General features: G+C 46.1%; 1 protein-coding gene across 1 annotated transcript; it reads left to right on the forward strand.

The window, feature by feature from the left end:
* The first annotated feature begins 110,128 nt into the window (after positions 1–110,128).
* On the forward strand, positions 110,129–112,014 carry LOC147683094 (uncharacterized). The gene is made up of 2 exons (XM_086944781.1): positions 110,129–110,613; positions 110,884–112,014. Exons 1-2 carry the CDS (start codon positions 110,253–110,255, stop codon positions 111,435–111,437), a joined length of 915 nt encoding a protein of 304 aa, XP_086800907.1. The 5' UTR covers positions 110,129–110,252; the 3' UTR covers positions 111,438–112,014.
* The last annotated feature ends 176,344 nt before the right edge of the window (positions 112,015–288,358 follow it).

Genomic DNA, 288,358 nt, shown 5'->3' on the forward strand with positions numbered 1-288,358 from the left:
TACACATCTGGCTCGGATGTATTCAGATCACTGTCCGGTGAAGGTTGATTTATCCGTCCCCGGGTTGCATAGGCCGCGCCCACCTTGGCGTTTGTTTCCGACTGCTTTGCTTGACCCGGTGTTCAAGGAGGAACTCGGTGTGGAGGTGGAGGCGTTCTTCCCTAGAAACAAGGGCTCTGTGGACAGCATTGAGGTCATTTGGGAGGCATTCAAGGTTACGATCCGGGGTGTCACTATTTCTAAAAGTTGCGGAGTACTCCGTCTGATTGTTCGGACCCTCGAGAGCTTGGAGGCTGATTTGCGAGACTTGGAGCGCAGGATGCAGGTTGATTCGGACCCCGCTCTTTTGGCACAGTTCCGCACTAAGCTCTCCGAGTACGAGGAGGAGGCTGCTCGAGAGGCTAAGCATAGGGGGAAATACTGGACGTCGAGGCGATACTGCGAGGGGGAGCGACCCGGGGCGTATCTTCCTTAGTATTACCCGCCCACTTAAAGGAACCTTCACACTCCTCGCTGGCGTTGTCCGGCCATAGTGATTGCGAGTCAGACCTCCAATCGTCCTGATATGGTGAAAAATAGGGAGGGGTATCCATGTCAGTGACCCACTAGTCCATCACAGGGGTCTCTCCTTCCGCCGGTAGGTCATCCCCGCTACAGTTAGTCAATCCGGCCTCCTCTTCCCATTCTGTTTTGGAAGTAGTGTATGTGATAGGGATTCTCTCTGTGTAATACTATATATGCGTGTGATGAGTTTCCGGGGCGAAGGATTCGACAACACATTCTCCAGCGCAGGCAGAGTAGGTGGTTCGCTCGGAAATACTTTATATCTGGACCTACATGCCGCTCTAATCTGGTAATATTATAGCATATCAGATGCGGTGGGCGTCTGCGGGTCGCATATATTAGGTAATGTTAAAAATTCACCGCCAGGGAATAGGTCCCCTCCTTTCTCTAGCTTATGTGACAGTGCCCTTAGCTTAATAGCTTTGTCCAATACGGGGTTATCACCCAGGGTCATAGATGATGCGTAAAGCACCTCCTGTCTTGCTCTCTTCGCTATACCTTTCCATGCCCATCTTACCACATCCACTGTATCTATTTCCTGCCGCGGACGTGTGTAAGGTTTATATATGGCCATGTGGAGCAGGAGTGGCGCAATCCTGTCTATTTCTATCGCCACATGCGGCTGAAATGGGGTAGGGTGATGCCAAAAATGAAGGAACTGCGCCTGTGCGCTGTAAGCATATAGTTCGAAATCCGGGGCACCCAGTCCTCCCTGTGAGAAAGGCAGCGTGAGTAACTCCATGAAATGCGGGGTCGCCTACCCGCCCATACCAACTCCAATATGTTGGATCGTAACCGCTTGAAAAAATGTTCATTCAATGGCATAGGAATATTTACGAAGAGGTATAGAAATTTGGGCAAAATTACCATTTTTGCAATGGCTATGCGCCCCGTCAGGGATAACGGAAGACTCTTCCATCTTGGTAGCTTACCCTCCAGCCAGTCTATTGCCCTGCCGTAATTGGCCCTCCATATTTCCTGCAAAGAACTACTTATGCGAATGCCCAGGTATCTCGTCTCTCCCTCTGCCCATTGGATCGGGTATTCTGAGACAAAGGGGACTGTATCATCAGTAAGCGGCAACATCACAGACTTCTTCCATTTAATCTGAATTCCTGTCAGTCCTTCATACCGTATGAACTTCCTCATCAACGTATCAAAATTGTCTCTAGGATTGGTCAGGTATACAATCATGTCATCTGCAAACATATAGACTAAGATACCCCTCGTCGTGAACCCAATGCTTTTCTGTGCGTGGTGTTGACAGAGTTTGGCCGCAAGCAATTCTGATGCTATGGCGAACAGTAATGGCGACAATGGGCACCCCTGCCGTGTCCCTCTAGTAATGTTAAAAGGTGCTGATATCTACCCATTTATCTTTATCCTTACCACTTACCTGTTATCCTTATGTAACTCAGTTATATAAGTAGATCCCCTGGGCGTGCTCAACAAGCCAGCCAATGTTTTGCCCGGTCTCTCACTCTCCCTGTACTGTCTGGCCTGGGCATGTTTATAGAGATACACCGTCTCTCTCTCTCTGCCTCATCTTGGAATTCTGTTAGTTTAGTCTTAATTTTCGCTGTGGTTTCGGGGGATGGATCTAGCGTTTGTAATCGTTCCAGATCCCCTATCTCCGCTCCAGCCTGCTAAGTGTATTGCGAATATCTCTCAGCATCCTGGCTTTAAGCGCTATGCAGTCTCCTCTTGTGACTACCTTAAAGGCTTCCCAAAGCATTCCCAGTGAGTCGACCGTACCCTCATTCAATGTAAAGTATTCTGTGATCTTATTATGTAACTCCTCGCGAAAGACCAAGTCCAACAGAGCACCGGATGGGAATTTCCAGGCAAACGACTGGGAGTATGCAGGGGGGGAAGCGTAACCGGATCTGGGCAGGTGCATGATCTGAGAAAGTGTGGGAATGGTGAGTGGCATCCACCAGCCAGATGTGTAGGTCTCTAGAGACTAGCCAGTAATCCAGGCGCGACCATGCGTTACGATGGTGCTTGATAGAGGTTCCTGCTCTGGATGTTGGATGTACGGCCCTCCAGGAATCAATTAGATGAAGATCATCTATAATATCATGCAGCGCTTCCGCCGCCTTCGGGTGATGCGCTCGGGAGGAACCCTGTCTGTCCAACAAGGTTGAGAGGACTACATTAAAGTCACCTCCCCATAGGATCGCAGTGTATCCCAGTGTTTGTATCTTTTGCCATACGTGTTGAAAAAATTCCGGACGATCAGTGTTCGGCCATAGGTGTTAATCAGTGCTACCGGCGTGTGACATAATTCCCCCTGTAGTATTATGTATCTGCCTTCCCTGTCCACAACCGTACTATGAGTGTGCCAGTGTAATCCCCTGCGCATAAGTATCGCAACCCCCCTAGAGTAGTTGGAATAGCCAGTCTCCACCACTACATCCCAGTGCCGATTCTTGAGTGTCCGCGCTGATGCGCTCATCAGGTGCGTTTTCTGGAGGAAGCATATATCTACACCATGCCTCATGAGATATTAGTGTATCAATCTTGTTTTCCGGCGATCATTGAGGCCTCGGACATTCCACGTAAGGCACCTTAGTGTATTTACACTATGTGATTGTGACATTGCTATTCTAGAAGTTTCAGTCGCGCAATGTGTCCGCTATCGGGACTACGGATTACACAGTTATTTGGCGCATACCATCGCAAACAGTCATCCTCTCCCTGCAGCCTGAAGCAGAGAACACAGCACAACAGACCCGCACCTCGTGTGCAAAATTGTACTTTCCATGGCAGTGCAAAAAACCTAGAAAGCCCAACAGACCCCCCCACCCACACCAACCCCCCAAACAGGTTGTGTAATCCTCCCACCCATTACCCATAACAACAACCATTCCCAGATCAACATCCAGCCTAAAGGAGTCATCCCATGGGGTACGTTGGGTCTCCGGCAATAACCACTGCACTCATGGCAGGGTGGCCGAGCTGCAAATACCACGCTCACACACCCACGCCTCACCCATAAACAGCAATCTACCTCAACCATCAGGAAGACCTGCAAGCGTCCTGAGCAGCATGACCCCGTCGTATAAGAGCAGAGTTCGTGTCTTACCCCATATCTGCGGCCTTCAGCTCCCCGACACCTGCCATGATCTGCCGGGGTCAACGACATGCATTACAGTTTACATAGCATTAATCAGACCCCCCAGAATATAGCGGCATGGATTGGCGAATTTAGCGGCACAAAAATGAAAATTTAGCGGCACAAAAATGGAAATTTAGCGGCATTTTATTTTGGGTTTTTTCTTTTTACAACAAACACAGATATCTTATTGTTTGAGTTATTTTAAAACATGGAGCTATGTACATTTTGTTTATTTACAATTCAGCCCATTTGTTTTGATTAAAAGGCATGTTAATCTTGACCATGTACGTTCAGTTCTTCTGAGCACTCCAAATCTAGACCAGTATTGTGCTGCTGGTTATAATGTAAAAACAATAATGCCCGGATCGATTGCTCTGAAAGGGACCGTCGTCTGGATGAGAGAATAATTTTGTAGATGCTGTTGCTCCTTTCAGCATCTGCAGAACTGGTCACACAGTCCTTGTACACAGCTGCAATTTGGGAAAGAGCTGGAATGCGGTCAGCCAGCCCACGCCAAAAGAGGTCAGTGTCAATCACTCCAGAAACAGATGCCTGCACTGCTTCTGGGCCTACATTTTCAAAGTAGAGGCGAAGCTCCTGATCGGGAACTTCGCTCAAACCAGGGATGGCTGAATAGGCACTCTTCTCATTAGGCAGGATGCAGAGTCGCGCAGGATTAAAAATGCCCACCTTTTCTAGTGAATGTTCAAAAGCGTCATTAAGCTGGGCGGTTATCCTTTTTTTCTATGCCAGACTTAATTTTGCCCCTGCAGTGGTCTGTAGAAATGGCTGTAGTGACTCCACAGTGAGGACTGAATTGTTGGTTAGGTTCATGTGGAGGTCCTCCAAATAATCATATACCTTCATGGTCACTGGTGTCTGACTCTGGAATAACTCCATCAGGTTTAAAATGGTTTGGCATTTTTTCTGCCACAATGTCCAATTGGACTTTAATGCACTCCCTTTGGTCGCTGTGCAAAATCTTCTGTAGATTTTCAAGGGAATCTGGGGGCAACTTGCTGAGTTTCATCTCAGACTCCACAAACCCAGCATAGGCCTCAAAGTGCTTGCAGTGGTACTGGACAGCTGCAAACCAAGAATTCCAGCGGGTACTACAAGGGTCAGGTGCCACCCGTGCTTTCATCCCATGGTTCTCAGCAAGATGGTGCAGGTACATTCTCTTTCTGCTACCGGCCATGTAAAAAATGCGGGAGAAGTACAGAAGGAAAGCATTTAGCTCCACAAAAGGCTTCCTAAATGACTCTCCAACAAGATTCATGATGTGTGCCAAGCAGGTGATGTGTATGGAGTTTGTGTACAGATTCCTCAACACCGTGTTGTAGGCCTTGAGCATGTATGCCGCGTTATCAGTGTTAAAAGAAATAACGTTCTGGAAGTCTATGCTGTACTCTGTGAGCACCTTTACAACAGCTTGCGCTACAGTCCCATGGTTGCACTGTGATAGGAAGACTGTGTCCACCAGGTGGGTATGGATCTGACGGGCACCCTGCGGAGAGACTACTGCAACTAGCACATTCAAAACACACCGCCCTTCGACATTTGGTGTTTCATCAAAGATGAAACTGATCTTTCAATAGCTCTTTCGGCTCGTTCTTGGCACTTATATATCTCTCTGGGAGATAACGTTCTTGCAGCTGATGACTCCCAGGTATCGCTCCACCATTCCGTACTCGCTCGTATAGGAACTTGCGCAACACAGGGTGGTCGGTTTTGCTCAGCGGAATGTTCAAAGCGGTGCAGACGTTAACCCACTCACTTATCATTTCATGGTTTGCGGCACCGGTAGCAGTACTCTTTGTGAATAGCGAGTTCACAGTCATCTGGCGTGCACGTTTTGGCGAGGATTGAAGGTCAGGATCATCTGAACAGCGCTTCAAGTGTTTTTGGTACGGCACATGCATATCCACAGTGTGTTTCCGGATGTGGTCCACCGCCACATTGCACACACTGCAAAACAGCACCCCACCGTCAGCGTGCATCACAGTGCTGTAGTCTCTGGCCCGATCTGCTGCAGTTATTAGGGTGGGCAGATGTGATCTATGCTTCACACCCTTTGCAGGCTGCAGAAACTTCTCCATTCTGCTTTTCTTGTGGTGGCTTGTTGCTCCCTTAGAATACAGAAGATCTCGCTGTTGTGGCGCAGTCAGTTAACTCACCTACAAAGATAGTTGGTATTACTAAATGCATCTCAAAGGGGGGAAAGGCAATTGTTGAATGGGAAGTTCAGAAAGCGCCGGTGCTCAATGATAAGATATGCATGCAACCCTGAAGCACAAGTAAAGTGACAAACTTGTTGGGCCATAACTGCAATGGTAAATGCCAGTCCCCGAACGGCGTTGAGCAAACAGACAGACAAATTGGACCAAAACGTGCCCGGTCAGCCAAGTGCAAAGAAAGTTAAAGACTTGCCCAAAACCAAAACAAACAATTATGAAATTCCGCACAGGTGCCCACAACCCCAAACTTACCAGTACGCTGCGGCAGCTGGCCCAATTGGCTCTTGCAACAGCAGATTCTTCCCTGTGATGCTCTGCAAAAGAACCAAAATAAAGAGTTAGGAAACTCACCAGGTGCCCAGAACGACAAACTTACCAGTGCGCTGCGGAAGCTGGCCCAATGGCAAGTAAAAATTAATGCCAAAGGGTCAAGATTTAGGACAAAAATCCAGTAAAGTGACAGTAAAAATTCATGCCAAAGGGTCAAGATTCAGGACAAAAATTCAGTACAGTGCAAGTAAAAATTCATGCCTAATGGTCAAGATTCAGGACAGCTGGCCCAATTGGCTCTTGCAACAGCAGATTCTTCCTGTGATGCTCTGCAAAAGAACCAAAATAAAGAGTTAGGAAACTCACCAGGTGCCCAGAACCCCAAACTTACCAGTACGCTGCGGCAGGTGGCCCAATGGCAAGTAAAAATTCATGCCAAAGGGTCAAGATTCAGGACAAAAATTCAGTACAGTGCAAGTAAAAATTCATGCCTAATGGTCAAGATTCAGGACAGCTGGCCCAATGGCTCTTGAAACTGCAGTTCCTTTCCCCACAGAGAACACAACAATTGCCCAAAACCAAAACAAACAATTATGAAATTCCCCACAGGTGCCCACAACTCCAAACTTACTACTGCGCTGCGGCAGCTAGCCCAATTGGCTCTTGCAACAGCAGATTCTTCCTGTGATGCTCTGCAAAAGAACCAAAATAAAGAGTTAGGAAACTCACCAGGTGCCCAGAACCCCAAACTTACCAGTACGCTGCGGCAGGTGGCCCAATGGCAAGTAAAAATTCATGCCAAATGGTCAAGATTCAGGACAAAAATTTTGGCACAGCTTGCCCATCAGTTTACAATACAATTTCTTATGCAGGACCTAAAATATTAAGTCACAGCTACTTTCAGATTTTCACCAATTTCTATAGATAGCCTCCCATGCCTTTCACTGCATGCCACGGATATTTTGGACAGCAATTGAAATATATATATCAAATCAATTTAAATTTGTAGTCAGTAGAAACAAATGCACACCCAGAGTACATTGCAAAACCTACACAAATTAAAGAAAACATACCAAGATCATGCAGCACATTTCAAGATGTGGTAAATACAAGTCAAGTGCTTCAAAATCAATCCACCTAACATCTACAGTTGAAAGTGGTGGAGAAATAATGCTGATAAAACCTGCCCAGCTAAAATATGAATTAATCTGTGGGCAACCCTGTGACGAAAATCACCGGAAAGAAAGAAAAATAGACTTTGGGCCCCAAGGAATGGAATGTGGGCCCCCTGGGCCCGCCGCGTGCCCCGTGTGCGGCGGGCCCCACCAGAAAGAAAAACAAACTGACTTTGCCCCCCCCCCCACGACAAAAGGAATTATGGCCCCCGGGGGCCCCCCGTGTGCCCCGTGTGCGGCGGGCCCCCACAACAATGTACAACAAAAGAATTATGGCCCCCGGGAGCCCGCCGCGTGCCTTGTGGGCGGCGGGCCCCCACAACAACGTCCAACAAAAGAATTATGGCCCACGGGGGCCCGCCGCGTACCCAGTGTGCGGCGGGCCCCCACAACAATGTCCCAAAAAAGAATTATGGCCCCCGGGGGCCAGCCGTGTGCCCGGCGGGCCCCCACAACAACGTCCAACAAAAGAATTATGGCCCCTGGGGGCCCGCTGTGTGCCCCAGGTGCGGCGGCCCCCCACAACAACGTCCAACAAAAGAATTATGGGCCCCGGGGGCCCGCCACGTGCCCCATGTGCGGCGGACCCCCACAACAACGTACAACAAAAGAATTATGGCCCCCGGGGGCCCGCCGCGTACCCAGTGTGCGGCGGGCCCCCACAACAATGTCCCAAAAAAGAATTATGGCCCCCGGGGGCCAGCCGTGTGCCCGGCGGGCCCCCACAACAACGTCCAACAAAAGAATTATGGCCCCTGGGGGCCCGCTGTGTGCCCCAGGTGCGGCGGCCCCCCACAACAACGTCCAACAAAAGAATTATGGGCCCCGGGGGCCCGCCACGTGCCCCATGTGCGGCGGACCCCCACAACAACGTACAACAAAAGAATTATGGCCCCCGGGGGCCCGCCGCGTGCCCCGTGTGCGGCGGGCCCCCACAACAACGTCCAACAAAAGATTTATGGCCCCCGGGGACCCGCCGCGTGCCCCGTGTGTGGCGGGCCCCCACAACAACGTCCCAAAAAAGAATTATGGCCCCCACAACAACGTCCCCAAAAAAAAATTCCAATTATGGCCCCCCGGGGCCCGCGGCGTGCCCCGTCTGCTCTGCGGCGGGCCCACACCCACAGCACAGTAGCAGCGTGAATGAAGGTACCTGGCCTGGCTGATCGGGTCGGGGGGTCGTCGTCGGTTGCTCCCTCCTCTGCCTCCTGACGAGTCGCGCAAAATCCTGGAAGGGTGATCGGAAGTGAGGAGGGCAGCAGGCAATAAGGAGAGAAGACGAGGACGTCCCGTGTGTCGTCCAATCGAAAACGGCGGATTCCGCGGCCGGTTTGCCAAAAATCGTGGGATTTGCACAAAGATGCAAATTTCGCAATTTTTTTGCAAATCGCGAAATCGCGATATCCTGGAGGGTCTGATTAATCATTGTCACTGAGCGGGCCCTCCGTCTGTCCGTAAGCTGAAGACTTCTGCTGCCTATGGTCCTTCACCATTTACTTCGCATATGCCAATGCCTCCTTAGCGTCCTTAAAAAAGGTGGGCTTACCATGTGCCTGGATACGCAGCTTGGCCGGGTATATCAATGCGTATTTAGTTCCAAGTTGTTGAAATATTTTCTTTGCAGGGATAAACTCTCTGCGGGCAGCCTGCACCTGCAGAGTGAAGTCCGGATACATAGCAATATCATTTCCTTGATACTGGATGGCACCCTTTTCTCTGGCGAGGCGGAGTATCGAGTCCCGGTCTCTGTAGTTGAGTACTCTCGCCAGTATCGGCCTTGCCGGTGTGCCCGGCCACGGCCTAGGTTATAGTGTAGTTCCTATTTTCCCAATAGGCTCTGCGCATTGGAATAGCATAAACACCAGTGTAGACATAGGACTTAGTTCATCTAGGTCTCTCCTGACTATGTTAAACTTAATTTAGGTTTGCGCCAGCTAGCTCAGAGGTCACTGGAAACTTTCTTGAATGAATAGGGAGAGACAAGCTCCCCTGGCTCAGACAAGAAGGGATTCAGTTTCCGACAACCGCATAAACATGACAACTTTGCTCCCTCAGAATAAGAGTGTATCTCTAGAGTCGTGTGAAAACAATAGACAGCTATTTTGCTCAGTCAACCGTGCATACTTAGTTTCACCAGAGTGCAGAGAAATAGAGAGACGGGCGTTTTCAATAAAAGCAGTCTTCTTTCTCATGCAAGAGAAATGAATTGCCACAATTGCAATACTTAGAGTAAAGTAAAGTGCGTACAGTAAAAGTAGTATTATGAAATAATACTGTAAAAGCATTGATATGGTTTCTTAGCCATATGCTACTTTAAAATGGATAAAATATATACATACACAAATACATTGACTAACGTACTCAACTGGTGCTTCTAACTAAGCCTACCCCGGTGTACCTGACCTAAGCCTAATACATGGGAAGGGATGAGTAAGTAGCAGTTTAAGTTAAGTGGTTTAAGATTATTTTGCCAAGAATCTGCATCAAGAATTCTCTTAAGGGTTTAGTCAGCTCTGTACCTTGGGAATAGAATATGGCAGGTCTGGTATCTCTTTCTTCAGGACTCGATCTCCCAGCAACCCGCAAGGGTAGGCTGGAAACACCGGAGCTGGATTTTCTCGGCTGGAGAAAGACAGCGTCTCTCTCAGTGCGTCAAACGGGAGGGGCGACTTCCGTGGGCTCTCGCATCAGCTGGGCTCTCGGGCAAGTAGATGGCCGCTCTGCTCCAAACCACCGTGTGTTTGCTTAAGGCAACTGTTGGTATTTTATACGTGGAAGGTGCCTAGTTTGACGTAAGGTTGGACATAAGACGTCACTAACAACTAACAGTTCTTTCTGGACTTCAGGAGTTCTTGTTCAAATCAAAACAAAAGCAGGGGGGATTTCCCGGGCTGCTGGAGGCTTGGTTTGTTTAAAGAACGCGTTCTGCTTTCTAGGAGTCGATGGAAGTAGCCGTGCTGTGCTTTGGATTGCATGGGCTATTACTGACTATGGATCTGATTCTTATGCCTTTATCAGGATATTAGTGATTATAACCTCACAAGGGCATAAATCGGGAATATAGAATTAGGGTCCGAGATATAAACACAACACCCACTCCACGGATTGATGTCCATCATTACTAAAAAACGAAGCAATAGTAAACATTCAATGATGCATGTGTGTTTTCCGACCCACCCCAAAATACATATTTCGCATTTGAAATGGTATAAGGTAAATACACGAAAAATGAGTGTTGGTACTGTACGCTTTTCAAGCAGTGTCATCATTCAGATAAATCAGGAATGTGGATCTGCACACCTATTTAGCTAGTGTTAATCACGTGTCCTCATATATTAGCAATCTTTGCGTGCTTCTGGATTTGAGGGAAGTGCCCCCTCCCCCTCTGGGTGCTGTAATGTACGTAAGAGACCTGGGAAATCCCTGGGCTACCAGATGCACAGCATGTGGGCGTTTTACGCCTTTACGAAAATTACATTCCAAACAATAATCAATTGATATGACTGTATAATCTCATTGTTTTAATTCACAACGTTATTCAATACTTTTCAAAACATATCTGAAGAAGGGTTCGAATTGAACCCGAAATGCATTGGGAAACAGGAACCTTCATTTAGTTACATTTTTTTCAGTTTATGTATTAGTGTACCTTTACAAACAGTGACATTTGCTGAAAGTATGCAAAAATATTGATTTATGTTTTTTTAACACAAGGACATCAGTGCTATATAATAAGACATTGTAATGTTTTCAGATATGTTTTGAAAAGTATTGAATAACGTTGTGAATTAAAACAATGTGATTATACAGTCATATCAATTGATTATTGTTTGGAATGTAATTTTCGTAAAGGCGTAAAGCCCACATGCTGTGCATCTGGTAGCCCAGGGTTTTCCCAGGTCTCTTACGTACATTACATCATTCAGATAAATGCATATATATATCAGCTGAATGAAGTGCGAAAATTACACATGAAATGGCTCAAAATACAGAAAAGAAGGTCAAGACTATTTCATCACATATTTATACAAATTGCTGTATATGTGCTAGAGGCTGAGGTAAAATATTGTCTCTAGTATCCTAAAATAGAAGCTCTGTTCTCTAAGAATAGTTCTACTTTAAGCAGAGTACCATGTGCCAAAATAAAAGGTAAATATTTTGAAAAATGGGCAAAAATTATTTCGCTTTCAGGGGAAAAATAGTTCCAAATATTTTCTGTAGCTTTGTTTATCAAAAATTGAAGGCCGAATTCAGAGTTCAGGGAACGCTGTGTGCTCATTGTTTTTATTAAGAGTTATTCTTGTTGATTGGATAGAACATTATTTCAGACAGACCTGCAAAAAAATGGTCTACCACATCAGGTGAAAGTTCGGCTAAGTTCGAAAATACTGCAACTGCGCAGTTCTCTGCGTGATTGCTATCATTGATGGTTGGATCAGCAATGCTCACAGAAGGCTGTACCTGTTCGGTGCAGCTTTCCTCTCGTACCTCACCGCCACCTACTCGTAGTGGTGAAGTCTCAACGAATGCCGTCATCAGAATCGGTAGCAGCTGGGGACACACAATGCATGAGTCGTTACAGGACCTAGCAAAGTATCGATTTCCATTGGTACTGCTGATTGTAGTGGTTGACAGACGTCCAACACGCATTCTTTTCCGCATAGCAGACATCGAAGCACAGGTATGATGCAATCTTGCCAGATCGATCTGAATGAAAGAAACCAGGTTGTACTTAGATCTCTTACCCGGGCCAATCCAAGGACCTTAGTGATACGGTCTCGGTATCGTATTGCTAGGATCGTTTCTTCCATCGTTGCTAAAGTCTTGTCTGTGGATTGGCTTGCCATATCGGAGTAGAAGGAGCAAAAATAAAACTCCTGCCACGAGTCCCAAGATTAAGGGTAGCCCGCCGAAGACCGAATAGACAAAATTCGGGAAGATGCCCAGAACTGTTTCAAAGGGTGCTAACAGTCCCGAAAAAATTGTATTAAATACATATGCGATGCCACTGGTATCAGACATGTTTAAGATTTGACTTAACACTTCTACGAAATGTACGGGCAATTTGTTGATAAAAGGGTATGTATCTCTGCTGCTGTCCTTGCAACTTGCAGATCATATGTTTCTTTTGATGACGTTAAAGGCACAGTTGTTTGTAGAAGAATAGGCTTCATTCTGCTTAAAGTATCAATTCGAATAGAAGAGATGTTCAACCGAGGCCATAACGCAGCCCCCATATCTGGATTGCTGTGTGGATACAATACTTGCATACAGCAAATGGCCCTGGAAGTTACAGTTGTCAGATAGGCTTTTCCTGGCAGCATGCCACAACAGCTGTGGTCACTTATTAAAATGTAACTACCGTTAGAAAGTGGTCTAAAAAATGGCTCTATCTGTTTTGCAGGCGTGCCATGCAGGTGACATGAAAGATTGCTTGAAGACCCTTCGCAGGCTCCATGCAAATTAATTCCTTGACACAGAAGTGTACCGCTTAGTGATTTCTGACAATTTTTACCACTAAGAAATACCTCCTTGTTTCCTTCACTATAACATCTGTGTGTGTATAAGGTAAATCCCAGGTTGATTTGATGTATTCTTTACCCAACCTTTCATACTGGTCTGCTGGTATATACTCTTGGCAGTATTTAAACTGGAAAGTTGTAATCGGAATTGTAATCATTCCATGTATTATCCATTCAATGACCGGTCTCTCCGACATTGTCAATGGTAATCTCTTGAGTTTTTCAATGCTCAGAATTGTATAGTCTGCTCCTTTTTGTGCCAAACTGATTTGTTTATCAGTAAGGTTAAAGATACCGAATAATCACGTTGTGTTGATTAAACGCCATGGTACGTAGCCTGAACGCAGATTTTGCAACGTCCAGCCAAGCTGTACAATAGAACGTAATTGAGACTGACCATGTTGCAACATTAATAAGTCCTGCTCCATTATATCAAAAGCAGATGATACAATGCTGTCCAGTGAATATATTCTGGAAGACAGAGTCGTTAACCTATTGTCCACAACAGAAAGTGATTTTTCCAAATTTATACGATCAATTTCTCGTATTTTTTCTGCTGTTTCAATTTGCATTACTTTCCATGCTTCGTTGTACGCAGCGTATATAGCGGCCGCTATGAAAGGTTATTGATGCTGTTTGCGTGGTCCCATTATGAAATCGCGCAAGTCAGCACCATCTTTAAGTAAAGTCAAGTGTTGCTTAATTTCGCCAGACATTTCTGTAGCCACTCATGGCATAGTTTCCCTACACTGTATGTTGTAACTATCCCTGGATGTTGTCTCTGGGAGTATCTAGGATCTGGTCTGGTCATTTTGAACCCCTGTGTTTTGTTCAGGAATCTATCTTGACAGTTATTCGTGTCTGTTGGCCAGATCAACCACTTTTTCCAATCAGGATGTGTTCTGCTTTGGTGTAAAATATGGGATACGTCTATCTCCACATCTGTAGTGCTGTCACTATCAGGTATGGGTTTCGGAATAGACGGTGTATGTAAGTCTTTTATCTTAGCTAGGCCAAGACAATTAGTTTGTTGAATTGTGTCATTCAAGAATATCATTTGTTCTGGGATCATGCAGGCCCTAAATAGTGCTTCTAGGCCTTGTGCTTGCCAATCTTTGGAACCCCAGATTGTTTTTGTTTCAATGGTGTTTTTCCAAAATTCGAAACCTAATGTAGACATTTTGTTATAAAAATGTTCTGAATAAATCAATTTAGTATTTGTCAACATTGTTTTCATTCCTGTTCTATTTAACATTTTAAAATAAAACGTTCCTGGATCATTGTTATTAAACCCTGAGAAGTATTGGAATTTCTCAAAAAATGTTTTCGAACTGCCTTTTGGTGGAGTTGGACAGTGTTCCCATTGGTTATAAGATAAAACATTTCTAGGCTGAACAGTTTTATGCAAATAGTGATCACCATAATGGTTGTAGCAGTATAGCTCCTCATAGTTAGATGAACCCTGTTAGTAATCATGTTCTGTAAATTTGGCTGACATTACTAAATCTGACATCATATTATTAATGTTTTCAAAGTCCCAGTCATCAGAGAAGGTACTAGGTGTCACAAAGTCACTTAACGAAATCTTGAGCTGGTGAGGATACTTCAAGAGCTCGACCGGGCCAAAAATGTCATAATCAGTTCTGTTCCATGCTACTCCACCGGGTATTAGATTGGTTGTGATGTTCACTGATGGCAGTTCTCTTTTCTCGATGTGAGAGGATGTGTGAGGCTTTAGGACCAAGTTGATGTTCTGACTTGCTGTGTCCATTGTACTATATTTCCCCTCAATGAATTTTCCCAAACATAGAACCATGATGAGCCAAATCAGGAGGAAAAGTAGACCTAACACAATCCAAAATTCAATCCATGGTGAAATTAGATATGTTTCTTTTAGTTGGTGAAAAAGTTCAATTACTTTGTTTTTAAAACTTTTTGTTGGAGGCGTTTCTTCATGCTCGCTTGGATCTTCGGAGAAATCGTCGAAATTGATGAAGTAGCAAATTTTGGTATTCTGCTATTTCTTGGGAGTCCACTGGGCCTACTACTTATTATCGGCCACATGATTGTGGTTTTACCAGGTCGATGGATACAACTCGGTTCTCCTTTTTACCAGCAAGTAGCGGTAGTACAACTGATCTTGTTCCGTTGATAGCTAAGACAGGTACTGCTTTTCTGTAAGAAGGCCCAAATTCCTTCTTTACCGCGATCTTTTCTCTGACCAGATCCCCAATCTTTGGAATCCAGACAGGTCTTGCTGGGACAGGTGGTTTTTATTCAGTGGCTTTCGACTGTTGTTTCAACTTTATGTTACTCAGGTTTTTTTGTTGTTTCATTTAAATTCTGTAAAATAGCCCAACGATCTTTGATATCAAAGGTTTTTTCTTCTACCACTGAAGTGTGACTATCAAGGTCCTGAATATGCATTCTAGTTCCGAACAATAGTTCGTATGGAGTGAGACCTTTTAGAGAGTTTCTTGGCAGATTGTTAAGACTATGTTGGACACTTGTTAAATGTTTGACCCACCCATCACCCGAACCTAATACCCTCGCCGTTATAGATTTCTTTATGTCCCGGTTTTTTCTTTCCACAACCGCATTTCCCTCAGGATGGAAGGGAGAAGAGTACCGCAATGCGATGCCCATACTGTTCAAGGCATCTTTGTAAGCTCGAGAGCTAATGCAGGACCTTGATCAGAATGTAGCATGCCAATTGTGTATGTGCCAATAAAGACTCGCAAATCTTTTATAACAGTTCTGGCGTCAGCCGAGTGCTGGGGTCTACATTTTTAAGTTAATTCAGTCTTAAATATTATTGGGACGCATTTCTCCGATTGGATTTCTGCGCAATAGATAGCCTGATGCTATCTAATAGTGGTATCTGGGCTACAGGCTGGTCCGGTTCACAACTGCGATCTCTGTTGCAGTCCTTGAAATTGTTTGCAAAATAGTAGATATCTATGCTCATTCCCGGCCACCAGTACTCCGATTGTAGTTCCATCAGAGATTTCAGGATCTGTTGGTGCCTCAGACCCAACCCCATATGTGCTTCATGTAGTAAGAAGATTCTCCGCTTCTTGTTTGGAATTACTTTATCCACCACTCCAGGGATTCCAGCAAATGGAACGGAGTTTGCATCAGTTATGAATGTATTACTGAGTGGATAGTTGAGGGGTAATGCTGCATAATCTCCTTTTAATGAGGCTTTTACTGCCAGCATGGTTTCCCCATCTATGTGTTTTTCTTAACGCTTTTCAGTGGCTACGGAAGCCGGTTGAACCGCTTCCGTTGTGGCTGTGTTAACCAATGAAATCCCTGCAACGTGAATGCCATCACATCGATGACTCAATGCGTGTATCACGTGAGTCCTTTGTAGTTCTTTCTGTAAAAGAACTACCAGTTCCCAAAGCCTTTTATGCTTTATTGTAGCACCTGTGTCATCTTTGTAACCATTTTTGATCCATGTCTGCATGTCACTGTTATAGGATTTGACGCAGAAATACGAATCGCACACTATTTGTGTGGGGAATTCGCGATCGGCATTTTCAAGCGCCATCTTTAAAGTTGTTATTTCAGCTCGCTGAGACGAACATTTCCTGAGTGATTCAGTTTTGGTAATCATTGGTTTGAATTTACCAGAGCGCCAGCGATCTTTAACAATCGCGCACGCTGCATCATAGGATTTATTTTCTGCATCATAGTGTTGTGCGAATCTGTCCATATAGATTACGCAGGTATATTGCTCTAGAGGTAGGATTGCAGCTGGCAGAGGATATTCACGTTGATATACTAGATCATCTAGTTTTTTCAGTTTTGGGTCAAAATAGTATTTCACGTCTTCTGTAGCAAAAGAATTTTCCCATTCTATCCATTTTGGATCTAAGGCCACTTTAATCAGATTACGTGGACTTGTTAATGCCTCAAGGGCTGATTCTGCTGAAAAAACAGATATTCTCCTGCCTTGTGCTAGGGCGCTTTCTTTAGCTACAGCAGTTTTAACCGCTGTCAGAATTTTTTCTGTGGAGCTGAATTTCATTTCAGCTTGAGTGTACAAATGTGATTTGTAAGCTATAGGTACTGTTTCTCCCTCATTAGAGGTCAGGTATGTGAATCCGCATCTTCCTGGGATGACTCGGATTACAAGATTGCGTATATTTTCGCGATTTTGTAATTTTGTTTTAGCTTACATGTCTGTTTGCAATGATCTCAAAATCTCTGTGTGTTTCTGAGTCCAATTGGTTTGTTTGAAATCTGGTCTTATTAATTCATAGAGAGGTTTAACCCTCTCAGCATAATTTAGAATGTATGTTATTCCGAAATTCAGGAAACCTAATAGTGATTGTAAATTCTTCAGCGTTTTTGGTGCTTGGAGTACAGCACATTTCTCTAAGAAATTGTCTGCCAGGCTTTTGCCTTCACTTGATAATTCATATCCTAAAAATAGGACAGTAAGATGGGCAATTCGTGACTTTTTAAAAGTTGAATTTGTAACCTTCTGAAGCGAATCCAAGTATTATGGTGTTCACCCTTTTTAAGTGAGTCTCCAGGTCATCATCTGTGAGATAGATGTCATCGACATATGATAATGCTTCATCATCATATATTTGTAGTAACTCTGTTACCCTTGCTGAGAATAATTCTGGGCTATTCTTGAATCCCTGTGGGAGTCGGCAAAATTGTTTTTGCGATCCAAATATTGAGTAAGCGGTCGAATGCCTGCTTTCAGGTGCAATGTTTTGACAGAAGAATCCATTAGAGATGTCTAATGTTGTTTTATATTTTTTGCCCACAATGTTATTCATTAGTGCTGCACTATGTGAGTTTTGTACTGCAAATGTTTTACAACAGGAGTTAAGGTGTCTGTAGTCCAAAACTAGACGATATGAATCGACTGGCTTGGAGACAGGCAACAAAGGATTGTTCATTTGAAAGGTGTATGTTTCGATCACCCCTTGATATTCAAGTTGATCTAAGATCTTCCTGACTTGTTTTTTAGCTTCTTGCTTAACTGGATACTGCCTTTGTGCAGTGGGCTGGTTTTTTAACTGGATCTTGTGGTGAGGTGAGTCCTCATCCCATCCTACATGATTTTTGTATAAAGCAGGAGCTTGGGCTACTGCCCATTTTCTTGCCAATGTGTATTTTTTATGAATTGGGATGTGATTCAAGAAGGCACGCATAATAATTTCTTCGCCATGAGGGCATTCCCTGACAAACTCTGGTGGCCAGTCTTTCTCAGCTAACAGAATGTCATAGCCTTTTGAGAGTTTTTCCCAAAAGAGAACTTTTATTTTTCTAGTTTTATCTCCCTCTATACGTAATGTTATTTCATATAGTTTATGGGGCACACTAACTCGTGTGTCTGCAGTTTTCACCTGAATGTACTCATTCGTGTCCACTGTCTCCAGAAGATTCATCAGGGTCTTCCGAGCTATGCTCACTTCTGCTGCGCTGTCTAGCATTGTCTGTGCCCACTCTCCGTTTTTCAGCTGTGTCCTCAGAATTCTCGGCATGTTTAATCTGAATTATTGCTACCTTCTTTCTGGGAAATTGTAATTTTTTACTTTGATGAGCAGGTTCCTTGTCTTTGGACTTGACGTGCTCTTCTCTGTGTTCTGACCATCCTCTTCTTTCCGATTTCTGTGAGGAAGATCGAGAAAGATTGAGTGAGAAGGATCGAGAGGGACGTGTATCAACATCTTGATATCTGTCTGATTTTCTTATTTTATCCCTATCTCTAAGGTTGTATCTTTTTTCAGAGGGTTCCCTTTGGGGTGACTTGTCTTCTCGGCCTGGAGATCTCTCTCTATGCTGAGGAGACCTTCCTCTGGACTGGAACCATTTTTCCCTAGGAATGGTTTGTTTATTACCTTCCCAACTTTTTAAATTATTTTTAATAAATGTTTTTTCAGGATTTTCAGTTAGTTGGGGTTTTACCGGTCTCCCACCCAAACTGTCTCTTCCTAACTCTTCATAGGATTTTTCTATGATTCTGGCGAGTTCAAATGGTTGTTCTGCTATATCTGTTTCCTTCAATTTCTGGCGGATCACCACAGATGATGCTTCACCTTTTATGTTGGCCAGTAATATAGCCGAGACCAGCTTGAAGTCTTTCAGTAATTTCATACCCAGAGTTAAAGCAGGTTCTGGACCGTATTCAGTTTGAATCTGTCTTAGTACATCCGGTATCACCGCCATAGACGGGATACCATGTGTTTTTGTGTAGATGGAAGGAAAGACTGTGCCCCAAGTGTCACAGTCCTCCACATGTGGTGCGATCCCCATCGGGAGGCAGATAGTCAGAATTCTGTGTTTCTCAGTAGGCGTAGTATCTGGAAATACTGCCTCTATTTGAGTAATTTTCTGTGCTAACCAGAATGGAATTTGTTCCCATTTTATGGGTACTTTACCAAGACATGATTGTATGATCTGTGGTGTGATTTTGTTTATGTTCCCCTGGTGAGGAGTCTGCTGTGGAATGTTAATTGTCGGTTAGACAATTGAAGTCCGCATGACATACTGACTAATTGTCTATGTATTTTAATTAAGAGTTTTAGCTGAGCTAAAAGTTCAGGAACTGACATTTTATCAATGTCTGGATGTGGTGTGTAGCTGGCTAGAACCAGCCACGTTGCTCCTGGTCTACCTAGTGGACCGAGCCTGGTGATGTGATTATTACGTTTTAGGGCGCCTTTAAACCTGAGCAGGTGCTCTTGGTATTTTAGTGGGATTTCAACCTCCTCGAAAGGAGTGTATTCATCCGGAGGTTCCTCTATTTTGTAATAGTGGAAGTCTTTTGTCACAGCGTGTGCTGCTGGAAAATGTATCCATGAATAGAATACCTCTGTCTGCCGATATTCATGTGCCTCTATCACGAATATGACTGAACCACCTCGTGCTGTCAGTCCATTTTCTATAAGTTTTAGAGTTATAGTCCTTCTTGCATTGACTGGAATGATTATTGCATCCGGGTCAGTTTCTTGGAGACTTGTGTCTTCCGCTAAGAGTCGAGCTGCTATTCTTGCTCGCTCCCTCTCTTCGTCACTTTCTGCCATTTAACTGACTGAAAGTTTTTTGTTGCAGATCGAGTTTCAAGGAAACAAAGATTGGGACCACAATATTTTGGAACACTGTATCCTTCAACGTTGATCAAACCAAAAACGAATACATAGGATTCTCATCCTACTAAGTTCCGGCGGATATTAACCTTTCACCCACTCCAGACGTCTATTGGAGTTTTTACGGGGAAAGGGTTCTGTGTGAAAAAGCACGACTGAGTTACTCTAGTGTCTTGCGTTAGATTATCGCCTTACCAAACGTTGGGCGCCATGTACTGTAGTTCCTTTTTTCCCAATAGGCTCTGCGCATTGGAATAACATAAACAGCAGTGTAGACGTAGGACTTAGGTCATCTAGCTCTCTCCTGACTGTGTTAAACTTAATTTAGGTTTGCGCCAGCTAGCTCAGAGGTCACTGGAAACTTTCTTGAATGAATAGGGAGGGACAAGCTCCCCTGGCTCAGGCAAGAAGGGATTCATATTCTGACAACCGCATAAACATGACAACTTTGCTCCCTCAGAATAAGAGTGTATCTCTAGAGTCGTGTGAAAACAATAGACAGCTATTTTGCTCAGTCAACCGTGCATACTTAGTTTCACCAGAGTGCAGAGAAATAGAGAGACAGGCGTTTTCAATAAAAGGTGTTATTTATTGAGCAGTCTTCTTTCTCATGCAAGAGAAATGAATTGCCACAATTGCAATACTTAGAGTAAAGTAAAGTGCGTACAGTAAAAGTAGTATTATGAAATAATACTGTAAAAGCATTGATATGGTTTCTTAGCCATATGATACTTTAAAATGGATAAAATATATACATACACAAATACATTGACTAACGTACTCAACTGGTGCTTCTAACTAAGCCTACCCCGGTGTACCTGACCTAAGCCTAATACATGGGAAGGGATGAGTAAGTAGCAGTTTAAGTTATGTGGTTTAAGAATATTTTGCCAAGAATCTGCATCAAGAATTCTCTTAAGGGTTTAGTCAGCTCCGTACCTTGGCAATAGAATGTGGGAGGTCTGGTATCTCTTTCTTCAGGACTCGATCTCCCAGCAACCCGCAAGGGTAGGCTGGAAACACCGGAGCTGGATTTTCTCGGCTGGATAAAGACAGCGTCTCTCTCAGTGCGTCAAACGGGAGGGGCGACTTCCGTGGGCTCTCGCATCAGCTGGGCTCTCGGGCAAGTAGATGGCCGCTCTGCTCCAAACCACTGTGTGTTTGCTTAAGGTAACTGTTGGTATTTTATACCTGGAAGGTGCCGGGTTTGACGTAAGGTTGGACATAAGACGTCACTAAGAACTAACAGTTCTTTCTGGACTTCAGGAGTTCTTGTTCAAATCAAAACAAAAGCAGGAGGGATTTCCCGGGCTGCTGCAGGCTTGGTTTGTTTAAAGAACGCGTTGTGCTTTCTAGGAGTCGATGGGAGTAGCCGTACTGTGCTTTGGATAGCATGGGCTATTACTGACTATGGATCTGATTCTTATGCCTTTATCAGGATATTATTGATTATAACCTCACAAGGGCATAAATCGGGAATGTAGAATTAGGGTCCTAGATATAAACACGACAAGGTCCCAGGGATCTATGTGCTCTTTCTATAAGGAACATTGGAGATAAGTTAGACCCAAAGAGGTCTTTCATCATAGTCTCTATATACTGCTCCATGTTCTGGATATTGGTCGACTCCCCAGTTCCCGTGATCCGTATGTTGTTCCTTCTGGATCTCGCTTCCAAATCCTCGTTTTTTTGTTAGATTACAGCCAGCACTTTGTCCATTCCTCGCAGTTTCTTCTCCATGTCGGTCTGTCCTTCCTCTGTTAACGTCACTCTCGTCTCCAAGACACTAAAGCGCCCCTCTTGCTTGTCCATTCGTTGGGTAATCCTATCCATGCGGTCAGCAAGCGTGTCCATTTTGGATTCGATGCCTTGAAGGCTGGTTTTCAGTTCCTAGAACATTGATCGGACGTCTTCCGCAGGCAGCTGGTGAGTGGCTCCGTCCTCTACAGACTCCCGGTCACCCGCGTCAGTCTCTGTGGACTTGTTTTTTTTTTTCATCGAAGTTGAGTCGGGGTTGCCTTGTGTCCGGCTTCCCCATGGTTCCGCAGTGTCAGACCTGCCGCGGAATTTCCACCACCGCCAAGTGCGACCTATGCCGGCAGTCACTGGTACGCGCTCCAGGACAGCCCTCCACCGGCGGCACATGTACTGTGTTTGAACGCGCCTGTGGGACTTTTACGCCAGGTCAGTCAAAACCACAATACGTTCCCGTTCACCACCAGCTTTCCCAGCCCCGTAGTCTTCTCCACTCTTACGCACCTGCTACAAGGGCCCATGTGTCGCACTCCGGTCCTCTGCACAGCACTAAATTCCACCTCATGAGCGGGTAGTCAAAGATAATCCTCCCTCCTCCTCCTGAATTGACAAGTGAAGCCCGCATCTAAAACAGTGCTTTCCAGGGTCTCCAGACCGTGCTTGGCCCCCATGTTGCGCTCCTATATTTTTCCCAGGCAGCGGAGCAGTGCCCCGGAGTTTAGGGAGATCGAGTCTCTCCGTCCGCCCTTCTTACGTCTGGGCTAGTTAGAGGAGATCGCTGCGCCATACAGGGAAGCTCGCTGGGCAATGTGGTCCATTCCCAAGGGGTCTCCCTTCGTCATCCTCAAGCCTTCCGGCTAGCCCACAGTGGTGCTGCGCAGTCAGCACGTCTCCCCTCGACTTTTAGGCCCCCCCAGACGCCATCATCAGTATGTCCCTGGATGTAGTTTCTGGCCCGGTTGACTGCGTTCCTATTTCAATGGCTACCGGGTCTTATAAATGCAATTATCCACAAAATGGCGGCCCTCTCTGCCGCCCGCTTCTCGCGTGAGTTTTCAGTGGGAAGGGACCATAAATCAATCGTCCCGCCAGGAAGGTTCAAGCAGATCCGCTACTCGCCCTCAGATCCCGACTGCTCGCGCCGTGGGCCCGGCAGCCACGCCAGTCCCCGGCTTGAAAACAGCCGGCAGGCCTCTCTCCAGCCCCAGCTCCCACACGGCAGTATCTGCGGCCCCCGCAGGGTTATGGCTCGCGAATCAGCATTGGTGCGGAAAGGATCGATCTCCGCATCTGATGCAGTGGGTTTGTCCCCGTGTGCAGCGTGTGGTGGACGGATAATATCGGATAGATGGGCTCGGCCGGCGGAGCCGCGTGAACAAGCGGCCATTCCGCTGCACGGCTAAGCCACGCCCTCCGAAGGAAGCCCAACTTTAAAAGGCAAAGTGCTCTGCCTGACCTCTGCACCCAAAGCTCACGGCCCAAGTTCCAGTGGCCCTCCGGTCCAGCAAAGGTTCCCCAGTGATTTAGAGCAAGTGTTCACCGTGAGTTGATCCCTGCCAGACCTCACGTCAACGCCTTTAGCCTCTACACAATGACCCCCACCCACGACCTGCATCGATAAGCTGTTTTCTGACACCACAGAGCACCAGGAGCCCTTTGGGCCTTGGGGAGATCAAGCAACGGTGTCCTGACGCCCCAGCACATCCCACTTACCTGTGCAGCTGTAGGTTTCTTTCGCCCAGCGTCCTGGCCTGAACCTGCAGTCTTTTTCCAACTTCGAAATTCTTCATTTGTTTGTATTGGGCGCCCAACCCTGTGTTGGCACTCTGCACCTGGCTACCCCTGGGCCGCTGAGGGTGTAGGTTTGGCGTTGCCTTGTGGCCCCACTTTGCTTATCTTAACCCCCGGAGACTGGGTCACCAAACCGTTCTACTTAAGTGTAAGTAGTACTACTTTGATTGCTCTCTTTCTCCATTGGATAACAAAGTCAGAAGACCTGAGTTTGAGCTCTGCACCCAGCCGCCCCAGCGCCGCTAGTTGTGCAGTGAGGTCACTTACCTGAATCTCGCTTGGTACTGATTCTTCATCCAAAAGCTCAACATTGTAAATCGTAAACTTACCTACATATTGCTGATTGTGTTTCCTCCCGTAGTATAACATTCTATTGTTGATAAATGCAGTGTCCACTTTTTACATTGAAAAACGTATTTTACTGCAACAAGTATCTTTGGTTCTATAAAGTAAATATACTAAGAGTAATATTTTTACAGACTATTGGTCTTGGATTTAGTCATTGAGTGTTTGCAATTATTTCTTGTCTGTGTGTGTACAACAAATGCTTAGCACTGCCCTCTGATAAGCCTAACTGCTCACCCACACTACCACAAAAGAGAGCATTCGTATTATCTACTTATGCCTCTGTACAGCCTCTGGGGATCCACTGGACTCTGTGCACACTATACCTTACTTTGGTATAGTATATACAGAGCCAGCTTCCTAAATTCACCATTTGATGTAATGTGGTATGGTATCTTTATTTGTATAGTGCACATCTCACCCAGGATGGTATCTTGGTGCCATATAGCCGTGCCAGGGCAGCAGCTAGGTGAAGAGCCAGGTCTTCATTTTCTAGTGGAATTCCAGAACTGGGGAGGCGCTCTGATGTGCACGGCACATTGCTCCAGGCTTTAGGATCAAGGTTGGAGAAGGCATGACTGGCAGATATGGTTTTACATATGTGGCAGGTGTGTAGGAATGAAAGATTGGCTAAGCCGATTTGTCTGGTAAATTTGTGGAGGTTTATGCAGTTGTTGCGGTACTTTAGCCCATGCCGTGTAACGCTTTGTGTGTGGGGAGGGGGGAGTTTGAAGAGTGCTTGATTGTGTATTGTGAGTCAGTCGAGCTCTTTGAGGTGCAGGATTTGTGAGTGTGGGGTTGGAGGTTGAGAATGAGTTTTGCTGCTGAGTTTTGTAGGGTCTAGAGTCTTCTGGTCAGTTGAGTGTTGATTCGGGCAGAGTGGGTTGCTGTAGTTCTCTTGGTGTGGTAATGGTTCTGTGAGTGTTGGTGAGGAGTTATTCGAAGATTTTCCTGAGCATATTGAGTGTGTGGAAATGTACCTAAAAGTGAATACACTGGTGCAGGGTCACATTCTCGTCCTCGGGTTCCAAAGACTGACAAAAAGAGATTGGCACTGGAGTTGGAATAAAATAACAAGTTTATTAATCACTCATAAGTGGAACCACGTACACACAGCACTCTCAAGTGTTGCAGGAGGAGGTACACTGAACTCACAAACCATCGTCCTTATATACAGTTTTGTTACAGTGTAAGCACAGGGACAGAAATGGAAAGAACAAATTTGGAAATAGCTTTCAGCAAACAAGGGCAGATAGATGACTACGTGGTCAGCAAATTGGGAGGAGGAGCAGGAATGCTTATGACAGCAGTAAACAGTCAACAGATAACATCTAAGACCAGGTCCACTGGCAGCTACAAACCTCCAGCACATACATTGCTCAACCATGTCAAGAGGTCAATTAAAATAGATAGCACAAGCTGAGTGAAAAGGTAAACAGCAGAGGACGAAAGAATTACGAAGGAAACGAAATGGACACCACAGCCAAAATGGTTGTTGTTTATGCTAATGAAAATATTACATGTTTCCACAAGTGTAGTGACGCAGGAGACATTCATTTGGCCGGACATGGTGAGTTGGTTGTTGACTAATATTCTTTGCATGGGTTGCTGGAGGGGTGTGGGCCTGAGTTCATCAAATCACCAGGTGGAGTCTGAGTGAGGTGTCATTGCCAAAGCTTACTACTTCCAGCTTATAAGTGTTGAACATGAGGCAGCTGGTTTTGATCCATCTGATGTTTCCATTCATGCAGGTGGAGAGATTAGTTCAGGTCTCTGGCATCTTGTTGGAGAGGAAGAGTTTGACCTGGGTGTCATCAGTATAGGATATGATGATAATTATGTGGGCACGTATAAAGCTGGCGAGTGGTGTTGTGTAGATGTTGAACAGGGTGGGGCTGAGTAAAGATCCTTGTGGAACTTCGCAGATGAGTTTGTGGACCACCTCAGATGTGGTTGACGGCATCGAAGATGAAGGGGGCCAGGTTGGCTGACTGGCTGCGGCCTCCCAGGAAGCAGCAAAGTACAGGACGTTCGATGCAGGGATCATGCAGTTGTTGGATGAGGAGGTAGAAGGTGTCAAAGTCTGTAAAAAACAAAAGGTCCAGTAGGATGAAAGCAGTGGTGTCATCGTTACTCATAATTATCCGGATGTCATAAATAACATCGATGAGTAAGGTCTCTGTACTATCATTGGGCATAAATTCGGATTGGGTGGTGCCCAGGAGGTGGCGGTCGTTGAGGTGGGTTGCTGGGCATTTGTTTATCATTTTTTTCAAGGTTTTACTGGATAGGGCAGTACGAGATACAGCAGTAGTTGGATAGTGTCTTCAGGTTTGCTGAGGATTTCTTGAGGAGGGGGAAATAATGTGGCATGTTTCCAGGCATCTGTGTGGGTGGCTTTAATGATTGAGTTATTAAGGATCTGTGTGAGGGCTGCGCTGTTGGAATACAGTCATGTGATGAAGATTTGGTCAGGGCAGAGGTCCTGAGAATGCTCCAGAGTATATGACCTGCATGAACATTGAGGTTTCTTGAGAGGTGATGGTGGACTAGGTGGTCAATGTGGTCCTCTGGGTTTTGGTTGAGCTGGGCAAGAGGGCTGCGATAGAAGGGTTGTTAGACCTGTCACCATTGGCGTGGGTCCCCCTTCCATTTCTACAGTTGCCTCATTTGTTTTTGCTGGTGTTAGATGCTTTGGGTGAGGTTCTACAAATTACAAATTTGTTCGTGCTCAGCCTCCATTTTGAGATCGCCGCCATTTTGTGTTGCCCTCACTCAGGCAGCTTGGCGAACGCGATGTTTTTGTTGTTTCTGCTTTGCGTGTCAGGTGGCTTCCTCACCTATGTTTACTAACGAGTGTCAGGGTCTGGCCAAGTACACTAATTCCTGTCTGAGCTGAATAATCCTCGTCCGGACTACATGTCATTTCACACCATTGTTTCCTTTAAGTTATCTTATCTGCTGTCCTTCGCTACATGTCTCATGCATTCTCCTGTTTCTCGACTGTCCTTCTACAACACGCAGCTGTGTTTTCTCTGCTTGTAAATCGAATTGTGTGGATTCATTTGTGATTTACTTAAGGGGTTGAATGACAAACAGAACCGGGAACTTAAGTTGCTTAGGTCTTAAAACATGGTCTATAAGATTTGCCCATAGCTCATGCTTGTGTGTGATTGCATTTTTGCATTGTATTGTATCATATATAAAGCTGTGCGCCACAGAGTTAAGTGGCAGTCTCTTTCGAACCTCGTTGTACTGACGACTTCTAAGACCACTGTACTAGCTGCAGCTAATAAATACCATCTTCTACGCCAGACGAAGAGTCCGTGTCTCTGTTTTGACAAGGCAGGTGAATCCCGGGGATTTAGGCGTACCCTGCGCCGCTGGGCCTTAAGGCTGCGGTTCTCCAACGGCACTGTGCCACTGCTGTCCAGTGCCACAGTGCGAGTGCTCCCGCCTGTAAATTGATGTATTGATTAGTGGTCCCATGATTGGATGTTTGGTTTACTTGTCAGACCCTAGTACAGTGCACCGAGTGTGCCCAGGGTTGTAAATCCAAATGCTGCTAGTGGGTTTGCAGCACTGGTTGTGCCACCCACAGAAGCAGCCTTGTAAACGGTGTCTAACGTCTGCCATTGCAGAGCCTGTGTGCAGTCTGGTACTGTCATTTTGACTTGGCAAGTGCACCCACTTGCCAGTCCCTGAACCTTCCCTTTTCTTCATATCGGACACCCTATGGTAGGCCCACGGGCAGGGTGCATTGTAAGTATAAGGTAGGGCAATCCCTGATGTGTGTGGCATGTCCTAATAGTGAATTACAGCCATTTTCGTTTTTCACTGTTGCAATGCTACCTGTTCTCCATAGGCCAGAATGGGCTGCTAGATTATTACATGTTTATAATCCTAACAGACTAAGAGAACATGGTAGAAATTCGAGTTTAGTATGCCTGGCCTCAGAATAATAAAATACATCTTTTAGTGAAGTTTATTTTAATATTCTGTTTGCAAATACCATTTTTAGAAAGTAGGTATTTGCTTGCCTAACCATTTAAGCCTGCCTCTGCTAGGTTGTGTATTCCTTTGTCTGGGCTTGTGAGTGACAGGCGTGGGGGATTCCAGGAGAAAGGCTGGGGCAGCCCGGTGGTGAATAGGGAGATCTGCATCTAGATGGGAGAAAGGAGTTGCACCTGTGACCTGAATAGGGCTGGGCCTTTGCTCTACAATGCCGGCTCCACCCCCTGTGGTGCATCTGATGTCTCTATCCTGCCCACTGAAAGAAGAGAAGGAAGACTGTCAACAAAGTGCTCCAGGACTGTACTTGCCTTCCACAATTGCTGGCACCACCTCCTGTGGGGCATCTGATGTGCCTGCCCTGCGCTGTGAAAGGAAAGGAGATGTCTGGTAAACAGAGTGCTTCAGAACTGGCTTGAACTGGGACCAGGCCCCTCTCCCCTCAGAGAACAAAGGATTTTGGGGTATAAATATTGGGACTCTGACCCCGAGAAATTAGACCACTTCTGGACTTAAAAGACAAAACCTCTGCTGAGGAAAAGGAACCTGAAGAATCTGAGGAGAGACTATTCCCAAGCTTAAGTGCTGCTTGGGGGATTGGCCTGCAGTGGTTGCCTGACTGCCAAAGTGAGGAGAAAGAACTTTGTGGACTTTTCTTTCAACTTGTGCAAAGATCTACAAGGGCTTGGAAGAGAGTTTGCCCCCTGACCGAAGTCCCAGGACCAGTGGACTTCACCAGCCTTTGTGAATTGCTGCTGGAAACAAGTGGCTACAGAGGCAGAGAGTTGTGACCGACTCTCACGACCGGCTCTGTGTCCTGTAGGCACCGCATCAAGCAACATCCGCCTCTAGCAACGCAAGCTCTGCGCTCACAGACTCCGTCACCGAGCCGCAGCCTGCACCGCGACTGGTAGACACCGCGAAATCGAACTGGTCTGACCGACGCGGTCACTGCTGCTGACTTCGAGTCCTGTGACCGCACCAGAGTTGGGCACCGCTACGCACGCTTCGCGACGCACCGCCCGAATCGCACTGCTGTCCGGACTGATCAACGCCAGCTCCTGAACTCCGGCTCGTTCGCCGCACTGCAAGCACCGCATCGAAGCACCGTCTCACCCTACAACGCAAGCCTTGGATCCACCGACTCTGTCAACGGGCCGCTGCCTGCACCGCATTGAGGGACAACATGTCCTGAAATGCTTCCTTATTGCACTGCATTTATCACCGGAACCGGCCAGCACATCCATGCCGGCTGCCACAAGTAAAAGGTACTGTGACTGAGTCTGTCGACATTTGAGTGGGCCCGTACCGACATGGACCGCTGGATTTGCTAAACTGTTATTTTCAACAACGCTGTAGCCCGTCCAGGCTACCGACTTGCACAGAACCTTGATTTAAGCCTTTTTAACAAGAACTCTTGAAAGCTAATAGTACTGTGGATTCTTTTTGTCGTTTATTGGTCTTGTGGTAACTATATATATATAAAATACTTATTTTTGATATAAAACTTTGTGTGGTGTCCATTTGTAGTGTTGTTTCTGGGTTACTGTATGTGGTCACAAATGCTTAACTTACACCGCCTCTGAGATAAATCCTGACTGCTCGCGCCACGCTGCCTAGAGGGTGAGCAGGGGTTATTTTAGGAGTGTAATCCCCTTACTCTGACTAGAGGAGAGGGTCCCTATTTGTCACAAGTACCTACCTGTGCCAACTAGAGACCTCCAATTCTAACAAAGGTAATGTGCAGAGGGCAAGTGACTATATATCTACTAAAACTACCTACTTTGTGGACTTAGATAAAATGTATTGTGTCCCCTAGTAAATCTGTAAGGAGAGAGTCAACAAAGGAGTAAGATTAGTTCAATTTCATTAATGTTCTGAGAGGCCAGTGAGCATGGACGTAGACTGGATTTGAGTCTGGATCCAAGACTTCAACATCAAGGACATAATTCATATAGTATTACTCCCTTGTTGACTCGCTCCCCACAGATTTACCCATCAAATGACAGAAGATGCTTGACATTATACCTCAACTTATGCAGGTTTTAAAAAAAATGTAGTCTTTATTGATTCTTCACAAACAATCCAGACTGTAGAAATTCACCACTGGTGTGCACATCTCCTTCAAATGAAAGGATTATCTACAGTAAACAAAAACAACTAAAAAACATTCACCAACTCAGACCCTCCAACATCGCTCTCACAATCTTTCAGTATGGAATTACAAACATATACCGCTGATTGTACTGGTTGATGAAACATCAGGCCACAACTTTGTGTCCACAGCTCAAGGTGGACCCCATCCTGGTCGTCCCGCAGAGCCTTCAGGCTGTTATAGTTTCCTTTACATACTATCAAGGTCAGACCCTAACCCCGGTCCTTCTGTCCTGTATATCAAGTCACCCCCCACTCCCATCCGAAAAAGTGACGAGATTCCCATCACTCTCCTGCTCATTCTGCAGATCCGCCAACATCGCTGCCCTTGTGGCCTCAACTTATGCAGGTTTTAAAAGAATTGTTTTTTTTTTACTTCATACTTAAGAAGCAGAGTGGGTGACCTAGTCCTGATGAATGCCACTGACATCTCACTAAGTGGTTTATGGTGCACCGCAAAGTTTCCCACTCTTTACATGCCACAGATAAACCTGATTATGACTAGATGACACATAAAAGTGCACTTTCACCTTGTACATGATTTTCACACAACACTATGATTTGTGCACACCTTGTGCCAGGCAACTCTATTGAGGAGAATCTTTATTGTAGAATTGAGTGTTGCCCATAGAATGCCTGCAGATGTTGCGGAAAATGTTCATAAGCCGTTAATATAAAAGGTGTTTATACTAGATTGAACAGCATTGAATAAACAATGATTTAGGAATAATAGAAATGATGTTGATTAACAGAATAATCAGTGTGCAATAACAATGTATAAGCTTCATATTAAGAGATTTTGAGTACCTCATGTTAATTTACAAAAATGACTATCAAGCATGTTAAGTTCATATCAGATCACTCTATGTATTTCCGTTGGACTTCATGGCTAAACTAATCTGTGTACTGTAAATGTGGTACAATATTGTCTTGATAGCACGTATAAAGCTGAATTTAGAATATAATGATCTACAAGAATATAGGTTCCTAATATAGCAGAAATTAAATTGAAATTTGAATGTAGGCATATATGTTAAACGTATGTATTTTGCACCACCTCATACGTATTGATGGTTCGTAAATGCTTTAGATTATTTGTTGCTTGAATTCAATGCACTAAAGACTATAATGCGTATGTAATTAAATGCAATTTCAGATTAATGATATGTCTTTAATTTTAAATGTGTTAAATTCTGCATTCACTCTAAAAGACTGAAGCTTAACCAACGCTTTCCTATGACAACTATTGTTTCAGTTGACTTGGTTTCTTGCAGGTGTTCTCACCATTCGACTAGTTTAGAAGAAGATACTTAATGTATTAGAAATAGATAAATGGCCAGGGAAAGATACATTGTAGATGGCACAAGAGAGCACTGGGCTATTTGAATAAAACCATTGTGGGCTGTCCTGTGTACGGGAAGGGACCAATGTACCTATGTCTAATGTGAGATTATAACTTGATTTTTCTACTTGTACCTTGGGAACCGTGGACATCGAACCACTGAAATTGCGATGATGAGGCGCCAATGTAGGCATCACGTATGACCTGAAGAAGTATAATATATTGTTTCCTGGGATTCAAAGGAGAAATTCCCTTTATCCTCCTGCCTTCGCTGACGGCAGGAAAACTCGCTTGAGACAAACGGAGTTTCCTTACTGGCTGAACTTTCTAGTGGTCTGCCGTGCTGGTAGAGCTTTCCATGGACTCCTTGACCAAACCAAATTCTGCAGATGCCTTGCATAATATTCATTTCCCTTTAGACTTTTAAAGTCATTTTGTCTTTTTCCTTTGGACTTTGAAAACGTTAGACCATATGCCCCCTGAACTCTGTTCTGATGTTGTCTCACTCTGAAATGTATTCCTGTCCATTAAAGAATCGTGACTGAGCTTCCAAAATGATTCTGTGTGTATTGCTCATCCTTTTCTGCCTGATTCCTAATATTGTTTGTGGATTTGCTTGACCACTGAATTCTGAGTACTCTTATGTCTAATTGTGTGCCTAGCGAATAAGATTAATATCTGAATTGTCTGTCAGTCAAACAAAACTTTATTTGGTTTGCTACAACCATAAAAGTATACAATTTGCATCTTATCATACCGTTAAAAAAGGATAAACACAGCAGGATCATAAAAAATATAACACATATCGGCAGACCTAAAATAACACCTTTCCTTTAAAATAAAAATGTAATATCATCCTAAAATTATTAAAATCATGTAATGAATACATGTACATCAAATCCTTCTTTTATAAGGTAAGCAATACTGATATCCCTTGATAGCACAATCTCGTATTATCCTAAGGGAACCACATACAATGCTTACTCTGTGCACTTGAGGAACACTTTAACTTTACTCATAAATTTCCCTATAGCACAGGCTATCTCTAAGTTCCCCATTCCCACCAAAAAGTTAACAGCTTGCCTTCTATTCTTGATCCTATATTTTTTTTTAATCGGACATAAAATCTTCTTTCATATGTCTAATATCTTAATACAATCTAAACAAATGTGTAAAATATTGCAGGGGGTACCCAACATACAATTGCATTTACCAATACTATCTATCATAAAGTTTCGAACCCCATTATTCGCATAACATGGATTTAATCCAATTAGCATTTTTAACACTTTCCGCCTTAAACGGTAGCTGGGTAACCGGTCTACATTAGGAAAGTGTTGATCATTTTCCCAAGCCAGGGTCATATGGGCCACTAAAATTTTCCATGAGAGGTACTCCCGATCATGTATGCGAGACATTTCAGATCCCAATGACCTGAGTTTTTTCTTGTCTATTATCACATGGCCTTGCTGCAAGCATATCCTCAAGCCTAGCACCCCATACGCTTCACTTACTGATGCTCTAGTCTCTTTCGCCCAGAGCAACTCACTAATGGCAATTTCACCTTTACGCCACCGGGAAATTTTTAAGAGACTCTCCTGACCCTAAACGCTGCCAAAAGCGTATCAGGGCCATACAAGCTGTTATGGCCCAGGAGTTAATTCTCAGCTCAAGTCTTGCTGCCTGTACCATTGATGATTTGAACAGCGAGAACAAGCTTATTAGGATATTTCCCTCTTCTTTATCCCAGGAGCTCTTACCACTTAAATAAACATCTGAATTGGGGAGAGGATGTGGCCTAAAGGCTAGGGCGGGCCATCTCAAATCTGGGGAACCGGGTTCGAGTCTCGGCAATGACACTCAACATCCTGTCTTTCTTGTCAAATCACTTGATCGCCCCGTGCCTGATTAAAAGGAATGTGTCCTTGTGTAACGCAACTGCTGCTCATGTAAATCGCTCTGATACCTTCGGGTCAAATCGCGCTATGTATAAGACAGAAAAAAGCAAGGACTAATGCTCCTGTACTTAATTTCATTTGCAGAACTATTGGTTTGTGTAATCCTCGTACGCCTTCATTTCTTTAGGTGTCTAGGTCTTCCTGTGGCTATTTTGTATTTGTATAGTGTTGTCCTGATAGTAATTTATCTAAACCTGATTTCTAATCTATAATAAACACCCATTCATTTTCCTGATCCTCATTGTGTAGCCAAATGGGTGCACTGTTAATTATAAATGCACTCCTAACTCCTTCACTTCGGTGTGCATGGAACAAGATCCATTGGAGGACCAAAGTACGTAAAGGGAGAAATCTCCCCTGTAAGTTAGGCCCGATCTCTACTAGTGGGTAGAATAATCCCCCCACTATTTGTTACCTACCACTAGGGGACACAAATTCTATTCAGCCCACCAAGTAGGGAGTTTTAAAAGATACTTCATACCTACATGTTTTCAGAGTGGTATATAACACGCAACCCTTGTCCTGCCGCCTCGCCCCCCCCCCCCCCCAGGTCAGTTGAACGACTTTGTGTTTGATGCCAGACTTCCATGTCAACGTACCTTTTTCTGATCAATAATACTGCCTCTGTTTTCTATCATTACCAATGTCTCCTGCTAACAACACTGGAGGAGCATTATAAATCAGCGGAGCTACCACCTGACCAAAATTACAATTCCTTCCTTTCAGATAGGGTCAGGGGAAGCAAAGGGTTTGATGGTGGAGCATCCACTGGCTTGGCTATTAGAACCTCTGATGTACTAGACAGTCAACCATAGGACTATTAGGGCGTAGTGACAGTTGTGCCATCCTATTTAGGGTAGAGCAATGCCACTAGATTTCCTTGCAAGAGACCACTATTTTTGGCATGGCAGTACTAGGCAGGGATATTGCTCTATTGCCATCAGAGGCTAGGAGAAAACTCCCCGTGTGTTAGGGTCATTAATGTTTTGTTTTTCAAGAATAAAATTGAGTTTATTTTTGAAAAAAAAAACTTTGCTGAGCGTTTGCTTCAAACTTGGCACCTGCTTGTCAAAGCTTTATTGCCTTCAGTGCAGAGGCCGCAATTGGACCTCCAAGATTTCTGCTGATTTCTAAGCATCGCAGGCAGTTTTCTGGCAGGAAGGCAGAGAATTAAGCATCCACCAATCAGGCTATCTGCTGCCTATACTTTAAATGACACCCATAGTATTTGTACATCTTGGAATCAGAAATAAATACCTTGAGGTGTAAAACAAAATTCTGAACTTACCTTCAGAGCACACATATTTGAGACCCGTTCAAAAGAGAGTGAGGTCAAAACAAGTTCGCCAATTTCATAGAAGGCCTCTGGACCCTCATTTTCTTCATAACTCTCTACTACAAAGTCTCTCTTCCCATAGCGCTACCTATCTTTCTTCTATTTGGGACCTGTGACATCATAGTCAAATAGCAATTAGTAGATCTGTAACACATTCCTGTTATAAACAAATTGGGCAAATATTTGCCACTATCAAGCAGATGCTTTCAATGCATCCAAATTACTCTCTAGGCACCAGCAAACCCATAATTTTCTAGCTCCTGAACATTTCTTTCTTGTACCCACTGCACAGGAGTGTGTAAGAAATCTTCACTCTTAATCTGAATTTTCTTCAAAGTCCTTAAATAATGAACGGATGCTTTTCACCGTATGTGCTCATCATAAGGCCTGAAGATAATGGAAGAAGAAACAGTTAGACAGTTATATAACTCCAACATCCCAGAAAATTATGTCTGTGGCACACAAAAAAGGTTTTACCAACAAGCACTGATTTTTTAACCTGCATACAAATTGCAAGACTCTCTGTAACACCATAAAATGAGGAAATGCATACGCCTTGTAACTGGGCCCAATCTGGCTATAAATCAACTGTTGGTTCTGGGTCAGACTTCAATGTTAATTAGCTGGGAATTGTGTCATGAGCGGTAAGAAAGGACCCGCTTACTTTAGTCTGCTGCAAAACATCCATACTTAGCTCTCAATCTCAGAAATCATTCATATACTTTGTATTTCAATCCACAACAAAACTCTGTAAGCCTGGAAGCTATTCCTCGCTCAATAAAATGATGTTCTCCAAACAATAATGGCACTATTTTTAGCTACTTTGGACAACTTTCTTCACCTACAACCACCTATGTGATAGGTATAACTCACTGCAGGCACATTGTCCATGCAAATCAAATTTGATCAGTTTTGCCGTACAATCTAAATGTTTTTCAATGTTAATGCCCCATCCTTCAGTTACAATTTGTGTGCTTCTTCTACACTGACCATCTGCCTTCCATCTCCATCATTCCTAACCACTAGCCCAAACCTAAGACCATATCTGACTCTGTTACAAAATCTGATGATTTAAAAACTTGCCTAGCTATTCCATACTTCTAAATCTTCCACCCCCAAATCCACTCTTCAGTGGCCTTTCCCATCAGAACAACCTTTTCTCTGTTCCATAATCATTATGCAAATCATACACTTTCAAACTCTGAATGTCCTGTAGTATAGTGGACTTGGGACCACTGCTAGAATGGAGGCCCAAGGAAGAACAATTGCATGTGCGTAGAGTGCAGGCTGAAAGAAACTAGACTTTATGTGACAAATCACCAACTTGATTAACTTTAGCCTTTTTGATCAACAATTTAAAATCTTCCTCCTCTGTATCCACTGTGAACCACAGAAACTCCAAATTTCTGAAAGGTTCCTTCAGTAATTTCTTTCCTTGTTCACCATAAAACCTAGATTTAGTGTTAACTCTTTGACCATGTCCAAATGCTTGTATAAGTCCTTCTTCTCTTCTGACATTAAAATGCGATCTAGTTGAACCGTTGATCAAACACCTCTCACTAAAATAGGTTGCCGCATTTCTCAGCATGTTTGTAAAATCCCTTTGTGTCAGAGAGGCCAAACTGCAAACTTATGAAATGGTAACACCTTCCTGCTCAATGAAATTGAGGAAATATCTGATTGACCTATCCAAATCCAACAGTAAAAAGTGCAGACCGCCAATGTAACATGACCAATCAAGCATTCTCTAGTAATGGTTCACACCAAGGATGGATCCCCTCCATCTTAACATGCCTGTATACCACAATCTCTTGCTTAAATGTCTGCTTACATATACTCTCTGACATTCCTCCATGATTACCATTCTCTTCTGTATCATTTGCCTTACCCCTGCCCGCACCAAAAGAAGCGGATTCCTTTGACAAACTTAGTGCATAAGGCTCCTTGCACTGAACCTGAACTTCCATGAATTCCACCTGAAAACCCTGGGGTGTTCTTTAATGTCACCGACTATTAATACTTATCACTGGTTAGAGGAGGCAGACCTGGACGCAGAGGTCAGCCCGGGACCAGGGTTCAATTCCCGGCTGGGCGGGGTCTTGAGTCCTAAAATGTCCATGGACTCGACAATTCTCGCTCCGGTGCCTACTCGATTCACAGGTTCACACTCTGCGACTCTGGACAATAGCTTGCTTAATCTCCACAACGGCCCCTCGCGGCGAGATGCCTGGCTTTCACCTTGCGGATACCCTGCCGGGAATACCAGGACGGGTTCCCTAAGCAAGCGCTTAGAAACCGCTTGGTGATTTGCGCTATATAAATTCCTGTACATTTACATTTACATCCTCCGACTTCTTTTTTTCATATAATAAATTTAATTGATTTTTGAAACGGAAGGTTTACAAAAGAAAGAGAAATTAAAATTGCAGCACTGATAATCATCATAGCTAGCTCTGACTTCTTTTTACACCTCTTTTCTGCTTAAAAATGTACCTAGCACATTTTAAGCTTGACTTGCACGAAAAGTTGCTTCTTAATATTTCCCTTTTGCATACGCTGCCTAAGACGACTTCCTAAGCTTTGCAATGCACATATGCATTATTCATTATTTTATTACTGAGTGCCTTTTTTGATTCATGTACCGTTTATTTATTGTCTTGCCCACTGATTTTAATGTTTGTCCTATCCAGTGCCCCACTCTCTGTTTCCTTTGACTTCTGTTCACACAGCTCCTCTTTCCCTGCTAAGAATTTTTGTTTAAATTTTGAGAACGTACTTCAAAATTAAGTTCACTAATATCCTACGCCACAGTATCCATTCAGTCTCCCGCCAGAAGCTTCTCTTCATATCTTTTCTTCAAAGCTTACTCCAGCTGCTCATATTCCTCAAATATTTTCTTACTCATAATGGTTCAATTTCCTCCATAAAATGCTTCCTATGTTGCTGAATCTTAATTGAATTACATCTTATTAAGCCACTCAAAAGGAAAAACCTTCTTCTCTGACATTATTTTCTAGATCCCAAGTATTCCCTGCTGGTTCTGTCCCCCACTATAAACACTTCTTAACACCTTGGCTGCTTGAGATATTTGTTTGCTGTGCTGGATCATAATGGAAATGAGCACACGAGCAGTGTGTCTCATGACGAGCTGAGGTCGTCATGAGAACAGAAGGGGTTAAAGAGGACTGAATTCAGTTTGTTGGTTCTGCCACATAATTGGACCCAGTAATTAAAAACAACTTTGTAAATAATACTGCACACCACAGTGAACCATTCTCCCTTTTTAGGTCTCACCTAGTAACGCAGCTCATGCACTGGTCCCTCCTGGCGAGGTCTATTGTCGTTGCTTTACTTGCGAAGCGAGGGTGGAAGTGTAGGAGAGTAGGGTCTGCTATCCTATGGTCACCCCAATTTTTGCTTTTTGCTTCACTGGTTTTCGACTTACTGAGGCTGTGGGCCTGCTAATCAGACCCCCAGCCTGCTGTTCTCTCTCTAAATTCGTAATACATGTGCTATAGGTACATACCACAATTGGAAATGGACTCCTTGTCAGCCCCTGTACCATGCACTATAGGTGCTCACTCAGGGCATAGGTGCCACCAAGGCCTACCAGGGGCTGCAGCATATCTTTTGCCACCCCTGGCGGGTTCTTAAATTGACACAACTGGCTGATCACTCAGCTGGGGCAAGTTGGTGTAATCACCCCTTGCATAGATATAGTATACCTATATCTAAACCTATATCTGGACACATATAAACCTGTAAGCCACTCCTATGGAAGGCCTTATCAATGCTGAAGGCAGAGTGCGTGGTTTAATGTGAGATGGAGCTCTGGCATGAGCTGAGCCTGTCTGCAGCTGTCTGGAACAACTCCCTAAGCTGTTCCGGGATAATGCCAAACCACATACTATTAAGTGCCTTATAATCCTCGCGGTTATATAGCAACTTTGGTTTGGCTTTATCAAAACATGTCGTGTAAGGTGTCATACGATTTGGAATACTATCCCCTCGACAGTTCTGTCGACGGGGATAGCATTCCACCCTTCTAGAGGGAGAAGACATGTTACTTTACTGAAACGCGGTTGATTTTTAAAAGAGTCTCAGATCCACAAAATGGATGCTTCTGCCACAGACACAAGTCTGACCTCCTGCTGCCGACCAAAACTCAGCAGAGGAGGCCTGGACAAAGGGTTTCCTGTATGTCCCACCATACACTGATCCAACGACTACAGGAGGCGGGAGTGAAGGATGTCGCTCTCCAGTGGTTTCGGTCTTTTCTGGCAGATCGTTCCTTTAAAGTGGCTATACCACCTAGCCAATCCGCCACCTATCCCCTGGAGCTGGGGGTACCTCAGGGATCCTCGTTGAGCCCTACAATGTTCAACCTCTATGTGAAACCGTTGGCTGGTGTCGTCAAACAGTGGGGTCTTACGATGGCCTCATATGCGGACGACACACAGCTAGCGGTGACACTTAGTGGAGACCCTGAGGTGGAGGCCCCCAGATTCCGTGCGGGTCTCACGGCAGTAGCAGGCTGGCTTCGCACCAACTGCCTTCAGTTGAATGCCACCAAAACGGAGGTGTTGGTGCTAGGGAAGCATGCTGAGCTATGGGGTAACCAGTGGTGGCCAGCAGAGTTAGGTGTCACTCCTATTCCAGCTGCTGGAGTGAGAAATCTAGGAATCTGGTTGGACTCTCCTTGTCCTTTAACAGTTTGTTTGTTTACCCCTCTTTGTTATCCTCGTTTCTGTGGTGACAGTATGCAGGTCCGTTACGAGCGCCTTACACGTTTCCTGATAGGCGCGAGCGCCTTACATGTTTTCTGATAGGCGCGTGACCCACGTGACGGGCCGAACTGTTATCCAATTGAAATACGCGAGAGAGACGCGAGGCTCACGCGTTACATCTCCGCGCACCCAATAGCTGTGCGATGACGAGTGAGAGCTCCCTTCGGCGTCCTTGTTTACCAAGCTTAATCGGCAACGCATATGCCGTATGACGCCGCTCCAACGCTGTTAGTCATTCGCCAGTGCGCTACCCCACGTGACCTTTCTCTCAATCACGATTGAGTATAATAACATCTCCTCGCCAATGGTCGGTACCTCCCCAGATGGCCAGGACGCCGGCCAGGAGTACCGACGGTGAGGTAAGGAGGATTCTCGCGTGTTTGCTAGTGGGTGAATAACAGTGCCCTGCAGTGCTCTTTTACCATCTAATCACTGTAACTGGTCTAGTTGACCGTGTTCTGTTTTGCTTATTTAAAGCATAGGGGCGACTTTGTCTATGTTTATATTTCGTGCAAGTGATGTATTAATGTGTGTTCCACATGTTTCCTAGAGCGGTGCTTCATTCTTCCCCTGAGCCACAGCCAGGTGGGGTGAGGCCATCTTACCTTACATGTCTAGGTAAGAGTTTATCAACCTTTGGCATTTAAAACTTTTTTCCAAATGTTTTTGTACTAAGTTTGCGCTAAGGTAGTGCTTTTTAACAACATATTGTTATGTTTCAGTCTAAAGCATATATTTATGGTAAGACTATGTGGCCCTCTACTACTTGTAAACCTTTTCTCTCATCCACTTCCTATATTGTGTACAGACTGTAAGGACACCCAGAACATCCAGGTGACTGTCTGCACTTGCTGTGTGTTCTTCAGGGTGTTACTTTCTTTTACTTACTTACTTTCTTTCACATGGTGTAGTAGCTTTTATTGATATTTTCGGTCCTGAAGAAAGCAATTGACTAAATAAGTCGCCAAATTGCTGAAACTAGTCGACCACACTGCCCTGAGGCTGTCCACATTATTGGTCAGTGAGCAGGCGTATTGCTTTTAACATTGGTACGGTAAGCACAATTGGAATAAAATCATTGTTGGGTGCTTAGCCCTAACCAATTTTAAATCCACTCCCTTTGGTTTTTTTGTTCCTTCACATCTTCTTTTGCACTACACACCCCAGTCCCATCTTGTTTACCACTTACTTACATCAAGTGGTACACCACACTGTCGTCCTCTTATTTTAGTGAGGCTACCCCCTACCACCGGGTTGACTTCCTAAGAGAGTACCGATGAATCTCTGACGGGTGGTACGGATAAAATTCCCAAATGATGAAGGGCGGATCCGAATGGTGACTGATGGGTACTTGTCCTCATCCACGGAGAGCTCTCTGTGTCACTACTTGGTTGTAAGGGTGAGTCCTGGTTTGGTTTCTTGTATGTGGGCATACTTACCTTAGACCCTCTGGTACCTTTGGTATATATTGGTTCTGTTGGGGATAGTACCCAGAGCTAGGTCTTTAAATCTCCCCTAGGTCCTCCTCTACCGTTTTGTGTTTGTTGTTCAGTGCAGTTTCTCAACTGCGGACCTTTTCTTCCCTACGATTTGTCGTAGAGTTGGGTCATCACAGAGTTGTGATTTGAGCCCGTTTCACCATTCTAGATCATCTTTTGCACGTTTTATTAGACATCGTCCCCCCAACATGGCGGAGAATCATGGTCTAGCTTTCTCCGATACTGACCTTCAAGCAGCATTGGCTGAACATCCTGACCTTACAGATTCATCCGGGCCTACAGCCGTTGTGAGCGAGGATGATTGGGGCAAACTGTTAATTCTTAAAAAATCTCAGACAAGGACAGCCACTCATGGCATCATTATGGCTCAATACCTAAGGAATGATTGTGCACCAACAGGTCTCATAGTCACTAACACCCCTAGACTATTTCTTAACGATAGAGAGTTCTTGAAGAACTGGGCCTTGATTGCTTGGAGGTGCACCAGAGACTGGTTGATTTTGATCATTCAAACATCTAAACGCATAGCTGACACCATGCTTGTAGAAATCCAAGTCCTAGAGTCTAAGATAAAGACCACAATTGCCCCTAAGGTCTTTACTAAGAACCTAGATGATACTAACAAAAATAACAGAGATTTCAGGGAGCATACCCTTTCTGTTAAGATGGATAAATTCAAGAAGGATCTTGATAAATTCCAGTTTGAAAGGATTTACCCCTACTCTAGTGACACCTACACTCCCCCAGACTTTGGAAATAACAATCGCAGAAAAGGCTCTTCCTACAGTACATCCAGCTCTGGCGATAATTCATCAGGTAGCGACACTGGGAGTGATAATTCCTACCCACGAGGCAGGGGCCAGGGTAAAAGGAACTTTAGAAACAATTGGAGGGGCAACCAACAACAACAGTGGTGGTCACCCCATCCCTGGCACTTTGGAGGTATGCACCCTTTTTTCCCACCACAACAACCAGGACCGTTCCCACAGCCGATGGGTCCCAACATGCCCAGTTTTCCAACCAACTTTCAAGCTAACAACTTTAATGGGCAGCCTTTTTTAGGGTTTGGCCGGGGGAGGTCTCGGGGCAGAAAGAGAGGGAACCCACAGCCCCAAGTACATTTCAGCCCCCCATCAACGTCATCAGAAGGTAGGACTCTGAGGAGCAACTCCTCCAAGAACAAGGAGACAGGGCAGAGCAGTGCAGCTCCAGTATAGTTATCAATCTGAGCAGTCATGTGCTGACCCAACAGGAGGAAGAGGCCTTAAATAAAGGCTTAGGCTTTGTACCTACCCACCACAATGACGAGTTTGAAACCAGGCTAGAACTAGCCAAGTTCCTCAGAAAAATTAGACTACACTTCTTCTTCGCAGACAAAGAAGAGAGCACACAAATGGAGGAAGATACTAACACTGGTTTAAAGTGCAAGTCTACTTTTACCCCCCCCAGCCACCTGATGCCCCCCCAGGTCCTGGCTTATGAGCAGGCTCTAGAGAAAGAGATGGATGAGCTCTTTAGGAGTAACCACAGAGTATATAACAACTTACCTAAAACTCTGCATACAGCGCTAAAATCCTTGACTGACAACAAGAACCTAACAATTAAGCCAGCAGACAAGGGCGGTTCAATCGTGGTAATGGACACTCAAGTGTACAGAACTGAGTGCCTTAGACAATTGAACATAAGACAATCGTACGCCCTAGTTAATCATGATCCAACAGAGGAGCTGACAATGAACATCAAAACCATGGTGGAAGAAGCCTCCATTGAAGGTTGGATTACTCCAGCCGAGGCCAAATATCTTTGCAGTGAGCACCCCAGAATGCCTTACTTTTACACCTTGCCCAAGGTTCACAAGGAGCAAAGACCCCCCCCCGGGGCGTCCGATCATTTCCGGGATAGGGTCAGCCCTTGAACCCCTCTCCACTTTCGTGGACCATTTCCTGAGACCCATGGTACAGGAAATGCCCACTTATTTAAAGGACACCACTGACCTTCTCAGATTGCTACCTAACCTGGAGTTTGACAGAGAGACTGACCTCTTAGTTTCATTCGATGTTGAGGCACTCTATACCTCCATCCCACAGGATGAGACACTGGACGTGATACACCACCTTCTAGAGTCCAGGGAGCTCAACAGCATTACTCCTGTCTCATTCATAATGGCCTGTGCCACACTGGCCATGAAGCAAAACTTCTTTAAATTTGAGGAACAGGTTTACCTTCAAATCTCAGGGACCAGCATGGGGAGCGTTTACGCTCCCAGTCTGGCTAATCTGTACGTCCATTCCTTTGAACAGAGTCATGTACTGAACCAGACCAATCCTTATATCCAGCAATTACAAACTTGGAAGAGATACATTGACGACGTTTTCGTCGTGTGGAGAGGTTCGAGTGAGAGCTGCCTTGAATTCTTGGGGTGGCTTAATAACAGGAATCACCATCTTAAATTTACCATCGAGATCGGAGGGACACAACTAGCATTTCTGGATCTCCTTATAACAGCAGGACCACATGGCCTACAATCAGAGCTATACAGGAAGCCTACTGCAAGGAACTCCCTGTTGTTGTTCGACAGTAACCACCCGCGAGCACTCAGAGAGAGCCTTCCGTTTAGTCAATTTTTACGGTTACAAAGGAACTGTTCGACTAGGACAGCTTTTGAAAAACATTCTGAAGACCTCAGCAGGCAACTCGTGGCACGTAAATACCCTCCTCAACTTGTCAAGAGGTCTATGAAAAGGGCTAAGAATAACAACCGAGAAGCACTTCTGGAACCCAGACCTCCCAAACCGGATCTAGAACGTCTCACCTTTGTTCATACCTTTGGGAGTCTTTCTAATGGCATCCAGAAGGCGGTCAAAAAGCACTGGCCTATCTTGAACTCTGGGCGCCTTACCCTTCCACGCCCACTTGTCTCATTCAAAAGGGGTCCAAACTTGAGGGACAGATTGGTTCATACAAGGCCACGTGAGGAGATGCCCAGAGCAGTGGGCACTTTGTGGAATCTTCCCCCAGTTCAGGGGCATCATCCCTGTGGGAATTGTCAGGTCTGTCCACAAACTAAAAAATCACTGGAAGTAGATATAGGTACCAACAGACCGTGGAAGCAAGTTAAGTTCACCAACTGCAACAGCGACCACGTGATCTATCTCATCACCTGCCCTTGCGATTATAGATACGTGGGCATGACAACTAGGAAGATCCGCACACGGATATCAGAGCATAAGAGCACGATCCGTTGTGCCAGACAAGCCACCAAGCTAACTGCCCACTTCCTGGAAGCTAAACACCAAGCCACAGAATTTCTTTGGACTGTCCTAGAACAGCCGTTCATTCCAGCACATACCACAGATGTGGCCAATTATCTGCTAAGAAAAGAACAGAGATGGGTCCTGAAATTGAAGACACATAAAGAGGGACTTAACAATGACATCCCGTGGTCCTCTCTGTGATCAGTTGCATTCTCAGGTCGCTTATGCCCATACTAGTATGAATAGGCTACAGGAATACCATTAGTGAGACATGTCACCCTATCACTATTGAGCCTTGATGAGATAGGCATTTTGTTCAGTCTCTAGAGGTTTATGGCATAGTGTGCTATGATACCATCAGCGCCTAAAGTTTAATCTCATTTGCCTCTGTTTTACTGCAGCCCACTTATTCTTTGTTATTTTACCCTCATTGCAAATGAATAACATTAGTCTTTCGTGTGCAAGTTTAGCACGCGCTTATTCCTTGTCCTTTAACAGTTTGTTTGTTTACCCCTCTTTGTTATCCTCGTTTCTGTGGTGACAGTATGCAGGTCCGTTACGAGCGCCTTACACGTTTCCTGATAGGCGCGAGCGCCTTACATGTTTTCTGATAGGCGCGTGACCCACGTGACGGGCCGAACTGTTATCCAATTGAAATACGCGAGAGAGACGCGAGGCTCACGCGTTACATCTCCGCGCACCCAATAGCTGTGCGATGACGAGTGAGAGCTCCCTTCGGCGTCCTTGTTTACCAAGCTTAATCGGCAACGCATATGCCGTATGACGCCGCTCCAACGCTGTTAGTCATTCGCCAGTGCGCTACCCCACGTGACCTTTCTCTCAATCACGATTGAGTATAATAACATCTCCTCGCCAATGGTCGGTACCTCCCCAGATGGCCAGGACGCCGGCCAGGAGTACCGACGGTGAGGTAAGGAGGATTCTCGCGTGTTTGCTAGTGGGTGAATAACAGTGCCCTGCAGTGCTCTTTTACCATCTAATCACTGTAACTGGTCTAGTTGACCGTGTTCTGTTTTGCTTATTTAAAGCATAGGGGCGACTTTGTCTATGTTTATATTTCGTGCAAGTGATGTATTAATGTGTGTTCCACATGTTTCCTAGAGCGGTGCTTCATTCTTCCCCTGAGCCACAGCCAGGTGGGGTGAGGCCATCTTACCTTACATGTCTAGGTAAGAGTTTATCAACCTTTGGCATTTAAAACTTTTTTCCAAATGTTTTTGTACTAAGTTTGCGCTAAGGTAGTGCTTTTTAACAACATATTGTTATGTTTCAGTCTAAAGCATATATTTATGGTAAGACTATGTGGCCCTCTACTACTTGTAAACCTTTTCTCTCATCCACTTCCTATAGTGTGTACAGACTGTAAGGACACCCAGAACATCCAGGTGACTGTCTGCACTTGCTGTGTGTTCTTCAGGGTGTTACTTTCTTTTACTTACTTACTTTCTTTCACATGGTGTAGTAGCTTTTATTGATATTTTCGGTCCTGAAGAAAGCAATTGACTAAATAAGTCGCCAAATTGCTGAAACTAGTCGACCACACTGCCCTGAGGCTGTCCACATTATTGGTCAGTGAGCAGGCGTATTGCTTTTAACATTGGTACGGTAAGCACAATTGGAATAAAATCATTGTTGGGTGCTTAGCCCTAACCAATTTTAAATCCACTCCCTTTGGTTTTTTTGTTCCTTCACATCTTCTTTTGCACTACACACCCCAGTCCCATCTTGTTTACCACTTACTTACATCAAGTGGTACACCACACTGTCGTCCTCTTATTTTAGTGAGGCTACCCCCTACCACCGGGTTGACTTCCTAAGAGAGTACCGATGAATCTCTGACGGGTGGTACGGATAAAATTCCCAAATGATGAAGGGCGGATCCGAATGGTGACTGATGGGTACTTGTCCTCATCCACGGAGAGCTCTCTGTGTCACTACTTGGTTGTAAGGGTGAGTCCTGGTTTGGTTTCTTGTATGTGGGCATACTTACCTTAGACCCTCTGGTACCTTTGGTATATATTGGTTCTGTTGGGGATAGTACCCAGAGCTAGGTCTTTAAATCTCCCCTAGGTCCTCCTCTACCGTTTTGTGTTTGTTGTTCAGTGCAGTTTCTCAACTGCGGACCTTTTCTTCCCTACGATTTGTCGTAGAGTTGGGTCATCACAGAGTTGTGATTTGAGCCCGTTTCACCATTCTAGATCATCTTTTGCACGTTTTATTAGACATCGTCCCCCCAACATGGCGGAGAATCATGGTCTAGCTTTCTCCGATACTGACCTTCAAGCAGCATTGGCTGAACATCCTGACCTTACAGATTCATCCGGGCCTACAGCCGTTGTGAGCGAGGATGATTGGGGCAAACTGTTAATTCTTAAAAAATCTCAGACAAGGACAGCCACTCATGGCATCATTATGGCTCAATACCTAAGGAATGATTGTGCACCAACAGGTCTCATAGTCACTAACACCCCTAGACTATTTCTTAACGATAGAGAGTTCTTGAAGAACTGGGCCTTGATTGCTTGGAGGTGCACCAGAGACTGGTTGATTTTGATCATTCAAACATCTAAACGCATAGCTGACACCATGCTTGTAGAAATCCAAGTCCTAGAGTCTAAGATAAAGACCACAATTGCCCCTAAGGTCTTTACTAAGAACCTAGATGATACTAACAAAAATAACAGAGATTTCAGGGAGCATACCCTTTCTGTTAAGATGGATAAATTCAAGAAGGATCTTGATAAATTCCAGTTTGAAAGGATTTACCCCTACTCTAGTGACACCTACACTCCCCCAGACTTTGGAAATAACAATCGCAGAAAAGGCTCTTCCTACAGTACATCCAGCTCTGGCGATAATTCATCAGGTAGCGACACTGGGAGTGATAATTCCTACCCACGAGGCAGGGGCCAGGGTAAAAGGAACTTTAGAAACAATTGGAGGGGCAACCAACAACAACAGTGGTGGTCACCCCATCCCTGGCACTTTGGAGGTATGCACCCTTTTTTCCCACCACAACAACCAGGACCATTCCCACAGCCGATGGGTCCCAACATGCCCAGTTTTCCAACCAACTTTCAAGCTAACAACTTTAATGGGCAGCCTTTTTTAGGGTTTGGCCGGGGGAGGTCTCGGGGCAGAAAGAGAGGGAACCCACAGCCCCAAGTACATTTCAGCCCCCCATCAACGTCATCAGAAGGTAGGACTCTGAGGAGCAACTCCTCCAAGAACAAGGAGACAGGGCAGAGCAGTGCAGCTCCAGTATAGTTATCAATCTGAGCAGTCATGTGCTGACCCAACAGGAGGAAGAGGCCTTAAATAAAGGCTTAGGCTTTGTACCTACCCACCACAATGACGAGTTTGAAACCAGGCTAGAACTAGCCAAGTTCCTCAGAAAAATTAGACTACACTTCTTCTTCGCAGACAAAGAAGAGAGCACACAAATGGAGGAAGATACTAACACTGGTTTAAAGTGCAAGTCTACTTTTACCCCCCCCAGCCACCTGATGCCCCCCCAGGTCCTGGCTTATGAGCAGGCTCTAGAGAAAGAGATGGATGAGCTCTTTAGGAGTAACCACAGAGTATATAACAACTTACCTAAAACTCTGCATACAGCGCTAAAATCCTTGACTGACAACAAGAACCTAACAATTAAGCCAGCAGACAAGGGCGGTTCAATCGTGGTAATGGACACTCAAGTGTACAGAACTGAGTGCCTTAGACAATTGAACATAAGACAATCGTACGCCCTAGTTAATCATGATCCAACAGAGGAGCTGACAATGAACATCAAAACCATGGTGGAAGAAGCCTCCATTGAAGGTTGGATTACTCCAGCCGAGGCCAAATATCTTTGCAGTGAGCACCCCAGAATGCCTTACTTTTACACCTTGCCCAAGGTTCACAAGGAGCAAAGACCCCCCCCCGGGGCGTCCGATCATTTCCGGGATAGGGTCAGCCCTTGAACCCCTCTCCACTTTCGTGGACCATTTCCTGAGACCCATGGTACAGGAAATGCCCACTTATTTAAAGGACACCACTGACCTTCTCAGATTGCTACCTAACCTGGAGTTTGACAGAGAGACTGACCTCTTAGTTTCATTCGATGTTGAGGCACTCTATACCTCCATCCCACAGGATGAGACACTGGACGTGATACACCACCTTCTAGAGTCCAGGGAGCTCAACAGCATTACTCCTGTCTCATTCATAATGGCCTGTGCCACACTGGCCATGAAGCAAAACTTCTTTAAATTTGAGGAACAGGTTTACCTTCAAATCTCAGGGACCAGCATGGGGAGCGTTTACGCTCCCAGTCTGGCTAATCTGTACGTCCATTCCTTTGAACAGAGTCATGTACTGAACCAGACCAATCCTTATATCCAGCAATTACAAACTTGGAAGAGATACATTGACGACGTTTTCGTCGTGTGGAGAGGTTCGAGTGAGAGCTGCCTTGAATTCTTGGGGTGGCTTAATAACAGGAATCACCATCTTAAATTTACCATCGAGATCGGAGGGACACAACTAGCATTTCTGGATCTCCTTATAACAGCAGGACCACATGGCCTACAATCAGAGCTATACAGGAAGCCTACTGCAAGGAACTCCCTGTTGTTGTTCGACAGTAACCACCCGCGAGCACTCAGAGAGAGCCTTCCGTTTAGTCAATTTTTACGGTTACAAAGGAACTGTTCGACTAGGACAGCTTTTGAAAAACATTCTGAAGACCTCAGCAGGCAACTCGTGGCACGTAAATACCCTCCTCAACTTGTCAAGAGGTCTATGAAAAGGGCTAAGAATAACAACCGAGAAGCACTTCTGGAACCCAGACCTCCCAAACCGGATCTAGAACGTCTCACCTTTGTTCATACCTTTGGGAGTCTTTCTAATGGCATCCAGAAGGCGGTCAAAAAGCACTGGCCTATCTTGAACTCTGGGCGCCTTACCCTTCCACGCCCACTTGTCTCATTCAAAAGGGGTCCAAACTTGAGGGACAGATTGGTTCATACAAGGCCACGTGAGGAGATGCCCAGAGCAGTGGGCACTTTGTGGAATCTTCCCCCAGTTCAGGGGCATCATCCCTGTGGGAATTGTCAGGTCTGTCCACAAACTAAAAAATCACTGGAAGTAGATATAGGTACCAACAGACCGTGGAAGCAAGTTAAGTTCACCAACTGCAACAGCGACCACGTGATCTATCTCATCACCTGCCCTTGCGATTATAGATACGTGGGCATGACAACTAGGAAGATCCGCACACGGATATCAGAGCATAAGAGCACGATCCGTTGTGCCAGACAAGCCACCAAGCTAACTGCCCACTTCCTGGAAGCTAAACACCAAGCCACAGAATTTCTTTGGACTGTCCTAGAACAGCCGTTCATTCCAGCACATACCACAGATGTGGCCAATTATCTGCTAAGAAAAGAACAGAGATGGGTCCTGAAATTGAAGACACATAAAGAGGGACTTAACGATGACATCCCGTGGTCCTCTCTGTGATCAGTTGCATTCTCAGGTCGCTTATGCCCATACTAGTATGAATAGGCTACAGGAATACCATTAGTGAGACATGTCACCCTATCACTATTGAGCCTTGATGAGATAGGCATTTTGTTCAGTCTCTAGAGGTTTATGGCATAGTGTGCTATGATACCATCAGCGCCTAAAGTTTAATCTCATTTGCCTCTGTTTTACTGCAGCCCACTTATTCTTTGTTATTTTACCCTCATTGCAAATGAATAACATTAGTCTTTCGTGTGCAAGTTTAGCACGCGCTTATTCCTTGTCCTTTAACAGTTTGTTTGTTTACCCCTCTTTGTTATCCTCGTTTCTGTGGTGACAGTATGCAGGTCCGTTACGAGCGCCTTACACGTTTCCTGATAGGCGCGAGCGCCTTACATGTTTTCTGATAGGCGCGTGACCCACGTGACGGGCCGAACTGTTATCCAATTGAAATACGCGAGAGAGACGCGAGGCTCACGCGTTACATCTCCGCGCACCCAACAGCTGTGCGATGACGAGTGAGAGCTCCCTTCGGCGTCCTTGTTTACCAAGCTTAATCGGCAACGCATATGCCGTATGACGCCGCTCCAACGCTGTTAGTCATTCGCCAGTGCGCTACCCCACGTGACCTTTCTCTCAATCACGATTGAGTATAATAACATCTCCTCGCCAATGGTCGGTACCTCCCCAGATGGCCAGGACGCCGGCCAGGAGTACCGACGGTGAGGTAAGGAGGATTCTCGCGTGTTTGCTAGTGGGTGAATAACAGTGCCCTGCAGTGCTCTTTTACCATCTAATCACTGTAACTGGTCTAGTTGACCGTGTTCTGTTTTGCTTATTTAAAGCATAGGGGCGACTTTGTCTATGTTTTTATTTCGTGCAAGTGATGTATTAATGTGTGTTCCACATGTTTCCTAGAGCGGTGCTTCATTCTTCCCCTGAGCCACAGCCAGGTGGGGTGAGGCCATCTTACCTTACATGTCTAGGTAAGAGTTTATCAACCTTTGGCATTTAAAACTTTTTTCCAAATGTTTTTGTACTAAGTTTGCGCTAAGGTAGTGCTTTTTAACAACATATTGTTATGTTTCAGTCTAAAGCATATATTTATGGTAAGACTATGTGGCCCTCTACTACTTGTAAACCTTTTCTCTCATCCACTTCCTATATTGTGTACAGACTGTAAGGACACCCAGAACATCCAGGTGACTGTCTGCACTTGCTGTGTGTTCTTCAGGGTGTTACTTTCTTTTACTTACTTACTTTCTTTCACATGGTGTAGTAGCTTTTATTGATATTTTCGGTCCTGAAGAAAGCAATTGACTAAATAAGTCGCCAAATTGCTGAAACTAGTCGACCACACTGCCCTGAGGCTGTCCACATTATTGGTCAGTGAGCAGGCGTATTGCTTTTAACATTGGTACGGTAAGCACAATTGGAATAAAATCATTGTTGGGTGCTTAGCCCTAACCAATTTTAAATCCACTCCCTTTGGTTTTTTAGTTCCTTCACATCTTCTTTTGCACTACACACCCCAGTCCCATCTTGTTTACCACTTACTTACATCAAGTGGTACACCACACTGTCGTCCTCTTATTTTAGTGAGGCTACCCCCTACCACCGGGTTGACTTCCTAAGAGAGTACCGATGAATCTCTGACGGGTGGTACGGATAAAATTCCCAAATGATGAAGGGCGGATCCGAATGGTGACTGATGGGTACTTGTCCTCATCCACGGAGAGCTCTCTGTGTCACTACTTGGTTGTAAGGGTGAGTCCTGGTTTGGTTTCTTGTATGTGGGCATACTTACCTTAGACCCTCTGGTACCTTTGGTATATATTGGTTCTGTTGGGGATAGTACCCAGAGCTAGGTCTTTAAATCTCCCCTAGGTCCTCCTCTACCGTTTTGTGTTTGTTGTTCAGTGCAGTTTCTCAACTGCGGACCTTTTCTTCCCTACGATTTGTCGTAGAGTTGGGTCATCACAGAGTTGTGATTTGAGCCCGTTTCACCATTCTAGATCATCTTTTGCACGTTTTATTAGACATCGTCCCCCCAACATGGCGGAGAATCATGGTCTAGCTTTCTCCGATACTGACCTTCAAGCAGCATTGGCTGAACATCCTGACCTTACAGATTCATCCGGGCCTACAGCCGTTGTGAGCGAGGATGATTGGGGCAAACTGTTAATTCTTAAAAAATCTCAGACAAGGACAGCCACTCATGGCATCATTATGGCTCAATACCTAAGGAATGATTGTGCACCAACAGGTCTCATAGTCACTAACACCCCTAGACTATTTCTTAACGATAGAGAGTTCTTGAAGAACTGGGCCTTGATTGCTTGGAGGTGCACCAGAGACTGGTTGATTTTGATCATTCAAACATCTAAACGCATAGCTGACACCATGCTTGTAGAAATCCAAGTCCTAGAGTCTAAGATAAAGACCACAATTGCCCCTAAGGTCTTTACTAAGAACCTAGATGATACTAACAAAAATAACAGAGATTTCAGGGAGCATACCCTTTCTGTTAAGATGGATAAATTCAAGAAGGATCTTGATAAATTCCAGTTTGAAAGGATTTACCCCTACTCTAGTGACACCTACACTCCCCCAGACTTTGGAAATAACAATCGCAGAAAAGGCTCTTCCTACAGTACATCCAGCTCTGGCGATAATTCATCAGGTAGCGACACTGGGAGTGATAATTCCTACCCACGAGGCAGGGGCCAGGGTAAAAGGAACTTTAGAAACAATTGGAGGGGCAACCAACAACAACAGTGGTGGTCACCCCATCCCTGGCACTTTGGAGGTATGCACCCTTTTTTCCCACCACAACAACCAGGACCGTTCCCACAGCCGATGGGTCCCAACATGCCCAGTTTTCCAACCAACTTTCAAGCTAACAACTTTAATGGGCAGCCTTTTTTAGGGTTTGGCCGGGGGAGGTCTCGGGGCAGAAAGAGAGGGAACCCACAGCCCCAAGTACATTTCAGCCCCCCATCAACGTCATCAGAAGGTAGGACTCTGAGGAGCAACTCCTCCAAGAACAAGGAGACAGGGCAGAGCAGTGCAGCTCCAGTATAGTTATCAATCTGAGCAGTCATGTGCTGACCCAACAGGAGGAAGAGGCCTTAAATAAAGGCTTAGGCTTTGTACCTACCCACCACAATGACGAGTTTGAAACCAGGCTAGAACTAGCCAAGTTCCTCAGAAAAATTAGACTACACTTCTTCTTCGCAGACAAAGAAGAGAGCACACAAATGGAGGAAGATACTAACACTGGTTTAAAGTGCAAGTCTACTTTTACCCCCCCCAGCCACCTGATGCCCCCCCAGGTCCTGGCTTATGAGCAGGCTCTAGAGAAAGAGATGGATGAGCTCTTTAGGAGTAACCACAGAGTATATAACAACTTACCTAAAACTCTGCATACAGCGCTAAAATCCTTGACTGACAACAAGAACCTAACAATTAAGCCAGCAGACAAGGGCGGTTCAATCGTGGTAATGGACACTCAAGTGTACAGAACTGAGTGCCTTAGACAATTGAACATAAGACAATCGTACGCCCTAGTTAATCATGATCCAACAGAGGAGCTGACAATGAACATCAAAACCATGGTGGAAGAAGCCTCCATTGAAGGTTGGATTACTCCAGCCGAGGCCAAATATCTTTGCAGTGAGCACCCCAGAATGCCTTACTTTTACACCTTGCCCAAGGTTCACAAGGAGCAAAGACCCCCCCCGGGGCGTCCGATCATTTCCGGGATAGGGTCAGCCCTTGAACCCCTCTCCACTTTCGTGGACCATTTCCTGAGACCCATGGTACAGGAAATGCCCACTTATTTAAAGGACACCACTGACCTTCTCAGATTGCTACCTAACCTGGAGTTTGACAGAGAGACTGACCTCTTAGTTTCATTCGATGTTGAGGCACTCTATACCTCCATCCCACAGGATGAGACACTGGACGTGATACACCACCTTCTAGAGTCCAGGGAGCTCAACAGCATTACTCCTGTCTCATTCATAATGGCCTGTGCCACACTGGCCATGAAGCAAAACTTCTTTAAATTTGAGGAACAGGTTTACCTTCAAATCTCAGGGACCAGCATGGGGAGCGTTTACGCTCCCAGTCTGGCTAATCTGTACGTCCATTCCTTTGAACAGAGTCATGTACTGAACCAGACCAATCCTTATATCCAGCAATTACAAACTTGGAAGAGATACATTGACGACGTTTTCGTCGTGTGGAGAGGTTCGAGTGAGAGCTGCCTTGAATTCTTGGGGTGGCTTAATAACAGGAATCACCATCTTAAATTTACCATCGAGATCGGAGGGACACAACTAGCATTTCTGGATCTCCTTATAACAGCAGGACCACATGGCCTACAATCAGAGCTATACAGGAAGCCTACTGCAAGGAACTCCCTGTTGTTGTTCGACAGTAACCACCCGCGAGCACTCAGAGAGAGCCTTCCGTTTAGTCAATTTTTACGGTTACAAAGGAACTGTTCGACTAGGACAGCTTTTGAAAAACATTCTGAAGACCTCAGCAGGCAACTCGTGGCACGTAAATACCCTCCTCAACTTGTCAAGAGGTCTATGAAAAGGGCTAAGAATAACAACCGAGAAGCACTTCTGGAACCCAGACCTCCCAAACCGGATCTAGAACGTCTCACCTTTGTTCATACCTTTGGGAGTCTTTCTAATGGCATCCAGAAGGCGGTCAAAAAGCACTGGCCTATCTTGAACTCTGGGCGCCTTACCCTTCCACGCCCACTTGTCTCATTCAAAAGGGGTCCAAACTTGAGGGACAGATTGGTTCATACAAGGCCACGTGAGGAGATGCCCAGAGCAGTGGGCACTTTGTGGAATCTTCCCCCAGTTCAGGGGCATCATCCCTGTGGGAATTGTCAGGTCTGTCCACAAACTAAAAAATCACTGGAAGTAGATATAGGTACCAACAGACCGTGGAAGCAAGTTAAGTTCACCAACTGCAACAGCGACCACGTGATCTATCTCATCACCTGCCCTTGCGATTATAGATACGTGGGCCTGACAACTAGGAAGATCCGCACACGGATATCAGAGCATAAGAGCACGATCCGTTGTGCCAGACAAGCCACCAAGCTAACTGCCCACTTCCTGGAAGCTAAACACCAAGCCACAGAATTTCTTTGGACTGTCCTAGAACAGCCGTTCATTCCAGCACATACCACAGATGTGGCCAATTATCTGCTAAGAAAAGAACAGAGATGAGGTCCTGAAATTGAAGACACATAAAGAGGGACTTAACGATGACATCCCGTGGTCCTCTCTGTGATCAGTTGCATTCTCAGGTCGCTTATGCCCATACTAGTATGAATAGGCTACAGGAATACCATTAGTGAGACATGTCACCCTATCACTATTGAGCCTTGATGAGATAGGCATTTTGTTCAGTCTCTAGAGGTTTATGGCATAGTGTGCTATGATACCATCAGCGCCTAAAGTTTAATCTCATTTGCCTCTGTTTTACTGCAGCCCACTTATTCTTTGTTATTTTACCCTCATTGCAAATGAATAACATTAGTCTTTCGTGTGCAAGTTTAGCACGCGCTTATTCCTTGTCCTTTAACAGTTTGTTTGTTTACCCCTCTTTGTTATCCTCGTTTCTGTGGTGACAGTATGCAGGTCCGTTACGAGCGCCTTACACGTTTCCTGATAGGCGCGAGCGCCTTACATGTTTTCTGATAGGCGCGTGACCCACGTGACGGGCCGAACTGTTATCCAATTGAAATACGCGAGAGAGACGCGAGGCTCACGCGTTACATCTCCGCGCACCCAACAGCTGTGCGATGACGAGTGAGAGCTCCCTTCGGCGTCCTTGTTTACCAAGCTTAATCGGCAACGCATATGCCGTATGACGCCGCTCCAACGCTGTTAGTCATTCGCCAGTGCGCTACCCCACGTGACCTTTCTCTCAATCACGATTGAGTATAATAACATCTCCTCGCCAATGGTCGGTACCTCCCCAGATGGCCAGGACGCCGGCCAGGAGTACCGACGGTGAGGTAAGGAGGATTCTCGCGTGTTTGCTAGTGGGTGAATAACAGTGCCCTGCAGTGCTCTTTTACCATCTAATCACTGTAACTGGTCTAGTTGACCGTGTTCTGTTTTGCTTATTTAAAGCATAGGGGCGACTTTGTCTATGTTTTTATTTCGTGCAAGTGATGTATTAATGTGTGTTCCACATGTTTCCTAGAGCGGTGCTTCATTCTTCCCCTGAGCCACAGCCAGGTGGGGTGAGGCCATCTTACCTTACATGTCTAGGTAAGAGTTTATCAACCTTTGGCATTTAAAACTTTTTTCCAAATGTTTTTGTACTAAGTTTGCGCTAAGGTAGTGCTTTTTAACAACATATTGTTATGTTTCAGTCTAAAGCATATATTTATGGTAAGACTATGTGGCCCTCTACTACTTGTAAACCTTTTCTCTCATCCACTTCCTATAGTGTGTACAGACTGTAAGGACACCCAGAACATCCAGGTGACTGTCTGCACTTGCTGTGTGTTCTTCAGGGTGTTACTTTCTTTTACTTACTTACTTTCTTTCACATGGTGTAGTAGCTTTTATTGATATTTTCGGTCCTGAAGAAAGCAATTGACTAAATAAGTCGCCAAATTGCTGAAACTAGTCGACCACACTGCCCTGAGGCTGTCCACATTATTGGTCAGTGAGCAGGCGTATTGCTTTTAACATTGGTACGGTAAGCACAATTGGAATAAAATCATTGTTGGGTGCTTAGCCCTAACCAATTTTAAATCCACTCCCTTTGGTTTTTTTGTTCCTTCACATCTTCTTTTGCACTACACACCCCAGTCCCATCTTGTTTACCACTTACTTACATCAAGTGGTACACCACACTGTCGTCCTCTTATTTTAGTGAGGCTACCCCCTACCACCGGGTTGACTTCCTAAGAGAGTACCGATGAATCTCTGACGGGTGGTACGGATAAAATTCCCAAATGATGAAGGGCGGATCCGAATGGTGACTGATGGGTACTTGTCCTCATCCACGGAGAGCTCTCTGTGTCACTACTTGGTTGTAAGGGTGAGTCCTGGTTTGGTTTCTTGTATGTGGGCATACTTACCTTAGACCCTCTGGTACCTTTGGTATATATTGGACTCTGCGCTCACCTTCAGGGACCACACCAAGAAGGTGGCTGCCACATGCTATGGCATTCTGCGGGGTACGAGGCCGGTTCTAAAGTACTTTGATCCCCCTACCAGACAGCTTGTGGTCCAGGCCTCTATACTATCTCGACTGGACTACGGCAGCTCACTGCTGTTAGGGGTGAATCAAGCGGAGGCCTCTAGGCTCCAAAGAGTACAAAATGCCGCGGCACGAGCCATTGTGGGCCTCCCCAGACATTGTTCAGTGTCCGGTACCATCGCGGCCTTACATTGGCTCCCGGTCAGACAGCGAATTAAGTTCAAGGCGCTGTGTCTGGCCTTTAAAATTTTAAAATCTTCTTCGCCGCCGGCACTTGCCAACCTACTCACGCCCTATATGCCTTCGAGATCCTTGAGATCGGAGGGGCTTCATTTGGCTGTCTGTCCACGCTTTAAGCTGAGCAGAATGGGTGGCCGCTCCTTTAGGGTGCTAGCGGCAGGTTTATGGAATTCGCTCCCGGTACATATCCGAGCTCTTGAAGATTTGCTCGCCTTTAGGCAGGCGATTAAAACCTTCCTGTTTCCTGCGTCTGGTTAATTTCCTTTTCTTTTACTGTGTGTTATGTTATAGTGTCTGTCAGAGCGCCAAGGCGCCCCTTTGCTGGGGAAGCTGCGCGCTATAAAAATATAAATAACATAACATAACATAACAGGGAGGTGTTACACCACCCCAGACAGGAGATAGTGGATTGTAGCAGGGAGGTTTGAAAGAAACCAGACACTGCCTGGGGAGCACAAGGCTGCCCCTTGCATAATCCGGCCAAACCGGTTCTGGGGCACACCAGCCCCTGTCCCAGCGCGGCCTGGATCAAAGGAAAGGGGTGTATCCACCCCCTTCCTGGGTCCCACCCATAGGAGGGGACCTAGCAGGTAATCCAGCCCCCTAGATTGGTATAAGAATGAGAGCAGTGCCAACGCACTCAGATTATCCTGATGAAACATTTGAAAGGAAACTCTGGACCCTTCGACATCCTACTCAACGTAGAAGACTGAAGAATCTCCCTTGTGGTCAAGGAGTGACCACCCTGTGCAAACAGGCACCATCCAGCACCTCGACGTCTGCTTTGTTGCAGTTCCCGCCGGAACTCGAGCGACAGAGATCGACGAGATCAAGCTTGCCTGCCTTCTTACAGCCCGATCCACAGTCCCTGCAGAGCTGAGACCCGTGGAGGCGACCGGAAGCGTGGGGCACGCCATCTTGAAAAGACCACGAGACGTTGACTGTGCAGCCCACGAGTGACCCTCGAAGCTGTACACCGGGGTTTGAGAAGCCCTAACCCTGAGCCACTCTTGCAGCGAAGCTCACCCCTTTACACTCGACGAGTGCTGCGTGGGGCCCTTCTGCTTTCTTTGGCTCAACGCGTTGGCCCAGTCACTTGCCAGCTGGCTTGTGGCCCCTGTGCCAAAGAAAACCTAAAACCGACTTGTGATTCTGGTTGCTCCAGACTTGCACCAGCTCCTCTGAAAAGGAGCACCCGCTCTGACCCTCCTGGTCCGAGTGAGAAGCAATCTTCCGGTCCTGCGTGGATTGCTCTTGCCAAGTGTTGTTTGCTCCAATCTTGAAGCCGACTGCGCCGACGGTGAGAGCCTGCGTGGGACAGATCGTGACCTGCTCCTGGACGTCGCAGATGCCCCAGAGCCCACGTGGCAGCGGAGAGAAGCTCCTCGACAACCACCTGATTGCGCCCGACATTGCCTGGTTCCGTCCTGGTTCCACCCTGGTCACTGCTGAGTGACCCAGACTCTGTCCCCTCTGCTTTCAGGTACTTTACGACTCTGATCCACCCTTGGATCACACCGGACACTTCTCCTTCACATCGCCTGCAGCGTCTTCAGCTTCAAGCACCAAGAACCTGCGTGACAAAACCCGACGCCACTTCGACCCTATGCACCCGCTTCCTGTGGGTGAGGTAACATTGCAACGCCGGTGTTTTCACACTGGTACACACCTCTAGGGTCCGTGTCTAAAGTTTGGTCCTTCTAGGTTCAGCGGAAGTATCCTTAAACTCTATTTGTGTAACTTTTACGCACCATTGACATTGCATTGGTGCAAGCCGCGCTTTAAGCGCTGCACCCGAATCCCGCGGGCTTTTCCCGACTTCAGCATTGCTAGTCCAGACTTCTCCCAGCGATTCCCTAGGGCCTAGGCCTAACCACTGTTCGATTGGTATCTCTTATACCACTTTCTTAATATATGGTTTGAGTGGCCACCCGCCCTCATCCATAATTGTGCAACTTTGTATGTTATACTGTGCTTTTGATTTAACGCTTGTGCCCCTTTGCTCATAAAGAGTACTGGGGATTTTTTTAGAAATAAATACATATATTTTTATAATATATACTTGTGTGGTGTCCTTTCATTTGATATTACAGGACTGTGATTGGTAAAACAGCTCGCTTAACACGACCTCTTGAGTTAAGCCTTTAAGGCTGCTTAGTCCATGCTACCCCTAGGATAGCTTGTCTAATAAGGTTGACTTACAACCAGACACCATAAGGGATTGTTTGGACTGATACAAGGTGGTTCCAGAATTGGGAACATCATATATCAGGCCAACTTCTCACAGGAAGCTCCTCCCATGCTTCTTATTGGCAGGCCTTTAAAATCCGTGCTTTTTATTGGGAGGGAAGCATGTTTGGTTCCCTCCCAGTCTTCATTCGGCGTGTCTGCCCGGACGGGACATGTGCATGCGCCCGGACAAGAGATATGCAGGCATATGTTGGGCGAGCACGGCGCGCTGCTTTGTTGCAATTACAGCGTCTTAGCAGAACGTGCGCACGGCGAGCTTTCACGGACTCGCCAGGGCTTTGTTGATTATGTGTGATATGTATCAGTTTCACTTTCTTATTTAGCTGCATCTCACCAATGGCACCAGTGTTCAGGGGGTCCTTGTTTTTTTCATTCCATTGTTTTCAAATATGTCACACATGCCGTACAACAATTTACTACTTTCTTTACTGTGTGGGAGGTAAGCTGTCTCGGCTCCTCACGAGCTGGTGCTAGGGGTCAGCCTGCCGGGTGATGTTTGTTCTACCTCAGGGCATTTAATGGTCTTTTTTTATTAAAACAGATTTTATTCGTCAAATTGCACATATGTCGCAGGGCTCTGCATTCCAAAGACATCTGCAGAATCAAACCATACATTACCACATGAGCAACCAACTTTTGTGAGTGACATCAAGATGCATAATGAGAGCATACAGAATAATACAACAACCCCCCCCCAACTCCCCCCTCCCTCTGCCCTCCCCCTGAAGTCGCACAAAGTCTGCATAGTCCTGGCCACAGCCTTCATACAGAACAAAAAGTCTTCGCATGATAGCACACACACCCCCGATCCCCCCCACCCTGCACCGCCACAGTCGCGTGCACATCAGAAATTACCCCAATGGATGAACCTCTACAACAGCAGGTAGCTCCAGCCACAGACGCCGGTAATCCGCCCATCGTTTCCATATTTTGTAATGCTTGTGTGGGCATCCCCTGGCTACAAAAAAAGGCTGTTCTAGCCCCATACAAAAGTCCAATCCATTCTTCCATGCGGCCACCGACGGGGCCCGCTACGCCTTCCACGCCTTGGCGATATCTCGCTTTGCCAATGTGAGGCCCAGTTACATGAGATGTCGTTTGTAAATATTACCCCCTATTCCTTCCATAACGTTGAGCAGGGCCAGCCGCGGCGTATGCTGGAGCTCCCACCCCAGGACCTCCGAGTGGCAGGAGAACACCCTTCTCCAAAAACGATCTAGGGAGAGGCACTGCCAGATAGTATGAATAAACGTGCCCACTCCCGACCACATTATATGACACTCCGGAGAGGCAATCAAACCCACTCGCCACAGTCGAGCCTGGGTAAAGGAGACCCTGTGCAAATATTTAAACTGGATGAGGCGAAGGCGCATTGCTATGGCCGCTCCCCGTGGGGTCGCCAGGGCCTCCCTCCAATCCTCCTCCTCCAGCGTGCCTACATCCTCCTCCCAGTCCCCCGTAACTTCTGAAATGAGGTGGAACAATGCGTAACTAGGGATTGATAGATCCAGGAGATCTTTCTGGTCTCCAGATCCCCCATGCCTCCAGCGGACTGAATTCAGGGAGAGATTCCCGTTCTTCCAGGCTAGGGGACAGGGCATGGCGAAATTGGAGGTATCGGTAGAATTGTGACTGAGGCATAAGAAATTCCCTCTGTAGGGCCTGAAAAGACTTGAGTGTCGTGCCCCTCATAACATCCCCCAGGGTTGAAATACCAATATCGTCCCATCCCCGAAAGCCCTGCAGGACTGGCGCCCAATATTCCAAAGGGGGGTCTCCCTAGTCAGGGTATTCCACTAACCCATGCATCGCAACGCCTGCCTCCAGATCAGGAATACCACCCGCATGGCAGGGTATGCTCAGACGGGAGTCCCTTGCTCACTTTGCCACTGGATTCAAGCAAGCCGGGCTGAAGACGGCTGGAATGCCAGAAACCGGTCCTCCGAAGCTTGTTTCCGGTCCAGGGAAGACATGGCTTGGCAGTTCGGGCTGGACTGTTCCCATGAGGCACAGGGTCAGACTGATTTGCATATAGCCATGTCTGAACTGGGGTGGCAGAGTGGGCTAAAGAACGGTGATGGATTAAACCCAGATCCTTTGACTGGGTGTGAGTGTTTGATTGATTCAGATGCTCCGTCCATCACCACCCCCTTTTGTACCGCTTTTGGCCGCCGTAAGTGTGGCAGGGTATGCTCAGACGTGAGTCCCTTGCTCACTTTGCCACTGGATTCAAGCAATCCGGGCAGAAGACGGCTGGAATGCCAGAAACCGGTCCTCGGAAGCTTGTTTCCGGTCCAGGGAAGACATGGCTTGGCAGTTCGGGCTGGACTGTTCCCATGAGGCACAGGGTCAGACTGATTTGCATTAGCCATGTCTGAACTGGGGTGGCAGAGTGGGCTAAAGAACGGTGATGGATTAAACCCAGATCTTTTGACTGGGTGTGAGTGTTTGATTGATTCAGATGCTTCGTCCATCACCACCCCCTTTTGTACCGCTTTTGGCCGCCGTAAGTGTGGCAGGGTATGCTCAGATGTAAGTCCCTTGCTCACTTTGCCACTGGATTCAAGCAAGCCGGGCTGAAGACGGCTGGAATGCCAGAAACCGGTCCTCGGAAGCTTGTTTCCGGTCCAGCGAAGACGTGGCTTGGCAGTTCGGGCTGGACTGTTCCCATGAGGCACAGGGTCAGACTGATTTGTATATAGCCATGTCTGAACTGGGGTGGCAGAGTGGGCTAAAGAACGGTGATGGAATACCCAGATCTTTTGACTGGGTGTGAGTGATTGATTGTTTTAGATGCTCCGTCCATCACCACTCCCTTTTGTACTGAAGATTGCTGAAACTCCATTAGCTACAACGAGGTTGCTTGCCAATGAGGAGAATGTTATCGAAAAGGAAGTTATGGGTATATTTGTGTAGGGGTGACTAGACGAGTTATAGATCCAAATAATTGCACGTTGTAGTGGTATGGGGAAGCTGGGACTTAGTAGCCCCACTTGCTTCTGCTAAGGCTGGTGAAACAGAGATATTAACAATATGAAGGGGAGTGTAATAGTGATGGCTATCACTAATTGTGTCAAAGGGATACGTGGCAACTGCTAGCATTATCTGCGGCGGCGGAATGTGTGGGGACTGCTAACATAATTTGATCCAGTGGTGTCTGTATGAGCTGCTAGCACCGTTTACAGCTGCGATATGTGCAGGGGTTGTTGCCATTTACAGCGTCTGGGTACACAGGGTCGGCTGGCACCATTTGAAAATTAGGCTTCTAGCACCGTCTGCAACGGTGCATTGTTTAGCAGGTATCTTTTGCAACAGTAGGCTGTGTAGTGGCTATTGGCACCATCTGAAGTGGGGGTTACTAATAGGCTGCTGGTGCTGTGCATGGCAGGGGTATTTTCAGATGGAGGGGTTATCGCTTGTAATGGTGTACAATATACGGGGCTATTCAAAATAATTGCAGAGATGTAGTGGCCCGCCTGTATGATTAGCAGCAGGGTGGTAGCACAATTTCCTGGGGTGTTGTATTTGCATGCTAACATCGCGTGGCCCCTTGGTTTGAGAGGAACTACTGTCTTGCAATGCTGGCTTCTAACTGCGGGGTTGGACTGACGGGCCTCTGATTGGCTGAGCTCGCTGTCAGTCTGCACGCACTGGAGAGACGACCGAGAGCCGGGAACAAAGGACTGACCCATGCAAATTGCGTTATTTTATGCATATTTTTTTCACCCCCAAATAAATACTTCGTTATCATAAATAAAACACCTTCAAATATGCGAGTACAGACTACCAGTTGTACAAAAACGTTAATAAGTATTTCTCACTACAGTGCTATAATATGCCATATTAATGTCAAAGCTGCTGTGTGTAAAAGAAATACATTTTTTTGCAATTTTGAACAGACTAGCATAGTTTATGTGATGTTCAATGTATGACTTGCATAGTAAACATTTTTAGGTCTCGGCTCGATACTGGCTCTAAGATCCGAGCCATCCTTCACACAGGCCGCAGACATCCTTCACACAGGCAGCAGACATCAATCGCAGCAGACATCCATCACACGGGCAGCAGGCATCCTTCACACGGGCAGAAGACATCCTTCACACGGGCAGCTGACATCCATCGCAGCAGACATCCATCACATGGGCAGCAGGCATCCTTCACACGGGCAGCAGACATCCTTCACACGGGCAGCAGACATCCTTCACACGGGCAGCAGACATCCATCGCAGCTGACATCCATCACACGGGCAGCAGGCATCTATCACACGGGCAGCAGACATCCATCACAACCTCCCTTCAACCTCCAAAAAGATGCAGGCGGTGCTGGGCTGCCTCCTGGCCGCGGCCCTCGTGGGCACAGGTAAGGTCTCCTGTCCTTATCTGCCCTGTACTGCCCCGGGGGAGCCTTTATAGGGTAGTATGAGGTGAGGAGACTTGAGCCTGAGGCTCTTGTTCATCCATGACGTTTGTTTCTGACCTGCTGCAGCATCTGATCTTTATCTTTTTATTTATGTGTGTATTGGTCGAAGCGGGTGGGATCCGAGGGACACAACGCCCCCATACAGCTGTCATTTAAGAGGGGCAGCATCTGCTGTGAAATCCAGGGCGGGCCGACGGCTGGACGAGCCCTCCTGCCCGGGTGCTACTGCCAGATGTGTATCTGTACATATATATGTGCATAGGTGGAAGCGGGTGGGATCCGAGGGCCACGACACCCCCATATAGCTTTAATTCATGAAGACAGTGTCTGCTGGAGGGTCAGGCAGGAGGGGGGTCTCCTTGCTGTGAATCCCAGGGCGGGGCCGACGACTAGACGAGCCCTCCTGCCCGGGTGCAGCTGCCAGCAGATATCCAATATCTACATATGTAAAGGGGCCAGACTCCGGCAGGGGCGTTCATCCATGGGGTCACTGGACGCTTCCAGACGGCGCACCTTTCCTCTGAGTGAGTTTTAGTACAGGGAGCCCCGGCCAAGCGGTGAGACGTGTGATCCTGAGCACCGGGCGATGAAACCACTGGGCTGCGCCCGCCCCGGGCGTCCCTGCCGTCCATGCCCTCTGTATCTGAAGCCTTTTTGCACATTTTTTAGCAGGCGAACTTATATACTGTGTGTGATGCAAGATTAAAATAACGACTCTCGTATTCACAGCGCTGTATGCCAGGGCCTGGTCCCTCGCAGCACTAAACACACGCAAACACTGTGTATGTGCAGTGTTGTATTGGTATTAGAAATCGGCCCGGGCAAGCTAAAAAATATAAGTAGCAGTGAAAACCACAGGCGCCTATACCGTCTGGAGGCTTAAGGAGCAGGGAAACCCGAGTCTTGCGTCCCCAAGTAAGAGAGTGAGGCTGGGTGGAAGGAAAACTGGGAGATGAGCATACGGCGGGCCAGTGCTGGTCGACGACCGAAGGGCTGGGAAGGAGTCGCTGGGTTTAGTACGTCAGATGTTAGGTTGGTACCCCTAGATGGGTGGTAAGATGATGTAGGCACTCCTCGTAGCACTGACTCTTTGCCCCAGCTCCCGATCGAACTCGCGACCCGCCCGCCCCAGCTCCATGAAAAAATGGCGGCCGCAAACATCCTTAAGAAAGAAAGAAAAAAGGAAACATCCACAATGGGCCCACCTCTTCATGACGGCAAAAAAGGGGCGGGGCTTAAAAAGACAGAAACGCCCACGAATCTGCTCCAAGAATGATTGCCACAATTCTCTTCCAATGGCTAGCCTCCATTTATGGAGCTAGCCAATGGAAGAGAGAGGCGGGTTCAACCCCAGTATTGGAAAACAAAATTTCTCGAGCTGCGCGACACTGCTGCGCAGTGTACGCCAGTCGAGACCTTTGCAAACTGTGCAGAAATGTTTAATTCTTTCTAACTTTACCACTTTTTTCACCTTTCATGTGCACTTGTTTTGGAAGGTGGAGCCTTAAAATATCCCATTGATCAATGGTGTTTCTCTCCTTCTTTCCAGTCTTACCCAGAACATATGGCATTTTTCTGTGAGATACATAGGTATTCTTATGTTCCTGAATACTATTTCACTTACTTTTAGGCCTTTTCTGAACCTTCAATAAACTCTACTAGGTGTTTCTGGCCTCCTCCTTCTGGACTGTCAATCCATGGCATTCTTCTGGTCTCCAACTACCTGTTTTGAATTTATTTTGCCCACAAGTACCCTAAAGGATTTCGGAATATGTTTGTGTCTGATGTCTCTTCTCTCGTCTTCCTTCACAGGTGGCCAACTTTAGCATTCTGCAGCCTTCATCTACCCCTATATAGAGTGCCTGATGCCCACATTGCATACCATCAGATGGATCCCGTCATCTCTAATCATGGATACAGAAGTGTTCCATGTTAGTAGTTCTTGGAGTGTACGGCAGTGCTTATCATGTACAATCCACTACAATATGTCTGGTAGAGTTGTTATTACAGATTCTGGCTGCAAAGCTCATGGCTAGGTTGTGAAGAAGAAGGTTCTGACCCATTTAATTCTCCTAATTTATTTTATTTTGGTCCACCCAATTTATGGATATCTGCTGTGTGAGTCTTAGTAACTGAGTATCACTCACAGTAAGCTCTGCTAAAATTGACTCGAGTGTACCTTCCACTGCACATCCTTTAAAAACAAGTCTGCTGCTGTGCAGCTTGGATAGGAGCCTGCAATAGCTATACATGATAATGGTTTCCTGTGCTGTTTTTCCCTGACCCCCACACCCTAGTCTGCGTTCTTGTGCATTCTGAGCGTTTTGTACTGTTCTTTAGGCATTTACCGTTCTACATGCTCTCTCCTGATGTCTGCGGTGGTGGGCTTTTTAGGTCTCGCGACCTATCAATGCGCGCAAGCGCATTGAGCGGAGCGAGAATTCAAGTGCTCAAAATACTCGTGAAACCAAGGGTTTCGTTTGTGCGTTTTTTTTTAGATCACGTGACCAAACAAGCACGCGCATCAGCCTCCCTCCCTCCCTCCTAATTGCATTTTTTCACGGCCGCACAGCACATCAAAGGGCTTCTCCCAGCGTGTGCTGTGCGGCTTCTCCTCCCCTAATTATTCATGGCTGGCCGGTGGCCGGCCGTACTTTCAGTTTCCCGGCCGCTCTGCATTATCAGGTACGTGTTGGTGACAATTTACACAGAACGCTTGTTTGTACTACTTGCCACTTGCATTAAAAATAAAATTCCATTATTTCACTTTGTCTCCGTGCGTGCATTTATTTAATGTTTCTTTATTTCACCTTTCTTTCGCGATTTGCTTGTCTTCTTTAGCGTTGCAGGGGTTTTGAACCCGCCCTGCATTGTGTTTTAGTAGCTTAAGTTTCTTAAACATTTTATACAGCATTGGGTTTGCTATTTTATAAACGCCCATATGTGTCAAAATTCGAGATAAGTGCCACGGCATATTGTGCGAAAGTTAATCCTTTATCGCATAATATGCTGTATTGTTTGTCTACCTGTGTGCTATAATTCGGCTGCTCCAAGCCCGCAGATGTCTACATAACGAAAACAAAATGACAATCAGCCTGATGCTTCAAACCGTTATCAAATGGGGAAAAGCACGATGCTCCTAATTGACAAGTACACATTCGATTCGTAATTTAAGTTACCTAGGAACTTAAGTTGTTTGGCTTGTGAACAGTTCTCGTTGTTGGCACCCTAATGATAATACCCCCAAAAAATCGTTCTAACCTTGTTTGAAATGTAGGGTGTTTCCGTTCTATATCATTTTACCTAAAAGGTAACCATATGTTCAGATCTGTTGAAAGGGACATTCAGTTACCTACCATGTTCGTGCCCAGGTTAACACACAGAAGCAAAGGTAACTATTCCAATGGAGAAAAGGAGAGGCATGTAGGGTCTAACTTGCTGGGAACTTATTTAAAGTGGCGTCTAACGTCTTTATGTTTTCCGAGAGGACCCAGTATGCATTTAACAGTGTGTGTACATGCGGATATAATCTTTCCTGTTATGTACACGGTCATCGGAAATACTCCTGCTGTTCAATCTGCGTAGGATATTTAAAAGCTAGCAATGCTACAGGCTAAAAGGAGGGCGCTGGTTAACAATGCATGTGACCCTCACGATGTCCCTGGCTCGGACATTTTGTCAGAATGTCTGGTGGTCCAGGATGTAAATAGAGCAGGGCTTCCTGCTGAGATGCAATAAGCGCCTCTGCCCCGCACTTTTACAAGTGCTATTTCACGGTGCGCTGTTTTATTCCAGCCTCCCTTGTTTTTGTAGATGCTCGTGGCGGCAGCAGGAGGCACGGCGCCCCCCGCGAGACCATTATTTTTCTATTCAGAGGAACACATCAATTCGTGTCAAAGAGGGGGGGTGTTTGTAGCACGCGATATCAGCGGCACAATGAGCGGCGTGTTGGCTTTGGGAATTCCGAATAAGTGAGGAGGGACAGTAAACTGAGGGATATACTGGGAGGGACAGTCCAGGTAAAATACCACACCAAGGACCACTGCAGTTGTTCCCTTCAAAGTCATTGTGTAACGCCTCAGAGGCCATAGCTTTGACCGTGGCGTGAATCGACAATTTTAGTTAGGAAAAAACACACAGGTCTATGTCCTGCTGTGAACTGTCTCCGCAACGTGTGCCAAGCCCGCTGCACTTCAATGTAAAGTTCACACTACGAGAACTCTAGCTACACTTTGAAAGGCGGACAATTTAGAAGCGTACATACACTGTAGGTGACGGCAACTATAAAAGCAAGCGGTTACTGTTCGGTCTGTCACAAGATTCAATTATGATCCATGTTGTGCGCCTGCACTCGCACAGATACCGTATGGAGGTTTTATGATGGGGATCGGACATCCAGCACCTCTACCACAAGTACTGAAGGTAGTCTGTGGGTGCGCATTTACTAACCTGTTAGTTTTTTTTTTTTAACAAAAGTCCTCTGGAAACGCTGATCTGGCTTGAGCTGTGTGCCGGAAACACATTGCGCTAGATCAATGCATACAACCGGCAGCTTCCTACACCATCGTCTTCATCACTTATTGCACGAGGCGGGAAATGTGTCGGTCGCTTGCAAAACTTCGGCGAGTACGCCCCTGCAAAGCCCAGAGGATTAATAAACAAATACATAGCTACCCCATGGCACGTAAGGGATATTTACATTTGCATTTATAGTCAGTACATGGATTTATACAGTCCATAAGTCCAATCCATATGGGACATTTTTTCAATATGTGAAGTGTTTTTGCTGTACTCTGGGCATAAGAGCACTGTACAAACAAGCTTAATCAAGCAGTGGCAAAGCGTCCTTGTCATTTTGTCGACTGTTATTTGTAATATCAATACATCTAAGTCACGTAAATACAAAACATGTTCCATTACAAATGCTATAGGTGTCACATTTGCGAAAGTTATAACTATTGGCATTGTAAATGGCAAAGCTATTAATTAAACTATTTTCAAAAACAACACATAAATAAAAAAATTGTCATTTACAAGACCAATAACTCAAACTTTCCTAATGCGAGACCTATTGGCAACGCCAGTGCTTGTTTGTTTATTTCGAGTTTTCTCACCTTTCATATTTTCATGAAAACAATACCCAAACTATTGTAAAACGCTGTGTATATATACATTAGATGGTTAAGAGCTGCATCAAATTCTACTACACAGAATTCGACAATTACACAAAGCGGATCAATTTTTGATCGCTTATAGAAACATACAGAAAGGTTTTCCAGTTTTCGGACAAAGCACAGTGAGATGGATTGCAGCAGGTATCCAATTCTATCACAGACAAGCTAGAAAGCCATTGACAAGCGAAGTCAAGGCTGATTCTACAATAACTGTCTCTACGACTACAGCTCTCTTTGCCAGTGTGCCTAAAATATGTCGAGCGTAACATGGTCCAGCAAGCACACCTTCACATAGCTTTATTGCCTGGATTCTTCTGACAAGAGTGATGTGGGTGTGGGACAAGCACCATCTATTTCTTTTGTGTCTTCATTTGTTATTGCAATAGAAGCATGCATATTAAATGCAAGAGTGAACCACTGCATTGAATGGAGCCATACAAAGGAGAAATATAGGTGGGGGGTGAAGGTACGAGGGGGAAGGCGTAGGTCAGTAACGAAGACAAGGTATCCGGCCTTTCGCCCTGTCGCTGTGTGTCGGACCTTGGGTGTTGGTTGTGATGCAGTGGGCATCAAACACTTTTCCCATTGCAAGCGATGTGGCAGCCCTTGTGCCATGTTGTCTCAGGGAGTAGGGGGAGGGAGAAGGGGGTAGAGTCCCATGTGTTCTACATGATGCGGAGAGGGCAAGCTGAGGAGGGGGGAAGCCGTTGTCTATGTCGCAAGGTGGGGTAGACCGCAAGCCCCAAACCATGAAGACAAATGCAGCAATAGAGAGGGGGAGAAGGGGTTGGCTGTATAGAGGTCAGGGAAGAGTATCAGGGTGAAGGGGGATGGAAGGGAAGGGGTGTGTCCTATGTCCCTGGTGTAGTGGTGCGCCCAGTGCGCAGATTTACAGCATCAGAGGTCCCACCAAGGTGGAAAGATCCATATGTCTGTGTGCCCGGCAAAGGGGGAGGGGGTTAAGGGGGACGGGAGAGGGGTAGGAATGCGGGAGGGGATACAAAGAGACAGAGAGGGAGGAGGGAGGTGAGAAGGAGCTCCAGTTGAAGGAGAGGGGGAATCAGTGAGGAAGGCTGGGGTGAGTGTGGAAGCTGGGGACCCAGTGTGAACTAGAACCGAAGGTTTCAGAGAACTTTACATGAGCACCAGTTACGTTACAGACTGACACATTCAATTTTGTTAGGCACTGGGAGATTAAGTGATTTGCCCATAATCACAGAATGTTGAGGGTCTCAAGACTCCCAAGACTCGAACCTGGTTCCCCAGCTCCGAGGTCTGCCGCCCTAGCCATTAGGCCACATTCTGATAGGCTGTCCTCTGTGCGTGGTTGAAGCGTGAGGGGGGGAGAGCCAGAGTCAGGGCAGTCAACTTTAGGGAGTATCCTGGAGAAAAGGCACCCACGTCTGGGTAAACACCTCAGTCTGGTCTTGCATGCCATAGATCACGTGTTCATAGGACGCTGTCTGTATCATTGCCACCATCCAGGCTTCCTGAGAAAGGGGTATGGGTGAGCGTCATTGGTGAAGGATGCAGAGCTTTGCTGTGGACAGTGCAGTGTGCAGGAGGCGGCGGTCAGAATAAATCAGGGGAGCCTCTCAGATCATGTAGGAGGATAACGGGAGGAGTGAAGTGGAGCTGGAGGGGCATGGACATCCCCAGGGTGTCCCCTATGTAGGTCCCAAAAGATTGGATTGAAGGGCAGTCACATAGGATATGGGTGAGGTCGTATTAGGTAGCCAAACACCTCCAGCAGTTCAAGTGGGGTAGGAGGCCAGCCCTTTGTAGTTGCTGTGGGGTCCAATACCACTCATGAAGCGTCTTGAACAAGCAACATTTCAGTCAGGCTTCCCGGGCGCCTTTGTCCATGGCTTCCAAAACCTCAGGACAGTCCACTTCCTCGATGGTGATCTGAAGGCGGTCCTGCTCCTTCATGTGGAGGCTGCAGAGGAGGGGTTGCAAGAAGAGGTAGTTTGTGAGTGTGCTGTAAAGCCCCAATGTCAGTTCCATGTGAGCAGCACCATCTATTTCAATGAGGTGAGCCATATCTTCAGGTATTCCCACCATCCACTATATTATGAAGGTGTTATTACTTGTAAGTGATGTTCTGCTAACTGTTCTGATTCAAGCATATAAATCTATGAAAGACCCAAAAGTGGAGAATAAAATAAGTTACTTACCTGTAACTTTAGTTCTCCAGTATTGGTATCCTCCCCATAGACACTGCCCTTATTATCTGGGTTCTTATATCCCACTTGTGCTAGAAAATATGAGGGAGTGAAGCCTCTGTGGTGAATGTTCTAGAGGGTGCTTTCTGCCAATCAGGCGACCTTAGGTTCTTAGTAAATGATGAGGACAAGTTATTAAAGGGAATATATTTTAATATTACCTGCTATGTATGTCATTAACTTCTGCTTTCTATAGTAGAGTGGGACTCCCACTTCGATGACAGGGAATGATTCAAGCATGTGAATCTATGAAAGATAACAATACTGGAGAGCTACATTTATAGCTAACTTATTTTATTTCTTATCAATGCCTAATGTGGAACGTTGAATGGCAGAATACACCCCTTGCAAAATACGTTGTGATGTGTCAAGGTGTGGTAACATATATAATTTTCATTTAAGACATGAGAACTATCTTTTAATTTATGCAATCACAACATATGTAGTGCATTCCACAGAATATACATCAACATTGGAACATTATGGGAAAAGTGTCTGTAATCGTGGAAGTAGTCATGTTCGTTTTGACCAGAAGAACAAACTGTGAATGAAGAGGATGGTGGTAGGCTGTCTACTCCTGTTGCAGCCCTGTGGGTGCAACTGAACAGGTGGTGGGCAGGGTTGAGAGTCTTCCTGGTGAACCTGTGTTAGACCCGGCATCTTTTGCCGTGTTTCCCAGTCTTGTTGTTTTCTGAACACCTGGTTTTGGCTCTGTTTTTGCTGGTTTAGTGTCTCTGTACACGTTCTCATTGCTGATGAGTGTTAAAGTGCAAGTGCTCCTAAGGTAAATTGTGTTATGGATTGGCCTTTCAATGATTGGCTATTTGATTTACTACAAAGTCCCTAGTACAGTGCCCTAGGTATGCCCAGGGCCTGTAAATCAAATGCTACTAGTGGGTCTGCAGCACTGGTTGTGCCACCCATAGAAGTAGCCATGTAAGTGTATTTCAGACCTACCACTGCATTGCCTGTGCGCAGTTGGTAACTTCCATGTTGACCTGGCAAGTGCACCCACTTGCCAGACCCTAACCTTCCCTTTTCTTACATGTAAGGCACCCCTCAGGTAGGCCCTGGGTACCCCCATGGGCAGGGTGCAGTTTATGGGAAAGATAGGACATGTACTGATGTGCGTGACATGTCCTGAAATAGAGTGTATTTCGTTTTTCACTGCTGAAAGGCTATCTGTACCATAGAAATGATTGGGAGTTGCTTTGTAAAATCTTACACGCATAACTTTCCATTGGGACAAGATAAGAGAATGGAGTTTAGTATGCCCGAACTCAGTATTTAAAAATACACCTTTCAGTAAAGATAGTTTTTATATTGTGTGTTTGAAAAGGCCACTGTTAGAAAGATAATTGGAAGAGGAGATCCACACTTTAAAGACAGAATTAGAATCCAGGATGGAAGTTAACACGTGGCAAATCAGTATTGAAGGATTAAATCAAAAACTAGATAAATACAGCAAAGAACTGCAGGAGGTAAAACTACGGAAGTACAAACGTGACACAATTGATTATAAACTGAACGAGGTGTATACGTGGGCTGATATTTATGCCCGCCGACAATTTGACCCGAAAAAAACTACAACAGCAACACATTCATCTGAGGAGAGTCTAGTGACAGATAAAGATACTTCGATCAGTTGAGGACCAGTACAGTTAATAACACCAGACTCAAATGTGACCACTGGAACGGTAGCATCAACATCAACAACCAGCAATGTGGCTTTTTTATCCAAAGTACAGAATCAAGGGCTCCAACCTACCCAGCAACCAGGAGGAGAAACCATCCGACAAGGAGAGGAAAAGGCAGGCAAATCATTACGGAGCGGAAAGAAAGTGGTTTAATAATCAACATATCGTCCATAGATCTTTCGCAAAAACAACTCAAATTGCTCAACAAAGGGTTATCATTTGTGCCAACCACTACAGCTAATGAGATTGACACTGAAGTAGCCATATATCATTTCATGAGAACTCTTCGATTAAGTCATTTTTTCACAAACATTGCAGACTCGACTCCTCAAAGTGAACATCAAGAAGTTAGACGTTTTAGACCAAAAAGCACCTATCAACCACCAGTGTCACACAAAATGCTAGACACTTTCGAAACCATGGTAAAAAAAGTTATACAAGCTTTGTATTTCAAGAAAGGAAGAAAACAAAATTTGACCAAAACAGAACTTCATACCATCCAAGATATAGCAAACAACAAGGATTTGACAATACAACCTGCAGACAAGGGGGGAGCCATAGTTCTCATGGACACATTTTTTTACAATCGTAAAGTTGATGAACATGTTATGGATTCTTATACATATCTCCTACTGGATTCAGAACCTACAGCCCAATTACAGTCATTATTGAACGAAGTACTACAAAATGCCATAGATCAAGAATGGATTTAAGATGACACACGAGCATACTTGACTACTACATACCCTAGATGTCCCCAATTGTACATGATACCGAAGGTACATAAGAGTCTTACGGATCCTCCATTCATACTTATCGTCTCGGGGTGCGGGTCAATTTTTGATCCCCTCGGGTGATTATTGGGTTACTTTCTTCAAAAGTTTGTACAAAATTGGAGTTCGTATATAAGGGATACGACACATTTTCTCAACAAATTGTCAACATTAGAACAAGATTTTCAGGAGCATTGGATTTTGTGTACAATAGACGTGACAGCCTTGTACACTTCTATTCCACATATATTGGGCTTGGAGGCAGTTGAGTGGGCATTGTTACAGATGGAAGATTTGACAACTAACAAGATATTGTTATTGCAACTATTGAAGTTTTGTTTACAAAACAGTTATTTAAAGTGTAACAATCGATATTTCGCCCAATTGACAGGTACATCCATGGGCTTTTCGGGGGCACCTGCATATGCAAATATCTTAATGGCTCAGTTTGAGGCAGAACATTTGATGAATACAGACTGGTGGCCAAAGATTAAAATGTATTGTCTATTCATCAATGATATTTTTTTGATTCGGCAGGACTCCAGAGCTAATCTAGAGGAAATGATAACACAGCTGAATTTGATAAATCCACGTGTTCAATTCACGCACAATATTGATGCACACAAGATGGTTATGTTATGTTATATGTTGTTTTATATAGCGCACGGCTACTCAAAAAGAGTGTCCCGGCGCTTTTATTGAGAACCTGAAGCCGAGTGAACACGACACAGTAATATAAAAACAGATCAAAGAAACAGAAAAAACAGGGTAGGTAGGCTAAAGGGCAAAAAGCCAGGTTTTAAGGCCCTTCCTGAAGGTAAGCAAACTAGTGGCGCCACGCAACGCCAAGGGCAGAGTATTCCACAGCTGTGGCGCCAGCAGGCTAAAGGAGTGGCCTCCGATGTGAGCCCTTTTTACCTGCGGAACCACCGCAAGAAACAGAGATTCAGATCTTAAAGATCGAGCCGGGTAGTAGAAGGCAAGTCTCCTCTGGAGATACTTTGCTCCCACAGCATGAAGAGCCTTGTAGGCCAACGTCTAGGCCTTGAAAGCTATCCGCTTCAGGATAGGCAGCCCATGGAGCGAATACAGATGGTCAGCAGCACTGGCTCGGCCAATTTAGGCCATAAATGGCCCTCGCGGCCGAGTTCTGGGCGACTTGCAGCCGCTGCAATAAGTATTCCGGCAGGCCCAAATAAAGGACGTTAGAGTAATCCAGTCTTGAGCCAATCATGGCCTGCACTGTCATCTTCCTGTGCTCCTCCGAAAGTAATGGCAAGAACTTCCGGACTTCTTAGATGTCAGAATCATAAAAACACAGACAGGATTACACACTGAATTGTTTTCCAAACCAACGGATCGAAATAATGCATTAGCATTCACCAGCTTTCACACAAGGAGTCTTATCAGAAATTTACCATATTCTCAACTCATATGCATCAAACGGATTTGTTTGGATCCTCAAACTAGTTTGATAAAAATGGAAGAGCATTTTAACAAATACAAGGAGAGAGGATATCCCCAAGAGGAACTAAATCTTTGTATGGAAAGGGCTAGGAGTATCAGTAGGACGGACTTACTACAAACAAAACTTAGACCAGTTAGTAGTAAAATGGTTTTTGTCTCCAAGTACACCACTCAGTCAAAAGCCATCAAAAGGATAATCAATCAAAGATGGGAACTGCTATCGACTGAACCTGATTTCAAAGATTTATTCAATGAATTACCTACGTATGCGTACACAAGAGGAAAGAATTTGCGGTCACTGTTGAAACGGACTAAGATTGAACATACTCCCAGTACACCTAAAGGCACAGTTCGGTGTCAGAATTGTACCCATTGTAACAACGTCATTGTAGGAAATACGTTTACCCACCCCACAACTGGTAAACAAATAAAACTCAGACATACAAGTGACTGTAACACTCAGAATGTAGTATATGGGATCAAATGCCCATGTTTTTTTTTTTTTTTTAGAAGAAACTTTATTGTATAGTTAATTAAAACCATTACAAAAATACAGATATGATAATATACTAAAAACACACTGATGTGAGAATAATAAAATTTAGAATTGGTGATAAAAACAAGTGTCTTTCTGGGGTAAAGAATAACAATTTCCATGTTCAAGATTTTGCCTATGATCTTTGTTTTTTCTCAAAATGTTCGATAAATTTGATTGATCTACATATAAATTGGGGGTCTGTGGTGCATATTGTTTTTATAATCGCAGATCTACAGGTACGTGTTCCAAACTGCTTGAACTTGGCTTTCAACCAATTCCGACGTTCCTCTATGAGAGCCGGGCAGATGCAAATTAGGTGGATAAAGTCTTGCCTTGCTGCACCGCATAGCCCGCACCCTTCACTTTCTTGGGGCTTCCACTTAGGACGCTCGGCGTTGGTTGGCAAACTACCCAGCCTTATATTAAGATATTTATGTTTGATATAAGGCGAGAAGGTCAGATCCAGGTAGTGTGCCGGCACTAGTTTTTTGTATGATTGGATAGTCATCCAGGCATGTGACCTGAGACTGAAAGCTATTTTGTCATCCAACAATGAGTGTTTGATGGCTGCCTTCCTGACCACCTGTTTGAATAAAGGTACTTGGAGCTTGGTTTCCCAGAGTTCAATCAGGTTTGTTGTTTCCAATGAAATTTTGAGGTACTTGGCATAATTTGAATTTGGACATTTGGTGATGGTTTCCCACATAGCACGATAGATCATGATCTCTTGGTGCATCCAGACATTATACCAGAATTTTATGGTCTCATACTTCCTCAGTAGCACTTGAGATTTCAGGCCCAGTTCCAGTCTTACCTGGGCCGGGGATGCTTCACTTGGTAGTGCAAAGATGCGCTTATAAATTCTCATTTGCACCTTATCCAAAAGTTGTGCACTCTTGCCGTGGTGCAGTATGCTCCCGTAAGCTATCGTGGGAATAAGTTTGGCTTTCATTATTGTTAGCAGTGGCGAGACCAAAGGACCCTTGAGTTCAGTAGCTAAGCTCATGAAGGCGTGCATTAGGGCCATGCCCTTCTTTTCCATGCTGGTGAACTGTGCCTGGAAGTTAAGACGCTTATCCAGCAGTATTCCGAGATACTTGTAACTTCCCACCACTTCAAGTTTGACATTGTCTATGGTAAATGTTTGTGGCGGTTTATGGCGTCGGGTTATGACCATGGTTTTTGTTTTCGTGCAATTTATTTCTATCATATTCTCTTTTGTGTAGCGGGTCAGCTCCTGTAGTAGCCGATGCAGGCCTATTCGTGTCTGGCTTAATAGGACCACATCATCGGCGTAAGATAGGTGGGTTACACGAAGCGTGCCCAGCCGAGGCGGATGGGCATTGACCAAATCGAGCCTTGATGTTAAATCGGCCATGAATAAATTGAAGAGGTGGGGAGCCAGCACACAGCCTTGCTTCAACCCATCAAAGGTGGGTATCTTCCTGGTTAGCCTTTGCCCATTGTTGATTTTTACCTGCATCCAGGTGTTGCTATACAGGTCGATGATCGGCATTAGGATTGACTCCGGCAGACCCTGCTTTTTCAGTTTGGCCCATAGCAAGTTCCTATTGACACGGTCGAATGCCGCTTTAAAGTCGACAAAACAGGTATATAGTTCCCGATGGTTAAGTAGACTGCTTTCGCCAATCATGCACAGCGCCATTGCATTAGCCATTGTACCAGTTCCGCGACGGAACCCGGTCTGATTTAACGGAACCTTGCTATTCATATCAGACCACTGTACCAGATCGGCTAGCACCAGGGATGCATAGTATTTTGCTTCTGCATCAATCAGGGCAATTAAGCGGTAATTTGATGGGTTTTTCCGATCTCCGCTTTTATAGATGGGGTTGATGATGGCACCCCTCCAACTTTCAGGCACCCGACCTGAGTTGCTAATGGACTGAAATAGAAGATTAAATTTGCGCGCCCAGAATTCAGGGTCCTCTTTGTATATCGCCTGCGGGATGCCATTTGGCCCCGGTGCGCTCTCTTGCTTGCCTTTCTTTATTATGGAACATATTTGTTGATCGTCAATTGACAAGATTGATTGGTCCAAGCCCTCCTTGCCATTAGATGTGGCTCTGGAACTGGAAAAGGATTTGCTTTCCTTGACCCTAGTTCTTGTCATTTCAGGTGTTGTTGTGGTCATCATGGCCTGGTGCTCCAATGGTTTTACCGCGAATGTATCCACTATGTGTTGAACCCAAAGGTTTTCCGGGACGCATGTCATGTTTGTGGGTTGTACTGCTCTGTTGATTGCATTGATTTGCATCCAGAACGCTCTAGAATCTGCTTTTTTAATGTTATGCATCAATTTGGCCCAAAAGTCATTATATTTGTTCTTTTTTTCCCTCCATACTAACTTTTTGTATTCTTTCCTAATCAACCGAACTTCTTGCCAGGTGCTTTGGTTTGTCCTTGAACCTTGTACCCGTCTTGTGAGCTTTTGGAGATGGGTCTTCATGACTAGAGTGGTTGTTGAAAATGTGGTTTTGGTCGTGGGACTGCTATGCCTCCTGGGCTTGCTGCTTGATTTTGGCAGTCTGTCTAGAAAGTTGGTCCAGGTTTCAGAACAAAGATCATTCTTTGCCATGACCATTTGTAATAGGTTCTTGGCATCCAGCGCTATTTGGAATAGTGTTTTGCTTGTCCACTTGAGCCGCTTCAGGTTGAAAGTTGATAGTTGACCTGGTATTTTTGGAGCCATTGTATACCTAGGGGAGCTTAGTTTCATTTCAATGTGTTGCATGGAATGATCACTGTCTAGAGTACCAATTATTTTAAATTTTTTGACCAAGCTCATTAGGGGCAATGTTATTAATGTGTAGTCCAGAGTTGAGTTTGTATTATGACCTATGTATGTAGCAGCTGGTGGTTTGTCGTGCTTCGATCTTCCATTTAATACCCGTATATCGAGTCGTTCCAGGTCCCAAACCAGTTGCTTACCCAGTTGGTCTGATCTCACGGGCGATATGATCTCCTGAGATTCAACATTCCAAATTTCGTTTGCCACTGAGATATTGTCCTCTTCCTCCGATTGATGCAAGAGATTGGAGTTAAAGTCGCCCGTAGCAATTATCTCCCAACTTGGGTGATCTAAGCGGATGGAAGTTACAACATTAACTACACGTTGGAACAGATCTTTTTTTTGCTGTTTTTTTGGGTGGGCGTATATACATTTGATTGTGCTCTCCAGCTTGATGATTTGCATATCCATTGCTGAAGCCGGCATTTGCGAAACATTGATATTTAATGAGGTGGAAACGTAAATAGATAGACCTCCCCTTGCGCGACCGTAGTGCTGACAGCGTGTCGCCTTTTCATGGAAACATAATCTTCCTGGTACATCAATTGGCTCAGTTAACCAAGTTTCCTGCAGCGCTATGATATTGTATTGATCCCAGGTAGCTGTTTTCCTGCTTTGATTTAGGATGTTTTTTGCTCCTGCAATGTTCCATGAGAGCAGTTTTATAACATTTTCTTCAGTTTTACCGACCTCGTAATTAATTCAATTGTCATTAATGGCTTGCATTTGTCTCTGGTAGCTATTAGTTGATGTTTCTGCCCCCATGTGGCAAAATGTATGTGGGCGAAACTGAGCGCAAATTAAAAATCAGAATCACGGAACACAAAAGCAGAATCCGTAATCAGATGATGTCATCACCATTAGCCACACACTGGACAGAAGCCAAACATACTATCTCTCAGTTATGATTCTTTGTCATTGAACAAGTGTTACATCAGACAGGGATCGATAATCACCAAAGGTTACTAAAACAAGAGTTATACTGGATCAAAATGTTGCATACCATGTCTCCCATAGGTCTCAATGATAGGTATGATCTTTCATGTTACATATAGCTCAGGTCTTCTTTAATATACTTATTTTTCTGTTGTACATAGGTCATTAACACACATGAATGGGAAAGTGTTAAGATGACATGTTTTATGTTCAGTACTACAATGTATTAAAAAAGCATGTAAATAACATACCAGTATCCACTAAGCGGTGGGGACTACTTTATATATCATACATTTTACACATATCACCGTTCAGGAACACAGCACATGTTCAGTTTTCCTTTCTACTATCATTTTCATTAGATTTCATCATTCTTATATCATTCATTTTCATTTTCATCCAGTTACCTATTTTAAGCTGGATCGGCTTCTATATATTCAGCCCACAGCGGTTTGTGAGACGCTTATCCCGTTAGTGGGAGTGGGTAGATTAATTGCAATGCGCAGATCTTTTATCCATCATCATTCTTAAGGTTCAATAGTTTATTTTTATTATTTGACTGGTATCATTACGTAAGCGTTCACGTTTTTTCAACAAATCATCTGACCATAAGCAGAATATCATTTGTACTGCATACTTGCAGGATACATTGTAACATGGCGGTTACAATTTCATCATTATATTACGTTTGTTTACGGTAGTCCATCATCTATGTCACCTATTTAGATTTTGAAACCATGTATTTATTTTACCGCGTTCTTGGCGGCGCGTTACATCGAATGCAAACACTTTCCCGGCGGTTTTTCCGGCACGGTGTAGAAGTTCACAAGGTAAGGTTAGAACGGTTCGGTAGTCTGGAATTATTATTTATTTTAATTTTTCATCAAACTTTATTAGTGACAGAGAGTACTGACACTGTTACGCTTATTTTATTTTCTTTAGATACGCTTGGAGACCGAATTTAAGAGGTATGACAGCTCTTTAAAAGTAAACACTCCATTGCTTACAGGTTGGGATATTTTTCATTTAGTGATTATTATCATTATTTCCCTTAGGGTGCAACACTAGAATTCCTCCACATCAGGTATGTGGAACGTTGATTTTATCCGTTATTACAGCAAAATGTTTGAGTTTTCATTAGTGTTTAACATCGATTGGTGATATTAATTGGCATCTCATTTTTAATGCGTTTATACAGTTTACCGTTGACCATTTCAGAAGAGTTACACGGTAAGAATACATTATTAACGCTGTTTACTTTAAGTAAACACCCCATATATGAATACTTATCTGGAGTCCTTTTGTATCTTTTTATTTCTCTTTACTATAGACGACAGAGGTTAAAATCAGTTCACCCACAGGTAGGACTTTACACATCATACATCATATGACATGAGCGAGCTCGGGAAAACATGGCGGCCAGCTAGGTAGCGGGTCGCGGATGTCGGAAGAAGTGGCGGTGGTTAAGTGGAGTGTTAGGCAGTTACTGACCACAGTATAAGTATATTGAAAGAGGAGATTGTTCACCGAAGGCATTGGATCTTTTGTTTGCGGAATTTTGGTGAATTTTGGCGAATTTCGCTGGAGATCGCAGTTGTTGGTTTACTCAGCGGCGGATGGCGGAGGCTGAGGCAGAGAGCTCTGTACGGCTGTGGGCGGAGGAGGTGGAGCCGGGTCTGCCTGTCGACTCGCGGAGCGGGAGCTGGGAAAGAGCGGCGCTGGAACTTGGTAGAGGATGCCGTGCGGTAGCAAGGATCGGCTCAAGAGTCATCGGGGGAGAGGAGAGGAGCCTTTGGCAGGGGTGTTGGAGGTAAAAGGTGGAAAGGGTGCTGTAGAAGACCCCAAATATTAACTCCATTAGGTACTGGCTTGGTGGATACACAGCTAGGGAGTAGAGGAGGAACTAATAAGGTGGACAGTAGAAAACTGGTGGCAGGGCGCCCTAGGTATTTGTTAAGGAGCACAAAGGCAGACATAAGTGAATCTTGTCTGGGTAAGTTGAAAACCCTGTAAAAAAATTCTCGAAAGTGCTCAATTAAAGAAGCTAAAAGCGCTAAGACAGGGGAGCTGGACTGAAGAAAAGATACAAAAAAGGGAAGCAAAAGGGGCTCGAGTATAAGGTAGTTACGACCCCCTCACTTAATTCATACTTTAAACCAATTCCTAAAGTACTGATTTTGAAGTCGCATCCTACACAGTTAGTTCAGGACCCCGACCCTGATAAAGACGGAGAGTCAGTACTGGATGTACTAAAGGCTACAGAAGAGCAGGATTGGTCCCGGCATTTAACTCCCAACCCTTATCAGGCTTTGGCGATTGGGATGGAAGAAGAGGGAGAGATTACGCAAGATATCGCTGCTATGGCTAGTTCAGAGACCCTGGCAGAGACTCCGTCGCAGCTGAATGCAATGTTAGTAGCTGAAGGAGTGCTGGAAAGTGTGCTGGAGGTTGGGGAAGTGGGGGGGGGAGTGCCTGATGATAACAGAGAATTCACTGACAAATCATGAAGGTTTGGAAAAGATGCAGATAGCTCTTGAACCAGATGGTGCTTCTCAGAAAATTAGAGAAGGATATACATTTGGGCTCTGAGGCCTCCAATAAAAATCAGGAGCACATAAGAGCCTCATGTAGTTTACTGGAGGCCAAACTGGATAAATTAAGTGCTCGCACAGAAGTGCTTGAGACAGAAATGAAAGTGATGCGGGAGAGAGTTTTAGATAACCGCAAAGAGATTGAGATTATAAAATTTAAAGAGCGAGAGAATGATGATAGATTTGAGAGATTGGAAAACATGCAAAGACGAAATAATCTAAAAATCTTAAAGTTACCAGAAGGAAAGGAGGGGTCAGATATAAAAAGTTATGTAGTACAACTTTTAAAAACTGAGCTACAGCTAGAGGAAACTGAAGAGGTATTGTTACTCGATATTCAGAGGATTCATCAAGATCCTTTCCGGTTGAACCCAAACCGCTCTAAACCAAGAAAGATACTAGTTAACTTCTTGACCTATAATTTGAAAGAAAGGATTTTGACATCTGCCCTTAAGAAGAAGAATATAATGGTGGACGGAATTGCAGTGGACATAAGGTCAGATTTGTCACATGCTACAGCAAGCAGACAATGGGAGTTAGGAAAGCGTATGGGGTCACTCAGAGCATTGGGGCCGACAGTCCAATTGAAATTTCCTGCTTTCCTAAAAGTAATGTGGCAGAATAAAATGTACACGTTTCGAGGGGTTGAAGAGGTGGATGCCTTCTTAGAACTATGTCAAGGAGAATAGCGACTATGTTAGGGGAAGGTGAGCTAGTTAAGGAAGGTCCGATTACTGCCTGGTACCCACGTATTAATGTATAGCAAGAAAGAGATAGGTGGTACACCGCCACTAGGACATCCACAAGGCCTAGGCCATGGGTGTTTTGGTTGGGTTTTCCAGGGAGGGGGAGAGTGGGGGATGGGGGCATGGGGGTTGTGGGGTAGGGGGGAGCTGATGGGGGGGAGGGGAGCGGGAGAAAAGAAAAATATCCTCAGGAGCGTCTTTGCCACCGAAAGGTGGGAATTGTGGGCAAGTTGCTATGAGTGGGGTTAAGGTTAAGGTTAAGGAACTAAGGTTCCTTACATGGAATGTCAATGGCTTACTAGTGAAGTCAAGGAGACAATTAATATTGAAATATCTACAGGATTCCCTTGCACACGTAATTATTTTGCAAGAGACCCATCTAACTGAAAAGGAAAGTAAGGAGATCTTTTCTGCTCAAAAATAGATAGTTAGTGCTTTTGCTACGCCCCAAGAAATAGTTACAAAGGGGGTGGCAATTTTGATTAGAAAAGAGGTTAACATTGTATGGAAGATAAGAGAGCAGATAAAAGAGGTAGATGGAGGATTGTTAAAATAAGAGTGGCAGGGGAAGTATTGGTAGTAGTCAGCTATTATGGACCAAATGTGGATGATGAAACTATTTTGGATGAGTTGGCAGCGGAATTACTAGATTTTCCAATAATTATGGCTGGAGATTTTAATACGGTTTTGGACTGTAAGTTAGATAGGACGGGAAATAGCAGAGCTGTTGTAAATGGTAAGATGTCGTCTAGGTTAAAGTTGATTATGGCACAGCAAGGTTTATGTGATATTTGAAGATTGAAAGCAGGTCAGCAGTTAGGATTTACTTTTTATAATAAAAAATATAATCACAGATCCCTTATAGATTTCTTTTTGATTGATGTTAGGCTGAAGGATTGGGTAACGAAGGTGATTCACTTAGGGGCACATATTTCAGACCACTGAGCTGTTGGATTGAATTTAGAGTTGGGGACGGAGGGTCTGACTTCAACCTGGAGATTAGATCGTACAATCCTCTTAGACGGGAACTATTTGGAAGTCCTAAGAGATGAAGTACAAGTGTTTTTGGATAAAAATGAAGGGTCAGCCAAACAAGATATAGTTTGGGATACGTGCAAAGCGTTTTTGAGAGGGAGATTGGGAGCTCAGGGTGCTAAGAAGAGGAGATTGTATCATAGAAAAGTCCTGGATTTAGAGAAAGAAATACGTTCTTGGGAAGCTACTGAAACAGGACTAGGGGGCGATATAACGAATGAGGAAGTAAAAAATAAGCTCTTTGAATTAAAAGTAGAATTAACAGTAGTACTGTCACAAAGAGTTAAGGAAAAGTGGGGAGCTAGTCAGTTGGCTCACTTTTCCTATGGAGAAGGTTGTGGCAAATTGTTATTGTGGAAAGCTAAAAAAGATCTGATGCGTAATCAAATAAAAGAAATTAAAAAGATAGATTTAGGAGAAATTATAACAGATAGTAAAGGAATTGCAGAAGCTTTCCATGAGTTCTTTGTAAGAGTTTACACGGAAGATCTATGCCCAAGACAATCGGAAATGGATAAGTGGCTACAGCATTTGGAACTTCTTTCTGGGGACCAGGTGGGGGTGTTAAACAGGGAAATATCTCGAGCTGAGGTGGTTAGGGTGATTAAAGAAAGTAAAAGGGGGAAGGCACCAGGCCCGGATGGCCTCCCGGCTGAAGTATATAAAGTACTAGTAGATATGATTGCTCCCACATTGTGTCAACTTTTTAACCAGATCTTTACGGGGGGAGCAATCATACCCAGCTCTTGGAATGAGGCAACAATCTCTTTGATACCTAAACCAGGAAAATCACCCAGTAGTATGGATTCATACAGACCTATATCACTTTTGAACTGTGATTATAAGTTTTTTTCAAAACTACTGGCAGACAGACTTAGCAGGGTTATTCACAAGTTAATTCATGAGGACCAAAAAGGTCTGAAAGAACTAACTTTTACTCTTATTGGAATTATAGATAAGGCTTCCACACATGAACTACCCTTGGCAGTGATTGCTTTAGATGCCGCCAAGGCTTTTGATCGAGTTAATTTTGTTTATTTAAAAGCACTTTTGCAGCATCTTAACTTAAATTTTTTTTTACAGAATCCCTCCTTTCCTTGTACTGCTCCCCGACATCATGTGTTTTGTTTAATGGTATATTAACTCAGTCCGTTAAAGTAAAGCATGGGACAAGATAAGGGTGTCCTTTGCCACCCTTGTTGTTTAACTTGTATATAGAGCCATTAGCCTGTAGAATCAGAAGCTCTGAGAAGATACCCCCTTTTGTAGTTGGCGACTGGTCGAAAAAAATGGGTCTGTATGCAGATGACATTATCATCTACTCTTCTAAAGTGCATCAGTCCTTGGAAGATCTGGTGAGAATAACTAAGGATTTTGGAACAGTTTCAGGCTACCAGATAAACCAGGACAAAACTGAGATAATGGCTTGGAACTTAAATACGGAAAGGTTAATCAGTAAAACAGAAATGAGATATTTGGGGGTTAGGATTACTCAAAGAATCGGGGATCTTACCAAAGTTAATTTTTTTAAGATAAAGAAAGAAGTTTCGGCCATTCTTAAAGGTCCGCTGTCATTATATGGCCTGACTAATCTAGTGAAGATGGTGATTTTGCCCAAAGTCACATTTCTGTTTGAGACTATCCCCATTGGTTTCAAAAAGGAATGAATGGCTAAACTACAGAGCGAGATAGTTTCACTTATTTGGGCATCACAGGGGTCACGCCTCTCATGGAAAAAGCTAAGGAGGAGAGTTAACAAAGGAGGTTTGGCAGCTCCGGATTTGCAAATGTATGCATGGGCTTTCTGTTTAAAAAACTGTAGGATGCTGCTGGGTACTCCATGATCGGCGAAATATTTGGTGTGATGCTGAAAAGTTGTGACTATAATGATTTTGGATTTCTATATAAGTTTGCGGACCCTAAATTTTTCAAAAAGGTTAGGCTTAAGGTCCTTCGGGATTTGGCAGGGGTTTGGTATAAAATAAGAAGGTTATTAAAATTACGGTATTTTAGTTATATGGCCCCATTATGGGATTCACCTGGAGCTCAGTCCTGGACAAAGGATGCTTTGGCTCTTCCGCTAAAAAAAGTGGACTCTTTGCAGAGATGGAAGGATTTGTTTCAGGAGGGAAAATTGGCGACTTGGAGCCAATGTCAGCAACTGTGGGGACCGGTTTTTTCAAGATATAAATATCTGCAGATTCAGAGTTGGGTTAACGATTCAGGAAACATAATTGGGAGACAAAATGACTTTGAGTTAAAACTTGGATCGGAGTGGGTCTTCAAGAAAGAGGTGGCCATGTGGTATTAGATGATATTGGAATTGGAAGATGGCCCTTTCCTGCTTCTGGAGGTTCTGTGGAAAGAATGCTTGCCGAAGATCGCGACAGAGAACCAATGGCAAGTAACAATGGCAATGCTTTACAGTTTTATTAAACCTGCAAATTTAAGGCAAAATCTTTTGTTCACGATTCATAGGGCATATTGGTCCCCTCGCAGACTGTCAAAATTCAAAGGTGGTGGCGTAGTGGGGTGCCCGAAATGCAAGACCCCCAACGCGGATGACTTACACATGTTTGTCTTTTGCCCGAATATAAGACAATTCTGGCTGGATGTAAGTAATTGTCTGTCCCAAGTCCTGAATCTGCAAATTGAGGTAAGCCCCGAATTAGTAATAACGGGGAGATTTGATTTAGAGGAAAAATGCATGAATGATAATGTGAAACTTATTTTTTACGCTATTTTATTAGCTCGTAGAGAGGTATTTAAGTTGTGGTTCTCACCACTTAGCCCTAAAATAATGGACTGGATATTGGCCATGAGGTATACGGCTAAGCTTGACATTTCAGATCACACTAAGAGAAAACGAGGATTTGGGGTACCCTTTCTTTTATGTTTTGGGTAAAATATACCAGGGGAGGAGGAGATAGAATACCAATACAGATGTTGTCCGATGATTTAAGCCTCCGCCTATCTCGCTGGTAGTTATTATGTGTTATTCTAGGTCGAATACAGAGGAGAAGGTGGACACACTTGTTGAGTCAGATGGCCAAGAAGGATCGGTTGTTCGGAGGCCAGACTCAAAAATAGGTGAGGTTTATGCCTCCTCTCTCTAACCAGCTTATGAGATAAAAAGATGATTCAGACATATCCCTTTGATAGAAATCCCCCAAACCAACTCCCCCCCCCCCCCCCCCCCCCTAACGCACCCGTTAGGGGATCCTAATATGATAGAATCACCTCCCCACAGAGTTGCTCAGATGAAGTTGTCCTGATTGAGTCCTAGATGCAACGTCTACGATCGAATGGATGTAATTGTTTTCACTGGTTTTCTGCCTGGTCTGCTCTTTGGTCTTTCAAAATTGACCATTTGTTCTCTCCCATCGAGGAAGAACCTAGATGCTGTTGAGTGACTATATGATATCAGAGCCATTGCACACATCGTGATGAAGTATACACTATAAATATTATGAAACTGTTCATTATTGTATTTTTGTACACCGTGGTGAAACACATGCCATGTAGATTGTGAAAATGTTTATCGATTGTACTTTCTTATATCTATATGACATTTTAATAATAGAACCTTTTAATCTCCAGTATGTGAGTCCTCGCCCCCTGGTCATCACCGCTATGATGAAGGTGCAGCCTAAATAGGCCCAACAACGGAACGCGCGTCGGCGTGATCATTGTGGATGGCTCAAAGTTTAGTTTTTGTAAAACTATCTCTCCTCAATCTACTTGCCTCCACAATTTGACCGTAGCCTATGCAGCCATATGATATCCCTTCTGCAGGCCCTGATGTACCGTTATGAATGTTATGTATGTGACTGTGTATATCTGTAACTGGTGAGTCTGAAAGTAAGTGTGAATTTAGTGGATGAGTCTGGGAGTGTGTGGGACGTGTATGTACATATACATTTTGCTTGGTTCAACCAATGGATCAAGTTAAAACTACAAAAACAATCTTTTTTCTTCATCTTATATGATATGTTGAGTTAAAACTAACCAGTGTCAATCCTAATAACTTATATGAACCTTTTATATGAATTTAATAAACAAATCTAAAAAAAGAAAATGAACTCTTTCTGATGTGTATTTGGCTCTGATACATATTCTATGTCTCCATCTACTAATATTTAACGATCCTCTTAGGGACCTTGAAATATACCCTGGCAGGGTAGTAGTTGATTCTGTTGTATTGTGTTCTTCCCCTTTTTACCTGCCAGCATCCTAAATGCCCATGGGGAACCCCCTTCTATTTTGTTGTTTGTTATAAGTTCATCTGCTACCAGCACTGGATACTGTGTTTTGTGCTTCAACAGAAGAAAAATCAACCCTCTGCCATCAATGATGCTGCTGCCTGCTCCGTGTCCTGAAATTACCCCAGAGGGCACTGCCACGCTTCGCACCACAACCCTGGTCTCACCGATGCAGCAACAGAGCCTCTGCTTGCACCGTGACCTGGGGGCACCGCAGTTCGCACCGCACCACTTCATGCCGCCGTCCTGGTATCCCAGAAGACAACGCTCCACGCCAACATCGACGCCGCTGCTTGCACCATGGTTTGAGGGCACCACTCGTAAGTTACACAACGCATCACCCTCATCCCACACTGCAGCCTTGGCCTGCCAGCGCCATTGACTCTAGTTGTTCAGCCGATGACAGCACTTCAGCAACAACACCTCATCACTTTGCTCCACAGCCCTGGTATCACCAACACCGCTGGATAACCGTCACCGAGCCGCTGACTGCACCGCGAACTGAGGGCACAGCACCGCTGTACTTCGCACCGCAGCCCTGATGTCTGCCGGTGCTCCCAACTTCAACCGCCAGGAGTTCGATCTGCAAAGCATATGACTTCAAGGGCCCAATGACTCCTGCACTGACCTCCGGAACCAACGCCTGCTGACTCTGGTCCTTCAGAGCTCAATGAGAGGTTGCCGATGCCCTGCATTTCTAAAAGTACTGTTTTGCTGGTCTTCCCGACACCGTAGCTGGACCGCGACTCCGCTGTCAGCCAGAACTGTTTGGATTTGTTGTTCGCAACACCGTGGTATCCGCGGACGGAGTTATCGTCTTTAAGGAACTGTATTTTAAGTCTGTTTTTGCTTATTGATATTTCTAAGAACTGTATGGTGGATTGTTTAAATCATTTTTAGTCTTGTTTTACATAGTTAAAGGATTGGATATTTTTCTAAAACTTATGTTGTGTTCTTTGGTAGTGTTTTCACTATACTACTGTTGGTTACGTGCAAATGCTTCACACACCGCCTCTGAGATAAGCCTGACTGCTTGTTCCAAGCTACCATGCGGGGTGAGCAGGGGTTACTTTAGAAGTGTATCCCCCCTTACCCTGATTAGGAAGAAGGGTCCCTACTTGGACAGGGTAACAAATTTCCAATAGAGAACCCCGCATTTCTAACAACCAAGGGGAAAAGCCTTCTTCTGTGCCTTGCACCAGCTGTGTAGATTAGATTATTGCTAATGTGTCTGTAATCTGCAACATTTGTTAGGCTCTGCAGTGCTCGGGTGCTACAGATTATGTTGAGTGGGAGAATATCATCTTTAATCATTATGTTTTATGTCCTATAATGGTGACTGTGCATTTGTGTAAATTTAGAATTCTGTAGCTGATAGTATATATGTGTGAGTGTGTATTATTAAGTGTACTAGGGAACTTCAAATCACCGCAAATAAATCATAGATGTTTCCTAAGAAACGTGTGTACGCAGGAATGTGTACCCTGGAGTATGAATGTAGTCTATAGTGTCCAGTAAATTGGCATTTGTGTAGTTGGGAGCCTATAGTAGTCAAGACTATATGTGGGAGTCTGTGTGATAGCGACTTACACAGTCCCTCTCACACAGACTCGTATCTACAGTCTTGACTACTATAGACTCCCAGCTACTCGCTGGGAGTGTGTGTAGAGTTGGGGGATAGGTAGTCAGTAGTGTGTATGTGAGTGTTTGTATCTCTGTGTATGTAGTCAGTAGTGTTCACGAAATTCTAAGGGCTCGTTATTTTGAACTGCATAGAAACTGATACCATGTCTTTTTGTAATGCACATGTACACCCTGTCTGGCATACCCCCTGTACTATTAGCAGTTTTTTGCCAATGCGGTGATAATCTGACATTATCCAAGTCTGAAACAGAAAACAGTATATTAGCCGCACTGCTTTCTAGTCTGTGGCTGTAAACGTGTGTACTTGGTGGGTTGTTCCACTGCCAATTAGTATGTTCATACAACCTGTGTGTAACTTTTTGTGTTTTTTTTGTAACTGCTGACTACTCAAGTCTCCAGTTGTTCTTGCAGCCTTACCAATGGGAGACAGAATTCAGCTTCCAGCTGGTCCATGTTTACCCTCTTTACTAATGGTGGTAAGTTTATATGTGTTTGGGCTACATTGAATACTTTTAAGTGGTATTGTAGTATTAATTCATTTTATAGGCAGTGGTGTGCTCGTGATTGTAATACCTGAGCTGCTGGAACAATGTTATTCTCTCTACCTACTGTAACCTGGTTTCCCCTTTCCTACTTCCAATCTTCAGCAGTACTACAGTGTTGAGGGCATAAAGAAATTGGGGGGCTTGTTGGTTGATCTGTGCAGTATATTTCTCTGGTCATAACACCAAGGCTCTCCGGAGGCCTTAATAGAAGCCCACTGAGATTTAATTGTGAAAAATGCAAGACCCATGTGAACCCCATCCAAAATAAATTGCAGAATCAGATGCCTTTACCATCTTTGGGATATACCAGTCATCTACCCAGTGAGACTGAAAAATGAGCCAATGCTGTTCTGATACAAGAGATTTCTGGAACCCAAGGCCATAGCACTAGAAAATGTCAGGTGCCTACGCCCTAAAATCCCAAGAGCTAAGCCTTGAAGCTGAGCATCTATAGTGTTCAAAACTGTGGAGGAGGAGCATTCAAATAAGATGGAACCAATTGGAGAACCCATTCCCTGACCAAACCACATCTGTTGGAGTTGAGGGAAACAAACCATCTGGGACCAAACAGAAGTGATCACCAGCATCAAAAAATGTATTTAACAGAAAACTCCTGCTCATGGGAATCAGAGGGAAAGGCTTACAGGAGACTCTCCAGCCAGGGACAGTAGAGTGTCGACTGCCCAAGCTAACATGTCCCAAAGTTGTTGGAACTATGTAAGCACCATGGCATCCTGCTGGAAGGCAGACCGGAATATGGCTGGCCTCTTCTAGCACAACCTGGAGACGATATGAGGAGATCAACCGAAGTTCAGAGATGAGAGGAAGTGTCTACTTATGGTGTCCGCCTGACATTTGTCCAGACTTCTGATTTGTACTGTCAGGAGAGATATAACAGGACACTCTGTCTAATGGTCACATGGTGCTACACAGAGATGGCTAATAAACTTTGTAGTGGTCATGTTGTTTGTTTGAATTAGCTCAGCAGAACTCTGGCTTTGTGAGGGAAAAACCTGCAGCACTTGAAACACTGCTGCCGGCTAGCTCCAGCGTGATGAAGCACAAGCTTCCCAACAAGACCGCAGCCCCTATTCCATTGATAGTCATGTGCCCAAGCCTATGGCATCCATCATCAATGTGACCTGGGCTTAACAAGAACTGGGGCATTTTTGTTCAAACTTGTGAGATTCATCCACCAATCCAGTCCTTCCAGATAACAGACAGGACCAGAAAGGTTTCTCTCAGATGGGCATGTAGGGGGGACCAAACTCTCAGGATTTGGTGATCCAAGATTCCCACATGCAGGCATGGTCATTAGACCAACAGAAGGGCAGCACACATATTTCATCCTGAAGTTGAGTCAAGCCCATGATCATCTAACGGGTTAGTTATTCATCTTAACGGAAGCCTCATCTTCGAATTCAGTCTAAAGGAAGAAAGACCCGACCCTGCTCCGTCCTGCGCAAGCCCCAATTTACTGTTAATTCTGGACCGGTGTAAGCTGGATTTCCCTCAGTTCAGTAAAAAGTCTCTTATTTTCAGAATCACAGAAGTTACAAAATTACCCTATCTCTAAGTGCATTTAAAAGTAATTATTTTGTGTGTGTTTTTCCTCACACCCTACCAAGTGCTGGTTTACTGCTACTATTTTTAAGTGTTTTAAGCGCACCATGCATTTCTTTACATAATTATTAGAGAGAAACAAGAGTCCCATGTAACATGATGTTTAAATCCTTTTGTATTAAAAGACAAGTTACTGGTCCAGTATACATTAAAAAGTGCCATTCACTGGCTTTCAACAAAATTCCTCAGAGGGAACCCATCTCCCCATATCTACAAAACATATTTTGTTTTGATCAATGTTACTTGCCATCACTGTTTAAAAGGCGCCATTAGTCATTTATGGTTCCAAAAGTCCCCAAAGAGAACTCCTAAACATCTATCAAATGTATTTAAACACTCTCAATTTTAGACTAGTGACAGTGGAATATCGATTAAAGTGAAAAATATGTAATGGATGGTCGAAAACATTTTGGCAGAGAACCAAGAATGAGATCCTGCAAGTACTCTTTCACCAGTGCTCCACAAACACTTCTGACAAGTATGCTATGTGTAAACATTTGACTTCAGTGAGTAGGAAAGCTGGTTTATCAACCATTTGCAGCTTAATAGCAGGGTAGGTCCCAACACTCTACGTCAGCTGCAGACAGATAATGTAAGCTCCTATTAGAAGGTAGTTTAAAGTCAAAGATAGAAAAATGGGTTTTGGGCATAGCCACACTTCGTATTCACTAGACTGTTCACACATATATTGTTACTGATAAAGCAGGGACTACAACATGGTCAGTCTGCTTGTTGCCTAGTTATATTCAGATTGAATATATAATGTCATGTGGCAGGCCCTATAGGACGGCAGTGTGTGTTTGAGTGTTAGTATGAGTTACTGCCATAGGTTTGGCTGGCTGTCACTCTAAGGGTTTTGAGATGAGCAGTGATGCCTTCTTTAACAGGCACCTACTCTCTGAATGTGATACTGGGCTTGACTTCACCTCTGAGAACAACTTTGAAGGTACTGGCGAGCTTCCAGAAGCTCCCGAGCTACTCATTGGAGACCCTTGCACTAGACCCAACATTCCTAATTATGTGTTATTTTTGTTTCAGAGGAATGTCAATGTTGGACAGATTTTGGCAGAGTAAAAACCATTAGATCTCCAAAAATATTGTGGTGCCTTTTGCCCGCTTCTTCTATGTATCTTCATGGCCCACCCAGGCTTCTTAATAGCCCTTCCAGACGAAGAATCCTGGACCTGGGCTTTCAACTGAATAAAAATTACTTTTCTGCACAGGTAGGTCTGTGTAAATGCCGTTTGGACTAGTCAGATGATTCACAATTGCAGTGCCCTGTAGCAAAATGTATGCGATCTTGAAGAAGGGCCCTCCAAACCAGACATCTTACTTCAACACCCTGAGGGTGTCATAATAGAGAGATTGTAAAGCAAAGATTGGTCTGGGGATCTTAGCAGGGTGAATGCTATCACAACAAGCAGGCAAGGAGGGCCAGGCGCAGAGGGGTAGGTTGGGACATTGCCAACAAGAACATACCCCCTGATGGCCCAAATGTAAGGGCCACAGAGAAGCAACTGCAGGTGGAGGTCAGAAGGACAGCTGAGTAGGGCACAGGTGGAGAAGTGCACAGCAGTGGTTGAGTGGAAGGAGGAGGATGGGAAAGGGGGGGACACTCACCAGCAGAAGCGGATCAGAAGCAGCTGGATTCACTAACAGATATGGAGAAGCTGGAAAGGGAGAAAGGACAAGACTTTCAGAAATGGGTAAAGAGTAACAGAAGACAGACAGAAAGAGGAGATAGACAGGGGGAAAGACTAAAAGGAGGCACATGTACATAGGAAGCAGAGGAGTCAAGGGAGGACAGAAAAGAGACGTAACTAGACAACCACAGAAGGGGCGAAAGGTAAAGTAAGCAGAGTTGTAGGGTAGGTGACTGCCTCGTAAAACCAGGTCATTTTGTGATCGATAATTTTGAAGTCTCCACAGTACGTTTCGGGCCATTTCTTGTCACGGGTACTGGGCCTACCCACACAAGTGAGGTACCATTTTTATCAGAAGACTTGGAGGAATGCTGGGTGGATGGAAGTTTGTGGCTCCCCACAGATTATAGAACTTTCAATCACAGGTCTACAAAGGATTCTGGGTAACAGAACCTGGTGAGAGCCGCACAAGGCACCCCATCCTGGAATCCCCTGGGTGTCTAGTTTTCGAAACTGTACAAGTTTGCTGGGTTTCCCTAGGTGCCGGTTGAGCTACTGCCCAAAATCCACAGCTTGGCACATTGCATAAATAGGGTCCGCTTTCAATGGAAAAATGTGACGTGTGGATGTTGCGTTTTGGGATGTTTCCTGAAGCGGGCACTAGGCTTACCTACTGTTGGACAGGCCTCGTGGCATGCCCGACCCCTCCCCGCATGGCGGGTCTCGGACTACTACTACCCCTGTTCCCCAGACAAGAACTACACCTGCAGCCTGCCGGGTCAACCCCTCAGCTCTTCCCCGATGGAACCCAGGCTCGTAACCACAACATTCTCGGCTGGCCCGGGTCCCTTCCCGAACCACCGTCCCCGGCCCAGCCGCCATCTTGGACCCTCCATGACCAGGCCTCGTGGCCTCGAGTCGACCTCAGCCTCAGGCCCAGCCAGGCCCCGACATCGAGGCACCACCATCCACCCAGGGGGTAACGAGACCACTTGGCGAGTCAATGGGAGAAGGAGTGTCGATGGCTCCCCTCCGCCTGGTTTCGATCGCCCCCAGCCTCCCTGGGCCCTGGCTCCACCCCCCTGCTGGGTGTCTGGACTCCCTCATCCTGGACCCCCCGACCTCCAAGTGCGAGGGTCCGGACATCAAAGGGCGCCAGACCTATAACTGGGGTATCTCCAGAGCAGGAAACCAGTTGTATCCTGGAGGCGAGAGACACCGAGACGAACTCATCCTTGGAGGCCTGCTGGCGCTGCCACGGCTCCTCTTCGTGAACCATCTTTGAAAGCCTGCTGGTGCTGCTGCGGCTCATCCTCGTGAACCATCTTTGAAGGCCTGCTGGCGCTGCCGCGGCCCATCTTCGTGAACCATCTTTGAAGGCCTGCTGGCGCTGCCGCGGCTCATCCTCGTGAACCATCTTCGAAGGCCTGCTGGCGCTGCCGCGGCCCATCCTCGTGAACCTTCTTTGTAGGCCTGCTGGCGCTGCCGCTGCTCCTCTTCGTAAACCATCCTTGAAGGCCTGCTGGCGCTGCCGCGGCCCCTACTTGCGAACCCTCCAGCTCGAGGATTGAGAGCTATACACCAGCTACCCCTGTACCGGACCAGTACTGAGACTGTCCCGCTACCTCCTTTCCCCAGAGACTAGAATTGAAGGGATCATCGTATCCTGGTCCTGCTGTATCGTCACGTTTAACCTGCCTAAGAATACCGATAAAAGTGTACAGAACCTATCTTTGTGTGGCGTCCATCGGTGGGGGGGTGGTTGCTCGTCCGTACGATCTAAGGAGAGGGCCCTCGCCAGGAGGCCTCTCCCCCTTGCTCGGCCGACCCTCCGGGTTCCCGTCTAACACCTACACAAGTGAGGTACCATTTTTATCAGGAAACTTAGGGGAACACAGAATAGTTGAACACATGTTATTACCAATTGTCTTCCAATTGTAAGACAGTATGTAAAAAAAGTAATTTTGAAAAATGCCCTCTAATTCACATGCTAGTATAAGTACCCACACATTCAAAGATGTGCAAATAACCACTGCTTCTAAAATCTATATGTTGTTCCAGTTTCAGAAATACTTAGGTTTCCTTGATGCCTATTTTTCACTGTTTATATTTTACCAAATGAATTGCTGTATACTCAGTATACAATGAAAAACCATTGCAAGGTGTAGCTCAGTTATTGCCTGCGGGTACCTTGGGCTCTTGGTGAATCTACAAGTCGTATATATATCCCTGCAACTAGAAGGATCCAGCGGATGAAGCAGAAAATTGCTTTCAAACATCTGCCATAGTTAGAAGAAATTACAGGTAAAAACCTAGGCAGAAGTGTCTGTTTTTGTCAACTCAATTTCAATATATTTGTATTTCAACTGTTACCTTCTGTAAGAAAACATTGATGGATCTACCTAAATGACCCTTTGCTGAATTCAAAATGTTGACTACTTGTCAGAAATGTATAGCTTACGGGATCCATTATTGGTTTCACATCCATTTCTACCCCTAACTGGAAGGAGGTTGAAATCACAGAAAATAGGAAAAATAGGCTATGTGGCAGTAAAATGCCAAACTGTGTAGAAAATTTTGGTTTTCTGACAAAAGTCTGCCTGTTCTTGAAAGCTGGGAAGATGATGATTTTAGCACCGCAAACTCTTCATTGACACCATTTACTGGGAAAAAAACAGATGCTTTCTTCTGGAGCACTTGTTTCCCATTTTTTCAACAAATAAACACAGCTTTGCTGTATTTTGGCTAATCTCTCGATCCCCTCCAGGGGAATCTACAAACCCTGCTACCTTTAGAATCCTCAGGAAGAAAATGGCTCAAATTTGGTGTGGATATCTTATGTGGACAAAATGTTACGAGGGTATAAGCACGAAGTACTTCAAATTGCCAATAAAAGGCTTAGCACAGGGTTAGGCTTAGCAACAAAGGGCTTAAGTAATGAATACGACATTCTCTTGACTGAGGTAGTTTGGCCATCAAAGTTTGTTAGGAAAGTTCCACAAGGGGAGGATGCAATCAAATCTTCCATTTCCGTTATTGTTCCCGAAGAAGTTCAAGAAACATATGCTGCAGAATGGGCTTTTGTTCAAGCTTTTTAAAGTCAGGGTTGCTTGCCCCATCCATCAGGAGCACGTAATAGTAGACATGGAAGGAGTTGAAAATGAACAGTGCGAAGAGAAGGAAAATTGACAGGGAAAGCATGGCATAGAGAAGTTTGGATATAGTGAACTTTGTGATCACAATAATCAATAAGCATGTGTCCCTAATACCAATAGCGGGAAACTTGTCAGGGATAGCTTTCTATGGTATGTGCTTTTGGAGCTACAAACTGACATTGAATTTGTGAAGTGACTAGTAGAAGGTTGGATCAGAGAAAAGATGTAGTAAACAAGATAGGAGATGAGCAAGAACAGTGGAAATATTTGATGGTGTGATGCAATTGGCACGCCCGGACTGGGAACTGAAACCAACCCTGGCAATCAGCTCGACCGGCCCCCAAGGGGCAGGGTGGAGGGGTGTGAGGGGGGGTGCGAGTTGGAAGCACCACTCCCGCTGCTGCTGCCGCTTTTGTTACAGGTGGCTGATGTTGCAGCACTGCTGTAAAACGGGCCACCTGTAACAAAACCAGCACCCATGGGTCCAAAACCAGCCCCCAACCTTCCAGCCCACCGGGGAAACGCCCGGTGCCCGCTTTGGCCAATCCGGCCCTGGGAGTAGGTGAGAACTGCATACACATGCCTGGAAGGGCCTGTTATTCCATGCCATATATTCTTGTCTTTTGGGTCATTGAGGATGTTTTAAGTGGCAGGGGCCAAGGGCTAAACGTTCATGATTTTGGGGATTGGTGATTAGGGGATAGGATGCAGATAATGGTATGCAAGAGTAAAACTGACCAAAGAGAGCAGGGGATTTAAGAGGCACTTGGATCTTCTGGCAGGGGAGGTATATGCTTGTTAAAAGCTTATAGAGGGTACTTGAAGGTTAGAGGATAGGGCTTAGAAGATGCTTTTACACATGAGGTTAGCAGGCTGGAAACAGAAAGGCAATATTGGGCATGTTGAGAAAATGCTCGTGGAATGGAGGGTAGCCACAAAGCTGTTTCAGACAAATTACTTTGGAATTGGTGCAGCATGGATCCTCAGTAGGTAGGGGTCATGGTGTGGTGGGCTATGTGATGCCTTAGGAATTGCTGGAGGCAGTGGAGTGCTAAGGGGCACTTTTTTTGACAGGAAGGAGAATGGCAAGGATTCAGAAGGTGTTCTTAATTTGTGGCCATTCCATAGTCACATGGGCAGGGGGACACGAGAAAAGGGAGTGTTACTCACAGTAGCCATGTTGCGATGACCTGGTATTGGAAATTTAGCACGATAAATGTGGCATGAACTGAGGCCAGTTGCTATCACACTTTAGGAACTGATGGTGAGGGTGATTCAGGAAAATGGGAGACCGCTGATTTCTTTGGCGGGGGAGCTCTTAAGGCATTGCAGTGCACACAAAGAAATCAACAGGTAGAGTGACCAGACATCCCAGACTAACCCAAAGAGTCCTGGTTTTACATTGGCTGTCCGGGAGTCGCGATCCATTTTGCAAAAATAAATACATGTCCCACTTTTTGAGAGAAGATTGGGTGAACGAACACAAACATTAATCACAGTGTTGTGCAGGCTTATAGGGGCAGATGTTCACTTGTGCAAAGAGTTGCCTGCTGTGCTGCCTCACCTCATTCATGTAGCACAGGAGAGTATGTATGACCCAAACGGATAAGGCAGGAAAATGTTTTTATTCTTTCCCTCTGCGACGCGTTTCGAGCACGCTGTGCCCTTGATCATATATATATTTATCATAGAGTGGCGGTAGCGAGGGTTACCAGACATAGGAATTCCTCAGATTTTTGCCCCTTAAAAACTTTGCAGCCATTAAACAAATCTCAATGAAAGTTTCCAGTCTAGTTTACAGTGTACATTGGTGGATAATGGAAACTTTTGTGGCGTTTGGTCACGGAGGCGCAAGAAATAAAGGGGGGTCCCTAAACAGATTTGGACCCCAATGTATTTTACTTAGACTTTTTGTATAGGACGTACCACAAAAACGGCCAGGCGGATTGTCTTAAAATTTGGCAGCATTGTAGATTATGGTGTGCAGATTATACTGTTTGGATTTATGGGAAAGTATTTTCAAACCTGTAAAGTATTTTAACTTAGTTATATCTGTTGTCACAGTAGTTGCGCAAAATTTCACTGAACTACCATGGTATATAGCGATGATAAGTCATCTGATTGGATAATGGCTGCCTGTACAAAAAGTCAAGGCAGCCATCTACAGTGTACACCATTCCACTGTTGACAACTCCACTGGGTGTGGCTCCACTCTACACTGTTCCACTCGACGCCACTCCACTGTATGCCACTGCACTCTGATATTCCACTGTATGCCACTTCACTCGCCAATACTGTACTCAACACTTTCCACTGTATACCACTCCACTGTACGCTACTACATTTTATGCTATTCTCTTGGATGACACTACACTCTGCACCACTCTACCGTACGCCCTGCCACTGTACGCTGTTCCATTGTACGCTATTCTACTGTATCCCACTCAAATCCTCTCCATTACACTTTTTGACACTTCATTCTATACTATTCCAGTGGACCCCACTCCACTGTACACCACTCCACTGTACGCCACCCCACTGTTTATTCCATTCTACCCCACTACACTTCATGCTATTCAACTCTACTTGCCTTCCTTTACTTTACTTTATTGATGAACTGCACGATTACTTAAAATCTTTACAGTATAAAAACTTGATGAACATCCCCTCCCACCCCCGACGTGCCCCATCCACACTTAAAAAGTAGATACCACATTGGGTTAAAATACTGACGGTTGATACTGCTTAGTTGTCCAGAACAGAGTTCTTTTAAGAGGTGGTTACTCCATTGTTCCACAACAGATGAAGAGAGGCACATGGAAGTTCGATAGAATCAATTCATACACCACATCCGGTTGATGATTGATGGATTCCTCGTTGAGCCCTTAAACCAACCCAGGTTAGATGACTGGGGGCGGTGAATTCCAGTTGCTTTTCAGGCACTCCCTAAATTAACTGTGAGCTAACATCGTTGGGGCCACCGGTAAGGCGCAGACCCCATTGTCAGAACCGTTGGGATTGGTGGCCGTTAAGTGGGAGTCGAGTGCCATTTTTACGTGATGTATAAATTTCCCTACCTTGGCTAACAGACAGGTCGTGGAGACAGAGAGGCACCAGTCCGAGGCCTCTCTGCAAGATCTGTAGCCTAAGTACCGTAAGGTTGGGCTCAGCAAACGATGACGATCGTTGACCAACTTTGTGCAGCAACACAGCAAATGTAGCCAGGTTTCTCTGCGATAATTACATAGACGACAGGCTACAGCGCCATCCGTTCGTGCCCAATTAGGGTTAAAGTCCGTGATCCTGAGGACCAAGAGGCGAAAATACAGAATTTTCTTTCTCACGTGGATGGATACTGGGTCTTGCAGGTATGTTTGGGGTTTACCAGTAATATATGATTTGTCCAGGGCCTGAGTTAGTGGGTTTTGCCGAAGGGATGCAAGGTCAAGCCTGAATGAGATGGTCTGGACTTGGCACTTGACGGCTTGGGCCCAGGCTGAAAATGGAATTTCGTGCAGGGGCAGGCTCCTTCTCTCGATTTTCAGTACATCAATCGCTAGTTCCTCCTTGGAGTGCCATGGGGAGCCCACTTCACCAAAGATTGTTTTTAGGGAGTGCTTTAGGGTGTGTTCTGGCGCTTTCAATACTCTAATATAGAATTTTAACAGGTCCCCCAGTAATGCCAGCTCTGGTCGCTTAAGGCCTATTTCTAGCCTTAGCCTATTGTTCCTTGCAAATCTGGGGGCCTGTAGCACCATCTTGTAGGCTTTTGCCTGGCCCGTATTGACCACTTTGTCAAATGCACCTGGGTAGGCTATATGCCCATACGAGATGGCGGGGATCAATTTTGCCTGAGCACTGTCTGCATTGGTTCAGCTGAGGGACTGGCCAAGCGATGACTTAAGCGTCTTAGCGACAGTATGGTTTTGACTGTTTTTGGTTTAAGCTCCTTCAGGTTTTTGACTGCGGTGGCACTCTCGGAGACCCAGGTGCCCAGATAGTTGTAGGAAGAGGCAGTAACGATACGGTGCTCCCCCAGGGACCATATAGCTCCTTATTTATGGGGGTGTTTGCCAAAGATGGCAATCTTAGTCTTGCTCACGTTGATCCGTAGGTCATTTGCCTTATTATATGTGGCAAGGCTGCTTAAGGCTCTTTGGAGCCCCACCCTGGTGTGATCCAAGACCACCGTGTCATCTGCATACTGGAGCGTTCCCAGGACGAGATTCCCCAGTCTTGGGGGTGCTAAGTTTGCATCTTTCAGGGCTGTCCCCATGTCCACAGTATACAAGTTAAAAAGCATGGGGGCCAAAACGCACCCCTGCTTGAGGCCAGAATTGGTGTCGATTCTTGCAGTTGTTATTGTAGGACTTAATTTCACCTTGACCCAGGTCCCCTCATAGAGCGCTTTTATGGCTTTTAGCAGGACTTGGGGTAGCCCCCAGGAATCAAGTTTTGCCCAGAGCCGACCTCTGTTCACTCGGTCAAAGGCTGTAGAGTAGTCTATTAAACAGCAAAACAGGGGCAGCTTATTCCTCGTATTGGCCTTCTTCGCGAGGTAGGAAAGGGCTGTGATGTTATCGAGGGTGGAGCTGTTAGCCCTAAAGTCTGTGTGGGTGGGAGAATGCCGTTCTTGTCCACCCAATCCTCCAAATCTCTTAGAAGAAGACGAGCGTATATCTTTGCTTCTATATCGAGGAGAGCTATAAGCCTATAATTGGCCAGGTTCGTATGATCCCCCTTTTTGTGAATAGGGAATGGGATGGAACCTTTCCAAGAGGTTGGCAGAATTGCGGTGGCAAAAGAGTGGTTAAATAAAGGGGTAAGTCTGGATGCAAAAAAGGCTGAGGCAGTTTTGAGGACCTGGGCCGGAATCCCATTTGGGCCTGGAGCGCCATTGGTTTTAATGGCCTTGATGCACTTTAGGACCTCCGCCTCTGTGAACTTTCCGGGCCGGGTTGAACTTAGGCATTCTGTCGGGGAGCTTTCGGGTTCGATAGTTGCAGCCGCCACCTTGGACCACGCAAAGCTTCCGGGGGTGGGCCGGTTTGGCTCACAGGTGTACAGCCCCTTGGCGTACTCTTCCCACACTTTCCCTGCAACACTGTTTTCCTTGTGCACGCCTGTTGATGAAGCGCCAAAGCTTGCTGTTATCATTACCTTTAATTAAGGAAAACACGGTCAGCCAATTCTGTTCGGTCTGCAGTCTTTTGTGCTCCCAGACTTTATTTTTGTAGTCAGTTCGCAAAGCAGCAATGGTGTGCCTCCCTGGCAAATGAGTGCCTTTCTTTTGTGCCCTAATTGCCTTGTTAAGAGCACGCTTACTCTGTATCAAGCACTGCGATTTTGAACGGCGAGACCCAGTATGGAATTGGCAGCTTTTTGGACGGTGATTATTGCCCAGACATTTCAGTATGTCGGAGGTCAATGTTTCCTAGAGGTGTGTGATGTTCTCAGTGTGAACTGGGTTTGGTTCTTCCTCCCTTCTGGCTACATAAGCTGTCTATGTGAGTCTAGTGTGTTTTTTGTAAAATATTTTTATCCCACTATAAGCACTGGAATACAGCTATAGTATGTCACCTGTAACCACTGGACATTTTACCTATGGATATGGAGAGAGAGACCACCAGAAAAAAATGTTTTGTCTTCTTTCCTTTACAGGTTGATCAATAGACAACGTCTTTTTTTGCTAGGTACATTAATTTTACCTGCACTGTAATTTTTCCTCACTTTTAATGGAAAATTCTGGTATTAGTTAGAGAAACGTGAGTAAGGTGGGGATTTGTGCACCCCGTCCTGAAGAAGGTGCTTCTGGCACCGAAACATGTCGACGCACACAAAAAGGAGGTAACGCACATTGTCAGCGTAGTGACCTCCCACCCTCATTTTTAACAGCACCAGTCTGGGGGCTTATTAAATAGTTGTTAGTCACCCCACGAGCCAGGTTCTTTTTAACTATCACTATTTCCCAAACCCCACAATACACTCACATTTATTCAAAATACCCCCTCACCAACACCACACATAGTCTAACAAGTCCTCCCACGTCTCCGTAGGTCGCAGCACGCCGTACCCCGTAGAGGGGTACGATGACCCCGATGATGAAGCATGACACCAAGGGGCCTGTTGGTGTGTGAGGGGACCTAAAAACATAAAGGTGTTCCCCACTGTGGAGGAGACACCCTTAATCTCAAGGAGTGGATTCTAACTGTTTATTTACATAAGCTGACAGTCTATGGCTGAGGTTGGTAGACCATTTTATTCTTTTAAGGACTTTATGATGTTCTTCGCCGGTCGTGGATCCAATGACCTCTTGTGATACCACTTGTTCCCGCGCCAAATTGAATCTGGCGCGGAGGGGCCTGTGGTTGATTTCATCTCTGTCATCCACTATGAAGTTGCAAAGTTTGTGGGCCAGTCCTTCGTTGGTGAAAATGTAGTCTATGGTGGAGACATTTCTAAAAGTTGGATTGGCGGTCCATTCTGGGTGGGTCTTTTTTTGTTTTCTGTCGGTGGAGTGCAGATTAAAATTTACGAGAAATTCAATCAATGGGGCAGACTTCTTGCTTGGTGGTGTCTCCGGGATAAGACCCAGGCCTCTGAAATTGAAGTCGCCCGCGATTATTACATCTTGGTTCTCCCGGTTTATTAAAAGGTCTTCCAATGTTGTGATAAGTGATTCCATGGCCTGGGAGGTTTGATATTTAATTGGGTTGAGATAGCAATTGATTATTAGAAGGGGTCGGGATTTCTGACCCGGTAACAACCCCTCTATTGTGATTGCTTGAAGGTCAGGAGAGCCTAGTTTTAGTTCAGTTGTATATATTTTACACGCATGACTTACGTAGATGGAAAGGCCCCCTGACTGGCGACCAAAGATTGTCCTTTTAGTCGCTGGTTTGAAGTGTTCGTAAAAGCCACCGATGGCGGTCGTTGCCCTTGCCCAGGTTTCCTGAAAGCACAGTATGTCCCCCTGTGCCAGGTAATCAAGTGTAGCAGTGTCCCTAAAAATGTTACTCAGCCCAGTGATATTCCATGAAATAATGGTTAACTTATCAACTAGACCCCTGAGTGGGTTTGCACGGGCATTGTTTACATTGCTGTTAGTTAGGTTAGGGACCCTGCCTCCAAGTGACCTCCGGATGATCTGATACCTGCTGGGGCCGCTGCACTCTCCGTTGCCAGTCATTTTGCTGAATTTTGATTTTTAGCGGGGTTCTTGCCCGCCCTGATTTAGTCCCCCCGTCTGGGCGGGTGGACCTTGTGCCTTTGAGAACAGATGTAGGTTCATGTGTTTCATAGTGAGGCATCAGAACGTGTGGATATTTCAGTGCTCTTGGGGCGGCAACTTCGATGCCCCATTCAGCGAATAGTGTTGCTTCCTTAAGGACGGCCTGTTGAGCTTGCTGAGTCACAAATCCGATTATGGTAGAATCGTTGTGGGTGTCTGTCTCCAGTCTCTTAAATTTCACCCATTCAATGTTTTCTGATGTGATTTGTGACAGCGAGTCAATGTGGCCAAAAAGGCGTACAATATTGGACCTGTTCAATATTGTCAAACGAGCATTTAGCTATATACCTTGGGGTTAGCTGTAGCTCGTAGGTAATTAATTTATTTTTATGTGCAGTGGAGCACCGGCTCGTCCCTTCTCCCGGGTGCTTTGGCCTCTGATTGCTTAAATTTGGTGGGTTTTTGTGAGTGGTTTCTATGTCTTGCCCATTAGGCGCTATGCTGGGTCGACCATCCGCACGCGGCAGTCCATGCCACTCCCCCTGGTCTGGTGTCGAATTTGGGTGATATTTGATTGTGTCGCCTGGCTGCTGATTTCCTGGCCCCTCAAACGTAAGACCTACCACTCTTGGCAGTTCTTGCTGGGCGCCTTGGTTTTGTTTAGGATTTATTACAGTCTCGTGTTGAGGAACCCAGCCGGAAGGGCTGGGGGCACTTGATGGTGCGACGACTGCCACCTGTGAAGGCCTTTGTTGAGAATCCTCGTTGGTTTGACCCTTTGTAAAAGGGATTTGTTGTCTTTGGGCCTCACCAGAAACGAGGGATGCGTCACAAGGCTTGCCGATCTTAGATGCCTGTTTAGGTAAGAAAATGGGAGAGAGTGGTTATGGGGTACTTTTAGTTACAGTGGCACCCATGGTTGATGACGCTGGTGGTATGTTTCTACTTCTGGCTTTAGATTTCTTTAGTTGTTTTTTAAGTCTTTTTTTAGCTCTCCTTGTCAACGGAGCTTTAGCGCTTGCCGGTGCTCCTTCGGCCTTCTCCGACAGAGGGGTAATGACGGACAGGCCGACACTAACGGTATCAAGATCCGAGACCTCGGGGTCACCATTCCCTTGTACAGCCAATGTGTAATTATTACAGGGCCCTACTGAAGGTTCCTTTGGGGCACTGTTGGCCGCCGTGATATAATTTGACTTTTCAGCGTGCTCTGTCGTCAATACTGGTGGCTTTTGTCCAGCTTGTTCTTGCAAGGTCGTCTCGCCCAGACCCTTAGCAAGTGCAAGCATCTCTTTTAGAACTTCTGGTAGACTTGCCCATTTATCGATTACGGCGGCACAGGAATTAATACTGGCGGCGTGAGCGTATTGAGCGTCGAATAGGGCTTCCAGCTTTGCCAGCTTGTCATCTTGACGCGTCAGGTGCTGGGCTATCGACTGCAAAAGATCGATTTGAACTTCCATCTTTGTGGACTGCCAGAGCAGTGCCCTAGCCATTGTGTCCTGAACTTCTCTTATAATGGACAAGTTAAAATCTTTAAAAGTGGCTTCTTCAATTGGTTCAGTTAGATCTTGATGATGAGTTAAGCCCGACGGGCTCCATCCCTCCGTTTGTGCAATTCGCGGGACAGTAGCTCTTCCTAGATTAATAGGTGTTGTTTCAAGTGTGCGTTCGATTGACTGTTCCAGTTTTAATAGAAACGAGATTGTTGGTACCTCCGTTCCCTGGGAGTTGGGCCTCTGTTTTTCCCGGGATGTCACAGTTGCATTTAGTTCCTTGCCTGTGCTCTTTGGAGAGGATGGTGCGACAGGCTCATTTGGCCTCTCAATGTCTGTGTCCGCATTTACCCCCAATGTGGGCCCGTCGTGAATGTCGGCGGTGATCCTGATCGGGCTCTTCACCCTGGCGACGGGCTGAAAATGTGCTTCCGGGCTCCCAGTTGTCTCGACGTTAACAGACTCGCAGTAGTGAGGATCCCTTTGAGCCTGGGGGAACTTTGGGGGCCCCGGTGCGGCACTGCTCACAGGACCTTGTGGACCTTGTGGTGGTTCTACCAAGGGTGATGGGCAGATTGAGGCCTGAAAGAATTGAGTGATGAGGCCTTGAGGGAGGGAATTGCCAGTGCCGATGACTTGGTCCTGGGGTTTTTGAGTACTTATACTTCTGGTTACCCTTCTTTGTGCTAAACTCTCAGGGTACACTTCCGCCTCATCCTCCGTGCAGGATTTAGTCTTTCTCAACGTCCTCTTTTATACATCGTTGGCTGGGGATGGGGTTGGGGCCCAAATGAGCAGTGAAATTCGTTGCTTGTGAGCCACCTTATTAAGAGGGTTAAAAGCGTTGAAGGAAACACCTGTAGGTGCGCGCCTTATATACCTATATGGTGTATTGTCTGAGTGACCGACTCAGCTCGCACGCTGCAGACGGAAAACTGGAGAGACCGCAGAGCCTGACGTTCTTCTAGGGGTTACAGCCAGCCGTCGTCGAGCCTGAGACCCTCTAACAGGAGGCAAGTTTCCGAGGGAAGCTCGTTCCTCCTGCTGATATTGTTGATTGCTTGGCCAAAAGGATTCTGAGATTAGTGGCCACAAGGGGCCTTGCCCGGCCCAGCGTGATAGACCTGTGAGGTGTGAATGCTGGTGGGATATTAAGGCTTTGACCCCGCCTGCCCATGAGCTACGAGGCTGCTGTGTTACAGAGCTAAAAGATTGAAGTGGCAGTTGGTGGCTCTAAGTCTCTGTGTCTCTATGCGTCTCTCTGTCCCTGGGCAAGTTGGTGCCAGTTCGTGCTGGGGGAGGGGGTATTTATGTGACCCCTGAATTTTGACCCCTGTATTGAGCTGTGTTTCTTGAGGGAGAGGGGAGGGAGGGACAGGCAAGCGGAGTGCGCGGGGGGGCGCAAGCTGGGAGACCTAGTCTAGCAGCCCCTCAGACCACACCCCCTGGCTCTTACTTCGCGGCGGCCTCTAACGGCTGCAGCGCTCACCACCACCTCTTACCTCTTACCTCCCACACCGGCGTCTGCTCTTGACACTTTTGATGCTCCGGTCGCATCAGGTACTCAAGGTGCTCCGTGCTCCGGACACTGCTCCGGATACTGCTCAGTGGGTGGTGAGGGGTCCCCGCTCGGTGTACACCATCGGCACGGCTCGGCTCGGCTAAGGGCAGACACAATGCTCTGAGCGTGGTCTCCGAACTCTGAGCACTGATCCGGAACCACTCAAACTCACTCACTTGTGGCAGCTCCTGCTCCTGACGCCGGTAGTGTCCTTATTGAAGTCAAAGTTGAAGCTCTCTGCCTCTGCCTTGACTACGGCTGTGGCTGTGGCTCTGTCAGCTTCTACAGTCCTATCAGTTTTTTGTTGTTGGTTCTTGGGTTTTCTCAGCGGCTCTGCACTGCCTGCCGCGCTCCCTCTAACTCCATGCTCTTTCTCTGCAGGTCAACTTGCAACAGCTCACGGCTTCCCCACCGTGCTGTGGGTCGACTCACGGATCACGGCTCACAGGTGTGCTCGGCGTCTCTGCGAGGCAAAATCACGGCTCAGCGCCGCACTACGGAGTCACCCACGGCTCAGATGTGCCCGGCGATTTTACCGCCTTGAAAGCAATTCGCGGCTCCTTTGAGGTGACTGGACTCTACTTGCCACTTCACGGTACACTATTCCACTGTATGCCACTGCACTGTAAATATCGAATGTAGTATTGTAGAGTGGAGTGGCATACATTATAGTCAGGGACACTGAAATTATGCAGCAAGGAAGGGCCAAATTATGCAGCATTGATAACTTAACTATGTGGCAAGAAACGCCAAATAATGCGGCATAATGTGGCACATTCTGTGATAGTATTACATCATTATTTTCACATTTCTACACTCGTTAACACTGTTTGGACATAGGTTTTACCTTATTAGAACCAGTTTAACACCCATATAAAACAATAAGCAACAGAAAGGTGACCAGTCAACATTTGCAGAGGGCCTTCCACTGTGCTGCAACACGTGTTGCTGTGTCTTTAGTAACGTTTGAACGATTTGAGCAACAAACAATTATTTGTTAAATATGCAAATTATGCAGCAGGAGAAGGATTGTGTGGCAAATGCGGCAAAACCATAATTATGTGAAAATGTCTGGGGCCGTACAATCGCATAATTGCAGTGGCCCTGGTTATAGTGGCCTAGACTCGAGTAGCATACAGTGATGTGTAGAATTATTTAAGTTATGAGGCATTTAAACTTAGTGATATCTGTCACAGTGGTACATTAGCGGATTTTCACAAAATGTTGCAAAACTATTGCAGTGCATGACCATAAACATATTTAAAAAAATATTTTAAAAAGCATTGTGTAGGGGTGCATTCTCCCATGTGTACAGAATGATCAATAATAATATGCCAGATACACTGGGCCAGCTCCGAGAGAGATGGAAGCAAGATGTCGGCGATTTTTATATTTTATTTTAATAGGTTGCACATATGTTACACAACAGTGCAGAGAGCCTCTCTATTAATTTACATTGTTCAATGAAAGTGCAAACAAATTTTTACATGTTCCAAAGTCAACAACCCCCCCACCCATCCCAACTTCCTAAAGTCGGCAAGTACAGTGTTGCATAGAAAAAACACAGTTTACATTACATTTATTGCTAAGCTGGTGTCATGGGCCAGGACAGATTTTTATACAATTCCAAATGTGTGCACCAACATGTCGCCTGCAGGTCGGTCAGGGTTTTGCAGCAGAAACCAAGTCCGCAGTGCCCAAAAATCTTTTGGTCTGGAGGCTATTGGCAACTCCTCTGCATAGATGATCATTTGCTCTTTACAATACACCAAGGCTCGGACCCATTCCTGAGGAGTGTGGGCAGACCTAGCACCCAAATACATCGCAAGTGCTTGTTTAGCAAATAAAGTGGAGATTGCAACCAGCCTTCTATTGCATGGTTTGACCTGTTTCATCAAGTCCAGTGGACACACCTTGGGAGTGTACCTGACTTGTTCAGCGGTGATGTCTGAGATCATTTGTACAACCCTGCACCATAATACATTAGATGTGGGCGATTTTGAGGACATAGACAGGGAGGTGGCATTGATGATCCCATGTGAGTTTGCCCTTAAGTCACATAGTATCTGATAAAATTCAAAATCCTCCATAGAGTCTACTATGACTGCTGCAGGCTGAACAACATTGGAAGGGCGTCCACACCGAATTGTGTGTGATGTGTTGAGGCAGTAGGATACTTCATGCATACACCATGGTATTGCCCCCATAGACAAACCTACTGAAGAGTGATCATCCAGAAACTCTCAGATATTCTGGAGGTTTTCACTCCCGCTTGACCAGCAGTATGTTTCGTTGAGGATCCTGAATGACATTGATGATCCGCGCTTCAAGCTCATCTTTAGTGCCTTTTGTCCAGTGGTTCCCAAAAGGGATGTGGCTAGGTACTGGGTAGCCCTAAAGATACTTTCAATACATGAATGGAGATGGGGGTTGGATGTCTAGATGGTAGCAGAAAAGGTGACTTATCGTGGCAGAGTTTACCCGTAAGTTTTACAAGGTCTAGGGGTGGTGGAGAGCATACTATGGGCTGAGGTCCGCAGATGGCAGCCCTGGTACAACACTGGCCCGACTGCCAGACAGACTCAAACATGTATTGTCATGATTTATATGTACTGTTCTATACCTACTACTTGACTTTGGGCCAGATGTAGGTAAAAGTCATTAACCGATTTTTAAATACCGAATTTTACCGATTCGGTATTCAAGAATCGGTAAATGAGATGTAGGGAAAAAATCGGTATTAAATACCGAATCGGTAAAAATCTGTATCGGACTTTTGGTATTTACCGAATCGGTAAGTACCGAATCGGTAATTCCCATTCATCCCTATGGGCCAAAAGGCCCATAGGAATGCATTGGAAATACCGAATCGGTAAATACCGAATCGGTAAATACCGAATCGGTAAATTCCGAATCGGTAAATTCCGATTCAGAAAGCAAGCAAAAGTGAAACTAATGAAAACAGGTGCTACCACCCTCCCCCTCCCTACCAGGAAGTGGCTACCCAGGCAGCTGCAACTCATTAGAAGGTTCTGGAGAGGCAGTCAGAGCTGAGCAGAGAGACAGAGCAGCAGGGAGAGTTTGTTTGGAGTTTTCTACAAGACAAATGGCAAGCAGCACTGAGAGCCAGAAGGCAGAGAGGAAAAGAAAAATATAGTTCAGCAGCATGGAGCTGCAGGTACTGGTGGAGGAAGTTGTGAGAGTCCACAAACAGCTATTTGGCAGGCAGTCCCTCACTGTACCTGAGTCTGCTAAAAGGAAAATGTGGCTTGCTATAGGAGAAAAGGTCAATGCAGTGGGTGTAACAAGCAGGAACATTGAGGACCTGAAGAAACGCTTTTATGATATCAGGAGCCTCACAAAAAAGAAGATGGCAGAAATTCCTAAGCAGGCTGGTGTCACCGGTGGAGGCAGGAACCCAGCGCCCCCCCTGACCGACCTGGAGGAATTGGTGGCCTCAACCATCGAGCCTGACAGTGTTGTGGGACTAGGAGATGTGGACAGCTCAGCCAGAGCTACAAGAAAAGGTAAGAGGCATGCGCAGCATGACACCCCATAGCAACCAGCTTCCCTTTAGCCTTTGTGTACAGGCCAACCCCAGTCCAGTACTGCTAGCACTATACAGGAGCAATGCATTATGGGAAATGTAGTCAGCTAATGTAGGACCATGTGAAGTGCACAGACATCAGCAAGGCACTGAAAGTAAATCAGATAAATGAAAGTTAAATGTCCAAAGCATTTATTGTAGTGACTGTGACACAGTAGCACTCAGTTGACATACGCTTCTTTATACCTAGGCGCAACATCAGGCAGTCGAGCCTCAGCATCAGAAGGGACTGCACCAGCGAGGGAGGAGAGTGTGGAGGCAGGGCCAAGCAATGTACAAGCCTCGCAGGAGGAAGAAGACACCACTGCCATCTTCAATGAGGATGATACAGTACAGTCCCTCGTGTTTCCCCACTCCCCACACTTTTCACAATCCCCTCCATTGGTTTTCTCACCAGAGAACTCCCCATCAATGTCCCTGTCTGCACCTGCAACCTCACCAGCCAGAAGGAGAATCGTGGCCCCACTGCCAGTAATGGAGGGAGCAGAGGGTGAGGCTCCAGCAACTGTACAAGTGACTCCTGCTGCCCCGCAGTCCACCAATCAGTCAAGCACATCGCACAGACGCCAACGCAGACCCAGCAGTGCAGGTGCACCTGGAGATGGCACTGTGTTCCGTGGCCTGGAGGGGAGCATGGTGCGCATACAGCGCATGCAGGGAAAATCTATACAGGCCTGCCACCGCCAATTCAGAGTCCTAAACCAACAAATAGGAGACATGGGGAAGGCATCAGAGACATTGTAGACAGTAATAGGGAGGTAGCAAAGACAAATGCAGACATTGCATTAGGAATGCAGCAAATGAGCAACTCCATCACCCAGCTCTAAGCAAAAATGGACAGCCTGGAACACACAAGGCGCTGGGATGCGCGTGTTCACAATAGGGCCATGAATCGGCTGGCCACTGCCACATCCCAGCTATGCCGTAGAGGCGTCAATATGCAGGAGAGCCTCACACAGAACACGGCAGAGGTCACCAGGGGCATGGCCAGGATCACAAGTGCCCTGGAGGCGATGATAATTTCACACACTGCTGTAAATCCTGCCCTGGATGTGGCAGAGGCAGACGACAGCAGTAGCCGCAGCAGCTTGGCAATCGCTGTAGTTGAGCCACGTAGGAGTACCAGGCACTCCGCTGAGCCTGCAGGCCATGCAGAAAGCAGCGAGCAACATCCCAGTGGCTCTGGGAAGATCGGCCGCAAATGACATTGCCGGTGTGGGTGAGGAAACCCGGGACATACAGTCCCCACGTTTAATTAGTTTGTTTTGTTGCACATCAGTGCATGAACGTTGTGGCAAAATTAAATTACGTTCTTCTCATTCACAACCTGTCTGTGTCTCATTACTCACTCAGAAATAGTTGTGTGTAATCTCCTCACGTCTGTATCTGCCATCACTTGGTGTTGACACTCCAGCAGGTTGTGTGTCAGGCACAGCAATGTCGTGGTCATGATCCTCGTAGTCTGACAACTCCACCTCAGTAACCTTCTTCACCGCAAGGTTGTGCAACATGGTACAGGCAGCAATAATCTTACAGCAGGTGATGGGGTATACTGCCTTGCACCTCCACTCTTGTGCAAGCATCTGAATCTGCTTTTCCAGATCCCAAAGGTCCGTTCAACCACATTCCTTGTGCTTTTGTGGGCCCGGTTATACCTCCTTTGGCTGGGTGTTGAGGGGTTGAGGTAGGGTGTGAGTATAAATGAGCGGAGGGCATATGCACTGTCTCCTAAAAGGAAAAGGGAATACATTACTCACATGCATACATGTACTTCTTACTGTAATCGGTATTATGGGGGTCAGACACTGTCTTACCTAGGAGGTATCCTTCACCAAATTCCCCTGCAGTCAGCCGTGCATAGATGCCGATGTTTTGAAATTTATAGGAGTTGTGGGTACTCTTAGGGAATTTTGCCACAAGGTCAGTGATGGCGCACTTTGCATTGCAAATCACCTGCACATTGATGGTGTGCGTTGACTTCCTATTCCGGTATATGTATTCGGTGGCAGCAGGGGGACAAATGGGAATGTGCGTGCCATCAATGCAGCCAATGATATTGGGGAATCGTGCCATCTGGTAGAAGTCTGATTTTGTTTGGACCAGTTCCGCACGGGTTGCAGGAAAAGAAATGTATTGGTCCATCCTCTGTAACATGGCGTCAAGGAATTTGTGGAAAAACCTTGACAGGCTGCTCTGGGTCACCCCACCTACTGCAGCAACCACACTCTGGTAGCTGCCAGTCGCAAGCAGATGTAGGCTGCATAGCACCTGCACGTGCGGTGGGATATCGTGTGCCCTTGGGGTGGTGTGCTCCAACAGTGGTTGGAGGTCCCTGATGAGGTCCAAGATGGTGTCTGAGTCCAATCTGTACCTCTGGAGGATCTCTGCCTCTGTGAGCATGAACAGGGTGATCCTCTCTCTGTAGACCTGCTCATCTCTCTGCCTTTCCCTCTCTCCTTCCTGCTGTAGCCGTAGCCGTCTTGCAATGACATAAAATGCCGCCATTGTGCAAGTAGAATTGCATTTTGGGTCCTTTTTTATGGGTTGCAGCTGGTTACCACCTGATTCCAATCCATGGTAAATACCGACTCTTAAATACCGATTTTGAGGCTAATTCAGTATTTCTGTGCTTACCTACATCTCAATGATCATTTTTACCACTTCTTATTTTCCGATTTGGTATTTTACCGATTCGGTAACTTTTCTGAATCGGTAAATATACCGATTCGGTATATTTACCGATTCGGTATTTTCCGATTCTGTAACTTTACTGATTCGGTAATTTTTCCGATTCGGAATTTTACCGATTCGGTAACTTTACCGATTCGGAGGGTTTTCGGACTCCTACATCCCAATGGCTCAATACCGGTCGGTAAGGGCCGAAATTCGGTATTTTCGGCCATTACCGACCGGTATAGGCCTACCTACATCTGCCCATTTGTGTCTTAAGATTTGCACATGTGCAATCTTAATGGGATACTTTTTACTTTCAACATGTGGCTGTAGACAATGGTTCATGTTGCGCATGACGGTATTGCCTTCTTTGGTTTATGCATAAAAATAAAAACATAAAATATATATATATATATATGTGTGTATGTATATATATATATATATATATATATATATATATATATATATATATACATATATAAAAAGCTAAAAATTCCCTTCCAGAGGCAAGGGATTGACGGCACTCCACAACTCAGTTATCAAAGTTCAATGTTTTATTCAACAGAACGCGTTTCGGCATCGCGCCTTCGTCTGCTGTCACTCGCATCAGTTTCATGTGCATTTAAATAAAGGTAGAAATTGACGTCAATCTGATGTTCAATCAACACAAAAGAGAGACCAAATTCATATTAAACACGGCGGCCATCTTATAGTGGTTGCCATAATGCATCAATTATATAGCATTTTTGCAGCAAACGTAAGTTATTAAGCCCTGGATGGGCTATCAAAATTATAAGATAAATTCATAAATGTATCATTCATATACTTCAATAAAAATTCATCCACAGAAACAGCAAAAAAACAAGATATACAGTGTAACATTTCTGATTTTTTCTTGCAACCTTTAAACAGTTATAGATGTTAAGAGTCACGTCTTAATTAGTCTAAATGACTGGCTAACTCTTCCCCTGTATTTAATCCTAGCGGAAATTTCGTCTGAAGGTCTATGATGAACCTCGACTCAAGTTTTCTCACTTGTGACTCTCTGTTCCCTCCACAATCTTTCGGAAGTATTTGATCAAGACAATGGAATTTGAGGAGATTGCTGTCACTGTTATGTTTCAGTGCAAAGTGTCTTGCTACAGGGTAATTTGGGTCATTATGCTCAATTGCTCTGGCATGTTCCAAGATTCGCTTTTTTACAGGATGAATTGAACTCCCAACATAGTAAAGTTTGCAAGGACATTCGAGACGATATACACAAAATGGGCTTGTGCATGTAAGAAATTTGTTAATTTTTCTCACTTTACCAGTACCTGGAATTTCATAATTGGTGACTTTGTGACTCGAGTGGCAAGCCTTGCAATTTTGACAAGGGAAAAACCCAGTAAGCTTTCCGAGTCGGGGGGATCTTGGGATGGTATCAAAGTGGCTGTGTATCAGGGTATCTTTTAGGGATCTGTTCCTTCTGTAGGTGATTTTAGGATGGGGTGAAAGTTGCTTACCTATGACCCCGTCTGTTTTCAGAATTTTCCAATGTCGACTCATGATGTTATGAATCATTGAGGAGTCATTGGAGAAAGTTGTGATGAAGCGAGGAGTTTTATTTTCACTTGCTACTTTCTCACTTGGATGTTTAAATAGACTTGCTCTAGAAATTGAACACACTTTATCATAGGCTTTTCTGAGTGTGATATCCGGATAACCTCTCAATTTGAACCTTGCCATGGAATCTTGTGCAGCTCGCGCAAAATCCTCTGTAAGAGTACAGTTTCTTTTGAGACGTAATAGTTCACCAAAAGGTATACTATTTTTTAAAAGTTTGGGAAGACAGCTGCTGGCTTCTAGGGTAGAGTTTCCGGCTGTAACCATCCGAAAAAGAGAGGTGCAGATTTTTCCATCCCTGATGAAGACTTTGAGATCAAGAATGTCTACCTCAACACTGCTTATGGTGCCACTAAGGTGCAAATTAAGATCATTGTGATTTAAGGATTGAATAAATAGTTCAGCCTCTGACTTGGAACCTTTCCAGAAAATAAACAGATCGTGTATATATATCTATATATATATCTATATATATATATATATCAAACACAAGCTCCTCCTCAGAATCTCACAGCGCCACAGCCGCAGCGCCAGCAAACGAGGGAGACGGACCACAGGAACCAGTCAATGTAGTTTTATTCACAGCAACAAAACCGAGACCAGCTACGCGTTTCAGGCTACACGCCCTTGTTCACGCTGTCGCCATATATATATATATATATATATATATATGAAAGGTTACAATCTTCAGGAACACCACACGTCTGCTGTGGAAACGAAGACACGGACCCAGTGGCTGCAGTAAAGGAGATTTTAATAGAAACCTCTCTGGTTACGCGTTTCGAGCAACAAGTGCCCTTGGTCACACACCGCGCACCAGGTCAGCTACAAATTTAAACCATTTTTTTGAAGTGATGCTCCACCCATATTCGTGAGTCACAAGGTGTAGACATAGAAAAAACACGTATTATATTATAACACACGTGTACACCTATATTTACAATCTTAACAACAGTGAAGTTGGCACTGAGAAAAATACTATCTGCATGAATGCATATATCCTAATATGATACATAATGTACATGTACAAAAATATATAAGTATAAGTCCTATATGAAAATTATTTTGCTATATTGGTCAAATAAATATATATACACCTAGAAAAATACACTATCTATATCCAGTATTACAAACCAGTATGAAAAAAAATATATATATACACATATAAAAATATATATATATCTATGTCTTTGTCCACATAAATACTATTTCCATTTCTATATACAAATTTACATACATTTATACACAATGCTGACCTTCCATCTAACTTTCATAATCTTAAGGACCTGTCCCAGAACTTAATTCATAGTAGTATGAATAGTTTATGACTGGGATGTGTACATATACATTTAGCGTGCCTACAACCAAATTGAAAACCCCACTAGTGATTTATCCCACTACAACCTAAAGTGAAAGTGAAAAAATGTAAGCTAAAAACAGTTTGTTTGGTTGATCTAAAATTCAGTTAATCACCAATTTTTACTTTAAGTGGAAAGAAAGATAATTATTTACATGAAGCAAAATGTACATCAGGATCTGTTTAATTTAAGACTCCTGGCTGGACTTCCAAACGGTGCCTTGTCGGCGCCCTCAAGTATCAGTTGTTAAGTTCAGAAAGACCTTGAAGGGGAAAATATGAGAAAACCACAAGTGAATATTCTCTGGATATTAATTCTAAGGATTAGTTTTAGAAAACCAGAAAAAGTACAGAATTTAATAGTACTACAACAGATGGTGCAAGTCTTCAGTGGTGTTTAACCCATTTGGATATTTGCTGTCTAGTTCAATGATATACTCGGTTTCCTTTTTTCGTAGCAGTTTTTCTCTGTCGCCACCTCGTACGAGGGGCGCCACCACATCAATTACATAATATGTTAAGTTTGACAGGTCATTATTATGTGTGGATTTGAAGTGACGTGCTACTGGGTATGTACTGTCACTGTTCACTATAGCACGCAAGTGTTGCAAGATCCTGGCGTGCACCTGTAGCTTAGTACTTCCCACATAGCGAAGGCCACAGGTGCACGTCAGGACATATATTGCAAACTCGCTGTGACAGGTATAATGCCCTCGGATGGCTTTCCTCCTAGAACTGAATGGTGTAAAGTAATGTGAAGTATTCACACCGAATTTACAAGCCCTACAGGAGGAACATTTAAAGAAACCTTTTTGTTTGAGCCAGGTACTGCCACTACCTAGTTCTGGGCTATTCTTAACTAGACAATTGTGCATGCTTGGTGCTCTTTTGTAGGTTATGGTGGGAGCACAGGGGATAATATCACCCAGGACACTATCGGTTTGCAGGATAGGCCAGTGCTTTCTCACGATACACCTTATTTGTCTCTCTTGTTTGCTGAATGCCAATATGAGACGAGGAGCAGGGTTGTCTGGCTCCAGAGTTACAGGGTCAGGTGTCAGGAGTGTTTCCCTAGGCTTGGTTCGACACCTCCTAAGCGCGCTATTTAAGACCTTGTCTTTATAGCCCCTGGCTTTCAGTCTTTTCATAGTGATCTGTGCCTCATGTTCAAAAATTTCCGGAGTGCTGCTGATCCTTTTAACTCTCAGAAGCTCTCCGTACGGAATATTGGAAATTACGTGTTGGGGATGCTTGCTACTAGCGTGTAATATACTGTTACCAGCCGTGGGTTTACGGTATAACGATGTGGTGACAGTGTTATTAGCAATGGTAACATGAACATCTAAAAAATCAGCTTGCTCTTTGCTGATGTTCGCCGTAAAGAACAGATTGTCATTATTCTGATTGAGAGCATCAACAAATACACGAGCGCTTTCCTCATCTCCCTCCCAAATACAAAACACGTCATCAATAAACCGTTTCCAGTATTGAACATTATGGAATCCAGGTGTGTTGATGAGACCGCGCTCCTCCCACCAGCCCACATGTAAACATGCGTAGCTGGGGGAGAAGCACGATCCCATCGCCACACCACGCACCTGTCTCCAGACATTCTTGGCAAACATAAAGTAATTGTTATGCAAACACCAATGCACTAACTCACTTAACATCTTGTTGTGTGCGTAATATTCACAAGATCGTGATCCAAGATAGTGTTTAATTGCGTTCAAACCTTTTGAATGATCTATGGAGGTGTATAGTGACTCTATGTCTAAAGTCAAAATACACCAATTGTCACGCCACTGGATAGAATTAAGTTTGTTTAAAAAGTCCCCCGTGTCTTTCAGGTAACTGGGCAGATCTTTGACAATGTCCTGCAGAAAATAGTCTATAAACTGAGAAATATTCTCCCCCACACTGTTGATGGCTGCTATTATGGGGCGGCCTGGGGTAGGAGTTTTCTGCTTATGAATTTTAGGGATCAAATACAATATCGGTATTACCGGATGTTCTATATGAAGGTAATCAAATTCAGCCTGGGAGATCAAGTTGTTTCTTTTATAAGACATTAGCATTTTTTTCAAAGTGTCTTTGGCTCGTTTATAGGCCATCCCATTTGATCTCTCATAACAAGCAGGGTCACTTAGTTGTCTCATGGCTTCGGCCGTGTACTCTTCCTTTCTCCACAAGACAATATTACCCCCCTCGTCAGACTTGTTAATGACCACTTCTTGATTTTGACTTAATTTCTTCATTAAAGTATTGTACTGTATGATCCTGGCATTGTTCTTGTGTGTTTGTGCCTGCACAGTACGGTTCAATTTTTTCAAATCTTCTGTCACGCATTCGTGATAAATGTCAATTGCATCTTTCGGCATGACAGGTAAAAAAGTGCTTACCGGCTTGAAGGGACTTTCTCCAGCTCCTTTTTGGCGAATGTCCACATTAGTCAATTCACTTTGAGTGTTCGAAACACCTTCATCATTGGATGTTGAATCCACAGCCTCTCCAAGATCACATAGGGTGAGTAAGAGTCTTGCATCTCTCGCTGCTGGGGCTGGTGGAACTGTGGCTGTGGTACTGCTGTTAGAGGTGGTATTAGCAGTACGCTCTTTGTTTTTAGTCACAGTTTTGGATGCAAAAAACTTTCTAAGTTTAAGTTTGCGAATAAACTTAAAAACATCCGCTCTCGTACTGGTGTAGTTAAATGAACTCTGTGGACAGAAATTAAGTCCTAAGGCTAGTAGTTGCTCTTCTGCTGTGGATAGGGTGACATCGGAAAGATTAGTAATGGTACAATCCTTTATTGTTTCTTCTTGTTGAACCATTGTTTCTTTTTCTTTTGCTGCTGCTGCTGCGGCTGCTGTGGCTTTCCTCTTTTTGCGTCTTGCCTGGCGTCTTGCGTTGCGCCTTTTGCGTTGTAATTCTTTTTGTGTCTGGGACGCAATGTTTGCAGCCGGTCCTCTACTAAAAAATCGATTTCTTCGCCGATTTCCAAAATTCTTCCCGGTTGACCTTCTGAGTTACTGATTTCTGACAGCGACATGCTGGAGGAACTTGCCAGCGAGACTGTGTCCGGATCCGAGTTTTCCGTCAACTCATCCTGTTGAATGGTTCTAGCCATATTGCCACCGCCTGCACCTACACTGGCTGCAGTTTGTTTCGTCAATTTGACTTGCTTGGCTCGGTCGTACTTTCTGGCAAACGTGTAAATTTGCCCAGTCTCATAATCTTTTAGGTCCCTTGCGAATTTGTGCACCTTTCTGATCTTAATACGCTCTTCGTGTTTGTGCAGTCTCTCGCTGATTTCCTTACGCGTGTTGGTTATCAGTAACTTTGTATCCGGGTCTGTAGTGGCGTCCAGCTGCTCATTGATACCCTTAATTTCCTCCAGCAGTTTCTCGCGATCTATGACCGCATATTTGATGAGCACTCTTACTAAGTTCATCGAGGCATCCAAGTTTAGCTCACCCCACTCCTTTAACATTGCTGGATTGGGGTCCTCAAAGCTGGGTGCCAGCATGATCCGCAGACCACGCGGAACCCGGCCGGCTTCAACATACTTGGTGAGCGACTTATGCTCCCACCACTTGGTAATCTCCGATTTGGTTTTCTTCTCCAGCACTTTCAACAGTTGTTTGGCGTCCTGTTGTGCACCGTTAGGTTGACTGCTCGCTGCGTTGCTTGTTGGAGCACTTTTCCGTATGTTGTTGAAAAGTGTCTCAGCGGCCCTTTACCATTTTTAATGTAGTGGTTGTCACTTTATTACCACTTTAATAAAGTGGTAATTTGGCCCTAACACTGAACACAGCCAAAAGAGTAGTAAAAAACAATATGGCTGCCTTTTCATTCTCTAAATACAGCCCTTACCCATTTATATACTTGCTTGTCATCGCAATGTACCACGGTATACTGCAAAGTCATTAAGTTATACCGTGGCCCAAAATATTACTAAAACATGGCTGCATAATTGAATTGCGGTACCCTTACCTCACCCATGGTGTCTCATGGGCCTTGCAATACTTAAGTCAGATTTACAAAAGAAGGCAAGGCCAACATGCATGGCCTTGCATTGATTGGTAAATCTGGAGAAATGCAAAGCAGCAGAAATGCAAGGCAGCGGAATTTGCTGTTTTGCGTTACTCTGCACACCAAAATCTACATGGCTACTAAATTTCACATACATCACATGCCACGCCACTGTAGTAACTCCACTATACACTATTCCACTCTACTCCACTCCATGCCTCTCCACTGTACGAGACTCCACTCTATGCTATAACACTGTACTCAGCAACACTCCAGTCTGCGTCACTCACTATACTCCACTATATGCTATTCCACTCTTAAGCCATTCTACTGTATGCCACTCCACTGTACAACACTCTGCTGTACGCTATTTGACTGTATGCCACTCCACTCTCCGCTATGCCAGGAAATGGCATTCCACTCTGCGCCAATTCATTCTAGGCTATTCGACTGGACCCCGCTCCAATGTATGCAGCTCCAATGTTATGCTTTGAGACACTACCCCACATAACAGTACATCTCTCCTGTCTTCACTACTCCATTGTGTACCATTCCACTGTACACTACTCTACTATACATTAAACTTTACGCCACTCCTTACTACGCTATTACACTGAACACAACTTCACTCTACACCAGTCCACTCAATGCTATTACACTGTATGCAACTCCACTGTATGCTACTCCACTCTAAAGCACTGCAGAGTAAGCCACTCCACTCTACCCCCACTCCATTATACACTATTCCATTGGATACCACTCCAATGTATGCTATTACACTCTACCCCATTCAAGTGTACGCCACTCTAGTCTATGCCCCTACACTGTACGCTACTCCATTATACACTATTCCAGTGTACGCCACTCCTCTCCACTCCACTCTACACTAGTCCATTGGATGCCACTCTACTATATGCTATTTCACTCTACCCCACTCACTGTACATTAGTCCAGTCTACACCACTTCACTGTATGCCACTCCACTATTCGCTATTCTACTCTACACCACTCCACTCTACTCCACTCTAAGCTATTCCACTGTACCCAACTCCATTCTATGCTATTACACTGTACGCAACTTAAAAACTATGCCCCTCTACTGTACGGTATTCCACTCTATCCCACTCCACTGTATGCTATTACACTCATCTCACATTACACCACTCCAGTCTAAACCACTTCACTGTATGCCACTCCAGTGTATGCTACTACACTTTACACCCCTCAACTGTATGCTATTACACTCTATGCCACTCTACTGTTTGCCACTCCACTCTGCACTATTCCACTTTATGCCACTCCACTCTACGCCACTCTAGTGTACTCTCCTCCACTCTATATAACTCTACTCTACAAAACTCTATGCCACTCTACTTTACTCTATCCCCATACACTCCTGTCCAAATTTGCATTCTACTGTACAACACTCCACAACAGTTCCCAACACTGTACGACACAGCACTTCATTCAACTGTATGAGACACCACTCCAATTTATAACCGTTTCCTCGACTCTATGCTACCCCACTTCAATGTATGCCACCCCATTCTCCGCTATTCCACTGTACCTCACTCCCACTCTAAGCCACTCCATTTTACACCACTCTACTCTTCTACACTCCACAGCACAGTATTCAACTGTACGGTATTCAACTCTACACTCAACTTTATGCCTGGACACTTCAATGTACAACACTCTGCTCCATATACGATGCTTTTCTATATGACGCAGCACTCCACTCTACTATACAAGACCCTACACCAATTTGTAACAGTCTGCTACCTATGCTACACCAGTACACTCAACTCCGTGCTACTCTACGACATACCAATACACCCTATTGTACTTTACTTCACACTACGTTATACCGCTCCACTCAACTCTACTCCACTGTATGAGACTTTACCTCACTCTATACTACTGTACAACAATTCATTCTATGCAGTACAACTGTTTTACACACTACTGTACTCTATGCAACTCTATTGTACTACACTCTATGCCACACTCTTGACACTTGAATTCTGTTTATACCCCTTCACTCCATTGTACAACAGTGTAGTATACTTTATGCCACTGTACAACACTCTACGATTCTCCAGTCCACTATAGGACACTGAATGCAGCTGTTTGTATGCCACTGCACCCTACTTTAATCCACTCTACTCTGATAGAGTACCTCACTTTACTCTTCTGTACGCCACTCCACTCTATGCCACTCAATGTATTGTACTCTTTAACACTGTATACCAATCAACTGTACCACACTCTACAACACTCTACTGTAAAACACTCCACTCTACAAAAATCAACTAGACTGTATGCTAGTACACTGTACTGTAGTCTACATTTCTTTCCAATAATGTATGGCACCCCACTACACTCTACTGTACAACACGGTATCCCAACTTCTGACACTTTACTAAACTGTATTCTACTCCACTCCATTCAACGCCACTATAGCCTACAACATGCCACTCTACTCTATGACACATTACTCTAACCTACCTCACTCCAGTGTACTTCACTCTACTAGACTTTATCCCACTCTATGCCACAGTGCTATACTCTGCTCTACGCTGCTCCGCTGTACAACACTCTACGCTGCTCCGCTGTCCGACATTCTACTCCACTGTATGCAACTCCACTCTACAACACTGTAATATTCTCTATGCCCATACAATCTAATTACAATCTAATGCCACTGTACTACACTTTATGACTCAATGGCATGCCACTTAACTCCTCTCTACGATACATCACTCCATTATATGACAGAGCACTCCACTCTACGACACTCTTCACTGTACTCTACGACACTCCACTTGCAGTACTCCACTCTATGACACTCAACATCACCCTACTGCAATCTAAAACACTCCACTTTGACAGTTTACTTCACTCTACTCTACTGTTCAACACGCCATTCCACTGTACAACTCGCTGCTCCAGACACTCTATGCCAATCTATGACACTCTACTCAATGAAACCGCACTCCACCATACCCCATTTCATGATTTTCCAGTCAACGACACTCCTCCGAACATCACTAAGCTCTACTGTGCAACACGCCACTACACTGTACAACACCTCGCTCCACTCTATGATACTCAACTCCACAACGCACCACACCACTCTACTGTATAACACTTTACTTCACTCTACTCCACACTATTCCTCTCTACAATACTCCATCCTACAACACTAGACTTTACAAGACTCTCCTTCACTATAGTGTTCTACACTCCACACTGTGATTTGAAACACATTTTTATTAAAAAATAAAAATCATTACCATACAATAAAAAAACAAAGATTAAGGATAATTTAGTTATAAATACATTATTTATTCTTTCTATACAAACCCAGCTTAAAATACACAAACATAAAAATTGTAAAGCTGTAATTATAACTTCAATTTAAAATGCATGCATCACCTTTTTGCATTTAAATTACTATGTCAAGCTCCTCTGAACAGTCGTCACCTCACTCGCCACACTAAACTAACTATAACTCATGCCTTTCCCATGCATTGTTTATACCCTTGCATATTACATGACTTATAGCATTTGAAATTATAGCATTCATAACAACACTTATAACTTCTCAAATTACATTATTTGTCACAACACAGAGCATGGTAGAGTGGTAAGTTATAGTTGGTGTTTCTGGATAGCAAGCTAAAAAGTGTGTGTGACGAGGTCCGCTGCTTATAATAATGTGAAGGGGATGGATACATTGTAAAAATTGTAAATGAAAGTTATAAGTACGACTTTAAATTTTTCAAAGTTTGTGTAGTTCTAACTTGTTTTTATAGGGAGAATATGTTTTGTTAACTATAACTAAGCTTTAACCTTTGTTTTTTTCATTGTATATATATATATATATATATTCCCAACACTCGTTCGAAATTCCAACAAACCGCTTTATTCGAGTGCACACAACAAAGCCATCCATGGGGTTTAAAGTAGTTATAAAGTATTTATTTTCGCGCTTTCTGCAGCCAGTTTGACAAACGCGTTTCAGAGTTTCCGCCTTCGTCAGTGTCAACCTGAAACTTTACTCGTCTCAGTTTAAATAAACAAACAAAACCATTATGTTAATCAACATAGAAAATGTTCCGTGCACTATATACAAGTGAAAACATTGCAATCAAAAATGGACTTGACATTCTAATGCGGCGGCCATCTTAGAATGGTACATAAGTTAGTCATAATTTCCAGTCTTTTCTTATGTGGTTTATGCAACTTAACATTAACTGGGTATGATATCCCAGAACAACATGTTAGGCTTATAGCCCTATCTGTTTCAATTAACCATATTTGATACACTATGGCCTGATTTATAACCATTTTCAAGTGCCGCTCGTACGTCATTTGGTCCAATATTTACATAATTGTGCCCTGAATGGGCAAAGAGATCAGCATGATTCGCAGAATGATAGAATGTTGCACCTTTTTTGGGGATACTGGAAATGGAATTAATTGTTCGAAGTACAGGAATAATCACAAAATTGCATCACAATTTAACGACCTACATGAACCCACATTTCTTCCTCATTGTTCAAACCTATGGGGGGCCTTGGTTTGCAGTTTGATAATGTATTTAGACTACAGTGTGCTGAGTGTTTTTACATTGTCTCCTCCTCTCTCTAATTTGACCAATTGGTCCAAGCAGAAGAAGGTAAGGAGACTGCAGTTACTGCCATGTTCTTTCTCAAAGTGGCGAGCCACCGGATAGACTTGGTCTTTATTTTTTATGGCCCTTTGATGCCCCAGGACTCTTAATTTGGCAGGTTTACTAGTGCTCCCCACGTACCGTTTCCCACACGGACACGTTAGGCAGTAAACTGTATACTCTGAGTTACAGTTGAGTAATTTGGTAATGGGTACTCTTGTTTGCATCCCAGGTACTGCTTAGGTCTTGATCTTACTACTGAGTCATATATTACATCACTCATGACATGGTCAGTGACATCACTAATGACATCTTCCCCAGCATCTCTGACACACCCACTCACACTCCTATAGAATCTTTTATACACCCACTCACTCCCACACAACCATTCATACACCCATTCACAGAGCCATACCAGTACTTACACACCCATTCACTGATTCATAGATCTACACACAGATCCACTCACTCACCCATACAGCCACTCATACACCCACTCACTGATAGAGCCATTGACATACCCACTCATACACCCATACACAAATCACAAACTGAAAGAGTCAGCCATAGAACTACTCATGCACCTAGACACTCACCCATACAGTAAATACACAGCCACTTACCCGAACAGTTACACACACACACACTTACTTACTCATAGAAATAGTAACACATACTCGCTCACCTATACAGCCACTGCCAGAAGCACGCAGTCATCCATATAGCCACTCTCACATTCACTCACTCATGCATAGTCACTCATATATCCCATCACTCACCTATACTGCCTTTCACATGCCCATTTACTCACTCATACTGACACATGCACTCAGTCACTGACACAGCCATACACACACTCACTCACCCATACAATTTCTCACACACACACACTCAGCACTCCATACAGCCAATGACTCACCCATTCACTCATCCATATAGCCAGTCACACACCTCACCCACTGTACTGACCGGGTTTTTGTCCCCTTTTTTGAGTGAAGGTGACTTTAGCCTGCTATCATTCTAATAGGAGGATTAGAGCCTCAGACCTGGCCTATTTACAAGATGTTTGATATAATTCCCTACTCTTTTCTCTATTCTAGGGCCTATAAGCTTATGTTAAGGGATAGATTCCTTAGTATTAGTATTAATCCGTCCTTTTGTAAGGTTGCTAGTATATTTCTGATGGAGTTATGCTTATTTCGGGCCTTGTAGGCCTCGAACGGGAGAGACTCCATCTTTCTTTCTGCCTCGGCTGCTTGAGATGCTTTTAGGTCAAATGTAATGTTTTAATTATAAGGTGTTGTTCGCTTGGAGAGAATTGGCTCAGGCTGGCCCTTATCGAAAGACTGTATTTTTCTTCGTGTCGAAGACATAACATCAGGCCGGCCAGCTGAGAACGTGTCCTTGGCACGGGGTGGTACAAGAATTTGGAGAGCGGCAGGTTACTGGCTGGAAATTTCCATGCATGAACAAGGTTCCATATTAGCGAAAACACTGAGAGTTCAGAGTCAGTCAGTTAGTAGACGGCAGCTAGTCGTTAGCATTATTGCAGTTAATCAACTTAAAGCAGACAGTCGCCATTTTGAAATCCGAAAAAGACCGAAGGCTGATAATCTCTCAAAGATTGAAGTTACTTTAGTTGGAGCAGCTGGTGAGCTTTGATATAAAGATCAGAGCATGCAGAGTGAAGCAGTTAGCGGAGAGAACGAATACTAGAGCGGCAGAAACTGATTTATAAGATCGAAGTTGGAAGGTGAAGATAGTCCGTGATCGAGAGGAGAGAGAGGAGTAGTGCAGAACAGCGAGAGTGAAACAGACGAAACAGAGAACAAGAGGTAGGTTCCAGTGACTTGGAGGGGAGCAGAGGAGACCGAGCATAGCGGTGCAGACGTGTATCCGTGACTGCAGGGGTGATCCTAAGATGAGCCAAGGCACAGACGAGAAGGGAACCCAGATGACAACTAAGTCCAGACTTCGTACTCATAAGGTGACGTCGACCCTTTCTTATTAGCGTGCACACACATTCTAATTCTTTCCTTTGCTTTTCAGGCTATATGTTATATTGCAGTATTATATTGTTGTTATAATTTGCTATTGTTTAATAAAGGGACCCCAGTTCTTAGTGAACCATTGTATAACTGTTATTTATAGGATAGAGTTAACCTTTCTTCTAGTCAGATGCTGTTATGTGGACAGATGCGTCTCCCGTCCGCGTAAGTGGTAACTGAGCAAGGGAGCAGGGAGCACTTATATCAGAGAATAACCTTTGCATATCGTAATTCGGCCATTCTTGTGTGAAAGGATTAAACTGTATGAGATATTCCTCGTAGCATATGATGAAACTTCCCAATAGAGAGAGAGAGAGAGTTAAAGGTACTAATAGGGCAGTGATCGTCGTTGTGTAGCGGCGTTCGTGAGAGCATTGATTGTGATCAATGTGTATACCCACAGGATTGTGGCTTGAGTAAATAAATACCCACAGGATTGTGGCTTGTGTGAGAGAGTGAGAGCACCGGGAGGACACGGTGCATATACCCACAGGATTGTGGCTTGAGTGAGCACTGATTGTGGTCAGTGTGTAATGGTAAGTAATCGGAACTGCCCCAGGGTAGTTTAGTCTGGGCCTACGTTGCTGCAAGACTATAAGGTATGAGTGTGGTGTAGAATATGGAATTCCTTAGTAATCAGTGAGTATTTCTTAGTAATCCCTGTAGATTTAGTGGTGTTCTATAGGATCTAAGCTTGTATATTACTAATTCCCCATCCTCAGGTAGGTACCCAGGTGCCTTGGTAAGTAGGTCCTGAGGAGGGAGGTGGTTACGTTTCGGCTGGGTTGGTGGTGTCTTGGTGAGCCGATTCTTTCTGGTCCGAAAATCCGGTCGTTACATCTGGCGTCACAAACCGTTTACGTAAGCCTGTTAGCGCGGTGTTGTTTTTATCTTGTTGGTTTGAGCTTGGCGCGTACGGAGTACATTTTGTATATTATTTGTTTATAGTTGTATATATCTTTTTCTTTTGGCACGATGTTTTTGAGAAGGTCAAAATCTACTTTTAAGTTGCCTGTTGTAATTCCCGGATGGGAATCAACGCCTTAAGAGGCATTGGCCCGTGAGTGGGCCGATTCTACTGGTTTGAGTGAAAATTGGAGTTCTTGTTTGGAACTGGCGGATCCGACTAATGTGATTGCTTGTTTGCAGAAAGCGCCCGTTGTGAAGGGTGATGAGCTTCCTATTTTGGGACGCAGAGGTTGGATTGTTTTATCTGCGTACAGGATTGTGCATGAGAAGTTTTTGAAATTACAGAAACAATATGTGGAGATGGGAGAGAAGTTTGTTGAAGTGCAGAATGCTCACACTCTTTTGAGATGTCAGAATAAATTGCTTGCCGACAAACTCGAGACTTATCAGACAATTGCTGAAAGAGCAACTGTTCGTATTGCTAAATACAAATATAAGAATTGTCATGGTCGTTATTGCAAGCGGAAGGTACGTCTGGTTGTGGCGAAAGCCGGACTGGACTGGAATCCTGATGAATGGGACGGTAATATCTGGGACTCAAATGATTCTGGCTCCTCGGCTGAGGAGTCTGACAGACGCGAGTATTCTCGCACCGGACGTGACTGTAAATCTAATACTATTGACAAACTTGATGGTTCCGGTGACCATGGTCGGTGTTTTAAATCTGATGATATTTCTCAATCTACATGTCCCTCTAATTCTACTGATCGAGCTTCTTCTGATGCTCGTACTGAAATTTCGGCGCATCCCGTTTTTCGGCGAAAATTACAGCAGGCTCCTGGTAATCCAAATGGTATTCCTTTGGATAGTTTAGAAGACGGCCCGGTGAGGCCTTACTTACATGGATGGTGCGTCTCTATGAACTGGGTGCTGCGGGCATCATGTTAGATGCGGTAAATGCTTTGAAATTTTGTTCCTTGAGTTCTGATTCTACTGTACAAGATCATTTCCGAAATTATAATGGGCTGGTCAAATTAGTCTGCTTTAATTAGCGACTGATGGTTGTAATCACAAATACCCTACTGAATCTGATTGGCCCCTAAATAACAAGCCGTGGTATACTTTACGTGATGCGGCACAAAGACTGAAGGAGGAGGTAATGAAAACTGCGATTTTTCTGAGTACTTCTGATAGGTTGTTGGATGGTTTGTTGACATCTTCTGTGCGGAATCGCATTATCCGTTCTTCCCCTGTTGCATATAAACAAGTTATGATGACTTTGTTGATCAATCAGACTGGTAATGCGTTGTCCTTAGTGCTTGAATCTGTACGTCAGCTTGATGAATTGGGCGAATGGCTTAAACCTGAAGGACAGTCCAGACCTGAGGGTCGTACTGCTGGAAATTATCAGTTTTCTAGACGTGATATGTTTCTTGCTTTGCTGGCTGACGGTGTGAAGAGAGAAGACATTGATGGTGAACCTAATAATCGCTTGTGGGATATGTTTCGCAAGCGTGGTTTGGATCGGAAGACGGGTGCTCGACGTGTATGGAAGAATGAATGTGATCGTGAATATTCTGATGACAGTGGGGATGATAGACGTCGTGATGATTCGGATCGGCGTGATAGACGACGGAATGAGCGAGATGTGTCCCCTCGGCGTGAAAGGGAGAGGGGGAGAGAGGGGGAAAGAGAGAGGGGGAGAGACGACCGTGTTGAAAGCAGATACAGAGATGAAAGGGATCAGTCCCCCGAGATGAGGAGAAGAGAGGGTCGACATAGATTTTCTGAACGAAATTCACAATACTATGTAGATGACAAAAATCCATTTCGTAATGGGAATGGATATGAACAGGAAATTACATCGTCCAAAAAATTTGAGAGCATTTACCCTGATTGGCCTCGGTTTAGGTGGAAAGGAGACCCCCGCAGTACAAACAAATGTTGAAATGAAAATAGGTAGAATTCCCCGAAAAGAATATTCTGTTTTAGTTGTGCCACTTTTGGAATACATAATTGGAATTGATATCCTAAAAGGTATGACATTGCATTTAGATGATGGTTGTTATCAATTTGGAAGTAGAGGTTATATATCATCCAGACCTGTACGAGTTGTCTGTTTGAGAATGCCTCCTATAAAGATTCCCCAGGCTACAAAAGTCTTTTCCCAAAAACAGTACCGTATTCCAGGTGGTCACGAAGAAATCAGTGCTACAATTCAGGATCTAGAGAATGCAGGAGTTTTAACTCCCGTTACTTCTGCTTGGAATAATCCCGTTTGGCCTGTGCGTAAAAGTGATCATTCTTGGTGTATGACTGTTGATTACCGCGAATTAAATAAACATACAACCCCTTTGACTGTTGCAGTACCAGACATGATTACTTTAATTGAAAGAATTCAAAAGCATTCAGGAATGTGGTATGCGTCTATTGATATTGCTAATGCTTTCTTTTCGATCCCAATTGCCCCTGAGTGTCAGGAACAATTCAGTTTTACATGGAATGGACGTCAAATGACGTTTAGAAGTCTTCCCCAAGGCTATGTACACAGTCCTACGATCTGTCACCGGCTGTTGGCGGAACATTTATCTGAAATACCCATAAACCCACAAATACAAATTTGTCATTATATTGACGACATTTTGATTCAAGGTGAGACACAGGATCAAGTTCAGACTCAGTTAGATCAGGTTATTAATCATTTACGTGAAAAAGGTTGGGAAATCAATCCCGACAAGATACAAGGTCCGTCACACAGTGTAAAATTTTTAGGCATCAATTGGCATAAAGGTAACAGAGAAGTAATTCCCCAGGTGAAACAGAAAATCCTTGATTTTGCAGTTCCTAGAAACCGAAAAGAAGCCCAGAGATTTATTAGTTTATTTGGTTTTTGGCGTTAACACATTCCACATTTGAGTCAGATATTAGCCCCTTTGTACAAAGTCACTCGTAAAAAGAATGCGTTTGAATGGAGTAAACCGCAGCAAGATGCGTTTGATTTGGCGAAAGAAGCAATTCAGTATGCTTTGGATCTGTGGCCCGTGCGTGATGGTGATGTGGATCTAAATGTGTCTGTGCAAGGTCCTTATGCAAATTGGAGTTTGTGGCAAAAACAAGGCAGAAATAAAGTACCGCTAGGTTTCTGGACTAAAAAGTTACCGGATGCTGGTGACCGTTATACACCTTTTGAAAAACAATTACTTGCATGTTATTGGGCTCTGGTGGATACCGAGCAATTGACTTTGGGACATGATGTGATGTTAAGACCTGAAATTCCTATTATGCAATGGGTTTTGAGTTCGCCGAAAACTCATCAAATTGGACATGCTCAAGAGGCGAGTGTGGTTAAGTGGAAATGGTACATACAAGACAGGGCACGTGTGGGTCCGAAAGGTGTTGCGACATTACATGAGCAAGTGGTGCAGGCGCCATCGAATGAGACTGGGAGTGATTGCTCCGTACCTATAGTACAGGAATCCCCTGTTAAGTGGGGTAAGCCATTTGAAGATCTGTCCACGGAGGACAGAAACCATGTGTGGTTTACGGATGGTTCAGCGAGGTACATAGGAGAGAAGAGGCATTGGAAGGCAGTGTCCTATAATCCTATCACACAAAAATTGCTGAGTACAACTGGTGAAGGAAAAAGTAGTCAATTTGCTGAATTGTATGCTGTTTACCAAGTTTTAAAGCAGGAACTACCTGGTACGTGTAACATTTTTACTGATTCCTGGTCCTCTGCTAATGGACTGGCGGTTTGGTTACCAACATGGCATGCTCGTAATTGGGAATTGCATTCTAAAGAACTTTGGGGTAAAGAGTTATGGCAAGAAATTTGGTAACTGCTTCCGCAAAGTACCTTTCATGTGGATGCTCATACACCAATAGACTCCCTTGACAAATTCTTTCACAACACTGCAGATGAGAAATCTAAAATTGCTGAGGCAGTGGTGGACATGCAGGATTCTGATATGGCGGAATTGGCAAAATGGGCCCATCAGAAAGCAGGACATTTTGGAGAGAGAGCCACTAGCAGGTGGGCTGCTGACCGAGGAATTTATATTCCTCTAAATTTGATTAAAGATACTATAATGCATTGTCCTATCTGTCAACATTCTAGACAACGAAAAGTACCCCAAATTGTTAGATGACAATTACACAGAGGAAAATTACCCGCTCAGATTTGGCAGATTGATTATATTGGTCCACTCCCTATGAGTAAAAATTGCCAATATATTTGCACCATCGTTGACACGTACAGTGGTCTTTTAGTGGCCTTTCCTTGTAAACGAGCTACCCAAGTATATACCATTAAAACATTGGAATTGATTATGCTGTATTATGGTGTCCCATTTCAAATTCAATCTGATAATGCATCCCATTTCAAAGGAAGATTGTTACAGGAATTTTGTGTGGAGAATAATATTGAATGGGTGTTTCACATACCGTACTATCCACAGGCAGCAAGCCTTGTGGAGAGAATGAATGGTTTGTTACAAGATCAGTTGCCTAAATTAACTGATAATAAATATAAAAATTGGAGAGAAAATTAGTTTCAGGCATTGTTGATTTTGAATAATCGTCCCTTTTTAAATGCTGATTCCCCATTAATGCGTTTATTTCCTCCAGCTGTTGATGCTAAACCAAACACAGTTAAAAATACTGTAATGTATTGGGAAATTTCCCCTGGAGCCCTGGCTCCATGCAGAGCAACCCCAGGTTCCGCAGGCTTGGACCTGCATGCCATGAATGACATTACTGTAAAAGGCAGAGATCGAGTTATCATTGAGACTGGCATTGGTGTCAGTATCCCAACTGCAAATTTTGGCCTAATAGCCCCTAGATCGGGCCTGGCCTTAAAAGGCATTCAAGTGCTTGGAGGAGTCATTGACAGTGATTATCAGGGAGAGATTAAGGTACTCCTGCTAAATAGCAGTGAGGTTGATTTACCAATTCATAAGACTGACCGAGTTGCTCAATTGCTAATCATGCCTGTTTTCAGTGGTGAGATTCAGAAAGGCACTGCCCGACCTTGTTAACTGTTCGAGGACAAAAAGGTTTTGGCTCCACTGATAATCCAGGAGCGAGAGTGTGGGTGCAATCGCCTAAAAATCGCCCTGAACAAGCTGAGATTATTGCAACCGGTCATGATAATACAGTACTTGTCATGAGACCAGGGAAAGATAGCTGGGAAGCTGTCCCAGCTGACAGATGTTATTTACGAGAATGAATAATGCCTGTATTTGATTTTCTTTCAGATCATTCTCTGGACTGCTGTTGCAGGATGTGCCGGCGTTGGACTCCTTTTGGCTTGCTACGTCGGGAGAGGAAGGAACCCCCAGACTCTGGTGGACTGGAGAATCGGAGTGCCACGTTCCTTCGCTGTGTGGGATTCATCATCTAACTTTTGGACTACCCTGGCACGAAAGGTAACAAACTCCCCACATTTCTGCTTAACACCGATGCGTTTCGGTGACTGACATATTAGCAACCTGTTTGGTTGCCGTTCCGGCTTCTTTGGAGACCCTTGCCCATATTTTCAATATATCAAATGCCCGTCCTAATATTATTCTTGGGGATTTCGCGACCCATGAATACTGTTCTTTATGTACTGTGCTATTAGATCCAGTACCACCGATTCATTCTCATATAACTACATATAATATCACGCCGGGTGATTTATGTTTCTTCCTTACCTGTGATCCAAGCGCCATAACTGAATGTGTTCGTTTGAAACTAAAAGGTGCTACTTCATTCACAGATCATGAAAGAACTTTATGTTCCTGGAGATCATCGAAGTCCTGTGTTTCTGTCAAAAATAATATGACCTGCAAAAGTCTTGTAGTTACCCCTAGCCACTATCGTACAATGCTATTACCTTCTGGATGGCTTTTCTCTTGTGGCAATACATCTTGGCCTTACATTCCTGCAAATATTACTGGAGGGCCCTGTGCTATTACTAGATTAAGCTTGGTAATGTTTTCTTCACATCCTAATGTGAATTCCCGTGTTGTCCGTGATGCAGTAATGTTGAAGGACAATTGTGACTCTACACTACATTTATTTTCTGAATCCGAATATCTTAGTTTACCTTTCTCTATTTTGGGTGTCCCTGCCCTGGCAGTTTACAATGCTAAATCTATTGGAAAAATGGCCTGTTGGATGGTTAAATCCATCAATCACACTTCTACAATTCTATCTGACAGGCTATTGGACGCCCAGGGTGAACGCAAAGCTATTTTACAAAATAGAGCTGCTATCGATTATCTTTTACTTAAACATGGGCATGACTGTTCTGACTTTGAGGGTCTTTCTTGTTTCAATTTATCAGACCATACTAGAATGAAACTATACTTGGTATAGCGCATGGCTACCCTAGGGCATCCCAGCGCTTTGACCCAGGTAACATCATCCTCACTCATCGGAAAAGAAAGGTTTTTAATTGTTTCCGGAACATGAGATGGTTCGGTAGGAGTCGAATGCTCTCAGGAAGGTTATTCCAGAATTTGGCCGCTTGCAAGGAAAACCGCCGACCCCCCGTACGGGATTTCTTGATCCTAGGGACTGTCAGAAGATTGAGTTCACTGGACCTAAGGGTTCTGGAGGGTCGGTATGGGCAGAAGAGAGGGCGAAGAATATCTGGACCGTTGTTTGTGATGGATTTGTGGACCATACACATGGCCTTAAAACCTATCCTCTCTTGAATCGGAAGCCAGTGAAGAGCGCGCAGAGCAGGCTTAACCGAGCTGTGTCTAGGGACTTTGACCAGAAGTCGAGCAGCGCAGTTCTGGACTGACTGCAGAATTTTGATAGTGCCTAGCGGGGCGCCAAGATAGAGTGCATTGGAGTAATCCAATCTGGAGATGATCAAGGACTGTACCAGGAGCCGTCTGGAATCAGAAGGAAGGAGGTTGAGAACCTTCCTTAATGTCCTAATCAAGCCAAAGCATGTTGCGGCTACCTTCTTTGCCTGCACTTGAAAGCCGAGAGAGGGATCAAGCCAGACTCCCAAACTCTTGATTTGTTTCTTTGGGGTCGGAGGGGGACCCAGACAGCTCGGCCACCATGGGTTAAGGTTCAAAGGAGCCTTGTAACCCATGATCATGATCTCGGTTTTAGTCCCGTTTAGTTTCAAAAATGAGGCTTCCATCCATTCACAGACCTGAGTGAGACAGGGGGACAGATGGTTTGGTCCAGAGGTCCCGTCTTCAGACCTAGTGAGTGAGACCACCAACTGGGTGTCATCGGCGTAGGTGACCAATTTTATTCCCCAGGGAAGCACCACCTCAGCCAAGGGCCTCATATAGATATTAAATAATGTGGGGCTTAATGAGGATCCCTGGGGAACGCCGTTGTGAAAGGGGGAACTGTCTTGAGGTAAACTCCCCTTCAAAGACAGAGAATGTTCTTTCTGCTAGGAAAGATTGAAGCCATTTAAGGGCAACACCGGAGACGCCAGCCTCGCCGAGGCGGCTGATCAACAAGGAGTAGTTGACCGTATCGAAGGCTGCGCTGAGGTCCAGAAGGACCACCGCAGCACAGCCTCCGGCATCTACAATCTTCCTCGCTTCCTCCACTACCACCACCAGGGCGGTCTCAGTGCCCTGTTTTGTTCTGAAGCCAGTTTGAGTAGGGTGAAGTACAGCCTCGTTCTCGATAAAGGCGGATAAGGCAAGATTGACATGCTTTTCTGTGATTTTACTAATCCCTGGCAACAGGGAGATAGGGCGGTAGTTTGACCAGTCATCAGGGTCGAGATTGGCTTTCTTTAAAAGAGCTTTGACTCTGGCCTGTTTCCACAGTGGGGGAACCACTCCAGTGGAAAGGGAGGAGTTGATTACATCCTTTATAATTGGTACTACCACCTCAGGGACTTGTTTTAGGGCAGAGGGCGGGGCAATGTCCGCAGGAGAGCCTGATTTCAGAGTCTGCAGAAGTTTATCTACGGTGGAATGATCTATCAAGGGCAGAACATCCAGAGTAGATGAGGAGACCAATCGAGTGGTGAGCTCAATGGAGTGTCCAAGATCATTTGTAGCTTCCTTCACACAGAAGGAGGAGTAGATGGTAGCAACCTTTGAGCTAAAAAAATTGGCTAACTCCTCGCACCGTTTTAGAGGATCGGCCACTTTATTGAGGGAACTAGGCAGAGTTACCAGAGACTTGAAGATTTTATACATTTCCCTAGGGGAGTTAGCGCCTTTAGATATCTCAAGCTGGTAGAAAGAGGCTTGGGTTAATTTTAGTTGGGTCTTATAGTTCCTAAGAGTAGCTCTGTATTCCGCTTTATCCTCTGGGGTGAAGTTCTTTCTCCACTTCCTCTCTAGCCTCTTACAGTTCCGTTTAAGACATTTCAATTCTGCAGTATACCAGTGCATTTTATTGGAACCTCCACGGTGCACTATTTTATGTTTAGGGAGAGTGAGGTCAAGAGAGGACTCTAGCCACTTATTAAAGGAACTGTAAGCTTCAATCGGATTATCCTTCTTAATTAACGGAATGGAGTCTTTTAAAACAGTTGCTAACTTTGACACAGGCAGTTTTGACCAAGTCCGACCAGTCTTGGTTGTAGTTGTAAAAGGATGGACAGCATCCATCGGAGTCCATGCAAATGATAGAAGTGCGTGATCTGACCATGGGATAGGTAGCGACTCCTTCCACCGCATGTCAGTGAGATTGGTGTAAAAATGGTCAATCAAATGGCCAGCAGAGTGAGTGGCTCCCTCCACAATTTGTTTCAATGCTAAAGTCCCCATTCCCTCCAAAAACTTTTGCGGAATCGGTGCCTCAGGGTCATCAATTTGAATATTAAAATCCCCGATGATGGAAAAATTCGAAGAGGTACTGCTAGGGTGAGAAATTTTTTCGAGAAGGGCATTACAAAAACTGTTGCAGGAGCCTGGTGGACGATAAAGTAGGATGCCCGAGAATGTACAGGTAGGGGAGAAGGAAATAGCGAATTCCAGACTTTCGCAGTCAGACAGCGGGTTATCCACAGTGCGACATTTGAGAAAGTCCTTACAGATAATAGCTATGCCTCCGCCCCTGCCCTTGGGACGATCAAGCCTACTTATCACATAGCCATGGGGCAGGGCCCTAACAATATCCGGACCTGAGACCTCCGAGAGCCAGGTCTCAGTCAGAAACAGGACATCAGGACTAAATTCTTCTAATAGCAGATGGATTTTGACGCTATGTTTAGGAAGGGAACGGCAGTTCAGGAGCATTAAGGAGTATGTGCTCGGAATGCGTGTGGAAGATGGGGGGGACCCCTCCTGATTATTTTCACAGTGTGGGCAGGGGATCAAAGGAGGGATAAATGGCGTTATGAGTGGACAGGACAAACCCCTACCAGCGCTAAGTGACAACAGTTGATCTCTTCCGTATACCAGGTCATCTTCTCTTCTGAGGTCAGTCTCCCTGGCCCCTGGTCCCGTCCTGTCACGGACGGGCACAGACGGGCTTTCCTTAGGCGCTCCTTCGGCGCGGGACCGGCGCCTCCGCTGCTCGCGTCCGCTGCGCGGAGGAGTAGCCATCTTAATTTATACAAGCCCGCCTACCTCCTTCCCAACCCTACAATGCTGACCTGCCACACCTAGTATGGCCGGCAACACGACTCAGCCAGCAATAGGCTGAAGGTCACCCAGGTCCAGGATACTGCGCAAAGTAGATTAAAATGCGTGCGCTTTAAAATCGGGACAAACAAATTATTATTCTATTTGTGCAGCGTGACCGTATTCAAAATATTACAAGTGTCAAACACAGTTTAGAGTGTTAAAAACTAACAGCTCCCGGCTTCCGCCTCAGGAGTGGGGTGATGTGCAGGGGTCTGACACGAGCGTTTCCAAGGGCTCAATTTATACAAGCCCGCCTACCTCCTTCCCAACCCTACAACGCTGACCTGCCTCACCTAGTATGGCCGGCAACACGACTCAGCCAGCAATAGGCTGAAGGTCACCCAGGTCCAGGATACTGCGCAAAGTAGATTAAAATGCGTGCGCTTTAAAATCGGGACAAACAAATTATTATTCTATTTGTGCAGCGTGGCCGTATTTAAAATATTACAAGTGTCAAACACAGTTTAGAGTGTTAAAAACGAACAGCTCCCGGCTTCCGCCTCAGGAGTGGGGTGATGTGCAGGGGTCTGACACGAGCGTTTCCAAGGGCTCAATTTATACAAGCCCGCCTACCTCCTTCCCAACCCTACAACGCTGACCTGCCTCACCTAGTATGGCCGGCAACACGACTCAGCCAGCAATAGGCTGAAGGTCACCCAGGTCCAGGATACTGCGCAAAGTAGATTAAAATGCGTGCGCTTTAAAATCGGGACAAACAAATTATTATTCTATTTGTGCAGCGTGACCGTATTTAAAATATTACAAGTGTCAAACACAGTTTAGAGTGTTAAAAACGAACAGCTCCCGGCTTCCGCCTCAGGAGTGGGGTGATGTGCAGGAATCACTAGATCCATTCAGGCTCATATTGACAAATTACACGACTTAAACAAAGAAGTTAGAAAACACATTGACCAGGGCTGGTTTGACTGGCTCTTTAATTGGTTACCAGACTTACATTCTTTACGTCAGATATTAGGGGGTTATCCTGCTTACTATTTGCATCTTAGTTGCTATTTGCTGTTTTATTCAGTGTATTCCTTCTTTACTTCAAACTTGCAGATGCAGTACTAGAAATAGATCAGTTAGTTTTGTTTCATATTATTCTTCGACAGATGTTAGTTCCATTTAGCGAATGATTAGTAGTCTAAAGTCAAGGGTGACATGTTCTGACCGGGTTTTTGTCCCCTTTTTTGAGTGAAGGTGACTGCTATCATTCTAATAGGAGGATGAGAGCCTCAGACCTGGCCTATTTACAAGATGTTTGATATAATTCCCTACTCTTTTCTCTATTCTAGGGCCTATAAGCTTATGTTAAGGGATAGATTCCTTAGTATTAGTATTAATCCGTCCTTTTGTAAGGTTGCTAGTATATTTCTGATGGAGTTATGCTTATTTCGGGCCTTGTAGGCCTCAAACGGGAGAGACTCCATTTTTCTTTCTGCCTCGGCTGCTTGAGATGCTTTTAGGTCAAATGTAATGTTTTAGTTATAAGGTGTTGTTCGCTTGGAGAGAACCAGCTCAGGCTGGCCCTTATCGAAAGACTGTATTTTTCTTCGTGTCGAAGACATAACATCAGGCCGGCCGGCTGAGAACGTGTCCTTGGCACGGGGTGGTACAAGAATTTGGTGGGCGGCAGGTTACTGGCTGGAAATTTCCATGCATGAACAAGGTTCCATATTAGCGAAAGCACGGAGAGTTCAGAGTCAGTCAGTTAGTAGACGGCAGCTAGTCGTTAGCATTATTGCAGTTAATCAACTTAAAGCAGACAGTCGCCATTTTGAAATCCGAAAAAGACCGAAGGCTGATAATCTCTCAGAAAGATTGAAGTTACTTTAGTTGGAGCAGCTGGTGAGCTTTGATATAAAGATCAGAGCATGCAGAGTGAAGCAGTTAGCGGAGAGAACGAATACTAGAGCGGCAAAAACGGATTTATAAGATCGAAGTTGGAAGGTGAAGATAGTCCATGATCGAGAGGAGAGAGAGGAGTAGTGCAGAACAGCGAGAGTGAAACAGACGAAACAGAGAACAAGAGGGAGGTTCCAGTGACTTGGAGGAGAGCAGAGGAGACCGAGCATAGCGGTGCAGACGTGAATCCGTGGCTGCAGGGGTGATCCTAAGATGAGCCAAGGCACAGACAAGAAGGGAACCCAGATGACAACTAAGTCCAGACTTCGTACTCATAAGGTGACGTCGACCCTTTCTTATTAGTGTGCACACACATTCTAATTCTTTCCTTTGCTTTTCAGGCTATATGTTATATTGCAGTATTATATTGTTGTTATAATTTGCTATTGTTTAATAAAGGGACCCCAGTTCTTATTGAACCATTGTGTAACTGTTATTTATAGGATAGAGTTAACCTTTCTTCCAGTCAGATGCTGTTATGTGGACGGATGCGTCTCCCGTCCAGGTAAGTGGTAACTGAGCAAGGGAGCAGGGAGCACTTATATCAGAGAATAACCTTTGCATATCGTAATTCGGCCATTCTTGTGTGAAAGGATTAAACTGTATGAGATATTCCTCGTAGCATATGATGAAACTTCCCAATAGAGAGAGAGAGAGTTAAAGGTACTAATAGGACAGTGATCGTCGTTGTGTAGCGGCGTTAGTGAGAGCATTGATTGTGATCAATGTGTATACCCACAGGATTGTGGCTTGAGTAAATAAATACCCACAGGATTGTGGCTTGTGTGAGAGAGTGAGAGCACCGGGAGGACACGGTGCATATACCCACAGGATTGTGGCTTGGGTGAGCACTAATTGTGGTCAGTGTGTAATGGTAAGTAATCGGAACTGCCCCAGGGTAGTCTAGTCTGGGCCTACGTTGCCGCGAGACTATAAGGTATGAGTGTGGTGTAGAATATGGAATTCCTTAGTAATCAGTGAGTATTTCTAGTAATCCCTGTAGATTTAGTGGTGTTCTATAGGATCTAAGCTTGTATATTGCTAATTCCCCATCCTCAGGTAGATACCCAGGTGCCTTGGTAAGTAGGTCCTGAGGAGGGAGGTGGTTACGTTTCGGCTTGGTTGGTGGTGTCTTAGTGAGCTGATTCTATCTGGTCCGAAAATCCAGTCGTTACACCCACACACACAGACATCCAGACAACCATAGAGGTAGTCAGAAAACCAATCAATCTCCCATATGATTGATTGGTCTCCAGCTCAATGCCAGCAAGTCTGAGGTCCTGCTGGTAGGGAAAGATCTTGAGCTATGGAGCGAACAGTGGTAGCCCGACCCTTGGGCTGTGCACCCGCCACCAAACAGGTGGTTAAAATTCTTGGGGTTTGGGTCATTCGGCTCTTAGTTTCCAAACACAAACTAAGAAGGTGGCAACAACATTCTTTGGTATTCTTTGTGGGCTCAAACCTGTGCTGGGCTTTTTCGACCCTTCCATCCGACAGATGATTGTCCAGGCATCTGTGCTGTCTAGACTGGATTATGCAGGTCGCTTTACTTGTGGGCCAACAAGATGGAGATTTTGAGACTGCAAAGAGTGCAAAATATAGCCGCCAGAACTCTTCTTGGCATGCCTAGATGCTGCTCCACTTCCAGTGCCATTCGTCAGCTACATTGGCTAACGGTGGCGAGACGTGTGGAGTTCAAGTTTCTCTGCTTTGTTTTTAGGATCCGGAATTCCCCTTCCCCTGACATTCTAGCGGGCCTGCTTTCGTCCTACACTCCCACTCGCCATCTCCAATCAGTGGGCCAACACTTGGTGGTGGTCCCCCCGGTCAGGAGGGCTCATGCTGGTGGGCGCTCTTTTCGCTCACTGGCAGCTAAACTGTGGAAGGCCCTCCCTGTACATATCCGGAGTATGGATAATTATCTGGTATTTCGTAAAGCACTCAAGACACATACTTTTCCTTCACTTTAGACGCTTTTTGCAGTTTATGCCCTTTCTGTCTGCCTCTGTGGTTCGTAACAGCCCATTGGTCTTTTCCTTTTGTCATGATAGGTTACCTTTTCTGTCAGTTGCCTTTATTGCTATCAGCGCCGGGACGCCCATTTGCTGGGGCAGCTGTGTGCTTTGCAAGACGTCCTAACATATATCCATTCACATATACACTAACACACTCACACACTCATACACCCACTTAGGCATAAACTGACAGACAGATACACACATTCACACAACCAGTTATTCAGACATACATTTATTGTGATACTTAATCACTCACTTATACAGTCCGTCACGCACCCACTGAGTCGTCCATACAGATACTCATACACCCAATGATTCACCAATACACCTTGGTGTATATATATTTAACACTCATTAACTTTTTTAAAACAGTCACTGGATGATGTCATGAGTGATGTCGTTTGAGATGTCGTCAGTGATGTCACTGACCATGTCATGAGTGATTTAATATAGGAGGTCATAAGCAGTGCATTGCGAGGGCACGAGTTATAGTTAACTGAGCTAACTATAACGGCTGAATTTCTCTGTTTTTGTACAAGTGAAATCTGACTCTAACTATAACATCCCTGTAACCTTTCGTTTTTTTCAGTGAATTTTTAAGGTTTTTTAAATGTTAATTCTTAACTATAATGTCCCTGTAACCTTAGTTTTTTTCAGTGAATTTCTACGGTTTTTAAATGTTAATTCTTAACTATAAAGTCCCTGTAACCTTTGGGTTTTTTTTCAGTGAATTTCTATGATTTTGTAACTAGTAGTCGTGTTTGCAGAGTGGCGGAAAAAAGAGGCAGGGCCTCCGACCAGCTTTCAGGAATCCTGCTATGTAGGATTTACAGGAGGTATTAGGAGGGTTTCTTGGCCCCCACGGTCTCTTAGGAGTAAAGTGGACTTCATGGCCTAACAAGTAGTGCACCATGAGCCACGTTTGCAGAGTGGTGGAGAAAGGGAGCGTTGCCTCCGAAGACCTCTTACCAATCCCCCTGTGTGGCACTTGCTGGAGGTAACAGGAGGGTAGTTGGCCCCCCAAGACATCCTTGTGGCCAACTACCTCTCCTGTTACCTCTAGCAAGTCCCACACAGTAGGTTTGCTGACACGTTTTTCATAGCCATGCCCCCTTTCTCCATCACTCTGCAAAAGAACTTCCAGGAGCTCTACTAGTTGGTGGTTGAAGTCCCCTTGGCTTTTTAAGGTCCTTAGGGGTCAACTAGCCCTCCTGTTACCGCCAGTGAGAACCACATAGCTGGACTGCTGAGAGGTGTTCGGAGGCCATGACCCCTTGTTCCACCGCTCTGCAATCATGCCTCCAGGTCCACTCCTGGTTGGGGGAAGAAGGCCACTTTAGTCCTGAGGCCCTCAAGAGGCATGGGGACCTCACCCCCACCAGCAGTGCGCTGAGAGGCGCATTTACACAGTAGTGGAGAAATGGGGCATGGCCTCTGACCACCTCTCAGCAATCCCACTGTGTGGGGCTTACTGGTGGTAATAGGGAACGTTGTTGTCCCATAAGGAACCTCACCAGCAAATGGGACTTCATCCCCTAAACAGCAGTGCGCCAAAATGCGTGTTTGTATAGTGGTAGCGAAAGGGATCTGGGCCTCCGGCGAGTTGCCTTTTTTTTCTCTATTGGGCCTGGCCTTAACATATATATATTTTTAAATAGGGACGGGTCATGCATCCACCCCCTCCCTGGGCCAACTTTGGCCCCGGGGACCCCATCTTGGGACCGCGGGCAAGCCTCACCGCCCCGCTTTTCCTGCCGGCTCCCAGTCTCTTTCGGGAGCCGGCATTGCTTCGGGATCTAGGGAGCTGCTGACATGCTGCTCCCTGGATCCCAATGCAAAGTGTCTGTTTTCCTGCTCAGAAGCTGCTCTGCTTTCAGCAAGTGAGAGCATTTTGTGCTCTCGCATGCTGAAAGCAGAGCTGAGTTTGCTATGGCATGGTGGGAGCGGTGTTCCCGCCATGCCATAGCAAACTGTAATGTACCGGGGGTGGGCACCGCGGACATAGCTGGAGCCAGCCCGGTGGGATGGTGGTCCCCAGGGTCAGGTAAGGCTCCAAGAGGGGGGCCACATGCCCCTACTCCCTTCTAAATAAGCCCCTGGGAGGTGATGATCCCCGGGGCAGGGGGTCCACAAGCCCCTCCCATGCTTTATTATTTATGTTAGCCCTGGGGCGGTGAGGGTTCCCGGGGCTGTGGGGAAGGCCGTAAGGCCTCCCCCGCACTTTTTTAAAATTAATAATGTATGTGCCCCAGGGAGGTGGTAGTCCCCAGGGCAGCAAGGGGCCCACGTGGGCCCCCCATCATTATTTTAATAATGCCCCGGGACCTGCCCTACTCAGGGGCCCAATTAAATGAAGCGTGGGAGTCCACGCTCAATTTTTAAAAACATTTCTTTGATTTAAGGAACCACCGTGACTTTTGTCGAAATATTTTAAAACAATGCTATTTTTGGCCCTAGGACAGGCAAGGTGTTACTACCCTGTCCCCTTTTCTTTTTTTTTTTTTTGTAAATGTTTTTTCTTGTGACTCGATGGCTGCCAACACTTCCTGGTTTGAAGTGTTGGCAGCTAATCAGATACAGGGCATAAGATCGGGAGGGGTCGTGGATCCAACGCGGCCACAGTTGTATATCTGAGAAATCTTTACATTTCTCAGGAGCTACTGAATAGATTTACACCATTTAACAATAAAAAGTGCTTTTTGGAGCAAGAGCTACCTTTTTATCAAATTTGGTGTAATTCCATTCAGCAGTTTGTACTATAGCAATGTCTAAAGTTTCCTATGGAAATTAACATGGAGAAAAAGCCTTTTTTTCGGCTCCCGCATTTTCAAGACCTTAGCTGAAGTAAGCATCAAATCAGTTTTGAAGATTTTGCAGAGATTTTTCAAACGGTACCAAAGTTATTGGCAAATCAAAAACAGTTATTTAATAGAAATCTGGTCCTAACCATAATGACATTCTGGCTATCTGTTACCCTACAAAAGGGCAGGGACTCTATTTTTGCAAGACACACAACACTGCGGTAGTTAGTCATGTAGACACTGACTACAAATAGTCTATGTTGTTCCAACAGGATGGTGGTAATTTATTCTTGCTAGGAACCAAGAGGTATTTGGTGAAGTTAATGGAAATGTTAGAGGTTTGATGGGTAAAGAAGACCTAAATGGGGTGGGACAGAAAGAACCTTCCAGATAGTTTTTTTTCTTTTTTGGTGGTGGATAGAGACCTCAGGTTAGGGCATGAGAAAAGCAGAAAACCAGAGGGAAAGATGAAAGCAATGAGTGAATTTGGAGGGAGCCTGGGCCTGGTGCAGGCAGGCTAGACAAGAAGTCAGTGGAGATTTAGAAATAAGAAGTAGGGCATAAGAAGTTAATAGGTCTGTTAAAAGTGTTTGGCATTGAAAAGGAGGAGGGGCAGATAAGTGTTTGGTATTTAATGTTAAGGTGCAGACCAGGTTAAAGGTCAGAGACGTTTAAGTTTTGCAGCGAAGCCAAAGGTTAATATATTGTGAGCTCTGATTTCATCCAAATAATGCAACATTTCGGACAAACTGCAAGAGTGTCAGGAGTCATTTTTCTTCAATGGGCAGACTGATTGTAACTGTTTACCAATACAGCTAGCGGGAAAACTATACATTTTGTACAAAATGATTAATACTAAAGATTTGGCCAGTTCAAAAAGGTGTGGATTACATGTATAACTTGAAAGAGTGAAAGGCTGTGTTGGCCCATTTGCGCTTTTTTTATGCAGAAAATATGGAGACTATAAAGCCCTATCAGATGGACCGGGATGTGTTAGTCACAAAAGGGTTTTGGTACTCCACACCAGAGCCTGGTCAACAAATCAATACATTCAATATTATGTGAACCACTTTAGGTTTCACAAAAAGGACAGAGAATATTTTTGTATCAAAACATGAAGATATTTTAAAAGTTATTGGCATACAGAAGGCAAAATAAGGTAGAAGCAATTTATAATCTAAATGTGTATGGTTCAATAAAAATGCAATCAAATTTGATCAAATCTTACAAAGCAGAGGACTAAGCAGCATGGGGTTGCCTAAGTAAAACAGTTCTGCAACATAACACAGTTACTTTTGTTTCCATACAAACACCCCTAAAACTTAAAAAAAGTTTTTTCAGAGGAAAACAGTCAATGCAATCCTGTGGAGAAAAATGAGGTTATCGGTGTGTAGGTATGTAAATGGTCTTTAGGGTTGATTTTCTGAGGTTAGAACAAGGGTTCCCCTGGGGTCAAGGATGCACTCACAAATCACCCTCAGCGGCACTAGGGTGGCCGGGTGCATAGTGCTGAGGCCTAACGTTATCCAATGGGGGTTAGGGGGCCTCCGGTTGGCGGCAGCTCACAAGCAGGCCACCGGTTGAGGGAGCAAAGCTCCTGGACTTAAGCTCAGTGCAAAGTGAGGTTCAAGTTAGCACCCAAGGTGCACCCACAGCGGCATTATGGTGGCAGAGTGCAGGGTGCTGTTTTGGCGTCGGATACTTCTGACCGGCTCCTGTCGCGTTTAGACGGATCCTCCAGAAAGGGTTTGCAGGCGTCGTCAGGAGACTCGAGGCTTGTCGGAGATCACCAGATCCCAGGTCAGGATTGCCAGGGAGACCTCCTTGTGGTGTTTGGCCACTAAAACTCGGGTCGTGGGCATCGGGTGGAGAGTGGTGCAGACTCGTGGATTTTGCCAGAGCCAGAGTCTGTTGGTTTGCAAATCCGGCAAATACGGGAGACAAAGTCTGGTTGGGGAAGGCAGGGCAGGTCCTCCTAGTTCTGGGGGGCTGCCGGCTGCAAAACACAATAGGATTCCGCTGTAGCAGGTTGAGGTCGGGACAGGCCAGTAGGGCTGGGGCCAAATCAGTTGGTGTCCTCCTCTTCTTTATTCAGCACAGCTCTTTGGTCCTTCTTCTTCCTGTTTGTTCTCCTCTGAAGAAGCAAGGTTTGGGGTTGCCCCTAAATACTAGATTTAGGGGCTTTTCAGGTAGGTACAGGTTTGGACAATGGGTCCCTTCCTTGAGGTGGGTAGCCCCCCTATAGTGCCACCCTCCAGTGGGAGGGGGCATGAGCCTCACTCTGGTTGGCTGGGTCCCCCAATCTTCAAGATGGCGGGAACTGAGAGTTGTGCTTCCCCTTGCCTCCCCAACTTAGGGGTGGAGTTGGGAAGGTCAGTACATGTCTCCTCCTATCTTGGCTTTCCCACTGATTTTCCCGCCCCAAAGTGAGGCGTAGAACCACTGGGAGTAGCAAATGGCTGGGGTCAGCTCACAAAGGCGGCAAGCCTTTGAAGCTTCCCCTTCGTGGACTCTGCCCATTTTAGGGTAGGAGGCGTGGCACCTCTGCCCAGGATGTGCTTTGTTTCAGGACCCCGAGAGCAGGAGGCTCTCGACCCAGAGGTCCAGAAACATGTCTGGGGTGGAAGCTGGCGAGCAGCCAGTCAACCGGGACACTAGAGTCAGGTCTTTTTTCAGGAGGCATCTCTAAGATGCCCCCTGCGTGCATTATTCAATAAATCCAACATTGGCATCAGTGAGAGTTTAATATGCTGAGAAGTTTGATACGAAACGTCTCAGATTTCAGTAAAGCTATTATGGTGCTGGGGAATTCTTGAGGACTAACTCCCAGACTATATACTCTTTATGGCTTACTGCACTTACAATGTCCAAGAATAGACTTAGACACTGTAGGGGTACAGGGCTCATGCACCTGTACCCTCACCAGTGGCACAGTGCACCCAGATAGAGGGGTGCCTGACGTATGCCATAGACAGAGGGTTGTAGGCCTACCACATACTGCCATGTCAACTCTTCACTTTTCTCTGCACCAAAACCCTTTGTATGCAATGGCAGTGTGTGGGTGTTACGGTACGGGACCGCTAAGGGTGGCACAATAATTGCTGGAGCCCTTATAGGCCTTCTCTGGTCACAGGGCCCATGGTACGTAGGGTAGCTTTTACAAGGGACTTACATGTGGCCATCGAGGTGCCAATTTGGGGCTACACAGTACAGTTTTAGGGAAAGAACATAGGCCCTAGGTACCTGATTGGCAGGAACTCAGGGCACATTCAGTCAAAGAGCATCAACATCAGGAAAAATGTGGGGAGGGGGCAACCATGCAAACAGGGGCACTTTCCTACAGCAGGCAACCAACATTAGATCTTTTTGGAATTCAGGCCTACATTAACTATAATAAAAGCTAAACGTGAATGAACATAATTTCTCTCTACATATAGCATTAGCGTGACTATGCATTAATATTATGTTAATTCAAAAGATTAAGGGCCACATGTATCAACCTATTTTCCATTTGCAATGGTGCGAATTGCTAAATTTGACCGTTTCCGAATGCAAAATAGCCTTTCAAGATGTATGTATGGCTTTGGCAGTGCATTTTAGGTAATCACAATTTTTTGACATTACCTAAAATTGGCATTCGAAAAAGGGAATCACAATTCGCAATTCCCTAAGCACATGTGCAAAGCATTTCCTAAATGCAAACTGGGCATTTAGGAAATGCTATTACAATGGATTCCAAGGCGATGGTAACCATGTGCAACTTTTGATAATACACAAAAAATTAATTTTTCAAAGTGCCATGTAGCACACACATGCCCCTAATGACATGTGTGCACTTTACATGTGCACATTTTTTTGGTGGGGGGGGGGCTGCTTCATGGGGACCTTAGGCCCCTGGGCAGTTCCTAATTTGCTTTTACCAATTAGGTTATTGCAAATTAGGTAATGCAAAATCATTCGCACCTATGGGTCTTTAGGCCCATAGTAACAAATAGAGTACCATTTCCTAATCGCGATTCTCTAATTGCAATTGCAACGCTATTAGGGAATCGCTATTTTCTTACATACTATTTTGCATTTCCTAAACAGCGATTTCCTAAAATTAGCTTTTTATGGAATGCAAAATGGAACTTTGATACATGTGGCCATTAATATATAAAAAAAAAATGTCCCCACCCTGCTGAGATTCAAACTTGCGATCTACAGATCACAGGTAATGTCAGTAGCAAGTACTTAAATTGACACGTCTCCTCTCTAAGTAACTGAAAACCACAAGACAAGGAAAAGTACATGGACACCCATGGAACAACAGGCACGACCTGTGTCTCTATAAAATAGTTGTCTAGTCACAGCATCTGTGAAAGGACTTGAAGACATTCTAGAACACTTAAATCACAGATGTAATTCAGGCATTCAACCCTTCAGGGAGCCACCCAATACTTAAATACCTTTCGCCTCAAGGCTAATAAATATCTGTGAGATATGGTAGACTCAGGGCCCCCTAATGATATATTCTGCACTGGTGACACATCATTTTGCGTTACACCCGGTAAATCAGCTATGCGTTGTGGACCATATGCATTTGCCTAAATATCCCTCTTCTGCATTTTGAACTCGTGTCACTGTGCCCTTTGTTTTAAGCAAGCAAGCATGATCAAAGCTAGTATGCCCGACTTTAATGTATTAATGCATGCAAAATCTTTTTTGAGCAGGTGCGGATTTGTGCATATCCGTGTTTGAATGCTTTTGCATATTAAACCCAGACTTAGGCATTGCCAGTGCTTGTTTTACAGCTAACACACCTGGGGCCAGATATACAAAGCATGTTCCACAGTTTGCATTTGGAGCTTAGCATTTGGATGAGGGGTGTTTTGGACGTCCCTTCCAAATACTGAATTGGAAAGATAGGAATTATTGTTTTGCAACCAAATTCCATTAACAAAACAGTAATATTTTACCACCCGGATCGCACGACCCACCCATAGGAATTGTCCCAGAATCGAGTCCACTTGCTTTAACCAGGAGGGTGAGATAGGATAAGGATGGTTTTGTAACTGATAAAGTAGTCTAGGCAGGGCCACCATTTTAAAGATGGCCGATCTACCATAGATTGTCAGCGGCATGCGGGACCATACTTTAATATCCGCCGGGTGTGCTCCCAAACTGGTGCCACATTGCGCTCCCAGGATACAGCAGAGATCTCAGACAGGAACACCCCAAGGTATTTAATGCCTCCCACTGCGGTCTGAAGGGCCGATGCCCAGTCTCTGACTGCCGGGCCATCCCTCAGCACTCAAAGGGTAAATTTGCGCGGATTAACATAAAGGCCCGACGTCTCGCTGAAAATTTGTAAGATGCGCATAAGACGGGGGCCCGACCTATTAAGGTCCGTTAAGAAGAACAGGACATCGTCCGCATAGAGCGCAATTCTCTCCGACAGACCGCGCTCCCACTCCAACCCCCGCATCTGCGCGTCCACGCGGACCCACGCAGCTAGCGGCTCCAGGGCCAAGGCGAATAAGTAGGGCGAGAGAGGGCAGCCCTGACTGGTTTCCCTCCCTATGGCAAAGCTCGGGGATGACACCCCCGCCACACGAACGGAGGCCGTCCAATCCGTGTACAGCAACCGCACATAGGACACGAAAACGGGTCCTAGATTTTTTTTTTTTTTAGTTCACAAATTTTTTATTGAGAGAGATGAGCAAGCATTACAGACATGAGCATATATCATGCATGGTTCCTGCATCAACAAGAGCAAGTACACAAGTATACGAGCATAACAAAAACAAAGGAGGGGTAAATTAAATTAAGATAATCTGAAATAAATCAATAAGCAATTCAAAACATATCGTAAGGAAAGAAAGATAACACAGGCAGTGCATCAGTACATTTTCAAGGATACAGTCAACGGGTCCTAGATTTAGTCGGGGCAGGAGCGAGAACAAATATATCCAACTAAGCGAATCAAACTCCATGTCGGTCAGGAAAAGTGCCGCCCGCACCCCAGTGGAGCGAATCGCCGCCACCGCTACATGAGCCCGCCCAATATTATGCCGCGTCGCCCGTCGGGGCATGAAGCCAGCCTGGTCAGGGTGTATGAGATCAGTAATATATGGCAGCAAACGATTGGCCAACGCTTTGGCCAAGACCTTGGCCTCCACGTTTAAAAGGGAAAATGGACGGTATGAAGCATGCTGCTCTGGGGCCGACCAGGTTTGTGAAATACCACCACCTCAGCATGTCTCCAATCCGGGGGTAGGCAACCACGCTCCCTAGCCTCTTCCACCACCGTTCTATAGTGGGCCCCAAGTTGTAGGTGAAATTTCTTAAAGAATTCGCAGGGAAAGCCACTGGGGCCTGGGGCCTTACCAGTGTTCAACTCCTTCAAAGCAACACCTAATTCATCCTCCTTCAGCGGAAGATCGAGGGGGTCACGAGCCTCATCCGAGACTGCTCGAGGCGGCAGATCAGCTATAAATTTGTCAATCAAATCCACGGAGATGCATTCATGCGGGGCATATAAATCGGCATAGTACGTCGTGAAGCTCTCCGCCTGCGCCCTAGGTTCTGTAATCAGGGATCCAGGGCCATCTACAACCCTCGGGAGGGTCTGAGCCTGAGTCCGGCCCTGACACAGTCTATGGAGCATTGTCCCTGATTTATCGCCCCATTGGTATATGCGACTGCGGGTCGCCATCCACATCTGCCGTGCCTCATTCAATAATAACGAGGCGTAAGACTGTTGAGCAAACAACAGCTGCCCCACTGTCTGGCCTCCCCCCTCCAGGCCGCTGCGCCGCTCCAGGTCCCTGATCTCTGCCTCGGCCCGATCCAAGTCCTCCCTGCGCTTCCTCTTAGCCGCCGCACACCAAGCGATGTCTGTGCCCCTCAACGTGGGCTTCATGGCCTCCCATAAAGTCGCCTCGTCCGCCACCGTCCCCACGTTCTCAGCCATATAATGGGCGATGGCCTCCCTCATGTGTATTTGATAGTCTACTAGTTGCAGGTGCCATACGGAGAGGCGCCACCGAAATGGCTGTCGACGCCGATCCACGCGAATAGTAACAGTCGTTGGGGAATGGTCTGACAGCCCACGTGCCAGTATATCCGCGGACTCAACCCTGCCCTGAGTTACCGTAGGGACAAATAAATAATCCAGTCTAGGGAAAGATTTATGGAGTGCGGAAAGAAAGGTATATTCTCGCCTTGAACCATGGACGTGCCTCCAGGTGTCCACCCAGCCCAGATTCCTGATCATATCACTCAACTTGGTACCACCGGCTGCCACTGACCCTCCCCCAGGCCTGTATCTATCTCGTGCACCGTCTACAACATTGTTCCAGTCACCACCCACTACTGCTAGTACATCTGGGATATCCGCCCACACCGCAATTATCCTTTCCACCAGAGACCACTGCAACGGGGGTGGGGCGTAGACGCAACCAAACACAACCGGCTCCTCCCCCAGGGCGCCCTGGACAAATATGTATCGACCCTGCGCATCTACCCATTGAGTGGTATGGACGTATGGAACCCTACGATGTATAAGAATGGCCACCCCTCTGGAGCCCCTAGCGAAGCCAGCATGAAAGACCTGAGTATAACCATATCGTTGGAGGCAAAGGGTTTTGTTACCTAAGAGGTGTGTCTCTTGTAGCATTACTACATCCTCCCCGTTTGCTTGGCCTGCTTCAAGACCGACCCCCGCTTAATCTTGTCCAATACTCCCCTCACATTCCAACTGAGGACATCAAGTGTGCCCCTGGGCCCAACGGCCCCATCATCCGGGCCCGACATCAAATACCTCTCGTAACCAAGAGCCACCGTACGCGCCATGTATGCACGCACTAAGCCACCACTGCGACATCACTAGGACCGTGCATCCCCCCCCCACTTCAACATCAAACATTCCCCCGTGACCCCTACCCCCTCTCCCACCCCATACCTCAAAGAGTAATGAAGCACCTGTCGCGGTGTAACAGAGTCTCCACCCCCAGCTCGAGGTCGATGACCCTCCACCCGAATGGATCCCCATAAAACTACCCATCCCCCCAAAAACTGTCAAAATGAATCTGTATTTCTAATGTTAGTATATCTTCCCCCTGGTGTATTTATGGTGCTACATCGAAGCCTAAAAATGCTAAATACATTTAGAAATCTTGCATATGAAATAAATCCAAACGAATGAATTTGTTTGCATTCGTGAAGATACTTACAGCAACCATGCCCTTTACTAAACATAAAATAATTTCTAGTAAAAGCACAAACAAATTGAGGTTGCCTCACCCTGAAGTGGTATTTTGTACGCCTGGTCTCTGCCGCCTGCAGCTTTTTTCAAAGCACCAGGGCAGGAGCTGAAAAAATCATTCATGCCAGCATTTCGCCACACCTATGAGCAAGATTGCACGCAGGAAGACCTAGATTGGTATGCATGTGCCAACTTGAAGTGAAGCGAGATGCATCATAAGAGAGAAAAAGTTAAGAAAAAAAAAAAGTGAATACTTTTGAATACGAAGATTGAGTCTCCTTCCTAAATAGGGAATGTGTGTGAATGATTATAAGTAGTTCACGTGCCTGCCGCTTCATGAAGTAGTAATCTTGTGGAACAGTAGCCTGCTTTTGAGAACCACTTCTCTTTGAAGAACGAGTCTCTTCACTGAGCCTCTGTGACCACTGTACAGATCCCTTGAAGCTGTTGTATCTCCAAGTCCCTCCTCCTCAGTGTTGCTGTGAGGTCGTGCTTCTTTGATGCAGAGAAGGGGCCTCCATCTTGGCCTCAATATTTCCTTTAGAGGGCTCCTCTTGTTAGCTCTTTGTGGATCTGAAAGGAAAGCCTCAATATGTTTTGTTTTGTTTTTGTGTCAAAAGTTTGTTTTGGTTTATTATCAAACGATATTACACAGTAGGATACACATGGCAAAACATTTATTTATAATCCATTTCTAATAAATCTCATGGAGTATATGTACATTTCACAATTATTTTAAAACATTCATTTTGTCATTAAAATCATATATCAATATAATCATTGCCTTATCATTTACTGCTAATTTATCAGCTCAACTCATCAGTAAGAAATACAATCTTATCATTCTAGATCATACACAGGTCTAGTTGGACGTTCTACAAATGATAGTAGTATCATGCTTAGAACGCTCACACAGAAATTGAAATACCATATACCCACCTATTTTCGAGAGGTGACATCTTCTGTCCTTGTAACCTAGCCTCCTCTTTTTTCCTTCTACCTTGTCAGCTCCTAGTGATTTCTATGAAACAAAAAAAATTAAATGAGATAGCCCTAATGGAAATACGGAAGACAAGTTTATCATCAAGAGTCAAAGTCTTGTGTATAGTTTTAATTCAGATCCTTTCTATAGACCAGAACAAAGTAGTTTAAGATTGTATTCCTTCCACACGAATTACATTAGTCGTTATACCAAGTGCAGTATTTTGGAGCTTTGGGTCTCACTTAGCCTTTGGCCTAGATTGTTGTCCTGCTACACCACAAGCATAGCTGCATCTACATCTAAAGAACACATACCCACAGGTATGCGTTTCATCAATCAATATCCAGATAAGTTGATGAAAACAGACCCTGCCAGGTCATTTGTATATTAAACATAATAGTTTGAATAATTGCAATTTTCACCGACTTTAGATTCAGTTCAAGCACAGATGCTTAGATAGGAACAGACTTATGTATTTCAAAAGCTTTTCCCCACAAGTAGCCGTCAATTTGAATCCAACAGAGAGGAGCATCGTATTGTATAATTTTAGACCAATAGGCAAGTTATATATTTTGCTGCTTTGGGTGGGCCTCTTTCTTGACATCAGTATGCCCAGAGAGAGGTGCTACTCTGACCGAGCATAAGGTGTTTTCTTTCAGCAGCTCACCTCATTGTTGCTTAACTATGCTAGCTTTTTTTCTGTGATACTATAGAGGAAATGTTCTACTTTAGCTTATTCTTACTTTCAGCTTATTCTTACTTTCTGTCTCCTCCATCGATTAGTGGTACTGCTGCTCCAGGCAGGGATTCGAATTAAGCTGTTTTGTGCATCGAATAACCAACAGCCTGGGAGCCCACAACGCACTAACAGATCCAGATGGCAACTTCTTTTTGACTTTTTGCACAGCACTCATACACACCCTTTTATTCAGCTCAATTTTCTTTATTCTATTTTCTTCACAGGATTTAAATAATGGTCTTTCTACTTACTATTTTCAGAAGCTGACCCTCACAAATTCCCTTGCAGTAATGGTGCCTAACAAGCCCATGCACCCTGGTTGGTTCCATCTATGATTCCTTTTCTACTAGAACTTTTAATAGCTTTCGTATTCAAACATGTTTGGAATATGTACTTCCAAAAGTAGTAGTAGGATTTTGTTTCATGGAAGACAAATTTAGGGTATGGAATCTTACATATGTTTCTGCTTGAGCTGGTGTCTATGCCTAGACCTGTCCTCTTACCTGATACAGAATCAGTGTGGTAGGTGCCCCACTGAAGTGCAGTAGACTCTTTGAGTGCATTTTTGACCTTCTGTTGATGAGTGTGAGCATCTATGAAACAAGTGAACCAGTAAGTATGTAAGTACAATTGTATTACAATATTGGAAATAAATCATCATTATGTTTGTGGAATACAAACCAGATTCAAATATGCACTGTGATACAATATAAAATCAAATTAAAATTATATCAATATCATACCGTTACAATTAAAATATATTAAGTATCCTTTGGGATGGTGGACCGTTACATGCCTACAGCCTCAATTAATCACCACCACCTTCCCAGAGCTGATAAGTAGAGAAAAGGGAATCCATAACACAAACGTAAAATCCTGATTGAAGTGGTCTTACAGGGTTAACAAATATGGCAATTGTACCATGCATATTTAACACATATTAAACATTGTCTTTAAGAACCTACCTGTATCACAATTGAATCTAGCACAAATACAAAAATAGCAACTACACAGTAAGGCTACCGAACTCCAACTCCCCATAATCTTTTTGTCCAAGTAATGTGTTCATGAAATGTTTGGATAAAATACAATAACATTAGGTCACCATGAAGAGCTGGCATCTTCATCCCCAATGGACACATATTACCTCCCAGCTGATTGGCCAGGATGCAGGGTCTACCAATTAGAACGTCTAGCCAAAATGAAGTTCGATCTAACCCTGGGCCTACTGTCACTGCTCTGCTGTCTACAGGGCCACATAACTAGGCGCAATCCACACCCCTTGTATTCCGCCGGTCGATTTCAAAAAGGGAAAAGAAAGGTTTGACAAGTAGGAAATTGACCAGCCTACCCAGGGCTATTGTGTTAGCCTTCTTTGGGCTAACACAGATCCATCTGCCCAGCCAACACTTAGACCTACTGTAAGGCCTGTGACATTAGCCATTTCAGCATCCCCTCCAATTGCAAGAATGCCACCAAAGGGCAAGCAGTCTTTTGTCAGCCATCTGCTGCCTTACAGGCCCTCCAAACCCAAGCAGGAGCAGACATTTGCAAAAAAGAGACAATCCCCATTTCACAAGCCTTTTCTTAGTCTTGCTCATCTTTACAGCCCGATTTACCAACTGTTGCCAAGCACTTTCCCATAGCAAAGCCAGAAGTATCCTCTTTATCTCCAGCTAGACCTAGTTATATACCCATCATTTATATGGAGGGTCTGCGTAAAACACTCACCTAGCTGACCATAATCATCCCCATATGGAGGGGGCAGTTCCAAACATCCACCAACCGGTTCAGCCTCAAGCTAACTATCCCAAGGGCTCTATAGCGTATTCTTAATGCCTCGGTGCCTTCATTCCTATGAGTCGTGGAGCATGTTTGTGAACCCAGTCCACTTCACCCACAAGGAGCATGAGACTCATGCAGGAGCCCCTGAGCTAAACACTGGTGTGGCAGCTTCAGTTGACCCAGAGCCTCATAGCAAGTTGCTCCAGCATATGAAAAATGTAGTGTTGGCCCCCTGCTATACACCTAAAGGCGTCAACGACACCCTTGACAGGAGCACTGGAGGGCTTTGAACATATACCATCAAATGACCAAGAATTTGTGGAGTTTAAGTCTCATCTTACAATGCAAGGAAGAGATATATCTTTGACCTCTTGGTACACCCAGGAAAATGCCTCACAGGTCCGGGAATTCAGATATATATTCTTTAACTGTGGTATTGAGAATGTATTTCAGGCCTCTCCGCACTATTGTTGGACTTGGCCCTTCTGGCAGGTTCACCCCTAATCTTTTTGCTTTTAATCTGTGATCTATGTGGATGATTTTCTGGTCTGTGCGCACTTTTTCCCTGTGTCCCAGAGTAAAGTCGTGCATGTAGTTAGGCTGGCCTGCTCTCCCATAGGAATGCATGGGGAATGTCTGTGTCCCTTGTAGTTCCTGATGCGTGGGGAGTGCAGACTCGAATTTGGTATGTGCGAGCTCGTGAGAATGAATGCTTCGCAATGGTGTATGTGGCATGTGTGTGCCATGTGTAGAAATGCCACTTCTAGGACTTGGCATATTAATGTAAAATATGCCTGCCGTGTGATTGGCTGGAGCTGGCTGGTGACAAAGCGTAAGCAAAAACCTCTTAAAAGACCTATATTACTTTTGACAAGGCAATAAATCCAACAGATATTTTCACATACAGGGATGCTATAGATAGACAAGACTTTAAGGTATTACAAACATATTATTTTATTGTCTTTTTCTTTTGTCTTTTTTTATATCATTTTACTTTTTAAAGGTTTATACAAATATGCATTACAACATCACATATAAAGAGTTATAAATAGTCCTAATACATTAACTAGATTGCCAATAGTGCAGTTAAATAAAGTGCAGTATAAAGAAGATTTTTTGAAGAGAAAATTTTTGCCCCTATTGCTAATATATCTTGATAACATACACACTTTCTCACATACCAGTCAAACAACCACATTCATAATTATTTAAAACAAACAGAAAAAAGAAACATACAAACACACTAAATAGGATGGAGTAACAACCCAAAGGTGCAGATGGTAATACACTTTCCACAGATGGTATAAAAATGAGGATTCCACCGGTTTTAAACGATGATCTGTGTGGTATTGATCATTCTTTGATACATTATCCAGATCTTGTTAGGATGTACGGCCTACGTACGTTTCGGTGAAACAATCACCTTCCTCAGGGCCAAGATGGTGAAACAAACAAAACTGATACAGGCAATCAGTGAACAAAGTTTAAAAATAAGGGGCAATAAGTTTTTTCTTTTCTATTGCAATTCACATCGGTGTGCAGTAGAAGGGATATGGGTCATCACTTGAGGCTAAATAGTGGGATCTGCTATGGCTATTGGGATGGATAATAGTATTATTCCATGATGTTCTATATAGTTTCATTGCATGTTGGAGAAACCGGTACTGGTATAATTTAAGTCCTCATAGGGTGCTGGTCTTGTGTTTAGAGTTTGCTGTTGACCAGAAACTAGTAATGCTTCATTCTACTTTTGAATGTGAGCGTAATGGCCGTAGCAGGGGATCCCAGACGAGTTTGCACAGCTGGCTGGTGAGCCTGGCTCCAGGAAGGCTGGATGGGTCTGCCCGGTGGTGTGTGTGAGATTAGCATGTTGATGGCTTGGGAGGAGTGCACCTGGTCCCTGATGGGCCTGGACGTACCCCACACAATGCTGGCTCCACCGCCTGTAGGGCGACTGATGACCCTAGCCCTGCCAGTGAATGAAATGGGTGGTTGAGCTATCAAGGGTACTTCAAAACCAGCTGCGACTGGTTTCCCCCCACCCTGCACCTACAGACAAAGGGTTTTACAGTATAAGAAGGGGATGTGTCCCCATACAATTTGGTTCGGTTCTGTTCTCTTCCAGGATCCTGCCAGAGGGGGCTGCTGCTGCTGCTGGGGCCAGGAGGACCGCCACTTGGACTGTCTCCCTGCCTGGAGACCCAGTGAGCTGGCTCTGGCCCTGCCTTGCCCCCCTGCCTGCCTCCAGACCCTGCTGGAGTTTGACTTTTGGCCAGAGTGCCTGGAAGCGCTGTTATTTGATTTATAGCGCTAGGAGCGCTTTATTGTTGCCCCAGCGCTCAATGGCGCTTTGCTTTGCCTTCTAGCGCTCCGTGCGCTTTATTTTGTGCAGCCGGTGCCCACCCGGCGTTTGCCCGCTTGGATTGCTGATTTTCGGCAGAGCGAGTGCCCACCTCGCTTTATATTTCATTTGGAAGCAGGTGCCCACCCGGCATTGCCCCGTGTTATTTTATTTATTTAAAAACCGGTGCCCACCCGGCATTGCCCGTGATCACCGCCGCAGCCCAGGGACCCCGAAAACCGTTGCCGCGCCCCCACCGAGCCGCGAGATGAAGGAAGCAGCCGGCCGTGTTCTCGAGGGCCCCCCCCCCCCCGAGTGAAGGGGAGCCCCGCGTTGCCAGAAGAGGAGCCGTCCCGCCAGCGAGACAGCCGGTGAGTGGGGCAGTGTGCTCAATCGGGTAGGAGGGCGTCGGGGCACATTGCCGGTGCCCGCCCCTCCCCGTCAGTGTGAAGAGCTGGTTGAGGCTCTTGGGGGCATCTGCCTTAGTTCCTGAGTCCCCCGTGAGGGACTCCCACGACGCCCATAGCTGTGATTAGGAGCCCCGAGGCTCCTGGGGCATTCCTGTTTTCGAGCCTTGTGAGGCTCAGGCGGCATCTAGTGTTTTCGAGCCACGAGGCTCCCGGCCAGACTGATTTAGAGCCCAAAGAGGCTCTGGGGGCATTTCCTTGCGTTGCAGTTTAATGTTGGGCGAAACGGGTGATGAGCACCATAGGAAGGTACACTATTCCAACTCACCATACTGACCACACAACAGATGCTTCATGAAGAGATTGGCTTGAGTAGCATGGAAATGCTTCACTGCTTGTCTAATTACATGCTCTCTATTTTTGTAATGCTAAACTTTCACCCCAGGGTCCACAGAACCTCCCAAATAGCATGGAAAACAAGTTGTTGCTTATCTTCTGAAATGTAGCAGCCTTCAAAACTAAATGCAATAATGCCTTATGGGTTCATTTCATGGTGTCTTTTGGTATTGCCTATCTACAAGGAGCTTGAGCGATCTACTACACCCTCACATGTGAAAGGTTTTAACACTTTCCATCCTGCTCCTTATCCATCCTCTTCTGGTAGACCCATGGGAGATCTGGTAATCTACCTCACAGTTATGGTTCATTCAAAAATATTTTATATTTACAGAGCTGACACTCGTTTTTACCAATTGCTCAGCCTCAAAGGGTCAAGACTGATTTGCATATGACTGGGTTCAAACTGGAATGGCATGGGGAGCAAAACAACGATAAATTTAGGCCCAGATCTCTATACTGGGGTGAATGTATGATATTGTTCTGTATTTTGTCCATCAATTGTTCTTTTTTTGCATTGATCACCCTGTGTGGTATGGGTATGCCCAGACATGGGTCCCTGTAGTGATTCTGAGTAAGAATACTTCCCCATAGAAGTACTCTTGTGTGCATTGACATCATTGTGTTAAAACTAGGAACCACCGCACTACAACTCCCAGAATGCAATGGGATTCGGTGGTCAGGCAAACGAAAATGGCTACTCGTAACTCATAAATAAGCACCTCCGTTTGAATGGGAAGGTGCTTGTCAATCGTTCCTGGACGTTTCCTGCTCTGACGAAGCCTTGCTCTATCTTCAAGTTAATTTTCGGGACAGCGCGGACGCTTTCCTTCCCGCTTTGGATTCCTAGTATCTCCCGAACCTTGTCTTGCCGGATTGCCTTCTTCTTGCTCCGTTTCAGAAACCATCAACGCGGATGCCTTCAGTCCCGCCTTACGCTGGTTTCTTTTCTTTGCCGGCATTCCTTAAAAAATTGCATCAGGTAAAAGACCCGCAGCGCGGACGCTTTCCTTCCCGCTTTTTGGAACCGGTTTTTCATCCGCATCTCAACAACGCTGATTCCGGACAGCAAAGTTGGTAGCGCGGACGCTTTCTTTCACGCTTTTGGTAGGAACTTCATTATTCTTTTGGAGGTAGCGCGGCCGCACTCCTCATACCGCTTGCACTTGTTAAAAGGATTGGGTACGATTCTGTGGTACATTCTTCCTATTGTCTGGGATATTGCTATATTCATTCCCCGACCCTGTAAAGATGCTATATACAGGACTCTCGGAGGAAGACTGCTAAAGGAAAGGTACAAGGTCCTTATTAACTATACCGTACTTATTGGTGTGTGCAAACCACGCTGTAACCTGTCTCCCAAGCTGTGATACTAACAGCTCCGGACCTTTATTTAGAGATTCTTTGAACCGCCGCTGAACACTCAAGGCATTTCAAGGATAAGCATTGCTGGGCCCATAGTAAGTGCATTCAAAGAATGGTTCCTAGTACAGTGTGTATGTGTACTGTTATGTTGTCCCTGTAAACCAATTCTCTTGTATGTCCTTGTAGTTACTCCTGTACCAAGAAAATACCAACACCTTAGACCAGACCTAGGATGTGTGCCATCTCGGCAGTGTCTTTTGTTATTTTGTCCCCTTCCCTTTTCCCCGGGGTGCTGCTTGCCTTAGTTGTGTTCATTACACTAGGGTTGGTTGTATTTAAGGGAATTGGGAGGCTCCTCTTCAAGCTGTGGTCCCTGCTGACTGTTAGAAGAGAGATTAGTGGCATATGTATATTTATCTATCTTGGGCTACTAACATTTCTGGCAGAACCTGACAGATTGACGAGCCCAAGTTAGACGCTCAGCCCGGACCATGGACACTAATGTGGTGTTAACCTCATTGCTGGAGAGCTTGACGACGCTGTAGCAAGAGATCCACACTTCTAGGTTAGAGAACCAATATCTTAGAAAAGAAATGAATACGTTGCGCAGAGAGGTAGCAGGTATCTTACGTAGAAGGCCAGGAGCAGGGTCTTATATTAAGGAAGCTACCCTTCCTCCTCCAGGTCAATTAACACAACCTCCTTCATCCGCAACCTCATCAGGGGATGGGTTCTTCACAGCCACTACTAGTCCCCCACCTTCCACAGAACACACGCTTACTGTTCATGTGATACAAAATACTGGAATACCCTTAGCCCCACCTGAACGTTTCTATGGGGATCCTAAAAAATTCGAGACATTTTTGAATCAATGTAGACTCCACTTCCTATATGCAAACCCGCTGTTTTTCAAGACGAAGCTGCAAAAACTGCATTCATGATGTCTTATATGGGAGAGAATGCTGCAAGCTGGACAATACCTTTAATGGTCCTGTACTGCACAGATTCACAGACTTTTGTTTTGAAATGAGAAAACTCTTCGACCGTAAATCACATATGATGATCCTGGATCGGGAACTCCTTACTCTACGCCAGGGGTCACAGGCCCTATTATCCTATATTACGTCATTTAACCATTTTGTGGTAGAGACTGACTGGCCCCAGCAAAAAAGAATGACCTTATTTTACCAAGGATTGAGGGGGGAACTAAAGGACGTTCTCTCGCAAGTGGTCCGGTTACCTCAAACATGCGAAGATATGATCGATCTCACCGTTCAGTTAGAGCACCGATTATTGGAAAGACGAGGAGACAAGAACAGAGGAGAAACACGAGGTTGGTATCCTAGACCAAGACCCCTGGCTGAAGAACACTCCAAGACCATGGATGGGGCCGAACCTATGCAGATAGGGGGTATTCGAGGTCCCCTTACTCCTGAAGAAAGGGAAAAAAGACGGAAGATGAAACTCTGCTTATTTTGTGGAAAAGGCGCACACTTCATCAGAAAATGCAGGGCGCGCGCCCAACTACCCGAAAGAAACCCGCCTTCGCGTAGACCGGTAGTTATGGGAACCAAAGAAATGTCGGAAAACTGAAGAGCTCGAGCCAGACGGAGATCACTGGGTTGGGCGAACAACGTACTTCGATCTCTTCACTTATCGCGCATACATTATTGCCTGCTGTGGCACATCTGAATATTAGTGTTTCCTTATGAATCGCTCCAGAAACACCCACCCAAGTGGATGCAATGATGGAATCCGGGGCTACCGGAAACTACATGGATCAAGAGTATGCATCCACCATGGGTATACCATGGGAAAAGAAAAAGGAACCAGAATACGTGAAGGCAGTGGACGGGTCTGCGTTAACCTCAGGACCAGTCGATAAACACACACTTCCTCTTCTTATGCAGTATGGGACGGATCACTTCAAGTATATCCAATTTGATCTGATAGCCGCATCTCAGTTCCGTTTAATGACCTTACATGACCCTGTGGTGAGTTGGACTGCTCGCACAGTTTCCTTAAGCTCTGCTTTTTGCAAGGAGCATTGCAGTCAACAAGGCAACGTGTATACAAAAGAGGAAAAAACCCCAAGCTCGTTTGTTCGCCATGGCATGTGCACCAGAAAACTATTGCAGTGCCACCGCCTTACCAGAAGCATACCATGAGTTTCAGTCCCTCTTCAATAAACAGAGGGCCACACAACTACCACCCCATCTGGTCTATGATTGCTGCATAAAGTTAATTCCTGGTGCAGCTATTCCGTGCAGCAGGGTCTATGCCCTAACTGAAAATGAGAACCAGTATTTAAAGAATTATTTGGAAAAAATTTGGCCTCAGGATTCATACAATACTCCACCTCACCAGCATCCTCGCCTCTTTTCTTCATACCGAGAAGGATTGTGCAGAACTAAGGACTTGCATTGATTACCGTGCTATTAATAGTATTACAATTAAAAATCGGTACCCCCTTCCCTTGATTTCGGTACTACTGGACCAGCTAAAAGGAGCTCATTACTTCACGAAGCTAGACCTAAGGGGGACCTACCACTTGGTGCGGGTGAAACATGGCGACAAATGGAAGACCGCCTTCCGGACAAAATTCGGTCTTTTTGAGTACAGGGTTATGCCGTTTGGGCTCTGCAACTCCCCGGCTGCCCTTCAGTATTTTATGGACGAGGTGTTGAGAGGATTGCTAGATACCATCTGTATGGTATACATAGATGATATTCTCATCTACTCACCTGATATCCCAGAACATGTGAATCATGTAAAAGAAGTTCTGGAACGACTACAGCAGCCCTCGTTATACGCTAAACTGGAAAAAAAAATATTCCATGCTCAATAAGTGACATTCCTGGGATACGTTATCAATGCCCAAGGTTTCAAGATGGAGACTGGTAAGGTTGAGGCCATCACACAGTGGAAAACCCCTCGGAATGTCAAATCCGTGCAGAGCTTTTTGGGTTTTGCCAATTATGACAGACGTTTTATAAAGAATTTCTCCAAGATCATTCATCCCATTTCCAGTCTGTTATGGAAGAATGTTCTTTTTATCTGGGGAGAAGAAGCTGAACATTTGTTCCAAATCTTGAAAGAAAAATTCACTCAAGCTCCTATCCTACGACATCCCGATGCACAGCTCCCTTTCATCTTGGAAACTGATGCTTCACAACAGCCCCAGCGAAATAAATTATTCAATCACAGACAAAGAATTGCTGGCAATAAAAAGAGGTTGTGAAGAGTGGAGACACTATCTTACGGGAGCCCGTCACACTATTGGAATCTACACCGATCATCGAAATTTGTTGTTCCTAAAAACATCCAAGGCTCTCACACCACGACAACAACGATGGACCCTCTTTTTTTCGGATTATGATTTCACCCTGGTCCACAGAACGGAAAAGCAGATGCTCTCTCCCGTAATATAGACATCCTAGAAAACCAACTATCCGACGACATCGAACCACCATTGATACTGACGGAAAAAGCGTTCCCGTTTCACACCGTAGCTCTGCTCACTTCCTCGTATTTCGTAGAGGACATCAAGGTGTCCTTGGCAGATATTGACGCCGCTGCTTGGCTCCAAGAAGACCCCCTGCATCGAACTCAGAACACAGATCTTCTGTATTACTATCATGCATTATACATACCCAACTCGGACCTACAGTTACAAATACTGAAATGGGCACATGACTCCATGTTGGGGGGACATGTGGGTACGTACAAAACCATAGCATGTATAGAGCGTTCGTTTTGGTGGCCTTCTTTAAGAGACGATACTAAGGAATACATTGGAAACTGTTCGGTGTGTGCCAAAGGTAAAGCCCGACACGTAAAGCCGACGGGTCTACTCCGCCCTATACCCATTCCGCCCAAACCTTGGTACACAGTGTCTATGGATTTTATCGTGTCGATGCCTTTGTGTCAAGGAAAAACTGTGGTTTTAGTGATGGTGGTTCACTTGACAAAAATGGGACACTTCATACCATTAGATGGTCTACCCACGTCTGCAGAATTGGCTCTTGTTGTCTTACAACACCTGGTTAGAGCACATGGACTTCCTAGTGTTTTCATAAGTGATCGGGGGAACACAATTCACTTCACGTTTCTGGAAAGCCTTGTGTAAAACTATGGCCATTGATGCCAGGCTCTCATCAAGCTATCACCCACAAACGGATGGCAAGACAGAACGCCTCAACCAAACTGTGGAACAATACTTGCGCTGTTTTACGTTACAGAACTCCACGGATTGGGTTACCCTATTATGGATGGCTGAATTTACTTACAACAACACTGAGCATTCGACTTTGGGATGTTCCCCTTTCTTTTGTCTTTTGGGTTATCACCCTAACATGCTTCCCTTTGAGTGGCCGGTTGAATCTAATCTCCCGAGTGTACAGGAACATCATGCTCACCTAAAAGCAGTATCACTTGATGCAAGAACCAACTTGGCCACAGCTCAGGCCACGTAGAAACGCTTCGCTGATAAAAGGCGTACCCAGGAGCCCACATATCAGGTGGGGGATAAGGTGTGGCTGGCTACCAAGAATATACACTTGAAGGGCATCAACAAGCTGAAACCCAAATACATTATTCCATACAGTGTAGAAGAGGTTATTAATCCTGTGGCTATGAAGTTGACTAAACCCCGTTCCTGGCACATTCACCCAGTGTTCCACGTGTCTTTACTCCAACCCTGCCCTTTGAGCACAAGGTTACCCGACCATCCTCCCTCCTTCATTGTAGACGGACAGGAGGAGTATGAAGTTCAGGAGCTTTTAGACTCCAGGTTATACAGAGGAAGGGTGCAGTACTTGGTGGGTTGGAAGGGTTTTGGGGTTGAGGATAGGACCTGGGAACCAGTACAGAATCTCCATTGTCCTGACCTGTTGGAACAGTTCCATCTAACCATCCGGGTAAACCTGGACGACCGCCGAGTCGGCAGTCCTTGAGAGGGGGTTCTGTAGCGATTCTGAGTAAGAATACTTCCCCATATAAGTACTCTTGTGTGCATGGACATCATTGTGTTAAAACTAGGAACCACCGCACTACAACTCCCAGAATGCAATGGGATTCGGTGGTCAGGCAAAAGAAAATGGCTACTCGTATCTCATACATAAGCACCTCCCTTTGAATGGGAAGGTGCTTGTCAATCGTTCCTGGACGTTTCCTGCTCCGATGAAGCCTTGCTCTATCTTCGAGTTTATTTTCGGGACAGCGCGGACGCTTTCCTTCCCGCTTTGGATTCCTAATATCTCCCGAACCTTGTCTTGCCGGATTGCCTTCTTCTTGCTCTGTTTCAGAAACCATCAACGCGGACGCCTTCAGTCCCGCCTTACGCTGGTTTCTTTTCTTTGCCGGCATTCCTACAAAATTGCATCAGGAAAAAGACCCGCAGCGCGGACGCTTTCCTTCCCGCTTTTTGGAACCGGCTTTTCATCCGCATCTCAACAACGCTGATTCCGGACTGGAAAGGTGGTAGCGCGGACGCTTTCTTTCCCGCTTTTGGTAGGAACTTCATTATTCTTTTGGAGGTAGCGAGGCCGCGCTCCTCATACCGCTTGCACTTGTTAAAAGGATTGTGTACGGTTCTGTGGTACATTCTTCCTATTGTCTGGGATATTGCCATATTCGTTCCCCGACCCTGTAAAGACACTATTTACAGGACTCTCGGAGGAAGACTGCTAAAGGAAAGGTACGAGGTCCTTATTAACTATACCGTACTTATTGGTGTGTGCAAACCACGCTGTAACCTGTCTCCCAAGCTGTGATACTAACAGCTTTGGACCTTTATTTAAAGTTTCTTTGAACTGCCGATGAACACTCAAGGCATTTCAAGGATAAGCATTGCTGGTCCCTTAGTAAGTGCTTTCAAAGAATGTTCCTAGTACAGTGTGTATGTGTACTGTTATGTTGTCCCTGTAAACCAAATCTCTTTTATGTCCTTGTAGTTACTCCTGTACCAAGAAAATACCAACGCCTTAGACCAGACCTAGGACGTCCGCCATCCCGGCAGTGTCTTTTGTTATTTTGTCCCCTTCCCTTTTCCCCGGGGTGGTGCTTGCCTTAGTTGTGTTTATTACACTAGGGTTGGTTGCATTTAAGGAAATTAGGAGGCTCCTCTTCAAGCTGTGGTCCCTGCTGACTGTTACAAGAGAGGTTAGTGGCATATGTATATTTATCTATCTTGGGCTACTAATATTTCTGGCAGAACCTGACAGTCCTGTGCTCTCCGTGCCACTGGAGTCAAGCTATTATGACTGATGAGGGGTGAAACCCCAAAACTGGTCCTGGGATTCCTGTTTCCAGTCCAGGAAGGACCTGGCCTGGCAGTTCGGGCTGGGTCAAGACTGATTTGCATTTGGCTGGGTTCAAACTGGAATGGCATGGGGAGCAGAAAAACGATGGATGTAGGCCCAGATCTCTGTACTGGGGTGAATGTATGACACTGTTCTGCATTTTGTCTATCAATTGTTCTATTTGCATTTGTCACACCGTGTGGGACGGGTATGCCCAGACGTGGGTCCCGTGCTCTCCCTGCCACTGGAGTCAAGCTATCCTGGCTGATGAGGGTTGAAACCCCAAAACCGGTCCTAGGATGCTTGTTTCCAGTCCAGGGAGGACCTGGCCTGGCAGTTCGGGCTGGACTGTTCCCATTCGGCACAGGGTCAAGATTGATTTGCATAAAACTGGGTTCTAACTGGAATGGCATGGGGAGCACAAAATATAATGGAGTTGGGCCCAGATCGCTGTCCTGGGGTGAATGTATGACATTGTTCTGCATTCTGTCCCTCAATTGCTCTTTTTTTAAATTCAGAGATGGCACGAGGCTCACCTTTATTAATTTTTACAATAAAATTCCTTCTGTCAATAGAGCTAGAGTTCTTATGGGTTATATACTGTCTTGGATACCCTGACCCTATGAGGCAGCATGACTTTGGGCATGTTTTGAGGAGGGGAGTTTAACGTTCACCTATGGTCTCCAGCGCTTTGAGATGCTTGTGGGGTTTTAGATATAGTTGGGTTTCCATAGTCTCACACATGACACCCTTGGTTATAATCTTAATTTGATCATGATTAAAAAATATCTGGGCTCTGCTAATGAATCTAGCAGAAACAATGTGTCTTTCTTGAACAAGTTTGTGGGTAAAGGCTAAGATTGCCTCATTGAGTTCATTCTTTTTTGTCCAACCTAGACCGCAGAATCAGCAATTTTACTACCCACGCTAGCCCTCTTAGTGACCACCTGCGGTAAAGTTTATTGATCGATCTTTCTTCTTGGCAAGCTATCTCGTTTAGATAGGCATGCAGCTAACATTTCAGCCCATGTCAAGAAGGTCACACAGATAAAGTACTGAGACTTTTCTGTCTAAGTTGGTCGAGGAGAACCATTCCTTGGTAAATATCTGCTTGGACGACATGGTGAACCCCACTTACATTATCAAGGCTTGTACATCTCTTGCTTAGGCTATTGAAGTTGCACTCCAGAGGACCACTTACCTGCACTCAGGAAAGTGGAAGAATTGGTTTGGCAAAGAATGTTCAAGCATGCATAAGGCACTTCAGCTCGCTCTTCAAAATCCCCTTAGGTCACCGCAAGAAGTGGCTCCGAATAGGATAGGCTACTGGAAAGCAGTGAAGAATAGGAAATATACTCTGAAAATTCAATCCTGGGAGGATCTTGAAGATGCTTGTCATAAGAAAGCCCTTAGGGCATTTTGGGGCATTGTGAATCGGGCATTTTTATGTGAGGTGGACAAGCCCTCCTTAGAAATTCCTATTTCTGGGCAGGAATGAGTGTCTCTTTTTTTTAAGGGGTCTACTCTGAGGTCCCAGGGACGGAAGAGATGAGTAAACTTAAGGTCATCCCCTGTGTAGATCCAAGGGACATTTTCCACCTCCATTATCTTCCGAACTATGATGAAGTCTTGGGATGCCATTAGAACAAGCCCCAGCTGTAAGGCCCCCGGCCCGATGGGGTTCATTTGGATCTTTTCAAGAGCCACTTGAAACGCTGGGCCCCATTGGTCACAGTGTCCTCCGGGCGGCATGCCGCTTCTGTAAAAGACCAACCTGGTCACAAGCAATCATCAACCCCATCATTAACAAGCATTGGCATAGCCAATAGGTCTCGCTTTTGGGACTTTCTAAGTATGTAGTTATGCAGCACAATATCCTTGGTGCAACCACATCAACTGTTGTGTGGCTAAACACTTATAAGGTCCCAAAGGTGAGACCTATTGGGGATGCAAATGCTTGGTGTGGTTGTGTGTGTGTGTGGTTGTGTGTGTGGTTGTGGGTGCGGGTGTGGTTGTGGGTATGTGTGGTTGGGTGTGTGGTTGGGTGTGGTTGTGTGTGTGGTTGTGTGTGTGTGGTTGTGTAGGTGTGTTTGTGGTTGTGTGTGTCGTGTGTGTGGTTGTGTGTGTGGTTGTATGTGTGGTTGTGTCTGTGTGTGTGGTTGTGTGTGGTTGAGTGTGTGGGTGGTTGTGTGTGTGTGTTTGGTTGTGTGTGTGGTTGTGTGTATGTGTGGTTGTGTGTGTGTGGTTGTATGTGTGGTTGTGTGTGTGACAAGAGAGCCTCATTGGTTAACAAGGAAAGCGAGGAGTAGGACTATAACTAAGGCCATTATCTGTAATTAATGGACTCATGCGGGCAAAACTAGACTATGCAGTCTAAATATTCAGTGCAACAAGATTTAAAAGCACCCACAGCTGGTTTCAGAGAAGAGCTTTGCCCACCTACACTCGTTCTATTACAAATTAAGCACTAGAAATTGTTCTCTTCACTAAAAGCGAGTCCGATCTCAGGCCCCACTGTTAAGGTCCCATAAAGGACAAAGCCAACATTTCTTTAGAAAATGTTACTTGTATACCTACAATTTTTCTGATACTTATTACAGTCTCTCGTTATTGTTGCTAAAACTCCCGATATACGCTTTGAGAACAGAATGTTCAGTTTTTATTATCTAACCCATTGTACGGCGAAATCAGAGTAAACATATCTGCTCATTAGGAAACAGAAAAACCTTTTTGATCCTATTAAAAGGCCAGAAAGTAATTTGCCAGAACTTTCCTGTCCGCATCAGAAAGTGGAAAAGTGGCCTTTCCTCCTTACATGTTATTTACTGGAGTCTGGTAATGTGCACAGCAAAGTACATTAGTGTCACGTGACTGCAGGATGCTGCAGAAAGATTAAAATGACAAAGACCAAAGACTGCAAGCTTTCAAAATGCGCAACTCGGGGGAGCTTTCACTGCTTCAAATGCAACAAGCATTGGCCGCGAAATGAAAGAATTTTTTTTTTAAACGCGAGTTGTGCACGCGCAATGAAAAAATTGCTGTGCATGTCGCACTAATGCTTGTGCGTGTGAAAGTAAGCTTCCAAAAGCGGCTTACTAAATGTCTCGCTAGAACATCGCATGCGCTGGGCTCTAGCGAGACCTAAAAAGGGGGACACGGGGACATGAGATTTTACTGCCCAATCTCTCTCCTGGTCTCTATAGGGAAGATCTTGGGTTGTGTTCTTTCATCACACCTGGAGTCCTGGACTGAGGATTCCAGAACCTCTCCAATGTTCAGCATGGGTTCACAAGGGGGCTTGGGACGGAGGACCAATGCTTTAGCCAATCTCTCCTATATACTATCGCTAAGCGGGGCTCCTCATTTTTTAATTTTATGGACCTGCCCATTGTCTTTTATTGCATTTTGCATAGTAAACTATAGAATATAATGGAAGATCCTGGTGTGAACAGGTCCTTAATTAACCTAATTAGAGAGATATACCTGAACTCCAGTGCCTCAGTAAGGTTCGGCTTGTGAGGGGAAGGCTCAGAGTCTTTCTGAGTCCTGATGGGAGTAAGGCAGGGCTGCGTTATCGCACCTTTTCTCTTTACACTGTACATTAATCACCTGGAGAGGGAACTGGTTCAAACATGCAGGGACTTGCCCCATTTTGAACAGCGTCCTACTCTAGCTCTGCTGTATTCAGATGGTGCTGCCCTTATGGGATGCACCCCCCCTCCCAGCATTGCAGCATATTTTAGATCATTTCTCAGTCCTCATGAAAGGGATAGATTTTACAGTTTACTTCAGTAAAACCTTTGTTATGTCCTGTGGTCTCAAGCGGGCAACCAAACCAAAACGTTTTCTGCATTCTAAATCCATACAAACCATGTAAAACTTCAGTTACCTGGGTATGGTTTTTAATACCTCTGGGTCCTGGCATCAGCAGCTGGAAACCAGAAACAGAGTTTGCGAGGAGTATTAATGCCCTCTTTCCATTTGCCGTCCAATTTGGAAGGAGACCAGTTCATCATATTTTGGCGATCTAGTTGGCAAAATGCCTCGAAAATCCTTTTTCTCTTTCCTCTCTCAGGAAAAGGTCATTGAGAGACCTGTGTTAACCAAAGAATGGGGCAGCAAGGTGTGAAAAAGTTGGTAACATGCCCTCAATTAAATGTTTCATCACCTGGCCCTCTTTAAGGGAACAAGGTCATATTTACTACCAATGCTGGGCAACATCAGGACTTCCTCTAATCGAGTTTCAGACTAAGCACATTCCATTGGCTCGTGACTTTCCAATATTTTGCAATAATTGAGATTGCTACCTTGATCCATGCCCCGCGATTCAATCTCTCCACAAAGCACTATACAGGTTATGTTCTTTTGTAGATTTCATTCAAATCCCAGATCAGGCACTATTAAAGCAATTCGAACAAATACTCCGTGAGACATTGCATGAAAGCACTTTACTTCCTTCAGTGTTTAGCCTCAGACAGAGTCATTGTGACAGTCTATACCTATTTGAGGCTGGCTACAAAGAGTAGGGGGTCTCTATGGCTTAATGGGAAGTTACCCCTGGGTCATCCAATGTTTAATGACCCAACACACTTTGATATGGTAGCTTCGTGTTGGTCTACTGTGTGGATCTCCCCCCTTTCCTGGTATATTTACAATACCATATCTGCGGGAAGTGTTTTGCACAGGGTTTGAGTTCGACCGTTCAAATAATAACATTAATAAAGAGATGACCGTTTATAAGACCTACTTATTTTATTGCACAGCACTACCAGCACCATTAGTCAATTTCCCCCTTGTCGCCCTTTTTATCTTTTCTACGTCATAGGTCTGAGCCTTCTTGTATTTGTTTCCTCGTCTTGAGGTATGAGTACACGGTTTCGGGCATCATTGTTATGCTTCTCACATTATGCCACTAACGCGGCCTCTAGCCTCGCCCTAGCTGGGTACTCACTCCTCTTGGAGTCAGCATTTGTGGTGAGTCAGCGTGTTGCCGCGCCCCTTATTATATTTTGATAATTGGAAGTGACAGTTAGGTAGACAGGAGCACACACTGGATCCTTAGTTGAGGTTTTTGCCCTCCTTTCTTTCTTTTTGATTTAAATTCAAAGCTGTATTATTACTGTTATGGACAGTGGTATGACAAGGCATGAAAGTGCTCCTTACATACTGTTTGTATAATGTATCATAAAAGACGCTGTCGACCATCAATTGTATTTTAATGTTTTTCACTTACAGTACTTATCTTGGAGTCAACATTTGCAGTGAGCTGACCCATTGGTGTGCCCCTCATTACACTTTGATAATCGGAAGTGACAATTAGGCTAGCAGGAGGCTTAGTGGACTCAAGACTTTTGTATGATTTTAATTCAAAGATGTAACATTGTTATTTGGGCATCATGGATCGGTTATGAGAAGGCATGATAGTGCTCTATATGAACTGTTTTTAAAATGTAATGTAAACTATACTGCTGGATATCAATTTTATTTGAATGTTTTTCTTTTATTTATTTTTTTAATCTATTTATTTAGATCGAATAAAGTTTACTCTGACTCAATAACCACACGATAAGCCAAAGGTAACCTAACACTGCATGAGCAGCAGTGAAAGAAATATGTGCAATATGAGCAGGGTGGTCTATTCGAAATCCACCATTTAAATACATACTTTGAAGACTCATTAGTGAATTATAAAGCTGATTGGCTCCTAAACTAGTTCTAAGTTCATACGTTCATAAGTTCATCTAGTGAAACGTTAAAGTATTCTAGCACGTAGCTATTTTCTATTGAAGGTTGAGCATGAACTTTAAAATACGTTCAATTTCACTGGGGAAACCAAGCTTCCACATCTCCATGTGCCTTACTTCAACTCACTCACTCACACGTCCATCAGATCCACATTAGGATTTTCACTAGAAGCAATCGCCCTTCGGCAGGCAGTCCTTCAAGCTGGGCTGGCGTTGTCTGCACCCCAGTACAGTGAACACTGACCCCCATTGCTACAATGTGTTCTGGACCCCCGTGCTGTTTATCCCATTACAAGAGATAATGCCTTGCTAACTATCCAATGCATTGTTGGCCTCACCAGGGCATCGTGAAATCTTTCCAACATGTTCTGTGAGGGCAGTGCTAGGTATAGGTATATTTGGACAGGGCCAAATAATATGCATTGTTGGTCTGTATTTGATGCTGGGCATAAAATATTAGCTTACTATGTGGCATACAAAAACTGTGTTTAATAGACAAGGTAAGTCTATGTGTGTACTGATGGGTGATTATGTGGTATTTCTTGACATTGTGTGCTATTGTTAGCATTGAGATAGCAGACTTTTAGGCACATTTGTGCTGTTTTGTATGCATGTGAGATGTTCCGTCAAACATGTTATGGTGAATGTTGAGCTGTCTCATGGGAGAAAATAAAACAAGACAATCAATGTATGTCTTACTATCATAGATACATACATCTCATAGCAATCATTCAGCTGATGATGAGCGAAACAAGTGGAAGACCATTTTCAATATATGGTACGGTCATAATGAATACCTAGTGAGGTAATGTGCACTATGTAATGCCCCAGCTGCTTTTCAGCACTTTGTAAACAACATATTTGGAGATGCCAAGGATGCATTTATGGTAGTATATCTCAAAGATATTCTCATCTATTTGTAATATTTATAACATCAGAAATGTACAATAGATTCTCGCAAGGCTCCGCCAACACTCACTCTACATGAAAGTAGAGAGGTGCGTCTTTGAAGTACCCAAGATCACTGTTCTAGGTTTTCAGATGGCAGGTCAAGGAATTACAATGGACACTTTCTAAATAAAAGTTATTTTAGAGTAGCCACATCCTCAGAATGTCAAAGATATCCAGCAATTTATGGAATTTGTCAATTTTTAAAGACCTTCCATTCATGATTTCTCTACATTGGTAAGCCCAATAAGTCACTAAGAAAGATCACCAGTTTCATTAGGGACAAGAAAACGAGGAGGTCTTTCACACCTTGAAAGCAGCATTTATATCAGTGCCCATTTTGAGACAGCTGGGTCTGCAGTTACGTTCCATGAGGAAACAGACACTTCTTCCTTGGAGTGGTGTGGCTCACTGGTTAGAGGCGGCAGACCCGAAAGCAGAGAACGGCCCGGGACCAGGGTTCAATTCCCGATGCGGCAGGGTGCGTGGACCAGGGTCAGCGGACTCGATAATTCTCGCCTCGGTGCCTACTCTAACCAGGGATCACACTCGGCAACTCTGGGCATTAGCTTGCCTCATCTCTACAATGGCCCCCCACATTCGCCGGGGATGCCTGGTTTCACCTTGGAGATACCCAGTAGGGACCATCTCACAGGGATAACCAGGACGGGTTCCCCAGCGGTCTACAGCGCCACGACGCCCCAGGGCTGCAGTGCGCTTTACAAGACCACATACATTACATTCCTTCACTACTGGGGCAGTGGGATCCAGAACATGAAACACTGTATCCAGTAATATGTTTTTGAAGGAAATTATCCAGTAACGAAAAAAGTGATACCTTATGATAGAGCTCGATTTGCCATCAAAGAGGCATTTGTACATTAGCAACATTATTTGGAAGGAGCTGTACATGAATTAACCATTTGGACTGACCACAAGAATTTGCGTCATTTGACATCTATGAAGTGTGCCAATGCACGCCACTCTAGATGATCCCTACAGACCAGGTCATTGTCATGAGAAGTCACATGTTTTATCAAGACATGTCAAAGATGAAAAACACCCCTGTTCCAAAAACGTTTTTGCTTCTAGCCTCCTCAAAACCACACCCTCGACTGAGTTTCTCTTAGAGGTTGGTAAGGCCACTGAATCTTTAGATGTAGAGCAGTGAATTTAACAAAATGAAAGGACAAGACAACAAAAGGGTTGCTTTAAGTTGACAACATTTTATATATATACCAAATCAGTGATTGAAACAAAAGGTACTTCAGTGTGGCTGTGACTCTCCAATAATTGCGCATCCGGCCACACAAATGTTTCAGAAACTTTTAAAGAGATATTTCTGATGGCCACGGTTGCCAAAAGCCATCAAAGAGTATGGGTATGGTCAAAATGATGCTGTCTGTGTACAAGCTAAATCTTCTCAAACCTGGCTCAGTGGATTACTGCTTCCAGTCAAAATGCCCCATCAACCTTGGACAATGATCTCAATAGGTTTTATATCTGAATTGCCAGACGTAAAAGGATATAATGCACTATTGGTGGTGGTAGATAACTTCACAAAATTAGGACACTTTGTTCAGTTACAAAAAATACCATCTGCAGCAGAACCTGCTAATGTTTAATTGGATTACATTTTTAGGTTACATGGATTTCTAGACACTGTAATCACCGATAGAGAAGCAGAGTTCATTAAATTTTTTAGAAAGAGTTACTCAAAAGGTTAGGTACAGTGCATTTCTGATTCACCATACAGGCAGAGAAACTAAAAGATTAAATCAATGTATCAAACAATATCTTCGCTGTTTCCTTATGAATCCTCAGACTGACTGGTGTAAATAGATTGACTTAGCAAGAATTCCCATACAACAATTCTTCACATATTTCTTTGGAAAGTTCTCCCTACTCTCCTGTCTCTCATAGATCTCACCAACATACTCAACTCCCTCAAACCCACGTCCTATGAAGATGTTGTTTTACCCTCATCCTTCATTACATCGCACTCCAGGGAAGCTCTTCTCCACTATTCTCCATTGTCAACACTTTCCCCACTGAAGGCATCTTCACAGAAGCTCTCAAGACAGGCCAAAACCTGCCACTCCTAATAAGCCTACAGTAGACCCTGATGACCATGCCAACTTTGGGTTCATCACTCAACTACCCTCCATCTACACGAGCATTGAAAAAGCAGTCCACACTAAACTCCAGGATCATATCAATGATAACCATCTGCTGCATGACTACTAGTTCGCCTTCAGACCACACTGGGTTGCGCGCACACTGTCTCACTGGAACCCAAGCTATACCCAACGGATCGGTCCCAGTACGAAAGAAACCGGTCTTGGGTTGCTTGTGTTCCAGGTGAGAGAGGATCTAGCCTGGTAGTTCAGGCTAGACTGTCCCTATTGCAGCGGGGTCAAGACGTATTTGCATATGGCTATGTCCAAATAGAGGTGGCCTGGTGTGCAAAATAACAATGGACTGGGATGTGGGTGTGGCCTGACTACAGGAGATGATGGACGCTCTCTGAGGAGCTCCTACACTGGACTTCCCATCTGTGTCCATTCTGCTGCTGGCCACCTTATGCAGGCTTTGTGTGGACTTCCCGACTCCTTAGGGCCACCCCTGGTGTGTTGGGGCTGCTCGTGGTGGCATGTGACCCCTGCACCGGCAACACTGCAATCCATTCACGAGCATCCACATCACAGCTGCAGGCCAGCTAGTTGATCTTAAGGCCCTAAGACTCACGCAACCAGTCTACGATGAACCGGGGGAGGCTGTGGTGCTCTCCACTTCCAACTGATTGATCAGCCCTTCCTGGTGCCGCTGGACCTATATTTCAGCCACATGCACCACCAGGACTATAGCAGCCTGGATTGAGGTGAGGGGGAATGCCCCAAAGAGCTTTTTGCTGGAGCCCACTCCCCTCAGGGACCTATTGGAGGAACACAGCTTGCCCTGAACCGTCTGAAAGAGCATTGCAGTGCCCCCCATCTTGCACCCTTTCCTCTCCTCCTGAGACTGGCTCTGTGGGCTTCCTTTGCAGGTAGAGGCTGTGGGAGTTGTTGTGGCAGACGCCGACACTGGAGGAAGCATGACTGATGGTCAGACCGACTGCCCATGTCTACCGGGCCTTGGTGTTCTTCCAAGACCGGTTTTCCCCCCTCTGTTGGGCGTGGTCTTTTGGTAGCTAGAGCGCTATTCATACAGGGCCTGATCGGGGGTACTGCAAGACGGAGCCCCTCCTACTGACTGCTTTAGGAGGCACTGGCCCCTCTCTTTCTCCCAGGTGATCTTTCTTCTGCCTGGTTACAGGAGACTTACTCTGGCTGTATCCTGTGGTCATTACATTCCCACTCTCCTGGGATGCCCCAAAGACTGTCCACCACAGGGACATTCACCTGCTTGTGCTGCCCATGTGGCACTTGTGGAGCAAGTGGGCCAAGCGATATCGTTTCAACATTCCTACAGTCTGGACCCAACACTTTCTCTCTTGCCATGGACAAGGACCCTCCGCCCTCTTCTCAGGCCCAAAGAAAAACGTACAGTTATACCACCTTTACGTCGGGGTCTTTGGAATTGCTGCTGACCCCCAGCTGGCCTCGGTGTCTTTGGAGGCTGCTCTTAATGAATCGATCGTCCAAGCTATACAGGCCTCCTGCACAGTCTTGGAGGCCAAGGTCGGGGAAATGTGGTGCTGCTACGCCGTGACCTGTGCAATGTGGTGGACAGGGTCTCTGATTTGGAGGGTCGATTCTCAGAACTGAAAGACACTGTCCAGGAGCTCAAATCCACTGTCACACATCTGTCTGCATCCAACACACTCATGGAAGAATGCATGGGAGATGCAGAAAACTACACATGCAGGAACAATCTTCACTTCGTTGGCTTTCCAAAAGGAGTGGTTGGAAGGAGGCACCATCACCTAAAAGAGTTCCCTAAAGATTGGATTAACTCCAGACTGCCACACAACATCCAGTCTTCCTGCTTTGTCCTAGAATGGGCCCACAGATCTCTGGTGCAGCGACTCCCCCTGTGTCCCCCCTGACTCATCATAGCCAAAATCCTTAACTACAAAGACAGAGATTCTATCCTTCGAGAGGTGAGATTGCGAGGCCCCATACCTTTCCAAGTCATCCTTATTCTCATCTTCCCAGACTATACCCTCTTGGTCCAGAAACTTCATAAGGCCTTCGACTCAGTTAAGAAAATATTCTGTGCAATTAACTTCTCGTACATGCTTATTTTTCCTGCCAAATTAAAGATCCTTCATGATTCTCTCTCATTCTTCTCCACATCTCCAGAAACGACATGGGACTGGGCCAAAGCACGCAAGGAACTTAGGCCCAACCTCCCCATCTACAAATATATATCTGTTTGGAGGGTGTCCTGGAAGGTAGACACAACTTCCTTAGTGTTACATCCTGCCACACCAAGCACAGATGTCCTTGGTTTGCATCCGTGATATAATTCTTGACCTCCCTTCAGGTCCTACCATCATCGGCGGTGACTTTAATGATGTGATGGACCCTAACCTTGAGACAACAGAGGCGAGGATGACACACTCACAACCCTCCCTCCACTGGCAGAATAGGCAACATCCCTAGGCCTCTGCGATGCCTGGAAGATGTGGCACCTGGGACTCGCTGAACCTTTCCACGGCTCAGGGTAGCTTCTACAGGATTGAATATTTTTTTACTTCCAGCCAAAGAGATCCACGATGTACACACCACTTATACCTAGCCCTGGGGCATTTACAACCACACTCCAGTTGTGATACAGTATGGCCGGCATGCAGAGGTCCACAAACCTCTCTGGCACCTCAATGTTTGGTGATTGGACGATGCGCAATGTACCACCCACATCTGTCAAGGGCTTTACTTGTATTTCGACCTTAATGCAGGATCAATCAACTCCAAGGGGACCGTGTGGATGGCCTGTAATGCAGATGTGCATGGCAGGGCCAAAGCATTTAATCTGAGACACGCCCGCATCCACCTTCAGTGTGTCTAGTAGCTGGAGGTGGACCTCTTAATCCTTGAGCTTCAATGTCAATTAGGGATGCCTATTCTCTTTGGCAGTTGCAGACTTGCAGAACCTCTCTCCATCTAGAGTGCCTGGAGGAGGGAAAATAAAGCTGGATGGCCTCCACCAGACGTGTACATGAATGGTGGAGGCGAATATGTGAATTTCCTATACTAGCTGGCAACACAGGATGCCGCCCCTAGACTGATCAATACCATCCACACATCATCAGGATAATTATCACCTCGTCATTAGACATTGCAGCCAAATTTGCCGGTTACTATGGCTCCCTACATGACCGTCACCCCCACCTGAAAGCGAAGATATTCACCCACTTAACACCGATCTTCTGCTGGCCACTGTGACAGGAGCAGACAGGGTGTCTCTTGACAAGTCCAGACAAAAGAGGAAATAGCAGACACTGTTAGGGGCTTGCAATCTGGAAAGACACAAGGACTAGACAACTTCCAGATCAAACACTACAAGAAATTCCTCTCAATGCTTTCTCATTGTCATGCCCCGACGTCCCACTCGTACTGTAACTTTAAATGCAGGACACTATTTAAGACGAACACAACATCGAAACGCCGCTTTGTGTTCTTGCGTCTAGCTCTTTCTGCTGTGGGTTCCGTCCCGACTTGTTTTGCCTGACTTCCGGTTTCCTGTTTGTCGTGTGTACTTCCTGTTGGTTCCTGCCTCCTTCGTGAGGGTGTTTTCGTTCGGCTTCTCCCTTGTTGCCGAATATGCAGTTACACCGTCTCTGACGTCTACTTTCCTGGCCTCCGTATTTACGGTGTGGTCCGTGTTGGTTCAAATTCAATTTCCCCTTATTCCTTGTGCTCCGCCCGGCGGCCGGGATTTTCCCCGCCATCCGGCCGGGCATAGCTTGTCAATCCTCTCCTACTCCAGGTGCTCCGCCCGGCGGCCGGGTCTATTCCCCGCCATCCGGCTGGGCACCGCTAAGTTCATTCAGAGTGCTTGTGTCCTTTCTCCCTATCTCCTGGTGCTTCGCCCGGCGGCCGGGACTATTCCCCGCCATCCGGCTGGGTACTGCCAATATATTCAGCATTTGGAATCTCTACTGTTGCTGACTCCCATTGTGCACATCCCCACTTCATCTTTCCCCCCTGACGTTATATACTTTATTTTTGGGGCTCTTGAGTGGACCAGAGTGTGGTGTGATTTTGAAGTTCCTCTGCAAAGAATCACGGTAACAGTGCTTTGCTCTGCTTTTTTTTACCATTATATCTTGGGGTTTCCAAGAGTGGATAACTAATTGTGATTATTGTATGACAGATAACCTGGTGCAGGATACATGGTAGAGGCTCACAAACACGAATCCAGACTTACAGAAGATTTGGATGTTCTTCCAGTTTTCTCCACAGAATAGCAGAGTGGGAATTACATATCATGTCCTTACACTTACTAGTATAGAGTGGGATAGAGTTTTATTATCTTTTTGTCTTGTTTTTGCACAGAAAACGAACACCTTATTCTACCCTTCCACTATGTCCTAAAGTCCAGACGTTTAGTTGTGGTAGGTGATGGTCAAATATGTATAATAGACATTGTATGCATATAAGGTGTGGTTATCATGTATAGACAGTAATATATTTCTTTCCTTACAGCCTGCCTTTTACCAAGAGTCCATTCTGAAGTCCACTGCCAAGATCTGTTGTCTTCCCCAGCCTTTCCTTGTTTTGTTTCCCTGTTTTCCTCTTCGTTACTCTAGTGTTTGATAGAGTCGAAAGGCTGTAGGGGAAGGCTGAGGATTATTCTCCGGATTCCTGACGCTCCTGCGGAACCTGCTTGGAAATCATTACACTCATGCTCCTCAATTTCTACTTAGAGGTCGTGGACAAAGGTCACTTCCCTGCTGAGCTTGACCTTGCCACAATTGTAGTTCTCCATAAATGGGAAGATCCCCGGAAGCCTGTTCACCATACTGTCCTATCGGAGAATCGAGCACAGAGTTGTGCAGAGCAAGCAGAGCAGAGTCGCGAGCCGCATGAGAGCCGCAAGCCGCAAGTAAACGAGTGAGCAAGTGACCCGCGAGTGACCTGCACCGGGCCAGGCTCGCGGTGGGTTCACGGGGGGAGCCTCAGGTCCCCGGCCCTCAGCCCCCGGCCCCCGGTACCCGGTAATTGGAAGTGCAGCACGGAGCACCACGGAGAATCAGCTGTGCCGAGAGAAAACCGAGAGAGCCGCGAGTGTCAAGCAACCTCACCCGCACCCGCTCCTGCACCGGGCTCGGATCGCGTCGGGCTTGCGTGGAGAGCCTCAGGCCCCCCCCCGGCTACTTGACGTCCCACAGACCCAGCCTTTAGTGAGAAGCGGCGCGGCAGCCAGATATTGCTGTCGAAGGCAGCAGGGGGAGTCCGGAGCTGCAAGTGACAGGGTGAGTCGATTGGCAGACGGTTGTGAGAGGTTGGAGGTTAGGTGATTGTCCCAGCAACCTCCGGCGCTACATCAGCCCACACTAGCCTTCTCCAGCTCCTTCTGCCTATCCCACAGCACAGCACTGCACTTAAACGTCCACCCCACATTCCATGACAGCCCTCGACAGCCAGCCAGCTTCAGAGCATGTCATGCTAAGTGCGACCCCCAGGAGTTGGAAATTGTGATCAGTACCACCTGGCCGTGTCGGGACACTTGTGGTTGAAGTGCTCCAAGCAAACCACGAGTTTCACTACTCCGCAGTCTGTATCTGGGCCCCGGACTGTCTTCCCGCCATGGGAACCCCAAAACAACATTAAAAGAGGCAAAAACCCCATAAAAACCCAACTAAAGTTGCAGTTGCCGGGGTTCTTGCCCCCTTTTTTGAGCCAGCAAACAAGGGAGGAAGTGGTTCAATCCGGCTCCCACACCCGCACGTTCAACTAAGTTGGCAGCAAGTAGTAACACAAGCTCCAGACATTGAAAGGCCTGCTCACGGACACTGAAAGGGGCAGGACTCTATTTCATCAATCGAGCCACAAGGAATACCCGTTATTACGCACCCAGCCAGACCCCAAAGCAGGACAAAAAAAAAGAACGCAAAGTGCTGTTTTTTGGGGAAATGAGATCAGGGAAAACGCGCCAACCTGTGGAAATCAAAAAAGCGAGGAAAAAATCAAGGAAGCAAATTGTGGACGTAACACCGCAATTGGAAATAGGGATTCGTCAAAACTCAAGGGACAGGTTGGTTTCAGCACCAACTCCAGAACAAATATTACCCTGCAGACGGAAAACCGGGCTTTTAAAATTCTTTTGCTGAAAGGATCCAATGGCAGAGATTTATGCACCAACAGCTGAGGCCTGTAAGCTCCCAAGCCCTATTGCGCCTCAGAACGCCAATTCCCCACGGGCCAAAAGCACGCAGAACCGTACAAAGGACCCTACTGGGTCTTCATCGCCTACAGCGTGTGTGGCTCAACCAGCTAAGAGTAAACAGGAACTAGTAACTGCCCAAGTGCATCACTCCACCACCTCGATAGTGACAAACGAGAACATGGGAGGCGGAGTTAACAAGGCCTCCATTGATGGCTCCCCTCCAAAGGACATTCGTCTGATTCAGAGCAAATGTTCCACAATCACGGAGTTGGTTGAAGCTAATGACCATACAAAGGCACTCAAAGGCTGCCAGGAGAGAATCACTGGTCATGGAAACTTTTTCAACTCATCTGGTCAAGAAGGGGATCCATGGTTAAAACCCTTGTTTTTATCAAACGATTCCCAACTCGAGGAACTTACTGAGAGAATAACAAACTACATTGACTCTCAAGGGAGAGCCCCACGATCAAAACAGGGGTTCGAGGATTGCCATACAAGCCTAGGCATGATGGTGTCAACCCCCCGTTGCTATGTAGGGAAAAATGACCATGGACAACCCTCTGTTGATAACCGCATCATCACGTCACCAAACCAATTCCACAATAATCAGGCTGCTCCAATCTCAATTTCATCGGGATGCACTTCGGATGCCGAACCTAAGGACCCAAGCAAGTTCGAAAAAGACCAGGCATCCACACCATGGTTTCAAGCCTTGTTGAGCACTCTAGACCAAGCCATAAGGGTGCTAAATTATCAATCAAATAAAATGGAGGTTCAGATTGACCTTATTTCATTAGTGGCGGGTCACATTTCGGGGATAAACGCAAAACTGGATTCCCTGTCCTCGCTGCTAACAAATGGGGGGAAACCAGAGGCTACCACCAGCCTATGTAAACAACAATGCAGTTGTGGATGTGGAACAATACTTGAAAAATTAGCAAGCCTGCCGGCCATCCTGATGGATATCCTAGGAGAGGTAAAACAATCCCGCAGCAATACCCAAGAGAAAGAAAATAATCTTAACCAGGATAACTCATTAACGGTCAGGAGTAAGCACGTAAAAGGCGTCATAAAAACAACAGATCAAGACCGATCATCAAAGAAAGCGGGTTCAGGGAACACAGTCTTAGTCATTGAAGACACCATGCCCTCCCAAAAATCCTTTATTGAGGACAAGCCCACAAAGAGGCAAAGGAAAAAAGCAAGAAAGGCCAGGCTTAAGTATAAAAGGCAACCGAACACAGACCTGGGTAACCTCTTTCCCATATTCAAAACTAAAAGTCTCCAGTTTAACAAATCAAAATCTCCAATTGACTTATTGGAGGGAGAGAAGAGTTATACCAATTTAGTTGACAAATCAATCACATTAAATTCACCAAGGAATGGTGGCACCATCCAAGGAATTAAAAATCTTCCCATCCAGTCAATAGGAAAGACGGGCTCAGCGCCAAACACAGGTCTTAACTCTCACAGAGAAATAAGTTTGGACCAGCAACAGGAAGGGCAGCAGCAGCGGCAAGTAAAATCAAAACCCTTACAACCGGCGGGATTTGGTGGTGGCAATCAATTTGATCTTGCACCAGCTCCGACAAATAAAAGTAAGGATAAGAATGGTACACCTAAGAGGAGCCCTCATCAGGTCACTACAGTCAGAAAAGTGCAGGATACAAGTCCAACAGTCGAAAGAAATTCATACGAAGCATCCGGGGAATCAGCAGGTCCAGGTCTCAAAATCGCAATAACCCCCTTGCAAGTTACAGTTCTCGAAAAGGAACGCAAATGCTCGCTTCGACAAAGGACGGCACATACGGATCTAATAAAGCCAATAAATGTAGGACCGATACACAAAACAATAAACTCAGTTGATGGAGCACCTGAAGCACATGGACAACAAACGACCGACAAGATGGGCACGAACATTCAAGCTAATAATCAGTCATTTTTCAACATGAATCAAAGAGCAAAGGAGCTCGCCCAACGGTTAGATCAGTTTGAGTTCAAATTAACCTTCATCCCGGAATATACTACTAAGGGGCCACAGGATATCCTCAATCGAGGCAACCTGTTAAAATTATTCAAAGAAACATCTTCTCTAAAAGAGATAACTTCACAGGACCTGCATGCTGTTGAATTTCAATTAAACAAAAAGAACTCAGACATTGAGGAAACCGTTACTACCTGGGCCTCAAAAGACTTAACGGAAAAGATATACTCGGCAAGATCTCAGTTTGAACTATGGGGCATTTCTATCATAAAACATACGCGCCCAAGGTATCCTTACCCCTTGCAAAACAGTACCTGCATTCAAAAAAGGGGAAAGGAAAATACAGGACGCCCAATCACCTGTCTGCGAGGTGCCCGGGCCACCTCGCCAGTATTTTCTAGGTCACCCTCGTCAGACATCCCGCAAGCACCCAGTCATTACATCTCTGACAAAACGGACTGGTCTTGGATACCCATGGTCCTGAGTGACAAATCTTCCTAACCCTGACTCAAACCCGGGAATGTATAATAAGAGGCCCCCTCAGAACGCAAAAAAGCAGAGAAGCGTTTCAGTCTGCTCATGGAACGTGCACGGCTTCCAAGAAATGGCGCAGGATCATGTAACGCTGGGCTTTTTTCAACAACAAGACATAATTTTAATCCAGGAGTCATGGAAACTAATACCAACTTCAATCCCTGGTTTTAAAGAACTCTATATTTTTGCGGAACGCCTCTCAGCTTTTGGGCATCCTCGTGGTGGTTTATCGACTTACATAGCCCAAAGATATAATTGGTTATCAGAAGAGCTGGATGTGGGTTTAAATTGAGTTCAAGTGACTAGAATTTCAGATTCTTCGCCATCCGGGACTCAATTGTGGCAACTCATAATATTTAATGTCTATATCCATCCAGACAGAAAGTCACAAAAGGAGAAACATGCAAGTTTACTGGCATTAATTAAAGCAATGCAAAGATCCTATTCACATTGTCCGCTGTTTATTTCCGGGGATTTCAACAGTGTCCTTACCGGTAAAAATACGGAGATGGCGAAGAGGTCAGTAACTAGCCGTGGAAAAATTCTAGCGGCCAGTCTAAAAGAAGCTGGTCTGTCAATCCTGAACGGCAACATAAAGGGGGACAGGCCTGCAGGCGTCACTTATTTGAGTGGCAGGGTTAACTCCACAATTGACTACACTATTGTAAGCGACAAACTACTTCCCGACATTGAACAATTCAAAATAGTACCTCGAGTGGAAAGTGATCACTTTCCCCAAATAACAAGTTTGAACATCGCACCCACCAATGCGCCAATAATTACCTCCCTTCTACACCATGCTTTTAAGTTTAATCTAAAAACACTAAAATGGCGTGGTGAAGGGTTGGGCAGAATTGAGGCCTCCGTGAAAGCCCAGCTGGACAAACTAGGGATACAAAAAGAGGAAGATCGAGTTTCAAACTGGGAGAATATGATACGGGATCTACTGCAAAAGTTTCCAGCAAGGACGGGGAACCAGAGTAATGCCAAGTGTAAGAAGGAGCCCTGGTTTAATATGGACTTAAGAGCTAATAAAGGAAAGGTTGCAAAGGAGGTACGAGTACTGGCCAGTCAAAAAATTATATATCGGGGACAGCGACAAACAAATCTAAACTAAGGGAAGCCAGGAGCATCTATAGAAAGGCTGTGAGGGTCGCAAAGGGCGAGTACAAAGAAAACATTTGGAACAAACTCCTAATTGCGGGAAAACATCCTAATAGTCGTGACTTCTGGGGAATCATAAATTATCTAAATCAAAGAATTTAATCTCCATCAGGAAGCAGGAGTCGGAGCGGACACTTAGATCCGTCATGTGCAATCTTTATACAAAGAAACAGAGCAAGTCTCCGAGAAAAGTTTATGGGCCATACAGGAAGTCGAGGATAAACAAAATGGAACTAATTATAAGGAAAGACCGGAGTCCAAGGAAGTCTCAAAGGGGGAAAATGAGCTGGCTGATTTAATCAACAAAAAAGAATTAAAGTCGATTATATCAAAATTGAAGTCAGAAGGAGCTGCAGGCCCGAATGGGCTGCCAAATGCTATTTTTAAGAAGGATCCAGATATGTGGCTAGAGATTTTAACTCGTTTATTTAACCACATATACAAACAAGCAGACGTTCCCACATCTTGGAAAGGAAATATTATTCACCCGATATTCAAGCATGGAGATCATCGTAATCCAACAAATTATAGACTGATATCTTTAATTGATGTGGAGGCTAAGCTCTACGCCTCCTGCTTACTACTTGAGCTACAGGCCTGGATAGGAGTAACCAAGAAAATTCCCAAATATCAAACTGGCTTCAGGCAAGGAATGGGGACAATAACAAACTTAACTTGCCTGCCACTCCTAATGGACAACGCGGTAGCCAAGGGAACCCGGCTGTATGCCTGCTTTATTGACATCAAGTCTGCTTTTGACAGGGTGAACAGAGAGCGCTTGTGGGATAAATTAAAATGCTGGGGCCTGCCAAATCAACTCTTGCAAGCGATAATAGCCTTATACCGGAACACCTGGGCAAGAGTGAAACTGGGCAATGGGGGCAGTACAACCATGAGCATTCCTACGCATCAAGCTTTAAAACAAGGATGTGTACTAGCCCCCACCCTGTTTAACCTTTTTCTCTATGACCTCTCAAGTGCATTGGAATCGGCTGAAAATCACCCTCCATTATTGGCTAACAATCCAATATATTTTTTGCAATATGCAGATGATATAGTTCTGTTGAGTAAAACACCTACAAAGAGCCATTAATAAATCGTCATCTTACTTGGATCGGGAACGGCTGGAATTAAATAAAGACAAAACAAAAGTGGTACGCCTAGTAGATCCGCAAAAACTTAAGTACAAATGGACGGCGAAGGGGGACATAGTGGAAGAACAAAATTCATACAAATACCTGGGAATAACAATATCAAAAGGTGGAAATCATAAGGAGCACAAAGCAGCAATTCAAGCAAAAGCCCAAGCTTTGATCTTTGCCTACCGATCTTTAAAAGGAAATATGGACTGCCCAAACCACAAGCACCTATTAAAAGTCATGACAGCTCAAATTTTGCCCAGCTTATCCTATGGCCTAGTTATTGGTGTGGTAAGGAGGCCGATTTTCTGAACGACTTACAGATTAAAATCTATAAAGCGGTTTTCAATCTCCCAAAATCCGCCTCAGTTTCTCAAGTCAGGCTGGAATTTGGACTGCAAAATCAGTATTTCCGGAGCATGAGCGGCTTCGTAAAAATCTGTAACAAACTTCGATCTGCAGACCCAGATACAATGGACTTGCTGTGCTGGGAAGAAATCAAACAACGGGCGGAGACCGATTCTGGAAATACATGGGGGAAGTACCTGAAACTGTGCGTAGAAAAGCTGAACCTGGAACTAGCCTGGAAAGCTGGGACAGACAAATCAACCCTAAGCAGACTAGCCAACGGGGCAGCGAAAAAGAAATCCTTTTTGAAGGATAAATATTCTCTCGCAAATCGTCGTAACGGCTGTACCATTATTACCTCTTTCGCAATACTAAAATGTAGCACTTCCGGTCCGACCCTGCTCACTGGGGTCGGTGTAGGCTCAGTTAGGTTCCCTTCGAAAAGACTTACTGACACAGGAACTTTAGGGAGGGCAGGTTTTATTAGTTTGAAAGTCCTTTTTCTATCTATCGTTTTCCTGCAGTAGGGCAGGGGGCTTTCGGACTCCGCCGTCTGTCTGTGTTGGCGCTTCTCGATGGCGGTCCGGCGGTCCGGCGGTCGTCCCGGTGTCTTCTGGGACTTGTGGTTCGGCTCTCGTCCTCCACGATGTCACGTAGTCAAGCCGCTCCGAAAGAAAGCAAAGACAGCACGGTTTTAGAATGATGAACTGCCACAAGGCACAGGGAAGGGAGTGAGGAATCGCACGTGCAAAGAGAACACCACTAGGGTGTGCAGTGCTAGGGGTGTGAAGGGAGGGTAGTGCACGGGAGGCGTAAGGTGCCTCTACGGGGGTTTAGACCACTTAAATCCCGCCCAACTTGAGAACCTTGATCGTACCTCTGGTAGCCACACTTCCCTCGAAGTGTGGCTGGGCGATGCGCCTTCCGGTTGGCCTCCTTGCTTGTTGGGCTCCTCTCTCCTGGGTCTGCCGAATATGCTTCTCCTCTCTCCGTCCTCTTCTCCGTCCGCCGCCTCCTTCTTCCGATGGTCACTCTCCTGCTCCGGTCTCCACTCCGCCTCCTTCCTCCGATGGTCACTCTCCTGCTCCGGTCTCCACTCCGCCTCCTTCCTCCGATGGTCACTCTCCTGCTCCGGTCTCCACTCCGCCTCCTGACTCCGCTTTGCTCCGTCCTCGTCTCTGCTCCTCTGCTCCCGCCTCTCCTCCGTCTTCTTCGCCGCTCTCCTCTCCACTCCGCACTCGTCCTCTTCTCCGTCCTTCTCACCTCCGTCGCCTCCGGGTGTAACACACACCTGTGTGCTTTCTGGGACTGCCTTTACCTGGGGGATGAGGGCGGGCCCTGTGACGTAGTCCGAGTCCAGCTCCGCCCAATTAAAGAAACATGGTTCTGCGCTCTCGTCGGGCTTCTTGTCTCCGAGGACATTTGTGGTTCTCCAGGTCCTTGTGTTCTGGTTGAAAAGAGGTAAAACAGGTAAGCCTGGTGGGTCCGGGTCCTCCCCGTTACACCCCTCCCCCCTTTGATTCTCCCGATCGGGGAGAGTATAACGTGAGAGATAGTCTGCACTAGCATTGTCTTTCCCTTTTCTGTGTAGGACTTGGAAGGCAAACGGTTGTAGTGAAAGGAACCACAGCATCACTCTAGGGTTGTTAGAGGCGTTGCGGCTCATCCATTGCAGTGGTGCATGGTCGGTATACAGCTTAAAAGAGTGTCCCTCCAGGTAATACCGCAGTTTGTCTACAGCCCACTTAATGGCTAGCCCTCTTTCTCAATCGTGGGATACCTCACTTCTCTGGGAAATATTTTACGGCTGATATACAGTATTGGGTGTTCTATCCCATTGTCTGATTCTTGTGACAACACCGCCCCAATCCCGAAATCAGAGGCGTCCGTGTGGAGGATGAAGGGTTTGGAAAAATCGGGGGAGGCGAGTACTGGGCTAGTGCTGATTGTTTCTTTAAGGGCTTTGAAAGCCCTCCACATCTCTGGGGAGGGTTTCTGGAAATTATGTTTCCCTGCCTGTTTCTTCAGTGTGTCTGTGAGTGGGGCTGCTATATCCGAGAAGGCGGGTATAAATCTGCGGTAATACCCCACCAGCCCCAAGAAGGCCCGCATTTCCCTAAAGTTAGTGGGAAAGGGGGTGTCTGCAATGGCTCTGACTTTTTCTATTTGTGGTTTAATGACCCCATGCCCCAAGACGTACCCGAGGTACTTCACCTTTTGGAAACCGACTCGTGATTTCTTCGAGTTGATGTGTAATCCTGCTTTTGTTAGCTGTAGGAGGACGGTGTCTAGGTGTCGTAGGTGTCTCTCCCAGTTGGGGCTGAAGATGATGATATCGTCCAGATATGCTGAACTGTAGTTCTGGTGTTCCCGAAGTACTTCGTTCATCAGCCTTTGGAACGTCGCGGGGGCTCCGTGTAATCCGAAGGGTAGTACTGTAAATTCGTATAGTCCCTCAGGGGTGGCAAACGCGGTTTTCTTGCGGTCTTCTTCTCGCAGGGGCACTTGCCAGTACCCCTTCGTGAGGTCGAGGGTGCTGATGTACTGGGCTTCGCCTAATTTTTCGATTAACTCGTTCATTCTTGGGATGGGATAAGCATCAAACGATGAGACAGCGTTCAGAGCCCTGAAGTCCATACAGAACCTACTGCTCCCATCTGGTTTAGGCACCATCACTATAGGCGAGGACCATTCACTTCTGTATGGGCGTATTACTCCTAGTTTGAGCATTTCTCTCACCTCTCGGCTTATGGCTTCTCGTTTGGCGGCAGGTATTCTGTAGGGTCGTTGTTTTACTATGGTGCCTTTCGGGGTTTCGATTCGATGTTCTGCCAGTTTTGATGAGCCGGGCAGGTCTGAAAAGATGGATGAATATCGATTGAGGACTCTCTGTAATCCTTCCTGTTGTCCTTGGTGCAATTCTTCGTTGATGACGAGATGGTCTACTGTGGTCTCAGTTCTGTTGTCTTTGGGGTTCGCGGAATATGCCGAAAGAGGTGGGGGTCCTAACCATTTCTTCAGAAGATTAATGTAAAATATTTGGGTTTTCCTTCTTGCCATTCTTAGCCGGTAGGTGGTTTTACCGATGGTTTCGATGATCTGGTAGGGGCCTTGCCACTCTGTGTGAAACCTCTTGGTGGTAGATGGTAACAACACTAAGGCCCAGTTGTCCACCTCCATCCTTCTCCACTTCTTCCCCTTGTCGTAGTGGACTCTTTGTTTCGTTTGGTTTTTTTCCAGCTGGGAGTAAGCCAGCTCCCGTATTTTCCCCAACTGGTTCTTGAGGTTCTGGCTGTATTCCAACAAAGATTTCGTATCTCGGGATGGTTCTGCCTCCCAGTACTCTTTCGTCATCTCCAGGAGACTCCGAGGCTGTCTTCCGTACAGCATTTCGAACGACGAGCATCCAAGACTGCTCTGTGTTTGGCCTCTAATAACGTACAGTGCCAGTGGTAGCAACATGTCCCAGTCCGTTCTGTTGGCTGTGAGCATTTTCTTCAATATGCTCTTTAGGGTCCCGTTATATCGTTCCACGAGACCGTCGGTCTGAGGGTGATAAATCGAAGTCCGAATCTGGTGGAGGTCCAAGAGGAGGCACACTTCCTTCATCACTCGGGACATGAAGGGCGTCCCTTGGTCGGTAAGGACCTCTTTGGGGAATCCTACCCAGGAGAAGAGTTCCATAAATTTTCCCGCGATGTTCTTGGATGTGGGGGATTTCAAGGGGAACGCTTCGGGGAACCTGGTGGCATAATCCACTATCACAAGGGCGTATTGGTTTCCCCTCCGAGTCTTTGGGAGGGGCCCAATGAGGTCCATAGCCACCCTCTCAAACGGAGTCCCGATGATTGGCAACGGTTGCAAGGGTACAGCCGGTGGTCTATGTAGGTTTTTATGTTGACATACGTCCCATGTCTGGCAGTGCTGTTTGATGTCCTGATAGACTCCCGGCCAATAGAAATTGCGCATGATATTCTGGGTGGTCTTTTCGCTCCCTGTGTGACCTGCGAGGAGGTGTGTGTGGGCGTAGAACATTACCTGATCCCGGAAGCATACTGGAACCAGTAGTTGTTTGGGTTCGTCTTGTTTCCCTTGTCTGTACAGGAGGTCGTCTTGTATCACGAAGCGTGGGTACCTGGGGCTTGGGTTATCCTGGTCGGCATGTGCCTGTTCCCACACGTTAAATAACGTGGCGTCGTTGGCTTGGGCGAATTGGAAGCTACGGTCCCCTTCCCAGGGATCCGGGGCTGTGAGTACCTTGGTGGTTCCAGTGTTCGTTTTGTTAAGGGTCTCAGAGAAGAGGTCCAGGAAGTGGGGATTGTCGGTTCCTATGATCAGCTCTTCAGGTAGGGTCTTCAGGATTCCAACCTTAACCACTATGGTCCGCCCCCCTTCCAACTCTAAAGGGATATATGCTACCTGATAACTTTTTATATCGCCATGAACACACTTAATATGAACTAGGGCTTCTGGCATTACCTGGGGGTTACTCACAAACCGTCCCTGTATGACCGACTGTTTGCACCCTGAGTCCAACAGAGCCTGGACCTTCCTCCCGTTCACCTGAACACTCACGTGGTACGCCCCTCCAAGTTCCGCTGAGTACATCACGGCCCGGGGTAGATACCCGACCTCCATCGGTTCCTCTTTTGTGGACAAAACCGGGCGATGTGTCCCCAGGTGCCACAGTCGAAGCATTGTGGGCCTCTGAATGCAGATACTTCGGGGTTTGGGAATCTGGGACCCGGAAGACCGGGGGGGGGGGGGGTTGTGGTTTGCGTTCGATCCGTATTGGGGCTCTGTTGCCTTTTTCGGGTTCCATAGGGTGCAGGCGTGGTTGAGCCCGTGTGAACGTAGAGGCCATTTCCATTGCATGCACTGTGGTCAAGTTGGAGTGCTGCCTTAACCAACGCTGGGTCCCGAAGGGCAGAGCCTCGAGGTACGTCTCGAGGTAGATTTTGTCCATTATGGCTTCCTTGGTGCTCTGAAAGGGTGTTAGCCACTTGTCTGCTGCGGATTTCAAGCGGAAGAACAACGTCTTCGGGTTCTCTCCGGGGGTCCCTCTCTCCTTACGGAATCGGACACGGTAGGCTTCTGAGTCCAGGCCTAAGTGATCCAGGATGATGGTCTTTATTTGACCATACGGGGTCTGCCCATTGCCGTTGGCCACCTGGTAGGCAGCCTGGGCTTCCCCTGTTAGTAGAGGGGCGAGAAAGAAAGGCCATTTCTCCAAAGGCCATCCGCAGGCCAGAGCAACCCTCTCGAAGTTGACGAGGAAGGCGTCTGGATCTTCTCCCGCCGTATACTTCTGCAGGGAGATTCCAGAAGGGGTGGATATCTGCTGCCGCACTTCGCGGACCGGGTTGCCTGCCGGGTCGATTGTTATCGGTTGTAGCCCCTCTAACCTTTTTACCACCGTGTCTCTGAAGGTATCACGGTCCGCTTGAGCGGTGGCTATCTGTTGTTCCACCGCCAAGCTCAGCTGCTCCTGCCCTTTCACCAGTCTTTGTAACAGTTCCTCCATCTTTGTGTCCCTGATGGCTATCGCTGTGCCCGCATTCTCCACCACTTGTAGCACTTCCGGTCCGACCCTGCTCACTGGGGTCGAGGTAGGCTCAGTTAGGTTCCCTTCGAAAAGACTTACTGACACAGGAACTTTAGGGAGGGCAGGTTTTATTAGTTTGAAAGTCCTTTTTCTATGTATCGTTTTCCTGTAGTAGGGCAGGGGGCTTTCGGACTCCACCATCTGTCTGTGTTGGCGCTTCTCGATGGCGGTCCGGCGGTCGTCCCGGTGTCTTCTGGGACTTGTGGTTCGGCTCTCGTCCTCCACGATGTCACGTAGTCAAGCCGCTCCGAAAGAAAGCAAAGACAGCACGGTTTTAGAATGATGAACTGCCACAAGGCACAGGGAAGGGAGTGAGGAATCACATGTGCAAAGAGAACACCACTAGGGTCTACAGTGCTAGGGGTGTGAAGGGAGGGTAGTGCACGGGAGGCGTAAGGTGCCTTTACGGGGGTTTAGACCACTTAAATCCTGCCCAACTTGAGAACCTTGATCGGACCTCTGGTAGCCACACTTCCCTCGAAGTGTGGCTGGGCGATGCGCCTTCCGGTTAGCCTCCTGGCTTGTTGGGCTCGTCTCTCCTGGGTCTGCCGAATATGCTTCTCCTCTCTCCGTCCTCTTCTCCGTCCTCTTCTTCGTCCGCCGCCTCCTTCTTCCGATGGTCACTCTCCTGCTCCGGTCTCCACTCCGCCTCCTTCCTCCGATGGTCACTCTCCTGCTCCGGTCTCCACTCCGCCTCCTTCCTCCGATGGTCACTCACCTGCTCCGGTCTCCACTCCGCCTCCTGACTCCGCTCCACTCCGTCCTCGTCTCTGCTCCTCTGCTCCCGCCTCTCCTCCGTCTTCTTCGCTGCTCTGCTCTCCACTCTGCACTCGTCCTCTTCTCCGTCCTTCTCACCTCCGTCGCCTCCGGGTGTAACACACACCTGTGTGCTTTCTGGGACTGCCTTTACCTGGGGGATGAGGGCGGGCCCTGTGACGTAGTCCGAGTCCAGCTCCGCCCAATTAAAGAAACAGGGTTCTGCGCTCTCGTCGGGCTCCTTGTCTCCGAGGACATTCGTGGTTCTCCAGGTCCTTGTGTTCTGGTTGAAAAGAGGTAAAACAGGTAAGCCTGGTGGGTCCGGTTCCTCCCCGTTACATAAAACCTCAGGCATATCTTACATCCCACTTCAATGGCCATTTAAAAAAAGCTTTCACAAACTATAGGATGGGCATGCATGTCTCAAAAGACTTATTACCCTCTTGGAAACAGTCGGAGCAATGTCGACTCTGTGGGTATAAATATGAATCTTTAGCCAATCTTTTTTGTGTATGTCCGACACTGATAGGACAGAGACGACAACATTTATAATCCATTTTGAAAGAGATGAACATTCGCTCATGCAGACATGCAGTTACAAGCTGGTTGGGAGGTTCCTCATCAATTTTGATTTGCCGGGGAGTTAAATTTATGGCGGAGGCTAGTAAACGCTTAAGAGAATGTGAGCAGGGGGAACATCGTGACGAAAGCCTATCAGGGAAACCTTAACTCCAGGGTCTCATATTGGGAAAAGAAAAAGAGACCCGGAGATAGACTGATTAATGTCAGAGGAAGCTCCTCCTATTGCTTTTTAATTTGTATCACTTTTAAGGTCATTTTAATCTTGAGAAGTAGCAATTTAAGAAATGTTAGCAATTTTATCATGTGAATTTGTAATAATTTTAATTAATTATGCAATAAATCTTTGACATACTGTCCTATCTCCCTTATTAATGTTGAAATTAAAATCCTTCCAAAAATCCTCGCAAACTGCCTCCTGCGGTTGTTATCATCTCTCATCCACCTGGGCCAATGTGGCTTTATGCCCTACCACAGCACTCAACATAGTATCCACCGGGTTCATATCGCTCTAAAGCACCAACAGCACTTTGAAGAGCCTGCCGCACTTAGGCTTTTGGATTTTGAGAAAGCATTCCACTCTTTAGATTGAGGATTCTTATTTCAAGTGCTCCATACTTCAAGTGCTTTGTCAGGTTGCTTTATGCTCATCCTCGGGCGCAAGTAAGAGTCTACAGTGTGCTCCTCGTTCCTGTCCGGAGCAGTAGAAAGGTCATCAACTGGCAAGAATGCATTCTATTCGGAGTTTCCCCTACCTAGAAGTGGTCATCTCCCTGGAACCTGAACTATCCTGCAATCTGAACCTAACGCCGTTGCTACGCTTGACTTGCCAGGACTTGGGCAAATGGGCTGCTTTCCCACTTAATGTCCTGGGGCAGGTTGTGCTTTTTAAACTGATCGCACTCCCACAGCTAATCTACACTCGGCGGAATTTTACTCTTTTTGTTTCTCAGTCCTAGTTTGATTACATTGTCAGGGCAATAGGCACTATGGGCAAACAAGACCCCCAGAAAGTGCCCTCCAAAAATGTGTCCAATCGGCCAGCGATGGTGGTCCGGGGATGTCAGACATTCGCTTATACTACGTGGCCTCTCAGCTTAACACCATCAATATCTGGGTGTTCAGTAAATCTGAAGACCCAGCCTTTCGTCTGGAAGCTTCATTTATGGGCCGGCAGCATATCCTATGGTTTCTACATGGCAGCTCAATTTCCCACTCCCAATCCGAGACCAAAAAGGCCTCTCTCCTGTGCTGACGATGGGACCTCGAACAGATTGTTTGCGACTGATGGCTGATACAGGCAAACCCCACTGTGGCAGAGTGGCTGGATATCTCAGGTCTCAAGCTTGATTGGTTTTGGCAAATGGGACTTCATAGGCATCCTGCACCGTGGGGATGTCTGGAGGGGTTCACATATGAAGACCTTCTAGGATCTCGAGGGGGTATTTTTTCTCCATAAGACACAGTGCTACAGATATCTACAGCTTCGCCATGCACTGGCGGAATACCAACTGCAACTGTAGTACCTGCTGAAATACAATCCACTTGAGGCCCAAATTCTGTCAACACTGCTGGGCCGGAGTGGTATTTCGTGATTATGCCGATCCCCAGTTGTGAACTCCTTAGATTCTTTTGGAACCCTACAGACCAATTGGGAGAGTTGGATTGGTGAACTTGACCACAGTGACTGGGGAGACACCAAGATGGGAGCTGGTCATCTCCTCTCCACGTTTCATACTATACCCCGCTGCGGCTCTGGAGAATGGGCGCACTTTCCACCTCCGCTTGCCCTTGATACATAAACCCTGACAGCAACTTCTTTCACATGGTATGGGACTGTCTGACTATTTCTGAATACTGGTCATCCCTTTTTACAACATTATCCGCTTTTCTAGAGATACCTATTCACTGTTCACAACACGTCGCACTGCTGGGCATCCTGGAGGATGTTGGGGGAGCGTACCTTAGTTGGCATTGGGTAAACGCGATATTGCTTACACTGGAGGTCTCTCTCACCGCCTACTATCGCAGAATGGCGCTCCATGATGAACTGGCACCCAGGCCATAGCCAGGATTATATGTTTTGAGGGGCACGGCTGTCAGTAAGGGTAAAGAAGTGTTCAGTGGAGGTGTAGGTGGCATAGGTTTTGTGTGGCAGCTTTTGAAAAAATGCTCTACTAACAGTGATCTTTTGAAGCATGCAATTGGTTTTATTTTGAGGAGAAAGTGGGTGGCAAATGGTTTATTTTAAAGCATGTTAGTCAAAAATGAACGTAGTGTCAGGCGAGAAGACCGGTTAGGCACTTACTGCTGTAAAAACAAGAAGCCCCGAGAGGAAAGACTACATTTCAGCAGCGGTCCTAGCGTGAGTCACGCTTTGTAATGGCAGAGTTTTTGGCTTTATTTAGCAGTGATATAGACCTTAATCTTGCTCACATCTAGTATAGGTATTCTTAGCCTGTGTTGGCCCTATTAAGCCCTTTTTTCCAGACCTAGAAGAGGATAGCTGCTTAATATGCCTTTATTCTTGACTTTAACCTGTCTATTGCCTATTGGCTTTGACATATTAGACACATTGGTATGGTTTATGTAGGTATTCTGACAGAGTTAGGGGGCATTTATCCCTTTCAGGCCTACAGGCCTAGAGCTAGAGGGACTCCATCTTGAGGAAGCTGAGAGGCTTTTCAGGGCAAAGGCAAAGTTTATAGTTAAGGCTGTTTTTCACTTGGAGAGAACCGGTCTGGGCCAGCCCTTATCGGTAGGCTGTATTATTCTCTGTGTAGAAGACACCACAAAAGGCCGGCCGGCTGGGTGTGTGTCCTTGATGCGAGGTGATGCAGAGACCTGGTGGGCGGCAGGCTGATGGCTGGAACTTTCCATGAGGAAACAGCATTCTATATCAGTGAAGTGCAGAGGCGGAGTCAGAGAGTCGAGTAGAGTTGCAGTCGAGTGAAGGTGGCGGTGCCAGTCAGTCGTGTTAAGGTGGAGGAGTGGAAAGCAGTGGAGTGGAGTTGGCAGAGAGAGAGAGAGTTCAAGCTGGAGAGAGCTGAGTTGAATAGTGAGCTGGAACTGAAGGAAGCAGTCAGAAGCAGTTACTTATCAGGAGGAGGTGTGAATAGCTGGAGTCTGAAGTAATGCCTTTTAGAAGAGACGGAGGAGAGATCGTGGACTAACCTATGGGAGCAGATGGAGTTAATTGGACATTGGCGCAGAGACAGAGTGAATAAGCTAGTGGAATGAACGGTGATCAGAGCGGCAGGAACCGTTAAGATTGAAGCTGGAAGGTGGAGACAGTTCGTGGGGGAGAGGAGTCCAGTGCAAAGTGATCAGCGCACCATTGTATGTTTAAATCTTTTCTCTTTCAGCGGAGTGTTCCTGTTATGTTTAATCTTTTCTCTTTCAGCGGTGTGTTCTACCTATAGTCTTTGTCAGTTCTGTGTAAAGGTTTATATTGTACTAATAAAATAACCCCCAGTTTGTAGTAAACTGAGCTGTGCCTTGTATTCTTGTTCAATCCAGGTAAATGTAGCTCCTAGGTATTTACTAGGTACATGAATGGATGAGTAATCCCAATCAGGTAAGTGGTGATCACATAAATAGGGAGTGAGTGGACCTGTGATGCCAAGAATAGGAGACACATGATATTAATTGGCTAACTCCTAATATTGTAGTAGCAGACCCTTAGTGAAGAGACTTCCCAAATATATATATATATATAGGTGTTCATAGGAATGTGGTCGTCGTTGATATACGGCGTTAGTGAGAACGCTGGGGGGGATTACCAGCGCTGATACCCACAGGATTGTGGCTTGAATAAGTGAGAGCGCCAGGAAGGAGACTGGCGTGTAGTTTTGCAGGATTGCGAACAGTTTGGAAAAGGGAGCATTGGGTTCTGCAGGCCCATGTGTAGACGCACCGGATTGTGTGTCATATCTGCCCTAGGGTAGACCGGTCTGGGTCTGAGTGGCCGCGAGACCAACTGATGTGAATATAAGTGTGGTGTAGGGTATGGATATCCTTAGTAATCAGTGAGTATTCTTAGTATCCCTATAGATTTAGTGGTGTTTTTAATAATATGAGCTTGTATATTGCGAGTTCCCCATCCTCAGGTAGGTACCCAGGTGCCTGGATAGTTGGTCCTGAGGAGGGATGTGATTACGTTCTGGCTGGGTTGGAGGGGCCCCTAGGGGCTGATCCCACCTACTCAGAAAATCCAGCCATTACACGCTTAACGTGACGCAACGACACGCAAACCCGAATATAGCCGCAATAGGAAGATCGGACGCTGCCGATTATTTCTTGTTGACGGACGTTTGGTTGGATTTCCTCGTTTCCTGCTCGGCGGTGGAAACTGTAACTTTTCGTTCCCTTCTGTTGGTCCGTTTGCTATGGACATTTGGGGATTCCTATTCTGAGGCAAGATTGCTTTGCTCGTCTGGTGGCGAGATCACTCGTAAGCGGTCTCTTGCAGAGGAGCGCTTTTTGGATTTCTTTGGCACTTCGCTCCTCTGTTGGCGAGACTACTCGTATGCGGTCTCTTGCAAAGGAGTGCTTTTGAGGATTGCTTTGGTGCTTAGCTCCTCTGTTGGCGAGACCACAGGATTGTGGCCTCTTGCATAGGAGCGTACCTTTTGGGGAATAGATACTCTGCTCCTCTGTTGGCGAGCCCGTTTAGTTGGGTGCTCATGCAGAGGAGCGTGGTGGTGCTTTTCAATCTCACTTAAAGCAGAAAACACAGATGTAAAGGTATCGGTACAAGATTCTTACGATACAGTTTTTTAACCTTTTTTCATTCATGTTTCATATTAATTTGGCCAGGCAGTGACTCAACTGTTTATATTTTGCCTTGGCTTCGTTTCCAAACATTCTATTAAGCTGATGACTTTGTAGTTCTTACATCTGGTTCAAAATGATTTGTGATCATTTATGGTACAAGATGACATTGTGCCTGGATTCGTGCTCATAAGTTTAAGTTTGGTTCTTTTTGTTTTGTTTGTCCTAGAAGAGAGAGACGGCAGAGGGGTGCATAAATATTGTGCCTACTTTAGGTTGGAACCACAGATATATTTTAGGGTATGTAGGTAGGGCACAGCTTTCCAAACTTTTCATGTTGATGACACACCTTTTCCCGAAAAAATTCAGAGGGAGATGGTAATGCAAGCGTGCGCAGCGCACGAGACCGAACCACCTAAGGGGGGTCGGGGGGGGGGGGTTCTCTCCCCGAGAGATTTATGAAAAAGAAGTGGGCAAATGGTGCATTTCCAAGCAAATTTGAGAAAGCAGGAAGGTTAATAAAGCAATTGTTAATCTGGTCTAACCAAGCCAGGGACTGACAAAACTGAGTGTAAGCAAGGTTAGGTTTGTGCATGAAACAAGAATATAATCATGCACAAATTGACACATGCCCCAGTGATTTACAGCACAAAAAGGGCAGGTGCACAACCTGCCAACCCTTTTAACCACGCACAAAGTTCACAAAGGGGGAATTGTGAGTGATAAAATAATCATGCAACTAATCAACCGGCCTCTTCGTATTGAACTCAGGTGGGACCGCTTTCTTCCGTGCAGCGTGCCAAAAGGCAACAGAAAACAAGACGACTCATATGTTTTCCATTCAGCCCTTTGAGCTAAAATTAACTGCATATAAGAGAAGGATAAATACACATCCCTGCATACACACATACCCACACACACAGCCCCACACACACACACACAACCGCCCCCACACACACACAACTCCCACACACCTCCCCACTCATGCACACACACACACACACCCACACAACCCCACACCCCCACATACACACATACACACATACCCACACACAGCCCCACATACCCACACACACAAGACACACACATACAACCTCCATACACGCCCCTCCCACACACAACCCCCACACACACAACCCCCACTCATACACACACCCACACAATCCCCCCACACACACAATCCGGCACGCACACACCCACACCCCCCCTACACACACACCCCCCACACACACACCCAACACACACACACCCCCCCCCCCACACACACACACACACCCCACACACACGGGAGCCTGTGTGCCCGGGTGTTTTCTGCGGTTTCTTCCAGACTGGAGTCAAGAAGAGATGAGAAGCTGAGACGGAGGAGAGGCGGTGGAAATGGTAAGTGGTTTTAGAAACAATATTTTTCAACACCCCTGTCCTCCCTGCCACACCACACCCGTTCCCTACCAGCCGCCACTGCTAGGAACATGATGGTTGGGGTTACCAAATCATGGCTGTGCCTGAGCATTCAAAGCTGTGCCAGGGTATCTGACGTTATGCCTATGATGGCTGCACTTCTGTTATTTTTGTAAGCAAACCACTGATATAACAGTGGTCTGTCTAGTCAATATTTCATTGGGATGTACTTTTAGCTACTTCAGTATACTTTTCATCATCACTTATTGTCCATTTTTAACTTTAGTGAATGCCACTTCTTGTAATGCTAACCAGTTCAAAGATCACCTGATTAGGTTGCATGGCATCCCTTCCTGTGATGTCATCTGGGTAGACAAAGGACATGTCATGTCACTTCCGCTACCCCTAGTGTTTTGATGAATGGACATCTATGGCGTGATGATCCCAAAGAATGGCCTTTAATTCTGATCTGTATGTTCTATAGAGGATTTTGTGAGCTAGGCGAAGTGCCTTGAAATTGCACTTTGTTAACTGACAGTAAGTAGGCCAACACCCATAAACCTGCATGCTTCTGGCAATGGACCCTGTTAAAACTTGCCAATATTCTCCAGGGAAGGGAGGCTGCAAGTGCTTTTGAACTCTGAGATTGTAGAGGAACAACCCTATACTTATTGAGAGTGTAGGTCAAAGGATGACGCAAGAATAAAAGTACAAAAATATGAGAAATGGGGGGGCGGAGCCAGACCGGCGGCCAAGATGGTCGCCCGGGCTCCCGGCTCCGCCGGCCCTCCTCTCCCACCGCCTGATCCCCTCGACCACCCCGCACAGCTCCGGTGCTCCCGTGTGTCGGAGGGGGCGCTGAGCAGCTGCGTCCGACTCCGAGGGATTTCCGTGCCCCGAAAGCGAAGCTACGGACCTCCGTAATTTTGGCCTGCAAGAGACTTGAAGCCGGGACCCCGCGTGATCTCACCGCCGCCCGAGAGTGTGACAACAACGGCCGCACGGACCCAGAAGGTGCCGGTCAACCGCTATGCAGGTCAGCCCGCCCCCGAGACCTCGGCTCCAGCGCTGCCCCGTGGAATGTGAGGGCAAGACACATGCCGTTCTTCCCCCCCCCCGACGGAATTGATTGTTTACCAACTGCTTTTGGCTACTTTGTTGGAACTCTGCTTGGCCCGCAATGCGCTGCCTACACTCCGTATCTCAGTTAATCGGAGCTGGTTGCGGCGCTATACCACTGTGGCGTTTTTTGACTGCGGGGGCTCGTATGTGCTCATCCGCCGCAAAGTGGGGACGATGCTCCTATTGTGTACTAACGTGGGGGAACTGATGACACCATGCCCTTTCTTTCAAACCTAGGGCGGGCGGCCCTGGCATTTGTCGACGCGGCGATCATGTTGGGGGTCCCTCCTGTGAGTAGCGCTTTAATGAGGTATGTCTGCAAATGGCGTTGGCAGCGCGCACGATAGATCGAGGGGAGAGGATCAGATGCCTCCCGTGCGCTGGAAGGGCGAAATTGGATGTGGATTGCTACAGGGGTGAGCCCGGTGCCGCTGGAATGGAAAGACAACCTGCCGCCGGTATCCTCGTTGCGAGAATTTGTTTATGTGGCCCCTGCTAGGCCTTGCCATGCAGGCACTGTGGTGGGACCTCGCTTTGACTCCGTCGGTGGCGAGAGAGAAGTCTCGCGCATGGACACCTCCTTGTTTGTTTTTAATGGATTGCTTCATGGACACCTGATTTCAGGGGTACATCGGCTAATCGGAGAAACCATCGGCTATGTTTTATTATTCTCCCTCTCGCGCGCCTCCCCTGGTGCCGAGTTTGCTGTGGGAGCCGGAAACTACAAAATGGCTGTCCTTGTTGTGATACACATTGTTCTCCGGACCGTGGACGGCCAAAATGGCGGCGGATGACTTTTGACGGTGCAGTTGCTTGGAACATTGCAAGGCTTCCTATTCTTTTCCGATCTGGCCTGCCCATTCAATGTGATATTCTACTTGCCTTATCCCGCTACACAATATTTGAGACGTGCTTCCGATTAGGGCTACATGAGTACATGTACATCTATGACACTTCTGTTCCCTTGTAGCAGCACGGGGGGACTTCCATCTTGCTCGGGTGGCTTAAGGAGTTGGGCTGCAATTACCATCCTGAACCTTTTGATGTCTTTGACGCTTATTGTCCACTCTGGTATCATTGCAATGACACGAGGTGGCGGGGGAGGGGGGGGGGGGCGTGGGCCTGTACTGGGGACCCTCCGTGTTTTCTTCTTCCCCTATTGTGGGGTTTTAGTTCATTTCTTTTTCCTTTCTTTCTCTTGCTTTTGTGTGGAATACTGTCTCTTTCTCTCCTCTTTATCTCTTTTCCTTCTATATTTCGGGTTTAGACACTGGGCGACAGGCACGCTGCTAGGGGGGTAGGCCGTAGCCGTATGCAGGGGTGCAGGGTGGGGGGATGGGGGCGGGGTATTTTTGTTTTTCTTTTTCCTTTCTGTTCTATGGCCTTTATTTTTCTTGTTAAATGTTGGCTTTCTTTCCTTTCTTATTTATTTTCTTCTTTGCGGGACTGACTAGAGGTAACTCTCCGTGCGTTTCACTAGTTCAGAAAAAGGGTGTATGTTTTTTAATGCTTTATGACACGGCGGATGGACACTGTTTGGGTGGGGACGTATAATGTTTATTGAATATCCTGATTCTACGTACTGACACAAATATCCTGCCTACGGTGGTCCTGACTGTGATTATCCTGTTTCATGTGTAACCCTGGTTTTGGTAAAGGTCTAATTGTGCGGCATCAGATCCTGCTCTTCTTTAATTTAAAAAACAAACCTTCCCTAATCCTGTGGCCAAATTGGTACTAAGCTCTCCTGAGTTACAACGTAGATTTTGTGAGGTGTACTTTTGCATTGCTCGTGTTTTATATTGCTTGCTTCAACCACCTCTATATCTATGTTCAACCGTGATGGTTGGTAGACTCTGAATGTAACTGATTAATGCTAATAAAGGTTTACCAAAAAAAAAAAAAATATGAGAAATGCTTCTGGCATTCCGTATGCAGAATTCTACGACTGGCCGAAATTCTGCATGCACAAGATGTACAAGTGAGTATTCCTAAAAAAACTACAAGTGTCATTGTTTTCCATGCATAATCTACTAACCTTTGAGATTATTAGGGGCTAGAATAAAACATAATCCATATTTTCAAAAAGAAACATGAACAAAATGAAGTCTCGTTCTGTACATGGATAATGTGGTTGTGTCATATAGCCGACTCATGTCCTAAATTTTTGTAATTTTCTTGTTTCCGTTCATGGCTGGGTATGACTTTACTTTGTCTGACTTTACTGTGTTTCCCTGAATACGAGCACTTTACCTTCTCTGGAGGAGTTTTGCTCCCTACTTTGAACCCTGAAGCATTTGAGGGGTGTATGTCAACTCACACACATTTGGCTGGTGACATCTCTCTGGACTTAGCTGCGGGCGGTCCTATGACTGGGCAAGGCCCTCGCGGACTAGGCTCCTATGCCTCATTTCTCTCACTCACTCACCCTCACCCTCTCTCTCTCTCTCTCTCTCTCTCTCTCTCTCTCTCTCTCTCTCTCTCTCTCTCTCTCTCTCTCTCTCTCTCTCTCTCTCTCTCTCTCTCTCTCTCTCTCTCTCTCTCTCTCTCTCTCTCTCTCTCTCTTTCTCTCTCTCATACTCCTGCTCTCTCTCCATGTATCTTGCTCTGCCTCTTATAGCACCTATAGTGACATTTCTCTGTCCTTCCTCATAACTTTAGTACCGCTTACTGCCTCTTAAACCTTTACTGCCTCTTCCTCACATCTCTACTGCCATCTTTTTGTCACTCCTTGTGCCTCTTATTGCCTCTGGTTTCCTTTTATGCCGACTTTATCTGCATTTGTGCCATCTTCTTGTGGCTCTTTCCTCTCTTGCCATCTTTTGCCTCTTGTTACCTTTTGTGCTGCCTTGCAAAGCTTAAGTGTGCCATCTTCTGTGCTTTTATTTTCAAAGCACCTGCCCTTCCCCCCGCTCCTTTCCAGCCACTTGCTCTTCTGCCCCCTTCTTTTTAACCTCTCCTCTCCACACCCTGTGCTTCTCTACCTCCCAGAACCTACCTAATGGAGGCTGCAGTGCAGACGCACTGCTGGCATGCCAAAAGCATGCCAAATACAAGCCTGTCCAGCCCTGGATGGCTCACATCACCAGGGTGGGCGCGCCGAGATTTGAGAGGGGTCACTCGAAGCGGGGCTGTTGTCTTGTATTTACAACCACCTGGAAGCAGTCAGAGACCTCTGGTTGCAGAGGATCACACTAATGCACAGGTGCGCGGGGCGAAAGTGAGAGGCTGCTTAGCCTTTTGCAGCCCTAGGATGCGGTCCTGAAGATGCAGAGGGCAGCACGGCTGAGAGAGGTTAGCCCTCCGCCCCCTGCTTTCCTCAGAGACGGCTCACGGAAATGACACTCGGCGAGCAAGAAACCTGGGCAGCTATGCGGGGGCGTCCGGCACGGAGATCATGGTCAGACCTCACCCCACAGGAACCCGGCGAGGCCATGCCCGGGACGGTCCCCACCAAAGAGCCAAGGACTGCAGGTGAAAACCAGACATCACATGATGCCGTTTAAATGAATGGCTTTGACGAATGAGAGGGTGGGGTAGAGGCGGCTCCGATATCACCAGCAAGGCAGCACACTCCTGGAGGGGAGGGGGGCCGGGGTCAGTTTGACTACTCACTGTTGCTCCTGTTCACGTCCACGAGGCTCCGCTCTGCAGCTGCTCCGCCTTCCGTCTTGCACGTCGTGATTACCGAGTGAGGGTGCTCGAGTCGCATTCCTAATTTCGGCCGGCAGACGTCGTAGCATCGCGCGCCACACCTACGTGTCGCGCCACACAGTTTGGAAAGCTGTGAGCTAGATGGTCACCCAGATTAGGAGGCAAATCCTTCATTTACCTAGCCCCCCAACTCTGTTACTAACTAGCCAGGGACATTTGTCTCTGTACCAACTACCTGTCATTCAGAACATTTTTTAAAACTTCACTGGTCTGATCCACCTATTCTGTAGTAGGGGATCTCTGTGTATAGTCATAATCTAGTGAATAGTCCCGCCCATGTGCGTGGACCCCGGCAATCAAAAATAATCTCTTAAGTTGTCAAAATAATGCAGAAACTGCAAAGACACTTAAGAGAGAATTTAAAGACAAATAATGCAGCCTATATCCACAGGCTACACTGTCCAGTACTTCAACTAGAATTTCCACCAAAAAAACACCACACACAACACAGCCTGCAGTTTCTACCATAGAGAAACTTGCCTCCCCCAGTCAAAGACTCTGGAATGATAGAGAGGAAGGTAGGGACAGACAAGCCCCATAGGCTGCCATTATGTGGCTTAAATAGGATACTGTGCCTTTAAGAGAACTTTCCAGAACTTCTCCCAGTATCCCAGAATGCATAGCAGGTCCCTCTTACTTCAGTTCTTTTTTCCGGCTCCTGCTTACAGGACCCTGGCATTGAGCTCTCCCTTTTACAAGGGTTTATTGAATTCGTTTTTGCACTTTTAACTTTTAAAAGTGTTGCTGTTACTGCTTGGTGTTCTCTTCTCACTTTTGTGCTGTTTTTAGGCGTTTTGGGGCTCCGAAATGCCTGGCCTTTTTGTCAAGTGCCCAGCATGTGAGAGGAAGAAGGCCAATAGCGACCCCCATGATGTCTGCATCGTGTGCCTTCCAGAAGATCATGGCCCTGAGGAGTGTGTTATCTGCCAGCAACTTTCGGCTAGGACCCTCAGGGACAGATTGAAGATCAGGCTGGCTGGCCTGGAGGATAGGCGCCAACGTGCTGCAGGTGGGTCTGGGCAGCCTGGGAGGGATCCCTCTGCCTCTGCTGAGGCCCCTGGGGGGCTCCCCAGTGGCAGGAAGTCCAGCCAACGATCCCATTCTCCGTCGGCGTCGATGGCATCGACGACGGCGTCGAGAGGGATGACGACGGCGTGCTCCCCTTCTCCCCGGGGCTCCGGGTCGAGACGGCGCGACGGCTCGACGGCGAAGGAGAAACCGACGTCGAGGCCGCCGTCGACGTCATCGTCTTCGTCGACGTCGAGGTCATACCGACGCCGAAGGCACAGTGACGTACATCGACGCTCGCCGTCGAGGCGGCGCCGACGCTCGCCGTCGAGGCGACACCGTCGGTCGTCGTCGAGGCGACACCGTCGATCTCCATCGCGGCGACGCCGCCGATCGACGTCGAGGGGCTCCTCGACGTCGGGAACACGACGGCGGCGCTCGTCGTCGAGGGCGGACCGCCCGACGTCGAGAGGACGCCGAAGGTCGACGTCGAGGAGTCGGCGTTCGACGCCGAGGAGGAGGCGGTCGACGCCGAGGAGACGGCGCTCGACGCCGGAGTCCAGGAGACGTCATTCGACGCCGGAGATGCGTCGTTCTGCGTCCAGCAGACAGCGGTCAGCGTCGGGGAGCAGGTCACCCGCTCCGAAACGGCGGAAAAGGGACTCTAGTCCCAGGAGTCACGCTGCTTCCAGCGGTGGTCGCAAGAGGAAGAGGTCGCCTGCGGATGGGGATGGATCTCCGCGCCCCTCGCCTGGAGGGACACCGGGCTCGGTGTACTCGGAAGTGTACACTCCGTCCAGGCCCAGGACTCCGACTCCTCCCCCCGTGCCTAAGGAGGACCCTCCGCCCAAACCACCACTGCCTTCGGAGGACACTCCTCCACCTCCGGTCCCTCCGCATGGGCCCGCACCGCAGCCGAAGGTTCCTCCTCCGAGGTCCACTTCCCTGCCGTCCCTGCCTGCTCCTCCCAAGGGGACTCCGAAACCGAAACCCCGGGAGGAACCGAAGACGCCTCGTGATGAGCCAAGGAAGACCCCTCCGCGCAAACCGAAGGAGCGCCCACGGGCTGGCAGGTCTCGCTCTCGCTCTGGGCGGAAGGACAGATCGAGGCACAGATCATCCACGAGATCGAGGCACCGCCATAGGAGGCGCGAGTCTCGCTCTCACACGAGGTCCTCTGGGACCAGGGATTATTCACCTACCCTATCGGGGTCTCCGGACACCAGAGTGTCCCCGATAGATGACCTGGTGGCCTTTCAGGACGTACTGTTGCGGGGCGCAGCGAAGCTCGGCATCTCCCTGACGGTGCCTACACCGAAGACATCGGTCATCTTCGAGACGCTGCATCAGAGGCATCTGTCTCGTCCTCTCCTGCCCCTGGTGCCGGGCCTGGAAGAACCTGCTATGGCTCTGTTTCTCACCCCGGCTGTGACGAGGGCGGCCCCTTCGAGATTACTTAAGAAGTACCGAGCTCCCGAATCGGATCCGGCCTTCTTGAGGGCCGAGCCTCCTCCTGACTCCGTCATCGTCACGGCGGCCCGCAAGCAGCATGCCACCACCCCGACCTCCACGGTTCCCCCGGACAAGGAATCGAGATGGATGGACTCGGCAGGAAGGAGAGTTTGTGGTACTTCCGCGACCTCCATGAAAGCGGCGAGTGCCACGGCTTTGTTGGGTCGCTACGACCGCGCCCTCTGGGACTCCCTTGAGCGCTTTGCGGAGCATTTGCCCCGGGAGCAGCGTGAAGACTTCACGGAAGTCCTGAGTGAGGGGATGCTGGTGGCCAACCAGATAATCAGCGCGGCTGCGGACTCTTCCCTGTTGGCGGCTCACGGATTTTGCCACGGGATCAACCAGCGGCGTCACGCATGGCTCCGGCTTACGTCCCTGAAACCGGACGCACAGCAGAGGGTGGCCAATCTGCCGTTTTCCGGTGAGACCCTCTTCGGGAAACATGCCGATGATGAAATGGCCCGCATGAAGGCGGAGGCCGAAACGCTGACGGCTGTGGGCCTGGAAAAGCCCAAAGAGACCAAGAAGCAGTACCGCCCCTTCCAACGGCGGTTCGGCGGACAGGGCCGAGGTCGAGGACAGGCCTCAGGACACTCCCAGCAGCAGCAGCAGTTCCGGAAGCCGTTCCAGAAGCGGCAGAGGGGCAGGGGAGGCCAGCAATCGGCTCCGGCGCCCAAGGGCCAGGCGGGGCCTAGGCCCTAGGAACTTACTTCCCCCGGATCCGTTACCCACTCCGGTAGGGGGAAGCATCCAACTTTTTCTGGCAGAGTGGAGAAAAATTACTCAGGACAAGTGGGTGCTGAATATTGTTTGCAATGGATACAGTCTTCGGTTCACCAGCCCTCCTCCAGCTATTCCCCCGGTCAGCTCGCAGTTTCAGCTGCGCGAGCTTCAGGCGGAAGCGGATATCCTGTTGAGAAAACGGGCGATAGAAGACGTACCTCGGTCTCAGAGAGGAAGAGGTCTGTACTCCCGGTTCTTCCTGGTTCGCAAGAAGGACAAGAACGAGTTCAGGCCCATTCTGGATTTGCGACAGGCAAACAAATGGATTCGCAGAGAAAAGTTCCGCATGCTGTCGTTGCATCAGATTTACCCTCAGTTGCAACAGGGGGACTGGCTTTGCGCTATAGACCTACAGGATGCTTACTTCCATGTGCCCATTGCACACAAACACAGGAAGTTCCTGCGGTTCCAAGTCGGCACCAATCACTATCAATACACAGTACTCCCATTCGGACTGAAGTCTGCGCCGAGAACGTTCTCGAAGTGCATGGCGGTGGTAGCAGCACACCTGAGGAAGAACAAGGTGTTCGTCTACCCGTACCTGGACGATTGGTTGATCAAGGCATCCTCCTTCTCGGAAGCGCGAGCACACTTCCAGAAGACGTGCGTTCTCTTGAACAAGTTGGGGCTGCACATCAACATGGCCAAGTCTGTCCCGACTCCGGTCCAATGCATACAGTACTTGGGAGCCTCCATCAATACGCTGTCAGCAAGCGTGTCTCCTTCGGAAGAGCGACGATTATCACTCCTTCGAAAGGCTCAGGCTCTTATGACGACTCCATCTACAACAGTGAGGACGGTGTCTTCTCTACTGGGATCGATGGCCTCTTGTATCTTCCTGACGCCACACGCACGGCTGCACATGAGACCGTTGCAGGAGTGCTTGGAGGACCAGTGGGATCAGAGGAAAGGATCTTGGGACGACAGGATTCGGCTGTCGCTGCATGCTCTTCAGTCTCTGAAGTGGTGGTGTTCGGCGGAGAATCTCCTAAAAGGGGTTCCCTTTCACAAGGACATACCCAAGCAGACTGTCGTGACGGATGCGTCTCTTCTGGGATGGGGAGCGCACTCCGGGACTCTACAGATTCAAGGCACGTGGTCGCCGATGGAGGCCACGTATCACATCAATTTCCTGGAACTCAGGGCTGTTCACCTGGCGCTGAAGGCCTTTCTTCCGTCCTTCCGGACCAACTCTCTGCTTGTACAGACGGACAATACCACCACGATGTATTACCTCAACAAGCAGGGGGGCTCGAGATCGCGCACCCTGTCTCAGGAGGCGCAGACGATCTGGCACTGGCTTCTAGCCAGAGGACTGTCGATAACGGCCACCCATCTGCCAGGTGTGCAGAATGTTCAGGCAGACGCACTGAGCAGGCTGCTTCAGGAAAACCACGAATGGGTCATAAACGACGAAGTACTAGGAGAAGTCTTCGCAAGGTGGGGAACTCCAGACGTAGATTTGTTCGCCACCGCCGAAAACAGCAAGTGCAGAGACTTCGCCTCCAGGTACTTCCAACAAGGGACGCTGGGGAATGCGTTGTGGATCAACTGGACGAACAGCTTTCTGTACGCCTTTCCTCCCATTCCCCTGATTCCGGCGGTGCTCATCAAGCTGGCCCGATCCAGGACTCGGATGATACTCATCGCCCCGGAGTGGCCCAGGCAGTGGTGGTTCACGGACCTACTTCACCGGTCTCTCCTTCCTCACATTCGGTTGCCGTGCAGGCCGGACCTTCTCACGAAGTTCGGGGGACGGATGTTACACCCCAACCTCTCGTCTTTGAGTTTGGCGGCATGGCTCCTGAGATAGTGCAATATGGCCATCTGAATCTGCCCGATGATTGCATGGACATACTGAAGGAGTCTAAGAGACCTTCCACTCGGACTTCATATGCTTACAAGTGGAAGAGGTTTTGTATATGGTGCCATTCTAAGGACCATGATCCTACTACCTGCAAGGAAGATGTCATCCTTCCTTATCTTTTACATTTGGCGCAGTCTGGCCTTAATGTCCATTCCATTAAGGTACATCTTGCTGCATTGACTGCCTACAGGAAATGCCCTTCACAGACTTCCTTTTTCCAGATCCCTGTGATCAAAGACTTTCTGGAAGGTTTGAAGAAAGTATTCCCTCCTGTCAGGCTTCCTTCGCCTTCGTGGGAATTGAATGTGGTGCTGTCCAGATTGATGAAGGAGCCTTTTGAGCCTATTCATAAGGCTTCGTTGCAGCACCTGTCCTGGAAGGCGGCGTTCCTCGTGGCCATTACATCGGCCCGCAGGGTGAGTGAAATTCAGGCGTTGTGTTGTAATGAACCTTATACTGTATTTCATGCTGCTAAGGTTGTTATGCGTACTCACCCTAAATTTCTTCCCAAGGTTATTTCTGATTTTCATATCAACCAGACTATAACTTTGCCTACGTTTTTTCAGAACCCTTCATCCCCAGCGGAGAGGTCTCTCCATTCCCTGGATGTGAGGAGGGTCTTGAAATTTTATCTGGATAAAACCAAAGATATTCGTAGGTCTGACCAGTTGTTTGTCAATTATGGATCGGTCAGGACGGGTCTTGCGACCTCTAAGCAGTCCATCTCTAGGTGGATTGTGTCCTGCATACAATTGTGTTATCAGAAAGCTAATAAGACCTTAGGGGGTAAGCCTAAGGCTCATTCCACCAGGGGCAAAGCTACCACGACGGCTCTGCTCCGTAATGTGCCGTTTGCTGAAATATGCAAGGCAGCCACTTGGAAGTCGGTTCATACCTTTGCTAAGCATTACTGCCTGGACACTGACGCCAGGGCAGACGCTCAGGTTGGACAGGCTTCGCTGCGGAATTTGTTCGCACAGTAGTGGCGTTATGTATTATTCTCCACCGCCGCTTTGGTGTGGGGATGGGCTTGCCATTCTATTCACTAGATTATGACTATACACAGAGATCCCCTACTACAGAAGGAGTAGTTTCTGTCCTGTAACTCCAGTTCTGTAGTAGGGGTATCTCTGTTATAGTCATAAGCGCCCGCCCTCCTCCCCGGTGGAGATTGTTTCATCATACAAGAATGCGACAGGTCTGGCGTGCTTCGCCTTCAAAAAGAACTGAAGTAAGAGGGACCTGCTATGCATTCTGGGATACTGGGAGAAGTTCTGGAAAGTTCTCTTAAAGGCACAGTATCCTATTTAAGCCACATAATGGCAGCCTATGGGGCTTGTCTGTCCCTACCTTCCTCTCTATCATTCCAGAGTCTTTGACTGGGGGAGGCAAGTTTCTCTATGGTAGAAACTGCAGGCTGTGTTGTGTGTGGTGTTTTTTTGGTGGAAATTCTAGTTGAAGTACTGGACAGTGTAGCCTGTGGATATAGGCTGCATTATTTGTCTTTAAATTCTCTCTTAAGTGTCTTTGCAGTTTCTGCATTATTTTGACAACTTAAGAGATTATTTTTGATTGCCGGGGTCCACGCACATGGGCGGGACTATTCACTAGATTATGACTATAACAGAGATACCCCTACTACAGAACTGGAGTTACAGGACAGAAACTACTCCTTCTGCTGTTCCCAGGGGCTACTGCAGCGCGGAGATACCCTGACTGGGTTGAATCATGCACTCTATATATTTTATAAATAAATAAAAATTGATAGAAAATTAATAAATACATTAAAATTCTCAGCCAAGTGTATTAAACGTTACTTTATAACTGAAAGTTCCCAAACATTAAATACAATTTTTGCTCCTTAAGCCCTCTCCAGATTAGACAGCAATGAAATGAAAGTGGCTTCTTGCAGCACTGATCTAGAAATATTACTAGTTGTAACTTTGACTAAAGTTCATTGTGTTCGAGGCATGTGGGCTGCTGAATTCATATCTGTGCATAGATCGCCGCCTAGTGTTGGGTCCGGATGATCGCACATTGTTGTCCTGGAAGAGTTTCCGAAGTATCACGAGATAGGTGGCTCCTACCCTGGACTACAGTGCGCATGGGCATCGACTCCATCCCCAGATTGTTTTTTTCCGCCATTGGGTTCGGATGCATATTGATTCACTCAAGTTCGGAATCGATAAAAAACTTTCTTTTTGGCCAAAAGGCCGTTAGTTTATCGTCGGTATTGTCTTGCGATCGGTGCCCAGTTCTGTTCCAGCTCAGTTCCCGAGCCGGACATCCAGAGGAGCTGCGTGGCTTTTCAGCACTGAAGGCCCGGTCGACGCCAGATGCCTTATCGACGAACCATCATGGAACGGAGCCCGTTCAAGAGATGTCCCGTGTGCAACTCGAAATATCCTCACATCGACGTCCACCCGGTGTGCAACAAGTGCCTGTCGCCGGATCACGATGAAGCCAGCTGTATGGCTTGTTCTCGTTTCCGCTCCAAGAAGACGATTCGACTTCGATGCGCAGTACACAAGGAGGCCCAGCAGACGGCACCTGAACCGGTGAACATCTTCGATGCCGAGGATGATGAGGGTACACAGTAGGAGGTTCGAGAGAACCTGTCTGATCCCGCATCGGAGATCGACTCCAGCTACAACGCAGATATTGAGATGGTCGATACTGAAGACGTCGTCGACGAGGTAGGAGACGGCGATGGGGCATTTGGGGCCATGGAAGATAGCTCAAGCGAGGAGCTAGGCCTACAAACTGATACTTGGGCCGAGACACTTCATAAGGCTCAGGTCGAGGGATCGCCACATGGCCTTACCCAAGATCTTCCACTGGGTTCTACAGCCCCGGCTTCGGACACTTCTAAAGAGCCACTGGTTGCCAAATCGAAACCGAAGGAGAAAGCTTCGGTGTCTACGCAACCAAAAGCACTAGAGGCGAAATCGAAACCGAAAGTGCGTATTGCTTTGGTCGGCTCGAAGTCCTCTGAACTATCGGCACCGACGAAGCATAAAGGTGTTATCGACCCGGTGAGGTCGTTAAAGGGCGTCGAGCCAAAGACTGGAACACCGAAAAAATCGGCGCCGAAGACCGTCGACACCAACAAAGGACTCTGAGCTCAGAAGGTTCTCGATCCTACGCGCCGACCAGACAAGGCTAAAAGTGGTACAACCCTCAAGTCCACGCCTGGTGGTGGCTCGAAGGACCCCGTCGAGCCAACGCAGCCGTCCGCCTCCTTCTCGAAGCAGGTGTCGGAATCGCTGAAGCGAATTAAGGAAAAGGCTTCGGCTGTCGGAGCAAAGGATACTCCACCACCAAAGCCTGCCAGTAAACCTCAAAAGGCGCCGGCGCCCATCCAGTTCACGCTGCCGCCGAAAGTGGTACCGAAGGTCTTCGCCCCTAAGATGGCCGTCGAAGCGTCCAAGAAGGTGTCCACGGGGCCGAAGCCCACAACTGCGGTACCGGTCACAAAGCATCAACAACCCTCGCTTGAAGAGCAACAGGAACAATTCATTGATGCCGACACAGGCAGACTTTCTATTTACAAACGAAAGATCGCCCCGAAACAGCCTATGGAGTCATATAGAATCCCATTGAAAAAGAAGAAGGATTCTACTACAACACCCGTTCTTGTACAACCTATATCTCCACGTGGCCAAGATGTCTCGCCCACTTACTCGGATGTGGAGACAGGGGAAGGTCACAATGAGGAGTACAGCTATCCTGTGGACACTGATCCAGAAGATCATAATGAACCCTGGGCGGACGCTGCTGACCCAGGGGATCCACACTCTGCCCCGGACAGTCATGTGTATGCTGTAAAAACATCGCCTACTGAAGACTCAGCGGCGTTTAATGGACTTATTGAAAGGGCAGTCAAAAATCATGATGTCCAGCTCCATGCTGACCCTATTGAAGTGGATTTTCTGTTTGACACCTTTTCCACCTCAGAGAGAACTGTCAAGACTCTGCCAATGCTGAAGGGTGTCTTGAAACATGCTGGAGAGATATTTAAGGAGCCAACAAGGGCCAGGGTGTTAAACCCCAGAATTGAAAAAAAGTACAAACCGGCTCCTGGGGACCCTACCTACATTAAGGGACAGTTGCCGTTGGACTCTCTGGTTGTTTCCAATGCCCGGAAGAGGGCAAACTCGCAAACAACGGGTGATGCTCCTCCCCTGATAAAGAATCTAAAGTGCTAGAAGCATCGGGGGAAAGGGTGGCAGCACAAGCGGCCAATATCTGGCGCATTTCAAACACTCAGGCACTCTTAGCCAGATATGACAAGGCCCATTACGATACACTGGAGACCCTGTTACAACACTTGCCAGATGAATATAAGGAGGCAGCAGAGATGCTCATACAGGAGGGGAAGCTCATATCAAATGCTTCTATCAAATGTGCACTGGACGCAGCAGACACCGCGGCCAGTGCCATTAACACAAGTGTCATGTTAAGGCGACATGCCTGGCTCAGAATCTCCGGGTTCAAGCCAGAGATACAGACCACCATACTAAATCAGCCGGTAAACCCTGGTCATTTATTTGGCCCAGAGGTGGACACCACCTTGGAGAAAATCAAAAAGGACACTGAAACTGCAAAGTCTATGGGGGCTCTCCAGTCGCAGCAGTTCAGGGGTGGTTCTTTTCGTCGCTCAAGCAATAGAGGTGTTTCCAGAGGCCAGCTGTCCCAGCAAACACAGTACAATAAAAGTGGCGCGCAAACCACATACACCAAACAAAGTAGAGGTGGCTATCGTGGAAACAGCGCCAAGGGCAGAGGTCGTGGAAACAACAGCTCCAGATCCTCCGCCACTAACAAACAGTGACGCCTTGTCACTGCCCCCGACCATACAACACCGGTCGGGGGGAGACGACAACAGTTCCTGCCGGTCTGGAAATCCATCACCACAGACAGGTGGGTCAGAAAGCTTATCCAGTATGGTTATTGTCTGGAGTTAACATCCACTCCACCCAACATACCCCCGAGACACCGTCCTATGTCCTCAGAGCATTTGCACTTATTGCAGCAGGAGGTACTCGTCATGCTGCAAAAAGGAGCAATTGAACTCGTGCCTGTGGAAGAAAGAGGTACAGGAGTGTACTCACTGTACTTCTTGATCCCAAAGAAGGACGGGTCCCTCAGACCCATACTGGACCTCAGACCCCTCAACCAGTACATTCTATCAGAACACTTTCACATGCTAACATTGCAGCAGGTTCTACCGTTACTCAGTCAGGGAGATTTCCTCGCAACATTAGATCTGAAGGATGCATATTTTCATATTCCGCTACACCCGTCACACAGAAAATACCTCAGGTTTACCATTCAGAATCAGCATTATCAATTCAAGGTCCTCCCGTTCGGAGTGACAACGGCACCCAGGGTGTTTACAAAGTGCCTGGCGACAGTGGCCACACACCTACGGAGACAAAACATTCACGTCTACCCTTATCTGGACAACTGGCTTATCCAAGCAAAGTCGGCCGAGCAGTGTGCCGCCCACATGTCCCACACATTCACCTTCTTCACGATCTGGGATTCTCACTGAATTATCCAAAGTCCCACCTTCAGCCCGCCCACGTACAGCAGTATCTGGGCGCGACAATAAATACTCTGGCAGCCAAAGCACAGCCAAATTCAGTGAGGATCAGCAGCATTCAATCGCTGAAACAAAAATTCAGACCGCAGTACTCGCCTCCAGCACAAGTGTTCATGCAGTTGATAGGCATGATGGCCTCCTGCATCTTCATAGTCCCGCACGCGAGACTACATATGCGTCCGCTTCAGGAGTGCTTGGCACGTCAGTGAAATCAGGCTCACAGACAGTTGAAAGACCTAGTGTTGGTGACAGGTCGTGCATACAACTCTCTGCATTGGTGGAATCCACAAAACCTTTGCAGGGGCCGACCGTTCTAGGAGCCTGTGCCACAGATCATTCTGACAACGGACGCATCTCTCCAGGGATGGGGAGCTCATGTACTCCACTACACAGTGCAGGGACTATGGACAACGCAGCGAAAGAAGATGCACATCAACCTTCTAGAACTGATGGCTATCTTCATGGCGATGAAAGCATTCAAAGTACATCTGTGCAACAAGGTCGTGTTGATCTGGACGGACAACATGACGGCATGTACTACATTCAGAAGCAGGGAGGTACACACTCTCCACAGTTGTCTCATCTGGCTCAGAGCATGTGGAAGTGGGCCATTCAGAGGAACATCTTCCTCATGGCCGAACACCTCCCAGGCAAGGACAATCAGATGGCGGACCTGCTCAGCAGGTACAGCCACCAGATGAACGAGTGGGAGATACATCCATCAGTACTCCACCCATACTTCCAGCAGTGGGGTCATCCAGAGATAGACCTGTTCTCCACAAAGGAAAACGCCAAATGCCAAAGCTTTGCCGCCAGGTTTCCACACCCACAGTCGCAGGGCAATGCGATATGGATGAACTGGTCAGGCAAATTTGCGTACGCTTTTCCCCCAGCACCTCTAATACCGCTGGTGGCACACAAGCTGAAGCAACACTCGATGACACTCATCCTGGTTGCTCCGACGTGGGCACGCCAACCATGGTACACCACGTTTCTGGAACTATCCGTGGTACCGCATCAAAGGCTGCACCTCACACCCAGGCTTTTGACGCAGAGCCATGGTGACATTCAGCATCCAGATCCGCAACAGCTCAACATGGCGATCTGGCTCCTGAGGTCTTAGAATTTGGCTACCTCAACTTGCCTCCTGACTGTATGGACATCACCGACAGACCACGCACGGAACCTAGGCGTCATCCTGGATTCTTCACTTTCAATGAACAGACAAGTCAGCGCCGTATCCTCTTCCTGCTTCAACATTCTTCGCATGCTCAAAAAAACTTTTCGCTGGATCCCCTCCGACACAAGGAAAACAGTCACCCACGCTCTGGTCACGAGCCGACTGGACTATGGAAACACCCTTTACGCAGGTACTACCGCAAAACTCCAGAAGAAACTCCAACGAATCCAAAACGCCTCAGCCAGACTCATATTAGACATCCCACGCAACGAACACATCTCTGGCCACCTTAAAGACCTCCACTGGCTTCCCGTCAATAAGAGAATCACTTTCAGACTGCTTACCCACGCACACAAATCACTCTACGACACCGGTCCAGAAGGCCTCAACTCACGACTGTCCTTCTACACCCCCTCCCGCCAACTACGTTCTTCCAACCAAGCCCTCGCCACTGTACCCCGCATCAACAAGACCACCATGGGAGGCAGATCCTTTTCATACCTAGCTGCTAGAACATGGAACTCACTCCCCGCATACCTTCGCCTTACCCAGAACCACCTAGCATTCAGAAAGCAACTTAAAACTTGGATATTTGACAAGTAATCCCCCCCCTTCCTAAGCGCCTTGAAACCCTCTGGGTATGTAGTGCGCTATACAAATTCTTTGACTTGACTTGACTTGTAGATGTGCACTCCAAACAACAGGCAGCTGTAGGGCACATGCCTCGAACCGAATATGCTACTTACCAGTATGCAACTGTTCTTGGCATGTAGGGCTGCTGACATTCATATCGCCCGCCCTCCTCCCCGGCGCCTGTAGCGGCTGCAGCACTCAGAAATACTCTTAGCATGGTCATCACTCACAGTGTTACACTCCATCTTTGCCACAATGGCTAAAAACAATCTGGGGATGGAGTCGATGCCCATGCGCACTGTAGTCCAGGGGAGGAGCCACCTATCTTGTGATACTTCGAAGACTCTTCCAGGACAACAATGTGCGATCATCCGGACCCAACACTAGGCGGCGATCTATGCACAGATATGAATGTCAGCAGCCCTACAAGCCAAGAACAGATGCATACTGGTAAGTAGCATATTCGATCTGTTATTGCTTATGTTATCTATTGGGGGTATTACACTTAAATGAAATCTTGTGCCACGAGTTAAAACAAGCTTAATAAAGATCAGAAATACGTCACTGAAAGACATTGGGGTGAGATTATTAACTAGGAATCGATAACCGCATGTAGACAAGAGTACCTCTACATGTTTATTTTTTCGAAATAGAAAATAAAAAACATCAAAATGCTAACTAGGGGACATTTAACAAGACAATTTCCCCTTAATTGCAATTCGATTTACATCTGTAGGTTCTCAGAATGATCTACTGAGGATGACTTGAGTAGCTGAGATGGAATGCATGATCGATTGGCTTGAAAATCAAATGGATATATGGGCTTGAAATACTAATTGAGTCAACACACACACAACACACACATCCAGCAAGCTCAGTGAGGCGTTTCCTAGTTCGATCTGGAGTGTGGGACTATGTATGGCGGCCTGTGAGCCCTCCAAGTCCCTGTGAAGATTGCTGAATTCCACTTGTTGCTAGAGTTGTATATTTGGTTACATAAGAGGAGGTCAGAAGCTTTCAGGCTTTTGGAAAGAAGAACACGGGAGAGGGTGAATTAAAATTATGGGAGGTGGAACATAAGGTATAACTTATTTTTCATAATGAATGGCTTGGACGCCTGAGATGGTGGGGGAGAGGCGGCTCCGATATCACCAGCAAGGCCGCGCACTCCCGGAGGGAGGGGGGAGGGGGGGGGGGTGTTTGAATACTCACTGTTGCTCCTGTTCACATCCACGAGGCTCTGCTCTGCAGCTGCTCCGCCTTCGTCTTGCACGTCGCATGGATGTCGCGATTACCGAGTGAGGGGGCTCGAGTCGCATTCCTAATTTCTGCCGGCCGGCAGACGTCATCGCGTCGCATCGCGCGACACATCTACGTGTGGGTCGCGACACAGTAACGTGTCGCGCCACACAGTTTGGAAAACTGTGAGGTAGGGGATAACACTATGCTCTAATGTAAAGGTGGGAAGAGAATACATTCTCCTGCACTTGAACCAGTTTCATGGTGTATTCTCTCTTTGCATATAGTATCCAGCTGAAGGTCTGCACCTACCCTATTCTCTCTTCTGGTGATGCCATTCCTCTTTATTTTCACAGGTAGAGTGGGATTAGTCACATTAAGTATACATGGTTCATGGTTATTATGTGCTTTCTAGTCATTACCATTAGAATGAGACTAACTGTGTGTTCATTGTATCTTTTTTAGATCTCCCTCCACGCTGTCCCTACCCTTTCCTTCCCTCACTCGACTATCCCACAAGTCTGTGTATATTTATTCCGAACTTGGAGGCAGTCGAGAGGTGGACTCCTTTGAGCATCAGCACCACCCTGAGGAACAGAAAAGGTGGAACCTGACACATAATTTAAAGATATCTTCAGATGAGCGGTATCAGATCCCAGAAGAACTTTACTGTACCAAGTTGTGCACATTCCTCATTTTGCCAGTAAAATCAGTCAGAATATGATTAGATTTACAGACAACTATACAAGAAGTTCTTCTTCAATGGGCTTTTGTAATAAGTTGTAGGATATGGAAAATCACAAAGCACATAGGATTCTGTCACATTAGTTAAAATGGCATAAAACTTAAATGCAAATGTATAGGTCATTTGGTGATATCCACTCTAATCTAATGATTGTTTGAAAACTTGAGGGCAGTGACACATTTAGGTCCAAATCTGTTTTAATGCAATTTAATAATACAAACAAGAAAAGCACAAGTTGGAGCTATCGCCAGAAGCAAACAAATAAATATAAAAGAGAAACCAAACACTCAAACAATCCCTGCCTCCCGCAACCAACCTCTCCCTCAGGGTACTCACTCCAAGGTTCTTCTTTAGAAAAGGAAGATAAAACTAAGTGCTGGCACTTGCCAATCTCAGTATCGGTCCGGCTCTCTCGCCAGGGACCTTGACTCCGTCAAATGCAGTAAGCTGAGGTACCGGGGACAGGTCAGTTCTCAAAATTTAGTGAGGATGTTCTGAAGGGCTGCGTCTGTTGCAAGACCTACATGTCGCCCCCTGCGGAATTTGAGCGGGTAGGTAATACATTCGGTAGGCCTAAAAAACATAAGCAGGAAAACTGGGCAACTGCAAGTCAAAATGGGTGTCAATGTCTGTCAGTACCATATCCCAATAACACGTATGCTTTGGGCAGTCCCAAAGCAGATGGAACACGGTCCCCGGGGACCCACAGCCTCTCAAGCAGTCCGCACTGCAAGTAGGATTACCCCTATGCAGTCTGACTGAGGTAAAGTACAAGTATGTAGCTATTTTGGTGGCTGTCTCAATACTGGCAGTGGTTTGAGCCATATGCCGCGCCCTGTAAAAGGTTTTGTCCCACTCTTTAAACTTCAATGTCCTCTCCAATTCAAACTCCCACCTCTTCTGCCCAGAGGATTTGATCATCGGATGAGCACACTGCAGAATAGCATAGATTTCAGTTATCAGGCGACTATGCCAGTACTTTTGATCACAAGCCACTTTTCAAAAGATGTAAGGGGACCCTCTACCCCACAATAACACATTGTAATAGGGGGGTCTGACCAAGCATGGGGCGGACCGACCTAAGGACTGGGGGAATGTGACAACCACCATTTCCCCTCTTCTTTCTCAACAGCAGGAGTGAAATTGCCCGGAAATTTGAGCATTTGGTGAAGACTGAGAAAATAGACACTAACCCTTTAACTGGGAAGACTGGTCGATAAGCCACGCCCACAGTGATGACGACGAGGAGGCCTGGCCTTCAAAGACATGAAGAAGGCGGACGCCTGTGTGTGGAATCACCGGAGGAGTCGAGGAAGCAGACGGAGTCGAGAGCAGAGTGAACCAGGTGGTATCGAGTGAAGGAGCGGAGGCAGAGAGGTCGCGGACCGACAGGGAGCCAGGAGGCCAAAGGTCCCGTGTTTCGCCCAGCCACGCTCCAGGTGGAGCATGGCTCTCACAGGTACGCAAGCGTTTTGCTGGGTGGGTAAAAGAGAGAGACCTAATACTTAAAACCAAGGTCCCCGTTTCCAGGTGTTACCGCCCTGTGCACTATCCTCACATATAGAAGTGTTGGTCACTGTGTGACTCCTCACTCTCCCCCCTCCATCCTTGTAAGATCGAGCACTACACTTAAACCAAGTTCCCTTTTTGTTTTCTTTCTACACTTCCCACTGCCGGATGGGCTCGCGCTGGAGTGGATGAGAAGAGGGTGGACCTCGTCGAGGGACCGAGAATCCAAAGACAAGCCGCTAGAGCTGCCTTTACCCTACTATAGACTAGTCTTGCGACAATAGAGTGTGCTAATACCCATAAAAGCTTCTTTGTGCCGACCTATTCTCCCGTCCCTTTCTCTCAACCCGCAACACACATTTTGAAGAACAATCCGCCAGTAACATTGATGAAAACTGGATATAATTAAAAGACAAGTTTTTAGGCCAGGAGCTAGTACTGTAAAGAATAGAAGAGTAAAATATACGTTTTAAAATAATTTTAGCCAAAAACATCAGTATACACTCTGTGTGGTTCAATATTAATTCTATAGATGATTAACTGTGATAGACAAAAATGTTTGGAATTGATACACATCAGTGCCAGCTCCTAACTGTAGGTCCCAATGTATGTGAGACCTGATCAGTGAGCATCAATAAATAAATAGGTTTATAAAGATCCCAAACTAACCAAATATTCCAAGTGCTCAAACAACTTTAAAATTCCATGCAAGTACCCTTCAGCAACATCCATGATTCTTCTGAAGAAGGGATATACCAATAAAGAATTAATAATTTTTTTTACTATATATACTTGAAAGTGCAATAATCAGATCAGATTTTCAATTAATGAAAATACACGTATTTTACTATCAAATGCAAGCTTTTAATTTTAGAAAAACAAACTCAGTTCCCAAAAACAAAACATTTTCTGTACATAAAAAAGTATTAACATTCCTAAATACCATGGTTTTCAACTTCAGTAAATGTGTGTTTGGTGTGACTTCCATCAAGCAGGTTCAAGTACCAATACATCATATGAATAGTTTGTACTTAACCTGTCCATATATCACTATCTCATGCAAAGAATGGACATACTATATTAGTGCCCATTTTATACGAGTGTCCTGCCATATGTGCCCATAATATGGTAAGAGTTACCTTCACTACACGAGGGCCAGCTCAATACCAGAAGTGGGTCTCATCATGCCATAGATGCTCTCAGTGGGGGCACCAGTATGACAGGGTCAGCGTAATAAATGGGTAGTCATCATCATGCCATGGATTCCCGCAATATGGCAAGAATCACCACCTTTATAATAGTCCCCATTATAACAGGAGTGAAACCATCTGGTGGTGAAGGGGCGGTCCAATTAGACAATCTTCTTCATGCATGTACACATGCAAGCGTGCACACACACACACACTTATGCACTTTCTCACATAAACAAGCACACATACCAGAAGCATTCAACCTTTTTTTATATACTCTACGTAGGAATCACCACCCAACTACTGAAGAGACTCCTGATGATTCAGAACACAGCCGCCAGACTCATCCTCGACCTCCGTAAATGGACCCACATCACCCCCCACCTCAGGATCCTCCACTGGCTCCCCAGCCAGTAAAGATGCTAATTCAAGATGCTGACACATGCCTAAAGGCCCACGGCGACCAAGGACCAACATACATTAACCACCGCCTGAAAGTCCACCAACACTCCAGAGACCTGTTCTCCATCTCCCTCACCCTCGCACACACTCCCCACATCTGCGGAAGCCACAGGAGAGGACGATCCTTCTCGTACCTCACTGCCAAGTCCTGGAACGACCTTATCCTTCACTTCTGAGCATCATCCTCTCTCCCGGAATTCAGAAAGGGACTTGAGACCTGGCTCTTTGAACGATCCCAGCAAGAACTGATTTACAAAAAGGGGGTGGTGATGAACAGAGTGTCTGAGTGAAACAGACCACTCTTACCCAGTCCAAAGATCAGGGCTTGATCCATCACCGTTATTTATCTCACTGCCCCATCCCAGCTCAGAACCTGGCTATATGCAAATCAGTCTGTCCCTGGCCCAGTGCATCATGGGAACAGGGCAGACTAAACTACCAAGCCAATTCTTCACCAGAAAGGAGACAAGCTACCGGGGACCGGTTTCTGGCATTTCAGCCTTCTTCGGCCCGGTTTGTTTGAATCCTGATGGAGCAGTGAGAAAGGGACTCATGTCTGAGTATACCCTGCCACACCTATAGTGGCCAAAAACGATTTACAAAAAGGGGGTGGTGATGAACAGAGTGTCTGAGTGAAACAGACCACTCTTACCCAGTCCAAAGATCAGGGCTTGATCCATCACCGTTATTTATCTCACTGCCCCATCCCAGCTCAGAACCTGGCTATATGCAAATCAGTCTGTCCCTGGCCCAGTGCATCATGGGAACAGGGCAGACTAAACTACCAAGCCAATTCTTCACCAGAAAGGAGACAAGCTACCGGGGACCGGTTTCTGGCATTTCAGCCTTCTTCGGCCCGGCTTGCTTGAATCCTGATGGAGCAGTGAGAAAGGGACTCATGTCTGAGTATACCCTGCCACACCTATAGTGGCCAAAAACGATTTACAAAAAGGGGGTGGTGATGAACAGAGTGTCTGAGTGAAACAGACCACTCTTACCCAGTCCAAAGATCAGGGCTTGATCCATCACCGTTATTTATCTCACTGCCCCATCCCAGCTCAGAACCTGGCTATATGCAAATCAGTCTGTCCCTGGCCCAGTGCATCATGGGAACAGGGCAGACTAAACTACCAAGCCAATTCTTCACCAGAAAGGAGACAAGCTACCGGGGACCGGTTTCTGGCATTTCAGCCTTCTTCGGCCCGGCTTGCTTGAATCCTGATGGAGCAGTGAGAAAGGGACTCATGTCTGAGTATACCCTGCCACACCTATAGTGGCCAAAAACGATTTACAAAAAGGGGGTGGTGATGAACAGAGTGTCTGAGTGAAACAGACCACTCTTACCCAGTCCAAAGATCAGGGCTTGATCCATCACCGTTATTTATCTCACTGCCCCATCCCAGCTCAGAACCTGGCTATATGCAAATCAGTCTGTCCCTGGCCCAGTGCATCATGGGAACAGGGCAGACTAAACTACCAAGCCAATTCTTCACCAGAAAGGAGACAAGCTACCGGGGACCGGTTTCTGGCATTTCAGCCTTCTTCGGCCCGGCTTGCTTGAATCCTGATGGAGCAGTGAGAAAGGGACTCATGTCTGAGTATACCCTGCCACACCTATAGTGGCCAAAAACGATTTACAAAAAGGGGGTGGTGATGAACAGAGTGTCTGAGTGAAACAGACCACTCTTACCCAGTCCAAAGATCAGGGCTTGATCCATCACCGTTATTTATCTCACTGCCCCATCCCAGCTCAGAACCTGGCTATATGCAAATCAGTCTGTCCCTGGCCCAGTGCATCATGGGAACAGGGCAGACTAAACTACCAAGCCAATTCTTCACCAGAAAGGAGACAAGCTACCGGGGACCGGTTTCTGGCATTTCAGCCTTCTTCGGCCCGGCTTGCTTGAATCCTGATGGAGCAGTGAGAAAGGGACTCATGTCTGAGTATACCCTGCCACACCTATAGTGGCCAAAAACGATTTACAAAAAGGGGGTGGTGATGAACAGAGTGTCTGAGTGAAACAGACCACTCTTACCCAGTCCAAAGATCAGGGCTTGATCCATCACCGTTATTTATCTCACTGCCCCATCCCAGCTCAGAACCTGGCTATATGCAAATCAGTCTGTCCCTGGCCCAGTGCATCATGGGAACAGGGCAGACTAAACTACCAAGCCAATTCTTCACCAGAAAGGAGACAAGCTACCGGGGACCGGTTTCTGGCATTTCAGCCTTCTTCGGCCCGGCTTGCTTGAATCCTGATGGAGCAGTGAGAAAGGGACTCATGTCTGAGTATACCCTGCCACACCTATAGTGGCCAAAAACGATTTACAAAAAGGGGGTGGTGATGAACAGAGTGTCTGAGTGAAACAGACCACTCTTACCCAGTCCAAAGATCAGGGCTTGATCCATCACCGTTATTTATCTCACTGCCCCATCCCAGCTCAGAACCTGGCTATATGCAAATCAGTCTGTCCCTGGCCCAGTGCATCATGGGAACAGGGCAGACTAAACTACCAAGCCAATTCTTCACCAGAAAGGAGACAAGCTACCGGGGACCGGTTTCTGGCATTTCAGCCTTCTTCGGCCCGGCTTGCTTGAATCCTGATGGAGCAGTGAGAAAGGGACTCATGTCTGAGTATACCCTGCCACACCTATAGTGGCCAAAAACGATTTACAAAAAGGGGGTGGTGATGAACAGAGTGTCTGAGTGAAACAGACCACTCTTACCCAGTCCAAAGATCAGGGCTTGATCCATCACCGTTATTTATCTCACTGCCCCATCCCAGCTCAGAACCTGGCTATATGCAAATCAGTCTGTCCCTGGCCCAGTGCATCATGGGAACAGGGCAGACTAAACTACCAAGCCAATTCTTCACCAGAAAGGAGACAAGCTACCGGGGACCGGTTTCTGGCATTTCAGCCTTCTTCGGCCCGGCTTGCTTGAATCCTGATGGAGCAGTGAGAAAGGGACTCATGTCTGAGTATACCCTGCCACACCTATAGTGGCCAAAAACGATTTACAAAAAGGGGGTGGTGATGAACAGAGTGTCTGAGTGAAACAGACCACTCTTACCCAGTCCAAAGATCAGGGCTTGATCCATCACCGTTATTTATCTCACCGGGCCGAAGAGGCTGAAATGCCAGAAACCGGTCCCTGGTAGCTTGTTTCCTTCCCAGTGTAAGAATTGGCTTTTGTAGTTTGGTTTGCCCTGTTCCCATCATGCACTGGGACAGGAACAGACTAATTTGCATACAGCCAGGTTCTGAAACTGGGATGGTGCAGTGAGCTAAAAAACGGTGTTGGATCTAGCCCTGATCTCTTGACTGGGTGAGAGTATTCTGTTTAATTCAGAGACTCTGTCCCTCACCACCCCTTGTTGTAAATATTTTTGTCCACCCTAAGCGTGGAAGGGTATACTCAGATGTGAGTCCCTTGCTCATTGCACCATCAGGATTCAAGCAAGCCGGGCCGAAGAGGCTGAAATGCCAGAAACCGGTCCCTGGTAGCTTGTTTCCTTCCCAGTGTAAGAATTGGCTTTTGTAGTTTGGTTTGCCCTGTTCCCATCATGCACTGGGACAGGAACAGACTAATTTGCATACAGCCAGGTTCTGAAACTGGGATGGTGCAGTGAGCTAAAAAACGGTGTTGGATCTAGCCCTGATCTCTTGACTGGGTGAGAGTATTCTGTTTAATTCAGAGACTCTGTCCCTCACCACCCCTTGTTGTAAATATTTTTGTCCACCCTAAGCGTGGAAGGGTATACTCAGATGTGAGTCCCTTGCTCATTGCACCATCAGGATTCAAGCAAGCCGGGCCGAAGAGGCTGAAATGCCAGAAACCGGTCCCTGGTAGCTTGTTTCCTTCCCAGTGTAAGAATTGGCTTTTGTAGTTTGGTTTGCCCTGTTCCCATCATGCACTGGGACAGGAACAGACTAATTTGCATACAGCCAGGTTCTGAAACTGGGATGGTGCAGTGAGCTAAAAAACGGTGTTGGATCTAGCCCTGATCTCTTGACTGGGTGAGAGTATTCTGTTTAATTCAGAGACTCTGTCCCTCACCACCCCTTGTTGTAAATATTTTTGTCCACCCTAAGCGTGGAAGGGTATACTCAGATGTGAATCCCTTGCTCATTGCACCATCAGGATTCAAGCAAGCCGGGCCGAAGAGGCTGAAATGCCAGAAACCGGTCCCTGGTAGCTTGTTTCCTTCCCAGTGTAAGAATTGGCTTTTGTAGTTTGGTTTGCCCTGTTCCCATCATGCACTGGGACAGGAACAGACTAATTTGCATACAGCCAGGTTCTGAAACTGGGATGGTGCAGTGAGCTAAAAAACGGTGTTGGATCTAGCCCTGATCTCTTGACTGGGTGAGAGTATTCTGTTTAATTCAGAGACTCTGTCCCTCACCACCCCTTGTTGTAAATATTTTTGTCCACCCTAAGCGTGGAAGGGTATACTCAGATGTGAGTCCCTTGCTCATTGCACCATCAGGATTCAAGCAAGCCGGGCCGAAGAGGCTGAAATGCCAGAAACCGGTCCCTGGTAGCTTGTTTCCTTCCCAGTGTAAGAATTGGCTTTTGTAGTTTGGTTTGCCCTGTTCCCATCATGCACTGGGACAGGAACAGACTAATTTGCATACAGCCAGGTTCTGAAACTGGGATGGTGCAGTGAGCTAAAAAACGGTGTTGGATCTAGCCCTGATCTCTTGACTGGGTGAGAGTATTCTGTTTAATTCAGAGACTCTGTCCCTCACCACCCCTTGTTGTAAATATTTTTGTCCACCCTAAGCGTGGAAGGGTATACTCAGATGTGAGTCCCTTGCTCATTGCACCATCAGGATTCAAGCAAGCCGGGCCGAAGAGGCTGAAATGCCAGAAACCGGTCCCTGGTAGCTTGTTTCCTTCCCAGTGTAAGAATTGGCTTTTGTAGTTTGGTTTGCCCTGTTCCCATCATGCACTGGGACAGGAACAGACTAATTTGCATACAGCCAGGTTCTGAAACTGGGATGGTGCAGTGAGCTAAAAAACGGTGTTGGATCTAGCCCTGATCTCTTGACTGGGTGAGAGTATTCTGTTTAATTCAGAGACTCTGTCCCTCACCACCCCTTGTTGTAAATATTTTTGTCCACCCTAAGCGTGGAAGGGTATACTCAGATGTGAGTCCCTTGCTCATTGCACCATCAGGATTCAAGCAAGCCGGGCCGAAGAGGCTGAAATGCCAGAAACCGGTCCCTGGTAGCTTGTTTCCTTCCCAGTGTAAGAATTGGCTTTTGTAGTTTGGTTTGCCCTGTTCCCATCATGCACTGGGACAGGAACAGACTAATTTGCATACAGCCAGGTTCTGAAACTGGGATGGTGCAGTGAGCTAAAAAACGGTGTTGGATCTAGCCCTGATCTCTTGACTGGGTGAGAGTATTCTGTTTAATTCAGAGACTCTGTCCCTCACCACCCCTTGTTGTAAATATTTTTGTCCACCCTAAGCGTGGAAGGGTATACTCAGATGTGAGTCCCTTGCTCATTGCACCATCAGGATTCAAGCAAGCCGGGCCGAAGAGGCTGAAATGCCAGAAACCGGTCCCTGGTAGCTTGTTTCCTTCCCAGTGTAAGAATTGGCTTTTGTAGTTTGGTTTGCCCTGTTCCCATCATGCACTGGGACAGGAACAGACTAATTTGCATACAGCCAGGTTCTGAAACTGGGATGGTGCAGTGAGCTAAAAAACGGTGTTGGATCTAGCCCTGATCTCTTGACTGGGTGAGAGTATTCTGTTTAATTCAGAGACTCTGTCCCTCACCACCCCTTATTGTAAATATTTTTGTCCACCCTAAGCGTGGAAGGGTATACTCAGATGTGAGTCCCTTGCTCATTGCACCATCAGGATTCAAGCAAGCCGGGCCGAAGAGGCTGAAATGCCAGAAACCGGTCCCTGGTAGCTTGTTTCCTTCCCAGTGTAAGAATTGGCTTTTGTAGTTTGGTTTGCCCTGTTCCCATCATGCACTGGGACAGGAACAGACTAATTTGCATACAGCCAGGTTCTGAAACTGGGATGGTGCAGTGAGCTAAAAAACGGTGTTGGATCTAGCCCTGATCTCTTGACTGGGTGAGAGTATTCTGTTTAATTCAGAGACTCTGTCCCTCACCACCCCTTGTTGTAAATATTTTTGTCCACCCTAAGCGTGGAAGGGTATACTCAGATGTGAGTCCCTTGCTCATTGCACCATCAGGATTCAAGCAAGCCGGGCCGAAGAGGCTGAAATGCCAGAAACCGGTCCCTGGTAGCTTGTTTCCTTCCCAGTGTAAGAATTGGCTTTTGTAGTTTGGTTTGCCCTGTTCCCATCATGCACTGGGACAGGAACAGACTAATTTGCATACAGCCAGGTTCTGAAACTGGGATGGTGCAGTGAGCTAAAAAACGGTGTTGGATCTAGCCCTGATCTCTTGACTGGGTGAGAGTATTCTGTTTAATTCAGAGACTCTGTCCCTCACCACCCCTTGTTGTAAATATTTTTGTCCACCCTAAGCGTGGAAGGGTATACTCAGATGTGAGTCCCTTGCTCATTGCACCATCAGGATTCAAGCAAGCCGGGCCGAAGAGGCTGAAATGCCAGTAACCGGTCCCTGGTAGCTTGTTTCCTTCCCAGTGTAAGAATTGGCTTTTGTAGTTTGGTTTGCCCTGTTCCCATCATGCACTGGGACAGGAACAGACTAATTTGCATACAGCCAGGTTCTGAAACTGGGATGGTGCAGTGAGCTAAAAAACGGTGTTGGATCTAGCCCTGATCTCTTGACTGGGTGAGAGTATTCTGTTTAATTCAGAGACTCTGTCCCTCACCACCCCTTGTTGTAAATATTTTTGTCCACCCTAAGCGTGGAAGGGTATACTCAGATGTGAGTCCCTTGCTCATTGCACCATCAGGATTCAAGTAAGCCGGGCCGAAGAGGCTGAAATGCCTGAAACCGGTCCCTGGTAGCTTGTTTCCTTCCCAGTGTAAGAATTGGCTTTTGTAGTTTGGTTTGCCCTGTTCCCATCATGCACTGGGACAGGAACAGACTAATTTGCATACAGCCAGGTTCTGAAACTGGGATGGTGCAGTGAGCTAAAAAACGGTGTTGGATCTAGCCCTGATCTCTTGACTGGGTGAGAGTATTCTGTTTAATTCAGAGACTCTGTCCCTCACCACCCCTTGTTGTAAATATTTTTGTCCACCCTAAGCGTGGAAGGGTATACTCAGATGTGAGTCCCTTGCTCATTGCACCATCAGGATTCAAGCTAGCCGGGCCGAAGAGGCTGAAATGCCAGAAACCGGTCCCTGGTAGCTTGTTTCCTTCCCAGTGTAAGAATTGGCTTTTGTAGTTTGGTTTGCCCTGTTCCCATCATGCACTGGGACAGGAACAGACTAATTTGCATACAGCCAGGTTCTGAAACTGGGATGGTGCAGTGAGCTAAAAAACGGTGTTGGATCTAGCCCTGATCTCTTGACTGGGTGAGAGTATTCTGTTTAATTCAGAGACTCTGTCCCTCACCACCCCTTGTTGTAAATATTTTTGTCCACCCTAAGCGTGGAAGGGTATACTCAGATGTGAGTCCCTTGCTCATTGCACCATCAGGATTCAAGCAAGCCGGGCCGAAGAGGCTGAAATGCCAGAAACCGGTCCCTGGTAGCTTGTTTCCTTCCCAGTGTAAGAATTGGCTTTTGTAGTTTGGTTTGCCCTGTTCCCATCATGCACTGGGACAGGAACAGACTAATTTGCATACAGCCAGGTTCTGAAACTGGGATGGTGCAGTGAGCTAGAAAACGGTGTTGGATCTAGCCCTGATCTCTTGACTGGGTGAGAGTATTCTGTTTAATTCAGAGACTCTGTCCCTCACCACCCCTTGTTGTAAATATTTTTGTCCACCCTAAGCGTGGAAGGGTATACTCAGATGTGAGTCCCTTGCTCATTGCACCATCAGGATTCAAGCAAGCCGGGCCGAAGAGGCTGAAATGCCAGAAACCGGTCCCTGGTAGCTTGTTTCCTTCCCAGTGTAAGAATTGGCTTTTGTAGTTTGGTTTGCCCTGTTCCCATCATGCACTGGGACAGGAACAGACTAATTTGCATACAGCCAGGTTCTGAAACTGGGATGGTGCAGTGAGCTAAAAAACGGTGTTGGATCTAGCCCTGATCTCTTGACTGGGTGAGAGTATTCTGTTTAATTCAGAGACTCTGTCCCTCACCACCCCTTGTTGTAAATATTTTTGTCCACCCTAAGCGTGGAAGGGTATACTCAGATGTGAGTCCCTTGCTCATTGCACCATCAGGATTCAAGCAAGCCGGGCCGAAGAGGCTGAAATGCCAGAAACCGGTCCCTGGTAGCTTGTTTCCTTCCCAGTGTAAGAATTGGCTTTTGTAGTTTGGTTTGCCCTGTTCCCATCATGCACTGGGACAGGAACAGACTAATTTGCATACAGCCAGGTTCTGAAACTGGGATGGTGCAGTGAGCTAAAAAACGGTGTTGGATCTAGCCCTGATCTCTTGACTGGGTGAGAGTATTCTGTTTAATTCAGAGACTCTGTCCCTCACCACCCCTTGTTGTAAATATTTTTGTCCACCCTAAGCGTGGAAGGGTATACTCAGATGTGAGTCCCTTGCTCATTGCACCATCAGGATTCAAGCAAGCCGGGCCGAAGAGGCTGAAATGCCAGAAACCGGTCCCTGGTAGCTTGTTTCCTTCCCAGTGTAAGAATTGGCTTTTGTAGTTTGGTTTGCCCTGTTCCCATCATGCACTGGGACAGGAACAGACTAATTTGCATACAGCCAGGTTCTGAAACTGGGATGGTGCAGTGAGCTAAAAAACGGTGTTGGATCTAGCCCTGATCTCTTGACTGGGTGAGAGTATTCTGTTTAATTCAGAGACTCTGTCCCTCACCACCCCTTGTTGTAAATATTTTTGTCCACCCTAAGCGTGGAAGGGTATACTCAGATGTGAGTCCCTTGCTCATTGCACCATCAGGATTCAAGCAAGCCGGGCCGAAGAGGCTGAAATGCCAGAAACCGGTCCCTGGTAGCTTGTTTCCTTCCCAGTGTAAGAATTGGCTTTTGTAGTTTGGTTTGCCCTGTTCCCATCATGCACTGGGACAGGAACAGACTAATTTGCATACAGCCAGGTTCTGAAACTGGGATGGTGCAGTGAGCTAAAAAACGGTGTTGGATCTAGCCCTGATCTCTTGACTGGGTGAGAGTATTCTGTTTAATTCAGAGACTCTGTCCCTCACCACCCCTTGTTGTAAATATTTTTGTCCACCCTAAGCGTGGAAGGGTATACTCAGATGTGAGTCCCTTGCTCATTGCACCATCAGGATTCAAGCAAGCCGGGCCGAAGAGGCTGAAATGCCAGAAACCGGTCCCTGGTAGCTTGTTTCCTTCCCAGTGTAAGAATTGGCTTTTGTAGTTTGGTTTGCCCTGTTCCCATCATGCACTGGGACAGGAACAGACTAATTTGCATACAGCCAGGTTCTGAAACTGGGATGGTGCAGTGAGCTAAAAAACGGTGTTGGATCTAGCCCTGATCTCTTGACTGGCTGAGAGTATTCTGTTTAATTCAGAGACTCTGTCCCTCACCACCCCTTGTTGTAAATATTTTTGTCCACCCTAAGCGTGGAAGGGTATACTCAGATGTGAGTCCCTTGCTCATTGCACCATCAGGATTCAAGCAAGCCGGGCCGAAGAGGCTGAAATGCCAGAAACCGGTCCCTGGTAGCTTGTTTCCTTCCCAGTGTAAGAATTGGCTTTTGTAGTTTGGTTTGCCCTGTTCCCATCATGCACTGGGACAGGAACAGACTAATTTGCATACAGCCAGGTTCTGAAACTGGGATGGTGCAGTGAGCTAAAAAACGGTGTTGGATCTAGCCCTGATCTCTTGACTGGGTGAGAGTATTCTGTTTAATTCAGAGACTCTGTCCCTCACCACCCCTTGTTGTAAATATTTTTGTCCACCCTAAGCGTGGAAGGGTATACTCAGGTGTGAGTCCCTTGCTCATTGCACCATCAGGATTCAAGCAAGCCGGGCCGAAGAGGCTGAAATGCCAGAAACCGGTCCCTGGTAGCTTGTTTCCTTCCCAGTGTAAGAATTGGCTTTTGTAGTTTGGTTTGCCCTGTTCCCATCATGCACTGGGACAGGAACAGACTAATTTGCATACAGCCAGGTTCTGAAACTGGGATGGTGCAGTGAGCTAAAAAACGGTGTTGGATCTAGCCCTGATCTCTTGACTGGGTGAGAGTATTCTGTTTAATTCAGAGACTCTGTCCCTCACCACCCCTTGTTGTAAATATTTTTGTCCACCCTAAGCGTGGAAGGGTATACTCAGATGTGAGTCCCTTGCTCATTGCACCATCAGGATTCAAGCAAGCCGGGCCGAAGAGGCTGAAATGCCAGAAACCGGTCCCTGGTAGCTTGTTTCCTTCCCAGTGTAAGAATTGGCTTTTGTAGTTTGGTTTGCCCTGTTCCCATCATGCACTGGGACAGGAACAGACTAATTTGCATACAGCCAGGTTCTGAAACTGGGATGGTGCAGTGAGCTAAAAAACGGTGTTGGATCTAGCCCTGATCTCTTGACTGGGTGAGAGTATTCTGTTTAATTCAGAGACTCTGTCCCTCACCACCCCTTGTTGTAAATATTTTTGTCCACCCTAAGCGTGGAAGGGTATACTCAGATGTGAGTCCCTTGCTCATTGCACCATCAGGATTCAAGCAAGCCGGGCCGAAGAGGCTGAAATGCCAGAAACCGGTCCCTGGTAGCTTGTTTCCTTCCCAGTGTAAGAATTGGCTTTTGTAGTTTGGTTTGCCCTGTTCCCATCATGCACTGGGACAGGAACAGACTAATTTGCATACAGCCAGGTTCTGAAACTGGGATGGTGCAGTGAGCTAAAAAACGGTGTTGGATCTAGCCCTGATCTCTTGACTGGGTGAGAGTATTCTGTTTAATTCAGAGACTCTGTCCCTCACCACCCCTTGTTGTAAATATTTTTGTCCACCCTAAGCGTGGAAGGGTATACTCAGATGTGAGTCCCTTGCTCATTGCACCATCAGGATTCAAGCAAGCCGGGCCGAAGAGGCTGAAATGCCAGAAACCGGTCCCTGGTAGCTTGTTTCCTTCCCAGTGTAAGAATTGGCTTTTGTAGTTTGGTTTGGCCTGTTCCCATCATGCACTGGGACAGGAACAGACTAATTTGCATACAGCCAGGTTCTGAAACTGGGATGGTGCAGTGAGCTAAAAAACGGTGTTGGATCTAGCCCTGATCTCTTGACTGGGTGAGAGTATTCTGTTTAATTCAGAGACTCTGTCCCTCACCACCCCTTGTTGTAAATATTTTTGTCCACCCTAAGCGTGGAAGGGTATACTCAGATGTGAGTCCCTTGCTCATTGCACCATCAGGATTCAAGCAAGCCGGGCCGAAGAGGCTGAAATGCCAGAAACCAGTCCCTGGTAGCTTGTTTCCTTCCCAGTGTAAGAATTGGCTTTTGTAGTTTGGTTTGCCCTGTTCCCATCATGCACTGGGACAGGAACAGACTAATTTGCATACAGCCAGGTTCTGAAACTGGGATGGTGCAGTGAGCTAAAAAACGGTGTTGGATCTAGCCCTGATCTCTTGACTGGGTGAGAGTATTCTGTTTAATTCAGAGACTCTGTCCCTCACCACCCCTTGTTGTAAATATTTTTGTCCACCCTAAGCGTGGAAGGGTATACTCAGATGTGAGTCCCTTGCTCATTGCACCATCAGGATTCAAGCAAGCCGGGCCGAAGAGGCTGAAATGCCAGTAACCGGTCCCTGGTAGCTTGTTTCCTTCCCAGTGTAAGAATTGGCTTTTGTAGTTTGGTTTGCCCTGTTCCCATCATGCACTGGGACAGGAACAGACTAATTTGCATACAGCCAGGTTCTGAAACTGGGATGGTGCAGTGTGCTAAAAAACGGTGTTGGATCTAGCCCTGATCTCTTGACTGGGTGAGAGTATTCTGTTTAATTCAGAGACTCTGTCCCTCACCACCCCTTGTTGTAAATATTTTTGTCCACCCTAAGCGTGGAAGGGTATACTCAGATGTGAGTCCCTTGCTCATTGCACCATCAGGATTCAAGTAAGCCGGGCCGAAGAGGCTGAAATGCCAGAAACCGGTCCCTGGTAGCTTGTTTCCTTCCCAGTGTAAGAATTGGCTTTTGTAGTTTGGTTTGCCCTGTTCCCATCATGCACTGGGACAGGAACAGACTAATTTGCATACAGCCAGGTTCTGAAACTGGGATGGTGCAGTGAGCTAAAAAACGGTGTTGGATCTAGCCCTGATCTCTTGACTGGGTGAGAGTATTCTGTTTAATTCAGAGACTCTGTCCCTCACCACCCCTTGTTGTAAATATTTTTGTCCACCCTAAGCGTGGAAGGGTATACTCAGATGTGAGTCCCTTGCTCATTGCACCATCAGGATTCAAGCTAGCCGGGCCGAAGAGGCTGAAATGCCAGAAACCGGTCCCTGGTAGCTTGTTTCCTTCCCAGTGTAAGAATTGGCTTTTGTAGTTTGGTTTGCCCTGTTCCCATCATGCACTGGGACAGGAACAGACTAATTTGCATACAGCCAGGTTCTGAAACTGGGATGGTGCAGTGAGCTAAAAAACGGTGTTGGATCTAGCCCTGATCTCTTGACTGGGTGAGAGTATTCTGTTTAATTCAGAGACTCTGTCCCTCACCACCCCTTGTTGTAAATATTTTTGTCCACCCTAAGCGTGGAAGGGTATACTCAGATGTGAGTCCCTTGCTCATTGCACCATCAGGATTCAAGCAAGCCGGGCCGAAGAGGCTGAAATGCCAGAAACCGGTCCCTGGTAGCTTGTTTCCTTCCCAGTGTAAGAATTGGCTTTTGTAGTTTGGTTTGCCCTGTTCCCATCATGCACTGGGACAGGAACAGACTAATTTGCATACAGCCAGGTTCTGAAACTGGGATGGTGCAGTGAGCTAGAAAACGGTGTTGGATCTAGCCCTGATCTCTTGACTGGGTGAGAGTATTCTGTTTAATTCAGAGACTCTGTCCCTCACCACCCCTTGTTGTAAATATTTTTGTCCACCCTAAGCGTGGAAGGGTATACTCAGATGTGAGTCCCTTGCTCATTGCACCATCAGGATTCAAGCAAGCCGGGCCGAAGAGGCTGAAATGCCAGAAACCGGTCCCTGGTAGCTTGTTTCCTTCCCAGTGTAAGAATTGGCTTTTGTAGTTTGGTTTGCCCTGTTCCCATCATGCACTGGGACAGGAACAGACTAATTTGCATACAGCCAGGTTCTGAAACTGGGATGGTGCAGTGAGCTAAAAAACGGTGTTGGATCTAGCCCTGATCTCTTGACTGGGTGAGAGTATTCTGTTTAATTCAGAGACTCTGTCCCTCACCACCCCTTGTTGTAAATATTTTTGTCCACCCTAAGCGTGGAAGGGTATACTCAGATGTGAGTCCCTTGCTCATTGCACCATCAGGATTCAAGCAAGCCGGGCCGAAGAGGCTGAAATGCCAGAAACCGGTCCCTGGTAGCTTGTTTCCTTCCCAGTGTAAGAATTGGCTTTTGTAGTTTGGTTTGCCCTGTTCCCATCATGCACTGGGACAGGAACAGACTAATTTGCATACAGCCAGGTTCTGAAACTGGGATGGTGCAGTGAGCTAAAAAACGGTGTTGGATCTAGCCCTGATCTCTTGACTGGGTGAGAGTATTCTGTTTAATTCAGAGACTCTGTCCCTCACCACCCCTTGTTGTAAATATTTTTGTCCACCCTAAGCGTGGAAGGGTATACTCAGATGTGAGTCCCTTGCTCATTGCACCATCAGGATTCAAGCAAGCCGGGCCGAAGAGGCTGAAATGCCAGAAACCGGTCCCTGGTAGCTTGTTTCCTTCCCAGTGTAAGAATTGGCTTTTGTAGTTTGGTTTGCCCTGTTCCCATCATGCACTGGGACAGGAACAGACTAATTTGCATACAGCCAGGTTCTGAAACTGGGATGGTGCAGTGAGCTAAAAAACGGTGTTGGATCTAGCCCTGATCTCTTGACTGGGTGAGAGTATTCTGTTTAATTCAGAGACTCTGTCCCTCACCACCCCTTGTTGTAAATATTTTTGTCCACCCTAAGCGTGGAAGGGTATACTCAGATGTGAGTCCCTTGCTCATTGCACCATCAGGATTCAAGCAAGCCGGGCCGAAGAGGCTGAAATGCCAGAAACCGGTCCCTGGTAGCTTGTTTCCTTCCCAGTGTAAGAATTGGCTTTTGTAGTTTGGTTTGCCCTGTTCCCATCATGCACTGGGACAGGAACAGACTAATTTGCATACAGCCAGGTTCTGAAACTGGGATGGTGCAGTGAGCTAAAAAACGGTGTTGGATCTAGCCCTGATCTCTTGACTGGGTGAGAGTATTCTGTTTAATTCAGAGACTCTGTCCCTCACCACCCCTTGTTGTAAATATTTTTGTCCACCCTAAGCGTGGAAGGGTATACTCAGATGTGAGTCCCTTGCTCATTGCACCATCAGGATTCAAGCAAGCCGGGCCGAAGAGGCTGAAATGCCAGAAACCGGTCCCTGGTAGCTTGTTTCCTTCCCAGTGTAAGAATTGGCTTTTGTAGTTTGGTTTGCCCTGTTCCCATCATGCACTGGGACAGGAACAGACTAATTTGCATACAGCCAGGTTCTGAAACTGGGATGGTGCAGTGAGCTAAAAAACGGTGTTGGATCTAGCCCTGATCTCTTGACTGGCTGAGAGTATTCTGTTTAATTCAGAGACTCTGTCCCTCACCACCCCTTGTTGTAAATATTTTTGTCCACCCTAAGCGTGGAAGGGTATACTCAGATGTGAGTCCCTTGCTCATTGCACCATCAGGATTCAAGCAAGCCGGGCCGAAGAGGCTGAAATGCCAGAAACCGGTCCCTGGTAGCTTGTTTCCTTCCCAGTGTAAGAATTGGCTTTTGTAGTTTGGTTTGCCCTGTTCCCATCATGCACTGGGACAGGAACAGACTAATTTGCATACAGCCAGGTTCTGAAACTGGGATGGTGCAGTGAGCTAAAAAACGGTGTTGGATCTAGCCCTGATCTCTTGACTGGGTGAGAGTATTCTGTTTAATTCAGAGACTCTGTCCCTCACCACCCCTTGTTGTAAATATTTTTGTCCACCCTAAGCGTGGAAGGGTATACTCAGGTGTGAGTCCCTTGCTCATTGCACCATCAGGATTCAAGCAAGCCGGGCCGAAGAGGCTGAAATGCCAGAAACCGGTCCCTGGTAGCTTGTTTCCTTCCCAGTGTAAGAATTGGCTTTTGTAGTTTGGTTTGCCCTGTTCCCATCATGCACTGGGACAGGAACAGACTAATTTGCATACAGCCAGGTTCTGAAACTGGGATGGTGCAGTGAGCTAAAAAACGGTGTTGGATCTAGCCCTGATCTCTTGACTGGGTGAGAGTATTCTGTTTAATTCAGAGACTCTGTCCCTCACCACCCCTTGTTGTAAATATTTTTGTCCACCCTAAGCGTGGAAGGGTATACTCAGATGTGAGTCCCTTGCTCATTGCACCATCAGGATTCAAGCAAGCCGGGCCGAAGAGGCTGAAATGCCAGAAACCGGTCCCTGGTAGCTTGTTTCCTTCCCAGTGTAAGAATTGGCTTTTGTAGTTTGGTTTGCCCTGTTCCCATCATGCACTGGGACAGGAACAGACTAATTTGCATACAGCCAGGTTCTGAAACTGGGATGGTGCAGTGAGCTAAAAAACGGTGTTGGATCTAGCCCTGATCTCTTGACTGGGTGAGAGTATTCTGTTTAATTCAGAGACTCTGTCCCTCACCACCCCTTGTTGTAAATATTTTTGTCCACCCTAAGCGTGGAAGGGTATACTCAGATGTGAGTCCCTTGCTCATTGCACCATCAGGATTCAAGCAAGCCGGGCCGAAGAGGCTGAAATGCCAGAAACCGGTCCCTGGTAGCTTGTTTCCTTCCCAGTGTAAGAATTGGCTTTTGTAGTTTGGTTTGCCCTGTTCCCATCATGCACTGGGACAGGAACAGACTAATTTGCATACAGCCAGGTTCTGAAACTGGGATGGTGCAGTGAGCTAAAAAACGGTGTTGGATCTAGCCCTGATCTCTTGACTGGGTGAGAGTATTCTGTTTAATTCAGAGACTCTGTCCCTCACCACCCCTTGTTGTAAATATTTTTGTCCACCCTAAGCGTGGAAGGGTATACTCAGATGTGAGTCCCTTGCTCATTGCACCATCAGGATTCAAGCAAGCCGGGCCGAAGAGGCTGAAATGCCAGAAACCGGTCCCTGGTAGCTTGTTTCCTTCCCAGTGTAAGAATTGGCTTTTGTAGTTTGGTTTGGCCTGTTCCCATCATGCACTGGGACAGGAACAGACTAATTTGCATACAGCCAGGTTCTGAAACTGGGATGGTGCAGTGAGCTAAAAAACGGTGTTGGATCTAGCCCTGATCTCTTGACTGGGTGAGAGTATTCTGTTTAATTCAGAGACTCTGTCCCTCACCACCCCTTGTTGTAAATATTTTTGTCCACCCTAAGCGTGGAAGGGTATACTCAGATGTGAGTCCCTTGCTCATTGCACCATCAGGATTCAAGCAAGCCGGGCCGAAGAGGCTGAAATGCCAGAAACCGGTCCCTGGTAGCTTGTTTCCTTCCCAGTGTAAGAATTGGCTTTTGTAGTTTGGTTTGCCCTGTTCCCATCATGCACTGGGACAGGAACAGACTAATTTGCATACAGCCAGGTTCTGAAACTGGGATGGTGCAGTGAGCTAAAAAACGGTGTTGGATCTAGCCCTGATCTCTTGACTGGGTGAGAGTATTCTGTTTAATTCAGAGACTCTGTCCCTCACCACCCCTTGTTGTAAATATCCCAGCAAGAACTGAGCACCAGGATTCCCTCGATGGTGATTAGCCGCGCTCTACAAATCCGAATTGAATTGCATATACTCACTCTGTCATCATGTCTCCCTGTAGCTGCCTTCTGGATAACGTTCCTCCACATTTCTACCACTGCCTGAAAGGCCCTATGTCACAGATGTACTGCGACTGGCAGCTCAATGCCTGTAATACCGGTTATCCCCACATTGCTTGAAACACATCATTTCTGTTTTTATAGGCTCTGCCTTGTGGGGCACAAGTCTGGTCATTAGCATTGGAGTGTTGGGAAGAGCTGTGTGACATGTTTTCTGAAGTCTTCTCTTTTACAGACCGTTAGTGCCTCAGTGCTCCAAAGAACACAAATGGTTCATGTGCAACAGTTCCAACTTAGACCGCCAGCCCATCAGATGTGCAGTTGTTTTCAATCTCATCCTGAGGACATGGACCTGCGCAAGAGAATATGTTCTGAAAAATGTCACACCTTTGGAGGGATGGGAGAAAAATTCAAACAGGGCTCGATAAAAGCGAATGTCCACTGTGATACAGAAGACGACTCTGGTATATTAACAAAGCAGTAATGAAAATCAGGATGGGCTTATAGAAATATTTATAATAATGTTTATTTGTTTAAAGCAATTGATCACTGCCTGTGATGTGGTGTATATGCAATGATGGTAACTATGTATTGTTATTAATCTCAGTGGTGCTCCTTTTATCGACATGGTAAGGATAATTGGTTGGGTGGCCCCTCGAATTTCAGTATGTGAGACAATGGTTAAACACAGGTTACTGCTGTGGATGTATCCTAGAACAGGGTTACCAGTCTGGCAAGCCCTTTTAAGGCTGAACAACGTTGAAAGACTTAGCAAGCATGGTGATGATTTTTTGTAATAATACCTTACTTTTCACATAGATTCTAGTAGCACAATTGTGCATTGCCCAATGATTGTAAATGACAGACATTAATATTAGTCACATTAATGGTAGTCAATCTATTGGCCTGAGAAGGATAAAAGGCTAGGCTGGCCCAGCTAGGGATTCAAACTCATGAAAGATCTTAGCACACTCTCATTGGCTTTAGAAATCCCTTTTTTACACGAAACTAGATAAAGTTAGAAGACAACTGTGCCTTCAACGTCATCAAAAGAAATATATGATCTGCAAGTGGCAAGGACATCGGCAGAGATACATTTCCTTTTATCGACAAATTGCCCCGTGCATTTCATAGAAATGTTAAGCCAAATCTTAAACATGTCTGATACCAGTGGCGTATATATAAGGGGGTTTTACCCAAACATAGTCACTGGGGCCTGGGTTGTATAAGTACTGAGAGGAAGGGGTCCCAGCGTAAGTGTGAACAATAGTTATGCAATTCGAAAAAAGTCTATAGAAACAATGAATGCAGCCACATTGTTTTAATCACACTGGGAGTAAGTATATTAAATATAGTATCACTTAATTACATATTATAGTCGGTTGTACAGTGCCCCAAGGGAAAAGGGAGTGATTGAGTGAGGATAGGGTGATAAAGGGATAGTGACGGTAAAATCAACCAAGTATCAGAGATGCATTGGTAAGTAAATTGTTATACACAAAACAAAAGACCATTGGTTCAATACATAAATCAACACATGTCATACTTCACAAAATACATTAAATGTCAAAATTTTGGGCGTGAAGTTGACAACCAAGACGCTGTTGTCGACGTTTCGACCCTCAGTAGTTTGCAGGAATTAGTGGTGACCTTGCTGCGGGGTCTTCATCAGGACAGGGTGCGGGGCAGGCAACCGATCCAGTTATTGCTCGTGTTGTAAATTGGGGACAGGACTTGCGTCGCCGTAGAATTAATCAGTTAATAAGGACGTTTTGTGGAGCGGTGGAGGTCGAACTCGGCCCGGAGACGGTGGCAATGGCAGAGTCAGGATTGTAAATTAGTTGACACAGGGTCCATGGGTACTAGTATTAGTAAAAAGGGGTCACATCCCCGGATCCGAAGTTTGAGTGTTGTCGGAAAAAAGTCAGAGGAATTATTATCTTGAACAGAGGACCTTTCTGTGATTTCCAGAGTATGGTTTAGTTGGTACAGGGTCCTCGAGTATTGTTAATAACACCGAATCGCTCCGTAGTATCATACGCCGACTGGATCTAGCGTGAAGCTCCGTTTGCTCGTGTCTGCAATGGCGATCCATTGTTTCCATAGACTTTTTTTGAATTGCATAACTATTGATACAAGTGGCATCGCACATGTATTTAAGACAGTTTTTTCGGGACTGTTAGCACCCTTTGAAACAGTTCTGGGCATCTTCCCGAATTTTGTCCATTCTGTCTTTGGCAGCCTACCCTTAATCTTGGGACTCGTGGCAGGAATTTTATTTTTGCTCCTTCTGCACCGATATGGCAAGCCAATCCACAGACAAGACTCTAGCAACGATGAAAGAAACGATCCTAGCAATACGATACCGAGACCGTATCACTAAGGTCCTCGGATTGGCCCGCCTAAGAGATCTGAGTACAACCTGGTTTCTTTCATTCAGACCGATCTGGCAAGATTGCATCATACCTGTGCTTCGATGTCTCCTATGTGGAGAAGAATGCGTGTTGAACGTCTGTCTTACACTACAATCAGCAGTACCAATGGATATCAATACTTTGATAGGTCCTGTAACGACTCATGCATCGTGTTGTCCCCAGCGGCTACCGATTCTGATGACGGCATTCGTTGAGACTTCACCACTACGAATAGGTGGCGGTGAAGTTCGAGAGGAAAGCAGCACCAAACAGGAACAGCCTTCTGTGAGCATTGCTGATCCAACCATCGATGATAGCAATCACGCAGAGAACTGCACAGTTGCAGTATTTTTGAACTTGGTCGAACTTTCACCTGATGTGGTAGACCAATTTTTTGCGGGTCTGTCTGAAATAATGTTTTCTCCAATCAACGAGAATAACTTAATAAAAACAATGAGCACTCAGCGTTCCCTGAACTCTGAATTCGTCCTTCAGTTTTTGATAAACAAAGCTACAGAAAATATTTGGAACTCATTTTCCCCTGAAAGCGAAATTATTTTTGCCCATTTTTCAAAATATTTACTTTTTTTGGCACATGCTCCTTTGCTTAAAGTAGATCAATCAATCAATCAAAGACATTTATAGAGCGCACTACCTACCCATAGGGTCTCAAGGCGCATAGGGGGGGGGGTGCCGTTACCGCTCGAACAGCTAGGTCTTGAGCTTCTTCCTGAAGGAGAGGTGGTCTTGGGTCAGGCGCAGGTCGGGAGGGAGGGAGTTCCAGGTCTTGGCGGCCAGGTAGGAGAAGGACCTTCCTCCTGTTGTGGCTCTACGGATGCGTGGGACGGCGGCGAGGGCGTGGCTGGCAGATCGGAGGTTGCATTTGGGAGCGTAGAAGTTGATTTGGTTGTTGAGGTAGCTCGGGCCTTGATCGTGAAGGGCTTTGTGTGCGTGGGTGAGGAGCCGGAAGGTGATTCTTTTGTTGACGGGGAGCCAGTGCAGGTCTCTCAGGTGTCCGGAGATGTGGCTGTTCCGTGGGATGTCGAGGATGAGTCTGGCTGAGGCGTTCTGGAGCCGCTGGAGTCTCTTCTGGAGCTTGGCGGTGGTTCCGGCGTAGAGGGCGTTGCCGTAGTCCAGTCGGCTGGTGACGAGGGCCTGGGTGACGGTCTTCCTGGTCTCCGTGGGGATCCACCAGAAGATCTTCCGAAGCATGCGCAGGATGTTGAAGCACGACGAGGAGACGGCGTTGACTTGCCTGGTCATGGAGAGGGAGGAGTCCAGGATGAAGCCCAGGTTGCGTGCGTAGTTCGTCGGTTTGGGTGCGGTGCCCAGGGAGGGGGGCCACCAGGAGTCGTCCCAGGCGGAGGGCGAGGAGCCCAGGATGAGGACCTCCGTCTTGTCTGAGTTCAGTTTCAGGCGGCTCGTCGTCATCCACTCGGCTACCTCTTTCATCCCTTCGTGCAGGTTGGCTCTGGCGGCGGCGGGGTCGTTGGTCAGGGAGAGGATCAGCTGGGTGTCGTCGGCGTAGGAGATTATGTTGAGGTTGTGTTGGCGTGCGATGGCCGCGAGGGGGCTCATGTAGACGTTGAAGAGTGTAGGGCTCAGCGAGGATCCTTGAGGGATGCCGCAGATGACTTCGGTGGCCTCTGACTTGTACGGTGGTAGGCGGACTCTCTGTGTTCTTCCGTCGAGGAAGGAGACGATCCATTCCAGTGCCTTCTCCTGGATTCCGACGTTGCAGAGGCGCTGCACTAGGGTGCGGTGGCAGACCGTGTCGAAAGCCGTGGAGAGGTCTAGAGAACTATTCTTAGAGAACAGAGCTTCTATTTTTAGGATACTAGAGACAATATTTTACCTCAGCCTCTAGCACATATACAGCAATTTGTATAAATATGTGATGAAATGGTCTCGACCTTCTTTTCTGTATTTAGAGCCATTTCATGTGTAATTTTCGCAATTCATTCAGCTGATATATATATGCATTATCTGAATGATTACACTGCTTGAAAAGCATACAGAACCAACACTAATTTTCGTGTATTTACCTTATACCATTTCAAATGCGAAATATGTATTTTGGGATGGGTCGGAAAACACAAATGCATCGTTGAATGTTTACTATTGCTTAGTTTTTTAGTAATGATGGACATCAATCCGTGGAGTGGGTGTTGTATTTATATCTAGGACCCTAATTCGATATTCCCGATTTATGCCCTTGTGAGGTTATAATCAATATTATCCTGATAAAGGCATAAGAATCAGATCCATATTCAGTAATAGCCCATGCAGTCCAAAGCACAGCACGGCTACTCCCATCGACTCCTAAAAAGCACAACGCATTCTTTAAACAAACCAAGCCTCCAGTAGCCTGGGAAATCCCCCCTGCTTTTGTTTTGATTTAAACAAGAACTCCTGAAGTCCAGAAAGAACTGTTAGTTCTTAGTAACGTCTTATGTCCAACCTTACCTCAAACCCGGCACCTTCCAGGTATAAAAAACCATCAGTTGCCTTTAGCAAACACACGGTGGATTGGAGCAGAGCGGCCATCTACTTGCCCGAGAGCCCAGCTGATGCGAGAAGCCCACGGAAGCCGCCCCTCCCGTTTGACACACTGAGAGAGACGCTGTCTTTTTCTCCAGCCGAGAAAATCCATCTCCGGTGTTTCCAGCCTACCCTTGCGGGTTGCTGGAATATTGAGTCCTGAGGAAAGAGATACCAGACCTCCCACATTCTATTACCAAGGTACAGAGCTGACTAAACCCTTAAGAGAATTCTTGATGCAGATTCTTGGCAAAACTATCTTAACCAACTTAACTTAAACTGCTACTTACTCATCCCCTCCCACGTGTTAGGCTTAGGACAGGTACACCGGGGTAGGCTTAGTTAGAAGCACCAGTTGAGTACGTTAGTCAATGTATTTATGTATGTATATATTTTATCTATTTTAAAGTATCATATGGCTAAGAAACCATATCAATGCTTTTACAGTATGATTTCCTAATACTACTTTTACTGTACGCACTTTACTTTACTTTAAGTATTGCATGCGTGGCAATTCATTTCTCTTGCATGAGAAAGAAGACTGCTCAATAAATAACACCTTTTTATTGAAAACGCCAGTCTCTCTATTTCTCTGCATTCTGGTGAAACTAAGTATGCACTGCTGACTGAGTGAAATAGCTGTCTATTGTTTTCACATGACTCTAGAGATACTCTCTTATTCTGAGGGAGCAAAGTTGTCATGTTTATGCGGTTGTTGGAAACTGAATCCCTTCTTGTCTGAGCCTGGGAAGTTTATCCCTCCCTATTTATTCAAGAAAGTTTCCAGTGACCTCTGAGCTAGCTGGTGCAAACCTAAATTAAGTTTAACATAGTCAGTAGAGACCTAGATGACCTCAGTCCTACGTCTACACTGCTGTTTATGTTATTCCAATGCGCAGAGACTATTGGGAAAATAGGAACTACACTGCAATGCGACATAGGTGAGGGACAGCAGCGATAGGGGAAAAGAGGGAGTATTGGGGTGTGTGCTGAGCAGTGATTAATTTGTAATACAACATATGCCAGGGCCCTCACCAGTAGACCATTGCCTGGCCTATGCGGCCAATGACAATACCTATGCAACAACCAACCATAACACTCGTACAAGTGTGACTACTAAGAATATTTCAAGCCCCCAAAGCTATAAAGAATGGCATAGGTGTCAGGAGGTTATCATTTTTAGTGTATATTGAATTAATAAACAGCTGTTCTGCTCATCTCTAAATTACACAGACAGAGCCACCATCTTGGAAGTCTGTCATAGTGCCAGTGTGTATAATTGGGTGCCATTGCAGAGCACCGAAAACCACCTGCTCAAATTAGGCATGGGGCTGAGATATCAGGGGAGAGGGGCGTTAGTTCAAGAAGGTGTGGAAGACAAAGGGGAGATGTGAAAGATGAATGGAAGGGCTGGAGTGGTGTAAGATACAAATAGAACAAAATTTTAATGGAGAGACTTGAGGTGAATGAGAAGTGATGATGTGCACGGGAGGTGACGGGGCCAGCGAGGCCATGAGATAAATGCGAAAGACTGTTAGAGATGAGGGCACTGAAAAGACCGAATGGTAAGAGGTGATTAAAGGTGAAGTGAGAGGTTGAATCGGGAGTTGAGAAGTTGTAAAAAGGGGTGAAAGAAAATGGCCTGTAATGTGAGAGAGGGATCAGGGGTTGGGAGAGGAGAGAAGAGAGAAGAGAGGGATGGAAGGAACTGGGTGAGAGGAAAGGGGCATGAGTAAACTGCTTAACTCTGCACAAGACCGCCAGGGTTTGAAGGGACCCTTGCTGCTCCTGGCCAGGGCCAGGTGAGCTTCTAGTGTGGCAGCGCGTATTTGTGCTGAGTGGGAGGCCCTTCACAAAGGTTGACTAGACATCTTTCTGATGTTGATTGCTGTATTTTGGTTATAAACTGGTACTGATGGGGAGAAATCTTTCCTCAGGGTTACTGTGTTTAAAAAATGTCAAAATAATAAAGCAATGCTATCCCAAAATACGTGGCATCAAAGAACATTATTTACATTTTCTACCCACACAATTTAGTCAAGCCTGTCGCATAATTTGGTCCTCACCTGCCTCATAATTCCAGTAGCCCTGCCTACAGGTTTAGGCATTTTTGTCAGGAGGGGGTCCTTAAGCCTGCCAATGTTGTCTGGGGGGTCTCGGCATCCAAAAGTTTGAAGACCTCTGCTGTAGCATAATTTTTTATCACTCTGTACGCCGAAACCGCCTTATGCAACTTCACGTCCCAATCCATTTTGTTAACACAAGCAGAGTGGATGACACCTTTGACAACTCTGTTACATCTCTCAAAAGCACTACTTCTACTTGGATTATACAAAGAAGTAGCTCTATGAACTACTCCTACTTTCTTGAAATAATCCTTCGCTGAATTTGACAGAAATTGTAATACATTGTAACTAAGCACAGAATTAGGTAAACCTTCTGAAACAAAATCCTCATCCATAAATTCCAACACTGTGGAAGTGCCAATTTTCTCAATTACCTTTACTACGGGCCACCTTGCAAACAGATCCAAAAGCACTATACATACTTTTGATCCACACCAACTGGACCAAACTAAACAATGGCGACAGAATCCCGAGGATATTTAGTGGGCAACCCTCCGAAATTAGTGGACTCAACGTTTGTAAAGATTTATCAACCACAATAAAACTCTTTTATCACGTACCTCTCAATCTCAGAATCCACCCCTGGCCACCAAAACAAATCTCTCACTACATTCTTTGTCTTCACAATTCCAAAATGGCCTTCATGACATAATTGGATGATAGATTTACATAAACCAAAGGAGGTACAATCCTTTCCCCTCTTAAGATGGTATCATTATCCACGGTCAACTGTGACCTGATCTCCCAAAAAGTTCTGAGTTTAGAATCATATATTTTTTTTGTTTGTCTAATTACACTGAATTCACTCTCTGACTTGTTTAAGTACTTCATCCTTTTCACACTCAGCTAACTATTTCTCCTTCCTCACGGCATGGTCACCATTTCCATGCACAAATGCAACTTGAAAATTGTTTCATGCATCATCTTCACACTTCTTTGTAGGCAACCAGGACAGACAATCAGCTAAAACGTTGTCCTTGCCAGGTAGATACACCACCTTATGGGTGTAATCTTGCATGTGCATAGACAACCTGGCAATTCTTGTAGATGCCCCAACAATACCTTCATTAGTAAGAAGTTTAAACTAAAGGTTTATGATCACACATTTCAACTGAAAAGAACCAAACGGCGAACCTTCAGATCTGCACCTCACGCTAGTTTTGTTTATTCCAGAGTCCTGCGCACAATCACTCAAGCACCCCCCGTTGTGCTGTGCCCCTGTGTTCCAGATCTTTAATCGATAAAGCAAAAGGAGGTGCGCCAGGTAATGAAGTCCAGTCAGTCTTGTGATATCAAAAGCTTTATTTGTACTTTTTTCCATTGATTATAAATCCTTATTAACACATACTGCTCAGCCAACGCATTTCGTTCCAAACAGTGGGAACTTCATCAGGGCTTAAATAACAATGTCAGTACATTCAATCTTCACAGGTGACTCAATATTCTCATTCCAGCTCAGTGTGCTGGTTGATTAGGGATTTCCCAAGTCATCACCATGCCCGTTTCCAAATACCCTGATAAGTATCCTGTTCCTTTCTTCAGCTTTTCGACGTTGTCGTTGCCAGGTAGATACACCGATAGGATGCTTTGTGAACTCCTGAGGCGGAAAACCGGGAGCACCATTTATTCGCAATTTTAAAACTTGTATGTTATTTTAAAACTTGTCTTCTTGATATGTTGCGCACTTACCCTTCCCTCTCCTCCTCACTGTGCTTTGTTTTGCCCGTGCAGCCGATTAGGCGCTGCTACGGGGACTGTGAGGGTAGCCCCCATCTCGGGAGTAGCCCGAGTTACCGCTGCAATCTTCCTGTCACTACCATCTCAGCCAGCATATAAGACGCGCTTTCTGCCTCGCGCGCCGCACCGATAGGACGCTTTGTGAACTCCTGAGGCGAAAAGCCGGGAGCACCATTTATTCGCAATTTTAAAACTTGTATGTTATTTTAAAACTTGTCTTCTTGATTTGTTGCGCACTTACCCTTCCCTCTCCTCCTCACTGTGTTTCTTTTGCCCATGCAGCCGATTAGGCGCTGCTACGGGGACTGCGAGGATAGCCGTCATCTTGGGGGTAGTCCGAGTTGCCGCTGCAGTCTTCCTGTCACTACCATCTCAGCCAGCATATAAGACGCGCTTTCTGCCTCGCGCGCAGCACCGATAGGACGCTTTGTGAACTCCTGAGGCGGAAAGCCGGGAGCACCATTTATTCGCAATTTTAAAACTTGTATGTTATTTTAAAACTTGTCTTCTTGATTTGTTGCGCACTTACCCTTCCCTCTCCTCCTCACTGTGCTTTGTTTTGCCCGTGCAGCCGATTAGGCGCTACTACGGGGACTGTGAGGGTAGCGGCCATCTTGGGAGTAGCCCGAGTTGCCGCTGCAATCTTCTTGTCACTACCATCTCAGCCAGCATATAAGACGCGCTTTCTGCCTCGCGCGCAGCACCGATAGGACGCTTTGTGAACTCCTGAGGCGGAAAGCCGGGAGCACCATTTATTTGCAATTTTAAAACTTGTATGTTATTTTAAAACTTGTCTTCTTGATTTGTTGCACACTTACCCTTCCCTCTCCTCCTCACTGTGCTTTGTTTTGCCCGTGCAGCCGATTAGGCGCTACTACGGGGACTGTGAGGGTAGCGGCCATCTTGGGAGTAGCCCGAGTTGCCGCTGCAATCTTCCTGTCACTACCACCTCAGCCAGCATATAAGACGCGCTTTCTGCCTCGCGCACAGCACCGATAGGACGCTTTGTGAACTCCTGAGGCGGAAAGCCGGGAGCACCATTTATTCGCAATTTTAAAACTTGTATGTTATTTTAAAACTTGTCTTCTTGATTTGTTGCGCACTTACCCTTCCCTCTCCTCCTCACTGTGCTTTGTTTTGCCCATGCAGCGTATTAGGTGCTGCTACGGGGACTGTGAGGGTAGCCGCCATCTTGGGAGTAGCCCGAGTTGCCGCTGCAGTCTTCCTATCACTACCATCTCAGCCAGCATATAATGTGTTTCCCTTCCCGCCCGCGCAGCCGTCGCGCGCAGCGGGCGCGCCGATGGCGCACCAAAGGCAAGCCCGTCTGCGCCCGTCCGCGCCAGACCGGACCTATGGGCCTGTCCCCCTGCCCCTTCATTAATATACTCCACGTAGACCTTGCTAATCTTCTTAGCTCATCCTGCTCACTATGCCCAGCCTCCATTGATCATCTAAAATTATTAGGCATCTTTCAACCTCCCCCCTGCCCTCCGAGGCCCTGACCCAGGAACTCTACCGGTACGGGCAACCTAAGCCTGTTTTGCTCAATATCCAAAGACTAAATATCTTTTATCTCAATACCAGATCCCTAGTAAAACTCAACTTGATATCTTCCTCCTCCTGGCATGCCAAAAACCTGACATCTTATTTCTTACGGAAACTTGGCTTAATATTGAATCATCCCCAGATATCTTAGCAGCTCTCCCTGATAATTATTACATATTACAGGTAGACCGTGACGTAGGGAAAGTAGGGGGTGGAGTAGCTGCCATTATCAACAAAATCTATGTATTTTCCAAAATGACGTCTCTTGACCTTTCTGCAGTGGACAACCTGGTTATCAAGCTCGACTTTAGGTCGGGATCACTTCCATGTGTATTGATATATAGACCCCCCCAGAGTATGCCCCTATTTCCTTTTTCTTTGTGTGATCAATTGGCCACCATGGTCACCGATTTCACCAACATCCTATTAATCAGTGACTTCAATTTCTGGTTTAACAGCGAGCTTGGTGGCCCTTTGGCGAGTGAACTCACGGAGCTTCTCCCAGGGCTTACCTTCAGCCATCATATTAACACCGCCACCCACATTAAAGGGAATATACTAGACCAGATTTGGAGTACGAACCTCAGCATCTCCTCTCTCGTCGTCTCCCCTTGTATCTGGTCCGACCATTTTCTGATCCAATTCAAGATCTCCATCCCTGAGCCTAAAACAAATGTAGACACCAAGGAGGGCTTCATCAGAAAATGGGGCTCCCTGGACACTCCAGCTTTTTTGGGAAATTTAGAGAACTCCATATCCGCTCATAACACTGACCTCAACCAGACCGTGGCTGACATCTCTAACTGGCTTGCAACTGCAAGTGATATATACGCCTCGCTGAAAAAACTTAAAACTATCCGTCAATCTGATGCTCACAAATGGTTCTCCCCCGACCTCAAGGCGAAAAAACTAATTATTCGCCAAAAAGAGCAAGTATGGAGAAGAACCTATGCCCCTCTTGAAAAGGCCCTTTATTCGGCCGCTCGCACTGACTACATGAAGGCTATTCTTCTAGCCAAAGCTGCTTTCTTCTCCAGTATAATCGAGCAATCAAATAATAACCCCAAGGATATTTTTTCCATCGTCAATAAACTCTCGAACCCTGCCTAATCCCGCAGTCACTCAGGATTTCTGTAATACTCTCAATCAATATTTTCTGGACAAAATTGTGACCATCAAATTTAGCATTTCCGTTACCATCCCCATCTCCCCTGACCCGACACACGTCACCAGTATCAATTCCCTGGATCACTTCCCTCTCCTGGATGCCCCGTCCCTACTCACCCTTTTGAATAGGATAAAGTCTGGATCCCCTCAAGACTGCTGCCCCCCTTATATTTTAAAAAATGTATTTGCTGCTTGTCCCTCTCCAATTTTAGGAATCCTCAACACATCCTTAACTCAAGGTAAGGTACCTAACTCTTTTAAAGAGGCAGTTGTGGTGCCCCTCCTAAAAAAAACAGGAGCGGAGCCCACCATCCTATCAAATTATAGGCCAATCTCCCTCCTTTCTTATTTAGCCAAGGTACTGGAGGCCCATGTAACATCACATTTTTCCAGTTTCATCGAACAGACAAACTTCCTGGATCCCTATCAAGCTGGATTTCGACCGGCCCATTGACCGAGTCAGTCATCACGGCGATCTTGGACTCCCTGCGTCATAACGCAGATTTGGGAATCCCTCAGGCTTTGGTCCTACTCGATCTGTCGGCTGCGTTGGACACGGTCGACCATGACATCCTTCTCGACCGTGTCGGACTAGCCGGCATCTGTGGCTCAGCCCAATACTGGATCAGGTCATTTCTCAGTGACTGCACGCAGACAGTTGGTTTGCCCCCCTTTTTATTTCCCGAACTCCACAGCACTTTGTGGGGTTCCTCAGGGTTCCTCACTGTCCCCTATTCTATTTAACATGTATATGCTCCCTTTGCTTCAGTCTCTTAAAGCCTTTAAAGTTACCACTTTGAATTATGCAGACGATCTGCAACTTACTTTTACAATCGACAATTCCCCAGATTTGATCTACCAATTTCAGAACACCATGCTCCATATACGTCATTGGATGGATGGTAACCAATTAAAGTTAAATCCTGACAAGACAGAACTGGTCCTCTTTGCAAAAGCCAGCTATTCACGGGCTCTCACTACTGGCCACCTGAACTCGGCCCCCCTCCGCCCCGTCTAGCCCTGTTAAAAGTCTGGGGTGCTTACTGATAGAGATCTATCATTAAAGCCTCAATTGAACTCGGTTGTGTCTGCATGTTTTTTTCAGCTTCGTAATATAAAAAAGATCAGTCGGATGCTCACACAGTCAGATTTGACCCAGGTGGTGATGGCCTTGGTGTTGTCACACCTTGACTACACCAACGCCATCTACCTGGGTCTCCCCATAGTCCTTAGTAGGCGCCTGCAGATGGTCCAAAATCAGGCAGCTAGACTCATATATCGACTTCCGCGCTGGCAGTCAGCCTGACCCTTAATGAGGCAACTTCATTGGCTCCCTATCACACAACGTGTCACTTTTAAAGTTGCCTGCATGACTTTCAAGACTCTACATGCTCGTAGCCCGAAGTTCATCCAAGACCTCCTGCCTAGATACATTTCCCCTCGTAGCCTACGCTCTGCCTCTCAAACCCTCCTTTCTGTCCCTCGCTACAAGCTCCAACGCAAGAGTGGGCGAAGGTTCGCTACTCTTGCTTCCAAATTATGGAATTCCCTCCCCATGAAAATTGGCTCCTGCACTACTCTTCTTCCGTTTATGAAGTATCTCAAACCTTGGCTGTTCGTCCAGATCATGGCCTAACCCTCTTTTAAGCCTTCTAAAACTGCAGTTCTATAGCATCTGTCGGTTAGCGCCATGAAACCTCCGGGTGTGCAAGCGCTTTATAAACCTTGTTAAGATAAGATAAGATAAGATACACCACCTTATGGGTGTAATCTTGCATGTGCATAGACAACCTGTCAATTCTTGTAGATTCCCCAACAGTACCTTCAGTAGTAAGAAGTTTAACTAAAGGGTTATGATAACACATTATCATAACAGGTTTGCCCCATGCAAAAGCTCAAAATGGTCTGAGGCCCATGCACATGCAAGAGCTTCCCTCTCAATTGCATGGTATTTTACTTCTGTTGGAGTTAATACCCGAAATGCGAAGAAAACAATCAACTCCTTTCCATCCCCGTTTCTTTCAGATAAAACAGCTCCAATTCCATTCCCACTAGCATCAGTAATGATACAACTGTCTAAATTGGGGTAAAAACACTACAGTCGGCTGTTTGCTCAAAGAACCTGATTTTGCACTTGTTAGAAATGGGATCTCTGGTTGGCTAAGGCTTGCGCCAAAGCCAGGCAAAGACCACCACTCTATTCAGGGCAAGGGAGTTACATGCCAAAGATAACCCCTGCTCACCCCCTTGGTAGCTTGGCACGAGCATTCAGGCTTATCCCAGTGGCAATGTGTAAAGCATTTGCGCACGCACACAGCAACAACATCCCAGGCACACTACAAAAGGAACTCCACAAAAGATTAAATCAAAAATAGCCTTTGTAGTCTCATAACACATTAGAATAGTAAACGCATAATAAAAATGGTGCCACCTGGCACTGGGTCATATCTACAAGGGATTATATACACCTGACAGGGCCCACTGGACCACTGTCAGAACTATCACAAAGCAAACTTAATAAAAGTAAAACATATCATAAACGTACAACCAGTAATCACTGGTAATCACTGTACTTCGCATCAGCCTGAAACATAAACTTCACTATGCACAGTATCACATCAGGCGCGAATTACATTCTGCGCCAACCTCACCAGCATAAACACATTATGCAATCTTCTCATAAGTCTAAACGCATTAGACCCTAACCTCCTAAGCATAACTCGCATTAGGGGCATAAATCTCACAGTGGAACAGAATCTCACTAGCATAAACTATAATATGCAAACCAACCTCATAATCATAAAAAACACATTTAGACATATAAAACAGGGTGCGTAAATCATACTACATGAATCACATTTCCTAGCACCACATAAATCACATTAGGGCCTGGCGCCCTATAAATCCAACAGTCCCCCTGGCCATCTCAAAAAGGGGCTCGAATGCCCTGGGTCCAGAATGTCAGGGCGCGCTGCCAAAGGAGTGGAAGTCAAGGGTGCGCACTGTGCGCAGGCCTATTCGTTGCAGCTGCCCACTACTTACTGGGCAACTGGGAATATCAAATGAGGGCCTAGGCACTCAATGTGCCCTCTAAACAAATATGCGAAACGTTGCAGCTGCCCTCTGTCAAGCGGGGCAGCTGGGGCAGGAGCACGAGCACCGACAATGTGCTCCGATCTGGGAGGCCCCACTGGGCTCTCTGGAAGGAAATCAACTTGCCCCAAAGACGTTGCAGCTGCCCACTGTCAAGGCGGGGCAGCTGGGATGGCCAAAAGTAAAGGGGCCCTGGCACCTCTGTACCCTCACGACCCTACTGGGCTTGTAATTACCTTGTCCCCCATCGTTGGAGCGGCCGGCAATAGCGGGTCAGCTCAGGAAATGATGCGGGCACTTACTGTCCCCCCAAAGAACAAATGCCACCCACGGTGGAACGGCCCGCCCTCTGGCAGGTTCGCTTATGGCATACAGACACTGTACCTTCACTGCCACCACAACACGGGTAAAGTACGGGCAAAACTGGCCCTCGGGATCCCCACTGGGGCCCTTTAAACAAATATGCCCACAACGTTGGAGCGGCCCGCAAAGGCGGGTCCGCTCATGGAAAATAACAAAAAGTACCGGCCATGTCTCTAGCCCAGCCCTCACTCACCGGAGCTGACGGGGAACTCCTCCGGTCACTCTTTCTCCTCCCGACACCGGGGGCGGCACGCAAGGCTCTCTCACTCATGAGATTTCGCTGGTGATCCGGCTGCACTCTGCATGTCGTGATTGGCAGTAGTGTAAGAACCAAGAACACCACTAACCTTGTCCTGTGGCCAAGCAGAGACGATATCTGACGCTAAGCCCCTTATTTCCTCACAACACAAAAACCCAACAGAGAATATAAACAACTCTGTCAGACTCCGCGCCACAGAGGAAAAAAGGGAAAGAGGATGAAGGTGTGTTCCCTCCTTTTCTCGCAGGGACTTGCTTTACTCTCTGGGCTGGGTCTAGGATACCTTCAACACTGTAGGTGGGATGACAAAACACACAATTACTAATATACTCAATGACCCCTCCTTCTCTTATATATGACCGTGCCTTTCCTTCACTCACCAGAATTCCTCTATTCCCTTCCTTTATTATCCAGTGTAATCCCAGTCTTTTATCACTTATGCCAAAATCAGGAACTCCAAACAATGCCAGGTCAGGAGGCTAAATATCAATAACACGTGCCTCTCCTCAGCACTAGTCCCCTTCAAGAAAGGCACTTTCCTGTCCCTCGTGCTCCCTAAGATTGTTTCCTTCACAATGCAGGGGCTGAAAGATCCACAACCGGATTAAATGTCTCCGGCACAAAGAAAAGGTACTGTTGTCATTAATTGCACTACAAATGTCTCGGTGAAAAAGAGCAGGCGATAGACTTATGGGTTCAGTACCTGCTAAATACACAAAATGAATCTTTCTACAAACTCGAAGCGTTTTTCTCTAAGCGCGTCCAAAATCCGGTCGCGCTTACAGAAACTGACACGCTTTCACTTATCTCGCGGGTTGATTTAGAAGCGTCTCGCGCCTCACAGTGTACCGCGGCTACAATTACTTAAGATCAGCAACAAAGTATCCGAAGTTCCAAGATCTCTGTACATGGAGAGAAAAGGCGAGCCCGCGCTTTTCTCACGAACATTCAGAAAGTGGTTACAATACCAGCCGGCATGCAAGCACTCGGTTCCAGGATAGACAGGCTTCCCAAAAAGGCTGTAATCTTCACGCTGGGATCCGGCGGGGAACACCATCCGCCCTTCCGTGATTCTCCTCCAGGTTAATTGACAAGCACTTTCCCCTTGGAAAGGAAGTGCTTATATCCCACTAGGAAATCCCAGGGCAGTCTGGGACTTGTAGTTACCATGATTCTTCCTGTTTTCTCTGCATACCTGGAATACTGTCCTCGTGATTTCAAAATCGCCACAGAACCCCCTCTCGAGGACTGCCGTCCCGGCGGTCGTCCAGGCTTCCCAGGATACTTCTCATGGAATTGCGCGACCAACTCAGGACAATTCAGATTGGCCAAAGGCTCCCACGTTCTTTCCTCAGGTCCGTAACCCTTCCACCCAACCAAGTATTGGATCCTACCCCTAACCATACGGGAGTCAAGGATAGCCTGCACCTCCTATTCCTCCTGCCCATCAATGTCAATAGGAAGTGGCCTATCCAGTATTCTCGCCCCATCAGGACAAGGAAGGAGGAGGGAAACATGAAATACGGGATGTATCTTCCAGGAATCAGGGAGGGACAATCTCATAGCCATAGGGTTAATAACCTCCACTATGCTGTAAGGCCCCACATACTTAGGTTTCAGCTTGTTTTCCCCTTTCAAATGTATGTGCCTAGTGGAAAGCCACACCCTGTCTCCCACCCCATATTCAGGTGCTGGTGATCTCTTCCTATCAGCAAAGCGTTTCTGGGAAGACTGAGCACTCGCCAAGCTGTTACGTGCTGCCACCAACACCGCCTTGAGATGGGCATGATGTTCATGAATGCTGGGTACAGGGGAATGCACGGGTACCTCAAAGGGAAGGGCATTGGGATGATAACCATACAAACAAAAGAAAGGAGAACAACCCAAGGTGGAGTGTATGGCATTATTATATGCAAACTCAGCCATCCAAATTAACATTGTCCAGTCCATATCATTTTGCAGAGCAAAGCAGCGTAGATACTGTTCCAACATCTGGTTCAGACGTTCAGTTTTGCCATCAGTCTGGGGGTGATAGGAGGAAGAGAGACGAGCATCGACGTCCATGGTCTTACAAAGAGCCTTCCAGAATCGGGAAGTAAATTGGGTTCCTCGATCCGTAATGAGCACGCAAGGAATGCCATGTGCTCTAACGATATGTTGCAGAAACACCTGCGCCAGTTCAGCTGAAGTAGGAAGACTCGTCAACGGAATGAAATGACCCATTTTTGTCAAATGGTCGACGACCACCAGGATCACGGTCTTTTCATTACAGGGTGGCATTTCAACTATGAAGTCCATAGACAATGTGTGCCAGGGTTTTGGAGGAATAGGCAGAGGCCTCAGAAGTCCCATGGGTTTGACATGGACGGATTTCCCTTGCATGCAAACAGCACAGTTTTTGACATACTGTCTCACATCATCTCTAAGGTTGGACCACCAGAACTCACGTTCCACACCAACTATGGTCTTGTAGATTCCCAAATGGCCTCCTAGGGGGGAGTCGTGTATCCATTTCAAGACTTGCAGCTGTAAGATCTCAGTGGGTACATAGATAGCGGACCCATGGTAAGCAAGATCATCTTTTTCCATTCGATGTTCCGGATCTTCTTGTATCCATGCTTGTACATCTGACTCTGCCAGAGCTATCTTCACGTCGTCCAGAAAGTCCTGTGTAGCCAACAAGGCTATTGCGGATAGACAACCACTTGCTTCTTTCAGGATTAGTGGGGGTTCTTCCGTGGTTCCTGCATGTTGGTCTTCAGTTTCACCTATGCGAGACAGGGCATCCGCTTTACCATTCTGTGGTCCAGGTCTATACTTGATAATAAAATCATAATCCGAGAAGAACAATGTCCATCTCAACTGCCGAGGCGTAAGCGCCTTCGCGGTTTTCAAGAACAGAAGATTTTGATGGTCTGTGTAGATTTCAACCGTGTGAACAGCTCCCAATAGGTAGTGACGCCATTCCTCACATGCCCTTTTAATTGCCAGGAGTTCTTTATCCGAGATGGAATAGTTGATCTCGCAAGGCGTCAATTTCTTGGAGAAAAAGGCAACAGGATGCAGTTGACCAGTGTCAGGATGGCGTTGTGATAGAATACCCCCTATTGCATATTGCGAAGCATCCGTTTCCAACACGAAGGGTATTTGAGGATCCGGATGGCGAAGGATGGGAGCTTGGGTAAACTGATCTTTCAGATACTGGAAGGAGATAGCAGCTTCTTGGTTCCATACAAACGGTGTGTTTTTTCTCAACAAGCTGGAGATTGGATGGATTATCTTTGAAAAATCCTTGATGAACCGTCTATAGTAATTGGCAAAGCCAAGGAAACTTTGAACGGATTTCACATTTGTAGGCGTACTCCATCCGATGATCGCCTCGATCTTACTAGTATCCATTTGGAATCCATTGGCGTTGATGACATATCCAAGGAATGCGACCTCCGTGACATGAAACAGGCATTTTTCAAGCTTTGCATACAAGGAATGATGTTGCAACTTCCTGAGAACGATCTTCACATGCTCCACATGTTCATGAAGGGTCGACGAATAGATTAAAATGTCATCGATATACACGATACAAAAGGTTTCTAGACAACCTCTCAATACTTCATCCATGAAATATTGGAAGGCGGCAGGGGCGTTACAGAGCCCGAATGGCATCACTCTATATTCGAACAACCCGAACTTTGTTCGAAACGCCGTCTTCCACTCGTCTCCCTTCTGGACTCTGACCAGATGATACGCCCCTCTAAGATCGAGCTTGGTAAAGAAACGGGCACCCTTCAATTGATCCAACAGCACCTGTATAAGAGGGAGCGGATATCGATTCTTGATGGTCATTCTATTGATGGATCTGTAATCGATGCATGGTCGTAACTCGTCGCAGTCCTTCTTCGGGATGAAAAACATGGGGGATGAGGCAGGCGATGTAGAATGCCGAATAAATCCCGTAGCCAAATTCTCATCGAGGTAATTCCTCAGATACCGCGTCTCTTTTTCAGTCAAGGCATATACTCGACTACACAGTATGTCTGCTCCCGGAATGAGATCAATACGGCAATCATACACTCGATGTGGAGGTAACTCCGTTGCCTTCTGTTTGTCGAACAATGATCGGTAAGCCTTGTATTCTTCAGGAAGAACCGTGGCGCAACAATAGTGTCCTCGGGTACACTCTGTTGCCAAACACACAGAGGGTGTGATGTTATTCTTTTCTAGGTCAGGCAAAGCTTGCCTACAATTCTCTTTACAAAAATCCGATGATAGAGTGATGGTTCGCGCCGCCCAACTAACCTTAGGATCGTGAAGGGTCAACCACGGCATTCCAAGGATGAGCCGGAACTGTGGCGCATCAATCAGATCGAATTGTATATGTTCCTGATGATTCTGGTTCGTCTGCATCAATAACGCACGTGTATGATAGGACACAGGGCCCGATGACAAGACAGTCCCATCGACTGCTTTCACTAACTCCGGTTTGTCCTTCTTCTCGCAGACGATTCCTATCTTCATCGCATATTCTTGATCGATGTAGTTGCCTGTAGCACCTGAATCCAGTAATGCATCGATTTCCATAGCTTCACGAGAATTAACCCACAGGGTGACCTTCAGGTTCATATGAGCTACTGCAGGATGCAAGGTGTTCGCAAGTATTGGTGAGATCGTTTGTAATTGACAACCCAAGGCAGAGACCTCTTCCTGATTTGGGCGTTCTAGTTTTCCGCCGGTCGTCCTGATTGAATCATCGCTTGGGTATTTGGCCCTTGGAATCTTCCCGGCAAGGCATTCCTCGCCCTACAATCCTTAATGAAATGGCCTCCCTTGCCACAATACAGGCATTGCTTCAGTCTTCTTCTCTTCTCCTTCTCTTCCTTTGAGAGGGGTCCCCTTATACCTCCGATCTGCATAGGCTCTACCCCATCAGGCGATTTCGGATGCTCCTCTGTGGTATTCTTGAACCGGGGATAGAAGAAACGTCCTTCTCCTCTGTTCCTATCACCCCTTCTTTCCAGAAGTCGGTGGTCCAATTGGACTGTCAGGTCGATCAGCTCTTCACAGGTAGAAGGGAGCTGCACTACTTGTGCCAACACGTCTTTAAGCTCCCCTCTTAGTCCTTGATAGAAGATAGATATTCTTTTCGCCGTGGGCCACTCTGTTTCAACCACTAGTCGATTAAACAAAGTGATGTAAGAAAGCAAGTCTTGAGACCCTTGGCGCAATGTTAATAGCTCTCTATCCAAGGACAACATGTGTAGCTTCCTATCAAAAAGTCTTCGGAGTTCTAAACAAAAGTCCTCGAAATTGTGCAGCACAGGATCGTTTCTCTCCACCAAGGGAATCGACCAACTAGATGCATTGCCTCCCATATACGACATCATGAACGCCGTTTTTGCACCATCTTCCTGGAACACCCCTGGTTTACACAAAAAGTGTAACCTACACTGGTTCAGGAAGGTCTCAAACTTACGGGGATCCCCATAGAACCTTTCAGGGGGCGCAAGAGGAATACCCGTGCTTTGTATCACATGCACGGTGGGTACAGTGTCAGGAGGTGAGGAAGTGTCTGAGGAGGACAGAGAAACCCCCCCCCCCTTCAGCTCCCTGAGAGACCGTAGATGCAGGGGGTTGTAATGTGGCTGGCTTGATGTAAGACGCCCCTCCTGTGTGTTTACGTGCTAACCCTGCCACTTCTGTCCGAAGCACCCCCACTTCCTTATATAACACCTGATTCTCCGTTCTAGAAGTAGTGACCTCCTGTTGCAGAACAGCAAGGCTCTCTACCACAGACTTCAACACACTTTCTATATTCATCGTCTGGGCCGGGCTCATACACTTGGGCTTGTCAATCTGTCGTGATTGGCAGTAGTGTAAGAACCAAGAACACCACTAACCTTGTCCTGTGGCCAAGCAGAGACGATATCTGACGCTAAGCCCCTTATTTCCTCACAACACAAAAACCCAACAGAGAATATAAACAACTCTGTCAGACTCCGCGCCACAGAGGAAAAAAGGGAAAGAGGATGAAGGTGTGTTCCCTCCTTTTCTCGCAGGGACTTGCTTTACTCTCTGGGCTGGGTCTAGGATACCTTCAACGCTGTAGGTGGGATGACAAAACACACAATTACTAATATACTCAATGACCCCTCCTTCTCTTATATATGACCGTGCCTTTCCTTCACTCACCAGAATTCCTCTATTCCCTTCCTTTATTATCCAGTGTAATCCCAGTCTTTTATCACTTATGCCAAAATCAGGAACTCCAAACAATGCCAGGTCAGGAGGCTAAATATCAATAACACGTGCCTCTCCTCAGCACTAGTCCCCTTCAAGAAAGGCACTTTCCTGTCCCTCGTGCTCCCTAAGATTGTTTCCTTCACAATGCAGGGGCTGAAAGATCCACAACCGGATTAAATGTCTCCGGCACAAAGAAAAGGTACTGTTGTCATTAATTGCACTACAAATGTCTCGGTGAAAAAGAGCAGGCGATAGACTTATGGGTTCAGTACCTGCTAAATACACAAAATGAATCTTTCTACAAACTCGAAGCGTTTTTCTCTAAGCGCGTCCAAAATCCGGTTGCGCTTACAGAAACTGACACGCTTTCACTTATCTCGCGGGTTGATTTAGAAGCGTCTCGCGCCTCACAGTGTACCGCGGCTACAATTACTTAAGATCAGCAACAAAGTATCAGAAGTTCCAAGATCTCTGTACATGGAGAGAAAAGGCGAGCCCGCGCTTTTCTCACGAACATTCAGAAAGTGGTTACAATACCAGCCGGCATGCAAGCACTCGGTTCCAGGATAGACAGGCTTCCCAAAAAGGCTGTAATCTTCACGCTGGGATCCGGCGGGGAACACCATCCGCCCTTCCGTGATTCTCCTCCAGGTTAATTGACAAGCACTTTCCCCTTGGAAAGGAAGTGCTTATATCCCACTAGGAAATCCCAGGGCAGTCTGGGACTTGTAGTTACCATGATTCTTCCTGTTTTCTCTGCATACCTGGAATACTGTCCTCGTGATTTCAAAATCGCCACACTGCAGCAGCCACGCAGGCAGGGGAGGGGAGGGGGGCTCCTGTCTGCCTTCATTCTCTCCTTTTGACTTCAGGGCTCCTACCCGGTCAAGGGAGCTCTTCCTGCCATGTCGCACGTCTCGCTCTTCACCCAGGGCTCCGAGCAGCTCAAGGGAGCCCCGCTGGGGCCTGAGGCTACTTCCTGCTATCGACGAGTCCCCGCCCATGTCCGGCCGTCTCTTGCCTGGCTTCCGGGCTTCTTCCTCTTCTGCAGCATTGAGGGGTGGGCTCCCTCGTAAGTTAAAAAATAAGAAAAGCAAGGCAACATGCGGGGTGGGCGCCTGCCATGAAAATGAAAGTACATGCGGGGTGGGCACCCGTGATTCAAAATCATTAATAAGCGGCCATGTGGGGTGGGCGCCCATGAGGAATATATAAAAATAAGAGGGGTGGGCATCTGCAATCAATGCCTAACAGGGGGAATCCCTACGATGGGGATGCCCTCACCGAGGGCTGCAGCTCAGCGCTGCGCAGCCCCCAGGCTCCTTTTCTTTGGTAGGGCAAATTAAGATAAAGAGCTCCCAGGCGCTTGAGGTAAAAAACAAAGTCCTAAGGTATAAAGAAAATAAAGCAAAAGGTCCCAAAAAGTCATTGAGGCATTCAGGGCTCAGGGAGGCAAGCCCTCATTGCAGCCCCCCCTGGGCCCTAGCAGCAGCACGCCCCAGCAGGAACAGCACACCAAGACTACACATATTCATGGAGTCACAGCCCCTATATTTAAACTGTAAAATCCCTTTGTGTCACAGCACAGGGCTTGGGGGTACCAATCAGAACTGGTATAGGGGAGCTTTGGAGCACTTTGTTTTGCTCAGCTCCTCTCTCCTTTATCAGGTGGGGGCTCAGGGATTATACGCACCACAGGGGGCGGAGCCAGCATTGTGGAGGGAAGGCACAGCACTATTCAGGTCCCATGTGCAACTCCTCCCTCCCATCTACATGCAGATCTATCTAATCACCACTGGGCTGACTCCCCCTATCTCCTGGAGCCACCCACACCTCTCAGCTCCTGACAATCACAAGCCAGACATGCAATTCACATCAGGCAGGCCTGCAGGCACACCATTGCGCAGCATTTATTCACATGAGTTCATACATACTAAACTCGCCCCTGCACTCCTCTCATACCAGGAATTACCATGGACACACATATCCCCCATGCATTCCTATGGGAGGGCAGGCCAATCTCACCACATGCACTCAGAGCACACACACACACTTTACACTGGGCCACAGTGCTACAGTGCCCAGAGGCCTAAAATCACTACCACTATGTCAGAGCTTAAGGCAAAAAGTTCAGGGGTGAACCTGCCAAAAAGGGCCAAGTCCACCAGCACTCAATTCACACCTACAGTATAAACAAGTCTAGAATATATGTAAAGGTTTATCTTAAAAGGATGAGGCAATATTTACCATTTTTACTGTACATGTTGGCTGAGAAGTTTACATGTGATCATGTTTAATGTGGAGAAATTTCCTGTAAAACAAATTGTGGTTTAAAGGGCCCATCCGGTGTAGAAATACATCTCTGTACCAAGCATGCATTACTAACAATCACAAACTCGAGTTTTAATGGTGTTCAAACACTGTCTTGAAAAGAATTATCTTTATAAATGTGAGTATGTGGGCTCTGCACAAAACATTTCCCATATGTAAGCATGTGTGCATCCCAGGATCATATAAAAAAAATTGTGAATGTTATTAAAACATTTCAACATTTATAGCAATTAAGTAACTGTAATATCAGTGGTCTAAAATGCAAACACAAATACTACATCAAGGAAGTTGAGCTTAATTAATCAGCACATTTGGCTTCATTATTATGCCTAGTCTATTACTGAATCCCTAGTACAAAAGGTTACTCCATAATTTATTAAGCTAGACAGCTGAAAAAGACACCCTCACTTGTAAATGCACACCTACAACAACCTTTTCCACTTTTGAGTGTCTATAAGCCTCTCTTGCCATCTTCATCATCCTTCACAGTCGTCCTACGAATTATCAACATCCCACCATAACTCAAACCCGAATCCAATGTCCAGATCATCATTCCTTCTGTCTAACATGACAAAAATAGTATTTTTACAGGTAATTACAACAATGCTAGCAGCAATCTTGAATGAAAACTATTCACCGTCGTTAGTGACACTCAAGGTTGAGAGTAACAAAGGATGATAGCGAGTTAGGAATAATATTCTAACTATTCAAACTCACTAGAACAGGCTAGCCAGACCGCCCCCCCCCTCCACACTGTCTACAGTCTGACCTCTCATGAGCCTTTTATTAGCATTTAAATTTAGCTGTATTCCTGTAGCTGAATATGGTGAGAGTTAGATGGAGAATCAAAGGGAGGGCAGAGACCATCACATTTAGAAATGTAACGTTTTAACCATTGTTGAAGAAGATGGGAAGCAGATGGTTTAGTTAGCGGAAAGGGCAGAAGCTGAAATGGAAAATATCAAGTGCAGGTTTTTATTTTCTTGTAATATCTAACTTCTGTTCAGAAAATCATGTACTCTCACTCTGAAAATCAATTGATGTCGGGATTAGGATTGCCAAAACAATAAACGGTGCCTCCATCCCTGCCTGCTGCAGAATATTAAGCACCTTGAAGTACATCTTTTTCTCTTCTTCACATGATAACTACTCCTGTTTGTCCAAAACCTTTTAAAAGGATGTTTCTATTTAGCACTAAGACTCCTCCTATTAGGAGCCGGATTAATTTATTTAGTCATTTTTTAAGCAAGAACCATGTTCTGCTGGTAACTCGCCTCACACAAAAATTCCACTGAAATTCTCTTATTATGGCATTTGTAAAAATTCCATAGACTTAAGTTGTGGCTTAGTTTTCCATCATGAAAAACTATTGCCAGACGTTTTAAAATAACATGGTACTACTACTTAATATTATGTTGCTACTGGTTTTCGCATATATGCTTCTTGCTTAGGTATATAGTGCGTGCTGTTAGGGAACAACACACATCATGCCTGATTTGTGCGCAAGAGAGTTGCCTACTGTACTCATATTCTGTCCTGTAAATAACAAAGGTGTTGTATGCTGGAAAATGTACTGTGAATAGAATAATAACCTAGGAACCGTGGGTAACCTGACATTATTCCAAGATATGATTTGATGTAAGCCAACCAAAAGTTTTCTATAATATTGTCTTTTGAGTCATAGTTGTCCCGGTGTGTTTTAGAATGAAAATTCGCCTAGCTGTAGAGCTGGTAAGTTTCAATTCTGTTAAGGACATGGAGGCGAGGATTATGCCTTCTTCCTTTGCTTTATTTTTCACAGCAGCGTATTTTTAAAAACAGTAATCAACTACATTTCCTATGAACAATAGGAAAACCAACACAAAGTCAACAGGAGTACTTCCTCGCTGTCTGCACTCTAGCCACCAAGCATAGTCCCTTCACGCTGTTTCCTCTTCCTCTTTCTTCACGCGAACCACTTCCTGTCAGATTTCACGCTTCTTGTTTGGAACCATCGTTTTTTGCACAATAAGTAGTGTCAGAGGACTGAGCTGGAACCAATTGAATTACAGAACAACCAAACAATAGCACATGATCAAAGTCATTACAATCATTACACCACAGTTCTAAAGACCCATGAACGGATTACTTACACCAGAACGGGAAAGGGTCCACATCTTCAGAGGCCATTGGGGGGATAATCCTTGCCTCTGTGTCCTTAATAGAACTTAAACATACCAGCACTACAGCTAGGCAAATTTTCATTCTATATCAGGACCGGAGGCTGAGATTATGCCAGTTCAAAGCTTGTCGTCTACTAGCTGTGCCACCCTAGCATTGGTTTTAAATAAAACCTCTTAAAGGTAGAGTCGGAGGACCAATCGGCCACGTGCATCAGATCTTCCAAACGCGCTCCTAGAGAAAAAGCCTTAGAGGCCATTGCTCCTCTCGCCAAGTGGGCACCAAACTGCTTCCTATCAATCCCCACCTCCTGCATCACCCAACGCACCCATCTGGCGATGGTCAGGGACGATACTGCTCTATACAGCTTGCGTATCGCAATGAGCACCTGCTTCTCAACCGGAGAGTGGGTTTCCTCTGTCAAATCTTCGTAAGCACGGGGGCACTGCACTACACACAGTATATGTCAGGATTTGCGTATTTGCGCCTACAGAACTACAACTCCCATAATGCTAAAATGGGTGGAGAACTGATTCTATATATTCAGGATGTCCACTAGGGGGCTCCGTAAGTGATTACTCTTTTGAACCTGTGAGTGTTGGTGTCGAGTTCTACGTTTTGGGAACTACTATCCAGGATCAAAGACTTTGGAACATTTGGAGTTTGGCCGTTATCTTTCCGCGAGCGGCTGCCGCGGAAAAAGGAAACGAGTAGCGGCAGAGAACTTGGTTTAGCGAGCAAGGACTACGGAGGGCGTTTCCTTGTTCTATCCTTACCCGTTCGCGAGCGGCTGCCGCGAGGGAAGGGGTACCGTGGTTGGAGCTTTGTTTCCAGGAACCGATCGGATCTGAGTACCTTGGGATTTGAATGGAAAACACCGGTTAGGGGTTGTTTCTTTCCACGAGCGATTAAAGCAAGGAAGAAAGGACATCGGAGGTTCATCAACCAACGAACTCTGACTGGTGTTGCTATCGGTTATGAACTGGTAGGCCTCTACGGAGGAATCTTTTTGTTCGTTTCTATTTTTGTTAGTGTTCCCTAAGTAGTTGGGCCCAACTAGGAATACTCTTTCTTGTGCTACATTTTTGTTTATAAGGAACGTGTTTCGTTTGCAAGACTATCAAGAAGCCTTTTCCCTATATTGCTTTGGAACTGAAGCTTCCCTTCCTACACATTACTTTGCTGGGTTACTGGAGAGAACTTTTATTAATTCGAGGGAAGATTAAGATGGGTATGTGTGTGGTATGATATCATCATTGCGGTATTCTAATGCGTGTTCGAACTATTGGTAATCAGTGGTTTTCTTGCAGGCGGCACTGGTCTATAGAGAAGTATCTATGGTATAGAGAGACAGAGGTCCCCTCCTGATTTATTTGGTAGGTATTGTTTCAATAGCGAGAATTGAATGAGAGTAGTTAGAACTGATGTGATAATCCTCTCTTCTTGTCATTTCAGCTGTCCCATCCATTCCAGTCCCATTCCTTACCTTCCCTGATTTATCCCCCGCTTGATTACCTCTACGCTCTGTGTTTTCTGTACAGTCAGAGTGTGGGGAAATCAGGAGGTGAACCCCTTTCAGCATCACCCTGATCCTGAGGCGACGAGAATCGTGACAGTATAGGGGAGTCCCAGAATGCTAGGTACAAGATGACCCTGGTATTACTCTTGGTCCTTCTACTCACCGTGAATGATAACCCCTCTGGGGAAAACACTCTGGTTGAGATGTCCAAGGCTCACACGTCTGAGACACGCTTGCACGAGACCAGGCATAACAGCATTGCCAATTTGGCTGTCACTTCCTTCCGGACAGAAACCCATTCGGTTGCCAGGAAATAGAATGATTCAACACCCGGTTCACGTCCCAAAGGACGGAATACCGAGGCTCCGGAGGGAGAGAAAGGCGAATCCCTCTGAGGAGCCGGCAAACCAAAGGGTGTTCTCCCACTGGGGAGCCCTGCACCATAATTTGACCGGCTTAAATCGCGGAGCGGAGGGTATTAATTGAACGATAAGCCAGCCATCTTCTGCTAGACGTGCCAGGAAATTGAGGATGTGGACTACATCTGCCCCCACTGGATTGACACTCCGTCACACAAACCGATGACGCCATCTATGCCAGGCTTACCGGTATCTATTGGTCTTGCTGTCTGCCCATGTCTTGGCAAGCAAGTTCTCAGCCTGTCCCGAAAGGCCTGGGGGCAACCAGCGATGCTGGAGATCTGCCAGGCCATCATTCTCAACGCTCCCTCCACTACCAGCCGATGGAGAGTGAGATCTGGTTTGAGCAGAATGTGAGGAAAGTGGGAGAGTCAGATTGGAGAATCCCAAGAAAGTTCCAGTAGAACCGGAAACCAGACTTGAGACCTCCACAAGGGTTTGATCAACACACCTTCCGGCTGCTGGCAGCGAAGTAGAGCGGACCCTCAAGTGATTATGGAAAACAGAGGAAAGGCATAGCCCTGCTCATGCTGCCAGTCCTGGACAAACGCATCCGTCACCTCCGCTTGATGATATGGCCGCCAACTGAAATATCTCGGTAACTGATGATCCAGACATGACTCAAAGAGGTCGACGAGAAAGGGCTCAATTTTTCTGCCAACTGAGAGAAGACCCAAGGGTTCAGCTTCCACACGCTGGCATCCATGAGATGAAGAGAGTGCCAATCTGCCACTTTGTTCTCCCGACCCGGAAGGTACTCAGCCGTCACCGAGATCTGGGTGTCGAAGCAGAAGTGCCAAAAGTCCTTGGCTAGGTTCGCCAACATTTTAGACCTGGTGCCACCTAGGTGGTTGATGTACCAGACGGCAGAGATGTTGCTCATCCTGAGTAGGATGCACAATTTGTCCAGCATTGCACCGCAAACAACCCTGCCAGCAGTTCCAGGCAGTTGATGGGCAATGACTGTTCGTGAGTGAACCAGGCTACACCTGTGGAGAACTCTCCGCACCTGGCCCCCCAGCTGGAGCGGCTGGATTCGGACTCGATCACGATATCCGGAGCGGAACCGAATATAGTTCGACCATACCACACCTCCATGTGGTTGACCCACCAGTCCATCTCGTCTCTCACGTCGTCCATGAGGGGCACCGACTGAGAGTACGTTAGACTCTCCCTGAGATGGTGTGCTTTCAGGCATTGTATGGCCCGGTAATGTAAGGGCCCGGAAAATATGGCCTGTAACGAGGAGGAGAGAAGACCTATTAGACACGCTAGCTGGCGCAAGGAAATCTGCGACTTCACCAGGGTCTGCCGCAGTTCGTGCCTGATCTTCGCCATCTTCCTGGTGGGAAGACTCAGGGTTCAAGAGATAGAGTCTACATTAAAACCTAAAAAGGTGCACACTGGACCGGAACCAAAAGGGATTTCTTCTCGTTTATGACAAACCCCAGTCCCTGCAGCAGGTCGACCGCAGTCTTCAATTGGCTGGACAGCCTTCTGGGGCACTAGTCCAAAAATAGCATGTCGTCCAAATAGACTATCACTTGAACACCCTGTGTGCGCAGGAACTCCACTGCCGATCTGAGGACCTATGTGAAGAACCACGGAGCGGAAGATAGCCCGAAAGGAAGCGTGGTGAATTTGAAAACCTGCCCTTCCCACCTGAACTGCAGAAACTGCTGAAGAGGTGGGAAGATAGGGACCGTCAGGTACACATCCTTCAGGTCGAGGCAGACCATCCAGTTGAGACGTCTCAGCACATCCCTGAGGAGGTGGATACCGTCCATTTTGAAGTGGCAAGTCGTCTCTAGCCCCCGTTGATCTTGTTGACCACGAAAAGTTTGCAGAGGAAGCCACCGGGGTGCTCTTTCGTGTAGCAAATTGCCCCTTTATGGAGGAGGGCGGAGACTTCTTCGTGTATCAGCTCTGTGTCCCGTTGGGAAAAGGAAATAGGGCGGGGACGGTTTAGCTGACGCGGACGGCCATGAAACTCCAACTAGAAGCCCTGGACTGTCTGCAGCACCCAAGCATCGCTTGTGAGAGGAATCAAAGCTGGAAAAAAGAGGGCCAAGCGATCCCCCACATGCAGGCTTGCTGAGGGTAGCACACTCACCTTTTCCAGCGTTATTTTACTGGCCTCGGGGGCCTCCATGGCCACGGAACTTCTGTCCACTGGTAGGGTAGAACATGTTGAAGCCGGCATTGTCCTACTATTGCCCACGTCTGGAGCCTTGCCCCCTGTCAGGGTTGGAGAACCGGCCGGTCGAGTGGTCTCTGCCATGACCGGGCCCTTAGAAAACCCAGGGAGTAAAGACCTTCCTTATGTTCGATGGGCTTTGTCTAGTGAGGTGAACGTCGCCACAAACTTGCCCAGCTGTCTGACGAACGGGTCGCCAAATAAGCCCTCCTGGGCAATTGGCGCCGACCTCTGAAGAAACCAGATAACCTAACTTTGGGTCCTCCTTAATCAGGGGAAACCACCATCTCTCTGTGGATAGAGCACAATAGGCCAGGAATGTTGCCATCTTGGGATCTATTGTGGGCATCAGGGCAACCTTCCCCTCCAAACTGGGGCGGGGGCAATCCGCCAGAAGGCGGTTGCGAGCGTCCTTCTCCATCGGCGCAGGGTCTTGTTGTGGGGGCACCTGCGCTAAGAAAGCCTGCTCCAAATGTGCAAAAGCAAACACTTCAACTCCTTGGGAGCATTGTTTCTTGGCAGGGGGAGAATTGGCAGGCTGAAGGACCTGTGGAGACCTAGGGGTAGCTGGTGTGGGAGCAGACCACTTGGCACAGTCTTTCGCTATCTGCGCTGACAGGCGCTGCTCTAACGGCTCCATGGCTTGATTATCAGCCTTGCAGATGGAGTCATCCACCGCTTGATAAAAGTCATCATCACAAGGGATCCTCCTCCTGGTACTGATCCTGCTCAGACTGCATGGTCGTAAGTACACTGCCGCAGGAACACACTGGAGCAACAGGCAGCTTGGTGCTGAAAGCACTATTTAAGGCACTGAATGGCACACTATGAAGTGCTGAGAGGGAGCCCAGACATATATTGGTGGCCAAAGGCACACAATTGGCAAGCGTAGCCCAAGGGACACACCAGCGCTTCTTAATCACAGGGCAACCACTGGGACAGTGCCCCACAGGCACCATTTATATCGGTGCAAATAACAACCCCATAGGGTGATAAAGCGCATCAAATACAGACCCTCACAAGGGCGTTCAGACAAAAACGGGGCAATACAGGCCAAAAACGTGGCCTAAACCTGGTGGCAGAAGGCAAGGCTGAGCTCTTACAGGGGCAGCGCTCATCAGCACTCTGTCAGTGCCTGACTCGTGTTGCTCATAGAGAGTGCACTACACCCCCTGGCAGCAGGAGGATCACACTGCTGTAGCAGGGATTCTGCTCATACACAGAACTGTGCATAGAGACTTAGAACCTCAGTGAATTAGGGTGTACTAAACTCACCTTAGTAGCCAAATTCCCCTACCAGACTAGCAATCAGTGTCTCATTGGTTCTTTCATACCGCAATGATTAGACAACCCAGAACATGGAACTTAGAATACCTCAGGCAATGTGGAACACATGAACACTCTTTCGTTATACAATCATGTTAGTCCAAAACGGGGAGTAAATGAAGACACGTGTAAGTTTGAAATATTTATTTCTAATGCTGTGTTCTCAGGTGCAGTATCTTAGCTAATACAAGCAGACATATTATAAGCAACAAGATTATCAGCATAGTTACTATCCCATAAAATACAAAGGGAGAAAGCATGTTAAAATGCTAAATGAAAAAAGGTTAGATTACACCTAAAATCACCCTCCCTTGCTAGTAGGTTATTTCATATCTACAGAAGGTCTCTTGGGTTTACAAGGGCAGCCCCATACCTCTGGTCCTAGTAGAACTAGATCACATCATTTTCTACACCAGCTCTCTGCATGCAAATGTTCTCCAAGTGTGTGTGAGCATGCCTGCGCATTGCATTATTAAACGCGTTAAAATCAGAGGTGGCCACAGCTGCATATATGTTATGTCTAGAACGTGCGCCGATCCGACCAAACAACAACCACTGTGTTGAAATAACCTTGAAGGCCTCGGCACTCACTGTTCAGACAAAGCTTACCAAGCAAGGCTGCTAGTATAGAAAAACATATTATTCGTGTGTGAAGCAAAACAGTCCGCTAGACTCTAAACATTTATAATAATGTGTGCCGTGTGCAAAGGCAGCAGAAAGGAAAAATGGTGTTTAAACTTCAAATAAGCTTGTGCTAACTTAACACAGTGTAAATGCAAGGCTCATTCACATGACACCCTCCCTTGATCCGAGCACGGATAAGACAAAGGGCAAATTTGGAAGCAGAGTTCAATAACGACTGTCAGAACCAAGTTCAAATTACCACAGGGAAAAAACAGGAACAAAAAACTCCATAATTTGAATGCACTTCAAATCAAGTAATTCTAGCCATGGACATAGTGAAGTCAATAGGTCCGGGCAGAAAAAAATGAAACTGAGAGAAAAAAAATATATAAAAAATACCCGATGTCCAACTCATGACCTCGGTCATGGAATAGAGAGAAGCGATGACTAAACTCAATCCAATAATGTATATGCAAAATATGTAGCAACAGCCTCCAATAGGAAGTCACTGTTCTCATCCGAACACATGTCAGCCGTCCAATTCAGCAAAGGGAAAGAACATACATGTTCCTCAATTACCGGAGCCTCTAGCACCATCAGAAGGCAACTAGGTGTTTCTTCAATGAAGCTGCGTGCCAAGAAATCGTGCGCCGCTGCGAAAACATTCCAACGTCCCAGGGGTCCATGCATCGCTGCAAAGGCCATAATCCCTCCGCCAGAACAAAGTAATTCATGAGCAACTAAGGGGCTCATAAGCTGATCATAATCCGCATTGGGAGACACCGTATTGCAGAGACACAAATCCAGGGCCCAGTGCAAATCGTAATGCAAGCAATGAGAGACAGGCTGGATGCATGTAAAAAAGGAAAAATCTAAACGATAATACATTAGCCGCACTCAAGGTAGCAAGAGGCAGCGCTCCATAATATTCAAGCATTCGGTTGCGGAGCAGCAACAGTCGTGACAGATCTTCTTGCAACACAGGACCTGCATCCATTTTGAAATAACCAAAAAACAGAAGTATGCCAGCGGCCAGAGCTAGCATTAAGGGAAATCCAACAAACAGGCTGGAAAAAAATCAAATGGAAAAATGCCGGGAACACACCAAATATAGTTTGAAAAGAAGTCACAAAGCCACTACTAACAACTTTAAAAAAGTGAGCCAGCCCTGTGGTGGAGGATGCATTGAAGATAGTGTGTATTCACCGAAATGCGAGGGCAAATCAGTATTTAATAAAGCATGCCACGTGAAGGACAAATGTTTCACGAGCAGATGTGAGGGCGACTTCTTTTTGGGACAATGGAGCTCTTATACGGCTCATCTTGTTGAACTCTTCTTTCAAGCTCGGAATCGTCAGCCAGGTGGAAACATCAAGCTTTCCATGCGGAGGAGGACACATTACATTTTTACAACAAGCTACACGCTCACTGACCATAACCAGGTAAAGAATTCCGGCAACCATTCCACAACAATCTTCATTATTTAAAAGTAAATAACTCCTGTTTGCCAGTAATGTGAATGTTGGTTTGATAGCAGGTGCTGGTGTACCTTTCAAAATACAGGCTAAGTTCGGCTCGTTCTGTTTACAAGAGCCATGCAATTGGATATTCCTACACATTAATGAGTGATCTGGTGTGTAGTGCAAGCCTCACCATTCAAGTAAACCTCTATTCCCTCCCTAATGCATCTATAGGTAAATGGTAGCGACCAAGCTTCATGTAGATAAGCGGTGCCCAGAGGTTCATATCTGCCAATTGCATAGTACTTTATACAGGCTTCCAATTTGAAAAGGGGACAAGGTAGAGTTATTAACCCGTGGATAAGCCACGTTGCCAAATTGGTCTCAGCCACTGAAAATGGTAACAGGTCTAACTTTTCAATGTGTAACATAGAAAAAGTTGCATCTTTCATTGACATAAAACGTTGCTTTTCAGTCAAATTAAACGGGGCAAATAATGATGACGTATTCATGTAGTGCCATGGCACTTTTCCAGCTTTTAAGGTTTGCAAGGTCCATGCAACTGCATAATAGATCGCAATTGATTTTGACCATGGTACAAAACAGACACTTCATCTTGCACAATACCAACAACAGATGACACAATATTATCTAACGTGTAAATGCGGGAAGAAAGCGTGTTAATGCTGTTATCTACAACTGCTAGCACTTTTTCTAAATTTGCTTGATCTATAGCTCTAATGCTGGAAGCCACCTCAATCTGGAACGGTTTCCAGACTTTATTGTAAATAGCATATTTCCATCTTTTAGATCTGCCGGAAGCCAGGTCTTTCACAAAATCATTCAGATCAACATTGTCAGTCAGTTTAAAAAAATGCATCTTAACGGACGCCGAAGTGGAGTGTTCGAGCCAACTCTGACATAATTTGCCTACAGAATAGGTAGTCACAAAATGGCCACTTTCAAAACTGGGATCCACCCTGACCTGCGTGTAGCCTGAAGCTAAACCCAGAAAACGATGCTGGCAAGAATCAGCACTTTTGTGCCACAGCACCCAACCCTTAGAATTCAAACTGGATATGTTAAAGGAAGAATTCAGTAACATGGTCTGTAATGCTCTGATAGACAACTTTGTATTATTATCCCAAATGGAATATTCTTCTAATTCAGGAACTGAAGGTGCATTTAATGTTTTACTAGTAGCCAATCCAAAGCAAGTGGTTTGTGAAATTGTAGAATTCAAAAACAATATATCGTTCGGGATGAGGCATGCACAATGCAAAGCCTCAGTGCCTTGCACTTGCCAACTTTTAGAACCCTAAACAGATTTAAGATCAATATTATCTTTCCATAGCTCGTAGCCTCCAACAGCTAATTGGTCTAAAAAGAACTTTGAATACAATAATTTTGTGTGGGTAAGTCTAACCTTGAAAGTGGACTTTTCAGTCACTTTAAAATAAAACGCATTAGGATTTGACTGATTAAAATCGGTAAAATAAGTGATCCTCTTTAAAAAAAAAAAGTGGAACTGCCTTGTACAGGAGTGGGACAATGCTCCCACTGTGTATAATTAACAGTATTCCTCCTGGTATTTGCTTTATGGAAGTAGTAATTGCCAAAATGTTGATAACAAGACAAATCACCATAATTTGCGGAATCTAGATACAAATCTTCAGCATCAAAGGCAGCATAATATTTCCAATCAGAAAACAAACCTTCTATGGCCTGAACATCCCAATCATCACAACGTATATTTTGTTTAATTACATCCCCCATAGAAACTCTTAGGACATTTGGGACATTTATAACCTCAGTGGGCCCATGGATTTGAAATCTAATAGCATCCCACACAATCCCATCTAGGACGGGCCAAGCAGTGATATTAACAAAAACCAGGTCCCTCTTTAATCTGTGTGAGGATGAATGGGGAGCAAATATTCCATTAATATGTCTAATGCATGTTCTTTCTTCAACATAGTGTCCGTTGACAAGGCGGAAAAAAATACACCACAAATCCAATAGACATGAAGAGGTAAATCCAAAAAAGCACCAACCAAATGTAGGTCCAAGGAGGGATCAAAAAATGTTTTTTAAACAGTGTTGCAAGAATAGAAATCTTGGAAGGGGTCTTCGATGTGTGAGAGTCAGTGTCAAATGAAAATCTGGATTCTGTAGCCAAACAAGTTTGCAAATCAGGCATCGATAAGTCATTGGGGTAAGTATATTCAGTCTCATCAAGTTGAGCACCAGGTAGTGAACTCAACAAAGGACTTGAAACTGCAGGCATCTGGAGAGCAGCATCCGGCCTGGGGTTAGGAGCCGGGGCCAAAACAGATTTCTCAAAATCGATGGACATGAGACTGCCGGAGTCATACTAAGAAGAATTGGCCACTCTGTGTAGTTTGACATTGTCATTGGAGATATGCCTTTTTTCTTTGCGACCTGGAAGTGGTGGTAAAATGACGGTTCTTGTGCCCTTCACGCCAAGCACTGGAACCAGAGCTCGATATGAGGGACCAAATTCCTTCTTGTTTTCGATCTTCTCTCGAACCAGTTCACCAACTTGGGGTAGCCAGTCAACTACTGGAATCTGCAACGCAGCCACAGATGTGGAGGGCAAGTGTTCCTTTGCATGACTGTCTCTCGTCTTTTGTAGATCCTGTAAAACATTGCAATGTTCATCTACGTCAAAAGAGGCAGCAAATGCCGCCTGGTCTAGACCGTCAAGGTCCGGGATAAACATCTTGATACCAAAGAGCATTTTGTATGGGGTCCGCCCACCCAGAGACCTTCTAGGGAGATTATTAAGGGCACGCTGCATGCTATTGAGGTGGGCCAGCCAGTTCCTGCCATTGCCTATAACCCTAGCTGTCAAAGACTGCTTTAAATCTCGGTTCATTCGTTCCACAACACTATTACCCTCAGGTTTGTATGGAGACGAAAACTTGACTTGGACCCCCAACGAAGTCATGGCATCCTTATACGCCTTAGAGGCGAAAGCAGAAACCTGATCTGAATGTAAGGTGCCACAGGCAAAAATCCCTACAAAGACACGCAAGTCTCTTATGACAGTTCGCGAATCAGCGCTGCGGTGTGGCCACACCCACACAAAGCGTGTGCATGAATCAACTGCAACTAAGATGTACTTATACGCAGTATCAGAAGAAAAAGGACCAAAGTGATCTAAATAAACACAACCAAGTGGTTTATTAGAAATGTACAACTGTGTCTGGGGAGGACGCGCAGCAGTTGAAGGTTTAATCTGCTGGTAAATGTCACATTGAAGGACATAATCACACGTCTGTTTGTACAGTCCTCGCCTCCAGAAACGTTGTTGTAACTGAGATACAGTAGCTGAAACGCCCACATGCGCAGACGCAACACCTTCATGGGCAGCCGTAATCAGTGTGGACCTGCGGTCCGCGTTGGGAATTAACCTTTCACCAACGTCCAGTATTTTCATATAAGGAACTTTATCAGGACTTAAGTGGTATGAATACTTTGAAGGGAACCCCTTAGGATATTTACTTCCTTTCTCAGTAACGGCTACAGCCGCCAAGATATCATCATCAATCTTACTTTTGGAACGTGTAACTGCTGCAACCAAATATGTCGATACTGCTGATTTTGCAGCCTCATCGGCCAAATAATTGCCAACAGCGTGAACTCCCACGCGCTGATGACCGAGAGTTTGAATTACATACACGAGTGGCAACTGCTCCTTAGGCTCAGTCACTCGGACCCAGATCATTTTATGTTTTATTGTGCTACCTTTGGAGTCACGAAAATTATTCTGAATCCAAAAGAACAGGTTCTCATTGTAAGACTAGACACAGTAGTAAGAATCACTCACAATAAAAGTCATCACACTGGGATCAGCGGACTCCAATGTAAGCATCAGAGCACGGAGCTCTACCAATTGTGCGGTTCAGTCCCCTAAAGGCTGCGTTTGCACGACCTTGGACTTGAACTCATCATTCACCATGGTACCTACCACAATGGCGCAAGCGGAGACATATGCTTGCTTAGACCCATGCACAACTTGCGCTGAACCATCAGTGTAAATAATACAATGGAAATCCCCCAACGGTCGCATAGTCAATGGCGCAGGATGAACAAATTCATACTGCAAAAACTCTTGTGACTGTAAGTAGGCATCCAAAATAAACGTGACATCCGGAGACGTCAAAGATGTTGCTCATTGTTTCCACCGTGGGTGCAAAGCTTTAGAATTTGGTACACTGGCTTCATCACTGCCTATAGTGCAAGATACGGGGTAACAACCAACATATGTTTTCCCTGCGACAGTGCACGTTCCTTAAGAATCGCCATCTGCACTGCTGTCAAAACTTTTTCCACAGCGGAAAACCGCATTTTAGCTGAAGTGTACAAGTGTGACTTGTAAGCAATAGGTACTGTGTCTCCTTCGTTAAAAGTAAGGTAAGTGAAACCCACTGCCCCAGGGATGATTCTTATCACCAGGTTGGTGTGGTTATCACAAGTCAGTAATAATTTAGATTCTAAAAGATCAGCCTGCAAAGATTGCAAAATGGCTGAATGTTCAGGCAGCCTGCACGATTTGGTGAAAATAGGTTGTATCAAAACATACAAAGGCTTGATAGGCTGGGCATATTCGGGAATGTAAGTATGCCCGAAGTTCAAAAATCCCAGCAAGGACTGTAGCTTTTTCAGTGTTGTAGGAGCGCGCAACTGTGCGCATTTCTCCAAGAAGTGGGGAGCCAATCCTCGACCTTCATTGTTGAGCTCGTAGTCCAGGAACAACACTGTGTACTCTGCAATGTGAGAATTTGCAAAGTTAAATTTGTAACCAAAGTCCGCAAAGATACAAATAATATGGTCAACTCGACACAGATGCGCCCAAATTTCGTCGTCTGTGAGATAGAGGTCATCCACATACGAACGCACATCTGGGTCAGCTCTCTCCAAGAGAGAGACGATACGGGCAGCAAACACACCTGGACTATTCTTATAGCCCATAGCCAGGCATTTAAATTGGCGTTTTTTACCGCCACAGGTAAAACGGGTCCATTGGGAACTTAGACCATCCAAATTGTGGGCAAAAAAAACGTTGGATATGTCAAGTGTGGTTTTAAACCGTTTTCACACAAGTCCATCCACTAGAGCAGAGCCGTGGGTATTCTGTACTGCACAGGTACGGCAATGCAAGTTTAAATGCCGGTAATCCAATACCAAACGGTACAAACCGTCAGGCTTGGACACAGTAAAAAGTGGTTTAATTATCGGTGACACACAAGTTTCAATCACTCCTTGATATTCTAATTGTTCAAGGAACTCCGCGACGGAAGCCGTAGCTTCACGCTGGATGGGAAATTGAGGTTGAGGCATGTGTGGGGAAAATTTATTCCAACCACAGTGTGTACGGTACAGAGCCGGCGCAAGAGCCATAGCCCACTCTTCTGCAAAATTCAGCGCATGCTCCTTGGACACCGTGTGTGCGAAACTAGGGAGGATTACCTCCTCCCCCTCTTGGAGCCGTGAGAACAAAAGGTGGAGGCCAGTCAGCCTCCGCTAACAAAATGTCATAGGTAGTTGTAAGATTTTCCCAAAATACCCCTTTTATGGTACGTTGTATGTCACCTTCAATTAAAAGGATAATTTCATAAAGCCTATCAGGGGGAGCTACTCTAGTAACTGCTGTCGCTGTCTCTACAACATCATATTGGTCAGTCGCTGTCACCTTTAGTAGTGGACGCAGGGCCTCTCGCACTACGGTAATCTCCGCTGCGCTGTTCAACAACGTCAGCGCCCATGTCTAATTCGAAGCTGCGTTCTCACTATCTGTGGCACATCTCGCTATTAAAGCGGCAACTTTCTTTTTCTGAAACTGGGGTCTCTTCTGTGAAGAATCGTCCTGCTTGCCTTTTCAGTCTTTCGGGCGGGGCTGGTCGCGACTCTGCTGGCCACCCCAACCTCTGCCGGCGCCCCCACCACCGGACGATGAGGCCGATGTGTCCTGTAACGAACGAGGAGAGCGTTGATCAGGAACCTGAAATCGATCAGGCAACTTAATCGTAGTGCGGTCGCGCAAATCATAAACGTGCTCAGTAGACGCAGGCACTGGTGATGGGGGATGGGACTCCTGTGTTCCACCTTCAAACCAGCCAAACACCGCAGGAGTGAAGAATGCCCCAATCCCCTACCCTCGCCGTGACTCCCCATCACCCACAACTATATTCCGGGTGATGGAAAACACAACACCGGGAGAGGGTGGGTAAACAAAACAGGGAAAAACAAGGTCTGGGGGAATTCAGCATGTCTCTTCGGGGTATGTTACACCTACAACGCAACTTTTACGTAGCATTCCGTTACAACGCGGGATCCATTACATCGGATGTCATTACAATGCATGGCATTACATCGCAGATGCTATTACAACGCATACTATTACATCGTAAGTATTGGTAAGTATTTAATTTTTTTTTAATTTTATTTAATATTATTTAATTGATTTAATTATTATTAATAATAAAAAAAAATTCTTTTTGTTTTTAAATATTATAAATTAAATATATTAATTTAAGTGATTTTTTAAATAAGTATGAGTATAGGAGTATATGTTTTGGGGTACTGAGGTATATGTTTTGGGGTGTTTGGGTATTTATAGGTTTTAGGGCAGGGTTTGGGTTTTGGGGTACAGGGGTGTTTTTAGGTTTTAGGGCAGGGTTTGGGTTTTGGGGTACAGGGGTGTTTTTAGGTTTTAGGGCAGGGTTTGGGTTTTGGGGTACAGGGGTGTTTTTAGGTTTTAGGGTAGGGTTTGGGTTTTGGGGTACAGGGGTGTTTTTAGGTTTTAGGGTAGGGTTTGGGTTTTGGGGTACAGGGGTGTTTTTAGGTTTTAGGGTAGGGTTTGGGTTTTGGGGTACAGGGGTGTTTTTAGGTTTTAGGGCAGGGTTTGGGTTTTGGGTTACAGGGGTGTTTTTAGGTTTTAGGGTAGGGTTTGGGTTTTGGGGTACAGGGGTGTTTTTAGGTTTTAGGGCAGGGTTTGGGTTTTGGGGTACAGGGGTGTTTTTAGGTTTTAGGGCAGGGTTTGGGTTTTGGGGTACAGGGGTGTTTTTAGGTTTTAGGGCAGGGTTTGGGTTTTGGGGTACAGGGGTGTTTTTAGGTTTTAGGGTAGGGTTTGGGTTTTGGGGTACAGGGGTGTTTTTAGGTTTTAGGGTAGGGTTTGGGTTTTGGGGTACAGGGGTGTTTTTAGGTTTTAGGGCAGGGTTTGGGTTTTGGGGTACAGGGTTTTTTTAGGTTTTAGGGCAGGGTTTGGGTTTAGGGATAATTAAATTATATTTACCATTTTAAAATATATTTAATAAATTAAATTAATTATTTTACATTAAATACATTTTTTAATTAAATTAATTAAATTAAATAAATTAATATTTTTAATTTAATTTAATTTCATTATAAAAAATATGTACATTAAACTAATTACTTTTTTTTAATTAAATTAAATTATTTACAATTTTTAATAAAATTACATTTATTAAATAGATATTATTTTATTAAATTAAATTAATGACAATTTTTAAATGTCTTTTAATTAAATTATTTAAAAAAAATTAATTACAATAAACTAAATAACATTTTTAAAAAAAGGTATACTTACCTATACTTACGATGTAAAGCCATGCTTTGTAATAGCATCTGCGATGTAATGCCATGCATTGTATTGACATCCGTTGTAATGGATCCCGCGTTGTAAAATCTGCGTTGTAACGGAATGCGTTGTAACACAACGCGTTGTACTGACACCAATCCCTCTTCGGATCCCCTGGTTGCGGACTGCTTGACCCCAGTCGAAACCTTCAGAAAAGTAAAAGGGGGACAAGATTAGACACACCCTACCAACCCAATACGTGCCAAGTACACACACGAACTCACTAACCTCCCAGCTTACCCCAGTCACAACTAAGGAGTAGCTCAAACTTAACAGGAAACAATCGTCTGCTTTTCGTCATGGAAGTTTCATTTGTCAACCCAGACCAACCACGCCCCCTCGGGAAACACCGAGAATAACAAAGGGGGTGGAACCAACAAGAACCAGAAAAGAATAGGGTAGGATAGAGGAAAAAAGGTGTCCAACAAACTGGGAAGACACCCAAAAAAAACCTCTATCTAAAAACACGAAGGTAGCGCAAAAAACGGCCGTATTTCAGCCCCTTCGTGAAACCACCCACACGATACACAAAAAGGTGGTTTGGCTACAAAAAACAAGGAAGTCGGAACGCCCTGCTCTCAAGGGATACGCAGCTGCGGATTCCCTGGCGTCTCCTGTAACAAAACAGGTCCCCACTAAAGGTGCTCAAGAACACCAAAGGTCAAGAACAACAAGGTTCGTAGAAAAAGGGAAAGGAATGTAAAAAATCAGCCCTCTAGAGACTCACAGCCGTGAACCGCAACAGAGAAGTAACAAGGTAGGGAAACAGGAACAGGAAATCACAAGGCAAGGGACCGTCATAGAAACCAAGCACCAGTTTCTCGGGGGCAGGCCCATTTAAAGCGAGCCCAAGGGAGCATCCATAAATTCGTACATGCACTTGGCAACATCACTAAAAACCAGTGAACGGGATCTAGACAGAAGGCACCCGCCCCCCCTGAACCCCAACATCCTGTTTCTGTTGCCGTTTCCCCTGTTTTTTATTTCTGTTCCAATTTTTCTTTGGATCTGTGGGTTGAACGTCTGTTTTAGACTTCGCACCCTGGGTTTGCTTTTTATCTTTAGCAGAAAAGGGCTTGACACACAAACTATTGCGGCCAATGGTTTTATAAGCCGCCATAATAATTCTCGATAACTGTCGGGGTTTTTCGGCATCGGGGACATCGCGTAAGGCATTAGCCACTTGAAAGTTCACTGCATCTCCCTTTATATTAGAAAGGACTAGATCGGAAACCACATCAAATGAGCCCACGAGTCTCATTCCCAATTCAACCGCAGCCTCAGGTCCGTGTTCGTCCTGAACACGTTTAATGACCATTGGAAGGACAGCCATTGACGGGGTGCCGAAGCATCTCGTGTGCAATGACGCAAAAATCCTACCCCATGACTCACAGTCATCGGCTTCTGGTACCAAGTCCTTGTGTAAACGAATTGTAAGAATCCTGTGTTTTTCTACGGGAGTCGAATTAGGAAACACTGCTTCCAGCTGGTCAAACTTCTCGGCAAGCCAAAAAGGCATATCATCCTTATCTTGGGGACGCTTGCCCATTACCGCATTGACCATCACGGGACTAAGTTTCATTCCGCTCGGTCCAGTTGGAAGGGTCGCAACACCAGGGACCCGCCCTGGAAATTGTGGGTAATATATTGAACTAGGGCCCGAATGACACTTATAGATGAGTCACATAGGGTTCCTAACTCAGCAACGGGGACTTGCCCCGCACAAGGATGCGGGGTGAATCCAGCCAAACCGGCCAAGAAGCGCCTGGAATGGACAAAGGACCCAATCTAATCGCCGTTACACTGTGGGGAATGGGCGCCATCAAACCAAACACGGTGCTGCCATGCAGAAATCGGAATCTCCTGTGTCCTATAAGGGACATATTCCCTGGCCACGGCTGTGTGAGTGTAAGTGTGAAAAACCTGCGTAGCCGCATTCACTGCAGGAAACGTCACCCAAGAGTAGAAAATCTCAAACGGGTAAGCAACCTCAGCACTCACTACAAAAATCACTGCCATGCCCTCCAAACCAACATTATAAGCCTGCAAATGATTGCGGACCGCAATGCGACTATGCTGCGGTATGTCAACATTGGCCATAGTGACACAGAATGATAGGTACAATGTAGAACAATGTAGCACAAATGGGTAGTAATTTAAAAGGAAACCGTTTGAAAAAGATTCAAGCTTGAAAAGAACTATGTAACTATAGGTAGGTTTGTCCGACACTACTATTATCCGGAAACAATAGTGAAGGGGTTAAGGACTGATAGAAGTACTACTCAAGCATCATGTAATAAGACCACCATCATATGGGCACCATGTAGTAGAGATTATGCTCATACACAGAACTGTGCATAGTGACTTGGAACCTCAGTAAATTAGGGTGTACCAAAACTCACCTCAGTAGCCAAAATCCCCTACCAGACTAGCAATCAGTGTCTCATTGGTTCTTCCATACCCCCAATGATTATGCAACCCAGAACATGGAACTTAGAATACCTCATGCAATGTGGAACACAGGAACACTCTTTCGTTATACTCGCATACCAGTCCAAAGTGGGAAGTAATTGGAGACATGTGCAAGTTTGAAATATTTATTTATAATGCCGTGTTCTCAAGCGCATATTTACAACAAGGGGTGGTGAGGGACAGAGTCTCTGAATTAAGCAGAAAGCTCTCACCCAGTCAAGAGATCAGGGCTAGATCCAACACCGTTTTTTAGCTCACTGCACCATCCCAGTTTCAGAACCTGGCTGTATGCAAATTAGTCTGTTCCTGTCCCAGTGCATGATGGGAACAGGGCAAACCAAACTACAAAAGCCAATTCTTACACTGGGAAGGAAACAAGCTCCCGGGGACCGGTTTCTGGCATTACAGCCGTCTTCGGCCCGGTTTGCTTGAATCCTGATGGTGCAATGAGCAAGGGTCTCACATCTGAGAATACCCTTCCACGCTTAGGGTGGACAAAAATATTTACAACAAGGGGTGGTGAGGGACAGAGTCTCTGAATTAAGCAGAAAGCTCTCACCCAGTCAAGAGAGCAGGGCTAGATCCAACACCGTTTTTTAGCTCACTGCACCATCCCAGTTTCAGAACCTGGCTGTATGCAAATTAGTCTGTTCCTGTCCCAGTGCATGATGGGAACAGGGCAAACCAAACTACAAAAGCCAATTCTTACACTGGGAAGGAAACAAGCTCCCGGGGACCGGTTTCTGGCATTACAGCCGTCTTCGGCCCGGTTTGCTTGAATCCTGATGGTGCAATGAGCAAGGGTCTCACATCTGAGAATACCCTTCCACGCTTAGGGTGGACAAAAATATTTACAACAAGGGGTGGTGAGGGACAGAGTCTCTGAATTAAGCAGAAAGCTCTCACCCAGTCAAGAGATCAGGGCTAGATCCAACACCGGTTTTTAGCTCACTGCACCATCCCAGTTTCAGAACCTGGCTGTATGCAAATTAGTCTGTTCCTGTCCCAGTGCATGATGGGAACAGGGCAAACCAAACTACAAAAGCCAATTCTTACACTGGGAAGGAAACAAGCTCCCGGGGACCGGTTTCTGGCATTACAGCCGTCTTCGGCCCGGTTTGCTTGAATCCTGATGGTGCAATGAGCAAGGGTCTCACATCTGAGAATACCCTTCCACGCTTAGGGTGGACAAAAATATTGACAACAAGGGGTGGTGAGGGACAGAGTCTCTGAATTAAGCAGAAAGCTCTCACCCAGTCAAGAGATCAGGGCTAGATCCAACACCGTTTTTTAGCTCACTGCACCATCCCAGTTTCAGAACCTGGCTGTATGCAAATTAGTCTGTTCCTGTCCCAGTGCATGATGGGAACAGGGCAAACCAAACTACAAAAGCCAATTCTTACACTGGGAAGGAAACAAGCTCCCGGGGACCGGTTTCTGGCATTACAGCCGTCTTCGGCCCGGTTTGCTTGAATCCTGATGGTGCAATGAGCAAGGGTCTCACATCTGAGAATACCCTTCCACGCTTAGGGTGGACAAAAATATTTACAACAAGGGGTGGTGAGGGACAGAGTCTCTGAATTAAGCAGAAAGCTCTCACCCAGTCAAGAGATCAGGGCTAGATCCAACACCGTTTTTTAGCTCACTGCACCATCCCAGTTTCAGAACCTGGCTGTATGCAAATTAGTCTGTTCCTGTCCCAGTGCATGATGGGAACAGGGCAAACCAAACTACAAAAGCCAATTCTTACACTGGGAAGGAAACAAGCTCCCGGGGACCGGTTTCTGGCATTACAGCCGTCTTCGGCCCGGTTTGCTTGAATCCTGATGGTGCAATGAGCAAGGGTCTCACATCTGAGAATACCCTTCCACGCTTAGGGTGGACAAAAATATTTACAACAAGGGGTGGTGAGGGACAGAGTCTCTGAATTAAGCAGAAAGCTCTCACCCAGTCAAGAGATCAGGGCTAGATCCAACACCGGTTTTTAGCTCACTGCACCATCCCAGTTTCAGAACCTGGCTGTATGCAAATTAGTCTGTTCCTGTCCCAGTGCATGATGGGAACAGGGCAAACCAAACTACAAAAGCCAATTCTTACACTGGGAAGGAAACAAGGCGCAGTATCTTAGATAATACAAGCAGACATATTATAAGCAACAAGATTATCAGCATAGTTACTATTCCATAAAATGGATCACATCATTTTCTACACCAGCTCTCTGCATGCAAATGTTCTCCAAGTGTGTGTGAGCATGCCTGCACAGTGCATTATTAAACGTGCCAAAATCAGAGGTGGCCACGACTGCATAAATGTTATGTCTAGAACGTGCGCTGATCAGACCGAACAACAACCACTGTGTTGAAATAACCTTGAAGGCCTCGGCACTCACTGTTGAGACAAAGCTTACCAAGCAAGGCTGCTAGTATAGAAAAACATATTATTCTTGTGTGAAGCAAAACAGTCCGCTAGACTCTAAACATTTATAATAATGTGTGCCATGTGCAAAGGCAGCAGAAAGGAAAAATGGTGCTTAAACTTCTAATAAGCTCATGCTAACTTAACACAGTGTAAATGCAAGGCTCATCCCCATGACCATCCCCATGACACTGCATCTCAATGGGAAACCACTCATGTAAGGTACGGCCGAAGCGTCCCGCGGCCCAAAGGGAATCTGCAGAAATCAGAAATATGTAAAGTGTTACAAAACGCCACCAAATGCAGACATTTGCAACCTCCCAAACCAGGAGAAGAATGAAAAATAACTTATCTTGCTGCTGAGCAGCGTGTAAAGAGGAAGAGGAAAAAGCGTGAAGGGACTATGCTGGGTGGCTGGATTGCGGACAGCGAGGAAGGACTCATGTTGAGACTTTGGTGGTTTCCCTATTGTTCATTTGAAATGTAGTTGATTACTGTTTTAAAAAATATGCTGCTGTGAAAAATAAAGCAAAGCAATAAGACATAATCGGAGCCTCCGGTCCTGACATAGAATTCACTATTTGCTACCGTCTCCCATGAAAACAAGAACCCAAAAGTCCAACTCCAACCAGGTCTATGATGAAGCTTTGGGCCCTTCTTACCATTTATCCTGCGATTAACCTTTATAGTTGCCTGAGAAGTAAAGGGGAGTTTACATGAATGCAACAATTCAATTAACAGTATAGCCCATCTGACCACATATTAAGGACCACAAATTGATAAGTAAAGTTAAATGAGATTATTACAAATGAAGGCCCAAACTAATGTATATAAATCTCAAAAACATGCTGTAAAGATGCAAAATCACCAGGAGTATGCCAAAGTGTCAAATTGAATCAAGAAGTCAAGAAATAGAATTTGATGGTTAGTGTACAGGTTTCAATCCTGCCGTCTATGCAGAAATAAATCTAAAGTCACCTAAACTAGTTCCACACTAATGTTAAAAATTAGGAAAAGTTAATTACATCAAAGAAAGCAGGATGGTGATAGCATAGTGGAAACTTCAGTCAAAGGTCTCCAAATGTGGCCAAGTATAGCACAAAGCCATACAATGGAAATATGAGTAGAGAGTCCAAAGGGTATCTGCTCTAAAGACTAACGGTGTGAGCACCAATTAAACACAAAGAACATTCCAGAATTCCACGTCATCAACTTCAGTTTATTTCTACCTTCTCACAGTAGAAATTGGCAACTTTGGTCTTCTTGTCCTACGGCTGAACACCAGGACGACCCTGGATGTCTCCCTGCTCCTGATACAAGAATTGGAATCTTCTCTTAGGTCATTAGCACCTTCCATTCTTGCCCAGAATTCTCCTCCCGGACTTCACAATCTCTAATACACAATATGTCTTTCACTGACTTCGAGATCATGTGAATATACCTGCAAAATAAAGAACATTGAGGCGCAAGAAAAGTTTTCACGATGAAGATTAAACATTGAAGACCAAATGTTTAAGGCCTTTGGTTAATCTAACTTAATAAAACAGTCTGTGGACCCAATAAATACATGATTATATATGTACCTGCGTGTGACGGTTCGGCTGAACCGAACGTTGATGGCGATACCTCTGAGTGCCCCGGGGGCAGTCCCCAGCAAGCCTTGTGGGAACACTACTCTCTGATCCAGGGCGGGGCTCCACCCCTGATAAAGAACCAGAAACAGCTGTGCGGTGTCTCGAGGTGGGGAGTGAGAGAAGCAGAAAGCCGGGACCGACACGGGGAGAAGGAGAGAACGGAACAAAGCCGAGCCGCTGGTGGGGGAAGACCGAAAGAGGGAAACACCGCCGGAGAAGACCCCACAAGAAGACGGGACGTGGTCCGAGGAAGGTGCAACGGACGGTACCGCCGGGACCCCAAGGGCGGGTCCCGGCCTCAGGCAAGTGCTTCAACGGGCTGGGAACATGATGGTGGGCTGGTGGGGAGTCCAGGCCAGCTATGCAGGATTGTAGAGGAGGAAAGAGGGGAGCCACAGGCTACCGGGATTGGCAAGGAGGGAGGGAGGAAACTAGCAAAACGGGCCGAACTAGTCGTCGGGTATAACCCGTTAGGGGGAGTCCCAAGACTTTAGTGAAGGAGAGCTGGTACGTAGGTGAGGTGAACGGCCCTAGAAGAAGGCCCTATCTTTTATGTTTAACTAGCAGACTAGTAGTATTCTGTAGGGAGATCCGAACGGGAGAGTAACCTTTTTCTGTTTTTTCTTTATTTACCGAGGACCCGCCCCAGGAACCACAAGAAGAAAAGACTATAGCCGAGTAGAGAAGACCCGAGATCCCCGGAGCCCCAAAGAGACACTTGATACCTCAGTTTTCCTTATATTCTCAAAGGCAATGGGTTTTATATAGACAGGGACTACTTGCGCTCTACATAAGTTTCTGACAACTTGTTAGGTTAGAGACAACGTTAACAATAGTGCCACAGGAAAAGGGAAACCCTCTGAACCCT

Source organism: Lissotriton vulgaris, chromosome 11, assembly GCF_964263255.1.
Source record: "Lissotriton vulgaris chromosome 11, aLisVul1.2, whole genome shotgun sequence".
Lineage (NCBI taxonomy): Eukaryota > Metazoa > Chordata > Amphibia > Caudata > Salamandridae > Lissotriton > Lissotriton vulgaris.

Coding starts and splice junctions, on each gene's coding strand:
- LOC147683094 (XM_086944781.1), top strand. CDS start 110,253: ATGGAGCTGCAGGTACTGGTGGAGGAAGTTGTGAGAGTCCACAAACAG. Junction 110,614..110,883: donor AGCCAGAGCTACAAGAAAAG/GTAAGAGGCATG, acceptor CTTTATACCTAG/GCGCAACATCAGGCAGTCGA.